Raw genomic sequence first — 288,358 nt, 5'->3', positions numbered from 1 at the left:
TGCCGGATGAAGAGATGGTTGTGATCCCCCTGTAGTGGCTGTTTGTAAACATCGAAAATTTCTGAACCTAGATGAAGACTCATACTTCCATCAGACCAGCGAACCAACCGAGCATTCGTTTCTCGAAGGGCAGTTCCATCGTCGTCAATATTGTTCCGCCAACGAATTGTATTACCCACCTTTAACTTCAGACGCTGACGACCTTCCTCATCAAGAGTTTCTTCCTCATCGATTTCGTCTTCATATGTTTCCGCATCGAATGGACGCGTTTCAACCGAAAGGAAATTAGGAAGCTTCACAAAATGCAAATCTCGTCCAACATCTGTGACTATCCGAGGGATTTCAACATCGATTCTAGTTTCTGGAATTGGTTCCGGTTCCGGTTCTGGTTCCTTAGGTTCTTCGAAACGAGCGAGTCCTTCGCCTCGCTCCCCATCCGAGGATCGTCGATCGCTTTCACGGCTTCTTGATCGCGATCTAGATCTAGATCGGGATCTACTTCTGCTACGAGATCGTCCTCGGTCACTTGCTTTTGCCTGTTCCTCTTCCAAGTCATCCAAACCATCGCGTTCTCGTTCCGAAGCCTCGTCGGAACTTATGTCGCTAGCGTCACCGAACAGAGCATCTGCAGTTACGCCGTCTTTCGTCTTTTCTTGTCCACCCTTATCGGAGGCCTCGTCCGAATCAGAATCTATAAGTTTGTTCTTCTTTTTTGAACGAACCTTTTCATTATCCGAACCTGAGTCGCTGGAAACAATGGTTCGTTTTCGTTTTTCGACAGCCTCAGATCCGGTGGAACCGGATCGACTGCGTCCGCCCGACGCTTGGGAAGCTACACTTCTTGACCGAGATCTTGAGCCAGATTTAGAACGATGGGACTTAGCATGTGAAGGTGAACGGGAACCAGACCTACGTGACCGAGAGCGAGATTTGCGACTCGATTGTGATTTGGCCTAGACAATATATTGATATCATTATTTTTTTCGTTTCTTTGCACTTGAAATACTCACCGGTGATGGTGACCGGGAATGTGAACCGGTTTTAGATCTGACAGGACTGCCACTTTGCGAACGGTTTACTGGGGTGCCACTGCGTGACCGCGACTTAGCACTTCCATCGGAAACGCGCGATTGTGAACGTGATCTTGCTGACCTTTGAGATCCTGCGGGGCTGCCGGATCGCCTAGATGCGTTTGAGCCAGATCGCGATCGCTGTGAGCCAGCGCCAGATTTTGGTGTACCTGAGCGGGATCGTTGTGAACCAGCTGGGCTGTGTGAACGAGATTTTCCTGAACGGGAACCACTGCGAGAACGCTGGCCTGAACCAGATCTGGCTGATTGCGGTGTTCTTGAGCGGGAACCGGCGGAATTTGAACGGCTTCTGTTTTGCGAGCGATTTGATGGCGAGTTGGAACGAGAATCATGATGCTCGAGTGAATGTCCTGGTGTAGGGGCTACCTGTGGAGTGCCGCTGCGACTGCGGCTACCGCTTGAACCCGATTCCGAACCTACGGCACGGAAGGTGATTAACATAAAAATGATGCATGGTAAACATTGTGTAGATCAATTCTTACCGGAATCCTCACTATTTTTACGACGACCCATGTTATCCGATATTATTATTGGAAGAAAGCTTGTATATCGTATCTTGTAACAACAAAATTATCGCACCAAACTCAACTCTCGAAGACGTTTGATTGGTTTGATCACTGTCAAATTCACAGCGTTACTGCGTTAGCACAATTTATACAGTCGAATTTAAATTTGTACAAAATCCACGAATATATTAACAATTAATTTTTACTTTTTAAAAACTAAGAAGTCGGGATAAAAATGTCGCGTTATGCGAAAAATTGGCAGTTTATTTTGAAGATGTGAGTTTTTATAAAGTAGTTGCACTAGAGGATAATCTTTTTTCAACAGTGAAGTATCTGATTCGCTCGACAAAGATCGAGTTTACTGATTCATTCGCTGAATGACGACTCGTTTCCTTTTCGTTCACGTGAAAAAGCGATATCGAGAGCATTGAATCAGGGGATAGTAACTTCAAGAAAAAAATGGGGACCGATTCGAGATTGCTTTTATGTAAACAGTGAACTTTTTTTACACTCTAAAAATTGCACCGACTTGCACTGACAGCTGAATGATATTGTCAATTTGTGCGAGATACTTCAAAATAGCTGGGAATAAATATTGTTTATATATACAGTAAGTTACATTTAATGCAACATTTAGATAATTGGACAGACCTGTAATCAAGTATGGAAAAGTTCATTCGCTCATTTCTCCACACCTGATTATAAATCAGTCTTGTATCTGCTTGGAATAATCATGGCGAAAAGAATGCAGCAAACAATCGTGAGATTGCACGATGAATCATCAAACATCAAACAACATTCAATGAATGAATATTCCTTTGGAAGGATCGCACGAAACAAAATAACAAGTGAGTCAAAATAGATTGAATCTGCGTGTATGTATGATTTTATTTTCCTTTGTATTCTTTTCCTTGTCAGCATTCAAGTGCACTTGAAATCCACCTTCCCGCTCATCAATAACTTGCGTTAATATGATCTTTTGCGTTGGCTTAGATCGTTTCATACTAGAAACAAAAAAATGTCATTGCAATAGTGCACAGGAAAAAAATGTCATTGCAATAGTGCACAAGGAAACAGAAAACAGGATTTCAACTATCTACCTATATTTTACTGCAGCGATCGAGGCTCAATGATTGCTATTTGAGTGAAAATCGAATGATTTTACAGAGACACTCGCTTCATTAAATCGTATTAAATCGCATTAAATCGCAAACATTAAATCGTATAACCATATACATGCAAAAGTAGAGGTGATATACATATCTGATACTTGCTTGCGCATTGGTTTGTCAAGGTTTTATAAAAGGTTAACCAATAACAGTTGTACCTGCTTCTTCATGTCCCGTATTATATTCTGGACAACTATTTCATCGATGATTTTGTATGAATCCTCCGAATTGTCCCTATATAAGACTCATTGAAAAATTTCGGCCTTTGAGTAAGGGAGCCTTATTTGCGGATAATTCGGAGGATTTTTCTTTCGCATAAAATCAATATTATTCTCGCGATACCACCAGTCCAAGTTCAGGAGAGTCCATCGCCTTGTCGAAGTCCCCTGTGAGTCTCAAACGATTCCAACAGCTCACCTGAGATCCGCACACCGTTCATCGTTGCCTGAATCAATTTGTCTGTGGGGGAAAGCCGTGTTCGTCCATGATTCTCCATAGCTGTCATTGGTCGATTGTATCATATGCGGCCTTGAAATCAACGAAGATGTGGTGCGTAGGGACCTGATATTTTGGAGGATTTGCCGCAGTGTAAAATTCTGGTCCATCGTCACCCCACCGGACATGAATTCGGCCTTATAACTTCCCACAAATCTACTCACTATCGGCTATAGACGGCGAAAGCGAATCCGAGACAGAATTTTGAAGACACCATTTAGGACTGTGATGGCACGATAGTTCCCAAAATCCAGCTTGTCATATTTTTTATAAATGAGGCAGATTACCCCGTTCTTCCACTCGTCCGGTAGTCGTTCTGTGTCCCAAATCCTGACTATCAACCGGTGTATACACTCTACAAGTTTCCCGGACCTCCCGGTGGTGGTGTGTCGTCGTTGTTTACTGAACCGGTGTAGTCCTCATCAACGCCGTTTTGGTCTCCTGTCCGCAGGCTGTTTAGGTGTTCATCGTGATGCTACCTTCACCTTTTGATCACCTCGCGTTCGATCGTCAAGATGCCTCCATCCTTTTTCATGCACATTTCGGCCTTAGTGCGAGGCGTTTAGTTTCCTAAAGAATTTCTGCGATTCTCGAGAACGATAAAGCAGATCGATCTCCTCATACTTTTTCTCCATCAGGTTGCGCTTTTTCCCAAACGAGATGTGTTTGCTGCCTTCACTTTAGTCTGTATCGTTCCACGTACCATCGAACCTTTCCAGCACACCTCCTGCAGCACTACGGTGTTGAAATTACGAGCTCTCAATATATCCGAAAGAATTCGGAACAAGAAAATTGAGAAACTTACAGTTCTATGTTTCGAGTTTCCAATCTCTAGTCCGTTCTTTGCGTTGGTTTAGTCCGATTGTCCAATCTTGAATTTCTTTGTGAATTTTCGTGTGCGTTCCATTTTTCCGAATTGCTTGCAGGGCCTGCACCAACCCCCTGTCTTCGCAGAAGGACCGACATGAATAGCTCTTTCTAGAGTTCCCGCTGGCACGAAGAAAGTGATCAGCCACCCGGGGAACAAACGTTGTTTTGAGCCGCACCTCCATGGTTAACAGAAGCTCGAACAGTATGAAGTAGAGGCAATTCAAAATATAATGATGTCAATGTCAACAACAAACCACGCTCAGGACAGTCGGAAAGCATGTGAAGACCACACATGACTAGCCCTATATCATGACTGTTAGGTCGAGCGTTAGAATAGCTTGGAAACTTTAGAAGTCTCCATAGCAGTTGTTTTCAATAATTTACATATTATGGGAAAGATCTAAAATAAGAAAAGATTCAGTGACACATTGTGACTGGCGATGAACGATAATTCTAAACGCAAGATCGAATTTTGCACAACTGGCGATCTCTAGTTTCTTGATAACAAAACATGTGCCATTCATACTTCCTTTCTTTTTGTATTTGAGAGCCTTTAAACTTTGCAGTTCATTCGTCTCTGTGCCATTCGTGATGACGGCGGAATGGTGTCGACATCTGGATACGACATTAGTTTGTATGAGGCAAACTATTCTCTATCAGATTAGTCGGCCGAAGGCAGTTTTAAATTGCTAAAATTTGTATGAAAAATTTTTCTTTCCGTTAATTAATTACTTGTAGTACGTTTTTCTGGCCCTAATTCAAACTATTTTGTATAAATTTTCAGATAATCTCACCAAAACTTACTTATTGGGGGATAAAATTATCTTAAGATTCAATTTTTGTATGGCTTTTTTTCATCCTTTACACGTAAAAGTGCTTAGCGTGCTCCCGTGGCAGAGTGGTTAGTGTCACAACTAACATGCCGGGTGTTCGGGTTCGATTCCCGTTCTGGTCGGGGGAATTTTTCGTCAAAGAAATTGCCTCCGTCTTGTACTGTGGTCACGCGTATTCTAGAGCTTGCCACTCAGAATGCATTCAAGGCGTGTTATTTGGCATAGAAATCTCAACTAAGTACTAATAAAAATGACGCAAGTAATACTACGTTGAGACGGCGAAGTTCCTCTAGGAACGTTAGTGCCATTGAAGAAGAAGAAGACGTAAAAGTGCTCCCGTGGCCGAGTGGTTAACGTCCCACATTATCATGCCGGGGGTTCGGGTTCGATTCCCGTTCTGGCCGGGAGATTTTTCATCAAAAAAATTTCTTTCGACTTGCATCACGCGTATTCTAGAACTTGCCACTTCAGAATATATTCTAGGCGAGTTATTCTGCATAAAAATCTCAACTAAGCAGTACTAATGAAAATGACGCAAGTAATACTTATGTTGAGAAGGCAAAAGTTCCACTGGGAACGTTAATGCCATCCAAGAAGAAGAAGAACGTAAAAGTTATTTTCATTTACTATTTTTAGTTCTAATTTAATTTGAGAAAAGTAATTTCCATTCATAATTTTTATTTTAAAAGTGTGTCATTTCTTCTGCAAACCTCGGCCCTAGGGCATCCTATACTAATACACTGCATTTCACAGCTTCAAACCAGGGGTTAGACATGAATTGAATATAGGCTACCCAAAATCAAAATCAATATAGCGTCATTTGTTTACCAACATACCATTGGCGAGGATTGAAATCATTGAAATCACGGAGATAGTATGCTTTATTTCTAACTGCATGAGTGATTTTCATATTTCGGTTCCACATGGAGGTGTTTACATTTAACATGGAGTTTAAAGCTAGCCACTATTCGATTATATAACCGGACCGAATTGTAAACAACAGTGATTGACAGAACCAAAATGTCAGTGAACCGCAGCAATATTAGTACACTGGCAATATGAGGAATTTGACGTTTTAGTCATACCCCTGCTTCAAACATGTCCGGGTCGCAAATGCAATTTGCGACCACTGTTACTTGCGAGAGCTGCCAAACTCTCAAGCTGGTGTAAATCAGGCGCCAGGTGAAAACCGCTCTGTAGAGCGGTCATGGCTGTAGCCATGTATTTACACGATGACATTAACATACTTCTAAAATAAAAAATAATGAATGAACATTTATTTTGAATATGTATTCTATTCAATACAGTATTACGTAATATTGAACTGGAATATTGTCTGATGATGATTTTATATTATAATGGCGAGTTCTTGTAAACGTTGTGTGTTGTGAAATATATAGCCAAATGGTTAAGAGAGCGTCGTGTTTTAAGTAATCGATTAACTTAAGAATCTCAATTCAAATTTTAAGATTGCAAAACTGCCTTCTTTAAATTCTCCCGAATTTGACGATTGTTTCGAGTTAAATATGATTAGCGAATGGGCGCACCTTGTTACGTAGATCTGCCTTGAGCTCATCGAGAAAATAGATAGTTTGGAAATGACAGCTAAATTTGCGACACATCTTGACTCGCGGTAAATACATATATTTGGTAGAGATACTTGAAAATATCGTTTGGCATCCGTGGACAGGATGTGTGTTGTGAACTTGCGTAACGCCGCACTGTCAAGCGGCATTCTCCAGCAACAACAAAAAATATCCGAAGAACGCAAATGGTCGCAACACAGGTTCGCCACTGTTTTGCTCGGTACTAAAATTTTATTCGAAAGTTATCGGTGAAACAGCGAGTAAATGTGGAAATATGTTTCCCGTCGTATCCGAGATGTATGCGACAGAACTTATAACGTACTAGACACTCGCCGGCCGTGGCAGTGCGGCGGTGAGCGTTTCTGCGCGGATAGCAACCCTTCAGAGGATCATCAGACGCAGAAAAAGCGGGAGAGAAATTTTTGCCAGAGAGATGGAAGTGTCCCGGGCGCCACTTTCTGCCTGCTGAATGTGGTCAAGAAAAATAGAAGCATTGGCGGAGCGAAGCCGTGGAATGATAATACCGGGTCTAACAATTCCGAGCATGAAGGTTTTCGTCGGAAGGAATTTTGCCCATTTCAGCATAGCTGGGTTGGAGCAATTACTTGGGTGAGTCGTCATTTTTCTGATCAACTGGATGCTGGGAGTAGGGCACCGGAATGTGGTGTAGCCTTGGAGAAGTGAGGGAAAGGTGACGATTTGTTTTTTTCTGTGCTGGCGATTGTTTTGACTGTTGTTTATCACTTGAAAGCCAGATTAAAAAAAATCGAAGGATGGTATTCAATATGGCTACAGGCATTTTACAAACAATTTTTTAAATTCATTCCTAAACCGTAACTTGAAAACGCAAGAAAAATTATGAATTTACAATACGTTCAAAGCTACCCCTGTATACAATATCACACTTAATTCCAATGGAATGAATCATTAGATGTGTACAAACAAATCGTCACCACTGTTATCTATGATTTTTATCTGCTCGAACTGAATGAATTAAATGAATCTCAATTATAATTACAGACTAGTGCCATCATTTGCGGTTGGTATACAAGTCAACTGATATGTCTGTATCGCCGTAATTGCAAATGGGAGGGGCCCAAGTGTCTCCCATATTTGATTTCATCTGTCCACAAAATACCTTACGACTTGCAAAATTCGGACTTTTTTAAATGCCCTTTTCCGGAGTCACCTGTCCCTCCAGTGGCTGAAGAAAACCCACGGAAGAAGGCCACATTCTTCGGAATAGCTGTACCATATGCAAATGTGAACAAGCTTTCTGAATTGGATTTCAATGAATTTTCTGTGGTGCATACGAACTTCTTGATACAAGTTAATAACGAAGGACACCAGGGGAACAAAGAGTCGGGCGATAGATTGTCACGGGTTTCCGAGAAACATCCAAACAATGAGCCAAAATTACAGCCACCTACTATTGAGTCCGCCATGGAGAATCTGGTCTCCGTTATCGGCGAGATCGAGTACCAGCTTGGATTGCAGAATCTGGAAACGGGCGATTATCCCACAGCAGTTTCCCACCTAAAAATGGGAACCAGCCATCATCACGCGGGAGCAGCATTCAACCTTGGAATATGCTACGAGCAAGGTTTTGGGGTGAAGAAAAACCCTCGAATGGTAAGTTAAGATATTACATTTTACGTTCCCATTCTAATATCTACCGTTTAATGTAGGCAATAGAGTGCTATCATATGGCATCTACTCTCGGTCACGCTCAAGCCATGTATAATCTTGGTGTGTATTATGCAAGGGGCCTTGGCGGTCTTCGTCGCAGTCGGACGATTGCGAAGAAATATTTTATGGCAGCCGCTGATTTGGGTCTGGAGGAAGCCGTCGCCGCCCTCGGACCGAAGTACAGAGCCAGACGAGAGTCTGAGTCAACTAGTTCATCTGCAAGCTCATCTCCCAGTGCTGATAAGTTTGGGTATGGTTATGGATATGATAATCATGATCAGTATGGATTTGATGGATACAAATCGTCCGATCAATTTGAGCAGATAAAAATTCGAATGGTTTCAGCGATCGGTTGATCAATGACATTTTCATATCCACAACATTTTTTTTTCTGCAGATGACAAGTTTTGTTTGTTTGAAGATATACTATGAATATTTACTTACATGTATTATTTTTCCTATATGGGGTTTGGATAATGCCACTAGGGCGAAAAACTACATTAAACATAACCATCATCTATTGTTTGAAATTATTATTTATTCTTTATTTTTGAGACTTTCAGCCTCCTGGGCTGGTTCGTCTCAGCTATTGTTTGAAAACGAAAAGCCGTGTGGTGGACTTCGTATTGAGATGCAAAATAAATACCCATGCTGTAGGAACCGAACCGTGCGCAAGGCTACATATTCCGTGTAATCATTCTGTGACCTGTTTGAGGAATCCAAATCGAGAAACCTAATCCTACGTTCATAGCTTCGTTTCCTTATTCTGCACTACCCAAATCCCACCGGTTAATTCGAACATCTTTGACGGAATTATTCTCCTCGGGAAAATCTCCAATACTACACAGTGTTTCTAATTTTGGCAAGGCGATGAATGACTATTTGACATTCTGTAAAATATATAGTACGGCTCAACTTGGATGTTTTATAATGTCATCTCCTTTTATTGTTGAACCATATATACCTAACTTAAAAAAACTTTAGTAAAATTCGACAGGTGGAAGGAACCGATAGCATGAACACAGCAAGTATTTTGATTGTCAAAAAATGTAAGTTTCCCGATCGTGGTTTTAAGATTTTTCCCGCTGATTAACACTTTGACGGCGATGGTGTTTTGGCCAAAACGTTCGTAAAAATCTGAAGGATCCAATGGTTGATTCTTATACTAGATGGTGCCAGGAATCCAGCTAGCATAAAATTTCATTCCCATCTGCCACATAAGGGTAAAAACTACCTGTGTGTAGTACTGCACACGCGGCCCCAACTCAAGGTAAACGAGTAAAATATCGATAAAAATCATTATAAAACAATTTATTTTTGCGAAATTACATTTTTTGTAACATCATTTCAAACTCGTAAATTGTCTTCCATTAAAACAATCCAGGCATAAAGAATTTTCGGAGCATTTCGGGCAGTGATAAGTCCATGTTCTCATTACAGCGGAGCGTGTTCACTTCTCGCAACGACATTTTAATTCCCTCATATTGCACCGTGCCAGCGGCGTGTCTTCGGCGTGTTTTATACAAATTGTCAATTTGTGTTTTTGAATGAAAGAATAAAAATTGGTTTATTTTTCTATATTCCAACGTCGTTTGACGTATCCGGCTAAAACTCGGAGGGTGAAAAACGTAAAAAAAACAAAAAAAATAAATTATGTCACTACCAAGACGGGTCTATGGTACTAGGTGAGGCCGTTTCGTCACTAAGTTGGTTAGGGGAGCGGTATATGAAAACTGTACGGAAGAAAGCAGAAGGGGGATTATTTGCCTGTAGCGTGAAAGAGACAGACTGATCACAAGTGACCTTCAGCACTAGCGTATTGTGTTTTGTTTACAAACAAAACACAGTAGACTTCCAAGATGGCTGAAGAGTAGTTTTAGTAAGTTGGCCCACCTTAGGATAAACTTCTAGGCGCCTTGGTCACTACTACAAACAAACATATGCTAGAGAGAAGCGGAGAAGTACAAATATCGCCGGCGTGAAGTGTTTTCGCACGCAAGCCACACGTCGAATCCACGCTTACGACACGTTAGCCTGGTGTGAACACATCGGTAAGAACACACATGATTAATCGCAACGTCACACGCCCCGCCCAAGCCACGCTGTCGCCCCGCTGCAGTGAGAACAAGGCCTAAATTTTAATTGGTAGAATCAAGGCGCCTAGAAGTATATCCCAAGGTGGGCCAACTTGCTAAAACCACTCTTCAGCCATCTTGGTAGTCTACTGTGTGTTGTTTGTAAACAAAACACAATACGCTTGTGTCCAAACTAGAGATGGGCGAAACAGTTCACTTTGATGAACGGTTCAGTCACTAACCGTTCATCTAAATGAATCAGTTTTTTCCGTTCTTTCGCTCTTTCGTTCAGCGGTATTAAGAACATATATTGTTAGCTGATACAGCTAATCATTGGTGGTGGCGATCTGGCGTAGTGGTAACATCCATACCTCTCACGCAGAGATCACGAGTTCAATTCTCACTCCCGACATTCTTCCAAAAATGGAAGTAAAAGTGACGAACCAGCCGAAATGTGTTGAAATTCACTATAAAAGAGAGAAAAAAACTAATCATTGATATCGTTGGATTGGATAGTGTACGTATGAGATTTATATTTTTGAAATTTATTGGGGAAAGATAAGATTATTCTTCTTTAAAAGTCGCAAACTGTATGTGAAAATATGATGTGCACAAAATATGTGCAATTTTTCATATTTTGTGTTTAGACAATACACAGGTTCCATGTAAGATCATATTTCATATTTCAGCAGCGATTTTCACTAACAACCAATCATACAAACAATCACGATAACACATACACGCAATAAGCCAAACAATGGATTGAAAGCAAGAAAAAACATTTTCTCCACTTGCCCTCACTTTAAGATTTTATGTTTACCTAATCCATGAATCGTCCCAGCTTTCCCCAGATTTTTTTTTCTGATAATCAGAAAGTATATGAATATTACGCGAAATGGAAGAATACATGAAATTGCAAATATATAGCTTTGCCTGCAAAACTACGAAAATCTAATTTAATTTTCAACCCAAAATCTTTATACATAAAAGAGAGTTTTTCTCCCGTACGTACGGGAGAACGTAGAACGGGAGAACGGCTGATCAGATCTACGTCGTCCATATGTTTTGTGAGTTTGTCTTTATCCAAATTAGAATGATAGAGTACTTTTGAGATGATTCGAAAAATTCGAAAAAATTGACTATGCATATCTTTATATATAAGGATATTTGAAATAAAAAGGGAAAATTCGAAAATAAGAGGTACGCATATGTATGTTTCTCTGTGAAAATCATCAATTAGATCAATTTTACAGATCTGAACGATAACATACAAACTCTCTTGAAGTATATTCGTTACTTTTTACTAACCAAAATATTCTCTAGAAATACATTATATGGCAGAACAACGTTTGCCGGGTCAGCTAGTTGAGTATACATTAACAAAATAAACCCTGCGTTACATGCATTTTGCTCATAAACGACATAATCGTTTTATTTCGTTTTAGTTCGTTCACAAACAGTTTACTCTCAATCAGTTCTTTCTCAAACAGATTTTTCCCATACAGTTCACTCGCAAACATTTCGTTCACAAACAGTTCACTCGCAAACCGTTCTTTCGGAATCAGTTCGTGGGGAGAACTACCGTTCATTGAAAAAGAACGACCGTTCGTTCACTCTTTTCGCCGAACTATTCTTTCGTACCGTTCGTGAACGGTTTGCCCATCTCTAGTCCAAACTCGCTCGTGATCAGTCTGTCTCTTTCACGCTTCCAGCAAATAATTCCCCTTCTGCTTTCTTCCGTACTGTTTTCATATACCGCTCCCCTAACCAACTTAGTGACGAAACGGCCTCACGTTAGGCGCCTTGGGTAGAATAATACAAGCAGTGAGGCCAAACAATGATATCGAAGTGTTCTACTATGTACAGTAAACATTCGCTCACTGGGCGAAAAGGGAAGACCAGTTATCGACATTCGCGTTTCAACTGGTCCGGCATGTAAAACGTCGAATAAAATGAATTGTTTGATTCGCGTTGATCATGAAATTGGATAAACAAAAGGTTTTTAATGGAAGTTTCGCAATGAGTGCGACAACAGGTATGAAATATAAATTGAGGAATTTTTTTTCTGTAATTTAATCAATGTTTTTGTTATGCGAAAGTAATGTCAATTTTCATAACATTGCAATTTACATTCGAATGGCCCTCATAGCAAATCTTCCATTTGAATATGTCGTCGATTGTTTACGAAATTCTGCTTTTTAACTGGTCCAAGGACTAAGGACTGTGTCCAAGGACCAATTAACGTTCACCCAAATAATAACTGGAACAATTGTTCACAAATATTTGTGGATACAAACAAAGAAATTTCGGAAATCGCGCTTCTGGATCAAATCTGGAGTAGAAATCCAAGACATCGTGATTTTCAAATTTGTGCGTTTCATCAAATGAGTTGAGTTGTTTTCAGCGGCATGTACATCATCGAAACTGAATGAGGTAGAGAAAATTGGTGAATTCTTTCATGTGCTTTGAAGTACCAAAATCTGCGAGAAAAATCAACATTAATCGACTGGAGAGCATCAACATTTTTCCTAGTTGTCGACACTTGAAAAATTCTTAATGTCAGAAAATGGGTAAAATGAAAATTTCCCATTTGTTGTTTGAAATTGAGTTTATTTTAGAGTGAAAAAAAAGAAAAAAAAAGAAGAAAAGAAGCTTGGAACTCACGATGATCCAAGGCGTGCGAGTTGATTGATGATCTTGACGATGTTCTTCAAGACATCCTCGAATCCCACATTCACAGGAAAAAGGCAAGCTAATTCCACGGTAACTTCGAAATCCTTCTCTCATCTATCACCACTGAATAAAATATATAGTCGACAGCGCGTTATCTCAAACTTTCCAACAAACAATTTTTGCTCCTAACGCAGCTAATTTTCCAGCACAGGATGTGGCAACAAACGTGTCAGCAGCAGCAGCTTCATTACAAATCAAATAAACCATTTTCTGATTTATGCACCTATAAAAGTATATTTCAGACCATTTTCCCTGGAATACACCTCCTTCGTCAGCCAATTTTCTTTTTTTACTAGTGCAGGCTTCGATTTTGCTTCAATTAACGCAACACACGCCACAACGATAGAAAAGCGATTGCCAATAGACACTAAATGGTGAGTGAACTCGACTGACCTCTAATAGCGAGAGCACAGCAAACTCGAATGAATTTTCTCCCAAATTTTCTCTATCTCTTCTGTACTCACGTGTACATACATCCCGATCGGCTTGAATACACAAGATTAACAAGAATTATTCATAAAGTTATTTTTATTCAATTTTATGGAAGAATTTTGAACAACATTCTTGATTTCGCAATTTAAAATCAGGCTGCGGGCCGCTTAACAACATTCGAGGGCCGCATGTTGGCCACCACTGAGTTAAGCGGAAGGCATTATTTACGCTCGGTTTATTTACATCTAGGGATCTCAATGGAGTTGAGCACTCGATCCTTGCACTTAGGCTTCGTGCACAAATCACGTAACGATAAAAAATTGAATTTTGAATTCCGTGTTCCCCTTACGTAACACCATTCATATCTCTAACACACAGTAAGTAACGCAAGCTTGACCACCTCTTCCTTACTCCAGAGGACACTCCGTGGCCAAAGATGATTGGCCACGAATGGATGGTCTCGAGTTGCACATATCCAAAGTTTAACAACCGACAATCAACGATTGAATTTCATTTTTATATGATTGATTTTCCGACTCCTTCTTCAAGCTGATTGGTTTACAGTTTCAATATAGGGCCCTATTCCAGAAAAAAGCAGACGAGCGCTCGTCTCGTTTGTTTTCATATTCCAGAAGCCGAGCTCGACTAAAAACAGACGAGTAGCTCGTCTTGTTCGACGACCGTTTGGCCGCACTCGTCGATGAATCAGTCGAATCGTCTAGTTTGTTTGATGTGTTTGTTCACCTTGTTGATTGAAAGCATCGGTATTCTTCTGCTCCGCCTTTATCTTCAAAAATTGTTTCACGGCTAAACTAGTATTGCATAAGCAATGTATGTCTTCAACTGCAACCATCAAATTCAATTCAGTAATTGCAAGATTTTACAAATTTTCAAACAACACAACCAAATGTAAACATTGAACTCATATCCAGGGATGCTAGATGACTGTTTTGAATACATTAACACGGCACTAAAAGGGTCTTCACATATTGAACGAAAATGAGTAATTCAAAACAACTACTTTATTGGAAATACATGTATATAGAGATTAAACTTTTCTTGATAAATCGTTGATTAGGTGAACAAATATTGCCCTCAAAAAATCCATAATAACAAAACGTCTGAGTGATGAAACCATATCGAGGAGGGGTGGAGGCGATCTGGCGTAGTGGTAACATCCATGCCTCTCACGCTGAAGGTCACGAGTTCAATTCTCACTCCCGACATTCTTCCAAAAATGGAAGTAAAAGTGACGAACCAACCAAATGAGTTGAAAATCACTATAATACAGATAAAAAAAAAAAAAAACCATATCGAGGATCGGCTCGAGGAAAAATATCAATGAAACCAAAATATATATGAAACTTATTCCTTTTTGTTATGTTTTTTTTTAATATTTTGGCACTGAGAAAAGAGTATCGATTGATCAATTTTAAAACTGTTTGATGCTTTTCTCAAAACAAAAACATGTCTTCTCATCTGACATCACTGATCATACCGAGAAAAACTGTGACTGAAGTCTCTCCAGTCTACCAAATAAAACATTTCAATGAAACTTGTGTACTGGAATGGGATATTTTGCTCGACAGTGACTGAAGCCAAGACGAGACGAGACGAATTGCTCGTCTCGTTTTCTGGATTAGGGCCCATAGTTTCTTGTTGTTGCAAAAATGCGATCGGAATGTACAATGAAAAATGATTTCAAATACAGGGATCGTATCAGTTAAGTATTTAATTTTTTTTTCTATTTGATTCGATGATTCATAACCAGGTATACGCGAAACATCGTATACATGAGTTTCTGTTATGTTATTCAAGATACATTTTTTTTTCTCGCGAGTACTGAAAAATTATTTTAGATTTTTGGTGTCAATCTCAGTGAATTCCATTTTGTTCTCACAAACTCCTAATGTATCCCAATTGGAAGACTATACGGTACTCGCTTCGCCATTCCATAGTAACACATTATGTTCTCAAAAACAGTTTCCCTAGGAACCTATAATGAATATATTCTGGTTTGTTATTGCGCGCATTTGTTGCGAAATCATTCTAGAAAAGATAGTCGGTATGCACTGACGCAAGTTGTAAAATTCTCCTTGTAATTTAATTACAGTATTTACAGTTTCTAAAAATGTGTTCAAGTTTGTGTCTTAAGAATAGTTAACTCGTTATATATAAACAATGTTCCTATCGTCGATACCTTCACTGCCATCTATACTCAACTCTCTGTCCAATGATTCCGTCATCATCAGAAGGACTCGCTTGTAAGTACATCAACCTACGGTGGTAACCTTTCGCATGTATCAATTTAATGGCAGTTGATGAGTAGTCATATGTGTTGTATATCATTGACAGCAGGTGAAGGTCGTACAATTGTCCAGACGATAAATTACTGGCATTCATCCTTCGTGCCCATGTGTGCGGATAATTATTTGATTCGTCAAATCAGAAGTAATTTTCTGGCAGACAGATATAGGTCGAGGTCTAGATATTTATGTGTCAAGGCCGCTTCGGAAGTTCAAAACTGTGAGGGAGACGGAAACCCCAACGAGTGGAGTGGAGTACATCGTCACTCCACTCCACTCGTTGGGGTTTCGTCCGTTTAATTCAAATTGGTGTTAAAGCATTAAAAACATTTTTCTGTTGTTTTGACTTCTCACCAACACCAATTTGCTGTCAACGTGTTTCGAGAATGTAATGAGGAGCCAAACAATAGTTGAGACCAGTTGTGTATTCTCGTCAAGTACGGAATGTAGAGTTTCAATACAAAATCAGTTTAAAACATTAAACTTTTTTTTTCAAAATTCATCGGGCAGAGCCCGTTAAACACATGTTAAACATTCTTTGAACCATCGTTGCAATACCTCTCCCCCTCTCTACGTAACGCAATTTCCTATCTCTAATACACAGTAAGTAACGCAACCTCGACGTAGTTGCGTTCAATATTATAAGTTTCCCCAGGTTTATGTAGTTCACAAAGATTACACCCTTTTGATCCCACTAACCACATCTCTTGTCCTCAGTTGATAGCGATTGGACCGTATATTCGATGTTGATGGTTCGCCTGGACTTACTTATAATCTCTGTTTATTAGGTGAAATCACCTACAACTGTACAACGTGAAGTTGTCCAATGCGTGCCATTTTTTTGACGTAGGATTACGTCTTTCGGGAACATATTGGGGTACAAATTGAAAATCGAAAATCGAGCACATCGTGAAAATTGTCCAATTTCAAACGCTTGTTGCTCAGTCATTTCATGATGGATCGATGAAATTTTTGCGTCAATCGATTTCGACACTCCATAACAATTTTTTGTATTTAAGAAAATAATATATATCATGAAACTAACTATCGAACAATTGAAAAATCTCAACCCCTATCCTAACGGAAATACTCACTTCTGATTGGTCGAAATTTACGACATATGCGGCGGGTCCCTAACAGAGACATCAAAACCAAGCAGCCTGGGGGATAGAGATGGGCAAAACAGTTCACTTTGATAAACGGTTCACTCATTAACCGTTCATTTAAGCGAATCAGTTCTTTTGAACCGTTCTTTCGCTCTTTCGTTCAGCGGTATTAAGAACAACATAGAATGTTAACTGGAACCCTACATCAATACACAGCTATCAATTGATATCATTGGATTGGATAGTGTACGCATGGGATTTATATTTTTGAAATTTAGTGGGGAAAGATAAGCTGCTTCTTCTTTAAAAGTCGCAAACTGTATGTGAAAATATGTTTATCGGTCAATATAAGTTTATGTAATAATGTGATGCGAGCAAAATATGTGCAGTTTTTCATATTCTCTTTTTGGACAATACACAGGTTCCATGTAAGATCATATTTCATAATGTTCATTAAGGGGAAAAAACAGCAGCGATTTTCACTAACAATCAATCATACAAACAATCACGATAACACGTACACGCAATATGCCAAACAATGAATTGAAAACAACAAAAAAAACTTTGCCCTCACTATAAGATTTTATGTTCACCTAATCCATGAATCGCCCCAGATTCCCTCAGATTTTTTTCTGATGATCAGGAAATATATGAAGGTTACGCGGAATTGAATGAATACATGAAATTGAAAATATATAGTTTTGCATTTAAAATTGAGTATACATTAACAAAATAAACCCTGCGTTAGATGCATTTTGCTCATAAATGATAATATCGTTTTATTTTCCTTACAAGCGTTCTCGTTATATTTATCCATTCCGTCCAGCGCAAATCAGTTCAGCTGCACTAGTTCGCTCCCAAACAGTTCACTCTCAATCAGTTCTTTCCCGTACAGTTCACTCGCAAACAGTTCGTTCACAAACAGTTCACTCTCCATCAATTCACTCGCAAAGTGTTTTTTCGGAATCAGTTCGTTCACAAACCGTTCGCTCGGAATCAGTTCGTAGGGAGAAATACCGTTCTTTGAAAAAGAACGACGGTTCGTTCACTCTTTTCGGCGAACTAGTTTTTTCGTACCGTTCGTGAACGGTTTGCCCATCTCTACTGGGGGAAATCGGCATTGCAAATACATAAAAGAAGGGGAAGCTTTCGCTCCCACCGTAATGTGTTCCCTAACAGAGACATCAAAACCAAGCTGCCTGGGGGAAATCGACATTAGAAATACATGAAAGTAGGGGAAGCATTTGTTCCCACCGAAAAGTGTTCAAACCATCAAAACTAAAGTGCCCGGGTGAACTCGGCATTGCATGCAAGTCCGGGGGTATTTTTATATTGCAAGTAAGGTGAGTGAAGCGATTAATTCTAGCATATAAAATTTAAATTTGGAACTTTAATGTTGGTTGCTTCGTGAAATTTTATATCAATGACCAATCGTGTATTGTGAAAAATTTAGCACAAGTGTAAGTGTAAAATTGTATATGGTAGCAGTTGTGTTAAAAATGACTTGAAATATGAAACGATTTATTTAAATTTTCATAAATAAAAAGCAAGGTGTGTTCCCGCTCAAGAACGGGTCGTTCGGTTTAAGCTGTCTGTTTTGTTGTGTTCATTTTCACCAAACAAAAGTTTCTACAGCGAGAAAAATTGGAAAAGTGAAGAAATATGAGAAAAAGTGATTTCCCATATGCTCTACATATCGTATTAGGTGTTGTTAGTCCAATTAAAATTCGCATTGGGTTGAATAAACACTCAGAAAGTAAAATTTATAAAAGAAAATTACCTTTTCCATTTTAAATATGTTTTCTCTATATTAAAGTAACATGTTTGTACTGATGAGAAAAAATGATAATTGTGTTTGGTATTGGTAATTATCTTATATAACATTGGTGAGTTTTTTTTTAGTTCATCCATACATAACACAGGAAGCATCTCGTCTAGGACCACAAAGGCGGTTTTCATCATATCTCGTTCCACTTCGGCATCTTTTATCTGATACGCACCATCCAACGACTGTTTACCACCCTTCTATCATCATCACTCGATAAACACTGGTGGAGTGAAAAACAATACGGCCCTTTACAGGGCCACCAAATCAAAGAGTTTACCGATGTATTTTTTCCAAAATATCCAAAATCAACAGATAGCCTAATGGAATCCTACGTCAACTATGCGGTCGTGTCACGGACACAACCCTCCTGTGACTTTGTTTGCAGCATATATTGTATAACGAAAAGTCTGGAAATTTTTGTATTTCAAACTAAACGGAACCATACAAATGCATGAAATTTAAACTTGTTTGACACGTTAAGGCCCGAATTGTTCTTGCTACGCTTTCCATCTAGCCCGCATCAAAAGCATTTGCACAATATCAGTCCCAGACACATTTATTGTATAAAAAGAAAATGGTCAGAAAGTAGTCACATATCGTGAAACATTCGGAAACAAACAATTTTTTCTATATATACTTATTTTGTAACTGTCAGTCCTAGTGAACTGAGTATTTTCAACGAAAAATTCAACGTCAATTTCTAGGGACCGACACGGGGCTCAACGTGTTAAGATAAATGACTGAATGAATAAAATAGATGGAAAATAACCTTTCTACGTTTGTCGGTCTTGCTATATCAAGCTTTATCATTATTTGCGCTTTTCATACTAAGATAAAATAATGAAAAGCCTACAATGTTACTAGAATAAATATTGATTTGTGAGGGTCCAACCAATTTTCTGCATTTTCCCCAGATCGATAATTCAATCACGCCTACAGCTGTTGCACAATTCCCTGCCTTTCTATTTTCCGTAATTTCATACAGAATGCCGATAATTTCACCTTGTGCCGGCAGCAAGGAGTCACTAGACGTCGAAAAACATCATGCATGCGGTATGCTAGGTACATATGGACAGCAGCATGGGGATGGCGAAATTACCAACAGTCAGTACTGTGCTCCAGACGAAAACGGATCCTTTGCGCATGTCCTCCATCCGATATTATTGGTCTGTCTATCATCGATGTGATGAGATGAGATTTCGGTCCCAGACTCCGGATTCAGTATCATTTATACTATCTTCGTCGCGGATGGGCACTTCGTTTTGGCCAATTCCGCCACAAAACAATCCCAACCCCATGATAAACTTTAGCTGTTTGTACTCGCGTTATTCAAAATTTTGCGGAATGTGCTATTTGTGGCGGCAAAGTGTATTGGTGAAGATTAAAAAATGTAAGGTGTTTGGATTCTAAAGGTTGAAAGTGGGGGTTTTTCCAATTTTAAACTTGTAACAAATGTTTTCTGGACATTTCCGGTCTAGTGGATGACATTGTCAGGTGCCGTAGTATATTCGAATAGGTAAAACAGTGACACTTTGGTCTAACGCAGTAGATCAAAAGAAGACTGACCAGAGAGCACACCAGTATTAATAATACGCAAGTTTCGTCTCAGTTTATAGTATTCTGTGATAGATATTCTTACATACTATATACATATGTTATCAATCTGACGTCGTTTACATAAAAATTTCATTCAGCTACATTCATAGCTACATTCAATTGAATTAGAGAAAACAAAACACGGCGCGCACATAATTGAATATGCGAAGGGACGAAACATATAGGCGAATCACTCGCGAAAAAGTGGTGGTACGGGGAAACACCACTATTCGGACGCTGGACTCTACCATCTCCTTCCTGCCGTTATTGGATACGTAAGTAATCAAATATTTATTTGAATCGCGAGAGATAACATATAATGCGGTTATTCCAGTGAACGTGTTATTCGTTTAGAATTCAACATTTTTACATGCGGCTTCGATCCTAATTTATACAGATGGTGCAATTTATTAATTCAATTATTAGCTAGATGAACGAAATGTATCGGAATATTATTCACATCTTTACTTATATATCATTAAATAAAGATGATCAGTTGGATTCCCCGCTTAACATTATCTTGACAATGTATTTTCCCAGCATTTATGAATTATAACATCGACGCCAGAAAGACGATCTATAGTACAAGAAATTTTTTGGCAAAAATATATACTTATTTCATGAACGTTTTGTTTGATACAAAATTCTTAACATACTAAGTGATCAGCTGTTGCTATGCATTTTAAATCCAAATTGGAATTGCATTCAAATGCTCGTTTCATATGGTTAAAATATTTTTAATGATATTTTGAATGAAGAACACATTCTTTTTAGTTTAATTTTTCTTGAAATATACCACCTACTTGAACTTAAACCCATGACATTATTGTACAACATAAAGATTCTGGACAATTTCATGTACGAAATACGAGCACCCCTCTCCAAATTTCAGGATGTAGTTCCCAAAGCTAGTACATACAGGTAGGCTCTTTCGTGGATCTCTAGACCGTGGATCAGAGCGGCAGATTTAGAAAAGTCTTAAAGAACTCTTTCTGAACGCGTTGGGGTTACAGCATGTAAGTCCGGTCAAAACCCTTGCAGGCAGTAAAAGCATACTCAATTGCAGAGTAAATGATCTATCTATAGACAGCCATCTGATTCTTCAGGCAAAGCTTAGAATTTCTGCCAGCAACGAGTACAAAGTCTTTCATTTGGAGCAAGTCTAATACACTGCGTTTCATAACTATAGAACCAATTTTTTGAGTTTACAGAGATATGTAAGAAGTCGGTTGGATTGAAGTATATAGCGTAGAATATAATAACTATCCTCATGTATGGCCACCTGAACTGTATTGTTGTGTTCAGGCGCGAAAAATTCAAAAACTAAAATTCCAGTGTTTCATAACTATAGAACCAGATGGAAAAACTCTCACTTCTTTAAAAAATTAACGTCAATTTTTTGTAATTAATAGGGTGAATTACAGTAAGTTTCTAATTCGTCGGTCATCTTTAGTTCTCAATCAGTTCAAATAACTAAATCGGGGTGGTTTTGATCAAGCTGTGCCATGTTGTAATGTGCATCTCGTTCTACGCAGAGAATACTGCTCGTTTGACCCTTATCAAATCACTCATACTTCTGGATTCATAGCCTCTTTTGGTCTTCCACAGCGAGGTGCATCTGCGGTGCTTGTACGACCTATTTTAAATTTCCTAAACCACCGATAAACTGCTGTTCTCGGAGGAGTAGGAGTGGAATAACATTTCGTCAACCACTGCATTAATTGTTCCGGAGTTTTTCCCATCAAAAAACAATGTTTTATCAAAATACGATATTCTTCTTTTTCCATTTTCTATACGAATGCTCAGGTAGTGACACTTAACAACTGTAGTTTGTGAACAAATAATTGAAATGTCATGAAATTTCTTCACACATAAACTAGTGACAGATCAACCTCTCCAAATGAATCCTGTTTATTTTTAGTGGCGGCATCTGTTGAAAAATCCAGGGACTTTTCAGCCCATGTAGTACTCATTAAAAAAAAGCAAGAATTCGGATTCGGACACATAACTCGAACGACTTAGGGGCTGTCCACATACCACGTGGACATAAAAAGCATGATTTCGGACATCCCCCTCCCCCTCCGTGGACAAACATTCCTCATACCCCTCCCCCTGTTGTCTACGTGAACATTCCTACAGTTTAAGGAAAAAAACAAGAAAATTCTATTTTTTCACTTAAATTTAATATTGAGTTTGTTTCTATTTCCTATTTCTTGTTTTTACTGATAAATATGATAGCGTTATTAATAGAAAGAAGAAAAAAAAGTTTGAAATTCTTCGATTTTTTTTTCAACATGAGTAGAATGAGCCTCCCGGAGCCTTTCTTCCAAATTCCATTTACGTTATCTCCATATCAAAATATAATTTGTAGATTTATTCTCGAATATTGTTATTCAAGCTGGTAGGCTGTTTGTGTTTCCGAAAAATCAGACAATGAAATCATGTACTTTGTTTGGAAACAGTTATTGGCATTTATCGAAGAAAAGCGGATCTCCAAACAATACAGTAGTGGTATAAATAAAAAAAACCGTGTTTATATCATTGCGCTTTTCAAATTGTAAAAATATTGTAATGTATTGCTGGTTCTGGATCGTTCAATACACCCTTTGTGCTCCGTTTTTGGGAATGGGTAACGTATTCTATGTAATTGAGAATTATATGAATTTTCGATAGTAATTGTGGATTCGTTATTGCAGAAATTCAAGCACGATGAAAGTGTGTCATATGATAATAAAAGTTGATGCTCTGGGCCTAGCGGCACGGACGGGATTTCGACATAGGACTGCGATTGTGTGTCGTAATTGCATTTGAATTGAGTTTTTCCATTGTTCAAAATCTGTATTTTTTTCTCTTTTGAAAGATCAAATGAAAACTCTGAAAATTATAATCATAATTTGATATGCGTGAGTATAACAGTTCAGCTGAAAGTTGATAAGGTTGACGTCTAGATGGCGCCTCTTGCAAAAATCTACTTGACTATCACTAAGAAACATCTTTCAATGGATACGTGACAAAATTTGGCAGTAATCGGTCGATTGGTTCATAAGTTACAGCATTGAGAGTGAAGCAACTTTTGTTATTGTGAAAAAATGGAAAAACCACAAATCAATGAAAACGATTGCAAAATTGCATGAATTGAGCTTCGAATTGCTTCCGCATTTTTATTTAACCATTCAATCATTCTTATTAATATCTGCGAGAAATCTTACGTTGTCTCAATGTCCAATGCTATTAAATTTGAAAATAATTTGAAAAGCGGTTAATTTCTAAGTTGGAATCGCAGCAGATTTGTCACAGTTTTTTGCTTGGAGCTGCTCAAGCAAATTGGAAAAAGATGTGAATTTGATGATCCGATGCTCAAGGCTGCGGCAATCTTAAATCCCAGAAATTTTAATATACAAGATCTGGAGAATTAATTCCATATCCTAAAGATAAAACTACTCCGTAAGGAAATCACAGTTTCAGAAAACGAACATGTGCAGAATTGGCTAACGAAAATTTTATGTCTAAAATTAATTAACGGTTCGCTCGCATTTTCGGCGCCTAGATGCTTTGCTTTTGATGATATCACCATGCCTAACTCCTCGGCAAATGTCGAGCATTTTTTTCAATATAATCAGAACAAAAATAAGTTTCGAAATCGACTCAACAACGATACGATGAACGCTATTTTAGATCAAAATATTTGATTAAACATCGTAGCGACAGCTCGAGAATTTTAATAAATGATAGCATGCAATCTAGATTCAGAAAAACTATGTATGAGCATCATCAAACACATGAATGACTTGTAAATTTAAATGTAAATGAATGAATATTTTTTCATGCTAATAAAATATATTTTTCTCTATAATGAATATTTTCGATGGTACAGATTTTTGGAAAAAAAAGTACAGATGAGAAAGAATTTTATCTCCTCTGGTGCAGATAAAAATGTGGCATCACTGTTCCGAACATCTAAATCAGCAGCCAGTTGAATTCATTAATTGCATTTTTTACATAACCAATCAACATGCTCGATATTTTGACATCCTGGACCACAATTACATAAATTGTTAGTAGCAAGATCTACACGATAAAGACGTGAATTGAGCCCGAATTGATTAAACTTTGGGGATAATAGAGTAAAACCATCTTCCAAGATCATCCCTCCATTGATTCTGACAACTTATAAAGGCCTATTTGTTCGAAAAAAGGAGAATAAATTGTGATACGTATCGACTTGGGAACTTTAATGTGAGGAACAAGAAACGTGGAAAACCACGGAAGCGCCGAAAACCGTTGAAACTGTTAAATGATACGTTACCGTAGAAAAATATTGAACTAAACCGTGCTCTGCTCCAAATTTCGCCGGCCTATTTCCGTTCCTACCTATCAGACTCAACAACTCATGAGCCGGGACACCAGCTTTACTTCCCTTCCGAAAGGAGATGTAACCAGAGATTTTTCGCCTCAGAAAACCCCAACGACGTCAGTTGGGAACCCAGGCCGGTCGTGTTAAGAGGCTGTTACGCTAACCATACAACCATGTGCGCCAAAAACTATCAGAATAACTAAAAGATAAAACACGATGATTTTTTTTGATGACAATGCCCAGTCACATCGAGCCAAACCAGCCAGGGAAACGATGCTACCCAGTAGCTATTCTATTGGGACCAACTGTGGTATGCGGCTTATTCGCCACTCCGCGGCTTGGTTTATTTCGATTACCATTTGTTTTCAGCGATGGGTCACGTAATCGCTGAGCTGCACTTCAATTCATACGGAAATGCTGCTGGTTTGGCTCCAAAAACTCAAAAAAAAAAAAAATTGGATGAAGGATGAAAAAAATTGCAGCTTCTGATGGCCATTGCTTTGAATTAAATATCTAGAACCAAACAATGAACGTGACGAAAAAATTATTAAAATAAAAAAAATAAAAATAAAAATATTTCGATCGAATCGATCGAAATAGACGATTTAAAAAAAATAAACATACACTAAATTCTTTACGAGACTGATACGTGCGCGCAAAAAATAATCGCGTAAAAAATCGCATAATTTCGAGCAAATCGCGTTATTTATAGAGAACCGCGTAAAATAAAATTACGAAAAAAATCGCGTAAAAAGAATCCAGTGTATTTTGAAAAAAATCACACAAAATCTATATCTCTATCTCCCCCAGGGAAGGCCTCCCGGGTCATTGGAAGCTTAGGGTCTGATCTCCATGTTAGGGGCGGCGCCCCGAAAAGGTTCCTCTGGCGAAGTGGGAGTCTAATATACCTTGCCAACCCGCTGTCTCTCGGGTGTCTCCAATAAAATGGAGACACGATCACGAAGAGTAATAAGAATGCGATCACCCGAGGAGCCTCCCCGAACTGGAGCTGGTCCAGGAACGGGCGTAAGAGCGAGCGGCCAGCGGCTGGAGGGCGAGTTGCAAAAGCGGGCCACCAGCCGGGTTCAACCCGGAGAGCTACCGCCACACGGAAATAGCCGCCATCGACATCACCCACGAAACGCTGCGCCTACGAGGTGTGTTGCGACTGCCAGACGACAGATCATGTGGACACACTGTAACCAAACGTTGTGTTACAATATGGAATTTGGTGGAAAGGCCAACCGTTTGTTTGGACCTTACCGATATTGTCAACAAAAAAAAAGTTAAATATTAGTCTATCTTGTCATTTGAGCAATCCACAGTCCATGTCCACAATTCGTGTTTGACTCAATGTAATTTGTCAAGTGACTAAAAAGGAAAAAATGTAGTATTGGGAGTCTGTGATTAACTGTCGTAGAAAAGATGACGTATGAGTCCAATTTTTATAATAAACCAAATAAACAGTTGATCGCAGACCCCCAGGTTGGTGTTTCACAAAGGATTATTTTGACGTAGGATTACGTCTTTCGGGAACATATTGGGGTACAAATTGAAAATCGAAAATCGAGCACATCGTGAAAATTGTCCAATTTCAAACGCTTGTTGCTCAGTCATTTCATGATGGATCGATGAAATTTTTGCGTCAATCGATTTCGACACTCCATAACAATTTTTTGTATTTAAGAAAATAATATATATCATGAAACTAACTATCGAACAATTGAAAAATCTCAACCCCTATCCTAACGGAAATACTCACTTCTGATTGGTCGAAATTTACGACATATGCGGCGGGTCCCTAACAGAGACATCAAAACCAAGCAGCCTGGGGGATAGAGATGGGCAAAACAGTTCACTTTGATAAACGGTTCACTCATTAACCGTTCATTTAAGCGAATCAGTTCTTTTGAACCGTTCTTTCGCTCTTTCGTTCAGCGGTATTAAGAACAACATAGAATGTTAACTGGAACCCTACATCAATACACAGCTATCAATTGATATCGTTGGATTGGATAGTGTACGCATGGGATTTATATTTTTGAAATTTAGTGGGGAAAGATAAGCTGCTTCTTCTTTAAAAGTCGCAAACTGTATGTGAAAATATGTTTATCGGTCAATATAAGTTTATGTAATAATGTGATGCGAGCAAAATATGTGCAGTTTTTCATATTCTTTTTTTGGACAATACACAGGTTCCATGTAAGATCATATTTCATAATGTTCATTAAGGGGAAAAAACAGCAGCGATTTTCACTAACAATCAATCATACAAACAATCACGATAACACGTACACGCAATAGGCCAAACAATGAATTGAAAACAACAAAAAAAACTTTGCCCTCACTATAAGATTTTATGTTCACCTAATCCATGAATCGCCCCAGATTCCCCCAGATTTTTTTCTGATGATCAGGAAATATATGAAGGTTACGCGGAATTGAATGAATACATGAAATTGAAAATATATAGTTTTGCATTTAAAATTGAGTATACATTAACAAAATAAACCCTGCGTTAGATGCATTTTGCTCATAAATGATAATATAGTTTTATTTTCCTTACAAGCGTTCTCGTTATATTTATCCATTCCGTCCAGCGCAAATCAGTTCAGCTGCACTAGTTCGCTCCCAAACAGTTCGTTCACAAACAGTTCACTCTCCATCAGTTCACTCGCAAAGTGTTCTTTCGGAATCAGTTCGTTCACAAACCGTTCGCTCGGAATCAGTTCGTAGGGAGAAATACCGTTCTTTGAAAAAGAACGACGGTTCGTTCACTCTTTTCGGCGAACTAGTTTTTTCGTACCGTTCGTGAACGGTTTGCCCATCTCTACTGGGGGAAATCGGCATTGCAAATACATAAAAGAAGGGGAAGCTTTCGCTCCCACCGTAATGTGTTCCCTAACAGAGACATCAAAACCAAGCTGCCTGGGGGAAATCGACATTAGAAATACATGAAAGTAGGGGAAGCATTTGTTCCCACCGAAAAGTGTTCAAACCATCAAAACTAAAGTGCCCGGGTGAACTCGGCATTGCATGCAAGTCCGGGGGTATTTTTATATTGCAAGTAAGGTGAGTGAAACGATTAATTCTAGCATATAAAATTTAAATTTGGAACTTTAATGTTGGTTGCTTCGTGAAATTTTATATCAATGACCAATCGTGTATTGTGAAAAATTTAGCACAAGTGTAAGTGTAAAATTGTATATGGTAGCAGTTGTGTTAAAAATGACTTGAAATATGAAACGATTTATTTCAATTTTCATAAATAAAAAGCAAGGTGTGTTCCCGCTCAAGAACGGGTCGTTCGGTTTAAGCTGTCTGTTTTGTTGTGTTCATTTTCACCAAACAAAAGTTTCTACAGTGAGAAAAATTGGAAAAGTGAAGAAATATGAGAAAAAGTGATTTCCCATATGCTCTACATATCGTATTAGGTGTTGTTAGTCCAATTAAAATTCGCATTGGGTTGAATAAACACTCAGAAAGTAAAATTTATAAAAGAAAATTACCTTTTCCATTTTAAATATGTTTTCTCTATATTAAAGTAACATGTTTGTACTGATGAGAAAAAATGATAATTGTGTTTGGTATTGGTAATTATCTTATATAACATTGGTGAGTTTTTTTTAGTTCATCCATACATAACACAGGAAGCATCTCGTCTAGGACCACAAAGGCGGTTTTCATCATATCTCGTTCCACTTCGGCATCTTTTATCTGATACGCACCATCCAACGACTGTTTACCATCCTTCTATCATCATCACTCGATAAACACTGGTGGAGTGAAAAACAATACGGCCCTTTACAGGGCCACCAAATCAAAGAGTTTACCGATGTATTTTTTCCAAAATATCCAAAATCAACAGATAGCCTAATGGAATCCTACGTCAACTATGCGGTCGTGTCACGGACACAACCCTCCTGTGACTTTTTTTGCAGCATATTTTTTTTGTTAGTTAGTTTTTTTGTATTTATTTATTTAGTAGTAGGAAAGAAAGATATTTATTAATTTATTAATTTATTTATTTATTTATTAAAATATTTATTTATTTATACATTCAAAGTTTATTTACAATTGCTTGTTTTTCAGTTTATTCAGATCATCGTTTATTTGTTTATTTATTTATTTATTTGTGCGGAAACAAGTGTTAGGTTTAATGTCAAGGTAAAGCATGCTACCTTGAATGTTTAGTTATTAGTAGTGACACCAACCAAAACAACTAGATTGAGGTGTGTTTGTTTGTCGGAGTAATAATCGTGTGTCTCGTCGTCGCAGCGAAAGAGGGATAGGGCGTCGGCATTGGAAACAGGCCTTAATGGAAAAGTACCAGGGAACCTGAATAAGGTCAAAAGCTTGAATAGTTTGAAAGAATTGAAAAAGACGAGCAAAGAATTTGAAAAGAAAAAAAAAGCGTTGAGAGGAGAAAATGAGACAAAATCGAGGAGTCTCCGCGAAGATTTGGAACAGCATGGACGCAGTTGTTATCGCTGCTGAAAAAATTAAAAGAATCCCGCCTCCTAAAAGGGATCCAGTTATCCGTGCTCGTGAGCTAGCATAGCAGTTTTGCTAGGCTCTTAAAAAGTGGTTCCGGAACCGTGTGTGAAGAAATTACAAGCCGTCTCAACTCTCTGACCGACTAGTGTCGCCGGCCATCGTCACATCCGGCCGTGCGACGTCTGAAATAAGTTTGATCCCCCATCGTCGTGTAACCGTCCCTGAGTCCTGCCGAAGCCGTCCCGTTCCCGCCATCGCCTGTTCCAGCCCTCGAAGAAGAACCGGAAGTCGACCAACGCAGCGAACGGCCGCAACGAAACCGGTGAGCTCGAGCCATAAAAAAAACCCAAAATTTGTAATATAACAAAAATTACATGTATAAAAATCAATTTATTTCACAAGCGTGAATTGTGTGGCCATCCAAACCGCGGTGTTCTTTATTTGTTAGGTTTTGAGTAGTAAGTATTGTTTTCCGCCTTTTATCGTCGGGTTTTATCGTGTTGTAATTGTGATTTTCCACCATTGTATCCACCATTTTGTTCCGTGTTCCGCATCGCGAGTTATTGTTTGAAGATTTCCCCGAGATCCCTCAGCAAACGACCCAAGCTGCGTCGAAAGAACCAGCTTAAACAAAAGTATACACTATCAACACGAAATGAATAAATTCGTGATCCGCGCCTATTACATCTGCACTGCTTTGGAGACGAACATGACCGGTCGCCTCGAATATTAACAATGTTCGAGGAAGCGTATCCGGAGTTCGTCGGGCGGCTTGACCAAAACGCGATGAACGCGAGGCGTAGAGCGATTGTACGCAACAATATGCTCTCCCAAATGCAAATCTATGAGATCAAGCAGCAGGTGCAGAGAGAACAAAGCTCCAGAACAAACAGAGCAAGCGATGTGTAAAAACGAAGTTTTTTTTTCTTTTTTTTTTACCCTCCACTGACTTCCACACCAATAGGCTCATAGGGAGCCCACTGGTAGTGGACACTTACTAACAGCTAAAGAAAAAAAAACAAGAAAAATTTAGGAAAACATGGAGAGTAAACTATTAACTAATAAACTAAACTTAGTGAAATCCCAGTGGAACTTAGTTCCTTTGAAGGAATTCACTTAAGATAGGAAACAAAAAAAATTAAAAATAAAATAAAAACAAAACGGCGATAACATTAATGACTTTGGAGACTATTTTGAATTAATTTAAAACTTGATAACAATAAAAAAAATAAAAAAATTATAAAAAATCAGAATGGTAAAGTCTAAATTCAAAATTGGTTGGCACATTTAAAGAATGTATTCATTTACGTTTCTGATTATATGATGTTTCAGCTTACTTTTGAAAATATTGTTATTGGTTATTGATTTCAAATCATTGGGAAGTAAATTGAATTTTAATGGACCGTAGCTCATAATGCGCGTGAAACCCAAGTTTGTGTATGCTCTACTTCTTGATAACTCATTTGCATTTCTCGTATTCGGAAGGTTCACTCGAGTTGAAAAATTTATGTTATGATGGAAATTACGATTATGCAATGTATTATGTACAAACATAATAGTTTGAGTATCACACAATCCTAAAATAGGAATAATTCTGTGGTTTAAACTAGTGTAGATCGAAATTGTCGGATATCGGAACGGTAGATTAAAGATTACTTTCACACATCTTTTCTGAAGTGTTTGGATTTTTTTTAGTTTTGATTTGGCAGCATGATATAGTGTATTGAAAATATCTTCGCTATAAAAATGTAACGCACAGACATAACTTATCAGTTAATTCTAATTTTAAACAAATTTTTGGTCATTCCAAAGTCAAAAAAATCTGAAACTTCGTTGAAGCGATTGCAGCAGACGTCCAGAGGATTATTCATCCCATATAAGGTGCGATGGTTTGAACGACGGAAAAAATCCACTTGACGCGTCACTCGAAGAGGAATGTTGAAGCGTAATTTCCCAAGTAAGTCAACACAATCGACGTGGTTTGTCAGAACATCAAATATGAGCATACGTTGAAGGAGTATTCGTCTGCTTGATAGTGTCGGTAGGTCGATCAACATGCATCGGCTTTCATAAGATGGCAGGATCGTCCTATCCCTCCAGTTTAGGCGCCTTAGAGCATATCGAACAAAATGCTTTTGAATCCGTTCGATCCGGTTGATGTGAACAGCGTGATACGGAGCCCAAACCTGCACTCCATATTCTAATACACTGCGCACAAGTGAGCAGTACAACGTTTTCAAACTATACACGTCCTTTAAGTGATTTGTGGTGCGCTTCAGGAATCCAAGTATAGAATACGCTTTGGCCGCTACTGCGGCGATGTGTTCAGTGAATCTCAATTTGCTGTCGACAAGTATTCCAAGGTCCTTTACTGTGCTGGTACGTTTCAAAATTGTGTTTCCCATTTTGTAGTCGATAAAAAGCGGAATACGAGAACGGCTGAAAGAAATCACATAGCATTTGTTGGCATTGACTTCCATTCCATTTAATCGGCACCATTCCAATAGCGACTCGATGTCCATTTGAAGTGCGTAGCAATCCAGAGTCGATGTAACTACTCGGTAGAACTTTAAATCGTCAGCGTACAACAGCTTCTTAGATTTTAGCTTCGTGCAGAGGTCGTTAATGAAGAGAACAAACAGCAAGGGTCCGAGTATGCTGCCTTGAGGAACTCCGGACCGTATATGAACAGGATCAGAGCAGGAATCGCCTATCTTAACGAAGGAGATGCGGCCCGTGAGGTATGAACAGATCCATTGTGTAAGCCACTCTGGAAGTCCCATACGTCCGAGCTTCTCAACTACCAAAATGTGCGGTACCTTGTCGAAAGCTTTGGCAAAGTCCACATAGACAGCGTCAACTTGCTGTCGCTTCTCCATTTTGTCTAGAAGAGTCGATACGTAGCTTAGCAAGTTGGTAGTGGTTGAACGTTTCTTCATGAAACCATGCTGGTCATTGGAAATGATGCATTTGGTAGACTGATAAAGTACATCATGCACCATGGATTCGAAGACCTTAGGCAGACAGTTGAGAATGGAGATCCCTCGATAATTTTCGACATCATGTAGGGAGCCAGATTTATGAATTGGTTTGATTGAGGCGCACTTCCAGAGCGTAGGAAAGCTCTTCTCATTGAATGAACGGTTGAATAAAATACTTATGGGTAGGGCTAGGGAATTTGCGCAATTTTTAACGAAGAACGGAGGCAGTTGATCAGGACCAGGGCCTTTTGATCCATCGATGGATTGTAGTTTTAGCAACACCTCATGGGGCGAGAAACTCATCCGGGGTACGTTGACATTATATTGCGGAATAGTGTTCAGGTAGGTTTCAGACAAAGGTGGTGAGTTGTTACTTGACACACTTTGAAAGAAAGACGAGAACATATCTGCAGATTCTTTTGACGTACTGGCGGTCATTCCTCGGTATCGTACGTTTTGTGGTATTCCTTTTATCATTTTCCGGTCGTTTATAAATTTCCAAAAATATTTCGGGTTTTCTTTCACACTATCTTCGACGCGATGAATATAGTCACGAAAACATTGTGCATTCAAAGAGTTGTATTGCGCCTCTATTTCATGCATTTCTGTTTTTCGTAACTCGTTCCTACATTTGAAAAATCGTTTCCTAGACTTGCGAAGACGATTTCGGAGATTTCGAAGGTCCGCATTCCACCACGGATGGTTCTTGTCAAATTTTCTTTTCCTTCTTCTCATTGGTACGCTGGTTCTTATAATCCGAAAAAGCTCGTCATAAAAACGGGCAGTCGCCTCGTCAACCGATTCTTCTTCCAGTATTTGATTCCAGTCAACTTGTCGAAATTCCTCATCCAAGGCAGTAAGATCACACCTACTGAAATCATAGCAGTCAATCTCCTCGTCGAGTATATGCTGCTCAACTTCCAGCTTTACGACGAACGGTTTATGATGCCTGTCCATCTTCATTAACGGGTTTGGCGGTTCGAAAACATCTGCACAAGCGAAGTTATTTATGAAAACCAAGTCGAGCAATTTTCCGTTGTCATTTATAAAATGATTTTGCTGCTGTAATCCGCTCGCTAGCATATATTCAGTCAAAGCTAGTTCGGGTTCGGTAGACGCATTAATCGGTAGAAAGCAATACATATCGTCGTCGTACCGCCAGCATAAATTTGGCAAGTTGTAGTCTCCAAAAACAATTATTTTGTCATGGTCTTTAGCTGACGAAGTCAGTTGCTGAATGCTAGTTGAATGCATCTCGTAAAGCGAAGGGTCAGTATTAGGAGGTAAGTACACGGCACACACAAAGATATTTCCATCCTTCATTTCAATACAGACAGCGGTTTGTTCCACCGCATCGCCTTCCACGACTGTAGAAGCGCTCTTTAGCTCGGTTTTGACGCCTATCAGCACTCCACCACCTCTGCTATATTGGCTGGTAGCAGAACTACGATCACGGCGATAGAGAGTGTAACGAGTAGTTAGTTCCGAGTCAAGTATATCATCTTTCAGCCAGGTCTCAGTAAAAACAACGACGTCGTAGTCACAGGCAGAGAGAGTAATGAAAAGATCGTTTGTTTTGGTCCGTAGCCCTCTAACGTTTTGGTAATAAATCGTTAGTGGTCGAGGGGCTCGGATGTCGGATGTGTGATTGTTTGTTATGATCGGTTCGAAATTTCGGATCTGCTCAGATTCACGTCCTAATGAAATCATTTCAGCACTATGAATCTTTGGTCGAGACGGATCGTGCACGAAAAGTATTCCTTGCTGGTTGGTCATAGTCGAATTCTCGGAAAATTATTCCTTTCTGCCACGAAGAACTTTGGAGGGCCAGATCCTTGAGAGACAAACTAATACCGACTTTGAACGAAACAAAGGTGAGTTCACAAAGATTTCTACCTTTTGGAACCAGCTTCGCTACGTCCACAGTCTCATCAGTGTTCAAATTCTTTTTCACGAGTTGTGAAATTTCATCCACTGTTGCTTGAGGAGAAAAACCAGACAGATATAAATGGAATTTTTGCTCTCGTTGCGAGATAGCTATCGGCACAACAACGTCAGCATCTATTTCTTTCGTTCCTTCCGCATATTTCACGACATTGGTTTCATTGTTAGCGCTGGTATCTTCCCCTTCTTGCAAACGACGACGCTTACGTGAAACCTGTCCTGCAGGCTGAATGTCGACGCTTGGTGCTGGTATAGTGAACTCTGGGTTATTTTTTAATATTGCATTTATTTTTGCTGAGTTCAGCTCAATTTCTTTCCGAAGTTCATGTAACACTTTGTTATGCTCCTCATTAACAAGTTGCATTACTGTGTTGGTGGAGGATATAGTTTGCCGAAAATTAGCAATCGACATCATTTTAGTGCACCCTTTGCACATCCAGAACAGCTGAGAGGAACTATTAATGATGTCACGAGTAGCAGAGGTCTGATTAACGCACTTTAAGTGGAACGCAGATTTACAGAAACCATTGCACACAATTGCGTCGACATCCTGCAGTTCACTGGCACACGAGAAACAGATGTTGATTATCTCCATTGTCTCGATTTGGTCAACTTAGATCCAACACAAAATCACAGAATTAGATGCCAAATCGGAGCTCGGATGATGATACTCGATAGTATTCCAGTGCAGTGGTTGACGATGCGTGCGACGAGGTTGTATGATTACGTTAAAACAGCGTTGAACATAAAAAAAAAAACACGAATTAGTACGGAACAAAATAACAGAACGATCGATTTGTTTACCTTTTCAGATAATATAACTGATCCCACACAACGATTAAATATTGGAGTATGGAATGAATACATGCGAAATAAAAACGCAGCAGCGCTTTTTTAGGCACAAAACAACGTACTCTTTTCATGAGACCACATAGAGTTGAAACTTTTCTCGATACATGATTTATATGAGTGTCCCATGATAGACAAGAATCTAAGTGTAGCCCTAAATATTTCAAAGATGTGACCTTCTCAATTGACATGTTCCTGACAGACGGATCGAGATGTTGACAGATTTTTTTGCGTGGCGAATGAAAAACCATATATTTTGTTTTAGTAAGGTTTAGTGTGAGATGATTACCACTAAAATATTCCATGAGAGCCGTTAGATCTGATTCCATATCAGCTACAATGGATTCAACATTAGGACGAGGGTAAAATAAAGCTGAATCATCTGCAAAAAGTCTCGGTATACCATGTAGTTTAAAATTTCCTAAATCATTGATGAACATCAAAAAGAGTGAAGGACCTATGTTACTTCCTTGAGGAACTCCCATGCCAATTGGGCATAAGTCACTGCGAACACCATTAAACATAACGAATTGTTTTCGATCAGATAGGTAGCTTTTCATCAAATCGTTAGCAACTCCTTTTATACCATATCTTTCAAGTTTTTAAAGCAAAATTTCATGATCTAAAGTGTCAAAAGCTTTTTTAAGATCGATAAATAAGCCACCTACGATCTTTTCTTGATCAATTTCACAGATCAGTTCATCAACGAGCTCGATAATAGCGGTCATTGTTACACAGCCTTCTCGAAAACCATATTGATATTCGTACATAGCATTGTTTATACGCAAAAAGCTTACAAGCCGTGAAGTTAACAGCTTTTCCAAAATTTTATTGAGAACAGGTAATGTTGAAATCGGTCGATAATTCGAAGGTTCGCAGGAGTCGCCGGATTTAAACACTGGTGTAACTTTGGCGATTTTCAAAGCATTTGGATACATTCCAGTTACGATTATTTTATTAAAAAATTTTGAAATAATCTCAGAAAACTGATCTGTGTTTGCTTTTATCAGTTTAGCTGGAAAATTATCATAGCCTTTGCTTTTCTTAACGTTGAGCTGACTTATTAGAATGCTGACTTCGTTCACGCTAGCGGGACTCAAAAAAATAGAGCTGCTTATACATTTTAAAGGTTTGAGATAGTCAAAATTATTTATTGGTAATTTACTGGCCAATTTATTGCCAATACTGGAAAAATAGCAATTAAGTACTTCAGTAACCTCTTTATCAGAAACTATGGTTCTCCCATCAACTTTTAATTTGATTTGTTCTCTAGGTTTAACGCGACCAAAAATTTCGTTCAGTTTTTTCCATACATTGGAATGACTTGAGCCATCAAGTATATTTACATAATATTCTTTTTTACATCGTGTCTTTAGAATTTTAACTTTTTTGGATACGTGAACAAGCATATCCCTAGCGCGTGCATTGTTGGGACTGATTTTCACTTTTTCTAGATACTTGTTTTTTATTTGTATTAACTTCCAACAGTTTTTGTACATTCAGCCAACAAGTTATTATATGTAGTTAAAAGAGTGTCTAGAGTAGCATCAATATCATCAGTAACTTTAAAGTCATTCAAAAAAATTGTGAACTGATTCTCAAGTTTGGCATGATCAACAATGTCCATTTTTAACACTTGTTGACTTTTTGCATTATTCAAAGGAATAGATGAAATAATGGGAAGGTGGTCACTAAGATCGTTGATAGTATGATTTTGTAGGTTGACAGCAAGATTGATCGGACATATAGAATGATCTAAAGTATTATTACTTGCTGGACGAGTTGGGTGCGTATTTGCACATACATAACCATAAGATTCTAATAAATTTGTGTACTTTATTACTACGTTATTGTTCTTTAGATTTATTGGAACATTACAATCACCAACATTGAGTGATGGTTTCGATTGTGTAGCAGTTGATAACCAACCTTCTAAAATATTGTGATACACATTATAATCCAACGAAGGCGGACGATAAACACCAATAACTTTGTACACGTGGCCATTGCATTTCAGTTCTAAATGGATGAAGTGCAGACCATTCACAGTTTGGCTATCTAACCATTTGTTTTCTAATGAATTTTTTACGAAAATTGCTAAACCTCCAGAAGAACCATCGCGACACGAGAAAAATGCGCGATAGCCTGGAATCTTATAGATTTGACTATTTTCTTCTTTCATCCAAGTCTCGCCAATAACAATGACATCAATAATGCTTTTACACTCATTAACAAAGTAAATAATTTCATCAAATTTGACAAAGTCATTCATTCCTCTCACATTCCACTGAACAACATTCAATGTTTTTTTACTAGTCATATCACATGTTTTATTATAATCATGTAAATTGTCATAATATGTATTCGAAATCATTATTAGTATAAAATCCCATAAATAGCCCGAAAATAATTCATATTAATGTGCACTTTTCTTCCGTTTTGGCGAAGGAGAGTGACCGGGAACCAATTCTGACTCAGGTACGTTAGGAGCCCTCCAGAATTGGCTCATGACACGACTGAGATCTTCTCTATTTTTTATCAATTCAGGCTTACTATTGTCATCTTTCGCCAAAATGACACCACCCCTACCCGCCCAAACGTATTTTAGGTTCAAAAGATCTTGGGATTCTCTAAGATCGTTGAGCAATTCCAGGGATAATGGAGTTAACTCATCACGCAAGGTTACGTTTATTGCTCTCTCGTTAACAATGTAGTTTGAGTCGATCACGGTTGACAACAGTCTTTTCTTGTTCAGTACCAGCTCTTTTGATTCTCTGTCATGACAAATAATTCTTATAGGAATCAAAGCATTGCTAGGTTTATTATTGACAAACATTCGCTCAGTAGAAGTCACAAGTTCAGAAGAGTTCAATCCCAAGCATGTAAAAACTTTTCCAACAATCTGAGACACATTTTCGTTTGGAGCTGTAGGGATACCCCAAACTACAATGTTGTTACCCACTGCAGCTTTATCAGACTTGTCAACATTAGCTTCTAACTTATAAATCATCTCCTGTTGCTGATTTTGAGATTCTTTCAAATATTCTACCTCTTTTTTCAACCTTGCATTTTCAAGTTTAAGATCTTTAAAATCTGTGACAATTTCATCAAACTTAGCGGATAAGAATTCCTGTGACTTTTCGATTGTAGTTGTAATCTGTTTCACTTCAATTGATATCGATTGCATTTCCTTAGCGACGGAGGCTGAAATAGTTGCTTTCATCTCAGCAGCGAGAGAAGACATCATGGATCTATGATTATCTTGCATGGAAACAATTCGCTGGTATATGGCAGAGCAATCAGGTGTGCAAAAGTAATCCTGTTCCTTCATACAACGTATTGCATTTCCCACAATATTCTTACATCTGAAGTGATCAGTTGAGAAGCAATACATGCACGTTAGAAGTTAGGAGCTATCGGTCTCTTTTTTTTACAAACTGTACAGATAAATTCATTATCTTTTTCCATTACAAGTGGTTCTTGAAAGTAAGCTGAAACGCGAATTTGAAGCGAGATTGTAACAGGAAAGTAAACAAACAGTCAAGTGATGAGCAACACACTAGCACTAACACAAATCTGAACAAGCCATAATATGCCTTATGATTAAGTTATGCTAATAGCGATGCGGTACTAGAATAGCTACAGATGAGTTTAATTACTACTCCTTCGCGACGTCGATTTGGATTTGTTCATGCGACTGCTTGTGACACTGCTAATGAAATCAAGAACCCACGGCTACTCTATAAACCGAACGTTTCAGTTTGTTTTCCAGCCTATCAGACCAAATCACTCAACCACAACAAAAGTGATCTGCTCGTCAAGCAGTATAAAGTATCACAGATGCACTCCTGTCGCAGGAGTGAACCATAAAGCGCCCCGGACAAATTTTCTCCGATCGCTTAACGTTTGTCAAGTATCCGTTTTTAGCGGTCTTGGATAGCACGAAGCTATCGAAGAAAATGCGGTAACATAAAATGTATCTATAGGCGTACTCACAATCGTCATCTACTGGTTCATTATAATTTCACCTAGCGAATTCATCCGTTTCATACAGTGCCTACAACACACTAGCAACTACAAAAAAAAACACAACGAGCACAAAGGGAGCCAAATAATAGTGCACAAATGGATGTATGATTGCACTAGATAGGTATAATTTATTTTCTATTTTATGTACACATATTCTATCAATCTGCAATCGCCACAAACACTCTTAGCACAAGAAACGATGTTTTTTTTTTTTTTTTCCAAAATATATATTTTTATAAAGGCTCATATGGCGTTAGCCTCACGGGGCCGGGAGTTCAATACAATTTTTCTTATTATCTATGTTAGTAATATGTAACCGATTACTCGCGGTTGGCTCGAGGTTAGTATTACAAGTGTTTTCGTAATTGGGATGTTGCTGTCTCCAATGCTCTGTACGTGTGCCCGACACGGGATTCTTCCTATTGGGATGCAGCTGACCATTAATCAGCAACGCCCCCCTAGTATGTACTCCATATCTAGCGTGGTGCGTCTTCTCGACTCGAGGAATCCAGGATAGAATGGTCACTAGCCGGCGCAAACATCAGCTCGTGTAGAGTTGTCATGAACGGTACAACCTTTGGTTCTTGTTGAATGATAAGTGGACTGCACAACCTTTGGCCCGTGTATCTGTAAAGAGTGTGTGTATGTATTGCCGCAACTAAGTAAAAGTTTATAGATCGGATAGGATGGATATGAAACAGGGACACAACGAAGGAAACATCATTAAACGTTGACATTGGCGTTTCTGAGGAACAGGTATAGATGAAGCAGAAGATCAAGATCGCGGCTACCTAAGATATCCCGGACGGGGATATCCGATTGTCTGCCTTGTGCTCTCAGTGCTCTGGAGAGCTGAGAGCGAGCAGCATGGAATCGGATACACGACCAGACAACATGCTCGATGTCGTGATAGCCATCGCCACAATCACAAAGATTGTTTGCTGCGAGCCCAATGCGATAGAGATGCGCGTTTAGGTTGTAGTGATTGGACATAAGCCGAGATATCACGCGAATGAAATCACGACCTATATTCAATCCCTTGAACCATGCCCTCGTCGAGACCTTAGGGATAATCGTGTGTAACCAACGACCGAACTCATCTTCACTCCACATGCGCTGCCAACTTACGAGCATATACTGACGAGGAATGTAGAAAAATTCATTATAAGCAATTTGCCTTTCAAAAAGAGTGCCTTCTAAAGCGCCCACCTTAGCTAGCGAGTCCGCTTTCTCATTCCCCGGAATCGAGCAATGAGAGGGAACCCATGCTAAGGTAATCTTGAATAATTTTTCGACCAAAACACTCAATAGTTGTCTTATTCTTGTTAGGAAATAAGATGAGCGTTTATCAACCTTCATTGAGCGGATTGCCTCTAATGAGCTGAGACTGTCTGAAAAAATAAAATAGTGGTCGATGGGCAATGTTTCAATGATCCCCAGTGCGTAGTATATCGCACCCAGTTCAGCAACATACACGGAACAAGGATCTTTGAGTTTGAAAGAGGCACTGGAATTTTCATTGAAGATGCCACAGCCAGTGGACCCGTTTATGAATGAACCGTCAGTAAAGAACATTTTATCAGATCTAACTATGCCCCCATATTCTGCCGAAAATATCGGCGGAATAGAATCTGAGCGTAGATGATCTGGGATTCCATGGATTTTTTGTCGCATGGACAGATCAAAAATGACAGAGGAATTGCAAAAGTATGGGAAGCAAACTTGGTTGGAGATGCCTGGTGAAGGGTGCACGTCGTGGGTAAGGTACTCATGGTATAAAGACATAAAACTTGACTGAGGAGTCAGTTGGAGTAGATTTTCGAAGTTATCAATCACCAATGGATTCATGATCTTGCAACGGATGAGAAATCTGTAGGATAATTCTGTGAACCGAAGAGTAAGCGGGGGTACTCCTGCCAAAACTTCGAGACTCATCGTATGTGTCGAATGCAAACACCCCATGGCTATACGCAAGCAACGATATTGTATTCTCTCCAGCTTGAGAATATGAATCCTGGCAGCTGATCGGAAGCAAAAACTGCCATATTCTAACACTGATAATATCGTTGTTTTGTATAACTGAATGAGGTCTCCTGGATGGGCACCCCACCATGTTCCGGTTATTGTTTGGAGAAAATTGATTCTTTGCTGGCATTTCTGTTTCAAATACGCAATGTGTATTCCCCAGGTACATTTAGAGTCAAAATATACTCCAAGGTATTTGAAAAACATCGAGTGCTTGATCGTTTTGCCGGATAGGTGAAGCTGGAATTGGGCGGGTTCGTGCTTCCTAGAAAAAACGACCATTTCGGTTTTCTCCGTAGAGAATTCGATACCCAGCTTGAGAGCCCACGTGAACAGATTGTTCAGGGTATCTTGCAAGGATTTTTGCAGAACGGCGGGATTAGTACCCGTGATGGAAATAACTCCATCGTCTGCAAGTTGTCTCAGCGTGCAGTCTCTAGTTAGACAATCATCTATATCATTGACGTAAAAACTGTACAAGAGGGGGCTTATGCAGGAGCCTTGTGGTAGGCCCATAAAACTGTATCGAGAAGATTTCAAGCTGCCATGATTGAAAAACATGTGCTTTTCTGACAGTAAATTGTACAGGAAATTATTCAGAATTGGTGAAAGTCCACGATTATGAAGTTTATCTGAGAGAATTTCCATGGAAACTGAATCAAATGCCCCTTTGATATCGAGAAAAACGGAAGCCATTTGTTCTTTGCGAGCAAATGCGATTTGGATTTCAGAAGATAGCAGCGCGAGACAATCATTTGTCCCTCTACCTCGGCGGAAGCCAAACTGCGTTTTTGACAGCAAATTGTTCGTTTCGACCCACTTGTCCAAACGAAGTAGAATCATTTTCTCTAACAATTTACGAATACAGGATAACATTGCAATCGGCCTATACGAGTTGTGATCGCTAGCCGGCTTGTTGGGTTTCCGTATGGCTATCACTCTCACTTGTCTCCAGTCATGCGGGACAATATTCAGCTCCAGAAACTTGTTGAACAAGTTCAGCAAACGCTGTTTTGCCAAGTCGGGAAGATTCTTCAACAAGTTGAATTTAATCTTGTCCGACCCCGGAGCTGAATTGTTACATGAGAGGAGGGCAATTGAGAATTCCACCATCGAAAAATTCTCATAGTCGCATTGGAGTGGAATGTCGCGTACGACGCTTTGTGCAGGAACGGAATCGGGACAAACCTTTCTTGCAAATTTGAAAATCCAACGGTCAGAGTATTCCTCACTTTCATTTGTATGGTTCCAGCCACGCATTCTCCTAGCCGTATTCCAAAGAGTGCTCATAGCGGTCTCCCTTGACAAACCATTGACGAACTTTCGCCAATATCCACGCTTTTTTGCTTTAATCAGACCTTTTAGTTTGGCTTCTAGAGCTTGGTGCTTTCGAAACCATTCCACTAGTCCAGTTTTCCGGAATTTTTTGAAAGCGGATGATTTTTCAAGGTAGACCTTTGAACACTCCTTGTCCCACCAAAGTGATGGAGGACGACGTCGTAAAGTGGTAGCAGGAACACGTTTCTTTTGAGCTTGAAGTGCGCTTTCGTAAATCAAACTCGATATAAAATTATACTCTTCGAGTGGAGGAAGTTCATGCATTGAAACAGGTGCTTCAGATATTATTTCTGCAAATTTTCTCCAGTCAATATTTTTCGTGAGGTCATACGCAATATCGACTGACTCACGAGAACCTGATTTATTGGCGATCGATAAAATTATTGGCAGGTGGTCACTACCGTGGGGATCTTGGATTACCTTCCACGTGCAATCCAGGGATAACGAAGAAGAGCAAAGTGATATGTCTAGCATGCTTGCCCGTGCAGGAGGGTTGGCTATTCTAGTTGCTTCCCCAGTATTCAAAACTGTCAATTTGAAGTTGTCACACAGATCATAAATCAAAGTGGCACGGTTGTCATCGTAGAGTGAACCCCATGCTGTTCCATGGGAGTTGAGGTCACCTAAGATTAGCCGCGGCTCCGGCAGTGCCTCGATGATATCAAAAAACTGATGGCGGCCAACCATAGTTCTTGGAGGAATATATATCGAGGCAATGCAGAGGTCTTTGCCATTGATTTGTGTCTAGCAAGCGACAACTTCAATGCCTGTCATCGATGGGAGAGTGACTCTATAGAAGGAGTGGCATTTTTTGATCCCCAATAGTACGCCACCAAACGAGTCATTTCGATCGAGGCGAATAATGTTGAAATCGTGGAAATTCAGTTCGTCGGCTGAAGAAAGTCATGTTTCACAGAGGGAAAACACATCACAGTTAGAACTATGAATTAAAAATTTAAATTGATCTAGTTTAGGGATGATGCTTCTGCAATTCCACTGTATTACAGTGGTCAAATCCTTGACCTCTTGCACTGAATCAGGCATCGAGGGAAATGAACGCTGCTAAAAAACCACATTTTTCTTTCAAAAATGTTCTCACAATCGGAAGCAAACATAATACTATGCTTTTAAGAGGGTCATTTATATTTAAAGCATTTAAAATATTGTCCACCAGGTCAGAAAGCGCAAGCAAGCCAGATTGTGGCTGTTGCCTCGACCGCGAAAAAGGAACAGACGTGTTGGGCTCTGCTCCGGGAAGTGCTGAGGACCCCTGGTGCGTAGAAGAACTGCTTAAACCAGGAGGTACTTGCTTCGGTCTATTTTCAGCACGTTCGATACGAGGTTTCATTCCAACTTGGGAAGTTTCGGTCTTCTTTCTGGGGAGTGATGGAAAAGAAGTAATTTTTCTTTTCCTAATGGCACCCTGCGATGTACCGGAACTTACTGCATTGGGAGCGTCTGCAACAGGCTCGTCGTTCTGCAGAATGGAGTAGGGATTGTCCTGAGTCGTTGGGGCGGAACTCTTAAGCATTTCTGCATAAGTCCGCTTGGAACGTTCCTTTAAGGAACGCTTGAGTTTTTCCCCTCGTTGTATGTACACCGGGCATTGAGAAAGATCATGGGGGGCCCCGTCGCAATGAAGACACTTGCGCTCTTTTGCGCAAGAAGTCCCATCATGACTCTCTCCACAATCTGCGCAACGTTGTTTATTGCAACAATAGGCGGCCGTGTGACCGAGTTGCATACATTTGTTGCATTTCATTACCCGGGGTACAAACAACCGAACAGGTAAACGAAGAGCACCTATTGCAACGTAGTTTGGAAGAGCGGAACCCTCAAATGTCACTCGAAAAGAGTTTGTCCGATTGAGAACTCGTTTGTCATTTTTAAGTGACACAGACTTCAGTCGATCGCATTCAAGAATCTTCACACTTTTAAGTGAGGAATTCTTGAAGCGACCGACACCATCGAGTATCTCTTTTCGAGTCAAACCCTTTTCGTTTATTACACCGTCTATTTCAACGTTGCAACAGGGTACGTATACGCGATACTCAATCGCAAAGAGATCACAGCGCGTTATTGCATTCGCTTGGGTCCTGCTAGAGACGACAACTCGTAATTTGTCTGGCCCCATCCGAGTAATTTCAGTAACTTTGGAAAATTTCTGCGTTAGTTCTTTTGAGATGCGAATGACATTAAGAGGTTTTGATTTTCGTCTAAAGTATACAATGAATGGACCTTTGAATCCCTCCGGGTATTCCTTTAGACGAAAATCATGTTTTTCATCAATTTCCTCATCTTCAGAACTTTCTACTTCATACACAGAATTTTCCTCCTCAACGTCTGCTTCATCCTCCTGCTCTTCAGGAGGTGGGTCAGCATCAGAAACATTCAATGACGTGGATGGGGGATCCTCCCCACCCTCAGCCATAATAATGAATTAGTCACCTGTTCGATGTGAACAGTGTAGAATAATAATAAAAAATGGAAAAAAATAAATGAGTAAATAAATTATATTTGTATTCAAGGTATATATAAATTATATTTATTTCAATTTTTTATTGTATAAAATTCAAAAATGAAAAAAAGTTTCAACAAAAGTTCAACAGTAATGCAAGAAAGATGTACACCCCTAATGCCAACGCTTGCCGATTTGGTAAATACAATGTTGGACAATGGTGTAAATCGTACACAGGAGGTTGAAGGAATGATATATGGAACAATAGAAAAATAAACTTCTACTTGCCGCTGCTGTGTAGCGTGTGATGAATGTGTGTTGATCTGAACTGGATCCTCAGCGTCTCGATCGTGCACCACTTTTAATTGAGCTCGCTTCACTCGCAAGCACTGATGAAAAAAAGCACAATATAGATCTGCGTGAAAAAAAACACCGTTATCGGATCGATTCTCAAACTTGTCCGATCAGCTCGCGAGTTCTCGAACGAATCAAACATGAGATTCGTTTGTTATCACGATGTTATCACATAGAATTTTTACACTTATTAGAATTTAAACAGAGATAAACACGATTAATTATTAATTACTACGCGGACGGTAAACAATTATGTGCCAACCAAGAAAACGACAGTGTTGTCAAAAAAAGCAAGTTCAGTACGGCTGAGCAATTCATTTGCGAATGGGGCACCGGAATCAGCACCAGTGGAGGCCACAGTACAACAACCCCTTGAGTCAGAAGATCCACAGCCAGATCAACAGCTACTACGTGATCTGGTCTTCCATTACGACGAGGCGATCTCACAGTTTCGCGACACAATCCCATTGTCGCGCCCCAGGATCCCGAAGTTGCAGCATTCTCGCAGGCTGACAAGTACAGTAAAGCTCATGAACGAGCACGTTCTTCCGCTGCACTTGGTTGATGCTGAGAACATGGAGAAGCTGCAACTGAAAGTTTATTGTGCTGCTGTGGCGACCGCTAAATGTTTAGGATACCGTATAAGGCCAAGAGGCGAAATGCTCCAACAACTCCGTGAAAGCGAGCTCACCAGCTGACGGAAAAACTCGACACACTAGTACAGCAATTGAGCGTCCTTACAAAACGGCTGAAACGATATTCTGACTCTGCAAAGCGCCAGGAACAAAATCGGACTTTCAGGAATAACGAGAAAGCGTTCTACGACCACATTAGCGACGAGAAGCCCGACTACCGCAAAGGTTTGCCAGATATTAGCGATGTGACGAACTTTTGAGCTGGTATTTGGGAGACCCCAGCACAACATCGCGAAGGGCAAATGTGGTTAAGACGGGAGGAGGAGAGTTGTGGTGAAATTGGAGAGATGCCAGCTATCATCATCGGAGAAAACGATGCTCAAAACTTCTGGCACAAGAAGCTAACCGTCGCACATCCAAAGATAGCTGAATGCTTCAACAAGGTACTACGTGACCCACACAACCTCCCGGAATTCGCCACCCGTGGCGTCACCTTCCTTCTCCCAAAAGACAGCAACACATTCAACCCATCAAAGTACAGACCGATAACGTGCCTATTGAGTCTGTACAAAATACTGAGCAGCATCATAACCGCCAAAGTTTCTGTCCACTGTGAACAACATCACATCATCGCAGAAGATCAGAAAGGATGTAAGATAAATACGCAAGGCTGCAAAGACCAGGCCATCATCGACGCAGCCATAGTCGGCCAGGCGGTCTATAGCCAGCGGAACTTAAGTATGGTCTATATAGACTATAGGAACGCTTATGACTCCATACCTCACTCGTTTCTCGTCCGGGTATTGGAGCTCTACAAAATTGATCCCGCTGTCGTTAGATTCCTGCAGCATGCGATGAGGCAGTCGAGTACGTCTCTGCGCCTCAGTGATGGGGAAAATGTGTTGCAGTCATGAACGCTGCAGATAAAGAGAGGGATATTCCAAGGCGACTCTTTTAGCCCGCTTTGGTTTTGTCTGGCACGCTCAATAGTAACGGTCATGGCTATAAAAAAAGGTATGGCGACGGCGTCCACGAAGAAGTTACCCATACCTTTTACATGGACGATCTCAAGGTCTACGCTGATTTACGTCAGCGTCTAGGTGTAGCTATCCGGGTTGTCGAAGATATAAGCAGGTACATCTACATGGAGTTCGGCCTCGACAAGTGCCGCTGTGTTGTAGCAACCCTAGTCAGTGAGCGATATCGATACTGACTAGCGGTCAATAGGTAGTGGAATAGGCGCACCAACACAAATACGCAAGATGTCAACAACTCTCATGCTATAACCGCACTTGGCCCAACTGTCGTGTGAAGAGCGAAAGAGCAGAAGGCGGGAGAAAGCTTTGAGGTGGGAGTTAGATGGCGTCGAGTAAGAGTACGAGAGATCACGGTACGAGAGCTTTCATTCGGATCGGCCGGGATGAGTCGAAAAGATATGAGGAGGACAGTCGAAAAAAAACTTGCGTAACGGAAGGATATTGTCGTTTGGACGAGTGGATTAGTTTTGTTGTGGATTTGGCGATCAAACCAATCGCGGGAAAGTAGATATTTTGGAGCTTGTTAGCGGATGTTCACGAATTGATTTGGATGTGACATCTCGTATGTGCGTGTGAAAGCAGAGTGCGAGTTTCTGCAAGTTGTTGCGCACCGTTCATCGGGCGCTAAGCTTATTCGCGTTCGTGTGAATGTTAGGGATTTCGTGAAGCCACCCTATGTGCGAGTGAGATTGCCCAAAGGGGCGGTAAGTTAAAAGAAGTATATCCGTGGAATGTGAAGTAAAAGAGTTGTATAGAGAAAGACGAGCAAAAAGAAGAGATACAGTGAAGTGGAACGAGACAATTAAGATACCCACCAGTGGCGGATAAGTGTCGCGACGTCGGCGATTTCAAAGTTCGTGCAACACCGACGGCAGTGACAATCCAGGTGAGTGCGATAGCTTGAGTGAGAGTGAGTGTTTGCGAGCCGTGTGTTGGTGCGCGAGCTTTCGGTTGTTGCTATTTTACTCCGAAAGCTCAAGCCTGATAAATTCGTTGCATGCACATGATCTGCAGTGTTGGCAGTTGCGTTGAATCATTTTCCCTCTTAAGTGGGGAAGTAGGAAAAGATAGAACAGTGTCCATCTGCTGAAAGGGCAGCTTACCGAATACGAGGTCTATGACGGAGAGTTGATAAGAGACATGGTTCGTGGCGAATCCTATAAATATCTTGGATTCCGACAGCTCACCGGAATTCGCCACTCCGACATCAAGATGGAGCTGCGAGACAAGCTCTTGAGTCGAGTAATGTGTCCTGTGGACTTTGCTCAACGCGGAGAACAAGGTACGCGCGATTAACACATTCGCGGTTCCCCTGCTGACCTTCAGTTTTGGTGTAATCAAGTGGAGCAAAACTGACCTAGAATACCTTGAGAGGAGGATGAAGAAAGTATTGAAAGAGGCTGGAATGCACCATCCTCAATCGGCACTGGAGAGAGTATCACTACCACGCAAAGGAGGGGGACTTGGAATAGTCGACATATCTGCACTGTGTGTTGCCCAGGTACAACTGCGCGAGTGCTTCACAGAACGCGCCAACCAAAACGCGCTAAACCGAGCTGTCTGCGTCGCTGAAAAAGGATACAGCGCTCTGCACTTGGCGCAAGCGGAGTACCAACTCAACTGCAATCTGCAGACAGTGGAGGAGAAGATTGCAGCTTGGAAGCAGAAGGCAGTGCATGGTGCCCACCCCCATCAACTGGACTGGCCACACGTCGACAAGGTCGCATCTAATCTGTGTTTAACGCGTGGTGAACTCTCTTCAGTAGTAGAAACCGACATGATAGCCATCCATGACAGGATAATGCCGACGAGAAACTGCAGGCGGTACGTCTGGCATCAAGACGTTGATGATATTTGCCGAATTTGCAATCAACCAGGTGAAAACATGGAAAAACATTATGGGAGCCTGTCCCGTTTTGGCCAACGCAGCCTACACCGAGCGCCACAACAACGTGGCCCGTATTGTTAAACGAGAACTGGCGCTGCAATGTGCTCTACTGGAAGACAACGTACCAAACTACCGGTTCCTGCCTGCACATGTCCTGGAAAATGACCGTTTCAAGCTGTACTGGGATCGCACTTTTCTGGCCGACCTCTCGATCCATCACAACCGCCCAGATATAATGGTTTACGACAAGAGTGACCGCAAAGTCACCATCATCGGTGTCGCTATTCCACTGAACCAAAATCTGGAGGAGACCCACGGATGCAAAATTTATAAGTACCGCCCATTGACCTTGGAACTCAAAGAATTGTGGGGGCTAAGGGAGGTCCCAAGAATTGTTTCAGTCGTTCTCTCTGGAACTGGAACTATCCAGAAGACACTTCTGGCAGCGCTGAAGGTGTTGAACATCGGAACATCCAAAAGTCGGTCATCCTTAGCACCTGTGCGATTGTCCGGCAATTCCTAGGTCAGGACTGAAACAGCACGAGCAGCACAGCAGATACGTACATTCCGCATAGCCTAGTCCCCCTTTGGCATTCAGAAGCCCTGGAGTAGGTATTCTGGCTAGGTTCGACTAGAAGTGATATAAGTCTGCCAAAAAAAAGGTGTGGTTGTGTAGTTAGCTAGCGTAACAGCCTCACAATCCGATCGGCCTGGGTTCAATCCCAGCTGGCGTCGTTGGGATTTTCTGAGGCGAACAATCTCTGGTTACGTCTTCCTTCGGAAAGGAAGTAAAATAAGTTGGCCCGGCTCATGAGTTGTGGAGTCAGATAAATAGGAACAGGTGAAGTAGCCTCCCTGATGTCGGTGATTGGCACTGAAGTGGCGGAAATAGGCCGACAAAAAATTAGCGAAAATAAAAAACGTAAAAACTACATCCAAACACAGAATCACTTATGATTTTAAAGCTTTTGTTTACTTTTTCCACATTTGACAGGCACTTGGGACCGGGGACCGAACCTCTTGTTTCGTTCGCGCCGGTTCCTACGGATCAACAGTGGACTTTTCGTTAGGGGTACCACCACTACGGACTCCATAACAAAGAAAATGATTATTGATGAAGTTTACTGTAGGTCGCTTGGACCGGCGCAAACCTGACGGAAAGTACAGGGCACAAGGTTTACTTTTCCTTATCACTAAACACGGTTCATCAGCGTTTTTCCGTTTTTTAGCTGGAAAATTAAGGAGAAGATATTCGATGAATCAAGGATGTTGTCTGGAATATCATGTTTGAAATTATGTGAAAAATGTAATGTAAATTATTCATATTGAAGAATTATCATTTTTCGCGGAATAAAACAAACACCTTGAGGTTGACCCACAAATCTCAATAATTATCAATTAAATGCAAAGGCCAAAAATGTAACTGTAACCATCGCGAGAGATTGTAGAAGCAGACTATGTTGGTTCTATTTTTCAAATTTTAATAAGGTTAGTCGGTGCCATGTGCTTTCCCTCTTGCCACGATCTGATTATTCTTATATACTTATGCTTACTGCTCGTATGTAAATCTCTTTGAATCACACCTCTCACGTCAGTGTTGTGAGACTAGCGGCTTACTTTCATTCTTTTCTAAACCTTTACTTGCAGTCGTGAAATAATTACCACTCCACGTCCCATTTCAATCTGGTTTGGTTTCATTAGTTTCAACTAAAAACCACACAGAGAATCTCCTCGATAGCTCTTCTGAGTGTGTGTTCGTGTGTGTTGTAGGTGTAGTACACGAGGTCATACGTCTGCTTTACTTTGTAACTTTTTTGGTGGAGGTATCAATGATGAATGCTACCTTTTATTCGTGGTATTTTCGAAAGGACAAATATTTCTATGTTTGAGTGTTGCTGCCTCACTACACTGGGACCAAACAATCAAGAGAGCTATTGACCAGTGGTTGATTCCTTACAACGAAATGTATGCCGAAGGGGGTGGGAGGTTGTTCTGCGCTAGGCTTTTTTTTGACCACGGTGTCGTAGGCGAACGTCCGCCGGTCAGTTTTAGTTAGCCCGCGGTCGTTGAATGTTGTGCCTTCGTAAGGCTACCAATCCGCTCGTAGTTTATTGCTGTTGGAGTATTTCCCCAATAGATTGTGTTAATCTTCTAACAGTGAAAATAACATTGATGAGTTAAGCGTATTGTTTGGGAAGGATAGCTATAATCAATGCTCCAATACGCATCGCGCAATAGTGAGATGAACAGTTACGGCTGCTATAATCAGCAGTTCGAGAGTAACGGAGGAATCACCGGCAGCAATCTGATTGGGAATTATAACAACAGTTCGAACGGGTCGTACAAAATGTCTCGAAATGTATCGAACTCACATCCTGCCTTGGAACGATCGGATGTTCACGTGGAATATGAGATGGCTGTCCCGATTCACAGCATCGAATCCATACGGCATACGCCATACCACTCGCTCTGGAATTTACACGAATGGTAAGGAAAAAGTTGGAAATTTCCCACAACATAATCATACATTTGTATCCTCGAAGGGATAGAAGCTACTTTATATTCAAATCGATATCAACTCAGGCGGTGCTCACTTTTCTGAAGTGCCTAGAAGAGGTGAAATGAACTTTTTCCGTGGATAATCCACCTAAAAGTAAACTCTCATTCTGAGCGGGTCAATTATGGAGGCGAACGGTTAACGTTTTTAATACTTGAGGAGACGATTGGTGTTGATTGTAATATTCTCGTTGAACACACGTTCTGGAGTTTTTATTCGGATGATTTGCACCAGATAATCGTACTGGATTAAAGAGTTAGGAAGGAAAAGGAAAAGGAGGAAAGTTTAACGATGAGAAATAATGGAGAAGTTCACCAACACACACACATCCGGTTGGGGCTAGCGCAATGTAATGACCGAAGGCACGCTAGAATGTTTTCAACTCGAAACGGTGCGGCAGAGCAGTGTATTCGTCAACGATTTTCCCTTTCTTCTAAGCGTGGCCGAGAAGTTTGATGACCCCTGAGTGTTAGTGGACGACTGAATATCGTGGAGGATATTTATGATATGGTGCTGCATGTGTGCTTTGTGAAACCCCCAAATTGGTTCCTTTTGTTTCAATTTTCTTACCCCCATGAAGAGCCCGCGGGGAATGAGTTATGCTTCACGTTAAACTGATTGAAGTGCTGTGATGTTGGAACACTTAAATCAGAGAAGCGGATAATGTGGGGATAATGGTAGAAGATTCATAACATCACATATAATAATCTGTGCGTGCTTCATTTTTCACCGCTAACAGATTACATTTCGAGAAAGTGAGCGCAGACAATATTTCATTTTACTAGTACTAGAAAAAAGGTCACTAACGGTCGAATCCAACGATACAATCGTATACAATTTGTGACTTGATGAATTTCCTTATCCCTAGTTTTTTTGCTACTGAAGAAAACAAAAAGAAATGAAAAAGCTGCTGGAAGATCTTAAAATTCATCTCAAGTAGGAAGCAGAATTCTGAGTTTAAAAATTGTATCCACTTTTCGGGACTGGATCACTAGCTCAAGAATATTAAAACGAATCTTTCTTTTGTATTTCTAAATACATTCTTGTTAAGGGCTTTTATCTCTATACATTTCATGCAGTGATTTTCAATATTTTTATACCTTTCTTGTACATTGCTGTGACTGTGTGTGTATGTGATTACACATACCCTTATTTGATCCCTTATAAGCGTGGATCCAATCTTGTTTAAATTTGTTTAAATTTTGTTAAAAAATATTAAACTTGCAACAAAAATGGAATAGATCTTGTCTAGTCGCATAGGAATATCGAACGAAGACTAAAAACATGTGTACTTTAAAAATCATAACTCAAAAACGAAAAAGAAAACATCTTTGATTTTGGATAATGTTATGTAAAAAAATCTCAGCTTTCAGCTTATAGCGCCCTTGGTTCAGAACCCAGGTAAACTATGAAAAACAGATACCATCAATAATCACGATAACGAAATCGATTTTTTTCGCAAGTGTAATATTTTTCTAAAGCTCATCGGTTTCAATTTGATATATGGATCATCTGAATCGATTCAGCAGTTCAAAAGTTATGAATTTTTGAGAATAGGAAAATAGGGGAAAAATGACATTCCGAACCATCGATCAACTTTGAAAAATTATAACTTAAAAAAGAAAAAGAACACATATCTGATTTTGAGTTTTTTTTGTTAAAAAATCCTCGGCTTTAAAGTGAAAATAAAGAAAGATGGCGCCCTTGGTCCCGAAACCATGTGAACTATAAAAAAAAAACAGATACAATCAATAATTAATAAAAAATGATACATAGTTTATTCCCAGGCATTAATATTACAGTTTTTCAAAAATCCCTGCAATTCGTTGTTGCACCTCACTCCTCAAATTCTTTTTATCGAAAGTAGGATAAACTACCAAATAAATTCTATTTAAAAAAATAACATACAAATCTTGTTGGGGTTTCATAATGCGCTTTATTTTTCATAGTTCAATGTAACAGATATACGTTAGCAGGTATAATTGTAAGACCATTGTTTCACTCTTCCTTACTACCAAAGGGCTCGAACTTTTATTCGTACACGTCCAACATCTTTTGTACGTCCCTTGTTGTTTGGTGACCAAATTCCATTCCCGCTTAAAATCCTCCAGTTCAATTGTAGTTCCACCCCTATTCTGCATGTGCTTCACAATTGACCAGTATTGTATCTGTTTGGGAACCACTGCAAAGTCATTTTCACAGTTTCACAGTTTGAGTAGTGGCAGCCTGTACCTTGGAACTTCTCCATCGAGCCCCGTTCTTCGCTTTTTTGGACGTAGAATTGCAAAACATTAGCCTTTTTCGCAACTTCCCAGGGTGACAGCTCCAGTTCCGCATAAAAATACCCACTACTTTCACATGTGTTTTGGGATCCGCTGGTTTTGCCAGTCTGTCACGTCCAGATTTCCGGGCGATGGCCAGGCTTTTAGGGAACGTCACACACCGTAGATTTAGGAATTTTCAAAAGTTTCGAGCGGGCAGCCAGGCATTGTCGTTTCGTGTGTGCAGGAGCGAATTACGACACGCATGCAGCTCCGGTGAAGCCTCGATTTAAACAAATAAAAATATTCTGTAAATAGTGAAATTTAGAAACAAATTTATAGAGGTTTGTGTTTAAGACGCGCTCGAAATGTTGACGTAGGACTAGTAAAATTGTTTCAGTCAATTCGCTTGATGGAACTTCGGATACCATTTCAGAAAGAAATATATATAAAGAAAATATTCTACACAAGTAACTAGGTATTCTTCAGTTTTCTTACATTGATATGAAAAATGTATATACAAAGGACCCAGAAAAGCTTCCCTACAGAAATAACCACAGGATACGAAGCGGTATAAATATAAATAAAATTGAAAGTTTAATGTTGCTTGTATTATACAACAAGGAGAATTACAATGAAGTTGGGGGATTTTTTAACCATTGTTTGAATATTGAGTCAATACTGGAAAACACGCAGCACACTACATGTTTCTAGAGTTGCCTCGGTTGCCAATTTTCGCACAACGTAAACCAACCAGAACCAACAGGTGCCCAACATAGCAAAATGTAACATCACAAGAATGTCCTTTATGAGAAAACTTTCCTCGTTTCTCGATCAAAACCATTAAAGTTGAGAGATTATTGCATCGCAACGGGATCGATCTATATGTATGCAGATAGAAATGACGATTTATCGTAGCCTTCGGGGTATGAATAAAGAGTGACACACGACATAATCAACGTAAAGCCAACGTAAACAAACGTAACATAAAATATTCTCACATAGAAATCGTATGGTCGAGTGGATGATGTCCACAGTTCGAAGGGACACGAAGCGCTTATGGTGACACGACACAAGTAGAACAAGCGATGTTCGCTGCTTTGATAGTTGAACGGAACTAAAAATCTGCGGTAGCCAACTGCAGTATTTATATATTTTTGTTGTTTATACTTTCATCGCTAAGTTCTTCTCTTCTTCTTCTTCTTCTTCTTATTCTTCTAAAATGGAACTTGCGTTCCTAGAGGAACTTCGTCGTCTCAACGTGGTATTACTTGCGTCATTTTGACGTAGGACTACGTCTAACCGGAAGATATAGGGGGTGAAATGGAAATCTAGGTACTGAACAAGTAGGAAAAAATGCAAGATTTGGAACGCTTATAACTCGAGCATTTCTCAATAGATCGCAAAAGTTTTTGCTTCAATTGATAGGAAATATATCTACGCATCTATCATAACGAATAACATTTCATTTTTCCTGAGATAAATAATTGAATAATTGTGAAATATCAAGCATTGTCCAAATGCACTATGTGCCAATTTTTGATTGGTCCATTTTGTGCTCCTCAAATCGTACCGACCAAAACGGGCAACCAGAGCAGCAGCGAAATAGAATGAAGCACGATTGGAAAGGAAAAAGAAAAAAAATGAACGAAACATTGGTCGCAGTCTCACACATGCGTAATTCTCGAACCAGCCAGTCAGCTTAAAAATCCCCGCTCCTCTGCCGTAACGATCATTCTCATTCAAACCGTACACCACATCAGTTCGCATCACAACACATCAACAAACCAACCCAAGCAGCCATGTCTGGAAATGGCAAAGGAGGAAAAGTGAAGGGAAAGGCAAAATCCCGCTCGAACCGTGTTGGTGTGGAGTTCCCTGCAAGGGTAGCTAGGCCGAGCGCGTTAGTACCAGTGCATCAGTCCACCTAGCCGGCGTTATATAGTTTCGGCCGCCGAAGTGATCGAGTTAGCTGGCAAAGCTGCTCGCGACGATGAGAAAACCTGCATTCGGAACAGAACACCTTCGGTTCGGTGGACATCAAGACAACAGGCAGTTGCAGCGAGTGGTGAGTGGCAAACGCTATCGCAATACGGCAGCTGGTAGCAGAAGAAAAAAGTTTGTTCGTTATACAATCTGCTCTGGTGGCAAATCCAGAACAAGGCGGCATCGAGGGTGTTCGGAATGGTTTTTTTTTCAAAACCACGAGTACTAAATTTTCTAAATTGGAACCATTCCATTAAACACGGCGCTTATCAGGGCCATTAAACCATTCAAAAAAGAGTTTATGAAATACAGTTCATTGCTTTCTAAAATAATATCCAAAATAATAATAAAACACAAATTGATTTTTGCATAATTTGTTTGCCAGGATATGATGAGTATGTGAATTTGGCAGTTGTTCTGAGCTTATTGATGGTTGGGAACTTTCCCGATTATTCAATTTTAACCAATTCTTAAATTGTTTCCAGATTGAAAGTACAGTAATTTATATTTAGCTCGACATTTAGCTAACTGGACGGACCAGTAATGCGACATATTTAGTTGTACATTTTTGTAAACATAGAGTTCGGGGTCCAAATTATGACCCCACATTGAAAGTCGACACTGTACCACTGTCATCGGAAATGTTCAATTACAGGTTAAAATCGCCTCAAATGCGACACTGAGCGGTGCTTCGGCACGTCGCGTTAAATGTAATTTACTGTACAATATGTCACAAGCTGGATGGGAAGAAATTTTCCAACTGTGAAAGCTGTGGCGAGTGGCAAAGGCAATAGCTAAACAGGAAGGTTTAACCGAACAAGATGGGGATATCGAGTGATAACAAAAACACAACACCAAAGGTTCTTTTCAGAACCACCAACATGTTCATAAAGAGCAAACAGTAAACTAATCCATTTTTCAGGTGGATAAGTAGGTATTCACGTAGGAGAAGAAAATAAAACAATATATTTAAAATATATATTAAACAAAAGCTGTCCCCTTTGTATAGTCCTACGTCACTCCGGTTATGTCCCCGACATTACCCACCCGTCTTTTTTATTAGTACTTAGTTGAGATTTCTATGCCAAATAACACGCCTTGAATGCATTCTGAGTGGCAAGCTCTAGAATACGCGTGATCACAGTGCAAGTCGGAGGAAATTTCTTTGACGAAAAATTCCCCCGACCAGAACGGGAATCGAACCCGAACACCCGGCATGTTAGTTATGACGCTAACCACTCGGCCAAGGGAGCACATATCGATAAGTTACTTGCTCGTTATTGACTGCATGGATAGGCAGATCGTGATGCACAAAAAAAACTATAAAAAATAATGTGAATACTATATTTTTTTAAATTAATATATATTACGGATGGTTTTTACTACTGTTTCTTATCAAACTCATATTATATGATATTGGCATGCATTATTGTTGTCAGTTCGTCTTTAAATTTAAAAAAAATGCATAAAAATAAAAATAAAAATGAAGTTGTAACCATAGTTTGACCTTCCCTTAATAATTTATTCGTAAGTTGGGCCCCGCAAAAAAAGAACCATATCGCGCTGGACAACGAACGTGTAAAACTGCTTTCCGCTTCCAACATTATTTGTACACTATTTACATATTGCTCCATACCACTCTATGACCAGTTCCAATGAAAATGTCGCTTTTCGAATCAAAGATACAGCTAGCCTGCCAAACCCGATATATCATGACGAACTTAAACAGTTTCATGTGCTTAAAAATTCTGTCACCTCCCCTATTCCGGTCGCCGCATGAAACTCCTGCAACATATTTGACGCATTGCTCCTCTTTTTTGGATGCAATTTTAGTAACGCGTGTCAAATGTAAAAAAAAGTTACATACTTGACATGAACTCATTGTAACCTTTGCTTGTGCGAAAACATTGATTGATTTCGGCACTTTTAACGATTTCACTAACTCGAAGAATGATTTTTTAAATGTATGGTTGAAAGCAATGTCTCAAGTTTAAGCTGACCAAATTTCGATACAACACCCATTAGGAGAAAAAGCACAATCTTTTGTATCGGACTAATATGGCACGAAAAATTGCGCATAGACAGTGAAATTGAGAAGTTGGATTGATTTGTGCACCCTCAGCCTATAATCATATAGAGTAGTGCGGGACAAAATTGGTCTTTTGTAGCAAACGAACATAAAAAATCGACAACAGTGCATTCGTTTGATACATTATTACACATGCTGCTCACACATATAAACATGATACATTTCATGAAAGTGTCAAAAAGTTATGAGGTAAAAGAGTTTTGCGATGTTTTGATCCTTTTTTTTCTCAATTTTGGGGATGAGGATTTACTTACCTAAAATAACTGGAAAGTTCGAAACTACACCGTCAAGGAAACCTTCATTCTATAGTAGATGATAGTGCGTATTCGTTTTTGTGAAGATGTTCAAGAGATTTAAAAAAAAAATCGATTAGTTCAGAAAATGCTTGTGGGGCAAAGTACGCACCAGCATTTTTCTCTAAAAAAATAAAATGTTTTTAACCAAATTTTTTAACGGGATCCACAAGAAGAAAACTGATTTGAAGAAATGCACTCCAGAAATTCTGTCGGGCCGATAGAGGCTTCGGGAGGGAGTCTAGAAGCGTCGAATTGCGGCAGACCTCGGTATTTCTGAATCGGCTCTGAGAAAGAGGCTCATATCAGTATGTGATTTATAATTTGAATCTTCTTTGATTGACATTTCTACTTTAGCTGGGATGTGCCAGCAAGCACCTGAGGGGGCACCAGTGAGCAGTCTGAGGATCTAGCAAACCATTGTAGAGCACTGGACAAAGCTTTCCATGGTATGACTCTCAAAGATTTGAGGCACCTGTCGCTTGATTTTGCGGAAGCCACAACCTCCAGCACGAATTCAACCAAGTTGCAAAACTGGCAGGAAAGGATTGGGCTTCTAGCTTCATGAGGAACCGTCGTCTGTCTCTTCGAACCCCAAAACAGCACAACTAAGCAACAGCGCTCCAAGGCAAAGCGCCGGAATCCTCAAAACCTAAATCCAAGATGAGGAAGAAAAATAAACAATTGCTTCAAAATAATTCAAAATGAATTTCAAATGAAAATTGTTTTTATTTTCATCATGCATTCAATTCAATAACGGTTAAGTTTCGTTTATGTTTATGTTTATGTTTTCACATTGAAATCCAAATAAATGTTGTATTTTTTTTCACCAATGAGTTTCAAATAAATCAAGTGAAGGTAACTATGAATTTATAAACTTGATCTATGAGAATAAAAATGATTTGGTGTCTGTTCCTCGCGATTTAACTCAAGAACGGAGCAACGGATTCAAAAAAGTCAGTATCAGGATTGATGCGTCTCATTCTATATCAGGTTTATATGTCAAAAAAGTAATTATACACCGTGAGTATAGATACGTAAAGAAAAATAATTCCTGTGGGCACTTGAGTGTTCGAAATGATTTATATCAATATATCAATTGTGGGTGGGACGAAGTTCGCCGGGTCAGCTAGTTTGTTAATGAATAGAATTCTGTTTCAAATATTGGACATTTTTAGGTATCTTATATTGTTCGTCTCCAACCTCCCAAAAATTTCCACGAGGTACACCCAAAGTTAATTTTTAGCACATGTTCTGGCATCCCGATTTATTACATTAAATGAGATGAAAGATAACATGAAATGTTCTACTCCCCAATCCATGTATATCATTTGTATAATATATATGCTAGAGTAAACATGAGCGAGCGAATCAGGAGACACATTTAAATGAAAGCATATGAAAGCTTGTCGTATAGTTTGCCAAATACACGGCCCAGACAGAGAAAGATATATTCTCGTTCATGTTCTTCTTTATCGTCTTAGAAAACACCATCCAACTTCATTTTATGATGAGGTGTAATATTATCACGCTCCTTCATAATAGCGTTGGCAGCTGTATGGATAGCGTGGGCATTCCAGCCGGTCTTGGTTCGATCCCCATTGACGTCGTATGGACTTTTTTTTTTGCACAATCCAAAATGAAAAGAGAAAAGAAAACAGAAAAAGATGTCTGCTCGCATACATACAAACCATTTTTAAGTTTTCAAAATAGCTCATTATTTGCGCATTTGACTCTCATGCACAGAAAATGGCATCTGTTCTGCCAAAGATGAATTTTTTTCTGCCAACGCTAGTTTGGGTGTATGTTCGACCATAACACCCACTCATCTCCACCCATACAACACCACATCATACAACACCCCCCTCCTCCCCACTGGATGGTGCCTACACACTCTAGTAATGATGCTTCCCCCGCTGGTAATGATAAAGCATTTATTTTTGTTACAAGTTACCTCAGAAGTACAATTCAATAAGTGCGCTCTTTTACTCCGTACGGTGCGCACTTGTCATTTTTTATTAAAATAGGTTTTTGTCCAACTACAAACAAAACTCGAGAAATCATTGTACTACGTTTCGATGGTAATATATATAGTAACAATTTGGTCAGCAAACTGAATTTTATTTGCCTTTATTTCAATAGTTATTGGACGACGACAATTAGGTGCGCACCTTTGCCCCGCACTACTCTTCCTCTCTATTTCATTCCAATGTAACTCTTCTCTTATAAATGATTTCCACGGTTTCTTTTTATACTCGTGTGATTTTTTATTAAAACTGAAAACAATGGTACGTCCATCTCATTTCCATCGACGGCCATCGAGAAATGTGTCCCTCCGCATTGCCGTATTGATTGATATTCAACGTATTTCAATCAGGTCTACAACTCTTAATTTGTGTTGTACTCACAATCAATGCATTATCCTTCTTTTTTATGTACTGGCTATCAATCAATGTAACTCATTTATATCACCCTAAAAAATGCTGTCCTTTGACTGACTAACTTTGACTGACTGGTTCTGGTATGTGCTTGTATTACGTGCCACGGGAATTTGTTTGATAACGTCCCACAACACGCCAAATGATCAGTTTGATGTTTGCCTGATTTCAACACCCACACAAACGCTAGACAGCGGTCCTGCACAGGACATTGACTCGTCAAGATAATGCGGGAAGCCTTTCACTGCAGTTCATTCCACCGCTCAATTATTTAGTGTGGAAGAAAATACTTTTGCGATTGGGGTAAGTAGTGGAGGAAATAATAAATAAGTAATACTGAAATATAGGCCACAACCTGTTCAGGTTGCATTTCCACCAAGGCTTCGACCGAGTGCAGCAGATTTGAGCTACGACAAATTTCTGTCGCGTTTCCGACTCGTAGTCGCCCTCTCTCTCCTCCTAGGAGTTTTTAGACCAAGGAGTTTCGCGTGCATGGTTTTTGCCAATTGAGGGTGAGGGTTCGACGGTCAAAGAGGTGGCGTCACCAGCAGTTAGAAAATTACGGGGTTCTATTTATAAATGGAATGTTACCAGGCCTGTTCAGACGATACTAATGAACGCCGAAGGTATTGTCACGCGTAGGGCAAACAAAATAAAATATCGATTACCGTCCATGATTTTCCTAGGTGGAAGTAAGGGTGTATTTACACCTACTCAATTGGCCAATGAATCATGGAATAAATCTCTAAATTACAAACGTTTGATTCTTAGCTATTGAGTAAAATATACCTGATCTTATATTGACAATAACCTTCATATAAATTGATTGTTTTACTTTTTTTGCGGCATATTGACGTTCGATCTCCGACTTAGTTTCTAATACTTTGGTACTGCTGGCTTGAATCTATCTTTTGATAATAATTTTTTCGACTAAAATTTTCTTCCATTCCTAATTGAGTTCACATTATGATATAATATTACGTTCCGAGTGTTTAACCTAAGGTTCTACATTTGTTATGATTGTTCATCCACAGCTGATGTGGAGAGCCTTTTATTATGTTTTTTAAGCGAATCTAATCTTACGACTCACTGGGATGTGTAATTGACATGTTTTGTAGAGAATATACTGAAGAAATTCAGCGAGTTGCATGCCATATAAAAATTGATATAAAAATATAAAAATCGATTTTTTCCCTTTCATCGATTCTTAATGCACTCGACAAATAATATAGGAACAAAGTACGACATCAACATTTAATTTATTTTGAAAACACTGTAACTTCGTAGAAAAATAAACGTTTTTTCTAACTAATATTAATTTTATTTAATTATTCGTATCAGAGATTACAATTACAGCCCTAATCATGCCTCATTACTGAACTAAACAAAACTATCCTTGAATACAGAAAAATGGAGGGTTGAGCCTAAGACATAACCGCATAGTTGATGTTCGATTAAGTTACGATATTTGTAGCATATTGATTTTGAATGCTCTCCTACTATCACTTTCTCTATTTGATTACCGCTTATAGATGCGAGGCATTCCTTAGGGTACTCATACAGTGATTGACCGAAGCCAAATCTATGATATTTTTTGACAGATAAAATTTGATAAGCGTATGCTAATCAAATATATTTGAAACAAACATGACATGCAGATATTCAGTTATTGAATGTCTAATTTTTTCCGATCGTCAAACTTGTTATTATATGGTTACGTTACGATAAATATTTCAGTCAATTTTTCCGTATGTTCGATGTTTGACATTGTTTGCTACTGGTGATAATTGAAGAGTGCCAATCAAAATAGTGTTTGCACAAAATTTAAACCAATATTTGTCCTCCGGACAAACGGTTTACGGGAACCTTTAGAAATAGAATAATCAAACTATTCAAATTTGAAAAACAAAAAAAAGTAGAGGATTGTGTCCAGGACACGAGCATATACTAGGACTTATTCGATACGCTTGTTTATCACTTCGAAACACTTTAGTAGAAAGATTTAGTGGAACTAAAAAGTTATAGTTATAAAAAGTGTAGAATTAACTGAGGACGGTTTATTCATGATTCATTCATTCCTCCGCGAGAATTATACACAAGCTGGCAACGCAACGAACATGTATCACATGCTTTGTTCTTTTTCTCGGTGTTATAGCTATAACATGCCCACGGCCACAGGCGATTATAAGGTTGTTCCGTCACCACTACTATGCCACAGTTTATTATTATTATAATCATTTATTGGAAGGGAATGCTCACAAAGTGGGCGCAAAACCTCATCTTCCAGGTATCAACAGACTACATAAAATCCTACATTTACTTAAGGGGGTGATACTCTACGAAAAAAAAGAAAAAAAAGACTGGTCTAAAATATTCTCAGGGATGTATAAATTTAATCTTTAATCTTATCCTCAACTAAACGCGAAAACCATTAAAAAAGAATACAAAAACAATCAAGTAAATAAAAGAATACCGTAAAACAAATTCTTGAGGCTAACACGGGACACATTGAAATCGAAACAACTATAACACTTGTTGAACGCCTTGCACATGCCGGTTATCGGCTCATTTGCACCGTAGTTCGTACGAAAGACTGGGACGTTTGAAAAATGATAAGAACGTATATTCACGCGTCTGATGTTGATGTTTAACTGTTGCAACAGTGCACCACAATCAATATCAGACCGCAACAGATCAACAATAAATACTGATTTTGAAACGTCACGGCGAACGCTTAGTAACTGTAGGTCCATTATGATGTATCAGCATTTATAATCTGAAAGAATGAGCCGATCCCTCCAAAGTAACCAACGAAGAGCAAATCGTACGAATTTCCGTTGGATGGATTCGATGCGATTCACACCGTTACTGTAGAAAGGAGTCCATACTACAGTCAACCCTCCTATAACGCGGTGAGTGCGTACCGCGTTATATGGAAGCCGCGCTATAAGAAACTCGGATTTTATATACAAACCAGGCTAATTCGTAGCGCGTTGTATGGAAACCATCTACCGTGTTGTATGGTATCCGCGCTATAAGAAACTCAGAATGAGTACAAATCACATCATTCATACCGCGTAGTATGGAGACCAATGAGAGATCATAAAGCGAGTAAAATTCGATAAGTGTATTGATTCTTCGGCCCAATAAACGAACTTTTTTATTTGTTAAATTGTACACTTATGTTATTATTTCCACTGTAGATGTCCCAGGCGAAAAAATTGCTGGATAAATTTGCTGTCTAATGGTATATATTATAACAGATATCGTAAGAACGATTTAGCGTAATATGCATTTGAAAACTCTTAGACAAACATTACATTTTTCGTTGAGTGACCCAAATCAAAGACGTGGTCCTACGTCAAAACTAAACTAAAAATTTTCATTTAAATGTTAAAATTTCAAAACTGCATTCGGGTGTTCTTCTCTGATAAAAGTGGATCCCTACCTAGATGGGGACTACGGACGTTGATGATGCTGAAGTTAAAGAAGTGGCTTCGCATACTCAATCTGCATATTATTCCTGTAACCATTTTAAAGTATACTGATTTTTTGAAAACAAAACACAATACGCTTGTGCACATTTGTGAACTCTACAACAGTTCATATTGCAAACGTTTATCTTCGAATAAAGTACTAGTAGCAGCTGAATACTACTTAAATAATGAGAGAGTGCAGAATTCATTCAAACTCTTGTGATCATCCTTTCTCTTTAACATTTCAGATAAACCCCCTTCCGCTTTCTGCCGTACTGTTTCCTACCGCTCCTCTAACCCTGCTCAATAACCAAACGGGCGCACATTTTTCCATAGATCTGCCTTAAGCTCATCAAGTAGTTTGATAGGTTTGGTAATGACAGCTAATTTTGATTATCTTAAATGTATATATAAACATATCCAGTTAAAATCATGCATTGGTTGCACGAAAAGAACTGATGGGACGTTGTTGAACTGAAACCGCGCTATAAGAGTACCGCGTTATAGGAGGGCTGTCGCAATTTCATCGATGCCTAATATGGAAACCGCGTTCTGAGAGTACCGCGTTATAGGAGGGTTGACTGTACCGAGCAGTATTCCAGTGTTGAGCGAACCAAAGATGAGCAGAGAGCTTTCAGACAAAAAACATACATTCCTGAATTCTTTGGCGAACCGAAATATGAAACCGAGTTGACTTGACGTAATCAACCTGATCCATAATGGTTAGTTACGAATCAAGTACGACGCCCAAGTCTTTGATGTTTGACTCGTGATTGAGATTATGATCCGTCAGGCAATATGCGAAACAGATTGGTGATTTTTTCCTGCAAAACGTGACAACTGCACATTTTGAGGCGTTTAGCACCATTCTGTTCTTGTGACACCAATCAGCGAAAACGGTCAACTGATGCTGCAGAAATGAAGCGTCACTTCGGTCCTTTATAACAGAATACAGTTTGTAATCCCGGCTTCATGCAACAAATAGAAAAATGAACTGCCATACTTCGACTGGTAAGTTTGAGCGAACCCAATTAAGCACAGAACCGTGGAAGCAAGTAACTCTAATTTGGCAATCGCAATATAATGATTAATTTTATCAAACGCAATCGACAGGTCGGTGTAAATAGCGTCGACTTGATGTCCCTTTACCATCTCGCGTATGATTGTAGAGGTGTATTGTACGAGATTTGTAGCAGTAGATCTCTTCGGCATAAACCTACTCAGATGCAATGTACACCCAAACTAGCGTTGTCAGAAAGAAAAATTTCATTTTCGACAGAAAACATGTCGTTTCATGCCTTGAAGCGTCAAATAGGCAAATAACGTAATATGTCCCCCAACGCTTTAAAATGTTTGTATGTATGGAAGCAGACATCTCTTTCTTTCTTCTTTTTTCATCTTTTTTGGGATTGCACCCAAAAAAAAGTCCAAACGACGACAACGGGAATCGAACCAGGGGCGGCTGGATTGCAAGACTATTTTACACGATCACGCTATGCACATAGCTAATGATGCTGTTGGGGAGGAGCGTGATAATATAACTTCTCATTACAAATTGAAGTTGGAAAGTGTTTTCTAATTTTACTCCTAGCAAACACTTTCCAGCATAAAGGAGATCTATGTCCATCTCGGTCTGGGTCGTGTCCAAGTAATGCGTGCTTATTTGAAACGTGTCTCTTGTTTCGCTCGCTCGTATTAATCTTTTATTGCCGTACCACATTTATATATATAAAAATGCATTTCTGTCTGTCTGTCTGTCTATCTGTCTGTCTGTCTGTGTGATTCTTATGGACTCGGAAACTACTGAACCGATCAACATGAAAATTGGTATGTAGGGGTATGTAGGGGTATACAAATTAAACACAAATTTCTACATTACTCGGGAATTAATCAAGCAAATGAAACCAAATTAGGCATATTGAGGTTTTAGGATGCAATAAATTTTTCTATGATGTTTAGACTATCCACCCCCCTCTCTAAGGGGAGGCTGCCATACAAATGGAACACAAATTTCTGCATTACTCGAGAATTAATCAAGCAAATGAAACCAAATTGGGCATATTGATGTTTTAGGGTGCAATGGTGGTTAGACTCTCCACTCCCCTCTCTAAGGGGGGGGGCTGCCATACAAATAAAACACAAATTTCTGCATAACTCGAGAACTAATCAAGCACAATTTGGGATGTGAGGGTTTTTGGGTATGAGAAATGTTTCTATAATGGTATGACCCCTCACTCCTCTGGAATGGAGAGGGGGTCCCATAAAAATATCACACATATTGCAACAAAAAAATATTCCAACCAAACATGACAATTGAAAGTTTTCGGAAAACTCTGAAGGGAAGGAAGGGAAAATTTGGAAAATTAAATTCCCATATGTTCTACAATTACATAGTGACAAGTGCTGTTAGTCCATTTGATGTTTGCGCTAGCGAAATTGATCTTTGTTCGAAACTGGAAATGGATTTTAATGTGATGAAACGCACTCCTATATCTTCTTCTATCTATACCAAAAAAAGGATCGCCGGATGTGTTGATAAGAGCAGAACTCGAGGAAGGAATTGTCCACTTTAGGGCTGTCTTTATTCTATCATATTTTATGTATAAAACATTTATTCCGTGTAACGGAGAAACATGTTATTTGCAAGTGGTTGAAAAATCTTGAACTAGAATTGTGTCTGAAAATAATCTGATATTATAATGATGAGTTTTGTTAGAAATACTAGGAATTTAAAAAGGTAAATTCAACGGGGTCGAATAGAAGATCAATCAATGAACAGTTCTGCGATTGGACCCATGAACTTGCTCATAGTAAGAAAACGTGAGTGTTTGAAGGTATTGATAACAAAAAATAAATTTTAGGCGGGACGAAGTTTGCCGGGTCAGCTTGTATATTATACAATAGCTTACCAGTATTTGTGAGTCATGGCATTTTCTGTCATTTTTACGCTCATTTAATGTAATAAATCGGGATGACAAAACATGAGCTAAAAATCAATTTTGGGTGTAGCTGGAACAATTGTACTTCAAATATTCCAGTACCTACAGTTCAAATAGTTTAGACGAGAACTTCCAGAACCTGGGGAAATTCCAGAATTCAACGAGAGGTTGAAGATGGATGCTAATGGTGCGAACAAACTTCAATGCAGTTCTCAATAACGAGCGAAGGTATTCCGTCTGGACCAACGGAGACAGAATTCTTGAGACGGAGGCTAGCTTTCCGTACGGCGTCCCCAGAAATTGACGGATGCAACCTAATGGCACGATGTATAGGAACTTTGTTAGCGACAGCTGAAATATGGTCTCTAGACAAATGTTCGTTGACGAAAACACTGCTGAACTACGACCGGAACAGACCGTATCCGTTGCCTCTTGATCAGCATTGAACATAGAAGAAGGTAACCCTGACTCTTTCCGTTTATCATTCACGTATCTTCAAATTCTTTTCGAATTCACTTTGAGCTTGTTTTGTAGTTCACGCTGATGGGCTTGGCAAACCCGTTTGTTAAGTCGCTTATACTGTTTGTTGGCGTTGTTATAATTTAGTTTGGATACGACCGTACGCTGTTTGCAAAATTTCTTAGAAGCAGCACGTTTATATGACTGTAGTCGCATAAGTAGATAATTGGACTAAGTTTGGTTAGTAGCTGGGCACGAAATGTTCTTTGGTACGCACTGATCGATCGCATTTACAACAATATTTGAAAAAAAAGGATGATTTTCTAATAAACAAAGCATTAAAACCACTTAATGATAAACATTTCAGTTTACATTCGAAAATGCATAAAACAACGAAAATGTATGCGTGTGATGTAGAAATACATAAGTGTTCTTCACCAGACTGCATGAGAACCGACGTTCTGCATCATTTCATCGTGTTTCACCTTGGATTTGAAGAAGTGACCAAATCGTGCCACGATTTCATTCACAACACGACGCACTAGCGAGCCTGTGTAAGTTGCCATCGGGTGGAGCTTAAATTAAAATATTTGCTCTCTCCACAGTGTATGTTCTCTGTTGCAGTGTTCGTTCTCTGCAGTTGTATTTCAAGCGACCGATTTACGTGCGACTTACGTGTCCATTTAACCAAAAAATGAGCTGACAAAATTGTCGTATAAAGTTCGGAATCAACAGCATCGTTGTTTTGAAACAGTGGTCATGCGGCCTCAATTCTTCCACAAGTTTAATTTTGTTAGCCCACAAAACAAGATCTTTCAGCAAAATCTTACTTTAAGCGGATCGACACAGATTCAATTGTCTAATGGACTCAGCAATCATTTGTTATCTTTTGCCAAAATTGACAATATCACAAACGAGTTGATGTGTTGTATTATCTGTGTGGCGAGTATATTTTCCATAGTGTGGGTCGTGTACCGGTAAAGTGGTAATAGTGTACTGGGACACTTACAAATGAGAACAGCACAAGATGTTCCAATGAAAATTAATACAATTTTACGTGTCCCCAGATTTGATACATGGTAAGCGTTAACGTGACTCTGGTGCTCTATTGTTGCTGTGCTGGTGAAGTTGAATTCCCAATGCTCTGTCCCTCACGAGTCATTAATTGTCGGCTCGTAAATGCTTTCCTGCTCAGAAGGATGGTAGCGAACCATACCGAAGGAACGATGGCGATATTTGACAGCTTACATCGCTGTTGGCACACAGGTGAAATTACCTGAATGGCACCTTGCTATTGGTGTCAAGGTTGCCACCAGGGAGGCTTTCAGGTATAGATGCGAATTTATTGTGGCGTTTAATGTGGGTCGACCCATAATTAACACGCACCAACATTTAAAAGTTGGTTATTTTATTTCTGGATCTAGAACTATTTTGGAGAGTGAACGATGAAATTCAGGTAGATTTTTTTTTACAGATTAGGGAATGCACAAATGAAATATAATTTGTTATTCACATTCATGTCTTATTTTCAAACAATACTAATGTAATTTTTTTCTAATTTGATCTCCCTCCAGCTCTCAACCCTCCACGTCCAGCTTTCAGCACATGGCCAGGATGATGGACACGTTGATATTGGACAACCTGGCACCGTTTGCATTCACCAAAATTACCACCACCCATCGGCCCTCAAGGATAACTGCAACGAACCTCGGTCCAGCGGGCGTTCCGGCAAGTTCTGGTGGCGGCAATGGAGGCACTATGGTCACTGGTGGAGGAGGTATGGGTGGAGGGGTGAAGAAAGCTACCAGCACATCGAATGTGACCGCCAGCTGTGGAGTCGCTGGCGGAGGTGTCAGCAGTTCGACGATTCGTGTCAACTTGCAGAAGAACAAAATTCCGACGCAAGGTCAGCATAATCATTATGCTACTTTTTCCTCAAATTTGGGTTGGTTTGGTTTTCATGTTGTTCGTTACAACGCACAGTTGTTTCACACAGCGTCTCTCTATCTAGATTACCCGAACATAGTGTTGACCTGGATACGTAAATTAACAGAAAACGATACAGTTAGTTCTTGGTGGTTGCTTGGACGAACTTTACACCTTTTTCGGCGTCGATAAGATTAACCTCTATTTTCGTTTGCTTTTCCACAACTCAAGCTTATGAATAGAAAATTTTGGTTCATTAAAGCTAGCCCTTGTAACACATAGATTGAGAACGGCAATATAATGTTGATCCGCATCCAGTGACCAGCAAGGATTCGTGTAAAATTAATGTGTTAGTTCGTGTTTCCAACAAGAGCCGAATATTTAAATACATCAGTGTGGTTTTACACGGTTCGCACGGCTGCAACAAATTCAACTAATCCCAAATTTTTAAACTTGAAGTGAAAAAAAATGTTCGCCAAATACTTTGGGTACTCATGATTTTATCTTAGTGAATAAATATAAATTGAAATCTGGTGCGCCCATGCCTAGGGGTAAATTTGTGGCGTGAGATTTTCCAGTCGTATTGGCGCAGCAAATTATTCACAAAACTGCAAATATTTCTGACCATCTTTCGCAGTAGTTGAATCCTGAATGAACAATAGACACGTTGTTGCAGTACCTAATATACAAAAAAATGATGGAGCCTGATGCTGATTGTTGACTCACTTCCGCATTCAATTGTATATTGCATAACTTCATTTTATCCCATCTGTTGATTTATTTAGGCTCATTAGCATATTAGCTATTTGTCACAGCTGGGGGACGATGGAAGGGTTGGAGCTCAACGGTACAATCTTGCGCTGAACCTTCTGCGTTCCTTGATATTTTCTTCAAATTTTCAACAATTAAAGCAACCTAGGGATTTTCGCATTGAGACATTGCAAAAAAAAAAACAATTCCAATATACACTCTGTCCAACTTCTATAAGACTAACCTGATTCTATTTCGTTGCAACACAAACAGAAATTCAACAAGATACATTCATACATTGTTGAATGCATTTTGTTCAAAAGAGTTGTTTGTTTATTTATTGTGCTTAAATATGATAATTTCAGCTGTCCAGTTTCTATAAGACCATTTCAAAATCCATAAGTATTATCAATGAAAAATTCAAAACGATCGGCGGATTTACATGCCAATAATTGGAAAACTTGGAAATTTCAAATTTCGGGCGATAACCTGGAAAATTCGTGTTAGAATACTATTTACCAAATTCTGCTGAACGGATTTCTGAATATTTTTCCATGTTTCCGAAATGGCGACCTTGAGCTATTCAATCGTGTTGTTCCGTTTTCCCTCAGTGTAGATTCTGCGTACAAGGATCTCCCTAAGATTTTCAACAGGATTCAAGTCTGGAGAGCAAACCAGTCTAAAAAATTATGTGTTTTGTCCTTATTCCATTGCTTAGTTTACTTGGATAGTAGCATTGTTTTGCTGGAAGTGAATTTTTTGTGACGATATCCACGCAAAAACGGTAGGAGAGAGGATTGCAAAACATGTATGTAATCCTTGAATGATGTGGAAGCTATCTTGAGCTTTCCGGTTGGACAGAATCCCGTCCAAACCATGCACGAGCCTCCACCAAAATTCCTGGTTGAAAAATACTGTTCCTTCTTTCGTAAACCACGCTATCACCCGTTAAAATCATCAGCACCATCCAAATTGAACTTTTTTCGTCAGTGAAGATAACCTATACATTGAATAATTTTTCGTTATGGTATATAGCAAAATGTATTCTTTTGGAAACATTGTTCGTCATCACATACCATCTCCCACTGTCGGTTTATGTGAGCTTTGGCAAAACTCAGACGTCTTCCGATGTGAGATAGTGTATGATTATGAGCTTTACCTTTTAAGCCCTCTTTATATAAGGATTTTTCACCAAAACTTGACGAATTGTCATCCGAGTAACATTTAAATTGGAATATTGCTTTATTTGCATAAGCAATTTTGAGGTATTCGAAGCTGTTCTAGCTATCTCCCGCTTATCCCGGTCTGAGAGGTTCGATTTTCGTGAAGCTCTCTCCTTTTGACCGTATCCTTGAGGATCCACCAAATAATTGAGAACTACTTGATGGTATCGTCTAATCCGACGAGCAATTTCTCTGATACCAATATTTTCTTGGTGAAATACATCGATTTGTGTTTCTTCTCTCTCCGTGAATAATTTTAACTTCGGCGTTTTCCAGATTTATTGATCAAAACAACATAAACAACGGAAAATGTAACTGGTCTTATAGAATCTTGACACTTGAAAAATACAAAAACATTCGTTTACGCTTAGCGCTTACACACACATAGATAAAAATCATGCAATAGGGCGCTTGCAGCCTGCATATGTATTAGTAATCTGTTGGGCAGGCAAAAGTGATCGCTGCATATGATTTATATAGATAAGATTGAGGTTCGTTTAAATAATTATTTTAGCGAAATAGTTACAATAATTACTTGCTACTCTAAATTAATAACATGCGAACATATGTTTCTTTAGATAAAAATATTTACTTTTAGCGTCAAAGCTATATACGTGGAGAAAAATAGAAATTTCTGTATCAAGAAACTTCCCTATCAATGGAAGCAAATTGATTATTCAAAAAGGTTCACAGAAACAGTGAAAACTGCACATTGCGATTGTATAGCCGGATTAGATGAAGTGTGTTCCCTTTTAGGCTTTGTGCTTTTTGCCCTTGAATGCTGGTCTCGTGAAGAAGTAAACTATAATGAACATTCGTTTGCAGATATCCTTAATCGGTTATTAATTCCGCCAAAAAAGCAGTTAATTATGTTGAATTAAGGAACATATTCAGCCAGAAAGATCAACCAACTCTCAGATGTGATTTCCGAGTATCTGAATGCTCTGCGGAGAAGTTAAATATGTTTATAAGAAAATTGATCGGAAACGAAGAAAATCCATCAACTGGGAACGACAGCTACAAAATTGGAAAATGTGTTTTATAAAAGTGTCCTATTGATCCGCAGGGACTGGCATGAGTCAGACGAAAAATTCATTCTCGGTCCTAAAGCTCCGTCGGGGCTCAACGTGTTAGATAATCCGGAGGAACTAGTGGATGCTGGACAGGCAGAGGCCGAGATGTTTGATAAAGTATCGCAAGTGAAGTGCCAGGCGGACTTACGGCCGGAACCTCAACCGATGAAAAGATGGATGTCGACATGTTTTTTAACCTTTACGTGGCTTTAGCGGTCAGCTGTTTCTCCGTTTTATCCACGAAGTTACTGAAAGAAATCTTCCGTTTGAAGTTCGGCCAAATTTTTTCTATCCTTCGCAGCTGGGGGATGTTGGTACGATGTTTATCTTCAGCCGATTCATCTCCTCCAATGATCTTGTTGTAAATACCAAATCGGTTATATCCAGCGAAGTGTCTCAGGATGTCCATCTTCTTCGCTCCGGGTGGAGCTGGTAGTGTGAAAAAATCACTCAAAAAAAAGGATTTTATTCAACGCCACTATTTCTCAAATTGCACTACCCACGAAAAATACTTTTTGAATGGAAATTAACGTACGAGACAAATATCCTTATATAACACTAATCACAAATAAAAATACAGATACTTCCTAATAATAATTTTTTTTCTTATTATTCGAATATATCCTTGTTTCGGGTAAGTTTTACATTCGGGTAATTTTGTTTCATTCGGATGAGTGAAATTCGGGTGAATGTTTTTCGGGTGATTGAATGAAACAATTTCCGAATTCAATAGCGAACAAATCCTAATTTAGGTCAATTCATGCATTGTAATAGATTACGTTCTTTGTTGTAAGTCTGATGTACGACATGATGCCTTGTTAATTTCATTCGTCTATCTTGAATTTCCGAAATATGTAAACGTAATTGCAAAACGATCAATTATTTCACAATTCCTTCTGAAGTTATTGCATCTCCAAAGTGTACGTACTTCACGAACTGCTTGATTTGTTGAACTTCAGGCACTCAGTTTTGATTTTGACATTTAAGTTGAACGCATATTGTTCAATCGACGTTATCGCAGCAAATTGTTATCAACATTTTAACAAACGGAACGGTAGAACGGTAGAAGTTTAGTGAGCTGAAGACATGTACGGATATCTTCCAATGCAGTTTTGAATAGCCGAGCCAAAGCGTTGTGTCCTGTAGTGCAAAAATACTAAATGTACAGAAGTGCCCCCAGCTTGCAGGCTCATTTATTTTGAAATCTGTGTTGGGGAAATTCATTCCGGCCTGCAGAAATGCATGCGAGTAGAAAAGTACCCGCATCCATTTTGCAATGCCGATTTCCTCAGGCTTATTGTTTTTGAAGTGTTAAGTCTTTGGCTGTTGTTCTGTGTTGGGAGAATACACAGATTCTAGCGATCGTACATCAACCGCAATCATAACGAAGTGGATTTCCGCTTATATACAAATTCGTGTGCTTTCAATCGCCTGTTTTGAAAGCAATCTTAAAGCTATTGAAACAATATTTTGGTTCAACAAGTAACAAGCATACAACGCGTAGACATTTTACCTTTCGAATAATGTGTTTATCATACCATTTCGTTTTCGGAACTTTGAACTTACACCCCAGTATACAAATGAAAGACGTACGTCAAAAAACTACGTAAGATGAGCTACGGACGATGGCGAAGATGCAAATAATCTGAAACGAAGTGTTAACTGAAAATAAGTCCTGCTCAAAACTTCAGATAAAGTTTCCAATGGGAATGATTCATGTGCATTGTCACTTTGTGCATTGCTAAATGGTTGATACAATATATAACAAGTTTTAGAAAATATAATCATAATAAACTCAGCTCACATAATCAATGGACTGTTGCCCCCGGGCGGGTTGAACAACATGTCTCACTCTGTATTCCGTAAAGTTACCCCCAATATTGAAACATTATGTTTGCAATGGTTCAATTGATAGAGTATGTTTATTGTGATCAAACGATTCGGGTGCAATGAGATTGGTAGTATGGATATTTCTGAGGAACAACATGTTGCTCGATCAAAGGATGTGTTTTCTTCGGAGATGTCTTCAAAACTATGCCTCAATTTATCTATAATTGATTAAGATTTTTCATCTAACGAAATGTGGATTGAATGTCTATCAAGCATCAATTTAACAATAAGTTCAACAATCAACAATTATGCGAATTGCAAATTCTGCGTCAGTTTTGTTGTTCAGCTGGAAATTTCTGATGAACTTTTCAATGAGTGAAATAGAAATAATTCAGCTGCATTACTACTTTGTACATTGGATGAAGTTCATGACATTGATATACACCAAATTTTTGAAATAAATTTATTATATTTTTTCCCATTCTTTACACAAGAGCCTTTCAGCTCCCTGAGCTGGTACGCCTAAAATTGAGTTAATATAGACTCACTTTATGAATTAAATTTTTTTTCTGACTTTAAACACATTTCGGCTGGTTTGTCACTTTTACTTCCATTTTTGGAAGAATTTCGAGAGTGAGAATTAAACTTGTGATCTCTGCGTGAGAGGTATGGAGGTTACCACTACGCCCGATCGCCTCCACAACATGAATTAAATGTTTATTATCAACTCCTTTGATCAACAGATTATGCAATATTCCATTCTTGCTTAAAACTGCTTAAAACTTTGCAGCTCATTCGTCTCTAGATGCGATATTGATGAGCTCACAGAAACCGAAAGTTAAGAAATGTATTGCAATCATATTTAAATTATATGATTTTAACACCATTAACACAATTTTTTTGTTTCAACCCGATTCCACAGATCGCATTCATCGAACGTTACTAAATAAATCTTTACCACTTTCAGAAGTCCATCCAAATCCGAGACATGCAAATATGGCTTCCAACGCGTCATCTCCCCCGACGGCAACGGATTCACGCTGGATTTCGTCGCTCCGCCGGCGGGACCCTGAGTTGCAACCAACGCTGCCTTCAATCAATCACTCCAATCACCAAAGTACCTCGTCACTTACGCACCAGCACAGCGTCGGATATACCAGCTCAACAAACACTCCAAGTGATCGTCGCAGCAGTCGCAACAGCGGACAGAAGTCATCACTCAGAAAAAGCCGGTCGGTGGAACGGATCAGAGCGAGAAAGATGGCTACTTCTAAGATAAAGGAACGACCGAAAAAGTCCTCTTCGGAAGAGGGCGGTGGGTCCGACGATCAAGAAGCGACTTCGGTGGAGGAAAATTCTCCGCAGCCGCAAAATTCTCCGGTGAAACGAATTGACAAATCGAAACTGTTTAACCCGATTGGGTACGAACCGCACTTGGTGGATACATTGGAGAAAGATATGTTGCAGAAGAATCCTAACGTTCAGTGGAACGATGTGGCCGGATTGAACGAAGCGAAAGCAATCCTTCAAGAAGCGGTAGTACTGCCAGTGATTTTGCCCGACTTCTTTCGGGGTATCCGGAGACCGTGGAAGGGAGTACTGATGGTGGGTCCACCGGGTACTGGTAAAACCATGCTAGCCAAGGCGGTTGCTACGGAATGTGGCACTACGTTCTTCAACGTGTCGTCGAGCACGTTGACTTCCAAATACCGGGGCGAAAGCGAAAAATTGGTTAGATTACTGTTCGAAATGGCTCGCTTCTATGCTCCTAGTACAATTTTTATCGACGAAATTGATTCGTTGTGTGCCTGTAGAGGAAGTGATTCGGAGCACGAAGCCAGTCGACGTTTCAAAGCCGAGTTGCTCATTCAGATGGATGGTTTGAATGCATCGAAGTAAGTGATTGAAAATTTATTATGTTGTGTAGCTCAAATCTGATCACATGTTTATTTATAGTGATGAAAAAATAATAATGGTACTGGCGGCGACCAATCATCCATGGGATATCGACGAAGCATTCAGAAGAAGATTCGAGAAACGGGTTTACATAGGTCTTCCGAATGATAACACTAGGAAAGCCTTGTTGGAGCTTTGTCTCAAGGGTGTGAATGTTTCATCGGATCTGGACACCGAGGTGATAGCGGACCAGTTGAGAGGTTACACTGGGTCAGACATCGCTAATGTTTGTCGGTAAGTTTGGAGCTTTGTGTTTCTGATTTCAAGCGGCTAACACGAATAAAAACGACTTACAGCGATGCCGCTATGATGGCCTTGAGACGACACCTCAGTGGTTTAAGCCCTTCGGAAATTAAAATGATCAGACGGGAGGAGGTAGATCTCCCGGTTACGGTACAGGACTTCCAGGATGCGATGATAAAGACACGAAAATCGGTTTCGGCAAATGATGTTGCTCGATACGAAACGTGGATGGATGAGTACGGATCGTGCTAGTGCTACATTTAAGAGCTCAATGGGAATCACCTTCATACGGAATTAATCACAAGCAGTATATACATTATGTCATTGCTCCTTTTCTATACTCTTATTAAACACTGAACGAACTCTCAGGTGGTGGTATTGAATCCTTGGCGCTGTTGTGTTCATTTGTAAAATCCTGATACAATTGTTTAGCTCAAATGTTATGATGTTCAAGCTTATTGTACTTTCCACGCCATATTGGAATATAAGCATTTTTTATATTATCATTGAAAGTAAATGCATCTTTTGAGTTTACTCGTGTTTTAGGACCAAGCAACTGTAACATTAAAAATTGAAAATTTTATATGTTATAGATAAATAAACCGCTGAGAATCACTAGCTTTGTGTTGTTTTTTTTTCTATTGAATAGTTCTTCGGTTCTTGTTTTTAAAGGGACTTTAACCCAAAGGCCATTCGTCCCTGAAGTCTGTTGAATAGTGTTAAATTAAGCCGATATATTTTCTCAATACTACACAAGTTACGGTCCACCCGGCCTTCCACAAAATAGGTTATCATATCCATATTTGGGGATTGCGCACAAAAATCGACGACTTCTTCGTTGCTGTCGCGGAATGTAATATGATTCCGCGACAGCAACGAAGAAGTCGTCGTTTTCATGGAGACCTGGCTAGACGACCGTATTTTCTCCCCACAACTGTTTGAAAAAACACGTTCACCGTTCACCGTAACGATCGTAGTCCACGCAACAACTCCAAATAGCGCGGCGGTGGTGTTTTGATAGCTTTCGCATCCAGGTCAGATAGTTTTATTGGTCCCATTCCAATGTGTGGCACTTTCAAAAGGGTTTGGGTCCAAATCCGGATGGAAGGTTTGGTCGTCAGTATCGGCGTAATCTTTTTACCACCCGATAAGAGACAACTGTGTCGAGAAGCATATTGATTCCACTGGAGCCATAATTTCTCAGCTTGAAACACAACACGATGCATTCGCGTTCGGCGACTACAATCAGTCTGGTTTAGTGTGGAACATCCCGTCGAAAGCTCCACCTTCCAATGAATTCTTACGATCACGTCTTTCGGTTCCTTCCTCGGCTTAACACAGATCAATCCAGTACTGAACAGGGATGGCTGCTTGCTCGATCTAGTGCTAGCAAATGATGCTGCATTATCAAGGTGCTCGATTGCCGAGGCCGCTGATCCAGTTATCCCGCTCGACACCGATCATTCAACACTAGAGGTTGACGTCAATCTACCGTCGCCAATTGAATTTGAAGTTGAACCTGATCTGAGTTGCCGCGACTTCCAGAATTTCGAAACATTTTTGAAGACCATCGATGATATGGATGCCATTGGTAGGTTTAAGGATATCATTACTCGTATCATCGCTGATTACGTACCATCACGGAGGGCTGCACAGAAACCAGTCTGGGGCAATAGACGGTTGGGAGAACTCAGAAGGATTGGAGGAGAGGATTGAGATCCTCTGCTCTCTGGCGTTTCTGCAAGTTTCGCTGTCCATGCTGAAAAAATGTGCTTCAAGCTTTGCGTACCTTTATTCTCATTGTTCATCAACGGAGTGTCCTCACTACTTCCACCTGGATATCACTTATTCCAAGCGGAGGACGTGAACATCTATATGGCATTCAGGAACGCTCTTGATTGCCTTAGGCTTCAGATTATAGTCGACTGTTTTGAAGCATGATGCTCAAGAAAAACAGGAAGTGGGTTATATCTATGGTATAACCGCAAGGGTGACGTAGGACTATCGTTGATTTAGAGATTATTTGTATGAAGTTGAATCTGAATTCATTCTGAAGGAATGAATATTTGGAGAACTTCGAAAACGAGAGCGTTACGTTGGAGGCACAAGGTTTTATGCATCCAATATTGGATACGGAAATATCCTACTGATGGGGAAGAATAATCTTCAGAAGCTATCCTGTTGATTGCGATTGATTGAAAAACCACAAAACCAAATGTATTTGGTCACAGTGTTACATGGATAGAAAACATTCAATTAAACTCTTTCACATGAATATATTTAGAAAATTACCAGAGGAACTGGCAGATTATTTTCAGTAACGATTAGTTATTTCCACATTTTCCTCGATACTGGAAGCCCGCCAGTGGTTAATGCCAACTCGATAACCACCTGTTAATAGCACTTGATTGAAACATATTTGGTCACAGTGTTACATGGATAGAAAACATTCAATTAAACTCTTTCACATGAATATATTTTGAAAATTCCCAGAGGAACTGGCAGATTATTTTCAGTAACGATTAGTTATTTCCACATTTTCCTCGATACTGGAAGCCCACCAGTGGTTAATACCAACTCGATAACCACCTGTTAATAGCACTTGATTGAAACATATTTGGTCACAGTGTTACATGGATAGAAAACATTCAATTAAACTCTTTCACATGAATATATTTTGAAAATTCCCAAAGGAACTGGCAGATTATTTTCCAGCAATGATTAGATCTTTCCGGAACTTTCTCGATGCTGAATGGCATCCTAACGGAAAGAGTTCTGCGCGTGTATGTGTCGATCCTTCGCCGTCCACCTCCTCCAGCACGTTAGGCAACGATGTTGTCTTGTCCATGTCCTCACGAAAAATGAATGTGTCTCACCACCAGAATATCGCTTAAGTATGCTTTTTGTGTGTGATTGAATCGAGAGAAGGTGTGGTTTACAATGGCAATTTGGAAGGCAAACTAGAGGGGAATGAACTCTCTGATCTCGGAACTTTCGGCGACTGAGCAATAATCGATTGCGAGCGCATACAATATTGGATACGGAAATATCCTACTGATGGGGAAGAATAATCTTCTGAAGCTATCCTGTTAATTGCGATTGATTGAAAAACCACAAAACCAAATGTATTTGGTCACAGTGTTACATGGATAGAAAACATTCAATTAAACTCTTTCACATGAATATATTTTGAAAATTGCCAAAGGAACTGGCAGATTATTTTCAGTAACGATTAGATATTTCCACATTTTCCTCGATACTGGAAGCCCACCAGTGGTTAATGCCAACTCGATAACCACCTGTTAATAGCACTTGATTGAAACATATTTGGTCACAGTGTTACATGGATAGAAAACATTCAATTAAACTCTTTCACATGAATATATTTTGAAAATTCCTAGAGGAACTGGCAGATTATTTTCAGTAACGATTAGTTATTTCCACATTTTCCTCGATACTGGAAGCCCACCAGTGGTTAATGCCAACTCGATAACCACCTGTTAATAGCACTTAATTGAAACATATTTGGTCACAGTGTTACATGGATAGAAAACATTCAATTAAACTCTTTCACATGAATATATTTTGAAAATTCCCAAAGGAACTGGCAGATTATTTTCCAGCAATGATTAGATCTTTCCGGAACTTTCTCGATGCTGAATGGCATCCTAACGGAAAGAGTTCTGCGCGTGTATGTGTCGATCCTTCGCCGTCCACCTCCTCCAGCACGTTAGGCAACGATGTTGTCTTGTCCATGTCCTCACGAAAAATGAATGTGTCTCACCACCAGAATATCGCTTAAGTATGCTTTTTGTGTGTGATTGAATCGAGAGAAGGTGTGGTTTACAATGGCAATTTGGAAGGCAAACTAGAGGGGAATGAACTCTCTGATCTCGGAACTTTCGGCGACTGAGCAATAATCGATTGCGAGCGCATACAATATTGGATACGGAAATATCCTACTGATGGGGAAGAATAATCTTCTGAAGCTATCCTGTTAATTGCGATTGATTGAAAAACCACAAAACCAAATGTATTTGGTCACAGTGTTACATGGATAGAAAACATTCAATTAAACTCTTTCACATGAATATATTTTGAAAATTGCCAAAGGAACTGGCAGATTATTTTCAGTAACGATTAGATATTTCCACATTTTCCTCGATACTGGAAGCCCACCAGTGGTTAATGCCAACTCGATAACCACCTGTTAATAGCACTTGATTGAAACATATTTGGTCACAGTGTTACATGGATAGAAAACATTCAATTAAACTCTTTCACATGAATATATTTTGAAAATTCCTAGAGGAACTGGCAGATTATTTTCAGTAACGATTAGTTATTTCCACATTTTCCTCGATACTGGAAGCCCACCAGTGGTTAATGCCAACTCGATAACCACCTGTTAATAGCACTTAATTGAACCATATTTGGTCACAGTGTTACATGGATAGAAAACATTCAATTAAACTCTTTCACATGAATATATTTTGAAAATTCCCAGAGGAACTGGCAGATTATTTTCAGTAACGATTAGATATTTCCACATTTTCCTCGATACTGGAAGCCCACCAGTGGTTAATGCCAACTCGATAACCACCTGTTAATAGCCGCGCGTGTATGTGTGTGTAGCGATGTCTTCCCAGGGAACCGTTTGTGGCATCACTCTCCTCCTGATAGATTCCCTTCTGGCCTAGGGTGCACAAACAGGCTCTTGGTGACACCGTTCATCCGCGCTTTCATGATAAATAAAGAGCTTCACCGCAACAGCAACAACATGCTCCAATCGCTGTTCAATTAGAACTGAGTGGATTTCCGAGCGCCGCTCGCTTATATACCGATTGCTGATTTCAATAGCCTGTTTTGAAAGCAATTTTAAGACTATTGAAACAAGTTTTTGGATCAAAAAGTAACAAGTATATAACGCGTAGACATTTTATCTTTCGAATGAAGTGTTTATCATACCATTTCGTTCAGTTGTTTAGGAGTTATTAACGCTCAAAATCTCGGTCTCCGGCGTAACGCTTTCGTTTTCGAAACTTTGATTTTACACCCCGGTATAGAAATGAAAGACGTAGTCCTACGTCAAAATGATGTCGCTCAGCATCTCGAAATACAGTACTATTTCGTTCCATCGGAAGTTTCTAGGATTGAGTTTATTCAGCGGAAATTCGTACTACATGCTCTCCAGAACCTTCCGTGGCGGGATACACTAAATTTTCCACCATGCGAGGCGCGTTGTCACCTTTTGGAACTGGAGACGCTGAAGAAAAGGCGGCTATGTTTGTCAAAATATTTGTGACCGGAGGAATCGAACCCGCTCTGGGAGTTCGAAACAGTCGTTTTTTTTTTGCATTTTTGGGAAGCTTATGCCCTCAGAAATATTGGCCTAAACGATTTTTATGAGCTTCTAAACAGCGATTTCTCATGAAAAATAACTCATTTTTGGCCGGCCTTTAAATTACACAATTCAACAGAGAGTATATACATCCGTTTTAAAATTATTATTTCACAATATACTACATAACATTACAGCATTACTTATATTAAAACATTCAACATTGATTACATTGAAACTCAATCGACCGACAATTATTCGACGCGTATACACTACATATTAAAAACTATCCTTTAGTGGTCAATTCCCGACTGCGATCGCTCCGCCGAAGTACAATTTCACAGCGCACTGATGTTACTGTTGATGTTCCTCCCATGTGCGATGTTTTGCTCTCCGTATAATCTTCGGGTGTGGTGAATTCATATTTGTTGTTCGCTCTACTCCGATGTTGTTTTCGTCTCCCTTCCTCACACGGTTGGATTATTTCTGTTGTTTCTGTTTGCTACGTTTTGTTTGCATGTTTTGTCTGTCGGGTTTTGGTTGTCTGTTATTTGCTGGTCGTTCACACCAGACAACACAGCTGATTTGTCCAGGGTGATATGCACCGGGGTGTAATGATAGTCGCAAACACAGCATCTACGCATCCGGCTGTGAACAGCGTTATAATCATATTGCGAGACTGATCTTATTTCCTTTTTAGATCGTTCCACCCTTTAATCAATCTGCATGATATTGGGGGGGCTGCTCAATGTGCCGCCATTATGCCAGGAATTGGCTGTAACTCACGCCGTTACGCATACCTCAACACCACAACACGAACATGTACTCCCTCTCTCTCTCATGCACACACATTAACCTTATTTCCGATGCGGGCAGCTCTCCCGTTGCTTGTCGCGGCCTCTCTCGGAGCGTGCGCGTCCCGCTCTTCCGTTGACCGCCTCCTTCTGGCGCGCTCGATCTTCGATATGCTGCTTTTTCTCACAGCCGCTTTTCTCCTCTACTTCTTATTCCTTTCGACCGGAAACGACCACCACGTGTGCCGCTTCTTATGGCGCTTAGCGAAATCTAGCACTGTTTGTCAAAATTTTCCTTTTCCTTTTTTTTGAATCGGCAAAACCTGCCCACTAAATCAGGCCACAACTAATACGCGTCACGACACTGGTTTCCACGGAATTCTCTTCGCGGTAAACCCTTCAAATTCATGGACTGACTTTCTCCTGCACTTTTGCAAACTCACTCCTTTTTGGCGTCACCCTCACGTTTTTTAACTTTAATCTTCTTCACAAGAACGGCCTTCCTTCGGTCATGTGACACCGGTAATTCCTCATGAAAAGGAAGTCACACCTCACTGCACCACCGAAACCAGCACTACGATCGCGGCGTTCACCACCATAAATCGCCTCACTTCCAAGAAAAACTCCGTCAACCGCGGCAATCTTGCCGACAAGCAAAACCGCAATTCCCCAAAATCAGCAAGGATTGCATTCCAGTCGAATTTCCACCATCAGCTGTAATCCGCAGAATGACATAACTTTGCAGCAACATCAGCAGCAACCACAGTATTTAATCCTCGATCCTTCTGCTACCACGATTGCCACAAAAAAAAACTTATTCTTCCACTCGGATCGAACTTTTACCAGAACTTTTACCAACAGCCTCCAATGGTTTTTTCTTAAGCCAGCTCCCGTGACCTTTTTTTCCACCATTGCCGACAATCGTTCAGCTAGAAGTCGTGTGTCTATCTCCTACTCGCTAGCTTGTTGCTCGCTCTCTCTACTGTTGGTGTATTGGTGATGCTCCTCCATCACCACTGATTCACTCTTGTGTAGTGATGATGTTGCGTGACGGTATGTTTCGATACACATGAGGTGTTGCATGAGAGCTTGTGTTGTGTTGGATGTGGTGTGTTGAGATTTGTCATCGTGCAGCATCAATATGATTGACAAATGTGATTACTAATGTAACACAACTCCACCATGAGAGCAGAGTTTTTTGTGAGACGTTGCAAAATGTCTCACAAAAAACTCTCAACTTATGTTTTCTGTGAGCTTGAGTAATATGTGCAGATGCGGGTGTTGTGAAGTCGAGCTTCACTTTTTGTCTTGGTGGGTAGGTAAATTTGATATTGTTGTTGCTCACCGCACTTTGACGAATATTTGAATGACCGTTTGGTATTTTGTGAGCGCTCGACTCTTGGTTGGCAGGTCTTTGCCTGTCGACATAGCTTTATACTTTAATCCGATTTAATATCTTTGGCATGGTATTGCCCTCTCTTCCCCGACAACACGTCCTCCAACATGTACAAGTTTGCTCCCAGAATTTCTCTGATGATCGCCGGAACGAATTTCGGGTTTAATTTCTGATTTATTTTATCTATCCTCAATGACAGACTAAAATTTCGCCGCCACACTAAATCTCCTACGTTGAACGACACGACTCTCGTACGCAGATTGTAGCGCTGCCTGGTTTTCTCATGGTTGTTTTTTATTCTTTGTGTAATGAAATTTTGTATACGTTTGATCGAGGAGAGACGAACGTCTTGCGCCAGCTTCGGGTCGTCATGTGTGTTCAGCTCCTGCTGCGCATAAAGATCTGTATGCAGAATCAGAGGTCTCCCGAAATTGGCGACGTGCGGACTCACCCCCGTGACGTCATGCTTGGCACTATTTATTGCTGCCGTAATGGCTGAAAGATTCTCATCCCAGGCCTGGTGATCTTCGTCTAGCAAGGCTCTAATGCTTGTTATTAAAACACGGTTTACTCTCTCTGCGTTGTTAACCATAGGGCAGTAAAATGCCGTCTTCATGTGTGATATCTTATGTTCAGCCAAAAAAGCTTTGAAAGCTGCTGAAACAAATTGCTTCCCGTTGTCTGATAATATGATGCGTGGTCGTGAGAATTTTAGGAACACTTGTTGCTCCAGAAAGTCGATCATCCTTAGAGTGTCCGCCGTGCGCATTGGTTGGACTATTATATATTTTGTTATCCAGTCCACTATTACTAACATAACGGTGTTTCCTCGCCGCGAACGTGTGAATGGACCAACGAAATCAATGCTTATCAATTCCCATGGAAGGCGGGCAGGTTTCGCTGCTCCCATATTAGGCATCATACAGCTGTTTGGCGCTTTGGAGGCTTTACATATGGTACAGTTTCTTACATAACGTGATACATCCTCCCTTATTTTGGGCCAGTAAAAGTGTGTTTGAAGCTTTTGAAAGGTTTTATGAAATCCCAAATGTGCTGCTGAAGCTTTATCGTGGAATTCCTGGATGATTTTGGCTCGTTCCGTTTCTGGGACTACTTTTTTCCATGTGTGCGTACGCGAACCTAGCTCGTCTCTACACAAGCAATTTTTATATAATTCATCATTCACAATTCTGAAATCGGGGAAATCACTCTGATTTTTTCTAACACGGTCTGATAATCTTTGGTACTATGTGTCCGCAGTCGTGTTTGTGGTGAATACGGACGCCGCTGCTATTCTGGAAAGTGCGTCAGGTACAACGTTTATCGATCCTTTTCTGTACTTGATGTCGAAATCGAATGCGTTGAGTCTTAACAGCCACCGACTCATGAAGGCAGTGGGATTTTTCATCGATTTGAGGTAGCTAAGCGCTGCGTGATCACAATAAACGGTGAAACGTACCCCTTCTACATAACCTCTGAATTGTTCAATTGCTCGTATTACTGCCAGACACTCTTTTTCAGTTACGGAGTATTTACGTTCTGATGATTTAAGTTTCTGCGAAAAATAGCAAATTGGGTGCTCTTCATTGTTAAGGTCTTGGGTGAGGACGGCTCCTATAGCAGTGTCACTCGCATCGCAAGCTATGGAAAATGGCTTCGTGTAATCGGGCATCGATAGGACTGGTGCGGCGACTAGGGCAGATTTTAGTTTTAGAAAAGCGTCTTCGGCTTCAGAAGACCATTTGAATTTTAGCTTGGTCTTTGTTAGCTCCGTGAGGGGCACAACGATCCTTGAAAAGTTTGCGATGAACCGGCGATACCAGTTGCAGATGCCTAAAAACCGCTGTACCTCTTTTCTTGTTGTTGGTGTTGGGAATTGGACAATACACGCTATTTTCTCATCGTCAACATTCCAACCCTTTTCATCTAAAATGTATCCCAAATATTTTAGTTCGCTGCGACAGAAATGAGACTTTTCAGTAGAGATGGTTAGGTTCGCTCCTCTCAAGCGCCGTGCCACTTCTTCCAGCAGTTCAATGTGTTCATCAAAGCTATTTGCGCAAATTATGATGTCATCTAGGTAATGGAACACTTTGGGCTCCATGTCCGCGAAAATGTGAGTCATTAATCGAGCTAATGCTTGACTGGCTGTGCACAAACCGAAAGGAACTACTTTAAATTGGAAGTGTCCGCGTTGAGGTATTGTGAAAGCTGTTAAGGGGCGTGATGTTTCTTCCAGGGGCATTTGCCAAAACGCATCCTTTAAATCGATCGATGATATGTATGAACAGCTGCTCAAATTGTTCATGATTGACGATATTTGTGGTATCGGATAGCCCTCGTTTACCATAATGGAATTCAAGTGACGCGCGTCCAAGCATACACGGTATTTACCTGTTTTCTTTTTAACTGCGACCAGCGGGTTGTTCCAGGGTGAAAAAATTGCTTCCTCTATTACATCCAGCTCTAGCATGCGGTCCACCTCTTTGTTAACTTCATCCAGGACGTATTTTGACATTGGATAATAACGTTGCTTTCTCGGTTTTGCATCACCAACGTCAATTCTGTGGATATACTTCATGGTTCTTCCCAATTTTCCCTCCACGGCACCTGGAAATTTTCTTACAGTATCCTCTAGAAGCTGTGTTTGTTCATACGACAGAGTTCTTGAAACTTTCGTTTGCTGTTCCGTGTCTTCATCATCATCCTTCGTTTCCAATGAGCAGCACACGGGTTTTACTCCAAAAGTATTCCAAAAATTCATACCGAAAATTATACAATCCGGTAGTGTTGGTAATAGCAATGCTGTTATTGTTTCATTTTTACCGTTGTATACCACGGGAAGTCTGACATATGATTGAATCTTGTGTTCTGTACCATCCGCGGTTTTAATCGCGCCTTCGAATGCAGTTTTTCGAAGTTTTAGGTCATTAATCGCGTGCAGCAGAGATCCACCTAGTATAGAGCAGTTTGCGCCGCTGTCTAATAGACCGGTGAATCGTTTGCCCATTATCTGTACAGTTGCGTGTGGACGATTATCATTTTCAGGGTGTATGATTAAGGAACTAATGTTATGAAAATCTTTCATGATTGAGGGATCATAGAAATGCGAGGATACAGGCCCCTCTATTGTTGGTTCCCCGCTTGTACGTTTCCCGGACGCTGGCGGCAAGTCGTGCAACTACGAAGCGAGAACCCCTTTTGTCCACATCGGTAACAAAATAATACCGCCTGTGGCTTCGTACAATCCATGAAGCGATGGCCGGTTTCATCGCAATTCCAGCACATCACGTTTGCTTGCCGTAAACCACTTATTTCTGGCGTTTGTTCTGTTCGCTGATTCTCATAACGATTTTCCTGTGGTCGATTATCTTGCTGACTCTGCCTAATCTCTCTTCTCTCGAAATTTATCTTCAATGCATTAACTTGTTGTTTGAGCATTTCGATGTTTTTATGCATGTCTTCCGCTTCCTGCTGCTCTTGCTCGGTCTTCGTACACTCTGCATCCGGCGTGGAGCTCTCTGTTTCTACTACGTGTAGCCTCCAATATCGTGGAACCAGCTGTTGCGTTTTGACGTGGGACTACGTCTAACCGGAATATATGGAGGGTAAAATGAAAACCTAAACACAGAACATGCAGGAAAAAATGAAAGATTTCGAATGCTTATAGCTCGAACATTTCGTACTGGATAGGAGAGATGTTTGCATCACTTGATAGGGAATATTTCTACGCATCTATCGCAACTAACAAAATGTTGTTTTTCATTAGATAAACAATTGAATAACTGTAAAATATTAGGCGTTATCTAAACACCCTAACTGCATCGTTTTGATTGGCCCGATTTATGATTTCCCTAACACAGCCATCAAAACCAAGCAGCCTTGGGGAAATCGGCATTGCAAATACTTGAAAGTAGGGGGACTTTTGTTCTCATCGAAAAACGTTCCCTAACACAGACTTTAAAACCAAGCAGTGAAATCGGCATTGCAAACACACGAAAGAGCCTAGAGGCGAGTGAACTGAAAAGTTTAAACCCTCTTGAAGTCAAAAAGAAGAAAAAGAACACACGAAAGTAGGGCGAGCTTTTGTTCCTACCGAAATGTGTTCCCTAATAGAGATTTCTAAACCAAGGTGCCTGGAGAAATCGGTATTTCAAATTCATGCAAGTCGGGGGTATTTTTGTTCCGACTGGAATGTGTTTCCCTAACACAGACTTCAAATCCATGAAGCGTGGGGAAATCGGCATTGCGAATTCATACAAATCGGGGGTATTTTTGTTCCGATTGAAATGTGTTTCCCTAACACAGACTTCAAAACCGAGGTTTCTGGGGAAATCGGCTCTGCAAATAAATGCAAACTGCGAGTACTTTTGTCCTCGCTTGCCTTTGTGCAGAGTGGAATATGTCTGTCCTAACATGATCTTCTAAACTTAGGAACCTGGGAAAATCGTGCAGCCACTAGAAGCGAATGAACTTCCCAGTTTCAAGCAAATTCGAGATTCGAGAAGTATGTACACTTTTGGGATGTAAACTTCAGAGGGAAATGTAAAATAAAATAATCGTTTGATAATTTTTTTTGTCTTTATTGACAAAAAACTTAGGCTGAAAAATAGGCTGGTTCATCAAACGTTTGATAATTCTTCCGTACATATATTTTGTTCTAGTCATCATACCATAAAAGGTCCGTCATTAAATTTACTTGTAACGAAGAACAATCAATCACAATAAATGAATTGACTTTACACGGCATTTGTTCATTTTTTTCACTCACAGAGCAAATATTTTTTTTTTTTTTTTTATATCTGTATTATAGTGATTTTCAACTCATTTGGCTGGTTCGTCACTTTTACTTCCATTTTTGGAAGAATGTCGGGAGTGAGAATTGAACTCGTGACCTTCAGCGTGAGAGGCATGGATGTTACCACTACGCCAGATCGCCTCCACAGAGCAAATATATTGAACTCAATTGAATTTGGAAACTGTTTCATTCAATCAAGAATTTAATCAATACAAACGAATGATTGCTAAGCTAAGGTAGTTCCACGTGAACCTTGCGGTTATATCATAGATATAACCCACTCATTTTTTGTTTTCATTACAGGAGTAGCCAATGTTGGTTCTAAAAGAACGTCATGTGGTAGCGGTATGCGTCGTTGTACGTCTTGTAGTTTCCTTAACTCATCGAATTCTTTGCAAGCTCGAACCAGCTGGCTCATTGTTGTTGAGTGCTGGGCGGCTGCTATTGGAGCGTATGTGGAATTCATGTTCTTTTTAATGATGAAAATTTTCTCCTGCTCGCTCATCGGTGGGTCCACATAGTGGAATAATGTCGAGATGTCCTGATAGAATTTATGGAACGATTCATTCTCTCCTTGCAAACGGTGATATGCTTCCACTCGTAGAATGAACTCGTAGCTGCTTGGAAGAAATTCACATCTTATTCTCTTCTTGAACGCTTCCCACGAATCAAGCTGGCCGCTGAGGTATGCATTCCCATACCACGTGAGTGCATCATCCAACAGTAAATGTTTTATGTTTTTCAATAACACTTGTTCTGGCACCGCTTCCGACAATGCAAAAATCTCTACTCTTTGGAGAAAAGTGTTCAACGACGTCCCATCTTTTTCCCCTTTGTAACGAAATGGCCAGTTGTGAATGGCTTTGCACGTTCTTCTTTCATCTAACTGCATCCGCCATGCTGCATTCTCTTCCGGCCGCAGGTAACTTGTCACCCAATCATTCCGCATACGATTTTCATAGAAGTGCTCTCTCATCGGTTCTCTGTCAGTCGGAGCCGCATATGGTGGAGGTGGATATTCCTCATTCAGCCTCCCCCTCGAGGTTGTATAGTTTGCCGAGTTATTCACACCCCGTAGTGCTGCAGCGTTCACCCGATCTTCTAATGATCTCCATCCCCGGCGTTTGGCCCCATCGAGCGGACTGGTTGATTCGTGCCTGGTGATTGCTCTTCCTGTTGAGGTATAGTCAATGGTGATCCCTGTTGTGATTGGATCCCTGTTGTCGTTGCTGCTTGATCAACCTCCGTTTGCGCAATTGAGCGCGTCGTCTTCGGTATTGCCCCGGTTGTGCCTGGATTGTCCCTCTTGCTACTAGTATTCAAATTTTTGTGACCTTTCCCCAAAGCATCGTCTATGTCTTCCAACGCAAATTGCACCAGTAAGCACAGCGACGTGTGTGTGTCTAGAAGGTTGACTGTTGGCTCAATAATGGCCAGACGGTCACGATAGTGGAAGAAACGAGAGCGAGCTTGACGAATGAACGTCAAATCGCTCTTTTGGAAAGCGCTATCTAATATCAACAGCAATTCGTTGATATTAAGCTGACATGAATTTATGTTTGTTTCTACATCCATTACGTAGGAAGAGTTATCATAAAAAATATGCTTTATTGCGTCTTCTTCTATTAATGCTCGTAAGCGAACCGCTCTGGCTCTTCGTGGGAGCGAGCTTAAACTTGAAACGTGACGCAGTGCCAATTCATAATTGATCTCCTCTTCAGTGAGGCACGCAGGATCCATATTCGCTTTATTTATGTTTCAATTCACTGATAATACACATCAATAATCATCAATTCCTCTATATTCCTAGCTAGATAATTCAATTCAATAGAGCCTTCTGGCTTCAAACATGCACCATGTACGATATTCCAAATTCAAAACATGCACCTTGTGCGAATATTAATTCAAAACCTAAACTGAGAGCTATGCAATATTACAACAAGTGCGAAGTTTATGGGAACTTCTAAACCTTCGCACCGTTGGTACTTAATCTTAATTTAACTCATCCACACCATCACGAACAGCATAATTGGGGTTCGAGTTTAGTTGGGCGCCATTATTGCGAGACTGATCTTATTTCCTTTTTAGATCGTTCCACCCTTTAATCAATCTGCATGATATTGGGGGGGCTGCTCAATGTGCCGCCATTATGCCAGGAATTGGCTGTAACTCACGCCGTTACGCATACCTCAACACCACAACACGAACATGTACTCCCTCTATCTCTCATGCACACACACTCACCTTATTTCCGATGCGGGCAGCTCTCCCGTTGCTTGTCGCGGCCTCTCTCGGAGCGTGCGCGTCCCGCTCTTCCGTTGGCCGCCTCCTTCTGGCGCGCTCTATCTTCGATATGCTGCTTTTTCTCACAGCCGCTTTTCTCCTCTACTTCTTATTCCTTTCGACCGGAAACGACCACCACGTGTGCCGCTTCTTATGGCGCTTAGCGAAATCTAGCACTGTTTCTCAAAATTTTCCTTTTCCTTTTTTTTTTTTTTTGAATCGGCAAAACCTGCCCACTAAATCAGGCCACAACTAATACGCGTCACGACACTGGTTTCCACGGAATTCTCTTCGCGGTAAACCCTTCAAATTCATGGACTGACTTTCTCCTGCACTTTTGCAAACTCACTCCTTTTTGGCGTCACCCTCACGTTTTTTACTTTAATCTTCTTCACAAGAATGGCCTTCCTTCGGTCATGTGACACCGGTAATTCCTCATGAAAAGTCACACCTCACTGCACCACCGAAACCAGCACTACGATCGCGGCGTTCACCACCATAAATCGCCTCACTTCCAATAAAATCTCCGTCAACCGCGGCAATCTTGCCGACAAGCAAAACCGCAATTCCCCAAAATCAGCAAGGATTGCATTCCAGTCGAATTTCCACCATCAGCCGTAATCCGCAGATTGACATACCTTTGCAGCAACATCAGCAGCAACCACAGTATTTAATCCTCGATCCTTCTGCTACCACGATTGCCACCAAAAAAAAACTTATTCTTCCACTCGGATCGAACTTTTACCAGAACTTTTACCAACAGCCTCCAATGGTTTTGACGTAGGACTACGTCTTTCATTTCTATACTGGTGTGTAAGTTCAAAGTTTCGAAAACGAAAGCGTTACGCCCGAGAACGAGATTTTGAGCGTTAATAGCTCCTAAACAACTGAACGAAATGGTATGATAAACACTTCATTCGAAAGATCAAATGTCTACGCATTATGTGCTTGTTACTTTTTGATCCAAAAACTTGTTTCAATAGCCCTAAAATTGCTTTCAAACAGGCTATTGAAATCATACCATTCGGTATATAAGCGAGTGCCGCTTGGAAATCCACTCAGTTACGATTGCGCAAAGATTGAGGTACGATCGCTGGAATGAATGGATGTTTCCCTAACACAGACTTCAAAACCATGAAGCCTGGGGAAAGATGCAAACTACGAGTACTTTTGTACTCGCTTGCATTTTTGCAAACCTGAATGTGTTTTCCCAATACAGATTCCGAAACCAAGAAGTTGGTAGAATCGGCATTGCAGATACATTCAAGTCGGCAATACTTTTATACCCCCAAATATTCTTACACTCCAGAATTCGTTTTGCTATCACGGTCTACAAAATCGGGTACAAATGCAACGCTTTGGCTTGATTATTCAAGACTGCATTGGAAGATATCCCTTCATGTCGCCAGCTCACTGAACTTCTACGCATACCGTTTGATGATTAGGCAAAATTTTGATGACTATTTGCTGTGATAACTACAACCATAATGCATGAATTGACTTAAATTGAGATTTGTTTGCAATTGAATTCAAAAATAGTTTCATTCATTCACTATTTTAATAACTAATTTAATCAATACACAAAAGATAGCACTGCGCAGCGGCGATATCGTACTCAATGAGGATCATCCGAGGTGGGATTATTGCTAATTGAAGAAATACAATTGATTACTAAGCCAACGGCAGTCCTACGTCAACCTTGCGGTTCTATCATATACCTATGATCCTATCCAGAGTTTTTTCTTAAGCCAGCTCCCGTGACCTTTTTTTTCCACCATTGCCGACAATCGTTCAGCTAGAAGTCGTGTGTCTATCTGCTACTCGCTAGCTTGTTGCTCGTTCTCTCTACTGTTGGTGTATTAGTGATGCTCCTCCATCACCACTGATTCACTCTTGTGTAGTGATGATGTTGCGTGACGGTATGTTTCGATACACATGAGGTGTTGCATGAGAGCTTGTGTTGTGTTGGATGTGGTGTGTTGAGATTTGTCATCGTGCAGCATCAATATGATTGACAAATGTGATTACTAATGTAACAATCATTATTCATGCACTCGAAAAATGGAAAATACATCTTCAACAGTGCTTTCACCATTCATTCAAATTTGAATGCACGAACCGTAAAACAGTTCAGTTGCTTTAAAGCTCTCACACTAACGTACCAAGCAACTGCTGTTCGCGCTGAAGATACCACACGAGAAATAAAAGTGAGAACGATTGTGTCCATCCATATGTGCTGAAGAATTTGTACTCATAACGCTAAAAAGTCGTGAGACTATTTGGAAGAGAGTCTAGCAATTCTTTTTTATCCCCTGAACGTAGGCTGTAAGCAGTATATTTGGTTCAGTAGCATATGAGATTCACGTGCCAGTTTGCAGTTGAATAATTCAAATTCAGTGTGTGCTACTGAATTTGAATGCAAATAATTCCTCAAGCGTATTTCATTTGAGCCAGCTAGAATCTATATTTTAGAAATGCGCGCGATCCGTGTGTCGCACTTTTTGTATTAATATCGTCGACATTATTTTGAAGCAGATTCATAAGGTACTCCTTCATATGTTTTGAGTTTAAGTTTATATGAATATAATGTGATGATTGGGTGAGCGATGCAATGTTCGATAAATTATAAGATATTTTCATTCTCACTTGAATTACTGTATAATTATCTTTAATGATATTTCATAACTTAACGTTCATACGTTATATACTGGATTGATATGTAATATTACTCCTTCCACCAAGAAATTTACGGTAGACAACACTGTACATATTTGCTGTATTTCGCTGTACGAGGAATGTATTCACGTGAATAAAGCAAGCAGTAAACTTACCTCAAAACTTTGAATTCATTGCAATATCGTGTAATAGGAACGATATAATGTATTTTCTAACAAACTTGTCTATGTCTTTCTGTAACTTCGATTATGTTTTTAATAAAAACGCGCATCGATAATGACAAGTTTTATTAACAAATCGTTTAAAATTAAATGTTTAGATTTATACTCTTGGAATTATTGCTTGAAATAACAATCAATTGTTTTGAAACTACTATGCGAAGCAGTATGTCGTTGTTGTTCTGGACATCGCGTATAGCAGTTTCTCTATAGTTTTCAACAGCGTTTCATACTTTCTTACAGTTTCGAAATTTGCTAATATACATACCGAACTTTTTACGAACTTTGAACTGTATATAATCGAATTCTGTATTTTATCGAGTCAAACACATTGTTCTATTCGTTTTTTATGCATATATTTTCGTTTTTTTTTAATATAAAAGTAGAATTCATTTTTTTTATTCATTTCTTAAAGTCACACCTTTCTCATACGAAAAAAATAAATTTATTCAGAATCTCTCAGGAGATGATAGACGATCATATTTGATGAGAAAAATTCTTCTACGCATATGTTTGAATTTCAACAATGACAGAGTTATAGAACTTTTTGTTGTTTCAGACTCTGTTGCCTCTAACTGGATCTACATTAAAAATTACGCTAAAGAATAAAGTACTGGAACATCTAAATTAGTGTATTTAAATAACATTTTGGAAGTGAAAAACTTAAAAGTTGGTAATTTTCAATATGTTATTATTAGTTTTATCCCAGAAATTAATATAAACATTATTGTTTCTATCGATTGGATTAAAGTTCTCTAGTTCTCTACAATTTGTTCTTCGACACCCAACTTCTGTCTTTCTTAATTTTGCTGCAATATCGATATAAAAAATTCCTGGTAAAAATTCAACTAAATCTTCAAAAGTCACGATTTTCACCCCACTGTACTTATAATAGGCACTTATATTTCACCTTAACGTTAAAAGGTAACTTTTTTTTCGAAATAAGTCATATTCGAAACATTAAAAAAATATTTCTCTTTCAAACTGTATACAGTTTCGAGTCCAAAATTGTATATCGAATAACTTTTTTGGGTCAGGTTTGTCAAGTTGTGTCTTTCATCAAACTCTACCATGCCTAATAGAAGTATAAGGAATGGCTTTGTTCTGATACTGTATATAAGTTTATGTCAATACATGCAACACCAAAGCGCTTATCTTCGCGTACTAAAGTTTTTTACTTTATAAAAAGCGCACTAACGCACCAGTTTCCGGTTTGCAGTTGGAAAGGAAAATGTAATCCGTGTTACATTCCTAAATGAAACAACATAGCCCAACTATTGAAGTTCAAAAATTATGATGATTTTCTGAAAAACCTATTTTGGTGGAGATAATTCTAGCCAAAAACCATTGTTAGGTAGATTAACTTGTTATAAATAGAATATTTGAACTAACATTAATAGTTCAAGTTTCATATTATTACCTGAAAGATACGTAACGTTCAAATAAAACGTTATGACATTAAAAGTTTAATAAACTTCACGTTTAAGCCTAGTAGTTTGCTGTGAATAAAATAAATGCGAAACTAGAAAAATGCTTCAATTCAATTCTCCTCCCGTGCACCATATGTGCAGCCAAGGCTCGGCCACAGCCCGCTAAGAGAGCACAAGCGCCTGTATTTAGTTTACAGCTGTGAGTGGATGACGTCCACAAGTATGTATCATAGCGAATAGAAGAAAGAATGAGCTTAGAATGCTCGAGCTCCTCTTTTAAAATTCAAGCTTCGAATGTTGATGGTTCACCGATGTCGATGGCAGTGAATCAAGGCAATCGCCTGGCACCGTAGTGTTGAATGGTTCAAAGGGAGCAACGTACATGAATGAGAAAACAAATGAAGGGCATATGCTCATATTCAGTTCATTCAAAATCCAAGCACTGATCTTCAAATATACCTTAACAATAGCCAAATGTTAAGGTATTTTTCACTTTCACTTTATTCCTAACATCCGAAAAAAATTACGAAAATTCATTGTTTTTCTACCTTCCAGACAGGGATCCCCCCTTAACGCACTCTTGTAACTTAAACCTAATAAATCATTGACCAAATTTTTTTTGACGTAGGACTGCATCTTTCAGTAGTGGTGCCAAAAAACAGGGCATATTTTTGCAGCGTTCATTCTACTGCCAATGCGGAAAGAAATAAGTAAAAAAAGACTACAATTTAAGCTACGCTCGTTTTAATTTATTGAATACAAACAAGCTATTCGTTATTTCACAGAATTCACGATTTTTCAGTCATCCAGTTTTCCAAATTGGTATTTTTAAGGCTAAAGACGAATGAACTGAGAAATTTCAAAGTCTCTATAATTCAAACCTTGATCATCATTATTCAAGTTACATTCTGGCTGCAGTCAACAGATAGCAGTCTTTCTCAATGCTAATGCCAGACAAAGCTGTGTTGCTCAATACAAAGAAAGAATAGACGACAGATATCGCACACAGTGGTATAATTCCTTTCAATAGACGCGTCGCACAGTGGTCCCTGAAAAAATTTTGGCGGCCAAAACCCAAAAAATGAAGTTACATAAAAACAAAAAAAATCCTACAGTCCCTTATTCTAGTATGTTCAAGGCATCTAGGATCATGTGTTTCACCCCATTCCACGCGCGCATCATTGCCCCGACAACGCGATAAGATTCGCATGCTCGCCTGTGAAGTTTTTGAACGATTTTTTTGGCTCATTATGGGCCCTATTCCAGAAGACGAGACGAGCAGACGAGCGCGTCTAGTTTGTTTTCATATTCCAGAAGCCGAGCTCGACTAAAAACAGACGAGTAACTCGTCTGACTCGACGACCGTTTGGCCGCGCTCGCCGATGAATCAGTCGAATCGTCTAGTTAGTTTGATGTGTTTGTTCACCTTGTTGATTTAAAGCATCAGTATTCTTCTGTTCTGCCTTTATCTTCAAAAATTGTTTCACCACTTAACTAGTATTGCATAAGCAATGTATGTTTTAAATTGCACTCGTCAAAATCAATTCAGTAATTGCAAGATTATACAGATTTTCAAATGGGCCTTATCCAAACAACACAACCAAATGTAAACATTGAACTCATATCCAGGGATGCCAGATGACTGTTTTGATATATTAACATGGTACGAAAAGTGTCTTTACATCATATTGAACGAGAATGAGTAATTCAAAACAACTACTTTATTGGAAATGCATGCATATAGATTTGAAACTTTTTTTGATAAATCGTTGATTAGGTGAATAAACATTGCCCCCAATGAATCCTTAATAATAAAACGTCTGAGTGATGAAACCATATCCTCGAGAAAAAAAAACAAAGAAACCAAAAGATATATAAATCTTATTCCTTTTTGTTATGTTTTTAATATTGTTCGTGTAAATCAATGGAAACACACGGTTCTTCAGATAGCGATGATTATATTTCAATCAGCTTCAAGCTATAAATATTTCTAATTAATTTTACACAATATGTTTGGCGATGATACCTACATTACAGTGTGCCTGTATGATTTACGCAATGGACACCGACAGCAATATCCCTAGACGTAGCGCTGGTTCGCTGGGTAGTTATAGGAATATAATTTACTTCAAGCACAAATTCATACGTTATAAATTCAATTCCTAACCTGTATTGTCAATCACTTCTATTCACGTAGAATATAATGTATGTTTTGACCTTTCAAATGTAGAATGCTGGAATTTTAATATTCACTCAGTTATTCTAATATATCTAATTTGTAGCATTATTTTTACCAGTGAATTTTATATATAGTAGAAAGATCAAAAGGTAGTTCCACGAGTTTTTATAAAGCACGCTCTTTAATCCTATGAATTGGCAGAATGCCTTCTATTGTTCATATGCTTTGACGTTGTCTGTCAAGGAATGTCGTTGGATCTCCATAGAGGGATTAGATGATGTGCGTTTGGTTGCAGATAGAGTCGCCAGCGATTGTGCCTCTGCAGCAACAAATATTTTGGCACTGAGAAAAGAGTATCGATTGATCAATTTTAAGTTATTTTTTTGTTTTTCTCATCTGACATCACTGATCATACCGAGAAAAAGTGACTGAAGTCCAGTCTACCAAATAAAACATTTCAATGAAACTCGTGTACTGGAATAGGATATTTTGCTCGTCTCGACAGTGACTGAAGCCTAGACGAGACGAGACGAATTGCTCGTCTCGTTTTCTGGAATAGGGCCCTATGTTTCTAAAAGCATTTTTAACGGAGAATTTGCATTTGTTGACAGTCTCAAAATTTGGTTGATTTTAGTATGTGTTAATTCCACACAAAGTTAGTACTATTTTAAGTTTAATTTAGTTTCGGATGGACTTATAAAACTTGCCCCGCAAAACTTTTTTAATGAAAGTGTTCCTCAAAGTGTCTTTTATCACTCAGCACTTGAGTTTTTCACCCGAAATCTACCGTTTTAGATTTTTTCTCAATATTAACCCGAAATCAGCCGATATAGCGGTTCTCAGATTTTTGTGAAAAGTCGCAAAACATTAGACCCGTAATTTTTAATTTTTTCAGTAGGGTGACCATTTCCATTCTAGGGTTGTCCGAAAAATCAAAAAATTGAAAAAAGGAATATTTTTCCAAAAATGACTTTTTTCAAAAATTCATAACTTTAGAACTACTAAACCGATTCAGATGATCAACACATCAATAAAGCCAATCATGATATTTTTTGAAAAAATACTACACCTGCAGAAAATTCGAAATCTGTTCTCGTTATTATTGATTATATTCTTTTTTTATTGTTTTCATTGTCTCGGGACCAAGGGAGCTATATTTTTTCATATTTCTTCTGGAAAGCTGAGGATTTTTCACATAACATATGTCGGAACTAGAGAGGGGTTTTTCATTTTTAAGTTATAGTTTTTCCAAGTTAACCGATGGTCCAAAAAAAATTTTTTCACTTTCTTTCCAAGAATGACTTTTTTCAAAAATTTATTACTTTTCAACTACTGGATCGATTCATTCAGATGATCGATATATCAAATTAAAGCCCATTAGCTAGCCTTTTGTCGTGATACGATCTACTTTGTGCGCATTTCGCGCTTATGACATGCATGCAAAAATACACAGAAAAGGGGTCACCCCGCACTCACCAATAGTTTCCTTTCATGGTTGTCATCCCTTGACCAATGCCGGATGAGTCAGCGGAACCTCTGCAGTGTTGTCCGGATGCCACTCCTACCAGCAGCAAAATGTGGGGTGTTGCCGCTCTCTTCCTTCTCGTGGCGGCCGCAAACGCCTACGTCCGCGCTACTAATCCCGTCGGTCTTGCACGACCAACGGCAGATAAGTACACTACCAAAAAACAAAACGGACACTCGGCGCATCAGCGCCCAAAGAAAGAAGCACGTCCGACTCAGACGATGTGTGGTCCCGAAGAGACAAAATTTCTGCCGGTTTCTTTTTACCTCTGTGACAGTTCGATTTCTGTCGCCGTGACAGTTGTGGTGGGTGCGATAGTGCAGGGGTGTACTGCATGCATGCATGAACTGAATGTCTGATTCGAACGCCCAAAACGTTACACTTTTTTGAAAAATAGACACATTTGCCAACTAATTAAATTGATAATGTACTAGGGCAACTATCCGAGGAAGCAACCGAAGCTTCAAATAAATTTTACAGAAGGTATCGGGAAAGCTTTACGCGAGCGGACGGATTTCATTCACTGCGCTTTGAATATCGAACCGAGAACGTCGTACATTAGCGCATCGAAAGCGTTTATAGTATTCTTCTGCGGACACAAACCTGCTGTAACTTTTTTAAAAATGAAATTCTCTTCAATTACACACCTACCGATAGATTTAGTCCACTTGCAAAGGAGCAATTCCAAATGAAATCGTCCTAAAAAAGCAGATTTAAAAAACATGTATTTTTGATTCGAATAAAAGTTTGTATTCCGGTTAGGTTGGAGGAAATATGAGTTTTCACAGCTATTAGGATTGTTTTGACTTTGCAACTTTTGAAAAGGGCGTATCGATTTTAGAAAGAGAAATCTTTGATAATTTATATCTGAAAAACTATGAGTCGTACTGAAATAGTCTCTTAGAAAGAGCTGTGGAGTATTGATGTGAAAATGTGAAAAAATATACACTGAGAAATAAAAATAAGTACTCTTTTTTTATTTATAAAAAAAAATTATTTGCAATATCTAAAATATGTATTTTTAAGAAAATTTCATATAAAATAGAAGTCATGTAGAAAATTCAAAAAGTTTTTTTTAATATCTTGAGAATGGCTGCATTTAGAAGAAGATTGATAATGAGCTTTTTTGTTTTAAATCACATCATTTGTGGCTAAAAATGATTGTTAACATGCAACATTTCGAAGTTTCAAAAATTCATAAAAGTTCGGTGTTCCACAAAGTTCGTCAAAAATAGTTTTACCATCTTGAACTCATTTTTAAAATTTTTTACATGACTTCTATTTTATATGAAAAAATAAAAAAATAAAAATACATATGCAAATGGAAAAAAATAAAATTAAAAGAGACAATAAATTAGAAATATTTTTTTCAAATATCCCGAGGATGGCTGCATTTAGAATGGACTTTTTAAAGAACTGTTTTATTCTAAATCACATCAGGATTCATAATTTGTGGCTAAAAATGATTGTTAGCATACAAAAATTCATAAAAAATCGATATTCGACAAAGTTCGTCAAAAATAGTTTTACTATCTTGGACTCATTTTTTAAATTTTCTACACGACTCACACTTGAGTCAAAAAAATCTCAATTGCTGTGGAAAACTCATATTTCCTCCAACCCAAACGGAATACAAAACTTTCATTCGAATCAAAAATACTCATGTTTTGTCATTTGTCGATTTCATTTGGAATTGCTCAAAGGCAGCGAAGTTTCTGTTGAGTTTTTTGGATTAGATCTCATGCATTGTAAATTTAATAAAAAAGCACCCAGTTTCACATTCACAACAACTTTATTTGTCCTCCCCTTTAAAGTCTCCATCCTTCCAGCAATTACATAAAAACTGTTTTAACAATGGTGTTCACAATAAATATCGGTTTGTCTCTTCTCCTTGTCTCGATTCACGATCGCTTCTGCTCTTTTTTCTCTCCCCAAAATATTGGTTATTCACAGGTGCAGTTCTGTCTCTTTTACTAACAATAATTTCACTTCAAAATGTAGCTCCGTAGTTTATAATAGGCTCGCGTTTTCTACTAGCAGTTCCGTTCTGTTGCTTTTTTTTTGTTTCAAAATATTTGTAACGATTTTCCTGTAATTCTTCTTAGCTTATTTTGTAAACATCAAATAAATTGAGCTCTTTGTTATGTTATATTCTCGCTTATCAGTTTACTAACAACGATCTGGTTTACTGTGTACTTAACAATCCTCAGGTTCTATGTTGTCTTTAGTTGTGAAAGTCTCAGTTCATGTGTGTTGATCAACTATCAACGAATAAATCCGACTACAAAAAAATGATAAAAAGTATATTATACTTAAGGTCTGCGGCAGCCTTTCTTTCGTTCGTTTTAAAAGTAAGTTATTTATCGTATGGTGGTGTGGCGCGGATTGTATCCATGGTGTTTAAAGGTCTGGGGCGTTTCTCCCTTTGCTTTCTCCTAAAGTTTTGAAGTGATAGATGAAATAGGATACTGAATAGAGCTTGATGAGCTGGCAGAATTGACTGTGGAACTAATGATGAAAATACGTTTTTTTAATTATAGAACTGGATTGTAAGTTTCATTTCATTATTTCTACAACACCAATAAGTAGTACTGCTTACCGCTAAGCGACACTTGAAATGTTTGTACCTCTCCTGAATCGAACCTAACACTATGGTGGTGGGATTGCGAGAAGGTTACAATGTAGAGAAAAAGCACGAATTATTTGATCGAGAGTCGAAATACATTGCACTAGTCAAAAAATATTGTCTATCCATGTTTAGATACCGTTTGCAGCTGTTGCTCAAATCCTCCTAATGTTAGCGATGTTAGCGTTTAGGTCTCCTTTTTGAGCGTTCCACGGGCTCTCCAGGCTTTGACGAGATTCCAAGCGAAGTATAGTGAGAAGAAGTGAACCTGGAGTGCCAGCAGAACGAATCCGTACCACAGCAAGCCATATGGATAACCCTAGATGTGCAAAAAAGCAAGAGAAAAGAAAAAACGGAACCGAAGCAACGGTGCAAGGATTGTAGAAGCGAAGTCGGAAAATTTCGACACCGATTAATAGGGTCTTATTCATTTGATTTGTTTTGAAAATTGGTACTAACAATTACCTGCCAGACGAAGATGTCTGTCTGATCCAAATCAATTCCTTCCTCCAGGCTGAGATACTCGAGCACGTCGTTCAGATAGTAGATGATACAGTACAGCAGCGGTGCGAAAGCGATCGTACTGATACCGACCATGTACTTTTTCATATCGTTTATCCGGTTGCGTCGCGCCGCAGAGAGACCAACAAAGGAGAGAAACACTGACAAACACCAGAAGTACTCCCACCAGAGGGGCTGCGGAATCTGTAGCTCTTCAATTTCCAAAATGAAAATGTCCAAACGGTCCAGAACGTCGGCGGACAGTTTCACTAGCATCACGAAAAAAAGCAGGTAGTGAAAGAAAATGCAATATTTTAATCGGGCCTTGTTGAGTGCGCTGGAATTGAGAGTAGAAGCGAGTATTAGCGAAGAGATGAATATTTGCTGCTAGCTGGATGTGAGCTGTTCTACAAAATAGCTATAGCAGACGCGGAACTGATGTAGTGATTGAACAGATTAACTGTTTGGCTAACTATATTTATTAAATGGTGAGTCCAGATAATCCTCCCTTCCAGAGAAGGGAGCATGTCAAACCATCATAGAAACATTTTTTTGTACTCTAAAATCCTCACAATTCTCGAGTTATACAGAAATTTGTGTTTTGTTAGTATGGAAGCCCCGATTAGTGAACAGCTTGATGATGAGCTTCAACCACTGGGATCAACGGAAAACGGCATCATGGAAGTCCGCTCAACCCAGTCAAGCCCTGTAGCCAGTGTCGGGATAGGCGCCCCGGTCCACTGTTCTTCGAATGCTTTTTCTCATGGGCTCGATTTTCAAAGTGAGTGCGAGCTGCCTGAATTCGAGATTATTCGGTACCAAAGAATAATCAAGTCAGTAACCATAATTAATGTAGATGGAGGACCAAACAAGAACCCTTGGTTTAAAAAGGTCATAAATATTTTCGATCTATCATTTTAACCAATTGAATCTTGATGCAATACTAGTTGCTACAAATTCTCCAGCACGCAGCGCATTCAACTGAGTTGGAATGTTCCTCTTTGCCGGCACGTTAAATACTTAAATACTCGTGATCAAGAGGGATCTCACTTGGATGAAAAATTCGAAACAAGGGACCCGGAATTGGAAACAAAACATTTTTAGCATGCAAAAAAAAAGGCAAGATAAAATCACCGAAAGGGCTTGCAGTATTTTATTTTCATCAATAATTCTGGAGTAAAAATGATAAAACTTCACCGCTGCTTCGATAAACTGGAAGAGAAGTGATGTTAAAACACTCATGTAGCGAAAACTACCCCAAAAAATTACTCGATAATAATGAGAACCTTATTTTCTGCAGACGAAAATTTACATCGGGCTTTCACGCAGAGATCACGAGTTCAATTCTCACTCCCGACATTCTTCCAAAAATGGAAGTAAAAGTGACGAACCAGCCGAAATGTGTTGAAAGTCACTATAATAGAGAAAAAGACTTTACATCGGGCTGCTCTCTGTAGATATTTTATTTTGTTTTTATTAATAAATTTAACAGGAAGCCAGCTAAGTGTACACAGTAAGTCGAGTGGTTTGCTCGTCACCTAAAGACATCCCAAGACCCTTTGCAAGTAGTGGAAAGTAACGACGGAAACTGCTGCATTGAACGAAGGAGCAGTTATTTTTGTGTAAATCAACAACAATTTATACCAGTCGATGTACTTCTCAGCTAAACGCCAAATGGTTTGAAAGCACCAATCTCAACAGACGTGAGCATTGATTTTCCGTCTCGGTTTATTCAAAATTCCATGAACTTGTCGGAAGTTCTTCCAAAGCATACGGCTTTTACCATAAAAATTCAAAATAGTACATTTTTAATCATTTCATCATATTTTTCCAGGGTCAAAGCCACAAAAGGAACCTCTTCAAGAGCAGAATGTGTAGAGGTATATTAGCTTTAGTAAACAGAACATTGTAAGTCGTTATGCACATATGACCACTTTGCCCCCAAACATCAAAGTAATTTCTATGCTTATTAATCGCTAAGTTCGAACAAAATATATGTTCATCTTTCCTAGAATATGTGAACAGTCGTCCAAACTGATGATTTGTCCAACATATCAGATTGAATAAACTAAATTTCACGAGAAATTCCTCAAGGTGGCCGTACACTGTTTGCCCGGAGTTCAAATATTTGATATTTTTTGACAGATAAGGTTTGATTTGATATTTGTACAAACACTATTTTGTTTGCCACTCTTCAATTTTCAACAGTGGTAAACAATTTCAAACACCGAACATGGAAAAAATCCGCTGAAATATTTAAGGTAACCTAACCATGTACCGACAGGTTCGAAGAACAAACTGAAAAAATATTTTAGACATCCAATAATTGAATATTTGCTTGTCGTGTTTTGTGTAGAATATATTTGATCAGTACACGTTGACCAAATTTTATCTGTCAAAAAGAGTCAAATATTTGGCTTCGGACAAACAGTGTATGCGCACCCTTAGATACCATGCGCACAGAACTACGGCCGAATGGCTATCGAGAGAGCAATTTCTGTTTTTATTTATATTTCGACATGCGACAGCTCTACTAATGTACAGTGACTCAAAATTCATTGAATTCTTCAAACAGAAGGTGCCTATCAATACGGTGTCAATAGTCAATAGTAATACTACCAAACAAATAGGTGACCACTTTGCCCCCCATGACCAATTTGCCCCTATTACCCCTATCTGATTTTTACGTTGATATTCTCATTACTTGAAAAAAGCTAAAAAAAAATTCAAACGACTTTGACTTTGTGTACAGATTAGTGTTACGTAACATGAAGAGGAGGGGTGTTCGTCTTGCGTTACTTTTTGTTACTTGAGGGGGGGGAGGCGGAGAAGGGGTCCAAAAACCTCATTTTAATTGTTCCGTAATTTGTGCACGACGCCTTACTGTTCAGGCAGCGCATGCAAGCCAAAACCAATTTGACCGCATCAGAAAAATGATAAAAAGTAATTGCTAGCGATGAATAATACTTTCAGTAACATATCAATACAATTTTTTTTTGGAAAACGTTTTTCACAAAAAAGCGAGTATTTTCGAGTATTGACGATTTTAAATAAACTACATTCGAGAAATTAATGCATATTAGAATTGGGACACCTGAACCCTGAACTATGATCCGACTGAGCATAGAGCGTTTGTTTGTTTGATCATTTGTTTGTTTACATCTTCAAACTATGAATAACAACAGCATGTAACCGAATTCTAACCGCTACCGTTCATCTAAACATAGACGTGAAAAGAAAAACAGATCCCCCATACTTTCAAACATAACACCCATTCCACACACGTGGAAAACTTATGTAGCTGTATTGTGCATGAGCGAAAAAGTATAGCAAACATTGGGCACGACAGCATGACAGTTCGGCGTCTCGGTGACGTGCTATAAATCTACATACTTATACAGGACGCATCGAGCGTATCATAAGTTTTTATGAATATAACAAATTACTGCCACTCTCAAAATCCTGTGCAGCAAATATCTGCTCTTCATAGAATTCCTCTTGTCTATTTTTATGCGAGCAGCTTTGGTAAATTTGAGACACTATTCGATAATCAATACCAGGCTGTTATGAGTTAAAATACATAACTCAGGCGACGATAGGCGCACCGTCAGACATATCGTTTCCCATAGTGAAGACGATCTTCGGGCAACGCTCAGAGAAGCAGCAATACGAAAAAATATATTTAACCTGATTTGGTAATGTGCGGCCACACGCTGCCTGTGCTCGAAATCAGCTCCGTCCGTGCCGATAACCATTGGACCACCACGGGATGCCATCGTGTCGTTGATCGTTTAAGCTCGTATCGGCGTTAGTTTTTGTTGTTCTGCCGAGTGGTTGATAAAGTTGAAGTTGGAAATCTAGGCGGGATTCTGTTCTGGGAAAATTCTTTCACCACTTTCACTACTGCTCGTTCGCTCACAACATCACATCCACTGGCCACCCCACACTAGTACACGTATCCGAGACTTTGACAAATCACCTGCCGGGGGCTATTTGTGAGATGTCGCTTCGGCCGTGTTGCCATGATGGATTTGGTTAGAAACGAGCGATTTTTTTTTATAGCGGTTTGGTTTGAGGATTTGGAAAACAGTAGAGGCCGTATGTTGTTCCAACTTATGTTGTTGAATTCGGAAAATTTTATTGTATACTGCCTGGTCCTATTTCTAGCAATATTAGGGACTGTCCACATACAATGTGGACACGATTTAAAATTCCCCCTCACCCTTCGTGAACAAGCGTGAATATTGGCTATACTTTTCCCCCTGTTATCTACCTAGCACTTCTTTTTTTTAATGACAGAAACAATTGAATAGTTCCTATACTCAATGTTTGATATAATAAATATACAGTCAATCTCAAAATTAAGTATACACCTCGTTCTAGTTTGTTATTTTTGAGTTTTTCGGGGTTAAAAAGTAAATAACTAAATGCGACTTATATTCATCGTAAAATCGATCCATTTTACTCTCATGTAGTGATAAGAAAAAAAAACGTTCACATTTCTCCTTCATATTTGAAATAAAAACAAAAGATCTTCAATTAAGACGTGGCAAAATTGAGTGTATAATTCAAGTTTTGACGTAGGATTACGTCTTTCGGGAACATATTGGGGTACAAATTGAAAATCGAAAATCGAGCGCACCGTGAAAATTGTCCAATTTCAAATGCTTATTGCTCATTAATTTCATGATGGATTGATGAGATTTTTGTGTCAATCAATTTCGGCACTCCATAACAATTTTTTACATTGAATGAAATAATATATGTCATGAAACTAACTATCGAACAATTGAAAAATCTCAACCCCTATCCTAACAGAAATACCCACTTCTGATAGGTCGAAATTGACGACATATGCGGCGGGTCCCAAACAGACACATCAAAACCAAGCTGCCTAGGGAAAATTGGCATTGCAGATACATGAAAGTAGGGGGAGATTTTTTTCCCACCGACATGTATTCCCTAACAGAGATTTCAAATCCATGGTGTCTGGGAGAAATCAGTATGCAAATACCCTCGATAGTTCAACTAACGACGCGCACAAATGGATAGTGCTCATTGTAACTAGCGTGGGCATTGCTGATTGCATACGTGCCGGCGAATAAGTTGGGTGCGATGAACAAGTGTTTTTTCGTTCCAATAAGAATCTTTAGATTGAGGAATGATGTTTCAATGAACTGAATAGAACTTATGCTTGATAGAATATAAATGAAATTTAAATTTGGAACTTTTATGTTGGTTGCTTCGTAAAACTTTTAGCACAACTGTAAGTGTAAAATTGTGTATGGTAGCTATTGTGTTAAAATGACTTGAAATATGAAACGATTTTTTTTCTCCCAAGGAAAGTTCATGCGACGAGGAAAATTGGAAAAATGAAGGAATATTCGAAATGTGATTTCACATATGCTCTACATACGTATTGGGTGCTGTTAGCCCAATTGAAATTCGCATTGAGGCATGTAGCATCGTGTTCCGTTGGGTTTAAAGTGAAAAGGAAATGGGTTGAATACTCTGAAAATAAAAAAGTTACGAATAAAATTACTTTTCCATTTCAAATATATTTTCTCTATACTAAAGTAACACTTTTTTCTGGTGAGAAAAATTGGGTTCGATAATGAAAATTATCTTATATTGCTTTGATGAGCTTTTTTTCTTTATTTCATCCATACATAACACAGGCGCCATCTCGTCCAGGACCACAGAGGGCGGCTTTGGTACGTGATACGCACCATCTAATGACTAATCACCATCCTTCTATCATTATCACTCGGTTATGGACACTGGTGGAGTGAACAAACAATACCTAACAACCAAAACGGAGCCAAATCATTATCGAAGAGTTTAACAATGTAATTCTTCAAACATATCCAAAATCAGCGTGCAGCAGATAGCCTAACGGAATCCTACGTCACCTATGCAGTCGTGTCTTGGACACAACCCTCCTGTGACTTTTTCTTAAAGGGAAAATTGAAATCAGTTCAGAAATGTTAACAGATAACAAAAATCAATTCCCCTAGTATTTGGTATGGCTCCCTGTTGGCGTCCAGCACTTCCTGCAAGCGCCGAGGGGAGATTTCTGGTCAATGTAGACGGCAGTGCCTCCCAGATCTCCGTAATCGTCGTTATGAGTTCCGCTTCGTTCCCTGGATTTTTATTCCTCAGATGCTTCTTGATTTCCCACTATAGATACTCAATAATGTTCAAGTCCGGTGATTGCGGAGGTATTTTGAGTTGATTGGGACATTACAGAGCAGGCATATTCTCACCATGAAGTCAGTTTGCTTCGGGTCATTATTCTGTTGAAAGTAATTATCACGATGGAGACCCAATTTCTGAACGGGAGACTGCAGGTTACGTTTCAGGAAGATCAATTAAGCCTGTAGTTCACCGCCGAATTGATAAACTCCATAGTTCCAGTACCAGAAGCCATACATCAACTGATTACCGCCGCCGTGTTCTACTGTAGTAACCAAATGCTGAATCGGAAGCACCGATCCTGGTTTCCTCCACGTCATCTGTCTTCCATCCGATTCAAAGAAATTGGTTTTCGGTTCATCCGTATAAAAGACCCGGTTCCAGAACTCCTCAGGTCTGTTTTATTAGATTTATTGAGAGGTTTTTCGGGAGCTGTCAGTAATGCGGTCTTGTTGATGGTTGAAATAGAACTGACTTTATTGTCAAATGTCACTGACATCCCTCATTCCGTTTTGCCTGCCAAGATCGGGTCGATGAAATGTCAACAATCGACCTCAAATGCTGCCACCTTGCAATCGAGTTATCGACCTTTCATATGCATTCATCGAACAACTTGACGCCACTTTTTCGCCAACATGTGCAAGGCGTCGACCTGCTTGCAGCGCTGCTTCCAGCACTGCTTGCCGCTTGTTTGGATTGGTTTGTTATTGAAAATGAAAAGGAAATACATTGATCGTTTTTAATCATTTTATTGAAGAAAAATAATAAAAAACCATGTATAATAAAAATAAGGTATATAATGGAATCGGTGCATCCGGGTTGTCTGGATTGACGATTCAAATCCGACTGAGTACATTGATGAATACCTCCTTGCCCTTGATGACACAGATATGTGGCTGAGGAGGATTCTTCAATGTGCGTGAAGCACGGGATCTCCGATGTGGAAAATTGCTCGAAATACTATCGATGGCCAGGTCCTGCTGCTGTTGCTGTTGATGCTGTTCCCCGGAATAACACCCTGGACTTAAAGGATACTGCTGCGGGAAAGCTGATGCTGTTGGCTGGTGTGACAGAAGAGGAAATAAGCAATGTGGTGATGAGGGAAATCATCTTTCTCACTCGCCGATTGATTGAGTCGGATGTATTCATAGCTGAAACAAAATAAAATGATTAGTAAGTGAAAAGCAGAAATGAATTCCCTACTCACCAGTTGTATGATCCGGATAAAAATGCGAAAATTAAAATTTCATGCGATTACGTTCGCTTACCTCGCCTATTTTCATTCTACTATACTACGGAATCAGTGCAATCGGGTTCCTCCGGGGTGGTAATTCAGCTGAGCAAGTTGATAAATACCTCCTTGTCGTTGAGTTTTCGTATCTGAAGAGGATTTTTGAATGTGCGCGAAGCACGGAACCTCTAATGGGGAAAGTTCTTCGCAATACCATACCATGGTCAAATTCTGCTGCTGCTGCTGTTGATGCTGTCCCCCGAGTTGCCAACAGGGGTGGGAGGTTACTGCTGCAGGAAAATGGATGTTGTTGGCTGCTGTGATAGAAGTGGAAATCCGCACTGTGGTGATGGGAGAAATCATCTTTCTCACTTACCGATTGATGGAAGCAAACGAGTCGAATGTATTCATAGCTGATAAGACAAGATAAAATAATTAATAATTAAAAAGCCGAAATATATTTAATACTCACCAGTTGTATGATCCATTTGTTTTTGTTTGAGATGACAGTTCAGCGGAGTGGAAAAAAGAACCACCAGTGATGCCATTTGGTTTGTTTAATTATTCAGTATTTTCGACTAACGAACTACGATATTGGGGAATAGGCATGACAGTATGGATTTGCAGAAGGAATGAATACACTTTTAAAATGAAAATTATGAATCTAATCGTCGTCATCGTGAATAAGTAACAGCGCTACGGTCGTTGTTAGGTCGATGTTTTTTTCGTCGATTGGATTGTGGGTTGGATTGTGGGCAGTCGGCGCAGGCGTTACCTGCGTTACGAACGGAGTCCAGCTCACTGTAACAATGTTTTATATTGAAGATAGACATAACAGTCGTCCCCTTTATTTTTTTTTTAAATCAACCTATTCTAACAATTCAGTATAATTCATATGAACTGTTATATTTTAATTTTACAATTCGAAATGTCAGCCATTTTGATCACTACTAAAGGATTTCCGACAATTTCTTTTAGTATAATAATAATAATTCTGTTCTTCGAATGGGCGCTTTGTCCGCTTTGAGCGCCGTAAACTTCCCGGCAATTCCGCCGTAGAAGCATTTCTCTTTCTCGAGTCTCTAACCTTTGCCAGATTATCCCGTGAGATTTCCCCCTTGATGTCCTCTGAGCCGCTTCCAGCTACACGTTCTTCAACGTTCATGTCCAAAACATCGGCATTCTTGTACTGTGCACCCAGCTGCATTACGATGTTTGGTCTAGTCTCCGGGTATTTGCTGTGGTACATTCTAAGTTGACTTCGGTGGGCCATTACCTCCACGTTTCCAAGAAGTACCTGGAATGTATTTTTAGAGAATTGTTTTTTTAAAACAAACTTTTAACCATCTGTTTGGTAAATTATTATGGTAATTTTTGTACCACAATGTATCACCTTCCATCAGATTATCTAAATTGTCATTTGACATCTCTTTCTTTGGTTTTGGATTATCCATACCGTCATCCTCTGAGGTTTGTGGTAATGACAACTTATGTTTGTAATTATTTCTAGTATTTACTAGATCAAGAATCGTTTTTGGTTTAAAATTAAATATATTCTCCGAGGGAAATTGTCCACTATTCGTCACAATATTATTTCTATAATTCATTAAAAATAAATTAATCTGGTCTTCCAAATCCAAATCTATCACATCCGGTTCCAATAAGAACTTTTTTAATACCTCTTTCACCGTCCTTACCAGCCTTTCAGCTTGCCCATTGCTTGATGGGTTGTAAGGAGGACTTTTGAACACTTTTATTCCCTTCCTTTCGAGGAATGAAGAGAAGGTGAAAGAATTGAATGGAGGACCCCCGTCTGATACCAGAACATCCGGTAAGCCAAATCTTGCAAAATAACCAACCAATTTCTTCAATACCTTTGCACAATCCGTGCCTTTTTTCATCCAATCAATCTCCAGCCACTTGGAGTATGAATCCACTATTAATAGAAAAGTTTGATGGGAAAAGTGAAAGAAATCTATGTGAATTCGGCTAAAAGGCTTTGTTGTAGGTGTCCATTGAGACAACAATTTTGTTTTCGGTACTACTGCCATACTACTGCACACTTCGCACCCCGTAACGTAACTTTCAATATCCTTGTTAATCCCAAACCAATATATTTGTCTTCTTGCCAATTGCTTCATTTTAACTATTCCTGCATGATTGGCGTGCAAAAGCTTTAGAATTCCGCTTTGCATTCTTTGTGGAATAACCACCCTGTCTTGATACAATATGCATCCATCAATTATCTCCAAATCATTTTGATTGGCAAAAACGTCCATGAAGCGTTTGTCTAACTTTTTCGGCCATCCAACATGCAAAAATGTCATAATTTGTTGTAAATTTTCATTATTATTCGTCTCTTTGGCAATCGTTACAAAATCTATTGGGAAATCTTTACTGAAATTGATACTCTTTATAAACTCTTGGTCAATTTCATTGGGAACCGACTGCTCCAATGGGAATCTCGAACAAAAATCCGCATTGCCCATTTTAGCAGAAGGTCTATATTGAATTTCAAATTCATAAATAGCAAGTTCAAGCACATATCTTTTGAGTCTTGTCACGCATATTGAATTCTTGCCTTCTTTCCCAAAAATTCCTATTAACGGTTTGTGATCAGTATAAACAATAAACCTTTGTCCATACAAATATTTATGAAATTTCTTTATCGTGCAAACTAAAGCTAAAGCTTCTAAATGAAGAATTGGATACCTTTTCTGCGCGCCATTTAACGCAAAAGAAGTAAAACTGATAGGTTTTTCTATACCATCAACTATATGCGCAATTACGCCACCAAGACCATAGCCCGAAGCATCTGACACAACAACAATGTCCTTCCTAGGATCGTAAAATTCTAAAATGTTGGCTGAAATCAATGATTGCTTGCTATCTTGAAAAGCTTTTTCGCGATTATTGTCCCAAACAAATTTAACATTCTTCTTCAACAAGTTATACAAATAATACAACTTGGAAGACATATTAGCCACAAATCTATTGTAATAGTTGATTAGGCCTAAATAGGATTTCAACTCATTTATATTTTTAGGTACTTTTGCTTCTTGTATAGTTAAAATTTGATCTGGACTAGGTAATAAACCTTTTTCACCAATAACGTGTCCCAAATATTTCAATTCCGAAACAAATAAATTGCATTTCTCAAAATTTACTTTAATATTTGCCTTTGCAAGCCTTTCTAAAACGATTATCAGCTTATTACGACAATCATTCAGGTCTTTACCTGCAATTAAAACATCATCGAGATAGCAATAAACATTGACAATTCCATCCAACCCCTGGTCCATAACATGTTGGAAAATTGATGCACTAGAAGAAACACCCTGTGGTAAACGATTATATGTAAATAAGCCTTTAATAGTATTGATAACCATAAATTTTCTTGACCGTTCATTTAAAGCAAGCTGTGTGTACGCTCCTTCAAGGTCCAACGAACAAAATACCTTACAATTTGCTAACTTAGCAAATAAATCGCTAGCCAATGGTAAAGGATATGTGTTCGGTATTAAAACTTTATTAATCGACACTTTGCAATCAATAACGAGTCTAATCTGTCCATTTTTTCATTACTGCAATCACAGGCGATGCCCACTCGCTGGTTTCTACCGGAGTTATCACATTCTCTTTTTCCAATTTATTTAAGTAAGCTAGAACTTTATCCCTTAACCTATAAGGTACTTCATAGGCCTTTTTGAAAATTGGAATTTCGCTTTTCACCACCAAGTCCGCTTTAAAGCCATTGATCGGTGTTGAAAAATCTTTAATGAACACTTCTGCGAAAACATTTTTGATTTGTTTAACCTCATTATTCAAATTCAGCGTATTCAAGTTGTTCACTTGTTCGTGTAAGAAAATTTCATTAGAAAAAAATTGCCTCCATTGAGGAAAGAAAACATCGAGCTAATTTCTGCCAAATAAAGGTATAAAACTGTAATTACAGTCTAAAACAATAATTATCATGCTATCCTCAATACCATTCAGTTTAACTAACACCTTTGTTTCACCTTCCACCTCTAGTTTATAGCCGTTCACCACCTGAAGTTGTTTGTTGGATTTATTTAAAGGTTTTCTGAATATATTGTAATATTGATTTTTACCCATTACTGTTACCGTTGACTCAGAGTCAACTTCCATTTTAATTATTGTATTATCAATAGAGACATTAATCAAACAAGGTTCACTAATTTTATTCACTGACTCAATATACATGCATTCCAATTCACCTGGATTCCACTCCTCGAAGTCGTCATCACTATCCGTTGTCGTCATTTTTCCCAACAAGGATGTCAGCTGTTGTTCTTCACTAGTTCCTGGTTTAGTTGTATCCACAAACTTCACCGCATCTCTCTTCGTATTTTTCAAGGCGAAACACTTCCTTTTTATGTGTCCCTTAACCCCACAGTGATCACATATCATGTCAGCATAATTATGCTTAAATCTGTAGAAATTATTCCGTCCATTCCCATTGTTGTAATTGTTTCCATTGTTGTATCCATTCATTCTCCGTGAATTGTTGTGTTGAAAATTATTCACATCATTCATACAATTGTTCCTTTGAGCAAAAGAATTTCTATTCAAATTATTGTTTTTGTGAAAACCCAACCTTTGTTGTATCGGACGTCTGATTTGATTCACTCTTTGTTCATAAGGATAATTCCGCTGTACAAAATGGTTCGAATTATTATTGAGCGTATGCGCATTATTTCTTGCTATATTCCATGTTGTAATAAGTTTATCCATTTTTTCTATTGTCAAACATTCTTCTTTCAATAATGATTGCTTTAAGTCCTCATCCCGGAGTCCTGTTAGCACTCTATCTTGAATTGCAATATTTTTAAATTCACCGAAACCGCAAAATTCCGCCTGAAGCTTTACTGCTTGTACGAAATCTTCAGCCGTTTCATCGGGTTGCTGAACCCTGTGACTAAAGCGAAAACGCTGAACCAAATCCGGTTCTGTTTTATCTAGCTTTTGCTTCAATTTTACGATTATTTCATCGTAGCTAGCTGAGTCTAAAACGTCCTTTTTATAAAATAACTTCAATTGTGAATACACAAATGGACCGCAAAGGTTCATAAAATGGGACTTCCGTTTAGAGGCTGACACGTCATTAGCGTCGAACGTGTACGCCAAACGATCCGCCCAGTCCCCGAACGACGTACCTTTACGATACGGTTCGATTGAAGATGCCATACCTTGGCTCATTTTATAGAAAATTTGAAAAAAAAATCTTCGGAATATTCGAAGAATTCGTTTATTTGGAAAACACGAGGCAAACAAAATTAAATATAAAAAAACTAATTAGCCTCTCACATTAAAAAAAAATAATAAGATCAAAATGACTCACCGATACAGCCGTAGGACCCTTGCCGACGAAATTGTTTTGATTTACCGTCGAAATAACTCTCCGAAGGCAGCTAATTGTCCGGATTAATGTTCCGAATCTTGGTCCAACACTTTTAACAGGAACAACAGTTTCCTGATCCAGAATAGGAGACAAAAGAATCCCCAAGATGGCGGATGGCGTTGTCCAAGCTGTGAAAAAAAGATATAAAACAGGAAGTGGGTTATATCTATGGTATAACCGCAAGGGTGACGTAGGGCTATCGTTGATTTAGAGATCATTTGTTTGAAGTTGAATCTAAATCCATTCTGAATGAATGAATAAATGAATATTTGGGAGACTTCGAAAACGAGAGCGTTACGTTGGAGGCACAAGGTTTTATGCATCCAATGTAGGATACGAAAAACCTTGTTCTGAAGAATAATCTTCAGAAGCAAACCTGCTAACTGTACTTGATTGACAAATCACAAACGCAAATGTATTATATGGATATTTTATGGATAGAAAACATTAAAATAAACTCTTTCACATGAATGTAATTTTAAATTCCCAGAGGAACTGGCAGATTATTTTCAGTAACGATTAGATATTTCCACATTTTCCTCGATACTGGAAGCCCACTAGTGGTTAATACTAACTCGATAACCACCTGTTAATAGTACTTGATTGAAAAATATTTGGTCACAGTGTTACATGGATAGAAAACATTAAAATAAACTCTTTCACATGAATGTAATTTTGAATTCCCAGAAGAACTGGCTGATTATTTCCCAGCAATGATTAGATCCTTCCGGAACTTTCTCGATGCTGAATGGCATCCAAACGGAAAGAATTCTGCGCGTGTATGTGTCGATCCTTCGCCGTCCACCTCCTCCAGCACGTTAGGCAACGATGTTGTCTTGTCGATGTCCTCACGAAAAATGAATGTGTCTCACCACCAGAATATCGCTTAAGTATGCTTTTTGTGTGTGATTGAATCGAGAGAAGGTGTGGTTTACGATGGCAATTTGGAAGGCAAACTAAAGGGGAATGAACTCTCTGAGCTCGGAACTTTCGGCGACTGAGCAATAATCGATTGCGGGTGCATACAATATTGGATACGGAAATATCCTACTGATGGGGAAAAATAATCTTCAGAAGCTATCCTGTTAATTGCGATTGATTGAAAAATCACAAAACCAAATGTATTTGGTCACAGTGTTACATGGATAGAAAACATTAAAATAAACTCTTTCACATGAATGTAATTTTAAATTCCCAGAGGAACTGGCAGATTATTTTCAGTAACGATTAGATATTTCCACATTTTCCTCGATACTGGAAGCCCACCAGTGGTTAATACTAACTCGATAACCACCTGTTAATAGTACTTGATTGGAAAATATTTGGTCACAGTGTTACATGAATAGAAAACATTAAAATAAATTCTTTCACATGAATGTAATTTCAAATTCCCAGAGGAACTGGCAGATTATTTTCAGTAACGATTAGATATTTCCACATTTTCCTCGATACTGGAAGCCCACCAGTGGTTTATGCTAACTCGATAACCATCTGTTAATAGTACTTGATTGAAACATATTTGATCACAGTGTTACATGGATAGAAAACATTCAAATAAACTCTTTCACATGAATGTATTTTTAAATTCCCAGAGGAACTGGCAGATTATTTTCCGGATCTTTCTCGATGCTGAATGGCATCCAAACGGAAAGAATTCCGCGCGTGTATGTGTGTGTGTGTTTGTGTAGCGGCTGCTTCGAGATCTTCCCGGGGAACCGTTTGTGGCATCACTCTCCTCCTGATGGATTCATGTCTAGCCTAAGGTGCACAAACAGGCTCTTGGTGACACCGTTCATCAGCGTTTTCATGATAAACGAAGAGCTTCACCACAACAGCGACAACATGCTCCAATCGCTGTTCAATTAGAACTGAGTAGATTTCCGAGCGGCGCTCGCTTATATACCGATTGGTGATTTCAATGGCCTGTTTTGAAAGCAATTTTAAGACTATTGAAACAAGTTTTTGGATCAAAAAGTAACAAGTATAGAACGCGTAGACATTTTATCTTTCGAATGAAGTGTTTATCATACCATTTCGTTCAGTTGTTAAGGAGCTATTAACGCTCAAAATCTCGGTCTCCGGCGTAACGCTTTCGTTTTCGAAACTTTGATTTTACACCCCGGTATAGAAATGAAAGACGTAGTCCTACGTCAAAAATGGTATTAGTTTCTATGCATAAAATCGCACAAAAAACACTATCAATTTGAAAAAAAAACTGTTCTTTTATTGTCCATTTGAATTATATTGTTTCACTTTTGTTTGCACTGATTTTTAAACCTTTTTCCTCGTCGCCACTATTAGATTTATTGAGAGGTTTTTCGGGAGCTGTCAGTAATACACGTGCGGTCTTGTTGATGGTTGAAATAGAACTGACTTTATTGTCAAATGTCACTGACATTTAGGCAAGGCGCAAATTGAGAAGCGTATAGCGCTGGTAAACGAACACGAGACTAGCAACATGACTCACAAACGTAGCGTGGTGGAGCGCATATTCAGTCGCAGTTTGGTGTAAATAACGTGCCACTCGCATACAACGTCTGATTCACACAGATTTGCGTGATATATTTATTTACTAACACAATCACCCGACCGGTACGACCAGCACGAGAAACTGTGGTTCAGCCACAGCGTCACGCGAGTCGTGTCTTACGAGCGCTCCACACTCTCGCGTCATCTGGCCAATTTGCGCCGTTCTATCTGTTTTCATTAGTCACAAAAACAGGCGCTATATCGCGCCAAGTTACTCGCGCTATATGCGTCTCAATTTGCGCCTTGCCTTATCAGTCGGCGCAGGCGTTACCTGCGTTACGAACGGAGTCCAGCTCACTGTAACAATGTTTTATATTGAAGGTAGACATAACATGTTTACATATGCCTTAGCAAACTGTAGTCGTTTTTTCATATTCACCTTTGAGATGAAATATTTTTCACGGCCAACACGACCTCTCAGATTGCTCTCCGGACAGTGTCTGCGCAGACAGGTCTCCCAATGATGCCGGCTACTTCGGTAGTCAATTTAGAAATGTTTGGTTTAGGGGTTCATTCGCAATGTTCGAACAATTACCCGTTCATCATCAGAAGATTTACAACAGATGGCGTAACTTGATTATTATTCCATCAAATCTCCAGACATTCGTTAGAAAGCTACTGTCATTGCGCGTATTTTTCAGAATATTTCAAAAAGTTGAAGCGTAAACAACATAGTTTTTTGCCACTTCGAATATGTCGAATTTCGGACCAACGAGAGTGTTTTTGCGGGCAGTGTTACTTCATTACTTCAATACGAAGAAAAAAGCTGCGGAAAGTCATCGCATTTTGGTGGAAGTTTATGGTGACCATGCTCCAACTAAGCGAACGTGTCAGACGTGGTTTGCACGGTTTGGAAGTGGTTTTGACTTGGAAGACGAAGAACGTTCTGGAACGCAAAAAAAAATTGAAGATGAAGAATTGGAGTCTTTACTCGATCAAAATCCATCACAAACGCAACAAAAACTAGCAGATACACTTGGAGTAGTTCAGCAAAATATATCTGATCTTTTAAAAGCAGTGGGAATGATCCGTGAGACGTCGAACGCCGTTTTTTCAAGCACGAACAATTGCTCCACCGGCATAAAAGAAAGGGTTTTTTTTTGCATCGAATCGTTATTGGTGATGAAAAGTGGGCCATTACGATAATCCTGAACGTTGGGCAACTTTTGGATACCCCGGCCATGCATCAACATCGACGGCCGCGCGGAATATTCACGACCAGAAGGATATGCTGTCTGTTTGGTGGGAACAACTGGGTGTGGTGTACTATGAGCTGCTAAAACCGAATGAAACCATTACGGGGGACCTCTACCAACGACAATTGATGCGTTTGAGCCGTGCACTGAAGGAAAAACGGCCACAATGCGATCAAAGACACGATAAAGTTATTTTGCAGCACGACAATGCTAGGCCGCATATTGCGTAACCGGTCAAAACATACTAGGAAACGCTGAAATGGGAGGTCCTATTCAACCCGCCGTATTCTCCAGACATTGCTCCGTCCGATTACTACCTTTTTCGATCGATGCAACATGGCCTGGTTGACCAGCACTTTTGATGAAGTCAAAAATTGGATCGATTCGGGATTAGCCGACAAACCGGTCGATTATTTCCGCAAAGGGATCCGTGAATTGCCAGTAAGGCGGGGAAAAATTGTGACTAGCGATGGGAAATACTTTTAATATTAAATTTGTAACCATTTTAACAGAATAAAGCATTAATTTTTGAAAAAAAAAAGAAGAAACTAACCAGTACTCCTATTATTATTTCCCAATTCTAATCCTGAATTCTGTGAGACAGAATAACTGGCCATTTCTTGATTCAGTGGGGCCATTGTTGAGACACCACAATATTGCTTTTTTACGTAGTTCAGTACTGTTCATAATCTTAAATCTAATCATGTCCTTTGTGCAAAATTGAAGCAAATTAGTTCATTGGTAGTCACGATTTTTTCTATTCTTCCATTTCTAATCTAGTTTTTTTTTTACTTACATTACCCGAAATGTTTTTCTGTGAATTTCTATGAAATATGACCGCCTTGAAGTTTCTTTCAAATTCAATTTATGCTGTCTTGATTTCTCACCAAAATCCATATGGCTTTTTTATAAAGCAATTCCACGCCAAATTAACTGGTCGGTCGTTTTGTATCAGGCTGTACCAACAACCATTGACTTTCTTTGAAAAAAAGAATCCCTGTGCGAAAGCCAGTTTTGTGACTGAAATACGATGTTTGACAGAGTTTATCAAAAATCAATGAACTCAATGAAATCAATGAAAAATGCAATGAAAAATATTTACATTATTAAGTAAACTTTTGCAAGAAAATTGATACAAAAACTGATTTTACACGCAAATCGCTATTTCGTTCTCAAAATATAACTTATTCTATATCATCAAAATCATGTTTTCAAAATGTTTGCACAATTTCGGAAACTTTGTCATAATTTTGAAAAAAAACACAAGTCATCCCTGGACACCGTTTTTTTGTGTATTTGGGTATGTCGACATTCGAAAATATTAACATTTTACAAAATAATAGATTTTTCTCGTGTCAGCGCTTCTGGATGGTAGGTAACTGATCGAGAATCTTTAAGGACGTGACAAAAGATTACACTCGATGAAAAAATTCTACCATACACATGATTCAATCTCAGTCTTTGTAGATCCATCGAACTTTCATAGTTTAATGAATTATCCTCTACTACCAATGGAAATAGCTTGATTGCTCACAGTTCATGTGAGTCACTTTCAGGATACATATTTCGGTGAAGGAGTTTTTTGATATGAGAACATATATGGAGGTTCAATCGGGCAACACTTCCAGGCAACTCAATCCTTTTCAAAAGTAATAAATAAATAATTTTATCAAATAAATAAAAACAGAGTGCTCAGGATGGGCGAAAATAAAAACAAAAATCTTGACAACACCGGACAGATTTAATCTATTTTCCTATATTCGAAAATAGAATATAGATGAATATAAACTATAGATGCCAATGAATGTATGGGAAAAAAATCGACCCTAAAATTTCAAAAAGTTTCTCTATACAAAATGTTCATCACCTCCAAAAAACACCCTATGCCAAATAAAGGGTCCCATTCACACAGTTCAGCTTGAAGCGATCGGACGCTTTGTGCTATTGTGCTCGCGTTTCGGTAACAGCTATTGTTATTGGCTGGTGTTTTTTCCTCAACCAAGTGTGCTTCTTCCATCGCGTGTTAATTGTGGGAACAGTAAAGTGCGCTCAACAATTCCCACCAGCTGGAGTGAATAGCCTCTCACAGCAGATACTGGTGAAGGTCTATAGAGAGACACTTTCGATCGCCGAATCATCGCCATTTCCACCGCCGACGTAGGTGCGCTCGCTCACCAATACACCTACAGCAGTGTAACAATAGACGCCAACACGTGATCAACTGGACGGTGCAGAACGAGTCGAATATTATCTGCGCGGGGTGCGCATTTAGGTGAATACGCATAAAAATACATTTAGAGAAAATATATATAAATATTATATTTTTTTTATTTTTTTCTTGAAATAGTATGATTTTTTATTTTATTATTGTGAAATATTTAAAAAAAATAGAATTTAAGTGCCATTTATAATGGCAGAAGGTGGGGGGTCTCCGAATATGGAGATCTCAGACAATGAAACCAATGAATCCCCCCCATCAGGTAAAAAAGGGAAAACACTTAAACGTGTTCCTAAATCGCAAGATGTTTCTTCTGGGGACGAATCAGCTCATGCTAATAAGCCCCCTCATAAAAAAATCGCAAATCTCTCCTCTCCACCTCTTGACGCTCCCACCCTACCTTCGACTTCGGGTTCCCTTTCTGTTATCCCCGCTACCACTCAATCCTTACCTTCGCCTACTCCCCATGTTGTCTCCCTTCCCACTCAATCCTTGTCCTCGTCTTCCCCCTCTGTTACCTCGTCTTCCCCCTCTGTTACGTCCTCTCCCCGTGTCAAGGTTTATCCAGAAGATGCATCTGGAACTGGCCCATGGGTTGTTTTCTTTCGGCCCAAACCAAATGGAAAAGCTTTGAAAGTCATGCAGATCGCGAAAGATCTGGCAAGGTATACCTCCGTGTCGGAAATTTCGAAGGTTAGACCAAAGAAATTGCGAGTTTTCGTGACTGATCGAAAGGACGCAAACAAGATTGTTGTCGACCAGCATTTTACAATTGAGTATCGGGTTTACATTCCCTCTCACGTAGTTGAAATTGAGGGTGTGATAACCGAAACGGGTCTGACGTGCGAATACATTACGAGTGAAGGTACTGGCCGTTTTAAGAAACTGCCCTCGATTACTGTTAAGATCTTGGGTTGCCGCCAGCTCGGAACAGTCTCCCATGAAGGGGGTGAAACTAAATTTACGCCGTCCGACTCGTTTCGAGTCACCTTCGCTGGTTCAGCTCTCCCGGACTACGTGATGGTAGAGAAATTGAGGTTAGCCGTGCGACTTTTTATTCCGAAGCCAATGATTTGTCAAAAGTGCAAGTCAGTTGGTCATACGGCTGCTTATTGTGCCAATAAAGAACGCTGTGCCACTTGCGGAGAGCAACATGTGGGCGAAGCCTGCAGTGCGACGGTAAAAAAGTGTCCATATTGCGGGGGAACCCCACACGTGCTCTCAGCTTGTGAAGCATACAAGAGTCGCTGGGAGAAACAGAAGCGCTCTTTGAGGGAACGCTCTAAACGCACTTTCGCGGAAATTTTGAAGGGCGCTTCTCCACTGGCTCAACAGCAACAACCAATCAACACACATAATGTTTACGCCACGTTGCCAGTTGATGAAATGGAAGCGGATACAGCTAACGGGGGCACGCCGCCTATTTCTCAAGGGAATCCCCGGCGCAAAAATGTGACCACTCCCAACGTTCAAGGACAAGTCCCTCCGGTGATACCCCCAGTTAGTTTGCTTAAAAAAACGAGTGCAGCGGACAAGCAAAATCAGGTTCCTCCTGGCTTCCGTGGGAATGGTTCACCTTCGAACGACCCAGCATTCGAGGGAACATCAAAAACCCCAAATGTCCCTGTTTTTCCGTCAAGTTCAACTTCCCAATCGGGAATCATAAAGTTGTTCGACCTTGTGGATCAAATTTTCACGTGTTTTAATGTTTCCGACTCCATCAGAACCATTGTCACCGCAATGCTTCCAGTATTAAAAACAATTTTGCAGCAATTGATGCAAACATGGCCCCTCCTTGCAATGATTATCTCTCTTGATGTCTAATATAAATAGAGAGGTCGGAGATATCACTGTTTTACAGTGGAATTGTCGTAGTCTTATCCCTAAATTGGATACATTCAAATTTTTAATTCATTAGTTCAATTGTGATGTTTTTGCTCTGTCCGAAACATGGCTTTCTTCGCAAGATGATCTCTCTTTCCACGATTTTAATATTATACGCTTGGACCGATATGACAGATACGGAGGGGTGATATTGAGGATCAATAAGTGCCACTCATTTTTCCGAATTGATCTTCCACCTATTGGTGGGATCGAAGCTGTTGCTTGTCATGCAAACATCAGAGGCAAAGACCTCTGTATTGTCAGCTTGTATTGGCCTCCGAGAGCTGCGGTTAGCCGCAAGCAACTTGCTGACACGTGCTCACTCCTTCCTGAGCCACGGTTGATCTTGGGAGACTTCAATTCTCACGGAACCGCCTGGGGGGAACAGTACGATGACAACCGTTCATCGTTGATATATGACCTTTGTAACAGCTTCAATATGACCATTTTGAATACTGGGGAAACAACACATGTACCTAAACCACCTGCTAAGCCAAGTGCTCTTGACCTCTCGCTTTGCTCGAACTCACTCTCGTTAGATTGCAAGTGGAATGTAATACAGGATCCCAACGGTAGTGATCACTTGCCAATCAAAATTTCCATCACCACTGGGTCTATAAATTTGGCATATGACCTCACAAGACACATTGACTGGAAAAAATATGCGGACGCGATTGCTCTAGCCATCAATTCCAGAGATGGTTTACCTCCATTGGAGGAGTATAACTTCCTTTCTCGTTTGATCTATGACAGCGCAGTTCGCGCTCAAACGAAACCCATCCCAGGTTCCACCATTTGCCGAAGGCCTCCCAATCTATGGTGGGATAGCCAATGTTCCATGCTTTATATAGAAAAATCGAATGCATTTAAAGCTTTTCGGAAACGTGGAACTCCTGAAAATTTTCAAACGTATTTAGCCCTTGAGAATCAGTTCAAAAATTTGATCAAAGGGAAAAAACGTGCTTATTGGCGAAATTTCGTGGGAGGTTTGTCACAAGAAACGTCAATGAAAAAATTATGGAAAGTGGCTCGAAACATGAGAAATCGCTCTTCAACGAATGAAAGCGAAGAATATTCACATCGATGGATTTTTAATTTTGCACGGAAGGTTTGTCCCGATTCCGCTCCCGTGTAGAAAATTGTTCGTGATATACAAGATAGGTGTGATCTTGATTCCGAGTTTTTGATGGTAGAATTCTCTCTTGCTCTCCTTTCATGTAACAATTCTGCTCCGGGATCGGATAGAATTGAGTTCAACTTGCTGAAAAACCTCCCTGATGTGGCGAAACATCGCTTGTTGAATTTATTCAATCGGTTTTTGGAGCATAATATTGTTCCAGATGATTGGAGACAAGTACGAGTTATAGCTATTAAAAAACCCGGAAAACCCGCATCCGACTTCAATTCGTACCGCCCAATAGCAATGCTGTCTTGTATACGGAAATTGTTGGAGAAAATGATCTTGTTTCGCCTTGATCGATGGGTTGAAACGAATGGCCTACTCTCAGATACACAATATGGGTTCCGCAGGGGCAAGGGGACGAATGATTGTCTTGCGTTGCTTTCTTCAGAAATTCAAATGGCTTACGCCGAAAAAAAACAAATGGCTTCAGTATTCTTGGACATAAAGGGGGCCTTTGATTCTGTTTCAATAGAGGTTTTGTCAGACAAATTACACTCTCGGGGACTGCCGCCTCTATTGAATAATATGTTATATAACTTGCTTTGTGAGAAACATTTGAACTTTTCTCATGGAGATTCGACAGTAAGCCGGGTCTCCTACAAGGGACTCCCCCAGGGCTCATGTTTAAGCCCCCTTTTGTACAACTTCTATGTAAGCGACATTGTCAATTGTCTTACACAAAATTGCAGCCTAAGACAACTTGCAGATGATGGAGTGGTGTCTGTCGTAGGATCAAACGAATCCGACCTGCAACCACTGTTCGTTAGACGCGCTACTCTTTCGTATTAATCTTGCCGACAGCAATCTTTGTGTTTTTGGCCACGGTTACCACGACATCGAGCACGTTGTTTTGTCGTGCGAGTTGTATCTTATCGCCAGATCGAATTTAGAAAACTCCCTCAGGGCTAGAGGAAGACAGCCCAATGTGCCGGTGAGAGATGTGTTGGCTCGGTTAGACCTTGATTACATGTTACATTACCCTTACAAGATACTTTGAACAATTTTTCAACCTGGGCCATTGGGCTAGGGATCGAATTCTCCACGGAGAAAACAGAGATGGTGGTATTTTCTAGGAAGCATAGACCAGCAAAACCAAAGCTTCAACTTTTGGGTAAACCGATCACTCATACTATGTCATTCAAGTATCTTGGGGTCTTTTTCGACTCCAAATGTACTTGGGGGGCCCATATTAAGTATCTGAGTAAAAAATACCAACAAAAAATAAACTTTCTCCGTACAATTACCGGCACATGGTGGGGAGCCCACCCCGAAGATCTTATAATGTTGTATCGAACAACTATTCTCTCAGTGATGGAGTATGGCAGTTTCTGTTTTCAATCAGCTGCCAAAACACACCTCATTAAACTCGAGCGAATTCAGTATCTTTGTCTCCGTATTGCGTTGGGATGTATGCCCTCAACGCATACCATGAGTCTCGAGGTTTTGGCAGGCGTACTCCCACTAAAAGATCGCTTCAATTTATTATCTCTTCGGTTCCTCATCCGGTGTAAGGTTATAAACCCATTGGTGATCGGAAATTTTGAGCAACTGATCGAGCTAAATTTTCACTCTGGAATCATGAGTTCATATCATGAATTCATCTCCATGCAGGTTGTTCCTTCTTCGTATATTCCCAACCGTGTTTTTTTTTCTGACTACATCAATTCCTCTGTACATTTTGATCTGTTCATGAAGGAGAAAATCCATGGAATTCCAGATTATCTTCTATCGGGGATCGTTCCTACGATCTTTAATGCAAAGTATGGGCGTATCAATTGCAATAATATGTACTTTACTGATGGGTCCTCTATGAATGAGTCCACAGGATTTGGAGTGTTCAACGTATTTTTTAGCACCTCACACAGTCTTCAGTATCCTTGCTCAGTGTATATTGCTGAATTGGCAGCAATACACTGGGCGCTGGACACCGTCGCCTCACGACCTGTTGAACACTATTACATTGTAACGGATAGTCTTAGCTCTGTCGAAGCTATCCGTTCAGTGAGGCCGGAAAAGCACTCGCCGTATTTCCTTGGGAGAATACGAGAAGTTTTGAGTGCTTTAACCAGACGCTGTTATGTCATTACATTTATCTGGGTCCCTTCTCATTGCTCAATTCCGGGTAATGAGAGGGCTGACTCATTAGCAAAGGTAGGTGCGATTGAAGGCGATATTTATCAGCGTCAAATCGCCTTCAATCGGGGGTCTTCGTAGCCACTTGGTTACGCGTTCGCTTACTAAGCGATCGGTCGTGAGTTCAAACTCAGGACCCTCAATTGACCATCTTTGTGTTGTTATAGAATAACTACGTTCACGCAAACATCATCAGCGATGGAGATCGATCCACGGTCGAAATTAGATCGATTCATCCATACAACTGCTCTGCTCTGCAAGAAACATCGGGCTGCTGTTCTATAAATAACTCAACAATGATCAATATCAACTGTCTCCGCTGTCCGGTCTGCTGAACAATGGAAGAACAGAAAAGAATACCCTTACGCCGAAATAGCTACTACTGTGTAATTCACCATAATGAAATGGAACAGAAAACTCAACGCCTAAATGGCTACAACTAACTACTGTGTAATTTACAGTTTATAGAAAACTTAAAAAAAAACATATGTACATGTACACGATTAAAACCCGGCTCTGTTACAGCTAAAATGCTAATGAGCCTAATAAATAAAAAAAATAAATAAATAAATGGGATAAAAAAAAATCGCCTTCAATGAATTTTATTCTTTAGTCCGTAAAATTACCATCGCTAATTGGCAACGCAAATGGAACGAAGATGAATTGGGCCGGTGGCTCCACTCAATTATCCCTAAGGTTAGCTTCAAACCATGGTTCAAAAGTCTGGACTTGAGTCGAGACTTTATTCGCACCTTCTCCCGACTCATGTCCAACCACTGTTCGTTAGACGCGCTACTCTTTCGTATTAATCTTGCCGACAGCAATCTTTGTGTTTGTGGCCACGGTTACCACGACATCGAGCACGTTGTTTTGTCGTGCGAGTTGTATCTTATCGCCAGATCGAATTTAGAAAACTCCCTCAGGGCTAGAGGAAGACAGCCCAATGTGCCGGTGAGAGATGTGTTGGCTCGGTTAGACCTTGATTACATGTCCCAAATCTATATTTTCCTTAAAGCTATCGATGTTCGTGTGTGATTTTCCTTATATCCTTATATCCTTTGCGTGCAATTGGTCCCCTTGCTACAAACAGTAGAATAAGTTGAAATGTAAATACACAATAGATATACAAATAGATTTAAGAATTGAGTGTGTGAGATTATCATTATTGTAACAATTTCCTTATATCCCATCCTTTTCCTGAACAAATATGTCACCCTACTAAACTCGAGTAGACCGCGAGTAATCGGTTTTCTACCTTACTTACCTTAGATTTAGAAAATGTTTATGTATAGTAATAAAAATATAATTAAGAATTCGGTTCCTTTAAACTTATGTAACTGAGCCTGTAAAAATAAACGAATTTAATAAAAAATAAATAAAAATAAAGGGTGTGTCACATCAAATTGCATCACGGAAAAAACGCTGTAGGAATTTAATTTATAGGAATTATATCTTCAGCTTTCGCTTATAATCAGATAAGAGTGTATAGATCACGTTGGCCATGCTTCACTGTCAATTTTTCGTAAATTTGGAAAAATGTCGTCGAACGAAAAAGAGCGTCGTGAATTAATCCTGCGCACTCATTTCGAGAATCCGGTGTTGTCACATCGGGACATCGGTAAGATGCTGGGAATCGTCGAATCCACGGTCAGCAGAGTACTAAAACGATACTTCGAGAACCTAACCATCGACCGGAAGGTGAAGAACGGCAAAAATGGATGCTCCGTCAGTGAAAAAGATCACAAGCGCGTAGTTAAGCAGTTTAGACGTGATCCGAGAAGTTCGGTCCGGGATGTCGCCAATAAGCTGAGTTTGTCAAGTTCATTCGTCCAGCGGACCAAGCAGCGGAAGGGCCTGCGTACATACAAGGTTCAGAAGGCTCTTAACCGCGACGGAAGGCAAAACATGGTGGGGAAGACGCGAGCCCGGAAGCTGTACACCGAAATGCTGACGAAGCCGCATTGCCTGGACGACGAAACCTACGTCAAAGCGGACTTTCGTCAGCTGCCGGGCCTGTTGTTCTTCTCCGCAGAGAACAAATTCAGCGTTCCGGAGGAGATTCGCAAGCAGAAACTATCCAAGTTTGCCAAAAAGTACATGGTGTGGCAAGCGATCTGCTCTTGCGGAAAGCGGAGCGCCCCCTTCGTGATGACCGGCACGGTAAACGGGCAGGTTTACCTTAAGGAGTGCCTACAGAAGCGCTTACTACCACTATTGAAGCAGCACGAGGGCCCGACCATCTTCTGGATCTCGATTCGTGCCACTATTCAAAGGACGTGTTGGAGTGGTACGAAGCCAACGGGGTCACCTTCGTGCCAAAGGAAATGAACCCGCCCAACGCGCCGGAGCTTCGCCCAATAGAGAAATATTGGCGATTATGAAGCAGGCCCTCCGGAAGAACCCAAAAGTTGTCAAATCGGAGGCGGACTTCAAGAGAAAATGGATTTCTGTTAGAAAAAAACTACAACCTGACGTTGTACAGAACCTTATGGACGGGGTAAAGAGGAAGGTGCGAGCATACGGGCTTGGGCTCGAAGTATGAATAAAAAGAAAATGCCAAAAGTTGTTTAATAGTTTTTATTTTACTGTCTAAAATTTTCAAAAGGATCGGTCTACTGAGCGAATTTCTACAGCGTTTTTTCCGTGATGCAATTTGATGTGACACACCCTTTATCAGTTCAATCGGACTTAAGGGAGAGTGGCGCAAAGCGGTCAAAGTTTGAGTTTTTTGAAAATTGAAAAATACCTCAAGGGGGAGTAAAGGAAATCGGGGTTTTCGAAAAAAATAATTTGATGCCAAATGTTTTAAAGTAGCATGAAACGTCGAGATCTAGTGTCATCTCGAAAAATTTTTTTTGTCAAAAATCGACTCTGGATTTTTTTTCGGAATACGAGACGAAACGTATGGTTTCAAGTGCCAATAAAAATAGTTATATCGATTTTCCATCCGGAACATGTTGCGAAATGTTGATTTGGACGAGAATATACCCTATGCAAAATATTAGCTCATTCGAACTTCATTTATTAGTGTTGCAGACGTGAAAATTTGTTTTTTTGAAAACCGGAAAAACCACCGGATATCGGGGTTTTCGAAAAAAAAATTTGATGCCAAATGTTTTAGAGTTGCATGAAACGTCGAGATTTACAGTTATCTAAAAAAAATTTTATTGTCAAAAATCGACTTCAGACAAAAAAACAACCGAAAGCCAAAAAAAAAATTTTTTTTCACAAAATTTTTTTTTCGACTTAACAGTAAATCTCGACGAGTTATGCAATTTTAAGACATTTGGCATCAACCATTTTTTTTCAAAACCCCGATTTTCGGAGATCTTCCTTTTAAAAAAAAAAATGGTGAACATTTTTTATGAGGTACCTTTTTGCAATTAGAGGTGACCATTTTCATTGGCACCCTACTATAGATATATAAGAATATAAATATAGAATGTACTTCTTCAAATATTTATTTAACGTGTCTACGTGGACATGATCCAAAAGTGTAACGCGCGATAGGGCATGTGGTACTGTTTTGTTGAAACCACTTGTCTTCCTCATTATGGGAACTCATTTGTGGAATAAAATAGTCGGCCACCGATCCATAAAGCGTACCAATAGAGTAGAGCAAAAGGGATGTGTAAACGTTTAATTATTGTTTCAATCAATTGTTCTTTTCTATTGATATTCAACCGTAAAAAGGATGAAGAGCGCGATGAATTTCTAAAATTGAATCATGGTTTTCGTGAAAAATCTGCACAATTTGCAGTTGGTGTTTAGGTGTTAGTTTGTTCATTATGAAACCCAAATAAAACCACAAAACAAGTGAAAACACCCATTGCTAGGTTGGGGAAAAACTACTATTTTTCCGGTAGATGGCTGTATTAATCGCTATCTCGTAAAATAACGATAAAAAAATTGATTTATGCTCGTTGGAAAGTTGACATTTTGCACATTATCCTTTTTTTCATCGCTCCTCTGAGCATGCTCCTTTCGCTTCACATTCTCTCATTTTGTAGAGAATAAGTTGAATTGACTTATATGAATAGACTAAAATGAATGAATAAAAAATTAGTGGGTTATATCTATGATATAACCGCAAGGTTCACGTGGAACTACCTTAGCTTAGCAATCATTCGTTTGTATTGATTAAATTCTTGATTGAATGAAACAGTTTCCAAATTCAATTGAGTTCAATATATTTGCTCTGTGAGTGAAAAAAATGAACAAATGCCGTGTAAAGTCAATTCATTTATTGTGATTGATTGTTCTTCGTTACAAGTAAATTTAATGACGGACCTTTTACGTTTGGTATGATGACTAGAACAAAATATATGTACGGAAGAATTATCAAACGTTTGATGAACCAGCCTAAGGCTGAAAATCTTTCCAATAAAGACAAAAAAAAAATTATCAAACGATTATTTTATTTTACATTTCCCTCTGAAGTTTACATCCCAAAAGTGTACATACTTCTCGAATCTCGAATTTGCTTGAAACTGGGAAGTTCATTCGCTTCTAGTGGCTGCACGATTTTCCCAGGTTCCTAAGTTTAGAAGATCATGTTAGGACAGACATATTCCACTGTGACAAGTCACTTGTTGGGTCTTGCTGTCTGTTGAAGTTTATCCCGCCCATGGTGTTTATTAAGAACAAAAAAAGGAGAAAACACACATCTATAGAAAAAAATTGCTAAATAGGGTCCTTCGCATAAAATTAAAAAACATATACTTATTTCCTAAACTATATTTCGATAAATAAAACCTAAAATAAAATTGAAATAACAGAATAAAAACTATTCAAAAGCCTCACACACTGACCTGCTGTTTCTGAAATTGAGTTTTTATCAGGCTCTTCTGTAGCATGAACTTTTGCTCTCAGCATACGAAAGAGTAAATGAAGTAAACGAGACTTGAACTTTTGATCAGGAGCTTTTTTATACCGCCTACTTTCTAGAGCATTTCTAATCTCTTGCACTTTCCCTACACACGTTTCGAGTTCATCAATCAATGATTCCCATGCTTTATCATAATCGATTTCTAACTTATTTTCTTCTTTTTCTCGTTTCAGCTCAGCTCTACACTTTCGTTCCAGCGATGCTCTTGAACCTGAGCTGGCATCAATGCGACGGATAATCAACTCGTGATATAATTCGTCGTCCAACAAATGCGCGACATTCAACCCAAAGTATTGTGTGATGAAATGTTCCATGGCGAAATGATAATGGCGGAAATTGAATACAAAAGAAATTCTTTTTCACTAAATATTCGAACTGATTTTTTTTTTAATAAATTAAGTTTATTCTCTTGTCTTTTTATTCGCGAAAGAAACTAACAAAAAACCGCTCTACGATTGAAGATTAGCACTGTTGAAATACGTTCATCAAAGATCATGCAGTCTCTATATAGAGTTTTGCCAGCTTTTCGCACGCAATTTACGCAATTCGTATCGAAGTGTTTTTTCTTTTTTTTTTTTGCTTAGCAAAGGTGAACTTGGGCTCAATCACCAGAATCACCGACAAAAGCAATAATTTTTTATTGGTTTTCCCTCCCTGGCGACCAACGAAAAAATTTCCACATTTTTTCTAGGTTAGCTCGGGGAGGGAAAACCAATAAAAAATTATTGCTTTTGTCGGTGATTCTGGTGATTGAGCCCAAGTTCACCTTTGCTAAGCAAAAAAAAAAAAAGAAAAAACACTTCGATACGAATTGCGTAAATTGCGTGCGAAAAGCTGGCAAAACTCTATATAGAGACTGCATGATCTTTGATGAACGTATTTCAACAGTGCTAATCTTCAATCGTAGAGCGGTTTTTTGTTAGTTTCTTTCGCGAATAAAAAGACAAGAGAATAAACTTAATTTATTAAAAAAAAAATCAGTTCGAATATTTAGTGAAAAAGAATTTCTTTTGTATTCAATTTCCGCCATTATCATTTCGCCATGGAACATTTCATCACACAATACTTTGGGTTGAATGTCGCGCATTTGTTGGACGACGAATTATATCACGAGTTGATTATCCGTCGCATTGATGCCAGCTCAGGTTCAAGAGCATCGCTGGAACGAAAGTGTAGAGCTGAGCTGAAACGAGAAAAAGAAGAAAATAAGTTAGAAATCGATTATGATAAAGCATGGGAATCATTGATTGATGAACTCGAAACGTGTGTAGGGAAAGTGCAAGAGATTAGAAATGCTCTAGAAAGTAGGCGGTATAAAAAAGCTCCTGATCAAAAGTTCAAGTCTCGTTTACTTCATTTACTCTTTCGTATGCTGAGAGCAAAAGTTCATGCTACAGAAGAGCCTGATAAAAACTCAATTTCAGAAACAGCAGGTCAGTGTGTGAGGCTTTTGAATAGTTTTTATTCTGTTGCATCACCGTATCCAGAAGTACGGAGAGCAGAGATCGATATCGTAAATCATAGCTTACTTAGAATGCGCTATGCATTACCTGATGAACAAAATGCAATCGTGATAGAAAATCCAGTTTTTCCAAATGAACAACCTAATTTCCAGAGCGAAACTGAGCGTATAGGCGAAGAGAATACTTCGAGAGAAAGCAGGGTAAATGAGTTAGCACCTCTTGAAGAAGAGGATGAACATGAATTATTTGAGGAAGCGGTAGGAGGTGAAAGAAATTTAGAAGTGAGTGAAGTGAGTGCGCTTCGAGAAGAGAACAAGCAATTAAAACAAATTCTGGAACAGTTGTTAACGCGCATGGAGAAATTAGAACCCACAATCAACAATAAAAAAGTGAAATCACAAAAGAAATCCGAACAGTTGAAAAATAGTACACCATTTGATAGAACGACCGAATCGATTCAATCGAAAGAGTCACATTATTCCGAGAATTCCAAACCAAAGTTTGCGTATAGACAATTCTTGGATTGGTTGATAAAAGACAAAAAATTAGTAGAAGCAAAATTAAATGACATTGTAGAAAGATGTGATCCTGTGCAATCCGAAAAGGTGTCACCACAACCACGAAACCAAGATAATTTAAATGCTAATAAACGATTTCCAATTCACAAATGGAAAATTCGATACGATGGTGCGGATAACGGCCGTCGATTGAATGATTTTCTTCGTGAAGTCGCATTTAATGCTAGATCAGAAGGTTACACAGATGATGAATTATATAATTCAGCATATCACTTATTTTTGGGAAGAGCAAGATCGTGGTACATGGAGGTGAATGCTCAAAATGAATTGAGAACGTGGGATAATCTAGTAACAGAGTTGAAGAGAGAATTCTTACCACCGGATCTAGATTATTTTTATGAACGCCAAGCGCATCTTAGAAAACAAGGAGCGAAAGAGCGATTTCAGGATTACTATTCAGATATGACACGTGTTTTCCGAAGTATGACTACCCAATTGGAGGAGAATAAACGATTCCAGATTCTTTTTCGTAACCTCCGTTCCGAGTATAAAAATGCAATGCTTGCAGCTAACATTACAACGATCGCTAAAATGCGAGAGTTTGGGAAAAACTTTGATTCCATCAACTGGCAGTGTTATACACGTATTGAGAAAGAAAACTCGAGAGGGTTTAAGCGTAATGAAAATCAAGTTAATGAGATAGCAACGGATAAGAGAGACAACAATTTCCGACAGTGGAATAAGAGAGAGAACGCTCAGAGAGATCCCAAAGCTTTGAGCAAATTTTCTGAGTACAAGAAAATTCTCCCCGCTCAACAACAAAGGTCATATCGAAACACACAATCACAGTCGGTGAACCAAGCACAAACACGTCATTTTCAAGAACCCCAACCTGGTCCGAGTAGAAATCTGAACACAATCGAGAAAATTTTGAAATCATATGTACCAATTAAAAAGGGAACCTGTTTTAACTGTCATGAATATGGACACAATTTTCACCAATGTTCGAAAGAGAAAAAAATATTTTGCGAAACTTGTGGTTTCCCAGGTTTCATAGAAAAGGACTGTCCTTATTGTCCACCAAAAAACTTCGAGAAGACTGCTCTATGAGGCAGAGGAGTCAAACATCATTTCCCGAAAGGCCTCATTCTGATAGAAGTGACATAAGTAATATCCTTGGACAACGCGGTTACTATCCTGTACAGTCTGTTCCACAGTGTGACAAGGAGGTCAACACAATTTTTCTCCACCCACACGGTGATAACAGACCGTTTGTTAGAATCGATTTGCTAGGGATGAAACTTTTAGCTCTTCTAGACAGTGGTACAAATAGAAACATTTTGGGAAGAGGTTCCGAAAGAATAATTGCAAACTTGATTCTTTCATACATACCATCAAATTTAACCTTAGTTACAGCTGAAGGACATCCAGTAGAAGTGTTAGGAGAAATTGATATTCCAGTTTCATTTAATGGAATAACGAAATTTGTATCGTTTGTTGTCGCTCCCTCATTAAAGCGACCATGCTATCTAGGCATGTCGTTTTGGGACGAATTCGGAATTTACCCATCACTCCGAGATTCATTCATTGAAGTGATAGATGAAATCGAAGATCACGGAGAAGATGAATTATCACTCAGAGAGCAAGAAGAACTGAACGAAGTCAAAAAGTTATTTTTAGTACCCACTCCTGGAGATATAGGTTGTACTAAATTACTCGCACACTCTATTGAAATCAAAGATGAGTTTCGAAACCAACCTCCAATACGGAAAAACCCATACCCATGGAGCCCTGAAACACAACGTAAAATCCATCGAGCATTAGATAACATGATCAGAGACGATATTGTTGAATCATCACGATCAGAATGGGCACAACCTGTGGTCCCAGTTGCGAAGCGAGGTAGCGAAGATGTGAGGCTATGTCTCGATGCGAGGAAATTAAACGAGCGTACGAAACGTGATGCTTATCCACTTCCTCATCAAAATCGCATTTTAAGTCGATTGGGATCATTCAAGTATTTAACAACCATTGACCTTAGTCAAGCATTTCTTCAAATTCCCCTTAGCGTAGAATCTCGTCCATATACAGCCTTTTCGATCCCTGGACGAGGACTTTTCCAGTTCAAAAGATTGCCATTCGGACTAATGAATAGTCCTGCGACATTGAGCAAATTAATGGACAGAGTATTGGGATTTGGAGAACTCGAACCTAATATTTTTGTATATTTGGACGACATTGTTGTCGCTAGTAGAACCTTCCAAGAACACATCAAAAATTTAAAAGAGCTAGCTAAACGTTTGCGAATTGCAGACTTACGAATAAATTTAGAGAAGTCCAAATTTTGTTTGCCGGAATTGCCTTATTTGGGATACATCCTATCCAAAGACGGTATAAGACCCAATCCCGATCGCGTACATGCGATTGTTGCGTATGAGGTGCCCAAATCCGTTCGTGCACTACGCAGATTCCTCGGTATGGTCAATTATTACCGACGGTTCATTGACCAATTTAGTGCACTTACCGTCCCGCTCACTGATTTGCTCAAAAACCGACCAAAGACAGTGACGTGGACGAATGAAGCCGATAAGTCATTCCGAGCCATTAAAGGAAAATTGATTAGCGCCCCAGTGATGGCGAACCCCGATTTTGGACTACAGTTCACTGTGCAAACAGACGCTAGCGATCATGCCATAGCGGGTGTTTTGACACAGGTACAGAATGGTGATGAGAAGGTGATTGCATACCACTCTGAAAAATTGAAAGGAGCTGAGCTCAATTACCATGCCGCAGAAAAGGAAGGGTTGGCAGCTCTCAGATGTATAGATAAATTTCGGTGTTACATCGAGGGTACTCAATTCACTCTGGTGACTGACTCGTCAGCCTTGACTTTCATAATGCGTTCGAAGTGGAGGACGTCCTCTAGATTGTCGCGGTGGAGCATCGAACTTCAGCAGTACGATATGGTGCTCAAACATCGTAAAGGGAAAGAGAACGTTGTACCAGACGCATTGTCAAGGTCACTGGAGATCTCAGAGATAGAAACCAGAGATAATTGGTACTCTCGACTGTTCATTTCAATTCAGCGTGAACCCGAGAAGTACATGGACTTTAAACTTGAAAAGGGAAAGCTTTATAAGCTTGTTTCCTCGCAATCTGATGTTTTAGATTACACCTTTGATTGGAAATTGTGTGTTCCAGAATCGTCGCGCAAGGACATTCTGATGAAAGAACATGATAATTCATTCCATATTGGATATGAAAAAACGGTTGAGAAAATCAAAAAGCGTTATTATTGGCCACGTATGGCCGCGGACATAAAGAAATATGTACTCAATTGCGATATTTGCAAACGGATCAAGCATTCGACAACGTCTGTTGTTCCCGAAATGGGCAACCAGCGTGTTACGACCAGACCTTTTCAGATCCTAACAATGGATTACATCCAATCTCTCCCGAGAAGTGCTCGAGGCAATACCCATTTGCTTGTTCTCATGGACGTATTTTCAAAATACTGTCTGTTGATTCCCGTTCGGAAAATTTCTTCAAGCAGCGTTTGTGAAAACGTTGAACAGTTGTGGTTCAGACGGTTGTCTGTTCCCCAATTTATAATAACCGACAACGCAACAACATTTCTATCCAAAGAATTTCAAGAAATGCTCAATAAATATGAAATCCAACATTGGGCCAGTGCGAGGCATCATAGCCAAGCAAACCCCACAGAACGACTAAACCGCACGATCAATGCGATGATTAGGAGCTACGTACGGGAAAATCAAAGAGTATGGGATACGAAAATATCTGAAGTGGAATTTGTGTTGAATAACACAATCCACTCTACTACAAAATATACACCTTATCGAGTGATCTTCGGACACGAAATCGTGACGAAAGGAACCGAACATCTACTACAAGATGAAGATGATTGCTCTCCAGAGGAGAGATTAAAGCGATTGAAAACAATCAGTAAAACTGTTTACGAAAATGTGACTATTCATTTAAAGCGAGCTCACGAGACTACTAGAAAGAAATATGATTTAAGACATAAACGCTACTCACCGATTTTCGATATAGGTCAACGTGTCTATAAAAGGACTTTCCGTCAATCCTCAGCTAGGGATAATTTCAACGCCAAATTAGGGGAAGTGTATGAACCCTGCGTTATTCTTTCTCGAAAAGGATCCAGTTCCTATGAAGTTGCAGATCTTAAAGGGAGAAACCTCGGTGTTTTCTCAGCAAGTGATTTAAAAGCCTGAAAATGAAATGAATAATTTATTTTTCCGCCATGTAGCGTGTGTAAAATTGTGAGCCGAATTTAAAACTTATACCCATGGTAATTTATCTCTCGTGGATATTTGCTGATTCGACTCAGTTAAACAAATATTGTCCAGTAAACTTATTATTTTCCAGGAAATAATGGAAATAAGAAAAATATGGAACATTTCCATAGCCATATTGGTGTCCTCCATTCAAGCGTAAGGTGCGCATAAATCCGGAATCTGAAAAATTAAGAAAATATTAAAACTATTATATAATTAATTTCAATAGAATAATTTTACTGTGCCAAATAATGCATACTTACCATCCATATATGATTATCAAAAAAAATCTAATCGTTGTGGTACCAATAGTAGAGCAGTAATGCTAGGAATGAACGCGTACCAGCCAGAGTTAATTAGACGACGCGATAGACAAATCTTCGATAGCACTGCCTCAATACAATAGAACTAACGCCATCACACACACTTTTACAATATCCAAGGACGTAGCCTTCAAGGTCGTCTGGGATGTGGGTGATTTAAAATGAAGTGAAGTATTGTGATCAACTTACGATCAGCACACTAACCTGATAAATTTCCAACAACCCATAAATACAGAAGTTGATTTGCTTCTGTTTACGAATTACTCGAATAAAATTGTGAGATGAACCATTACGAAATGATCTTTGGCCAATAATTTAATTAATCTGGATAGCATACGTTCTCACAGACGCGCGTATAATTGATTTGTAAACCGAACCGAATCGCATGAATCCATAGCTAACCGTATTCGTATTGCTCTAGTACGTCGCGGTTGTGTAATAGATTGTCTATTGCTCTCCAGTAATTAAACTCTGAGAACGGACTCCGCGTGTGATAATAAACTATATTGCACCGATTAAAAGTTCATGACTTACATGACTTAATGATTATCATATTTTGTACCGGTACAATGAAAGACAATTTAATATTAAATACTTGTTATATTTTTTTGTTATTTATCAACTTAATATTTATAAAATATTGTTCTGCATTTAATTTATTTGTTATTCTCATGTCTCTTTGTTAAGTTAAAAGGAGTTTGCTACTATTGTTATACTTGTCTTTAATTATGCGGTTCATTTGTCCGCTGATTGTTCGTTTTTTTGTTTGCTATTAGTATTGAAGATTGTTTTACTTGTTTAGTAATTGATGATTACTGGTACAGGTGCGGCACTGTAATGATTATTAGAGGTTTTCCTTAAAAAAAAAATATTAATTTCATTAATATTTTTTTTTTACTCGAGCGGTGCGGTAGTGTGACAAGTCACTTGTTGGGTCTTGCTGTCTGTTGAAGTTTATCCCGCCCATGGTGTTTATTAAGAACAAAAAAAGGAGAAAACACACATCTATAGAAAAAAATTGCTAAATAGGGTCCTTCGCATAAAATTAAAAAACATATACTTATTTCCTAAACTATATTTCGATAAATAAAACCTAAAATAAAATTGAAATAACAGATTAAAAAATAGCTATTTAAGGGTTAAAAGAAAGACGGCACATAGTCATACACAACACGAATTAAGGATTATATACAGCACAAACAACATTACACGACACATTAAAACATCGCTGCGGTTGGTAGTGCTGAAGGCGATGAAAACCAACCCGGATTTGGCGGGTCGTAGAGGTTCCGGTTGGAGCGAGTCGGGACTTGTCTGAACCACGCGATAGAGACTAGACGTGTCCTCAACTACCAACGAAAAGTAAATCCGCGACGATTCAGTGGAATTGTAGTTTCTACGAAGTCCTTTCACAAAAAAGGAAGTATCATTCCGCACAAACCTAAACCGAACTAGCGGTTTGTGGCGGTCGCGTACAGTGGCGCACCGTCGTGTCGAAGAGGTTGAGTCGTGAGGGTTGGCATTATCGTCAAAACCCCAGAGCGCGGTGTGGCGTGGCCGAGGATCCGTACCGGCACCCTGAACGACGAACGAGAGGACAAGGCGGCGACGATCCGAATCTCCGCCAAACAGGAGAACCAACGCAGGACCGAGGGAGTATCAGCGGCGGTCAGAACCTACGCCGAAAGCCGAGGCAACGCAGGAGCGCGGCAGAACCAGCGGCGGGCCCTGACACGACACAATACACACATGTGAGTATTTGTAAATCTGAGTAGGAGTTAGGGAATTAGGGCAGACAATAAATAGAATAAAGACCGTCTCTTTAGGAATCTATAACGTGTTGTTTTCCCTTTTCTGAGAAACCTAATTTGGCTGGAATTGAGCCGACCCTGGGAGGGAAAAGAAGGAGTACATGCGGGCAGCTGGGCGTAGCAAGCCTTTGTTACACCACTCTGCACAAAGGCAAGCGAGGACAAAAGTACTCGCAGTTTGCATTTATTTGCAGAGCCGATTTCCCCAGAAACCTCGGTTTTGAAGTCTGTGTTAGGGAAACACATTTCAATCGGAACAAAAATACTCCCGATTTGTATGAATTCGCAATGCCGATTTCCCCACGCTTCATGGATTTGAAGTCTATGTTAGGGAAACACATTCCAGTCGGAACAAAAATACCCCCGACTTGCATAAATTTGAAATACCGATTTCTCCAGGCACCTTGGTTTAGAAATCTCTATTAGGGAACACATTTCTGTGGGAACAAAAGCTCCCCCTACTTTCGTGTGTTCTTTTTCTTCTTTTTGGCTTTAAGAGGGTTTAAACTTTTCAGTTCACTCGCCTCTAGGCTCTTTCGTGTGCTTGCAATGCCGATTTCGTTGCTTGGTTTTAAAGTCTGTGTTAGGGAACATTTTTCGATGAGAACAAAAGTCCCCCTACTTTCATGTATTTGCAATGCCGATTTCCCCAAGGCTGCTTGGTTTTGATGGCTGTGTTAGGGAAACCGTAAATCGGGCCAATCAAAACGATGCAGTTAGGGCGTTTAGATAACGCCTAATATTTTACAGTTATTCAATTGTTTATCTAATGAAAAACAACATTTTGTTAGTTGCGATAGATGCGTAGAAATATTCCCTATCAAGTGATGCAAACATCTCTCCTATCCAGTACGAAATGTTCGAGCTATAAGCATTCGAAATCTTTCATTTTTTCCTGCATGTTCTGTGTTTAGGTTTTCATTTTACCCTCCATATATTCCGGTTAGACGTAGTCCCACGTCAAAAAATTATTCTATCTAAAGTAAAACGAATAAGTCAAAAGATGTTTTTTTATTAGATTCGAAAATGATTAAGGCTATATTTTTAAGTAGTTGTATTTTTTTATATTGACGAAGAGTGTATCTAGCGGAGTTTTGTACAAACAAACTTTCAAATATCTGTATTATAGTGACTTTCAACTCATTTGGCTGGTTCGTCACTTCTACTTCCATTTTTGGAAGAATGTCGGGAGTGAGAATTGAACTCGTGACCTTTAGCGTGAGAGGCATGGATGTTACCACTACGCCAGATCGCCTCCACAAAATAAAATAAGTAACATTTCAAATCACCCAACCTGTACAGTACGAGTTAGTTCTCCTCACGAAAATATTATTGCCTTGCCAATTTTGTTTTTATGAGAATCTAGTTAACTTCTATGTTAACCATTTTCATTGAGCTCGATATATCTCAACTTTCAAAGGAAAACATTTATCTTCCGGTACCTCTTGGCCAACGACAATGGAAACGTCACCTGCAAAAATTCGAAAATACGTTATTTCTATTGTTATACGTATCGACTCTTTAATACCTTGGGGGCAAGTGCTAAGTGCCACTAACAAATCCATATCAGCAATAAATTCAATGAAGTCTCCTTCTCGAGCAGGACTTGGCTTACAAAAATATTGCAAAGTATCCTGGAATACAGTGACTCAAACCCGTAATCGTACTCCACCATGCAGATCTCTTTTCCCTTCTTTTGAAAATCGAAAACAAGCTTTCGGAACATTCTATTTAGATAAAATCATAGTATCATATGAGAGTTAAAAGGTTTGCTATCTGTTTTCAGAATAATGGTTTTTATTTCTTCAAAAATGGCGAATGTATGTACTAATGTATAAAAATTGACTCAAACTCATAATCGTACGCTGGTTGAAATCTCAACTCGATTTCGAAGGCTTTGGCCAATTTCCGAATTACATCATTAGTATGGTAACCCCTTTTCATTGCAATTATCTTTAGCTGTCTACGAGTTTTTTTGGAGTATTCGGAAGGAATATTCATCAATTTTTTCATCAAGTAGTTTTTAAAATCGTTATTTTTAGAAATTAAAAGGTTTCTAAATTTCCTACACAGATAGCTTCCTCAGTTTTTTACTGGGATTGATGTCGGAAGATTGTGGAAGAATATCAATAACTTTTGAGCAATTGTAATGTAACCATGTACGAACTTTATATGTCTTGAGCTCTGGGTCATTGTCTTGGCATAACCTGAATCCAGAACTCCTTCACATTTTGTTGACACTTTGCTTCATATTTACCTTCAGGTTGTTCAAGTAAACTTTCTGATCCATTACACCATCGATAAAATCCAAATTGAGCATACAAAAAGTTTGTAATGTGCCTAGGAAGTGCAGCTTGAATGCCCGAGCACAGAGGGACAAACCGTTTCCCAGCAAAAAAATAACCAGTAACTCTAATATGATTATTCAAAACAGCATGAAACACATCAATGTCTAACTGGTACGATGTTATTTCCATAGATGGGTCCTAATTTGATATTTTTGGCTCCGATGGTTATCGTTTCGTATGGAGGAAGCCAACGATGAATTGAAAGTGAAAAAATCTGAAAGCAACGTTTAAACACGGTGGTGGTGTAGGCAAGGCATGAGGGCGCACGTATGGGCAATTTGGTTTTCATCGATGGTGTGTTGAGTTAGAATGTTTACTTGAACATCCTGAAGGAAAATATGAAGCAAAGTGTCAACAAAATGGGATGGGATCGAGGATTCAAGTTTTGTCAAGACAATGACCCAGAGCTCAAGACATATGAAGTTCGCACATGGTTACATTACAATTACTCAAAAGTTTTTTATATTCTTCCATAATCTTCCGACATAAATTCCAGTAAAAAACTGAGGAAGTTATGTGTGTAGGAAATTTAGAAACCATTAAATTTCTAAAAATAACGATTTTAAAAACCACTTAATGAAAAAATTGATAAATATACCTTCCGAATACACCAAAAAACTCGTAGATAAGGCTGAAGACAGCTAAAGATAATTTCAATGAACAAGGGATACCATACTAATGATGTTATTCGGAAATATACCAACGCCTTCGAAATCAAGTTGAGATTTCAACCTGCGTACGATTATGAGTTTGAGTCAATTTTCATACATTAGTACATACATTCGCCATTTTTAGAGAATTAAAAACCATTATTCTGAAAACAGATTGCAAACCTTTTAACTCTCATATGACACTATGATTCTATCTAAATAGAATGTTCCGAAAGCTTCTTTTCGACTTTCGAAAGAAGGGAAAAGAGACCATCATGGTACGATTACGGATTTGAGTCACTGTATATACTCGTAATTGAGTGACGTTTTCATGACAATTATACACGTTGAAATACCTTTGTAAATCCTGTACACATAAATATATTCCATACATCGTGCACGTATGACTCATCTAATCCGTGTTCCTTGATGGCTTCTCGTAAATAGCTGTGACAACTTCCAAATCGTTCCATCCCCGTGATCAGTTTATACGTATAATCGTCGCATCTGGTGCCAATAACGTCATGCAAAGCACCACCGTCCCGATCGACACCATAATCAGCCAACGAATCCGTAACGAATGTTGCCATCGGCCGCAGATACGGTAAACAGCTCCACAAGCGATCACAAGGCTTTAGATGAGATGCATGCAACTGGCGTGTTTTCCCAGAGTAGAAATGCTCCTTAGGATTGTGCAGGTTCCAGAGATTCACATCGCCCACCTGTGAGCCTTCGATAAGTGAAATTCGACAGAGATCGCCTTCCCGCAGTTTCCATGTTCGGGCAGATCGCTTCGGAACAATTAGTTCTTGGACAAGGCGATCCGAGATGGCAGCATGCTTTCTAGCTTGACACCATTCCACCGGAACGACGGCTGCTGCTGGTTTGTTGTAGCAGATCGTTGGTGAATACAGCTCAAATGTTCGTTTCATTCTGTGTTTTGCTAGGGCCGACTTACATAGCTCGACTGATAAGAGTGACTGAAAACTGTCCATTCATTGGGCAAATATATAAGCACAGTTCGAACATAATTTTATAATTAGGTGAGAGAGTTGTTTCAATGTGATTGTGTTAGGTTTAAATTATCAAACGATTTCAGTTTATTACTCCTCTTACTCTGCAATTTCAACTGAAAAAAAAATATTTTCTGGAATAAACTTAACGTTAACAACAATTCCAGAAATTACGTTAACGTAATTGATAATTCCATTTTATATACTCCTTTTTATTTTACTTTGTTAGTTTCAAAGCTTTCACATTCAGTTGTTAGTGTAATAGTGGCTTGTTCAAACAGATACAACTAGTTCGGAAAACAAATTTCCACCCGATTGGGAAGCGGTTGCACAATAACATCAGGGAAAATGATAAACTTCCGGGACACTTGACGGATGGTATACTTTCTAGGCCAGGCTTCGTGGAATTTTTGTTCTCACAACAAGTAGATGGAACTCTTCTAGAGTTAAATGTAGGAAATACGCTAAATAAATTCTACGTTTATTAAGCTTCTGTCGTGCTCCTGTGGCTGAGTACTTAGCATCACACATTATCATGTTGAGGGTTCCCGTTTCGACCGAGAGACTTTTCGTCGATGAGATTTCTTCTGACATGTACTATGATCACGTGTGTTCTCTACAGTTTGCCAATCAGAATACATTCAAGGCGTATTATTTGGCATAAGAACTCTCAACTTAATTTCAGATAAAAAGAACGCAAGCTAATAACTTCTTTGCGACTTCCAAAGTTCCTCTGGGAATTTTGGTGTCATCCAAAAAATCTATAAACATGCGTTGACGATCTGCGGGGCAGCCTTGTGGCAATTAGCCATGGCCGATGAAAAGGATGGATGTCGGCATTTACAGTACAGTTTCGCCAATAATTTTCTTCAAATCTTTCGGTACCTTGGCGATCAACTCTTCGCCGTTTCGGTAAAAAATTATTGGAGTAGTTCCTCTTCGGTACAACGTTTATCTTCAGCCGGTCCATCTCATCTTGGTGGCATAATGGATCGACGCCAGGTCCGTCCGAGAGACCACATCCTTCGCGTGATGCTTATTTGTAAAGGCGACACCTTTGTCGAATGGTAAACTATATTGCACGAAGGCGTTGACCAATCTCAAAAACAACTCGCTGAACAATGAAATATTGACCAATCAACTACCTTCTTACGTTTAAAAGGCATGAGAAGCATACTATTCAGTATGCTTGGAGATTGGATTCCACAAGATTTAACCAACAGACAACAAGCCGGAAAGGCGTTTGCGAAATTTTGCTTTTGCTTGGTACAGAAGAAAGCCATTTCGTGAGCGGAGATGAAACGTGGATATACTTCAAGATTCGCAAGTGGAAAAGATTATATGATGACCCCGGCCAACCGACCACGAAGTCAAAACGCTTCGGGATAAATACATTGTTATGTGTTTTCTGGGATTAGGTGTATTCTGGCACGACTTATCGAAAACCGGTGAAACTGTTAAAAGTGAACGTTACTGAAAACCGATTACTCGCGGTCGACTCGAGTTTAGAACCGCGTTTTTTGTCTCGTTTCAAATTTCCCGAGTGAATAATGTATTCGGCTTAGAGATGATAATTATATTGATCTAACTTTTCAAATACTGTGTTCATTCCGTGACTTCAAAAGATTCCGAATCATAAGTTCATAAGAGTATAATTCATTATTGTCGTATAATATTGGACATGTAAACTGTACTGTAGAAACTGTATTTATTCAGCTGCACTAGAATCACATTGTTAGAACAGCTTAAAATTTAGCAAACCTAATTGACTAACTAAGTCTGTTCGTCATCCTAGAATGAGTCACGACTGTTCGACAAAATGGACAACAGAACAACATTCTATAGAAAAAAAAACAATTACCGAACAGTAAATATATCGAGAACATTGAACCAGAACTTCTCTGTAGATGCGTTACCATCTCATACCACACGTGAGGGTCTCGTAAGGTTATGTGTTTAGAAAAGAGCGAGTTAGAGAGTTAGGACTTTTTCAAGGTCTCGGTGCAATGCTGAAATATTTATTTGCTGAATATATTCTCAATCATGGTACCGTAAGCCCCCTGGGCACGATTTTCAGAAAAATGTAAAAATTTCCAAAATGTTTTGTTTAATCTATACACAATTATTTTTAAAACTTGTACTGGTATCAAGGTCACGTTATGAAATATTTTGTTATAAAATTTCCTTTCACGTTAGTTTGAAAAAAAAATTAAGCGGGAAATTTCAAACATATTTTTGGGGTGAAGTTGATCAATCTATTTTTTTTTCATTATTTTGTAGTGTAATATGCACGAAAATGTATAGAAATCCACTGATTTCTTTTCAAGGGTTTAAGGATACCAATTCTGATGTAATCCTCCTAAAGGTATAGTCGTGTACTTCTCATATCTTTATCTATAGTTTGAGCTGCAAATCATCCAGAGACTTTCCGGATTATACCAATGTGGCCATAAACCCTTGAAATGGTTACCAATCAGCTAGCATTGAAAAATAATGGAATGTGATATATCGCATGATGAGATTTGGTTGTAGTTTATCACCAAACCACAAGCTAGCTATTTATCCAGCAATTTTTTGCTTGAAACACGAACAGAAAATATAGTTCAACAATTTGAAATGAGTATACTTTTTTGATTGCACCAACCACTCGCAATCTTTTTGCCTGCAATTCGACGTTAGCTCACAATGTGAGTCGATACGTATCACGAGTTATTCTCCATTTTCCGGACAAACTGGCATTTCTAAGTTGGCAGAATCAATGAAGGGATGATCTTGAAAGATGGTTTCTCTCTTTTACTCCAAAGTTCAATCAATTCGAGCTCAATTCACGTGTTTATTGTGACAAGTCACTTGCTGGCTCTTGCTGTTTGCTGAAGCTTGCCTCCGTCCACGGTATTTATTAATATTAAACACATTTATAGAAAAAATAGCTAAATAGGGTCCGTCGCATAAAATTAAAAACATATACGTATTTTCTAAACTATATTTCAAGAAATAAAACCTAATAATAATAAAATGACAGATTAAAAAAAATAGCTATCTAAGGATTAAAAAAAGACGGCACATAGTCATACACAACACGAGTTAAGGTTTATATTGGGTTGGGGAAAAAGAAATGTCGTATATTGTCAATATATGGCAACACTTAAACATATCTTGTGTTGTACTTATCGCATCGGGTCATACTATACGGCTATTTAAAGACGACAATCTGTGCTACAAGTGTTGTGATTGTTCTTTTCAGTCTCAAGTTATAGCGCGTCAAAGATGGAATCCACCAAGCAAGAAATTTGCCATTATTTTAAGTATGTTAAATAAAGCGTCAAATTTCGATCAGACATTTCTTTTTCCCCAACCCTATATACAGCACGAACAACATTACACGACACATTAAAAACATCGCAGTGGTTGGCAGTACTGAAGGCGATGAAAATAATCCCGGATTTGGCGGGTCGTAAAAGTTCCGGTGGGATGGAGTCGGGACTTGTCTGAGCCACGCAAGAGAGATTAGACGTGTCCTCAACTACCAACGAGAAGTAAATCCGCGACGATTCTGTGGAATTGTAGTTTCTACGAAGTCCTTTCACAAAGAAGGAAGTATTATATCATTCCGCACAAACCAAAACCAAACTAGTGGTGTCGAAAAAGTTTAGTCATGATTAGTTTGCATTATCGTCAAAAACCCAGAGCGCGGTGTGGCGTGTGGCGTGACCGAGGATTAGTACCGGCATTCTGAACGACGAACGAGAGGACAAGGCGGCGACGATCCGAATCTCCGCCAAACGGGAGAACGCCGGAACGAGAGACGATCAGCGGCGGTCAGAATCTACGCCGAAAGCCGAGGCAACGCAGGAGCGCGGAAGAACCAGCGGCGGGCCCTGACACGACACACTACAGCAGTGAGTACCTGTAACAGTATTCGGAGCTAGGGAATTAGGGCAGCAATAAACCGAATAAAAAGCCATCTTGTTAGGAATCTATAACATGCAGATAAGCAGAACATAGCATTCAATGAGATCAGTTCACTATAGCAGCTACACGAAATTCCCAAGAGAGTACTTATGGGCATAGGTCGCTCAATACACATCACCTGACTATAAAGTTATTACAACTCCCTACAAACAATGTTCAGGGCAACGTGGCAACGAAGGAGAAAATGCTATTTTATATTTATAATATATTTCTGTTGTGATAGATTTATTTGACTTAGGTTTATATCTATGTAGTTCTTAACTATTTAGAATTGTGTTTAAAAATGATAAATAATGACTTCTTGGCTTCTTCTGCACCATTGAATGAACAGAAGAAAAGGGTAGTAATGGCTTTGATGGTATTTTTGTGCACATTTTTGAACAGAATCTGGTTCCGGATTCTACCACGTTATCTCATCTAACCCGTTTAATGGATACAAGTTCATACAGGAAACGGGTTTTTTTCAGGGCTTCCATTTGATGTATCGAAAGAGAAAAAATTACAGATTTTGAACAATAAAAAAACTCAATTCAAATGAAGTTACTACACACAATCACAGTCCTATGCCAAGATCCCGTCCCTAGGCCCAGACCCATCAACTTTTTGTATATGATTTTGAAATCTTAACGCAAGCCTAAAACTTCCAATCAAAGTTAGTCATTGGAGTTAATTTTCAAAAACAATGGTTTTAGGCATATTACAGTTGTTTATCTGACTACAGAACGTGAATGATTGTTCTTATGTTTGTAAAGTTTTTAATAAATCAACGTAAATTGGCGTGATTACGCCACAAACGATTTTATATACCCTACTGTAAAATGAACCAGTGTTTAAAGCTACAATTCACCAGGCGATAACAAGCGATAATCGCAATGCTAATAAGAACTAGATTATGACGATAAGAGGTGCGATTGATCTAATTAGAACCAATCTGGTTGGACGATGCTGTATCAGATGGCAAACTCTCGCGAAATGTTCCGGTAAGTGCTACTTTATTAGTGCCTCATTTCAATTTCAATGCGACTACATGATGACATGATAGAGATGAATGAAGGTTGCTGCTATCTCTTGAATTGCATCATGTTTACTCATAGTTTCCGAGGCCGATGTAGATCGGTGGAAACGGTGACTGGGAGTAAATCAATTAAATCACTTAGCGTAACTGCAGTACGTAGTTGAATGGTTGCCTCGGAAAACAATCATAGATTATAATAGCCATATAGAGATCATAAACACGCTAAAATGATGCTGGCAAATGTCGCGGCGATGCCAGAGAAGACTAAACTACGCATCACGGAACGTGCTTCCGTGCGGGTATCCAAAGACTGAATGCTTTTTTTATAAAGATGATACGTGACAAATAGTGGTCACATGGCGTAACTCCAATATGAATGTCGGAAAAATAATAATAGTTTTGGGCTTGGTGTTACATAATATCGTAGCTCGTTTTAAAATCCAGGTCATTTTTTTTCATGTGGTCTTTTTTGATGAAAAGTAATTCAATCTGGATCGTATTGTTTCATACGAGAAGAAAGTACGGGACGAGCTACGTGATTTTTCAACTCGTGGGGATTCTATCAGAAATAGAAATTTTTACCGTTATTTTCAACAAGCTCATTGTGTTCCAGTTATGTAAGTTATTTACTCCATATTACATTAATTCAAATTCGACGGATTGCATAGATAAATGTCATGTCATATATTAACATTCATGAAGTTTATAATTTATTCTATATATTTAACAACCAAAATAAACAGTATTGGCCCAAGGTGCGAACCTTGTGTAACACCAGATGTCACCTTCTCCGATGCAGTAGAGGAACATCAACTCTGTCAAATGCTTTACAAATCAGTATATAACAGGTGTGCAAGTTGAAATTATCCGGTTTTTCAATGAAGGAAACAAATAAGGTGGACCTTCTGGAGAACCTCAACATATTTTTATTCGAAGTTATCATCGTTGGATTCTAGACATTTCGCCCTTCTCTCAGGTAAATTGTGGATTACTTTCCAATGATTTTGGTTTGTGTCGGCGAAAATCGACCAATTTTTCGACATTTTAATACTCGGCAATGTTCTGCTCTGCAAATGCGTGTTCCATTGAAACATAAAGGTGATAATTTTGCGGGCCCAGCTCTGGAGAACACGGCGGCTAAGACAACGTTTCCCAGTTGAGAGTTTCTATTACGTCCTTCAGGGTTTTAGCAGTGTGCGCCCGAGCGTTGTCATACTGTAATATCGCTTTACCGTGACTTCAGGTTTCTTCCGGTATTTTTCCATCAATGCATAGTTTAATTTTATCAATTGTTGTCGGCAGCGTTCTGTATTCACCGTTTCACCCGGTTTAAGTACATCACGGTACACCATACACTCCTAGTGCCACCACACACAGAGCATCGTCTTTTAGTCGAATCGATTTGGCGATTTGGAAACCGAATCCTCGACATGATAATGTGTGACGCTCGGCCACGAGCGCATTTAAACTCGCACACCTGGTATAGTGCTTCGAGATAATTTATTTGATCCACTGCGTTTCCATAGTTCTAATAATATAACGATTTTAAAAAGCCTATTCGGAAGACTTTTCAGTTAGTTTTTCTTATCACTAACGCCAAAAATTGTACGGGATAGCTGACGTTATTTTGACGTTATTTTTTTATGATTTGATCAAAATATCCTTTAAAAGACTGTGGCGACTTTTTTGGCTCTAATTTTCTAAGGTTCGACGTACTATTTTCTGATATCTGTTTAAACTCAAGCTTGTGTGCGCAACGTGATCACCATTCATATCGGCAAATCATTTTACTGAAGATTTGCGAAAAAAATTCAAAAAAAAAAATTTATTTTTTTTGCAGTAAAGGTTTTAAAACAAGTGAAAATTTTAACGAATAAAGTAGGCATGTTTTTAGATTTTACTCTTTGCTTGCCTTCCCTACAGCGCAGCAAACAACATATTTGCACTGAATTCGGGTGTTCGCTTAAGCTGGTTTACTTATTCATTATTAGAGTAAGTGGGGGCAATTTTGACCCCCTGCACTTGTTTTCTCTCAATCAATTATATCATATCAAGGTTCAAATTACCAAATATATAATAAAATAAAAGAGATGATTTTTGAACGTTAAAACTGATTTGGTCCAGTGTGTGTTTCATCGAAAAAAACATAATTATGTTTATGTAAAATAATTCAGGATAATATTACAATCAGTAACAGTGTTCTCGAATCGATACCAAGTGTCTTGATCAGAAGCCAGACCAGAAAAATTGCATTGAGACCATTTCGAATTCTGCATGAATTTTTTCAGTGTTCCTCGAGCACTTTCAAACACTTTCGATGCTTTGCACAAAGGAAATCCTTCCTTGATGGTCTGCGTTGCTCTTTCAAGCTCTTCCTTCTCTGTCAATCCATTTTTAGGAAGGTCTCAAACATGTATGACCAATTCACCACCCCACAGAAACCATAACCAAATCATGACCGTATCACTCCACACAGCATGCAAAAATAAAAATGCAATTTATTTTATTCATTGTTATCAAATTTACAGTTTCGCTGCATCAAATGGTTCCTCTTCTGAAGGCGAACAGAACTCAACTGCACAATACACGAAAAGTTTGTTTAATCAACGGAATAAACCTTAAAACCACGATCGACTTTCATTTTTTACAATCAAAGTGCTTTCTTTGTTCATGCTAGAGATGTGCCATCCGCTCATGAGCTGTTCCGAAGAATCGACTCTTTGAAGTGAGTTGACGCGGAACAGCTCGCAAAAAAAATCAAACAGCTCTTCAGCTCACTTTGATGATGATGAAGGAGAGAAAAGAGCTGTAGAATTGAAGAGAGTGTGTGAGCTGTAAGATTCAAATGAACTGACCGTCTCTCGCTCTTCGTGTTAAGACATCAGTTTAGTTTCATTTGTCCCTCGTCTTTTCAACTGTTATATTCGCGTTGACGGCATTGAGCTTTGTTTACCAGTTTAGGGGGCGCCAAAAATAATAATTGGCTCTCAGGCAGAATGAACACGTTTTTAAAATTCAAATTATTAATGAAAATTAACTTCTGTGTATCAAATGAGTATTCTATTTCAATGAAAAACACTTTGTTTGCAGGCGGTGCAAAAATCTCATAAGATTTTTTTTTTTTGAAGAAAACTTTCTATTGTAATGTAAAGCCTCAGTAAAAATGTCGGAAATGTTGTACTCGCCGAGTCTGTTGTAAATAATAGTCTGGAATACGTGTTTCAAGTAATTAATAATATGGTGTGAAAAATTTCATTTGAATTTTAACATTTTCAAACTGGCTTCGTGGCTATCGAGTTTGGGACCCAAATTGAAAGTCGGCACTGACAACTGAGCTGAAGAGCTGTTCATAAAGAACAGCTCATTTAGATGAGCTGATATGATCAGAGCTGTTCATCATGATGCGCTGATTTGTACACCTCTAGTTCATGCTACCGCTTCCCTGCACCTGTCGAATTTTACCAATGTTTTTTACGTTAGGTACACTGAGAGAAATAATTAGTAAATATAACGAATTTTTTGGTAAATACTACCAATCTATAGTCATTTTCGACCGTACTAATAAACACATATGTCAAGCAGAACCATGATTCGGAAGCCCAATATCGGCTACATTTTCTCGCCGAAAATGCACGTATCAGAATTATATCCTTATTATACCTCCGTATTGCCTTATGGGAACAATGAAAATGGTTAATACGCGCTTTTCTCACCAGTTTTCAGATATGACAATATCCAAGCTTACTAATGTTATCGAGTAAAATATACTAATCTCTGGTAGGGATGCGGGTTTGTTGACAATATGTACAAAAAATTTGTACATTCTACTAATTTTGCATTACCAAATGTATTTGGTAGTTTTCGACCGAGGATTTTTCTAAGTGTATATACGGTTCAACAATAAAAGGAGATGACATTATAAAAAATCTATGTTGAGCCGTACGTTTTTAGATAAAGGGGTGGTCCAAATCACCCCGTATGTTCACCCCGACTTACCCTACATGTTCAACAGCACATGATTCACTTAAAGTGAAGTCTATACGAGGCCGATGCTCAACCAGTTACCAAAAAAACTATAAGGCTTAAGCCTAAAAAAAACTTTGCGATATACTGAGGCTCACACTTTGTGACGTGGGACTACGGCTTTCAGGAAGGGAGCCAAATCAAATCATTTGTCCTGTCGATCTGTGTGCTTACCTACCCGTGCCATCAATAACGAGCAAGTAATACATTCGATTTTACCCGTTTCCAACTTATTTGGTATAAATATGCCATCCGCGATTTGAATTCACAGTCACCGAACATCATTCCATTCTTCGTTTGGTGCTTGTAAAATGAACACCGTTTACTGACGGGTCTCGGACGAGAATGAAGTGTCTTTTTCAAGAAATGAGGAAAGGAGTTTCGTTTATACTGTCACTTAGGACCTTTCTCAAGGCTAGAGCCGAATGAACTGAGAAAGTATAAAGTCTCTATAATTCAACACTCATTGAAATCAGTCTTGGGCGAGAGCGCGAGCACAACACAACGAACAGAAAACATTTATTCCTAGTGCTGATATTGTATACATTCTGTCCAACTTCTATAAGACCAGGTGATGATCTTGCTGCTTTGTGCCATTACAAATGAACAATGCTTCAACTTATATACCAGTGTGTAGGTATTGGTGACTACCATACATTGCACGACTTTCATATGTGTGTGTACAAGCGCTGAGCGTAAACGAATGTTTTTGTGTTTTTCAAGTGTCAAGTTTCTATAAGACCAGTTTCTGTTGTTTTAGTTGTTTTGATCAATAGGTCTGAAAAAGGGAAAAGTGCTCACGGAGAGAAAAGAAAGACAAATCGATGCATTCCAGCAAGAAAATTTTAGTATCAGAGAATTTTCTCGTCGGATTGGACGATCCCATCAAGTAGTGCTCAATTATTTCCTCAAGGATACGGTAATGAGGAGAGAGCTCCGCGTAAAACGAAGCTCTCTGACCGGGACAAGCTTAAGCTTATCGCTTATGCAAATAAAACAATATTTTAATTTAAATGTTACTCGGGTGACAATTCGTCAAGTTTTGGTAAAAAAATCCTCACATAAAGAGGGTTTAAAAGGTTCAAGCTCCTCATCTTATACCATCTCACATCGAAAGGCGTTTGAGTTTTGCCAAAGCTCACATGAACCGACAGTGGGACATGGTATGTTGTGACAAAGAATGTTTCCAAAAGAACACTTTTTGCTATAAACCATAACGAAAAGTTTCTCAATGTATAGGTTATCTTCACTGACGAAAAAAAGTTCGATTTGGATGGTCCTGATGGTTTCAATGGGCACTGGCGTGATTTACGGAAGAAGGAACAGTATTTTTCAACAGGGAATTTTGGTCGAGGCTCGTGCATGGTTTGGGCGGGATTCTGTGTAACCGGAAACCTCAAAACAGCTTTCATATCATTCATATACATACATGTTTTGGAATCCTCTCTCCTACCGGTTCTTGCGTGGATATCGTCGCAAAAAATCACATTCCAGCAAAACAATGCTACTATTCATACCAGCAAGGAAACTAAGCAATGGCTTAAAGACCAAAAATTTAATGTTTTGGATTGGTCGGCTCACTCTTCAGATTTGAATCCTGTTGAAAATCGTACAGGGATCGTTGTACGCAGAATCTACACTGAGGGAAAACGGTACACCGCGATTGGAGAGCTCAATTTCGGAAACATGGAAAAATATCGAGAAATTCGTTCAGCAGCATTTGGTAAATAGTATTCCAACACGAATTTCACAGGCTATTAGATGAAATGGCAAAGTTGCCAATTATTGACATGTAAATCAGCCAATCGGTTTGAATTTTTCATTGATAATATATGAATTTGAATTTTGGAATGGTCTTATACACTAGATAGCTGAAATAAATAATAAATAAACAAACAACTCTTTTGAACGAAATTGACGTTAAGTATACTTTTTTTTAGCATTCAACAATGTATGAATGTATCTTGTTGAAATTCTAACTGTTTGTGTTGCAACGAAATAGAATCAGGGTGGTCTTATAGAAGTTGGACAGAGTGTATGTGTACACATAGCTCAACACAATAATGGAAAAAAATGGAGGATATTGATGAACAGCAATGAAATTTCGAAATTCAAATCCCAGTAGGAAAACCTTACTGTGGCATGTGCTGAGGTTCGTTTCCACCTGAAGCGGAGTGTATGAGCAAAAGTGTTTATAGTTTGTGGTCGATATCTGTGCGGGGAGGAATAAGTCGGATGCGAGTTGGCCGCGCAGTTCAACCGCAAAGTGAGGACGGAACCAAATAAACGAATAGCGCTGACAGCTTTTGACAACTCTCTCTATTAGTAAATAGTTGTAGAAGATCCGAAAGACGCTGACATACACGTGATACACAAATCAAATGTATCGTTCATTTTTCATATAATATTCTTTCACAATTTGCGATATAGAAAATATAATTTTCATTCATAATTTTTATTTTAAAAGTGAGTCCATTCCACATGAGAATCCATTATTGTCTTTGCGCTTCTCAAACTCGGAAAACTTTTTTCAAACCACTAAAACAGTTATTTAAAAAAGTGATAAACAAGCGGATTAAATAATATAATTTTGTAGTCCTATGTCGAAAATGCAGTCGTGCCCTGTACACAATCCCTTACTTTTGTTTGTTTTCGTTAGGTTTCCGTTTGAAACAAACCCGTGCAGGAGTAGAAGAATTGGAGGAAAAGGGCGGAGGAGGGGCGCTTCACAATTCAGTAGCAATCGATCCCAATAATCAAAGTCCTACGTCAAGCTTCCGTCCATGCATCTAGGCACGGACCCTTCTGTATTTTTTAATATTTTCTTTTTTCCATTCCACGATAACGACAACTATACATTCTTCACCTTTTTTGAAAAAAATTCTCCCCGATACGAAACCATTAGTTTCTGTGAGTAATGATTTATGACCGTCGAAGAAATTGAATCGATCTATAATTCAAGAAAAATTAGTTGAAATTACTTGGGAATCGAGAGTGGAAGTCACAAGAGTAACGCTAATTTCGTGTTTTGACATAGCTGTTTTGCCAGAAATGCGTCTCATCCCAAGATTCGATTGAAATCGGGATTCGGCTCCATCCTTCCCAAAGCATAGCCTGTGAACTCACAAACCAATCACTGAATTTTAATGTCTGGTTCACATAGAAGCCAGAAGCTTAATTTATTTCATTTGCTGAATGTTGTCTCCCGAAAAGTAGTTGAACTTGAAAATATGTGTTGGCTACAAGATGAACGGAAGCAATTGAACTTGCGAGGTGGACAAGATTCGCTATAAAAATTACAAAAATGTCAAAATTTTACGGGATTGTATTTCAAAAACGCGCCATGTGGCTGCCGAACCACGTGGTGCCTACAGTAGACACGACTTCCATTGGCAATGTGTCTTACAATTTCACGGTTGTTGTTGTTGTCGGCTATTATCAACGACTCTTGGTAAACAAATGTCGGATTTTGTTTACTATTTGGTAGATGCGGCTTCGAATTCGATGAAGATGTGGTGCGTAGGAATTTGATACTCGCGACACTTTTTGGGAATCTATCCCAGGATAAAAATATGGACTGTCATCGAACATATGGGCATGAATCCGATGGTAACTTCCCAGAAATCTGACTACTATTGGTGATAAACGACGAAGGAGGTTTTCTAGCGAATAAATCTTGCTTAAGTATAACGCCAGTAATACTACTTTGAGACGACAAGGTTTGTCTAGAAACGCTAGAGTCATCTAAGATGAAAAAAAAGGGAATAGAGAATTTAATCTCGTCTCATCGGATGGGATTTGATGCTCCATCTGAAATATGACTGTTACATGAGGAACGATAATATAAATCACCACTGAAAACCTTATTTTTTCCAATCATTTTATACAGCTCTTTTTGTTGTTGTTAATTACTCGTAAAGTTTTTCGCAAGTAATTATAAAGAACGTTCGCATGTAATTTTTTAAAGAACGTCAACGTCTAAGCTAATTAATCAAACCGTATATGATCGATTTCTACATTCTTAACAAAAAGAGGAGACAACGCGATATGAGACAAACGAGGCATCTTTTCTTAGTAAACAGACCCATTTATGCACTCACTTGTGTATACAGAGCCGGCTAAAAGCCGAAAATCGTGGGAGTAAATGAGACGGTGTGCATCACTGGCAGACAGAGACCGAACGAAAACAACAACAGGCGGGTGAGGTTCGGAGCAATTTTCAACGCCTTAGCAAAGTCAGTTTGATTTGTGTAATCTCACCGAAAGATTCTCTACTCGAAGTTCCTATTCTCGGCTTGATCGCGCGGACTTTATTCGGTTTTTCTCAATCCGCTGTTACTTCGCTTTCGTGGAACGTTGCTTTGTTTCGATGCAAATTTTCTAGACGTGACTTCGAAAGTTTTTTCAGTGAGTATTTGTGTCCTAGGAGGATCGTGACATTGAACTTCGTTATTAGCGTTGAGCGATAAGGTGCATCTAATGAACAGATGAGCGAGTGATTATTGTTGTGTGTGGAATGGTTGCAGTTAGTTAAAATTAGCGGATCGTCAACCCAATTGATCGCTCTAGACTTGGCCTGCGATACGACCTAGTGCTTGCAGTTATTTCTAGAGATCGATCAATGAAGCTTAATCGCCCTTCTCGCAGTACAGATACCGTCTCCCGCCGACATTCGGATCAATTATCGAAACAGAGAATGGGAACATTCTATCGGACCAATTTGGCGACGAATGAAATCGTCATCTGCCCAAAAAGAGTACACAATGTGTACACAAATCGGCTTTCGTTATGGATGACTACAATTTGGAGACGATTGAGGAGGTAACATTTGGTGTATGATTGGAACAACGGGAAGATTCTACAGTGGTTTATTTTTAAAGCTACATTTCGAGTGCATTTCGCCGCGGTTGGCGAGAGCATCTCATACTGTGAACATAGCTAACTTTTTCTCAGTGGGATGATATTAGCGGGAATTTGCTGTGTGTGTATCCCAGGGAGCTCGATTCTGATGATCTTTGGTCTTTTGTTACATTTACGACGTAAGTGTATACATTTTATACTTTTGCATACGTTATCCACGTAATTCGCTTCTAATGTATTGATTTTGGGTGTTTTTTTTCAAATTAATTGATCGGTTGTTTTCGTTGCGATTAGAAACCGCTTAGAATTGAGTAAACTTACAATCAAGCATTTCTGAGTTGGTTCTACTTTCTAGCAATCACCAATTATAATTGCATTTGGTTATTTCTAATGAATGAAATTATATTGTTTTTTTTTGTTTTGATTATTCTTATCTTCTGAAGATTAAAGTTAGTCAAAGATTTCGCTCAAACTCAATTACATTTGGCGGAAGTATTGAATGTGTTTCGAAGTACATCAAGATCTAATCTCTTATCTCTTCAACTCCTATATTCGCGCGACAAATCGTAACTCGTGTATTTAGAGACTGCGCGCGTTTCTGTAATATTGCTGTTGTGTATTTTTAGGCGTTCTTGGTATTTATTCAAAGAAAAAGATATAATTGAATGAAAAAACTCCAGAAAATATGTTTTTCTTTGTCTTCATTCAGTTTTAATAGCCATTTCATTCAGCCACCTCGTTCATCCTCGGTCTGTCAGACCGTATGCGCGAGTATAGGAGGGTTAATCGAAACGGAGTGATAGGAGAAAAAAGTGAGCCTAAACCCATGTTTTTCATGTTTTGCACTGCTACATTTTTCTTTATTGAAAATCTATTTTGGTCAAGGGCATTGATGTGCATTGATGTCTGTAATCTTTCGTCATTCTCGGATTGTTTTATAATTTTATCCGTGTAAAATCCGTGTCTATGGGCGAAAAACCATTTGAAGTGATTTTTGACAGCTCTTATGTCGGTCTATGTTTTTTCATCAAGACAGTGTTGTAGAGAAGGCAACTAACGGTAGTCATACGGTGTAAGGTCCTATATGGTATATGGTCTATATGGTAGACACAGCAAAACTTCCAACTCAAGCTACGTCAATGTTTGGCGCATTATCAAATATGTGTGTCGTCTAATGTTGTCACGATGGAAGATAGGACCTTCTCTATTGATCAATTCCGGTCGTTTTCTCATGATAGTTTCGTATAAAATATCCTGTTGTGAATAGCAGAGTTCTGAATCAATCGTAAGGCCATGTGGTGATACCTCATATTGGGAAAATACCTTACAATCACATCATATACTTATCTTTACCTTATTTGGCGTCAATCCAGACTATTAGGTTGTTTGTCGTGATCTTATACGAACGATATTCCTCGTTTTCAAATCAATATATTCTTTGACACAAAGTTGGTTCACAAAGAATGTATCCTGAAATGTCATCTTTGTGGCGCACATTCGTTTTAAATAACTGTATTAGTGTTGCCCGACAAATCACCGTCAACACCATTCAGTGACGAAAAAAGTGGATATTTTTCTGATGACCCAATATAAAGGTTGAACACGTAAAAATCCGAACACGAAAATCTTGTTGAAGTTTTAAGCGTTTTATTTTCAATGTAAAAGGTATGCATCAGTAGGCATCATGATTATTGTAAGACCATTATTTCAGTCTTCTTTCTTGCCATAGGCCATTTGCTCGAATTTTTCTTCCTACATGGTTCATTATCTTTCGCACGAGCCCTGTTCTCATTTATTTGGCTGTCTAATTCCATTTTCGTTCACACCTGCAGTTTGCTTGTTCTGGGACACTTCCGGAACTTTTTGAGGAATTTCGACTTCTGCTTGACTTTACATTCTTCTGGGGCTCTTCCGGTTAACCGAGATATATTATTCCTGCAAATTCTGATGAATTTTTCACGGACAGGTATAATATGGGCCTTAACCCTTTCATTACAGCAGTGTGCTCCGCCGAAGTGCTACCCCTGTACGGAGCACTGCGCCGAAAAGTATGCACATCGCGCTGGTGTGATCGAAGAGCAGTATGAATTGCATGTCGTCTAAAGACGACGCTCGTACACACAGCTCGTCACGCGGATGTCGTCTATAGACGACACTCGTACACACAGGACGTCGCACGGATGTCGTCTATAGACGACGCTCGTAACGAAAGGGTTAAAGCTTCTTGATCTAGCTCTCTTCTTCGTTTTTTGGGCATGGGATTGCGGAACTTTTGCCTTTTTCACCGCTTTCCTTGATGGCAGCTTCTGTTTTCGCTCAGAAAGACCCACCATTTCCGTATTCGTTTTAGAATTTGGTGGCTTTATCGGTCTGCCACTTACGGGCTTACGAGCGATGGCCAGTCTTTCTCCGAACCGTGGATTTTCGAAATCACAAAAGTTTTGGTAACTTTCGCGCGGATAGACCTGACAATGAACGCATATTATGATGATATAACTGTTAGCATGATTGAATCAAATTTCGACAAAAAATATTTAAAAAATGCCCAAACGGAGGCGTTTTCGATGTGTCTGGATTTTCTCGTGTTCAATCTTCATAATGAAGGGTAATTTAGTTTTTCATTCCACAAATTTTCTATGAAATTTTTATTTGACAAAATAAAACGGCCACCTCAATCATTTTTTTAAATTCTTTTTTGGTTCAAATTCAAGTTAACACACTGTAACATTCAAGATATAGATAGGATATTAAACATTTATTATAATCTTTTATAGTTTCACTTATGAAATACTGAACAAAGAGTTTTAATTAAGTCAACAAAATATTCTAAAAGTGTTGAAAAAAAGCGACAAGCTCACTTCTAAAATCGATATGTTTTCGATAAGTTCCATCGGAAGACACCTCGATTGCTTATGTTTTGTCATTTTGGATGTTTTAAAACAGCGGCTCGACCTGGTGCATTGGTACACGTGATCGCGTTTGCTTCAGATGAAAAAAAAATTTAAGATTCTCTGGTGTATTCGGAAACTTCGAGAGATTTTTTAGTTCGAGAGGTGTAAAATGGTGAATAACACCGGTCTGTCGCTAGAAAATATAGTATCAGAAGGCAGCGGTTGGGAAAATTCTCTCGAATTTTAAGACGATCGGATCGGTGGTGAATAAGCCTGGCAGAGGCAGGAAGCGGTTACGAGAACGGACACCAAGATCATGCGCGAAATCGAGAAACACCCCAAGGAAAGTGTCCGCGAGATCTAACAAACCCTTCAGCTATCAGTTTCCGGTCCAACAGTTCATCGCCGTCACGTAGCACAGGGATTGAAAAGCGAAGTTGTTCGGAAACGTCCATTTATCAGCAAGGCAAACATGCCATCGGCTTAAAGTTGCTGAGGAGCATGAGGAGTTGGCTGAGATTATCTAGGTGGATGAATCAAAATTCCAGCTGTTCAACCGGAAGGGTGTAATTCGTGGGATGGAGTGGGAAGCTTCATGAAAATCGACGGGGTAACGACGCCAGAGTCCTATATCAACATCCTGCGGAAAATCTGGAGGTTTCGCCGATCCATACGGGTAATGAAGAGAAGTTCGTATTCCAGCAGGAAAATTACCCAAAGCATACTGCCAAGAAGATCAGGGCTTTTTCCAGGTCTTGTCGGATCAAATGGAATGGAATGGCCACACAAAGCCCGGACCGCAACCCCCATCAAGAATTTAAGGGCGATTCATGATGCCAGGGTTGATAAAAAAAAGTGTTGCCAATAAAAAAAATACTATTTTGAAGCCTTCGATCGCGCCGGAGAGGAGCTGGACCCACAGCACCTAAAAATCTGGTAGAGAGCACGCCGGAGCGCCTGCATCAGGTCCTGAAGGCTAAAGGAGGATCTATTAATTATTAGAATACTTTTCTTAACTTGATTTCATCTTCTCTGGAACCAAAATGAAGTGGGCTCTTTTTTGTCACTGTATTTATCGATATAAATTGATTTTTTTAAAAGTATAACTTAAGTGAAATTTAAAGAAAAAAATATGAAAAAGACTACAGTGTGTTCACTCTAATTTGAACTAAATATGTATAAGAGAAATTTGATGAGGTGTGATGATTATTTTGTCTATCAGTGTAAACCATGCAAATGCTAGCCGCGACTACACTTAAAATACTCCATGCGAAAGAGGTCCAATTCGACACAACTTTTTCGACCACTCTTGACCCGTATTATTCGCCCTTAGGGTCATAATCAACGGTGTAGCGTGACCGGGGGACACCCGGGGCGGTTGTCTTGAGTGTCACCTCTCCAATCAAATTTTGTTATAAAGTCTATGTATTCGTTCTAAGATGAAAAATCAAGTAGACCAATCCAAGAAACCTAAATGAAAGGATTTAATAATAAAGAGTGATTTTTGAGGCGTTTGGATTTTAATGCACAGAAAAGCATAGGAAATTTTGTAAATTAAGCTACTCCCATAAAAACGTTCCAACGACATCAAACCTCACGGATTAGGCGGCCAATTCACTGCTCCAAAACAAGAGGTGAATTTTTTTTTTTTTTTTTATAAATTCGTTTATTTTTACAGGCTCGCAAGAGGTGAATTGCTCACTAAATTTATTGCGCACTAATTTCAAAGTTTCGTGTATTGAGTGGCATCATCTTTTTGGAACTACAGAATAACCTCGATTATCCGCGAAAGCGGGTTTTCTAGTAATTCTGTAGACCTTCCGAAATTTTTAAATGGGTGCCAGGGTCTAGCTGATAATCGGGGTTCTACTGTGTTTAGAGCAATGAAAAGTCGGATATCACTGCACGATAGGGATCACCATTGATAGTAACGTTGTTCTCATCTTCATCTTCAAAAAAGTACGGGGCAATGACAGTAGACATGTTTGTAACCCGATTATGAAGGACCTGACGTGTTGCTAGAATTAGGGTTGGGTTTGCTCAGCTGTCTGGATTCAAGAACGATCGCACCAATAGACCGTTATCGTGATTCTAGTAAAGCGGGAAGACTCTTGTGAATTCACGGCTGATGCCGACATAGGTATTGGATTCAATTTCCGATCGGTCAAGCATTTTTGGGAGCTCCAGTGTCAACACTCCGTTATACATCCCGTAGTGCGTAATGGACGGAGCCTTGCGCGATGCCTCCTGTAATTTTGCCCGCCATCTATCCAATTGCTATATCGTACAACCGTATTCTATTCTGAAAACAACTATCCAGGGTTTTACACAGATGGACGGGGTGTCAATTCAGTTTTCCAAGTGTGTTCAGCAGACATATTGGCCTAAACGACGAAGATTCTCCTGGCGACTAACATGGTTTCGGGAGTAGTATCATTTTTTGTCTCATCCATTGGTCTGGGAAGTGCCCTTCACTCAGGTATTTTTGCAATGTCATTCTAAATATGTGTGGGCACAACTGCATTGCCGCTTTCGGGACCATGTTGGGGATTCCATCTGGTCCCGGTACATTATTTCTCTTCAGCTCCTTTGCTTCCGTCATTGGTTCCTCAGTGGACACCCGTAATACATCGTTTTAATCTACCTGATCAACCTGATGTAGTTGTCAACGCTTTTCTGTTTCTCTGGACACCTGGACACCTTCATGTGGGGTCGTGAGACCTCTGATTTCCGCCATCGTCGCGTTCCTTTCGACGTTGGTTAGTTGTTAGTTCATCATCATTCAAGCTGGTGAAATTGGTTTCTTCCCCGAATTCTTAAAAAAATTGTATCGAGATTCGCCGTTTTCCACTTACGTTCACCACCTGTGTTTCTTCTTTTTACGACTGATGGATACTCACTAATACTGATTCAAATAGCCTGATGGTCACTATATGTATTTTTCTCACATACTCTCCAATTTATGTCAGCGGTCAGTAAAAAACTACAGGAAAAGTCGTCGATTATGGATTCACGACCATCTCTACGGAACACTACAATGGAACAAACTGATGGTGGCAGTGGTACAATGCTCCTACAGAAGAAGATCTCTACGAAACGTGCTAGTTACTCCTATAGTGGACAGATTCATGTTAATCTTGGCGAAGGATCAAGCAGGCTTAAGTCTCTTGAGTCCCCCCCCCCTGGATCGCGAATGTCAATTTTGCATACTCAATCCCATTTCCATAGATATGGAAGGTTACATTTAATAACAATACAAAAAGAGCTCACAACAAAAATAGAAAATAGCAACAGAGGAACTGACGACAAGGAGATGTTGATAGTTATTACTGCACAACATTTGCGTAATCGACACGGAAATTACGTGTGAAAACCTCATCTGTTTATACAGTCGACACACATTGGCTACAAATAGCTCCGGTCAAGAGGCCAAAGCCTCAATTATACAAAGTAGCAGAGAACCATAAATTGTGAGCTCTTTTCAATGGCGTTCATCTACGCACCTACAGTTACCAGTTGAGCGCCAACCGACTAACACACACATCTCGGGTTCTCTGCCGGAATGAATCCACATGGACAGTGTTGGCGTGCATTCATTATGAAAAATTACCTCAAATCCTCAAGAATCTCCCTGTTCGCCTCATTCTTGAACCGATTTGAGATGAATTGCGCGGGATTCTAAAAATAGCACTCCCCTCGAGAACAACGTAATCGTTGCATTATAATGTGATATACGTAATAAAAGAAATACCTTCGTCCGAATAGTGCGGTCATCGCTGCCTTATTGGTGCCTGTTGTTTTGGTTTTCGAGCTTGATTGTCATTTCGGACGATGGGAAACAAACAAAAATGATAAACACCATGGTTATGCATCTCATGTCTATGGTCTATCTGCATTGGGAGTCAAATAATAATAAACTTGATAGGAATATAAATATTTGAAGATCTGTACAATAGTATTGTTTTCGTTAGGATTTCGCTCATGTCCGCTTATCTGAGCTGGAATTGGTGTATGCTGTGTTCGTAAAAAATGCTTATCTAAAAACGGTACCACACCCCCTTTCCGTTGTGAGTGCATCGAAAACACCCATACCCTTAAACTCATCATTCGTCAGTGCTGAATTTATTTTTGGATATTATGTCCAAGAAGTAAACGTGTTGATGGTTGAAGTCGAGCCAAGCGTAGAACGCACAACGTGTGTGAGCTGAAAACAACTAAATTAGTTTTAATTGCCGGTTATTACTTCGGGTGGTCAATGTAAGTGTAAACTGGCAGCGACAAACAGTGTGTTCGTCGTTATTAGGAATGTGCTTGGGGACACATTGGAAGCAAAAAGTAACTCAACCAACAGCATCTTGGCATAATGTTCGGGGTGTAGTCCCCCGTATTGTGGCAATTAAAACGTTCGTGGCTGATAATAGGTGACTACCGGCGATTGCACTGCAAACGATAAATATTTTACTGTCTGCCGCAAAAAGTAAGCGACTGTTGGGATAACTTTGCGTTTTTTCTCCGCCGGGAGAAAATTATCCATTGTGTTTACGTTGAGCAAATACAGCAAATGAAACGCACATATTTTGAACAGTGGGAAAGGAACGATAGTGCATTTGGTCATGGTAACTTCATGTTCAACTGCGAAATTGATTCGTTATATGGGGCCACTAGATTTTTTTTAAGTATTTTACTCGCAAAAAATTGGATTTAGTTTTCGTAATTACTGATTGTGTGCGTTTCCATAACATATCCAAGAATCAGAAATGTGTTTTTTTATCGTTTCGGGTTATTATTTTTCAAAGTAAACATGATTTAGTCTTCGTTGGATATTTCTATGCGACTAGACGAGATCTATGTGAGTAGGATTCCAGTTTTTGCAAATTCAATATTTTTTCAAAGAAAACTAGCTTATTGACTTCAATTTAATATGTCGATCATCCAAGATCTGTTATAAATTTTTGAAAAATCATTTTTGGAAAAAAAAAGGAAAAAGTTATATTTTAGACCATCGATTAACTTTGATTAGTTATATTTCAAAAACGAAAAAGAACACATCTCTTTTTTTTGGATATGTTATGAAAAAACTATCAAGAAAAAATATAATAAAATATAGCGCCCTTAGTCTTGAGACCATGAAAACTATAAAAGTAAACAAATACGTATTATGAAAATAAAATTAATTTTTTTTGCAGTTGTGGCATTTTTTCAAATAAGACCAGCTAATTGGCATTAATTTGATATGTCGATCATTTTTGGAAAAAATGAGAAAAAAATTAATTTTTGGACCACCTAAAATGGAAATCGTCATCATAACAAAAAAAATATAATAAAAGCGGGTCTAATATTTTGCGATAAAGAACAAAACTGTCACTGTGCACGGAAATCGGAGAACTATTATATCGGGTTGGCATGGAATGGCTGTATAATCAAATCAGTATATAATCGAGTCCGACCTGTTACTTCAGGACCCCAGTTTTGTAATTGTAACTTTAGTTGAAAACCTTACTGAGAAAATTAATTTTACTCTCGTTGGTTTGCGTCTGCGACCTGCGTTTTGCAAGGAAAGCGTTTATTTGTTAACAAATGGTCTTTTTATATTGTTGCTCCAGAGTTGGATTGTCCTTGTTCCCCAGTTTGTGAACTATCTCTGTATTTGCCTGAATATAGTGTGTTCAAACATTTTCTGTTCGGAATTTCATCCATGCGTCGAAATTCTTTGGGTTATAGGATTCATTTTAACATCATTTACAGCTATCAATACATCCTATAATTCATAATATTAAGCATTTGTAAAAAAGTGACTTTCAAAAACAATAATAAAATTTTTGCGTTAGCAAATACCGTAAAAGACAAGCATCGTTAATTTTTCAGTTTTTGTAGTTTTCTCAACTATTTTGTTTGTTGTTTTTATATTAAGTGCTAGAAAAGGTAAGAGAAATAAATGGATAAAAACAAAATGATATTTTGTGCAGAAATATTCATTAAAATTAGTATTGAAGTAGTGTTCGGAATTTGAATCGAGTTTCGACGTATTATTGCGGCAAAATTTGTGCTTGTGTGACTTCCAATCCTGAGTATGCCATACGATGTATCTGTTCAAAGATTCCCAGTAATAGCGAAAAATGCATAGACGAATCTCGGAGGTCCAAAACTTAGTCGAGAGATTTTTCTGACATCCGGGTTGTTTCTCTGCCAGTTCTGCAGTTGTTTCTTGGTTCCTCGTAAAATCATCGTCTGTAAACGGTAGACAAACTTCTTCTACTCTCGAGAGGATGTCTGCAGGTACATTTTCAACACCGACGACATGTATGAATGTCGTAGGATATTCACTTATGGAATTCTGTGTTAACAATCCTGTCGAAGGTTTTTTTTGCATCTGTATTAAATGCGACCTAACGTTCGCATTAAGAACTTTAAGAACTTTAAAAATGAGCTTGCCGCGGCCTTCAATTACTTGTTTCTGGTGTTTAACGGCATGTGTTAGTAACCAAATGTAATAGACTTGACTAGGAAAAGAATTAATGTATCCGAGTTTTAGGAATAACTTCAACTCTCTGCGGAACGCTTTATGTTTATGTGGTGAAGTCTTCGGAATTTGGAGTGACATGGAGAGACTGTGACTGATTTGGGAGTCGTTGTCAGGAACCTTGGAGTATTTGCTTAGTAGACCACCATAGTTGTTAGTACCGGAAAAGATTTTAGGCAGGATAGCCCTGTTTCGATGGAAATTATATGACCGCCTGTTTTTATATTTGTCTTTTTAACAACGCAAATCCGCTATTAGGCTGCAGTATTTTAAATAATCCGGACCTAGTATTGGAGGCGTTCATCAGTTAGTACGAACTGCCATGGAAAAGTTGGCTTTCAAACTTCCATGTCGTAAGTCGCGATGCGACTACATTCAAACTTAATCCTGGAGATGATTTTAGTTTTTTCTATGGTAGTTCTCGGTAGATTTTTATTTTTGCTCCGAACTTTCTGCGGCAGTAACATTATGAATGGTATTGTATTGCTTCGAGAGATTTGTGTCCGTTGAAACTCCTGTTACGAGATCTGTTTCGTTTTTGACCTATTTCTTTAGTACAGTTCGATGAAAATGCTACGGACGACGCAGCGCGGTTTCTGATAATGTCTTTAATAAGAACAGCTTATTTAGGAAACTCATGCCCTTGGGTACGGAAGTAACCCCGTTGGCTTTGTAACATGCAATAAGCAATATTATCGCCAATGGGGTTTTCCATTAAATTTTTGTTGATCTCGCGCACCGACGCAATACGATATCGCTATTGTTGAGCAACATATATCAAGACGTGTTGGTTGCAAAGCAACTTATCGTTCATAATTTGTCAAGTTTCGTTCATATTGTTTGTCAGGCGTTTTTATTGCTTTGGTATGTGAAGTACAACAAAATATGTTGCCTGTTGCATATTTCGTATTGTTGCTTGCTAGTTGCTTATTGCTCCGGTGTGCGAGCCGTTTAGCAGTCATTCCATGCCAAACCGATCTATATATTCTCAGAATTTCGTGAAAAGTGGTAGTGTTCCTTATCGCAAAGTATTGGACCCGTATTTTTTAATTTTTCAATTAGGGTACCCATTTTCCGTTTTCCCATTATTTTCTGAATTTTTCCCATTTTTTCTATAAATTCATAACATTTGAAAATACATTTTTCCCGTTTCACCCAAAAATGGCTTTTTTTAAAAAATAACTTTTGAACTACCGATCCAGATGATCGACATATCAAATTGAAACAAATTAGCTAGTCTTGAACAATTGAGGAAAAATTGGATTCTAGACGCATAGATCTAGTCTAGTCGTATAGAAATTTCGAACGAAGATTGAAGACATGTTAAGTTTGAAAAATCATAACTTCAAAACGAAAAAAACACCTCTCTGATTGATGTATTATGTAAAGAAAACCTCAACTTTCAAGGAAAAATATAAAAAATACAGCGCCCTCTAGTCCATAGCCATGTAAACAATGAAAAACAAATACAATCAATAATTACGAAAACGAAATTCAATTTATTTGCAAGTTTAATATATATTCAAAGAAGATGAGCTCATACAAAGTTTCAAAAAAAAATCGCAGAGGGCCGAGGCAGCGGTCGGTTGATTAAGATTATCTTTTGTGGATCAATTTGATGAACAACGAAACAGCGCAATGTAAAATGACCAGCTTTTTTCATTTGATGTCACAAAAGAATCATTGCGTATCTGGATTCTATCTTGGCAATAGATTCGAAGGTGGGAAGATCGCCCTATTTCTATTTGTTCTCATCTATTGGTGCAACGTTGCCTAGCGAAATTTTCACTTGCCTATCGATCATAAGCTCTATAACCGATTCCTGACAGATGACAGGTGAATCTGTGCGAGCATTTTCGTGGGGTGACTGGCTCGATAGCTTCAATTTCAATGATACAGAAAATGAATGGGGTATTGATAACGATTTATCGATAATTTTGATTCCATTGACACACGTTGTGTGTTAGCTGGACTCGATGCACCGAAGGCAGCTACCAATCGACGTTGGTCTTGTGGCGTGTCGGTAGGAACGGTATCGAACGGATGGCGAGAGTGATAAGATCGGGAAAACTAAAATAAAAGAATTACTAAAAGTTCTGTTGACTTCTCCTTTACAGGAAGATCCTACATCGTTTAAAAATGATTGAACAGAAAAAGTAAACACGTGAAGTGAAATGCTAGTGGTCTGATTGATTCGAAAGCAGAAAAGTGTTGAAGTGAATGCGTTGGCCGTGTGTGTGTTTTTTTTTGTAACTTCTTCGATAGATACGACATCAAGGCATAGTTGCGGAAAAAGACGTGATTGACCTGTCAAGTGTTTGCCCTGAAGATTCAGGCCGAATCTCGCAAGTATCGTATCGGACAGTGAACGAGTGTCTATACCAAGTGGATAGTGATAAGCCAAGATACACGGAACTGGAAAGTTGTAGCAATGAATGCGCAGGAAAGGCGAGCATCTTTCGCAAGGAGAGCGGAAAGCTTGATTGAGCGGGTGAGGATAATGAAAACTATTTATGAGGTATCAAGTGACCAACGGTGAGATTCTACGGTTGTGAGAGTGCTTTCCCACACCCACACCTAGTTGGAAAACCTTAATATCTATAACTTCTAATTTCTATTCTTCCCCTTTTCGACTAGAATAACATTCTAGATGTTCTTTATCATTGGAAGTAGAAACTTTGTTGTTGAACAGGGTTTGCAATGTTTATTTCCTCTCTTAGTACTTTCCCCTCGAGTTTGATCGTTTGTACAAAAGTTAGCAGTACATATAACTACAAATAAGCAATGATTCAACATAATATTCAGATATTGTTCACAAGCACGACAATTTCCGTTTCTAGCTATTTCAATTCTGTGGTTGCCGCAGTTGTGTGTGGTAGATTTCATAGACGCTAACCGATTGATTCCCAGTACCATTTGAATAATGTTTGCACATTATTGAAAATCTATATTAATGAAATGAACTATTGCAATTATTGATATGTAAAATATATTATGTATATGAAGAGTTGGACACACTTTGTCATCTGTATGTATTATTCATTTCATTTCTCAAATATCCGTAAGAAAAATTAACACATTTCATTACATCGAATCAACTGTTGTGTTCACTTTGATGGTACTTTGAATGGCAATTGAAACTGCTACATTAACTGAGCATCATTACTAAATGGCAATATGTTATTGAAATTAAAATTAAAATTATGGTTCTCATACGTAAACAACAATTTGATTTGATTCGCACTCATTCAACGCCATATCCTAATCTAACTTTATTTTCACAGTTGATAGTAAATTCTGAACTCGAAATATAAATGATGCGCGTTGAGTAATAGGAGCAAGGATAGCACATAAACATTTTCTCACGAGTTTGGAAAATGTTTATTTATTCGAAAAGTAGACGAACGTTTGTTTGTTTGTCGTTTCACCATTTTCATCCGATGATTCCAAATCGTACAATATTATCATTTGCAGTGATTACATTTTCTCACCTCTTGTTCCAGGAGTCGGTGGATGTGTGTGGATTTAGTGTCAATAAAATCAATACACCTGATAAACAAGTTTATTCTGGATTTGAGTTTACCATTTTATTTAACTGTTTATCGATCCAGTTTGCTGCTCCGGAGGCGCTTGTTATTTTTTTTGAATCAATATCATTTATTAATTTTATAATATATAAATTACACCCAGCTATTTTTCTGGAATTCGTCGTTTGTAAACACTTAGAATTTTCAACTAAACTGAAACGATTTGATCAGATACTGTGAAACTCACATACTTCGCTTCTGGGTTGCAATCAACGTTCTTCTGCATCGCTTATCCCGAACATCATAATTACTCAATAAACATTCATTCCACTCATGTCAACAGATTGTGGCGTGTCGAGATTCTCACATTTTGCCGTCACCGAGCCAACATACAATTCGAACAATAAATATCTAATCTTACGTGTACTGTGAAGTGACAGAGCAACTGATAATGGCCACAAAAAAATCCACTCCTATTTGAAATCAAAGTGTTCCAATATTAAATTTTTTTTTCAAAGTTTTAGGTATTCCAGTGAATACTACGTAAAAATAGGTATTTATTAGACCATTTTGTCATTTCAATATCGTTGATTTTTTCGAAAAACAAAAAATTACTTTTGTTCCTAAATGGGTACTTTAAGGGTATGGCATAAAAAAATCCACTTGCGTAAATTTGTTTTACCGTGTATCCCTCGATTTTGACAGCTTTGAAGACATTTGACTTACTGTGAAGACATTTGATTTTTCGAAAATATTTTGAAGACTTTATGAAATATGAGAAAAAATTTCAGTATGTTAGCGTAGGTGGGGTTTTGAAAGATATTATTTCCATGAAATTCTAACTATTGACCCAAAATATCGTCAAAAGAAGTAGAGCTTCTGTCTCGGGGTTTTATTCACTTGCTTTTTTCGAACTTTTACAAGACGAAAATCCACAAGCATATAGAATGAATTCAACCAAAAAGCGACTTTTACTTAATATTCCGGAGAACTTCAAGCGCTTTTCATATATATTGCTTCTAGAAGATATTATTTCATTTACGCTCGAGAATCCGAATGATTGTGTCATTGTATATTTATTATACAATAGACTAACCTAGATATTTCAAATAACTACTTCGCAAATCGAGGTTTTTCGGGTTACATACCGTGTCACGCTTTCAGTGTTGATTCTCGCTTTCAAATATATTTATTATATACAAAAATAGTTCGGCTAGGAACCAGTCACATATGGTAGAACGTAAGAAAACATCCTATGTTTGTTTTTATTTCCGTATTCAGTGACTGTCAGTCCCAGTGATTAACGTTTTTGTAACGAAAAGCTCAATATCGATCCCTAGGGACCGACACGGGACTCAATGTGTTCATAAAATGCGTTGTATAACAATCAAAATTAGAATAAATATTGAATAAACTAGCAAACTTTGTTCAAAAGTAAGTTATGAATTTTAGTTTCCTCCGAAATCATTGTGAAGACATTTGAAGACATTTTTTCGTACCATGTGAAGACATTTAAACAATCACCTGACGTCCCTGTTTACATCTGACACAAACATAATTTTCGTAACTGTTTAGTCTGTTTAGACTTTTTGTACGTAGTGAAGTGTATTTGACGCTGAGAATCCTTCGGAAAAAGAGTGAAAATCAAATCTGAATACAGGTCCGAGAATCGATTGTGCGTGACTTCCAGCGTAAGGAGTCTCAACGAAAGATTGCTGGGAAGTATGGGGTAAGCCGGGGTGCGGTTCAGCTGGTCATTCAGAATGATCAGATGCTCGGCAGCGTGCCGATCGACCTAGAATCATTATTTGGTTGGACGAGTCCAAGTTCGAGCTGTTTAACAAGAAAAGGTGACTCCGAGTGTGGCGGAAGAGCGAATTAAAATTGAAAATTATTATTAGAATTTCAACAACTGATATTCATCCCGAATTACGCTGACAGTAATCCCATAAAATCCAACCGTATCATACGTCTGGTATTTAGTCGAAACCTTGGTAGTAGTCCCAGTTCTAGGAAAAAAAAACGCTTCAGCTAGAGCTGATGTCACCATTCATAAAGGGTGTGTCACATCAAATTGCATCACGGAAAAAACGCTGTAGAAATTCGCCCAGTAGACCGATCCTTTTGAAAATTTTAGACAGTAAAATAAAAACTATTAAACAACTTTTGGCATTTTCTTTTTATTCATACTTCGAGCCCAAGCCCGTATGCTCGCACCTTCCTCTTTACCCCGTCCATAAGGTTCTGTACAACGTCAGGTTGTAGTTTTTTTTTAACAGAAATCCATTTTCTCTTGAAGTCCACCTCCGATTTGACAACTTTTGGGTTCTTCCGGAGGGCCTGCTTCATAATCGCCCAATATTTCTCTATTGGGCGAAGCTCCGGCGCGTTGGGCGGGTTCATTTCCTTTGGCACGGAGGTGACCCCGTTGGCTTCGTACCACTCCAACACGTCCTTTGAATAGTGGCACGAAGCGAGATCCGGCCAGAAGATGGTCGGGCCCTCGTGCTGCTTCAATAGTGGTAGTAAGCGCTTCTGTAGGCACTCCTTAAGGTAAACCTGCCCGTTTACCGTGCCGGTCATCACGAAGGGGGCGCTCCGCTTTCCGCAAGAGCAGATCGCTTGCCACACCATGTACTTTTTGGCAAACTTGGATAGTTTCTGCTTGCGAATCTCCTCCGGAACGCTGAATTTGTCCTCTGCGGAGAAGAAGAACAACAGGCCCGGCAGCTAACGAAAGTCCGCTTTGACGTAGGTTTCGTCGTCCATTACCAGGCAATGCGGCTTCGTCAGCATTTCGGTGTACAGCTTCCGGGCTCGCGTCTTCCCCACCATGTTTTGCCTTTCGTCGCGGTTAGGAGCCTTCTGAACCTTGTATGTACGCAGGCCCTCCCGCTGCTTGGTCCGCTGGACGAATGAACTTGACAAATTCAGCTTATTGGCGACATCCCGGACCGAACTTCTCGGATCACGTCTAAACTGCTTAACTACGCGCTTGTGATCTTTTTCATTGACGGAGCATCCATTTTTGCCGTTCTTCACCTTCCAGTCGATGGTTAGGTTCTCGAAGTATCGTTTTAGTACTCTGCTGACCGTGGATTGGACGATTCCCAGCATCTTACCGATGTCCCGATGTGACAACTCCGGATTTTCGAAATGAGTGCACAGGATTAATTCACGACGCTCTTTTTCGTTCGACGACATTTTTCCAAATTTACGAAAAATTGACAGTGAAGCATGGCCAACGTGATCTATACACTCTTATCTGATTATAAGCGAAAGCTGAAGATATAATTCCTAAAAATTAAATTTCTACAGCGTTTCTTCCGTGATGCAATTTGATGTGACACACCCTTTATTCCTCATAATTTTCACTTCACTTGTTTTGTAATGACCAAACTGCTGCTCCTAAACCACTAATTTGGCACTTCAATATTTATGAAATTTGTCAGGTGGTTTTTGGTGAAATTAAAATCAACTGAAAAACAAAATTCAAAAAAATTCTAATAACAAGAATATCGGAAAGATCGATCTTCGTGATTTTCTGGAAAATCGGAAACCGGAAAGGAAAGGATCGATCATCTAAAAATCGATCCAAGATCGTCCAATCCTAGTGTGGTCAAAGCCCCAAAGACAAAACTGACGATACGAGCAAAACTATTTTGCTGCGTTGAAGAAGGCTTGGGACGAACTGATTCTCCAATACCTCCAGAAGCTTGTGGAGAGTATGCTGAAGCGTTGTCAGTGGGTTATCGAAACCAAAGGGGGTTATATTTGTGTGTCTTTGAGCGTCCGCAGGATAATCGGAGACCGCTCGAAGCCGAACGGTGACTGCCTGCTGATAAGATGGTGGAATATGTGCCGAGTGCCCAGCTTGATCACTAAACTAACCATGCCCGTGTTGTCGAAACTGACAAGCAACACATCTTCACTCTTCTAAAAAAAAATAATTGAAAGAAGACCAGAAGAACAAATGCATGTGGATTTGTTTCAGTGTATTTTCTTTCACAGAAAACATTTGAACCGACTTTGATATGTATCAGCTAATTGAAAACGTTTAGCTAATAAAATATCGAGTCAAGTTCTGTTCTCCATACGGTCGTTCCGAGCTCATGCTCTAATCATTATCATTTTTTCCATACGGTCGTCGCGATCTGCAAATGTTTTTCTTCCTTTTTAACATAGTACGGTCATCCCGATCCGTACTCTTATCATTATAATTTTTTTGTACGGTCGTCCAGAGCCGTACTTGTTCTGCGCGGTCATCCCGATCCGTACTCTTATCATTATCATTTTTACACCACGTGGTCATCCCGATCCGCATTTCTTTCCATTTTCTTTTGTATCCACACGATCGTCCCGAGTCGTACCCGTTTGTGCGGGGCCGTCTCGATCAGCGCTTATCCACTACAGTTTCATCGTACGGTCGTCCCGATCCGTACTTATTTTAAACGATTCATCTATTTTTACCTTGCTATATTCAAAAAAAGTGGTACATATCGGTTTTAGTAATTTGTTCATTTTCCTTGTGCATCTTCAGATTAACGCTCGATTAACATAATTTTTTTTTTATTTTTTTTTTATCTTCGCTTATTTTTCGTCGGCCTATTTCCGCCACTTTAGTGCCAATCACCGACATCAGGGAGGCGACTCCACCTGTTCCTACCTATCAGACTCAACAACTCATGAGCCGGGCCAACTTCTTTTACTTCCGCTCCGAAGGAAGACGTAACCAGAGATTTTTCGCCTCAGAAAATCCCAACGACGCCAGCTGGGATTGAACCCAGGCCGATCGGATTGTGAGGCTGTTACGCTAACCATACAACCACTGGCGCCGTCGTTTAACATAATTTTAAAAAAGGCCATTTTGTTTTGTTACCCTATAGCAATCCTATAGCAAGTATTGAGCTGCATTAGTTGATAGCAGCCAAAGTATTGAGCTGTATTAGTTGAAAAATGAATCCATGTTAATGACAACAAGTTTCAATTTTGGTATCATTCAAGACAACCAGCAGTTTAACATGGAGCATTAAAATTTCTACCAACCATGCTGTTTAATTTATACTTCTCCAAACGTATCATAAAATCTTCATGACACCCATGGTGGGATAGTTTTGCTACTTGTAGGCTTCCGCCAACGGGTAGACTCGGGCTGACCATTCATCTCTTCATGTAATTTCGAGTTTTCCCCCCAAAAGGATCTACTGCCCTTTTGTACACATACAAACTTTAATGGAAAAAAACAAACAGATTTTTCCAATCTCGCTTGGAATATCTTACACACGGTGGGAATCACACCAAATGCACATCGGAAACGTGCAACTTTAGTGCCACTTAATTCCCATGCAGAACCCCTGAAAATATTTCCATTGAAGTCTGTTTCCGATTATCCCGTTTAATTCTCGCTCGTGGCAGGATCGCCAAAATGTGTGTCCCTGAGCGTCCGCGGGATATTCGGAGACCGCCCGAAGCCGAACGGTGACTGCCTGCTGATAAGATGGTGGAAAATGTGCCGAGTGCTCAGCCCACTTGATCGCTAAAATAACGATGCCCGTGTTGCCAGAACTGGGCATGCCACGCAATATTGACCATTGATTATTTGTTTTTATTAGTTTTTTAAAAGAAACTTTGAAGTGGATTTTTTTATGTCTAAACCTAAAAGTGCCCAATTGAAGTAATTTTTTGTTTTTTCAAAAAAATTAAATTAACGATACTGAAATGGCAAAATGGTCTACTAATTACCTACTATTAAGTATTGACTGGAATACCGAAAAGTTTGCTTTTCGCACTGTACCTAATATTATTTCTCTATTAACTAACAAACCGAAATATAACCATCGATGTATTGAATTCTGGAAATAAATCACTCCATATGCTTTATATCTAAGCCGCAAAAATTACATACACACGCGGAATCATGTATGATTTACGCGTGACCGGAGTAAATCGCAGCAGTAAACAACTGAAACAGAAACAACCACTTAGAGAATGTGTGGTAGGCTAGAAATATTGTCGCGCGGGAAAAACATCGTTATGTATAAATGCCTCACATTTCTATTAGAAATTCATTCTCTCGTTTTCATTTTTCGAAATTTATACTGAGGTCAATGAGGTCAATTTAGCGAAAATAAGGAATCGAGGCGGCCCAAGCCGCCAAGATGATGCGATCCGAGTATACCGCCGACCCGCCGTCGGAAGCGGCGGTGTCTCGCACGCAAACCTGGGATCCACTGATTGCTTGAAACATAGGATACGATCCTTTCGCAATGTCCGACCGAGCTTTAGCGAGCGTCGGACGGCATTCGTCTGCCCGGGCATTAGGTTTGCTCGGTTGATTTGCGCCACAATATTTCTAGCCTACTACACTTTTTCTAGGTGGTAGTTTCAATTGCAGTCGTTTTCTGTAGCGTTTTATTCCGGGAACCGGTTTACGGTTTTATATTTTCCACCTTTGGTCAGTATTCATTGCCATGGGTTGGTTTAAATATTTTAGAATAACATGTAGAAGTGTTTCTCATTAATAGAAATTTGAAATTCAAAATGTATCTAAACAAATAGAATGGGGTCCATATTACCCCCACTGTCCTTTTTATCCGCACCTACCCTATATTTTTCCCGAAAAATTTTTTTTAAGCATTCGAAAATATTTTGAAGGACACATGTCAGATTCGTTTCTCCGGAATTTATTTGACAGCGCTTATTGCGATACATCAGAATTGACTGTTTTTCTAGCGAGTTTAAATTGAACTCTATTTTGTATTTGATGCATCGCTATTACCACAAGCGACCGTGCCATTTCACCATTCGTAATTAACACATTTTTGCATCACTCTGTCCACAACGGGTACTACATTTCACCCCTATCGAGAACGAGCAAACGCGCAGTTATCGTAAATATAGAGGTTTCTAATTAGTACAAGTATGCGTCGTCCTCCAGTTTAGAAAAAAATAAAATCAAGAACGCCATCGAAGAGTCATCAATTTCAATTATTATCGTTTGTTTGCTGGACTTCTCAGTACTTCTATTGGTTTTATTCATTGCTTCAGCAGCAGCGTTGGACTTGAACGACCGGGGCGTATCTATTTATTGTACAGTTTACCCGCTCGGTTCACACCGATGCATTAATTACTTCGAATTTATCTACCCATAGAGAGATCATTGGAAGCGATAATTGTAATATATTTGGTACGATTGCATCGTTGGAACTGGCCGTTGGAAGGTTTATTTAGATGATAACTTGATGGTGATCAAAGTAAATCCACCAGACTATTTATTTTGCTTGGGTTTGAAAAACTTGAAGTATCATTATCAGATTTCATACGTTTGAAGAAAATTACATTTTTGAGTGAAGATACAGCAGAATCCCGATTATCCGCGAGCGGATGATTCACGGTGCGGATTATTCGCGACAGCGAGTTCTATAGTAAATATTAGGCTGTCAAAAAAGTCCTGCGGTATTTTTTTTGAATTTTCATTTGTTCATAAAATTAGTTACAATCATCTGTTTTAAGTCAAATATGCGCCGTTTTGTTCGATGACTTGTTCCCAACGAGATGCCAACTTCATAATACCCCTGTTATAGAAGCTCGCTTCCTTATTGGCAAAAAACTCGGATAGTCAATTTTCACAGGCCTCTTTTGTGGCTAACTTCTGACTACCTAGCTCGTTCGCCATGGACAAAAACAGGTGGTAGTCACTTGGTGCAAGGTCCGGACTATACAGCGGATGCGGTTCTTTTCCCATCCGAGCTCCCGGAGCTTCTGGCGCGTCACCAAAGAAGTGTGTGGCCTGGCGTTGTCCTGATGGAAGACAATGCGGCCTCTGTTTATCAAAGATGGCCTCTTCTTCATGAGTGCTACCTTCAAGCGGTCCAGTTGTTGGCAGTACAGGTCCGAATTGAGCGTTTGGCCATAGGGAAGCAGCTCATAATAGATTATTCCTTGACAATCCCACCAAACACACAGCAGAACCTTCCTGGCCGTTAATGAGGGCTTGGCCACCGTCTGAGCCGCTTCAGCGGGCTTCGACCACGACCGTTTGCGCTTCATGTTGTCGTAAGTGACCCACTTTTCATCGCCAGTCACCATCCGCTTCAGAAACGGGTCGATTTTGTTGCGATTCAGCAGCGATTCACATGCGTCGATACGGTCAACGATGTTTTTTTGCGTCAACGTGTGTGGAACCCATACATCGAGCTTCTTTGTGAATCCAAGCTTCTTCAAATGGTTAATAACGGTTTGATGACTTATCCCCAGCTCTTGCCCGATGCTACGGCTGCTACTATGCCGGTCTTTCTCGGCTAATTCAGCGATTTTGTCGCTGAATTTTCGACGACAGGCCTTCCGGAGCGTGGCGCATCTTCGACGACCTCTACACCAGAACGAAAACGTTGAAACCATCGTTGTGCGGTGGAAATGGAAACTGTATCGGGTCCATAAACTGCACAAATTTTATTGGCAGCTTGAGATGTATTTTTGCCTTTGTCGTAGTAGTACTGTAAAATATGTCGGATTTTCTCTTTATTTTGCTCCATATTTGCGACACTATAACTCACGAACGACTTAACCAAACAGAACACTGTCGAGGACTATACTGTAGCGCGCAAAAATACCTTTCCAACAAGCTATAGTATGACTCGATACAATGAATACAACTAGAACTACGCGCTTACAACGACACCTCGCGGAAATACCGCAGGCCTTTTTTGACAGCCTAATATATAGGCCTTCTCGGAATTTATCAGCGAATAGTGGGCTCATGTTTTTTTTGTCATGGCTTTCACATTATTTGGCCACTGGTGTACACGACCTTATAGATGGATAGTTTAATGATTTCTGTATTGATAAAACATAGTTTCCACGCTGAAGCATATTTTTTGTGTTTATATCTCATTTTAGTCATTTATTGCGTATCCGTGATTTTCGTTATTCGCGGTGGTCTTGCCCGACTATTTCGCGGGTAATCAGATTTATACTATATTTCAGCATGAAAACTATGTTTTATCAATATAGATATGTATTATATGATAGAGCGCTTATTTTTATGTTATGTTTATATTATTTTATGGTGACCAAAATTGTCCATGAAATAAAAAATCTAACTTTCTTATCTTTATAGATAGAGGTAAACATAGCTCGACAATTGTAGTCCCAGTTATTTGAAACATTTTTATAGAACAATTTTTTTTTCTATCTCTTGAAATAACTGATATAGCGTCATTTTTCCATATTGCGTTAAGGTCACCATGAAAAAACTGTTTTTTTGCTCTAACTTTTATATTTCAAATTCTACATACAAACTGTCTTTGAAAGAATTTTAGAGCATACTAATACAAACATTTTGCGACACAGAACTTGTCAATATCTCAACTTCACTCACTTTCTTCCCAAAAAATACACTCTCTTCAATTGTTTGTCACTCTCTCCGAGGCAAACACAAACAAAGTTTATAGGCTTCATTTGAAAGTGCATAGTTCAATCTACATGATGTGTGATTTTCAAAACTATGTTATTTTTTCGCGTTTGAGTAAATTAAAATTCAAATCATGAATTTTTGGATAAAAAACCATCAATAAGTTTTAGTAGGATTGAGATATTGACAAGTTCTGCATCGCAAAATGTTGGCCTTGATAAGCTCTCAAAGTCGTACGAAGGCAGTTTTGATGTAGAATCTGAAATATAAAAGTTAGAGTAAAAAAACCCACTTTTTCATGGTCACCCTAATGCAACCTAGGAAAGAAGCGCTAAATCGATTATATTAAAAGATAGAAAAAAAAACTTTGTTCTTCAAAGTTGTTTAAAATAATTGGGCTATAACATTGTGGAGCTATGTTTATCGCTATCGTATCGTTTATCGTATTTTTTGGGAAGAAATATCAATAACTTAGAGTGAAGTTGAGATATTGACAAGTTCTCCACCGGAAAATGTTTGTATCGGTAAGTTCTAAAAGTCTTTCGAAAACAGTTCGTATGTAGAATTTGAGATATAAAAGTTAGAGCAAGAAAAACAGTTTTTTTTCATGGTGACCCTAACGCAACTTATAAAAAAGACGCTATATCGGTTATTTCAAAAGATAGAAAAAAAACTTTGTTCTACAAAGATGTCTCAAATAACTGTGACTACAATATTGTCGAACTATGTTTACCTCTATCTATAAAGATAAGAAAGTTATATTTTTTATTTCATCGACAATTTTGGTCACCCTATTTTTGATAACATGAAAATGAGCGCTCTATCATATGTAACAACTTTGTCGAAGACAGTTTTTGTCTAGAGAATAACTGTCGAGCTCTAAATGCTAATTTCCACTTAAATGCATCTCCTGGACCATTGTGCAGTGGTCAGATAATGTGAAAGCCATAACCATATAGGTCTCACACTGATAAATTCCGGAAAGCGCTTCATCTGGTCACGGATAATCGGGGTTCTACTGTATTGAATGAAATGAATGAACAAACGATATATACAGGTCATTACTTATAGATAAATAATAGTTATATGAACGAATGAATAAAGACGGACATCGATGCAGACAACTATCAGGAGATTATGATACATGCGCTGCTACTATGCAACAGGCAACTTTCAAAATGTTGATTGACACAGACTAAGCGAAGACATGGAACCCATTTTTGGAGTGAGAGAAGAAGTTCTCGCTGACTGAAAATAAACTGGATAGTGGGGATTGAGTTTTATCCCAAATCCTCTTTCACCATCTACCTCCACCAGTACGCAAATTTATAGGTATTTATCGGATTGGATTCATGAACGAACGAGGTTTCCTTGAATGTCTTACTAGACTTATTGAGACAACGCTGATCGGTGTGCGGATCGAATCATTTGAAACTTGCAGGGGAATTCGACAACACGTCCGCTGGCTCATCTTAAAAATGTCGTTGGTTGGTATACTTCCCCTTAGTAGCGTTTGATATGTGCAACTGCGCAACTACACAACTACGAAGTATATTCTTACGGTCTACAGTCATGCGGTTTTAAAATGAGATACATAAAAAAGCTACGAATATTTAAGCATGGACAAAATTTTACCTGACCCTACAAACGATCCCGGATGAAGCGCTCAAATACGCATAGGATGTGGCTTATTCAATCGAAGTCATGTTTGTTTTTTCTATTTTTATAAATTTAAGGGGCGTCTTCGTTCGTTATCTTCCCAGATGATGGACTTATCTAGCAAGAGCCACCTGAGGAAATTCCAATCGACTTCATTCACATCGCGTTTCCGAAACGTTTAATCCATGACACGCGATGTTTGTAAAAAATAGCAGCAGGTTCGAGAACAGGAAACCATCAGCGCTTCCGTGTTACCTGTAGTGTTCTTTTGAGGCAATTTAAATAAACTTGTCACGCGAATATAGTTCTGTATGCGTAGAGAGAGATGATCTGAGAACTAACTCAACAAGCATTATTCCTTATCAAATCAGCCGATGTAATATAACGAAATTACGCGCGAGCAATGGTTTACGCCACGCTGGGTTTATTTTTAGCATGTTCATTATGCGTTTGGTTGCAGCGCTCTCAAAGTGGCCTCATTTATAGTCGCGTGGGCTTCAATAAGGCGAAATCTCGCTCGGTATCGCTGCACCGTTGGTATCCGCGACAGTGTTGGTAATATTCTGTCAATCTTCATTAAATTGGCGCGCTCTTCTAGAAACTTTGAATGTGGCACCGGCAACATTACGTCGGATTACAGAAATTGTGCTGAATGTTTAGACACAGAGATGTCGACTTACGTAGAAAATAACATCACGCTTCAATACACTTCTATGGTACTTTTTCAATGAACAGATTTTCTGACAGCCTGTTGTTTTTGTTGATAAGAGAACATTCATTATTATATTTTGAAAATTTTCGGGTGGTTATCGGCCGAACAAAATCCAAACATCCATTATCAGCAAATGATTGTATAGTCGTTGAAAGGATTAAGGTGTAAAGGGTGTGTCACATCAAATTGCATCACGGAAAAAACGCTGTAGAAATTTAATTTTTAGGAATTATATCTTCAGCTTTCGATTATAATCAGATAAGAGTGTATAGATCACGTTGGCCATGCTTCACTGTCAATTTTTTCGTAAATTTGGAAAAATGTCGTCGAACGAAAAAGAGCGTCGTGAATTAATCCTGTGCACTCATTTCGAGAATCCGGAGTTGTCACATCGGGACATCGGTAAGATGCTGGGAATCGTCCAATCCACGGTCAGCAGAGTACTAAAACGATACTTCGAGAACCTAACCATCGACCGGAAGGTGAAGAACGGCAAAAATGGATGCTCCGTCAGTGAAAAAGATCACAAGTGCGTAGTTAAGCAGTTTAGACGTGATCCGAGAAGTTCGGTCCGGGATGTCGCCAATAAGCTGAATTTGTCAAGTTCATTCGTCCGGCGGACCAAGCAGCGGGAGGGCCTGCGTACATTCTTCTTCTTCTTCAATGGCACTAACGTTCCTAGAGGAACTTCGCCGTCTCAACGTAGTATTACTTGCGTCATTTTTATTAGTACTTAGTTGAGATTTCTATGCCAAATAACACGCCTTGAATGCATTCTGAGTGGCAAGCTCTAGAATACGCGTGATCACAGTGCCTGCGTACATACAAGGTTCAGAACTTCACCCTTGGACAACTGACAACTTCCAGAAATAGTTATATGGGTCTACCCCAAGGCTCATGTCTGAGCCCCCTTCTTTATAATTTTTATGTGAAAGATTTTTTTTTTTTTTCCAATTCGTTTATTTGTAAGGCTCAATCGCATAAGCTTTGCGGAGCCGCTAACTCAAGTTTTGTTTATACAAAAATTTCATCTTAAATCTATGTTTAGTAGGTTTCGACCGATTACTCGCGGTTTACTCGAGGTTAGAGGGGCAACAATTTTTGTGGGACGGGTCAGGTTAGGGATATGGATATGAGGTATCATTGTCTCAACCGAGGGTTGCCGCACGCACTGTAGCATTGTGCATAATGACCAGGGATAGCATCTGGTGTTCGACTAGCTGTCGAGGGTGGGCGACGGTGAGATGAGGGGACAATACAAACAAACTAATAACGAAAAAGAAAAAAAACACAAAAGCATTAAATTCTTATACTAGACCGTTTCACAAACATATAGATCAACTGCATATAGCAGATGTCGCGAGTTCCCAACACGTCTCTAACAGGAACATAGGGTTGTCTTCCTTGGACCTCAAGGGCATTCAAAAGGTACTCTCTGGCTGCGTAATTATCCGTACATTGCCAAACTGCGTGATCGATGTCATCGTAACCGTTTCCACACCGACAGACATTGTTTTGAACAAGATTTATTCTGTGGAGGTGCACATCTAGCGAGTAGTGGTTGGACATAAGTCTACTCATTACACGAATGAAGTCACGACTTACGTCCAAACCTTTGAACCACGCTCTCGAAGAAACCTTTGGAATAATTGAATATAACCACCGCCCAAGACTTCCAGTGTCCCAATCGGTTTGCCAACTCAAGAGGGAACTCTGACGCAGTAATTGGAAAAATTCATCGTATGAAATCTGTCTATCAAACAATTCGCCTTCCTGGGCACCCACCTTTGCTAGAGTGTCCGCCTTCTCATTGCCAGGAATTGAGCAATGAGAGGGGACCCATACAAAGGTTATCTTATAAGATCTTTCGATCAGTGCACTCATCTGCAGCCTCACTTTTGTGAGGAAATAAGATGGGTGCCTACTAGTTCTCATCGACTGGAGAGCCTCAAGCGAACTGAGACTATCCGAGAAAATGAAGTAATGGTCTGCAGGCTTGTTGGAGATCATCCCCAATGCGAAGTCGATTGCTGCCAGCTCAGCAACATAAACGGAACAAGGTTCCTGCAGTTTACGGAAGGCGCTCGAATTTTCATTGAAAACACCGAAGCCAGTGGATCCATTGAGGCGAGACCCATCAGTGAAGTATCTTTTCATGCAATTGACTTTTGAGTACTTTCGGTTAAAAATACGGGGAATGTAAGTTGATCGAAGCTGATCTGAGATTCCAAGTATTGCTTGTTTCATCGACAGATCGTATTCAATTGAGGAACTGCTGATGGTGAAGTGAGCACGGTCTGGAGTAAACGATGGAAGACAAATATCTGACGAAATATAGTGGTGGTAAATTCTCATAAACCGAGATTGTATATTTAGATGAAGAATTTTTTCAAAGTTTTCAATCAAAAGTGTGTTCGTGACTCCGCATTTCACCAGTATTCTGAGAGAAAGTTCCCAGAATCGGTTCTGTAGAGGAGTTACTCCTGCCAGAACCTCGAGACTCATGTTATGCGTTGAGTGCATACAGCCAAGAGCTATACGCAGACAATGATATTGAATTCGTTCCAGTTTTAGAAGGTGACTTTTAGCTGCTGAGAGAAAGCAAAAAGAGCCATACTCCAGAATGGATAGAATAGTTGTTTTATAAAGTGTTATGAGATCTCCCGGATTAGCTCCCCACCACGTGCCGCAAATCGAGCGGAGGAAGTTGACCCTCTTTTGACATTTTTGCTTCAAATACGTAATGTGGGTATTCCAAGTGCATTTTGAATCAAACCAGACACCAAGGTACTTGAAAGTCAATGATTGGGTAATGCTTCTGCCCAAAAGCTTAAGTTGCAATTGGGCTGGGAACCGCTTTCGAGTAAACACTACCAGTTCGGTTTTCTGCGGCGAGAATTCGATCCCTAAGTTCCTTGCCCAAGAAGACAAGTTATCTAAGGAATTTTGCAATGGTCTTTGCAAATTTTCGGCATGGAGACCTCTGACGGAAACCACACCATCATCTGCAAGCTGTCTAAGCGTGCATTGTTCTGCCAAACAACTGTCAATATCTTTCACATAAAAATTATAAAGAAGGGGGCTCAGACATGAGCCTTGGGGTAGACCCATATAACTATTTCTGGAAGTTGTCAGTTGTCCAAGGGTGAAGTTCATTCGCTTTTCTGACAACAAATTGTACAAAAAGTTATTCAAAATTCCAGGAAGTCCACATCTGTCCAGATTGTCTGACAGAATTTCTATGGTAACCGAATCAAAAGCTCCCTTAATATCCAAGAATACTGAAGCCAATTGCTCCTTGTGCGCAAAGGCCAGTTGAATATCTGTAGAAAGCAACGCTAGACAATCGTTTGTTCCTTTGCTCTTGCGAAACCCAAATTGTGTTCTTGATAGCAAATTATTTGTCTCGATCCATTGATCGAGTCTTCGAAGGATCATTTTCTCCAACAATTTTCTAATGCACGAGAGCATAGCAATCGGACGGTATGAGTTATGGTCAGACGCTGGTTTGCCAGGCTTTTGAATTGCTATTACTTTTACCTGTCTCCATTCGGGTGGCACAATATTGTTTTCTAGTAGGGTATTGAATAAGTCTAGCAAGCGTCTTTTCGCGATATCGGGAAGATTTTTTAGAAGAACGAATTTAATCATATCGCTTCCGGGTGAAGAGTTGTTCGATGAAAGAAGAGCCATAGAAAATTCCAGCATTGAGAATGGTCCGTCCAGAGGTCCACTGCTCGGAGACGTTTCTCGAAGAGTATGTTGGGCTGGAACTGAGTCTGGACAGACCTTTTTCGCGAAATCGAATATCCATCGGTTGGAGTATTCTTCACTCTCGTTGGTAGATGAGCGGTTACGCATGTTGCGAGCTACCCTCCACAAGGTACGTATTGAGGTTTCACGAGAAAGACCTTCAATGAAATTGCGCCAGTAACCGCGTTTTTTTGCTTTAATTAATTGTTTCAGCTGTATTTCAAGCTTTGAATATTCCTCGAAGTGTGTGGATGTTCCATGTCTACGAAAAGCTTTGAAAGCATCAGATTTTTTCAAATACAGTTTTGTGCATTCATCGTCCCAGCCAGGAGTGGCTGGTTTTCTTTTAAACGGAGCACTTGGAACTTTTCTTTTTTGTGCTTCCAGTGAGCTTTTATACATCAAATCGACAAAGAATCGATATTCTTCCAATGGTGGAAGTATATCTATTGATTCGACACCGATTGTTACCGCCGTTGCAAATTTTTGCCAGTCGATTTTCCTTGTTAGATCAAATGGAACTCGAGATGATTCAGTGGATTGCGGGCTACACTTGATTGATATACTGATTGGCAAGTGATCGCTACCATGGGGATCATTGATGACCTTCCACTGGCAATCCAATGATAACGAGCTTGAGCAAAAAGAAAGGTCGAGACGACTTTCTCGAGCCGGAGGTTTTGGAATTCGTGTCGCTTCACCAGTGTTCAAGATAGTCAAGTTGAAATCGTCACATAAATCGTAAAAAATAGCCGCTCTGGCGTCATCATAAGGATCACCCCACCCAGTACCATGAGAGTTCATATCACCCATAATTAGAACTGGGGATGAGAGAATCGAGACTAGATTCCAAAGATGACTACGGCTAATGTTAGTATTTGGAGGAACGTATACTGAAGCTATGCAAAGTTCTTTACTCTTTGCAGTTATTTGACACGCGACAATTTCGACGTCTGATAGAGCTGGGAGAGGAATTTTATAGAAAGAGTAGCACTTTTTGATCCCCAAAAGTACTCCTCCATAAGAATCATTTCTATCCAGGCGAATAATGTTAAAATCGTGGAAGTTGAGTTCAGTGTCAGAAGAAAGCCATGTTTCAGAGAGGGCAAATATATCACAATCATAATTTTGAAGTAAAAATTTGAACGAATCTAGTTTTGGCACTAGACTACGGCAGTTCCATTGTAGCACATTGATCATATCTTCTACTACGCTAGGGGGATTATCCATCGAATGATATGATTGATGCAAGGAGGGGCCATGAAGCAGTCAATTGCTTAAGATAAGACTTTAAAGATGGAAGCAAGGCAGAAATAAAGCTTCTGAGGGGGTCTTGAATTTTTAACGTGTTTAGTATGAAGTCCACAATGTCCGAAAAACCTATCAATCCTCGATTAGACGCGAATTTTCTACGAGAAGTTCGAGGAGCAGCGTTTTTATTTCTCTCTTCTCTGGGTAATGACGTAAAATCCTTGCTGCAACCAGGAACTGGCTGAGAAGGAGCCTTCGGATTCGTTTTTTTATTACTATTACCCTTGGAATTAGACAATCTTCCGAGGGTCACTTTAGGTTTCTTACGGTGCACCGTTGGTGAAGAGAGCTTTCTTTTTGATGATTCATCCTTTATTGAAGATTCTGGTGCAGCCGTAATATGACCCTCATCAGAATCAGAGTCCGATTCTTGAGATGACAAAACCGAAAATTGGTTTTCATCTTGAGCGGCTGATGCGGTCTTTAGCATTTCAGCATAAGTCCGCTTGGAGCGTCCAGCGATAGAACGCTTCACTTTATCGGAGTGCTGTTTGTACCTCGGGCACTCCTGTAGAGGGTGAGGATTCTCGCCACAGTGGATACATTTTTCCACTGTTTGTGTGCAAGAATCCTCACTATGTTTCTCGCCACATTTACCGCAACGAAATTTGTTGCCGCAGTGGCTAAACGAGTGTCCCAACTTTTTACAGTTGGTACAATTATAAACCCGTGGTACAAACAGGCGCACTGGGAAAAAAATATTTTCTACTTTCACATAGTTTGGGAGAACAGAACCTGCGAAAGTAATCCGAAAAGAGTGCGAGGGCTTATAAACTTTTTTGTTTTCTTCCAAAGATGCTGAATGCAGGTTTCTAACATCCAGGATCTTTACAAGATCACCTATCATCGAGTTTTTGAAAGAACCCGTAGCTTTTTTCAATTCATCGACACTCAGACTCGCGTCGGTTACTACGCCTTCTATCTCCACCTCTCGAGAAGGGATGTAGATGTGATATTCCCTGTTAAAAGCTTCGTGGTCAACAATCTTGTTGGCCACATCAAAAGTCAGTGCTTCTACACGCAGTTTATCCGGTCTCTCTTTATGTATCGAGACGCCCGAAAATTGACGCAGCAAATCTCTTGAAATATCAAGAGTTCTCAACGATTTTCCCTTGGGCCGAAAGAAAACAACCCATGGTCCCTTTGAGGTCGATTGATAATAGCGCGTCCGCGCAACAATGGCATCGGTAGATGTCATAACGGTTGCGCAAACGGTGCGCAACCGTCTATGAAAAAAAAAACACACACACACACACACGCACGCGCGCTCAAAAACTCAACTTAAAACTAACTTAGACTAATAATTAACTTAAATTTAAGAAAAATATATAAATATATATATATCTCAAAAAAAAAAAAATTCTTCCAAAAAAAAAACAAAATACTAATTTGCGGTGTCCGAACAACCTTGAACACCCCTATTCGAAGCTATACAACACCGCACGCTACGAGGTAAACACAATAGCGTGACGACAAAAGTTGTTGTTGATTATACTTCTCTATGATGAAATCGATGCCGCTGGAACCAATTCACAGATCGCCGGTCCGGCGTTGCCGGAGAGGTGCTGCTTCCTCGCTGTTCCGGGTATTAACGGCACTTATCTTGCCACGAACGGTCAAAGAAAAAAAAAACCAAAGGCACTTTGGCGGAGGGAAAAAAAACTTCACCAGCTTCGATTTGTAGCAGAGACGCGAACAATAAGCGTCCGGCTCTTTCAACTATCGATTGAGGAATCTGTATGTGAAAGATATTGACAGTTGTTTGGCAGAACAATGCACGCTTAGACAGCTTGCAGATGATGGTGTGGTTTCCGTCAGAGGTCTCCATGCCGAAAATTTGCAAAGACCATTGCAAAATTCCTTAGATAACTTGTCTTCTTGGGCAAGGAACTTAGGGATCGAATTCTCGCCGCAGAAAACCGAACTGGTAGTGTTTACTCGAAAGCGGTTCCCAGCCCAATTGCAACTTAAGCTTTTGGGCAGAAGCATTACCCAATCATTGACTTTCAAGTACCTTGGTGTCTGGTTTGATTCAAAATGCACTTGGAATACCCACATTACGTATTTGAAGCAAAAATGTCAAAAGAGGGTCAACTTCCTCCGCTCGATTTGCGGCACGTGGTGGGGAGCTAATCCGGGAGATCTCATAACACTTTATAAAACAACTATTCTATCCATTCTGGAGTATGGCTCTTTTTGCTTTCTCTCAGCAGCTAAAAGTCACCTTCTAAAACTGGAACGAATTCAATATCATTGTCTGCGTATAGCTCTTGGCTGTATGCACTCAACGCATAACATGAGTCTCGAGGTTCTGGCAGGAGTAACTCCTCTACAGAACCGATTCTGGGAACATTCTCTCAGAATACTGGTGAAATGCGGAGTCACGAACACACTTTTGATTGAAAACTTTGAAAAAATTCTTCATCTAAATATACAATCTCGGTTTATGAGAATTTACCACCACTATATTTCGTCAGATATTTGTCTTCCATCGTTTACTCCAGACCGTGCTCACTTCACCATCAGCAGTTCCTCAATTGAATACGATCTGTCGATGAAACAAGCAATACTTGGAATCTCAGATCAGCTTCGATCAACTTACATTCCCCGTATTTTTAACCGAAAGTACTCAAAAGTCAATTGCATGAAAAGATACTTCACTGATGGGTCTCGCCTCAATGGATCCACTGGCTTCGGTGTTTTCAATGAAAATTCGAGCGCCTTCCGTAAACTGCAGGAACCTTGTTCCGTTTATGTTGCTGAGCTGGCAGCAATCGACTTCGCATTGGGGATGATCTCCAACAAGCCTGCAGACCATTACTTCATTTTCTCGGATAGTCTCAGTTCGCTTGAGGCTCTCCAGTCGATGAGAACTAGTAGGCACCCATCTTATTTCCTCACAAAAGTGAGGCTGCAGATGAGTGCACTGATCGAAAGATCTTATAAGATAACCTTTGTATGGGTCCCCTCTCATTGCTCAATTCCTGGCAATGAGAAGGCGGACACTCTAGCAAAGGTGGGTGCCCAGGAAGGCGAATTGTTTGATAGACAGATTTCATACGATGAATTTTTCCAATTACTACGTCAGAGTTCCCTCTTGAGTTGGCAAACCGATTGGGACACTGGAAGTCTTGGGCGGTGGTTATATTCAATTATTCCAAAGGTTTCTTCGAGAGCGTGGTTCAAAGGTTTGGACGTAAGTCGTGACTTCATTCGTGTAATGAGTAGACTTATGTCCAACCACTACTCGCTAGATGTGCACCTCCACAGAATAAATCTTGTTCAAAACAATGTCTGTCGGTGTGGAAACGGTTACGATGACATCGATCACGCAGTTTGGCAATGTACGGATAATTACGCAGCCAGAGAGTACCTTTTGAATGCCCTTGAGGTCCAAGGAAGACAACCTTATGTTCCTGTTAGAAACGTGTTGGGAACTCGCGACATCTGCTATATGCAGTTAATCTATATGTTTGTGAAACGGTCTAGTATAAGAATTTAATGCTTTTGTGTTTTTTTTCTTTTTCGTTATTAGTTTGTTTGTATTGTCCCCTCATCTCACCGTCGCCCACCCTCGACAGCTAGTCGAACACCAGATGCTATCCCTGGTCATTATGCACAATGCTACAGTGCGTGCGGCAACCCTCGGTTGAGACAATGATACCTCATATCCATATCCCTAACCTGACCCGTCCCACAAAAATTGTTGCCCCTCTAACCTCGAGTAAACCGCGAGTAATCGGTCGAAACCTACTAAACATAGATTTAAGATGAAATTTTTGTATAAACAAAACTTGAGTTAGCGGCTCCGCAAAGCTTATGCGATTGAGCCTTACAAATAAACGAATTGGAAAAAAAAAGGTTCAGAAGGCTCCTAACCGCGACGAAAGGCAAAACATGGTGGGGAAGACGCGAGCCCGGAAGCTGTACACCGAAATGCTGACGAAGCCGCATTGCCTGGTAATGGAAGACGAAAACTACGTCAAAGCGGACTTTCGTCAGCTGCCTGGCCTGTTGTTCTTCTCCGCAGAGGACAAATTCAGCGTTCCGGAGGAGATTCGCAAGCAGAAACTATCCATGTTTGCCAAAAAGTACATGGTTTGGCAAGCGATCTGCTCTTGCGGAAAGCGGAGCGCCCCCTTCGTGATGACCGGCACGGTAAACGGGCAGGTTTACCTTAAGGAGTGCCTACAGAAGCGCTTACTACCACTATTGAAGCGGCACGAGGGCCCGACCATCTTCTGGCCGGATCTCGCTTCGTGCCACTATTCAAAGGACGTGTTGGAGTGGTACGAAGCCAACGGGGTCACCTTCGTGCCAAAGGAAATGAACCCGCCCAACGCGCCGGAGCTTCGCCCAATAGAGAAATATTGGGCGATTATGAAGCAGGCCCTCCGGAAGAACCCAAAAGTTGTCAAATCGGAGGCGGACTTCAAGAGAAAAAGGAATTCTGTTCAAAAAAAAACTACAACCTGACGTTGTGCAGAACCTTATGGACGGGGTAAAGAGGAAGGTGCGAGCATACGGGCTTGGGCTCGAAGTATGAATAAAAAGAAAATGCCAAAAGTTGTTTAATAGTTTTTATTTTACTGTCTAAAATTTTCAAAAGGATCGGTCTACTGGGCGAATTTCTACAGCGTTTTTTCCGTGATGCAATTTGATGTGACACACCCTTTAGATTGCATTGCTCCACATATAAACAAAAACGATTTGCTTCTTTTATCTCTGTGTGTCATTGTAAGTATGAATACGCAAACTCTGAATATAGTCATTTATTGTCATGCATTGAGAGTATATTCATAGGTATCCATAATACATGATGGATCATAATAAAGTACTTTGAAAAAACAATCAAACCAACCCTTGATACGGCATTCCACTAATCTGAACATAATGTTCTGGAATACGCTCTAAAATATTTGTCATGAGATCGATCTCATTCCCTTCACTCATTCACAACCATCAACAACAGCATTTAAAACGATTTTCTCAAATAGTTTTCACTATATAGGTATATTTTGTTAAGTTTGGTTCCCAATATTTTCTAGTAATTTGCTGATGTATTGGTCTTCCCATTCCTTTAGCTCACTTTTCAACACACAGTCAGTAATTCCACAGAATGGTTCTGGACCAGTGAGCTTGAGCCGTTCATGGCAAGTTCATCTGCTCGCTCGTTGCCCTCTATACCGCAATGCACAATGGTTCAGGAGATGCATTTAAGTGGAAATCAAAATTGTCGATGAAATAAAAAATATAACTTTCTTATCTTTATAGATAGAGGTAAACATAGATCGACAATGTTGTAGTCCCAGTTACTTGAGACATCTTTGTAGAACAAAGTTTTTTTCTATCTCTTGAAATAACCGATATAGCGCCTTTTTTCTAAGTTGCGTTAGGGTCACCATGAAAAAAAAACTGTTTTTTCTGCTCTAACTTTTATATCTCGAATTGTACATACAAACTGTCTTCGAAAGACTTTTAGAACTTACCAAAACAAACACTTTTCGACATTTTTCGAACTTGTCAATATCTCAACTTTACTCAAAGTTATTGATATTTCTTCCCAAAAAATACGCTCTCTTCATTTGTTTGTCATTCTTTCTGGGGCAAACATAAAAAAATGTTTGTTGACGTAATTTGGAAGAACAAATTTCACTCTATATAATATGTGATTTTCAAAGCTATGTTATTTTTGTGTTTGAGTAAATTAAAATTGAAATCATGAGCTTTTGGGTGAAAGCCCATCAATAACTTTGAGTAGGATTAAGATATTGACAAATTATGCGTCGCAAAATGTTGGTGTTGATAAGTTCTAAAAGTCGTATGAAGACAATTTTGATGTAGAATTTTGAATATAAAAGTAAAAAAAACTCGTTTTTTTATGGTTTCCCTGCCAATGCCGCCAAATTTTGTTTGTGTTTGCCCCAGAAAGAATGAAAAACAATTGAAGAGAGCGTATTTTTTTGGGAAGAAATATCAATGACTTTGAGTGAAGTTGGGATATTGACAATTTTTGAGGAGCATTTGAAGGCGTTTAGACCTTAAAGTGCCGCTTGACTGTTCGAGAATATGCAGATGTTACCCTGTCTATATTTTTTTTTGAGGCAGACATTTAAACATTCTATTTTTGCAGCTATTTCTGTCTGAAAAACTGTTGGCCAGTTTCCCATAGCCACAGAGATTTCCCAGAGATCCCATACTTAACGAGAATATTTGATCACTTTGTATGGAATGTCATAATTAGTCCTAGGTTCCATCCATGCACTGTTCATCTCTGAGGCTGGTCCAGAGGGTAACAGATTCAAGATGCTCAGGTGACCCGTCTAGTATTTTTCCATCTTTTAAGGTTTAGAGCGCTTTTCCTCTTACTCGAACGGCACGGCCTAGCCTGTTCGCACATAAGTACCTCTTATACGAGAGTTACGGGTTATGCTTGATGACACGTCTACAGGAATTGGTACAAGCAACGTGACCTCGTGTTCTCGATTCCAACTCAACCCTTAATAGTGTAAAACATGGCACGGCAACATTTAAAAGTTATATTATATCCCACTATGGTCATCCCTGAGTGGACATTTGCCATTACGTACATCCACTTAGGCTGGCCTTGAGCCGGTCTATACCCCTAGCAAAGAATTAGTCTGATAACCTGCTGAAATACTTCGCAAGGAAGTCGAGTGAATACGGAGGATGTGGAGGCGATCTGGTGTAGTGGTAGCATCCATACCTCTCACGCAGAGATCACGAGTTCAATTCTCACTCCCGACATTCTTACAAAAATGGAAGTAAAAGTGACGAACCAGCCGAAATGTGTTGAAAGTCACTATAATAGAGAAATAAAATTATAGGAGGTTGTGTCCAAGATACGACCGCATTGTTGACGTAGAACTACGCTGTTATTTTATATAAGTCGCTTGTTTATACCTTCTGATGTTATTGTATAATGCTGTGAAATTTTAGAAACAACTGCTTAGTAGAATAATCTCTGAAATGATTTTTTCTTTGTAGAATCAGTTGACGATAATTGATTGATGATTCGTTCTTGCCCTCGCAAAACAATCGTATGTCGCAATTTATTTCATGTCAATGCATTGAAAATTTACCTCGAAGGCTATTCCGGTGGCCTTTTTCGAAATTGACATAGACTCGGCTACAGTCGATTATATACATGTTGCACCAGCACCATTATTCCATATCTCATAACTACATCAATATATCTTTGGCACCGCATGTAAACAACAACAATGACAACACTTGCAAGTATCAAATATCATGCTATATGTTATTTAGTATTGCCTCAAAGGAATCGCACCTCTAGATATCGTTCGTACAAACTAAGCGTAAACCAAGCGCCAAACAAGCGTTCACCATAGCGTGCATACAGAGCCATACATTGGTGGCTTGAAACTACTAGCAATATAAACATTTCTCATCATTTTGCGCTATTCTCAGTAGAAACGCTTCTGTTAATATTACTGGCCTCGAAAAGAGTTGCATTACTTTCTCATGCTCGAGAGAAGCGCAGCTGTAACCCTTAGTGGAGGAAGTTTTGCTACTGGCAAGCAAAACCTAATCACATACAAAATTCCAGAACATTTACTTTCTTGATGACTAAACAAGAGAAATAAACTCTTTTTGTTAATAACAACCTCGAAAACAGTAGCAATGCTTCATGATGATCAATATTAGCGCAAATGCAATCCTAGTTGAAGGCAGTTTTGCGACTGGCACGCGAACCCAAATAACTTATAACATTCCAGTAAGACATTCAAGATGCTTGGTATTCCCAAATATTTTTTTGGTGCACAACCTTAACGTCTACTTCGTCATAACGTCAGTTTAATGCATTGATGCATTCTCAAAGGCACAAACGAAGCCCTTATGAAGACGGAAAATAAACAATGTTAACTGCTTGGAAAAAGACTGAATTATGCCACACAGCTTGTACTCTGCTGTAACACCCATCGATGCGAATTCGCTGATGAGTTTGTCAAGAGCGACCGCCTTCACCACCAGCGGGGGGAGCTTGATTTTGGTTGCTGCCTGGGCGTTTACATTTTCGACCGACACGCCGAAATCGCCTACTTCGCTGTTGTTCGGTGCGGTGTCACATTCGCGAAGGCTCGGGTCAGTGCGAGCGCTTTTCACTGCACCAACACCGCGTGCATCATTAGATGACGCTTACCTCGAAATTTTATTGCCCCTGGCAATGCGTTCGTTTTAAGTGCGTTTCACATACAACATGTATGTTGTATGTGAAACGCACTTAACGTCCCGTCACGTTACGATACGTCAATGATTCTACCATGCAATTCTAATGAAAACATTCACATACACCAGCAACGTAACGACCCGTCAGCATACGTTCAACGAAAACGACCGGCAGGGTTTGTAGAAAAGAATAATTGACGGAGACGGACGGCTCGTTTGGTTTTTGTCTGGGCTTTGTGTCTCGGCTTTTGTTTTGATTTGGTTATACAGTAATTTACATCTACATCGACATTAAGCTAATTGAACAGATCTGTGATGCAACACGTTTAATTAGACATTTTGACGTAGGACTACGTCTTTAATTTCTATACCGGGGTGTAAAATCAAAGTTTCGAAAACGAAAGCGTTACGCCGGAGACCGAGATTTTGAGCGTTAATAGCTCCTAAACAACTGAACGAAATGGTATGATAAACACTTCATTCGAAAGATAAAATGTCTACGCATTATATACTTGTTACTTTTTTATCCAAAAACTTGTTTCAATAGTCTTAAAATTGCTTTCAAAACAGGCTATTGAAATCACCAATCGGTATATAAGCGAGCGGCGCTCGGAAATCCACTCAGTTCTAATTGAACGATTGGAGCATGTTGTCGCTGTTGTGGTGAAGCTCTTTATTTATCATGAAAGCGCGGATGAACGGTGTCACCAAGAGCCTGTTTGTGCACCTTAGGCCAGAAGGGAATCCATCAGGAGGAGAATGATGTCACAAACGGTTCCCTGGGAAGACATCGCTACACACACATACACGCGCGGCTATATACAGGTGGTTATCGAGTTGGCATTAACCACTGGTGGGCTTCCAGTATCGAGGAAAATGTGGAAATATCTAATCGTTACTGAAAATAATCTGCCAGTTCCTCTGGGAATTTTCAAAATATATTCATGTGAAAGAGTTTAATTGAATGTTTTCTATCCATGTAACACTGTGACCAAATATGTTTCAATCAAGTGCTATTAACAGGTGGTTATCGAGTTGGCATTAACCACTGGTGGGCTTTCAGTATCGAGGAAAATGTGGAAATATCTAATAGTTACTGAAAATAATCTGCCAGTTCCTTTGGGAATTTTCAAAATATATTCATGTTAAAGATTTTATTTGAATGTTTTCTTTCCATGTAACACTGTGATCAAATACATTTGGTTTTGTGGTTTTTCAATCAATCGCAATTAACAGGATAGCTTCAGAAGATTATTCTTCCCCATCAGTAGGATATTTCAGTATCCAATATTGTATGCGCCCGCAATCGATTATTGCTCAGTCGCCGAAAGTTCCGAGCTCAGAGAGTTCATTCCCCTCTAGTTTGCCTTCCAAATTGCCATCGTAAACCACACCTTCTCTCGATTCAATCACACACAAAAAGCATACTTAAGCGATATTCTGGTGGTGAGACACATTCATTTTTCGTGAGGACATCGACAAGACAACATCGTTGCCTAACGTGCTGGAGGAGGTGGACGGCGAAGGATCGACACATACACGCGCAGAACTCTTTCCGTTAGGATGCCATTCAGCATCGAGAAAGTTCCGGAAAGATCTAATCATTGCTGGAAAATAATATGCCAGTTCCTTTGGGAATTTTCAAAATATATTCATGTGAAAGAGTTTAATTGAATGTTTTCTATCCATGTAACACTGTGACCAAATATGTTTCAATCAAGTGCTGTTAACAGGTGGTTATCGAGTTGGTATTAACCACTGGTGGGCTTCCAGTATCGAGGAAAATGTGGAAATAACTAATCGTTACTGAAAATAATCTGCCAGTTCCTCTGGGAATTTTCAAAATATATTCATGTGAAAGAATTTAATTGAATGTTTTCTATCCATGTAACACTGTGACCAAATATGTTTCAATCAAGTGCTATTAACAGGTGGTTATCGAGTTGGCATTAACCACTGGTGGGCTTCCAGTATCGAGGAAAATGTGGAAATATCTAATCGTTACTGAAAATAATCTGCCAGTTCCTCTGGGAATTTTCAAAATATATTCATGTGAAAGAGTTTAATTGAATGTTTTCTATCCATGTAACACTGTGACCAAATATGTTTCAATCAAGTGCTATTAACAGGTGGTTATCGAGTTGGCATTAACCACTGGTGGGCTTCCAGTATCGAGGAAAATGTGGAAATATCTAATCGTTACTGAAAATAATCTGCCAGTTCCTCTGGGAATTTTCAAAATATATTCATGTGAAAGAGTTTAATTGAATGTTTTCTATCCATGTAACACTGTGACCAAATATGTTTCAATCAAGTGCTATTAACAGGTGGTTATCGAGTTGGTATTAACCACTGGTGGGCTTCCAGTATCGAGGAAAATGTGGAAATAACTAATCGTTACTGAAAATAATCTGCCAGTTCCTCTGGGAATTTTCAAAATATATTCATGTGAAAGAGTTTAATTGAATGTTTTCTATCCATGTAACACTGTGACCAAATATGTTTCAATCAAGTGCTATTAACAGGTGGTTATCGAGTTGGCATTAACCACTGGTGGGCTTTCAGTATCGAGGAAAATGTGGAAATATCTAATAGTTACTGAAAATAATCTGCCAGTTCCTTTGGGAATTTTCAAAATATATTCATGTTAAAGATTTTATTAGAATGTTTTCTTTCCATGTAACACTGTGATCAAATACATTTGGTTTTGTGGTTTTTCAATCAATCGCAATTAACAGGATAACTTCAGAAGATTATTCTTCCCCATCAGTAGGATATTTCCATATCCAATATTGTATGCGCCCGCAATCGATTATTGCTCAGTCGCCGAAAGTTCCGAGCTCAGAGAGTTCATTCCCCTCTAGTTTGCCTTCCAAATTGCCATCGTAAACCACACCTTCTCTCGATTCAATCACACACAAAAAGCATACTTAAGCGATATTCTGGTGGTGAGACACATTCATTTTTCGTGAGGACATCGACAAGACAACATCGTTGCCTAACGTGCTGGAGGAGGTGGACGGCGAAGGATCGACACATACACGCGCAGAACTCTTTCCGTTAGGATGCCATTCAGCATCGAGAAAGTTCCGGAAAGATCTAATCATTGCTGGAAAATAATCTGCCAGTTCCTTTGGGAATTTTCAAAATATATTCATGTGAAAGAGTTTAATTGAATGTTTTCTATCCATGTAACACTGTGACCAAATATGTTTCAATCAAGTGCTGTTAACAGGTGGTTATCGAGTTGGTATTAACCACTGGTGGGCTTCCAGTATCGAGGAAAATGTGGAAATAACTAATCGTTACTGAAAATAATCTGCCAGTTCCTTTGGGAATTTTCAAAATATATTCATGTGAAAGAGTTTAATTGAATGTTTTCTATCCATGTAACACTGTGACCAAATATGTTTCAATCAAGTGCTATTAACAGGTGGTTATCGAGTTGGTATTAACCACTGGTGGGCTTCCAGTATCGAGGAAAATGTGGAAATAACTAATCGATACTGAAAATAATCTGCCAGTTCCTCTGGGAATTTTCAAAATATATTCATGTGAAAGAGTTTAATTGAATGTTTTCTATCCATGTAACACTGTGACCAAATATGTTTCAATCAAGTGCTATTAACAGGTGGTTATCGAGTTGGTATTAACCACTGGTGGGCTTCCAGTATCGAGGAAAATGTGGAAATAACTAATCGTTACTGAAAATAATCTGCCAGTTCCTCTGGGAATTTTCAAAATATATTCATGTGAAAGAGTTTAATTGAATGTTTTCTATCCATGTAACACTGTGATCAAATACATTTGGTTTTGTGGTTTTTCAATCAAACGCAATTAACAGGATAGCTTCAGAAGATTATTCTTCCCCATCAGTAGGATATTTCCATATCCAATATTGTATGCGCCCGCAATCGATTATTGCTCAGTCGCCGAAAGTTTCGAGCTCAGAGAGTTCATTCCCCTCTAGTTTGCCTTCCAAATTGCCATCGTAAACCACACCTTCTCTCGATTCAATCACACACAAAAAGCATACTTAAGCGATATTCTAGTGGTGAGACACATTCATTTTTCGTGAGGACATCGACAAGACAACATCGTTGCCTAACGTGCTGGAGGAGGTGGACGGCGAAGGATCGACACATACACGCGCAGAACTCTTTCCGTTAGGATGCCATTCAGCATCGAGAAAGTTCCGGAAAGATCTAATCATTGCTGGAAAATAATCTGCCAGTTCCTTTGGGAATTTTCAAAATATATTCATGTGAAAGAGTTTAATTGAATGTTTTCTATCCATGTAACACTGTGACCAAATATGTTTCAATCAAGTGCTGTTAACAGGTGGTTATCGAGTTGGCATTACCCACTGGTGGGCTTCCAGTATCGAGGAAAATGTGGAAATAACTAATCGTTACTGAAAATAATCTGCCAGTTCCTCTGGGAATTTTCAAAATATATTCATGTGAAAGAGTTTAATTGAATGTTTTCTATCCATGTAACACTGTGATCAAATACATTTGGTTTTGTGGTTTTTCAATCAAACGCAATTAACAGGATAGCTTCAGAAGATTATTCTTCCCCATCAGTAGGATATTTCCATATCCAATATTGTATGCGCCCGCAATCGATTATTGCTCAGTCGCCGAAAGTTTCGAGCTCAGAGAGTTCATTCCCCTCTAGTTTGCCTTCCAAATTGCCATCGTAAACCACACCTTCTCTCGATTCAATCACACACAAAAAGCATACTTAAGCGATATTCTAGTGGTGAGACACATTCATTTTTCGTGAGGACATCGACAAGACAACATCGTTGCCTAACGTGCTGGAGGAGGTGGACGGCGAAGGATCGACACATACACGCGCAGAACTCTTTCCGTTAGGATGCCATTCAGCATCGAGAAAGTTCCGGAAAGATCTAATCATTGCTGGAAAATAATCTGCCGGTTCCTTTGTGAATTTTCAAAATATATTCATGTGAAAGAGTTTAATTGAATGTTTTCTATCCATGTAACACTGTGACCAAATATTTTTCAATCAAGTGCTATTAACAGGTGGTTATCGAGTTAGTATTAACCACTGGTGGGCTTCCAGTATCGAGGAATATGTGGAAATATCTAATCGTTGCTGGAAAATAATCTGCCAGTTCCCCTTGGAATTGAAAATTATATTCAAGCGAATGAGTTTATTTTAATGTTTTCTATCCATAAAATATCCATATAATACATTTGGTTTTGTGATTTGTCAATCAAGTGCAGTTAGCAGAAAAGCTTCTGGAGATTATTCTTCAGAACAAGGTTTTTCGTATCCTATATTGGATGCATAAAACCTTGTGCCTCCAACGTAACGCTCTCGTTTTCGAAGTCTCCCAAATATTCATTTATTCATTCATTCAGAATGGATTTAGATTCAACTTCAAACAAATGATCTCTAAATCAACGATAGTCCTACGTCATCTTTGCGGTTATACCATAGATATAACCAACTTCCTGTTTTTACCTCTAGTTGGACATTTTTGTAAACATTGAGTTCGGGGCCCATATTATGGCCCCACATTGAAAGTCGCCACCAGTCGCAAATGTCCAATTACTGGTCAAAACCAACTCCAATGCGACACTGAGTGGTGCCCCAGCATATCGATTTATAAGTAACTTACTGTACTTTTTATGCCAACATATCTCTTAGATCCAAATTTCGGAGTGAAAATTATTCGCGACTAGTCGAAAGAATTATTCTATTTATAATTATTATTGCATAAGGGTCGGACTACGGGGTTTAAGCATTTAAATAATTGAATTCAATGAATCCAATCTTAGTTCGAAGCGCAGCGAAAGCAAAGTGAACTGGATTACTCAACAGTTCGATGCCGAATGAAAGTTTGCCTCAACGAGATCCACTGTTTATACTCTAGGCAAGTATTCCCCTTCATTCTTCTTCTTTTCCTTTGTTCACGGAGACTTTAAATCCTACGATTTTCCCTTCGTTGCTCGTTATTGACAGCTCTGTTCGGGAAAGCACACAAATGGACAGAACAAATGTATGGCTTATAGTTTTCACGAATTTTAACCATTTATACACCATGGGATTGTAATGTATAGCATATCAAACAAATCTTAGGGAATTTCCGATTCATTTGGTATGTAAATCACCAAAATCCATTCGCGGCTAACATAGTTATTAACGTTAACTTTATTTCATAAAAACGTGACCTGTTTTCTGATTTGACACCCTTAATGAAAGACGTAGTTCTACGTCAAAAAAATGTTTCATGTTTCCAATCGTCAATAGAGGCTCTCTACAGACCTTAAGGCAACAATCGTCAGTTATGGAGATCCAACATTCCATTCCATCGATATACGACACGCTAAGTGCATCAAGAAATATAGGACTATTTGAGCTTGAGCTTGAGCTTGGGTAGACTGTACAATTCGTAGTTGCTCTCCGTGATTGACCTGAACCAACCAAATTGCACAAAGAACACCCAGAATGACGCTTGAGACTAGCAAATCATTCTCGTTGTGTAACTTTCGGTGATTCGATCTTTAAATGGTCAATAACGACGCCGGCCACGTCCTTACAGTCACCAGGGGAAGGGAAGGAATGTCAGTATGATATTCGCCGCCCGAAGGCCAGAGGGTCGCCTCTATAGCGTGGTCCCCTAGCGTTTATTATGGGAGGGATAATTGTTAGTGGGAGAGGTAAGAATCAGGTTTCACAGGATTCACTAAAATCCTATAATCTCGTGTTACGTCACTCGACAGGAACAATCTTTAGGAATCCTGAGAAGGAAAACCTGTAAAATTAATTGGATCGAATATTTATCTAATGTACTTTTTATCGAAGTCCAATCGCGACTGCGGAAAGTTATCTTTGGGGAACCTAAGAAGATAACCGAGAGGAATCTACATATTCAATTATTTATCGCATGTACTTTGTATCTAAATCCAATCGCGATAGCGGAGAGTTATATTTGGGAAACCTAAGAAGGTAGCCGAGATAAATCTGTATATTATATTTTTTATCACACGTACCTTTCATCGAAATAATTCTCCGCGTTATCTTTTGGAAACCTGAGAAGATATCCGAGAAAAATATATATATTCAACGGAAGGTATCCATGGGTCACCCCAAAGCCCACCTGTAAGCTGTTAGCAACTCAGTGCGAGTAAAACGGACCCCGAAACGAAGAATGACGATCGCACCCACGCCGCGGTGTTTGACATCTGAATGCACATCTCGCCAGTTTAAAAAACAAAAAAATTGAAATAACTCGGTAGCGAGTAGTAAAAAACCCGCGGTATGGGTACGCTCGCCACTCCTCGGCTCGTTTGACTTCTAACTCGCACCGAGCAACAACGCACAAACGAATCTTTAGAAAATAACTGAGAATTTGATATTTTTATTATATTTATATTTTGGCTGAAATATCCGATTTAACAGATGGCAAATTTGTATCAATCATCCATACAATGATTGATCAAGGCACCCACAACAAACATAAGAATGACGTAATATGAATGCAACAATATCGGTCACGCTGTCACACAAATTCTATGACTGGATGTACATATGGGACTACTCGCCAGAGACTGAAAACCACATCTGCACTCGTTTCCTTCTTTCACAAGACTCTGTTTTATAAACTTCCTTAAATGTTCTCTAAAACTAAAACTTAAATGTTCTCTAATGACTGTAACCTACCATTGCTATTGACCACAATTTCTGTTCAAAGGATCTTAAAACCACCCACCCCCAATAAAGTTTCACGCTATAACACATCCACATCTGACACGGGAATGAAAGTCGTCAGCTACATTCTAACGGGACACGAAGCGCATTGCCGATGCATATGTGAATTATGAAAAATTGCTACACACACAAGCAATCATCGAAATACGGAGAGGCACATTAACTTCACGCACATATTACTTCACTATACACTCGCAGATATCATAAAAGATTTCTCGCGTAATTTTTGAAAAGGTCCTATGTAACATTCACATCAACTCGAGAAAAACGAAGTTGAAGATCGGAACATTGTTCCGCGAATTGTTTCAAAAGGAATCGATCTTTATCACTACTTTTACCACTAGCAGTCAATAATAACTCCGCGAAACCAATCGTATCTGTTGTTATGTGATTTTAGTTTGATATTGAAACCTCCGAGCGAAAAATGTTACATTGGACGTTTTGACTGACCGCTTCGTACATTGGACAAATTACGTTGTACGATGACAATTTGCAAATAACTACTGAACAACGCTTCAAATACTTGCTTTTCGTGCTAAAAGCAGATCATTATTGTTATAACTCGTTGAATTGCACTAAAAACGATATCAACACCCGAAAATAACAAAAACTCAAAATGTCCGAAGTGCGACTTCGCGTTGTTTTGATTGCTTTGTTACTTCGGACGTATCGAGCGTCAGAGGAAAGAGGCGTCCGAAATAATAGTCGAGTGCTTAAAATTCGAATCTGTACATTGGACATTTTTTGTATCGGTAATAAAAAAGTGAAAAGGATAGATACTTGAACGGTTGTTTTCGCATTGCATTCAATGATTGAGCACTAATAGTATGCATCCATTAACTCGATTTGTTTACATTTGTTACTTAGGACCTTTTCAAAAGTTACGCGAGATTTCTTTTCTTCAAATTAATCGTTTTTGAATACTGCTAGCACTGCACCACTGTATTAATGCGTTTCTCCCGCTGTGCCTTTCCAACCAACATATACGCAGGAATTCCGCGAGAGAGGGAGACTATATACAATAATTGAAAAAACACACGAACACATGAAAACCGGGCGGATAATGCAAAATGACGCTTTCTCCACTCGTTCAAAACAACTCGTAAATCTGATGTTTTGACACTATAGTTCACGTATATCTCAAACGGGATGATTGAGTTTCATCAGACAGTAAGATTAGTAAATATTCTAATCCAAGTTCAAAGGCTCAAAATTCACTTTAATCACCGCAACCCTCAACAACGAGACGAGCGTTAAAGCACACGTCTATCGCGAACCGATGCACAATCCGAACTCTACAAGAAATATAGGACTATTTGTGCTATTAACTTATTGATGACTGTTCGAAAAATCGAACAGCAACTTCGATAATTTTTCATGTCTTTGAAAAGCAAGCATACTGAAATGTTTTTGCACCAAATGATATCTTAATTTATTAGCTACCACATTACTTATTTCATTTATTTTGTACGACTTCATTGGGCAATAAATACGGTTTGAAGCAACTATGTGTGGAACCTAACGTAACCTAACAATAAACAGTACCTAATGAAATACAAAAATATGTTAAATTTTCTACAGTATTACCTTGATAAAAGAACACACATTGTGATGTAGGGAAAAATCTATTGGATTGAACCTCCAACAGGAACAAAAATGCAGGTTTTGCGAGCTGCCAGAATTCGTGTTTATTCAGTATCAAGGAGTAATCAAGCCAGTAATCATAAATAATGTGGATGGAGGACCAGACGAGGACCCTCGTATTTTAAATGATCATGGATATTTTCTTTCATTTTTTTTTCTTTTATCTTTCATTTTTATCAATTGAATCATGATGCACTAATCGTTGCTACAAATGCTCCACGGCGCAGTGCATTCAACAAAGTTGAACGTCGAATGTTTCCTCTTTTCCGGGAGCCTGTTATCAATACTTCCTCATGATCATGAGGGAGCTCACTTGGATGAAAAACTCAAAACAAGGAACCCGGAACTGGAAACGAAACATTTGGACTATAGGAAATCGTGAGCTGATGTGCAGAGTAATAAAGCGATCGATGAATATCCCGCCAAAGCAGAATAGATTGAACAAACTCCCAAATCAATGAAGCGGTCTTAGTTTGAAATTCGATAACCGCATTTTTAGCGCTACGTAATTTGTGCACTACGCCTAATGGTTTTCACGAAAATAACAGTTTGGTCGTTAATGGGTTAATAACAAAACTATGGAAGCCTTGTATCAATTGTTCCGCCGTACGGTCCAATAGTGGAACAAGAGGATATTATACTTACACTGAAAAGGTGCAACTTATAAATTTGTAAATTTGTAAATTTGTGAAATTGTAAAGTTGTAAATTTGTAAATTTGTAAATTTGTAAATTTGTAAATTTGTAAATTTGTAAATTTGTAAATTTGTAAATTTGTAAATTTGTAAATTTGTAAATTTGTAAATTTGTAAATTTGTAAATTTGTAAATTTGTAAATTTGTAAATTTGTAAATTTGTAAATTTGTAAATTTGTAAATTTGTAAATTTGTAAATTTGTAAATTTGTAAATTTGTAAATTTGTAAATTTGTAAATTTGTAAATTTGTAAATTTGAGAATTCGTAATCGTAAAATGGAGGTAATTTGAAATGCTCGCTCAGAGAAAAGCGAGTCCGCACAGTTGACGTTGTGCACCGAAATATGTCGATACGGTAGAAAGGATTTTTCAGCTATTCTGTGAGGAGAAAATGTTTACTCGAGATTTAGAATTGTTTATACTTTCGTGTTTCAAACTCGATTTATTAGTTGTGATGCAACAACACTTGATTAGGTTTGATTGCAGTTCCCTGATGATCAGCGGTGATATTACACTTTTTTGTCACAAAACAAACTTGATATTGCCTATGAGTTTGAAAATCTTAAGGGATATGTTATTTCTCGGTTCTATTTCGTGTGTTGGCACTATCGGATTTCTTCACCTGTTCTATTCTGATTCGAAACCAATATCACATTTCACTAAATCCTGCTACATTCTTGCCATTCTTATGCAATCAGTGGTTACTGCCCACTTCCACAAAACGCCATATATAATACAAGTAATGTTGGTAACCAGTCCCTACTTTCATATCGTTTACATGCTCAGCCGAAGTCTGATCCGTTTAATCTTTCTTCATGCACCATTCTCAGCTACAACACAACAAAATGCACCAACGCATTAATAAGTTCAACCGTACTTGGCTATGGCAAGGACGAAAGTAACAATTGACGTCTCACCCTGTTTGTAACTTTGGAATTCTTCGCCCATTAACTATTAATACTCAACAGAGCTATACGAAAGACAAGAGCGGCCGAATAACCCGGGGATATGATATTGCATTGTAGGGAAGACTGAGGATAACGTCATCAATTCACAATCATCAATTTATTTCAACTATTCGTAATATGAATGGAAAAGTTGGAAAAAACAGCGTTATGAATGGTGTGCAACAGACAGCATTGCTATATTTACGCACGGATAGAATTATGTACAACTGTACAATGAGAAACGAGAATATTCCTGAAACCTCCATCATCAACAGTTCGCTGTTCACATTCACTATTAAAATAGCAATTTTCAACTCCACACTTGAACAAAGATTCGACCGACAAGAATGTTCAATATCTACCAGCGTTGCTCGTCATTTAACCATGCAAAAGTGCCACCGTCAATCGCAAGCGTGGGTGGCACATAATGACACAAACGTGCCACCCGAAAATGCGTATCCGAGTTGGAAAAGTCGAACCGATTGTGGTAGAGTGAAACTTTGCCTCGAAACGAGAGTGGAATATAAAATAAGCTTCCCTTTCTGAAACACAAAACGTGCTCTCGATGGGCGGGAAGACGTCATTCAATGGGTGAGGGAGGGAGATGGTATGCTGTAGTTGTTCCACTATTTCTTAGACCTTCCTTCTCATTCTCTCTATCTCACTTTTTCCCTAACCATATATCTAGGCGAAACCATCGACGAAAAATCCTTTTTACAAGTTATATTATTGCGGATCTTTCTATCTGTGTCTTTTCCTAGTTCAGTCGATGTTAGCATTGCGTTAGTACATGTAGTGATAACGAGATGCAACACTCCACGAGTTGAAAACCACTTAGGCGAGGTGATTTCTAAACATTAGGTTGGGATACGAAAGTGGAAACATATGCTGAGATTGGGCTGGGATGAGAACTGTCAATGATTGGAGAAGAAAAGTGTTCTCTAAATAAAACAAACATTGTACTAGTTTATATTATAAACACTGACCGTTGGAAACACAGACATTCTACAAAATATGGTATGCTCCTGATGACCGATGAGAATAAACACACGAGGTTATATTCTTCTCGTATATAAGGGTGGGTTTAGACTAGTGATATATTCATATGAAGAAATATGATGAGATTTATAGAAATCGCATCAACCGTTTACACTAGTGTGAACTTCTATAATGAATATATTCATATCTTCGGTGAATTTATTCACCTGGAGTAGAACTGCATCCAACTTTAGTGATTTCTCACCAGTGAGAAATTCACAAGCGTTTACATATGCTGAATTTATTCAAGTTATATATACCTCGAATAAGTGTATCATATTTATTCTCACCCGTTTACACCTATTTCACGTGAATAAATCCATCTATAGCTATAGATCTCCCTAATGTAAACCCGCCATAAGTCACACCGGGTTTATTATTATTTTTGATGTCGTATACAAATAATATTCAAAATAAACAGAACATCGTTCTGGTGGCGACAGGCATTGATACACGTGATTCTAAAATTTTAGATACAATTAAGAAGGCTTATTTGGTATCGTAATTATAATCAACAGCTAAAAAACTTCACGTAAGTTATAAAATGAAGTACTTCTGGTAGCATCTAGCAACTAGATGAGCACCGTGCGTTTTGAATATATACGGAGAGCAATATTTTTCTGGTACGCGTTATGTCGATCCAAAATTCTTCCATAGACATTCTCAAAGACATATCTACAGACAACCTATATTTACTACACTTCTTCGACTTTCATCTTTAGTATTCAAATCGCGGTGTAGTAGAAAACCGAGAATATTGCCTCCAATTTTCGAAGAAATATTACACTCGCGAAAAAATACGATTTTGTTTTCGTAATTATTGATTATATTTGTTTTTTTACAGTTTACATGGTCTCGGAACTAAGAGGTGTTTCTTTCGTTTTCAAGTTTCATATTTTAAGCTTTTTTTCTCCTAAAATGACTGTTTTTAAAAAATGTACAACTTTTGAACTACTGGATCGATTCAGATCGACATATAGATTGAAGCCAAGACTAGCTCATTGACTTCAATTTGATATGTCGATTATCTGATTCGGTCCAGCAGTTCAATTTTTATGACTTTCTGAAAAACACATCTATGATTTTAGGCTGTTATCTGCAAAAACCTCAGCTTTCAAGAAAGAATATAAAAATATATAGCATGGTCCCGAGACCATGTAAACTATAAAAATAAAACAAATGCAATCAACAATTACGAGAACCAAATCGAATTTTTTTACAAGTGCAATATTTTTTCAAAGAAGACTAGCTAATTGGCTTCAATTTGATATGGAGCAATTCCACCCCAAATCATCCGGTCGCTGACCCGAACCTCTCCGATTTGTTTAAACCTTGTACATATGCTAAATGTTACCTTAAATCACAATTTTCATTATCACATGACCATTTTTAATTACGACTGATTTTTTAGAGCGTTTACAGAAATATTGATTTTTTTTTCAAAATATCGAAACTCGAAACAAAGATGTCTGATTAAAATATTATGTACAACAAAGTGTTTGAGAAATTAATGAAATTTCTAGGGAAAAATATCATTTTGAATACATCGTTAAAAAAACTTACTCAAAAATTGCATTTAATGTTAAAAACTTTTATATCTCAAAACAGCCGTCCTTCGATAATTTTTGAATACATTTTTATAAGAAAATCCTAATTTAACAAATTTTGACATAAAGTGGTGCGGTGTTGGACTCTTCAAAAAGGAGATATGATTTTTTTTTGTAAATATGAATTTTCTATTCTTTGTGCAATCGTAACAATTTCAGATAAGTAATATGAAAACTGCAATCCACAAGCGATTCGACATGAAAAACTATATATATCGTTTTATCCTAGGACTAACCGTTTTCGGGATATATCCAATTTCCAATTTGTTTGCGACTTTTTATGCAGTGCCTTAGACATTAGTTTTATCATCATTTCACGGACATGATCTTCATTATATAAAATTGATCATATCCCGAGAACGATTTTCATGTGAAATCGCATATATATTCCAGTGTTTATGTTATTTCAACTAAATAGATATGGTTTCGAAAAGTATTGAAATTTCATAAATTTAAAAAAAAATTAACTACAATTTGAAGAGTCCGACACCGCACCACTATATGTTAAGATTTGTTGAATTTAAAGGGTTTTCCAAATAAAAATATATTTAAAAACATCGATGGGTAGGTCTTATGAGATATAAATGTTTTTAACATTCAATTGAATTTTTGAGTAAGATTTTTTAACGGTGTATTTCAAACATTATTTTTCCTAAATAGTTCAATAATTCTCCAACAACTTTGCTGTAAATTATATTTTAATCGGACGTCTGGATTTCAAGTTAGGATTTCTAATAAAAAGAAACATCATTCTGCAAACGACCTTCTAAAAATCAGTCGTAATTGAAATTGGTCATATGATCAAGAAAAATGTGATTTTGGATAGGTTCTACCATATGTAGAAGGTTTAAAAAAATCGGAGAGGGTCGTGCCGGAATCATCCGTTTTTAGGGTGATTTAGAGTGGAATTGCTCTATTCCGATCATCTGAATCGATCCAGTAGTTCGAAAGTTATGAATTTAAAAAAAATCATTTTTGGGAAAAAAGAGGAAAAAGCGAAAAGCGGTACGCAGTACGACAAGCGGCTTGAGGCGGTAAGAATCTCTTAAAAATCGGCATACATTTTGTGACGTGACAACGCACTCTCTACGAAAAACCAATCTCCACATAACGTTGCCACGTCACAAAATGAATCAAGTGTATCAAATATAAATTTCACCGTATTACTATTTTTTATGTTAGTGATTATCCTAAATACTTCTAACTTTCCTATAGGGGAAGGTGGTACTACCCCTCTTTGTATCTCAGGAACGATGCTTACTACCGAATTTTCAGTAGTATAAAATGAAAGGTGTCACAACGCTGACAATTGGATTATATAGTGACTTTTTAATTGCTCTTTAATTGCTCATAATATGTTCATCAAAATGAGCTGTATAAACTGAATCTACCTGTTACCTGCAGTACAGGATAAAGGTGGTCCTAAACCGACCCTTAGTTTTTGCATCGTAATTACTTAACACGTTCACTCAGGCGTTTTCCATCAATGCCATTAATCACAAGCGTGGCTCATCAGGCGGCGCTCACTACCGGGGGAACTCATTTGATTTTGCTATCAGAAACCTTTGATTAATTCTATGTACGCATCTGCGTGTGAATAAGCGCGTACCTGTGCAAGGGTGTCCATGGTTGTTTGTTGACGGTGACGTTGACGTTGACTTTGACCGTTGGCCGTTGTGTGTGTGCATATTTGTATGCACTTTCTTTGTCCAACTCTACACGCATCGCTCTAAGAGTCCCCGCACACTGCAGACTTTTTTTCGGCAGATAGTTTGGTCGGGTTGGGTTGTTAGTACGCACACCGAGCCAACCGGGTTGATAAAGAGTGCACACACTAGCCAACTGTCGACCAAATATTCTCGAAAAACTGTTTTTAATTTGTGTTTGACAACGGAGAAGAGAACGGTGAAGGAAAATCAAAAAGAGATTCAAAGAGCATTGGGTGCATCTCATTCTCAGTGATTCGCATGACACGTATGTCGGATGCTAAAATTGAGAGTGAATTGAGAGCGATTTGAACTATCAGCCGATAGATAATCGTCGTGTGTGCGTAGATCGATGGTAGCCAGTATTGATTAAACGGACGGCCGACAGTTGACCAATCGAATAGTTTGAATGGAATCGGGAAGCCTATCAAACTTTTTTTATCTGAATCGGTGTAGTGTACGCATATGCATATCGCTCCATATTGATTAAGTCGTCCGAACAATCTATCGGCCGACAAAAGTCTGCAGTCTGCGGGGGCTCTAAGGCTATGTTCTTTCCACTCTCATATTATTTCCCTCTCGCTCAAATCCTATTTGCCTATTTGCTCACTATAAAACTTTATTTTCCTTTTTTCATTCTTCTTCATGCTCCCATGGATATATGCTAGCATTATCATTCTTAATCGTATTGTATGATTTCAAGCCATTTATAGCCGTTTTTAACGAACCAGAAGTCAGCATCCTCGATTCCAAAATGACAACGGAATACGATATTTGATTTCCGCTGGTAAAACCCTTTCACCCATAACTTTTTCATTTTATACTATTATCAGCAAACCGGAAATCGAAACAAGACTATTTTATATTTTAGAATCTATGTTCATTTATTGTTGACAAATCATAGAGCAAAGTTCATTTGTATGTTTCGAAATGAAACTGAAAATACAACATTAATGTCCAATAGTCCGAAATAGCAAGAAGTCAGGAGTTGCCACGTCACAAAAATATTGATTGAGTAAGGACAGAGGTATCTCAAGAAACATAAAAATAGTGGAAACATAAAATATTATTTCGACACTTTACTTTCATAAACACATCCTTCTCAAAGGTTGGTGCATAAAAAATAAAATTTAATCATATAATTCATATAATAAGTAGTGTTTACTCAGATAACGTCAGAAGTTTTCTCCTGAAACTTGATCTAAAATTTGTTTTTTGGTGCATAACCTCATGGAATAGGTCTTAAAGGTTGTACCGTTTAAAATCCACACACACTCAAATAACTTTTGATCTGTTGGGTAAAATAATTTTGCGTAGACACAATTTGATGTGTATTGTTTTCACTCTGTGAGTTGATCTTATCAGATGCTTACAAAATTTCAAAATGGCGATGAAGGCACAGCGCGTGCGCGAAAATGTTTTGCACGAGTACTTCGAGAATAAGAATCTGTCGTATCGTACCATCGGGAAAAAGTTAGGAATCGCGAATTTCACAGTGTCTGGTATTATAAAACGGTTCGAAGAACATCTGACTGTTGATCGGAAGCGAAGATCCGGAAAAAAAATTACATGTGAGCAAGAATTTCGTGCAGATTACCAAAACTCGAGATGGACTACTTCAACCAGATTCCAGGAAACTTGTATGTGACTGCCAATGATAAGAGAATCTCCGGACACAGAAGATGTCGAGATTCGCCAAGAAGTTTTTAATTTGGCAAGCGATTTGTACTTGCGGAAAGCACCTTCCGTTACTGCAAGCACCCTGAATGGACAGGTGTATTTAGAAGAGTGTCTCCATGAGCGGCTTTTCCCTCTCCTGAGGGCTCATAATGGTCCGACGATCTTTTGGAAGGATTTTGCATCATGCCACTACACGAAGGACGTGTTGGAGTGGTATGAGGCGAATGATGTCGATTTCGTGCCGAATGATCTGAGCCTCCCAAACACTCCGGAACTGCGCCCAATAGAAACATACTGGGCCATTATGGAAGGACACCTTTTAAAACGAAAGGTGAAACGCACTGTGAAGAAAGCATGGGTTAATATGCCAAAAAATTTCGATTCTGAGGTCATATAGAACCTTGAACCTTATGGCTGAGGTTAAGTCCAAGGTTTGTTTTCGGATATAAATAATGCCAAAACTAACTTTGATTCTTTTTATTCCCTGAACATTAGGTGATAATCAGATAGAATCTTTGAGAATGAATTTTGTGTGTGCGGATTTAAACGTTACACCCTGTATATTGTTTTTATAACGCAACGATCGAGATATTCTATTGGTTACCTCGAGAGGAAGCGAAAGAATTTTTCAATATTTCGAATCGACGTTCGACCCAAAAACTTTTAGTGCCTGATGCTTAATCCTTCCGCTACGAGCATCGTCTATAGACAACATTGGGGTGATACTGCACATCGATCACACCAGCGCGATGTGCATACTTTAAGGCGTAGTGCTCCGTGCAGCGGTAGCACTCCGACGGAGCACACTGCCGTAGTGAAAGGATTAATACGAGGGTCGTTCATAAAATAAGTTTCAGTGCCTCAGAAATCGCGGAAAAATAAAGTTAGGACAAAAGATAAGGTGATTTTCGTAATCTACGTTTTATTTTCTATTTTTCTACAGAATCGCCGTTACGTTCGAAGCATTTTTTATAGCGTGGCACGAGTTTTTTTTATTCCGAGCGCGAAGCGTAGCGTCCAACTTTTTGAAGTACGATGTAACTGCGTCACGAATCTCTTCAGTGTTATCGATATCGTTTCATCACCGGGAATAAATGAGAGTCGCTAGGGGCGAGGTCTGTGGAGTAAGGAGGATGCTCGAACACAGGATCAAGAACAAGAACTGTCTGTTTTCCGATGCAATCCGGTATTCTTGATTTTGAGCTTGAGCTTGCGTAGGCACCTCGTAGTCACTTTCTGTGATTGACCTGAACACTGAATTTTCAGTTGAATGGTTCTAAAAGACCTCAGAAACTATTCGACAAATCACTTTAAAGATGATCAAAAATCAGTCTATCCTAGCCTACCCTAGTTTTTTTTAAATACCCACTGAAGGGTGCAGCTCCATTGAGGAAAATATGGTTATTATGGGCGCATAATTTTATATGACATGTCTTCAATGAAACCAGTTAAAGAATTCTTCAGTTCCTTTCTCAAATTGGTTCATATGAGTTTACGTCCAGGTTCCCTTGTCGAGCAAGAGAATTGAATGGATTCGATTTATTGTATGCAGGTGTTTTTTTAAAACTGAACATTTTTTCCTACTGGTTCATTGCGATAAGTCTCATCAATCACAGCGTAGCACATAATCCAACCACTTTCAATCACATGAAGCCCACATTATATCATTTCGCAGAGCAAAACAAAACAACGGTTTGACTTCATACACATCCGTGCTTCCTCACCTGTATCACGTTTCATTCCATTGAGTGCATTTTTTTTGTTTATCCAAAAGCTCTGTTTATTGGCAAACTAGTTCCAAGTGAGAGAAAGTGAGCGCGCTTGCTTGTATGTGGGATTGAGAGTGAGAGAGAGACCTTAGAAGGGCAACCAAGAGCGCGGGAAAATTCTTTGCAAAAATAAATGAGAGAATTTGCACCAACGGCGGGTGGAAAAGCATGTAAACATTGGTACACAGGAACGGAAAAATCTGGAGATCATTTCTCTTCCTTGGAGAGCAGGGACGAATGAATTGATAGGGGCATAGTTTCATCAGGCTTTGGTGTTATCTACGGCTCAGTACGGCGTAATCACTCAAAGTCGTTGGATCGTTTCGCACTGATAACGGTTCAAAAAGGAAAAAAAGCTTCAAATATTATTATTTACCAGAAATTGCTAGGTGTTCTAGAGATTTTATAGACAAGCGCGCCAACACGCCCTTTCAGATGGAGAGTAGTGCATGAAGGAAGAAAGTGTGTGTTATCGAAACAAGCAGTGTAATTTGATTTCTGGTTATGAATTTCCTTTTTGCGCGCTAATTTACGAAGCCGGAAAACACCCTCTCTGCTGCGTTGTTGTGATGATGATGATTATGGTGTGAGGAAAATAGTGCGTTGGGGATTAGTTGGTTTCCTGTATGTGCTTGTTTCGATTTTTGCGGTACACTATTGCGTATAGTTGAAACCCAAACAAAGCAGTGAAAAGTGAGAAGAAATCAGTTTTTACTGGTGTTACTGTATTCTATCGCCGAAAATAGAGGCGCGCACATTCCCGTTGCCACGAAGACGAAATTACCTGACCTCAAAAGTGCTATCAACTTGAACCATGGATAAATCCAAAATGAACGATACAGCTCATCAGAAAAACGATGTACATGTATGTATTCCCCACCATCTGAAAATACACGAAATGAGGATAAAAAAGGCACATTGCTAATTACTGCTGGAAGGATCTTTTCAGTTTTTTTACGCTTCATATTATATTTATTGCACCCATCTTTTGTCACACGTGACGAATTGAGGTAAAAAAAACCCATGCGAATCTTTACGTTGGATCTAAACGTCTATACGTGTATACTGTGCAGACCCCTCTTCTTAAATTTACTCTTTGTCTACGGCATGTTTATGTGCATCCCATGATTACAGAAATGCAGTGTTGCGAAATTAACTATATTTTGAATGATCACAATGAATAGCAACAATGTCGTATTATCCGCAATTATGCTCTGGAACTTATTGAGCCCAATTGTTGAGTAACATAACCAGTGGCGTAGTGTGACCGGGTGACATCCAGGGCGAGTGTCTTGGATGTCACCCGTCCAGTGAACGTCTTTGTTATCTTTGTTTTCGTTATGATATTATGATATCATGATATCGAATAAAAATAACAAGAAATCAACAAAAGTCTCAAGCCGCTCGACTCAGCATCAGCAAATTATCTGATCACATTGTCGAAGTTGATAGAGTTAGCACATTCACTTTCAATTGATAGCAAAGCTAATCCATTTAAGTGCGTTGAAAGCATTGTTTAATCAATTTAAATTTCGAGGTTCTTATGATTTCACAGAACACAAACGGTTAGTAACAGTTTCAAACTCACTTCAAGATTTTGAGCGTTTCTTGGAAATCCTGCTTCACGATTAACTATAATACATCCAAGGCAATCCAATGATTGGTATCGTCCAGGCTAATTTCAGCAGGCATCAAATTTCTATGGAATCTTGGTATCGCTGTCTCGCTTTCCAAAACTTCGTCGTAGAAAATTACTAGTTTCGAAATGTAATAGAAGATTAAGTGCGATGTATTACGTAAAGAAGTCCGACATTTCTGAAGCAATTCAATTAAACTTAACGAAAAACAATAGGTAAACCGATAAATCTCATGTGAAATGTTGCTCGCCAAGTACATAAAAAAAACATTCCTCCATCGCATGGTAGCTGGCTATGGAAAGTGGATATGTTTCGAGAATCCTAAGAGTCAAAGAGTTTGGGTGTGTCCAGAGGAACCATCAACATCGGTTGCAAAGCCAAGTCCCTATGGACGGAAGGCAATACTATGTATTTGGTGGGAACGAATAGGGTTGATCTTATTTGAGTTACTCTAACCTGATGAAACCGTTAATACTATAATTATCATCGACAACAAATCATCAATTTGAATCGAATTTTGGGAGAATAACGACCAGAGCACCAAAAAAGGTAACACAATGTGATTTTATTGCATTATAACACTCTAACGTTCTATCGATTGAGTCATTTGGTTTGGGAACTTCTTTCAAATGTGACTCACTCACCAGACTCGGCTGAGCAGCGCTTTAATACTTACAAGAGATTGGGAAAACGGCTTGATAAATGAATGAAAAGGAGCAGCTATTTTCACGTGGTATCCACAAACTGCCAGAGATCGATGAAAAATACTTTGTACCGTTCTGAATCATATTTCGGACGCTTAGGGCATATGATGCAGAAAACAGATCTCAACTTTATGCACGGGTATTATTTGGTTGAAATTTTTAATAAATTAGTTCAATATGCTTTTAAGCTTTCTTCTTTGGTATCTATTTGATTTAAAACATAAAACAATCATCGAATGAAGTGTTTTTCGAATCAAGCGAATAACAATCGAACTTCGGACACTTTTTATAATAAAATCAAATTTCGGACAGATTGAATTCCAATTTCGGACACTTTCTATTGTAATTTTTTGAACGAAAATTACATTACACTCGATTATATTTTATCGTAAACTGCGGAACACTTACCAAGAAATCATAGTAACCAGATAACGATGATGAGAACTGATGAAACACGAGAGAAATTTAAATATTGATGAAGGGGTAAATTACATGTGCTCACGCTAAGCAAACGTCAAACACTAACGATAATGAGTAGTGTTGTTGGATTTTTTCCTACTATGTAATAATTTATATGTAATTCTCAAATGAAGTGATAGTGAAACCAAGGGATTACTCTAAAGAAGGAATTGTGATATTAATTGTAGGGTTATTTCATCAGTGCATTAAGCATTTCAAGATATTAGAACAAAGTGTCCGAAATATGATTCAGAACGGTATAAGGTAGAGTTTTTCGAATAATGAAATACACTAATCATGGTTTATTCCCAGTGCGGACCGACCCCCTCGCCCCCCGCACACTACACCGCTGAATATAACACACAAGTATGTAGATGTATTCTTTTACACAATACTTCAGGAGCTTTCTTGCATTGTTCGTTTGGTATTTTATATCAGATTTGAGACTCATTGAAATTTTGACGTAACTAGTATTACGTATTTCGAAATATAGATACATTTTTAATAGTTAATATGTTAAAAAATGTCCCGGTGAGAGATGTTTTGGCTCGGTTAGAACTTGATTACAGATCCCAATTATATGTTTTCCTTGAAACTATCGATCTTTGTGTGTGATTGTCCTTATATACTTAAACCCTCCTTTTATTCCTTCGCGAGCAATTGGTTTTCTTCTTTTGTAACAATGGGATAAGTTTATATGTAAATACATAATAGATATAAAATAGGTTTAAGAATTGTAAAATTCTTTGTGAGTATGATCATCAACATTATTACAATATCCTTATATCCCATTCTTTTCCCGAAGAAAATATGTTACCCTTCTAAACTCGAGTCGACCGTGAGTAATCGGTTTTTTCCTTATTAATCATAGAATTGAGGAAAATCTAAATAAATAAAACTATAGTTAGGAGTTTGGCTCCTTCAAACCTATGTAACTGAGCCTTTAAAAATAAACAGATTTGAAAAAAAAGGAAAAAATGTGTTGAAATAAGAGTATCTAATTTCCTTTTGTTTTGGGTAGAACGCAAGACGCTTCCCTAACATGTGGTCTACTGCGACTGCGACGTACCTTATTCAAGAATATTCTAAATCTACATGCAACAGAAATCGTTAGAAATCGTAAATCCTACGTCAGATAAGTGGTCATGTCATATCGTAAAAATACGACGATAATTTTAAATTGCCATAATTCAGTCTCTTTTCGCAAACGCTTCATTGATAATATTCTTTTTATAATACTCGTGTCCAATGAAAGCCATGGACGCAAGGTTGAATGGCCGTTCTTATATGATGATGAAAATTTCTGTAAATTTAGTTTGCGACTAGAAAATATGTCCCATGTTCCCATGCCCATGGTATGTGAAAATTTCAGGATATACATTTAATAATACTTTTTAGTGTATTGAGTGCAAATTGTTGTTATGTACTAATGATTATAACGAGCTTATGTTCAAAGCTCGCCAATCTTTCATTTGCTGTTTTTAAATTTCGACTGAACTGTAGGTGAAAATTATAATCCAACACCATTTTTATCAGAAATCTTTTTCTCTGTGATGATATGTACCTCAAATTTCAGCAATTCAGCGGATATTCATTCGATTAGCTCTACGAAATTAACCATGGAATGATCCAATAAATCTTTCTAGCTGCGAGGATCGATACACACTAAAAGGACTGGACTCATTCATTTCACGAAGAAACGTTGCCAAGCCTCTACTTACTTCCGATTTATTTTTTTGAACATCGATTATCCTGAGCTCCTCCAATTTATCAATTTCAATGTTAATCGTCGTAATTTACGTTCTCAACATTTTCTGTACCTCTCCCGAACACGAACAAATTACGGATACCACGAACCTCTTGCTACACCCATACTAGGAACGTTGGCAGAATACGTTGGCCCATACGTTGGCAGAAAAAATGCTTTTTCTTGTGTTGAAGAGTCAAATGCACAAATAAAAGTGTCTTTTTCAAGAGTGTTAAGGTGAAGGTGGAAGCTAGCCACAAATGGCTGCCACAATGGCGCTCATTTCTTTCATCTCCCTCCCTCACCTCTCGCCCGAAAATCAATAATTTTGCGAAACAGTGTGAAGAAAATGATCGTTTTCGCACACTTCCCATCAAGTAATATCAACTAAACTCTAATCGATTACTCACAAGATATTAAATTTTCATCTGCTTTCGCACCGTATAGTGAAGAACGTCGGAAAGCTCGAGCAAGTGCTCTGAAAGTTAAATTTTCGTTTTTCAATCTTCTGCAATGGTTTTGTTTGTATTGGTGGAAGCATCGTTATTTTTTCGACACTGATGCCAAACAACATCATCGAAACAGCTATAAAAACCACTCAATAAAATGTTATTCCGGAGTTATAGCGTCCCATGTCATGAAAATCAATAGAATAAAATTGTGTTGATATCAATACAATTATTATTTTTACGTTTAATGGGTCTATAATGTAAGTTTTAGCAACTTTAACATTGGGTAAGAAAATTGTATTGCAGAGCTCGGAACACTGCCACGGCTGCCTATGCTTTCAAAAACAGTAAACGGAAATGTATTAAATTCAATCTAAATGCCTCGGCCAACGAAGAGAAGGGTTAAGGCTTTCCAACGTGAACATGTGAAAACAATACGATCAACGAAGGAAAATATTAAGGAATTATCAACATCGAGTTACTATGCGGAAGAACTTGTTAATACCAAAAGAGCCCCAATTCGCATGTGTTATAAATTTGCTCATGTTACGCTCGCGTATAATCAGAATCATATGCAAATGCACCTTCTATATATATATTTATATTTGCAATTGTTCATCGGAACATATCGTTCATACATTTTACTTTAGTATTGAATTGTTATTTGTTTTTTTTTTTCAAATGTATTCAAAGACTCGTGTCAATGAAGCGCCACACAGTCTGATAAGTGAATTGATCTATTTACGTGTGCTTTGCTCTTCTCTCACAAACACTATTACCCCATTTTTACAGGAGGGTTTACCTATACTACTACAATGGCTAGCTTCAACCTTCACCTTAAAATGTTTGAATATATGGAGTCGACCTCTCATTCTCTCAGACTGAATGTCAGCTTGGAATTGTACAAAAAAATCACAGGAAAAATCACAGAAGTCCGAGATACGACCGCATAGATGACGTAGGATTCTGTTAGGCTATCTGCTGAGTGCTGATGTTGGATACGTTTGAAGAATTACATCGTTAAAATCTTTAATAACGATTTGGTGGTCCTGGAAAGGGTCGTTTTGTTTTGTTGTTGGGTATTGCTTTTTCACTCCACCAGTGTTTACAACCGAGTGATGATGACAGAAGGATGGTGATTATTCGTTAGATGGTGCGTGTCACGATAGAAAATACCGGAGCGAAATGAGATATGATGAAATACGCCCTCTTTGGCCCTGGACGAGATGACTCCTTTGTTATGTATTGGTCAAATAAAAAAAACTCACCAATTTGTATTACATTACCAATACCAATTTGTATTGTTATCATTATCGAATACAATTATTTATTTTCCTCACCAGAAAAAAAACATGTTACTTTATTATAGAGAAAACATATTTGAAATGAAAAAGGTAATTTTCTTTGATTATTTTTGCTTTTTGAGTGTTTATTCAATTCCATTTTCGATTCAAAACCAACGGAATATAAAGCTATATGCCTCAATGAGAATTTCGATTGGACTAACAGCACCTAGTTTGATATGTAGAGCATAAATCACTTTTTCGAATATTCCTTCACTTTTCAATTTTTTTTCTCGCCGCATGAACTTTCCTTGGGTGAAGATGGATGAACACAACAAAACAGAGAGCTTAAACCGGATGATCCGTTCTCGATCTGGAACACACATTGATTTTTATTTATGAAAATTGAAATAAACAGTTTCATATTTCAAGTCATTTTAACACAACCGCTACCATATGCAATTTTACACTTACACTAGTGCTAAATGTTTCACAAACGCATGATCGGTCATTGATATGAAATTTCACGAATAGTCAACATTAAAGTTCCAAATTAAAATGTTTTGCTAGAATTAATCGTATCACTCACCTTGCTTGAATATGAAAATGCCCCCGACTGACATATATTTGCTATTCCGATTTCTCCAGGCTCCTTGGTTTTGAAATCTGTGTTAGAGAACACATTTCGGTGGGAACAAATGCTCCCCCTACTTTCATGTATTTGCAATACCGATTTTTCCAGGCAATATATAATTTTTTATTTTCACCATAATGAATAGTTATGGAGTGCCCTAAATGGTTGATGTAAATCTCTCATAAATCTATCAAAAATGACTGAGCAATAATTGTGAGTACAAGAGGAAGCTTGTATCTTCAATTTTGGATAACGGTTGAGATTCTTCAATTGTTCGTTATTTAGTTTCATGACATATATTATTTTATGCAATTAAAATATTGTTATGAAATGCCGAAATCTCATGAATCGATCATGAAATGACTTAACAATAAGCGTTTGAAATTAGACATTTTTCACGATGCGATCGATTTTAATTTTTCAGTTTGTACACCCAACATGTTCCCGAAAGACGTAATCCTACGTCAAAAAAAAAATCCCCAACGATACCAAGCAGGGATCGAGGCCGGCTGAATTGTAAGGCTGTTTCACGCAACCACTAGTTTCAGTAGTAGTAGTCTATTAGTAATAATTGTGCTCATGTAGCCTAGTGGTTAACGTCACACATTATCATGCCGGGGGCTCGGATTCGTAATAATTTGAAATAATAGTACCTCAATTTTTTGTCGAACATTTTTTTTATCAAACATTATCCGCTCAAGGACCGTATATGCAACAGCAAGATAGTTATTTGTTCATAGACAACCTTCTGATTCTTGCAAGATACAAGGACCGGATCTGGATGTTATGTTTGCTGATGGTTTCATCGCATAGTCGCATATGTCCTGCTATGATCTCACCTGTTTCTTCTCGAGGCCGGCTTCCGAACTCGGGAGGACTCACAGATAGAGCACGTAACCAAAAGAGGCAATGAAACGCCACTCAAGTAAAAGCGGCGGGTTTATTCTAAATTTACATTAGACTGAACGTGATGAACAGTGTTGTAAACGGTCGACATTTTTGGTGACCGTCACATACTGTCCTTGCGTGAAAGTTCCGGCTCAATATGCACTGTGAACATGACCAAGAATGCATTGCTCAGCTCCAACAGCTATATCAGAAATAAATGCACAGCCACGAACACGACCATCAATTGAACGTTTAAATGCTCTCTTTTTCTGTCGAACGTATACAGAAAAGCGGTAAAATATGTTATTTCCATTCTACCATTCATGGTCATAACCATAATTTAATTCCGACTAATTTGATTGTAGTTTTAATATCATTTGTCTCTTTATTCTGCTTTAAAGTGTAGCTGCAAACATACATTCACCTAATCTAATCTAATAATGGTACTTACACAGATTGCTCAAATCAAAGCAACCGTCATACTTGTGAGGTGCGTAGAAGAGAGATTAAATGCACAATGCTCTACCCCTCGCAGCTGACAGTAGAACAGTGATGTTGGTGTTATATCATAGCAGCAGTAGTAGCACACATGTCACATCATTTTCTCCTTCAGTAGACAACGGTCGAATAGGTAAGCCACACTTAATATTTCCTCTCTGTATCGGGTGATTTCACTGTAGGCTTATACTACCGGCATTGAGGAACCCTTGCAGTGAATATCGGAAGCTCCACTCTCCCCTATCAATTCCGAATGTGTTGAATGAACGTTTTAGGCGATAAGCGTTCCCCGTGAACTCTGTTGTTTTATTACAGAACGATGAACATCAAATGAATAAAACCAGAGAATGTAGAGATGTCACATGTCTTTTTTTTCGACGGACGTTTGAAGGTTCATTTTATGATATTTATTCATGACACAGCACATACGTTTCCACAAAAAGTCATACGATGGTGACAATTCGATGATATTCGGTAACAGAGCTGGATTTGAACGTGTACGCAGTCTATCGCAAAATTGAGTGTACGAATGCTACTTGACGATACATTCCATTTATTTGGTATGAAATATTTTGAATACATTGATTCTTTTGATGCATATTTATTACTCACACATTTGACTAGCTGTACGTGCAATAAAATTCCGAGAAAAGTTTTCTGCTGATTGTTGATTCCTAAAAATTGAAAACAATCTCTATTCTAGGCACCGCAAAATTGAGTGTACACCTTAAATTTCTCCGAACATATTAGTCTTGTAAGTATGTTTCTTCGCGAATTAGCGTACTTTTATTTATCAGTAATTGGTGTCAACACTTAACCATTGCTTGGGTAGTGTTAGTTTTTGTTTTTTACTGATGTTTGATTTTTTATCAAATGGCAAGTTAGAGGAAATAAATAGATTTACACATACAATGATAATAAGTATGAATTGTCGTGGAAAGACATTGCAGGAAATAGCACCTGCTGTCAGAAAAACCCACTCTGCAGTGAAGAAAATCATAAACAAGTGGAAATACGAAGGAACCATGGTAAATCTCCCGGTAGAGAACGCAAACGGATCCTATATTCTGATGATGGACGGGTAATTATTCGAACATTGTGAAAGAACCCTAAAACAAACATTCCTAAATTGACTACCGCAGTGGCCGGCATCATTGGGAGCAGTGCTGAAAATATTCACGTTCACGATATTCAAATTCGGCGAATTTCTGCCTTCCTTGTATTGATAATCTACTGCTCAAGCGAGAGTCGATAAATATGAAACAACACTATCAATTAACCCCAGTGGAATGAACATCAACATCAGCTTGCCATGAAGTTCATTTTTCATTTGCATCTTCCTTTTCGTCATGGTATTCGTAAGGTCGAAAATGTAGATCATTGCGTGTTAGTGAAAATCAGAGCATTTACGTCACCAATTGAGAGTGCAATCGATTAATGGTAAAGGATGGCAATTCATCACACAAAATTCTTGTTTATGACGACTTCGGCAATGGAATGTATAGAATAACTCTTGCAACGTTTTCTAAATCTACTTACGATTGCTCGGAAATGGCATACACCACCATTTATATGTGCAATGGGTGACACGTTTTCAATAAAAATTTACTGCAAGCGATGAAGATCAACTTAACGTACGTGATAATCACCTGAAAATATTGACAGTAATGAAAGTGCCCGAATGTAGGCATTTCGAAATTCGTTCATGCTGTTTTCGATCAATATACCAGACAAAGTTCACGCGTCTCGACTCTTGTGTTATACTCATTATGGCAGATATGGTGTTGAGTTTCAATAGAAGAGAATTCATCCGATACTGGGAAAAATCTGATTCCTTCATTCGTGAATAAATTTTAATAATCTGTGGCACTGATTGGGAGACCTGTCTGTTCAGACACTATCCGGAGATCAGCATACAGGAACAACCAGAGACGTCGTGTTGGCCGTGAAAATTAGTTCAACTCAAACGTGAATATGAAAAAACCACCACAGTTTGCTAAGGCATATGTAAACATACCTAAGGAGCCTAACCAGCACGAGTTGTATACTCAATTTTGCGACAGACTGTATTTACGTGTTACGTGTCCAAAGTAATCTACACACTATCGCCTTTTCAACGTGAGAGTATTCCTTCGGTTACACCGTTCAGTAGGATCGAACTGCAGAACGGTTGATATGTTGTATTATTAGTAGCACAAATAGTCCGTTATTTCTTGTTGCAGGCAGCAGAGCGTGCGTGGATGTAGATTGATTGATTGATTTTTTTCTATTATAGAGGCTTGAAATCGAAAAGTTCATTTGGCTCTAGCATTGAAAAAAAAGCCATTCGATCAATGAAAGATCCTGGAATTCACTTGGTCAGCAGACACATAGCCATTTTGGCTACGAATTTTTGGATTGTTGTTGCGTGTTGAACTCACAATCATTCGCTAGTGAGTGGACACCCAACCAATTTACCAAGATCCCCTGAGCCACTCTAATGTCCTTCTCGAATGTTGAATGAACGCCGAATCAGTTGAAATAAATAATCCTGTGTTCTCAGAAATTATCGTTGCTGGAACTCTCGAATGTATTGTACGAACCCGATCTCAATGGTTCCGTTATTACTTATAGTATCTAACGCGTGGGACTAGATTGATCATAAAACTCAAATAGAACCTATAATCATAAAATTTCAATTTAAGTTTGAATGTTCTATGAGAAACCTAGTTTCTACGAGTTTTGGAACAATTCACTATGATGTTTTCATCCTCACCAGCTGGCAACAATTCTGAATGCAGGATGCAAGCGAGGTAAACCGATACTTACTAAGCATTACGTAAGTGCTCTCCTGTATCTCCACAGTGGATGGCAGAATACGTCTCCGGGAAGCTGTGACGTAAATGTGTTTCTCCAATCATCGCTCAACCCTTTTTTCTGCTTCGGACAGAACACAGAAACAGAGAAAGAGAGTGAGGGTGGAGTTGCAATCTGTCACAAAGTTTACAAGCTTCTGTGGAGCACCGAAAGCGGAAACACACACCCACAGCCACATGTACCCCGGAAAGGGGTTTGCTCCGCTTGCATTGTGATGGGTTTCAAATTAGGCAGCAACTGACCCTCGGGGAATAATGACGGTAGGCTATTTTCCGTTACGGAAAATGAAAACACCGTGTGCTGAAAAATGAGTCAATCAGTTTCCGGCCAACCCTTGGAATTGGTTAAATCATGGTGAAATAATTGGCAATTTGGTGGACAATGGCGGAAATTTAGACATAACGTTGTTATCCCTCCAACAGCTGATGGAAATTCGTGACCATGAGCTGCCGTGAACCACAACGCTACGTTCGTATCACACAGATCATCATTTTCAAACCGCGTTGCTTACACTAATCGATTGACAAACTTGAGGGACATGATTAATGAAGAATGCAATACAATTGAAAGTTACAAAAAAAAACAATGTTTTGGTAATAAATCTTCGTTTTGTCAATATTCATTCTTCCAGCAATCCGACGAGTTTAGCATCATACTCTGCATGTGTAGTTGTACGATTCATTTGCTCTTGTTTTAGGTGATGAATGATATTCTTTTCCGCTGCAGCAACAAGCTTTCTCACTGTCTCTGCTCTCTTATTGCTGCAGGAGTGCTAGGATGGGACGGGATGGGGTGTGTGGGTGGTAAAGATGTCAATAACCGGTGAAGAAAAAAGGGGTTGCATTCCATGAACAGAATCAGGTAGCCGAGTTATGTTTTTGTATATGGAACAGAACAGAAAACTAAAGAAGTGTGTATATTGTTAAAATGGATCGAATCAGTTGATAAGAGATCAACTGCGCATTATCTTATGTATGCAAACACCCTCGTATTTAGGAACTTGAAGATTGTAATATTACAATAGCAACTTTTCAAAGTGACTGATGCATTTTCGCTCTTTCGCAAGACAAACTATCACGTTGCATGGATTAATTATGTAAAATACTAAGAAATTAACTCCCAATCCTCGGAAATAATACAAGACGGGGAACAACTATCCCTTCCTTTCAGAGAGAATGCTTGTATATTTCTTTGTTTCTGCAACTTCGGTATGTTGACAGCATTTGAGCATTATTTTGACTGTATTAGTATGGAATTTCTCGATAATCCAATCATTATCCTACTATAACCATTTTACATCTCTGGTGGTACAATACACGTCCAAATGATGTTTACATGAACCCAAATAGTGGTGTATATGACGGCAATGGGTTATGCGGTGATACACTCACCTCAATTAACTAAGTAGGGTGAACATTATGGGTTAATGGAATAATTTATCAGTTCATTTAGTATTGATAATGCTATTATCACGTCGTAACTAGATTGAGTTACAATCATACCGCATCGATTCCCGCACGTTTTTTAGAAGAAATCTCATGCAGAAGATAATAATAATAATAATCACTACCGCTTTATTTCCCTTCCGCCTTGGTTTTTTTTTCTGTATTATAGTGACTTTCAACGCTTCTGGCTGGTTCGTCACTTTTACCTTCTATTTTGGAAGAATGTCGGGAGTGAGAATTGAACTCGTGATCTTGAGCGTGAGAAGTATGGATGTTACCTCCACGCCAGATCGGCTCCTTCCGCCTTGGTAATTTATGTATTAACACAGGATTCAGAATATTTGTATGATATTATTTGATTTTCATATAGAAGAATTGGTGACCAAAACACGACCGAAAACACTACGAAATGATTGCCGGGGAGAATAAACACTAAAAAACTGAACTATTTGAATGACCCTTTGAGTACAAATATTTGATAGCACTGACAAAGGTAAGAATGCTTGCCCGTAGGGGCGTGAATGATTCGGAAAGCAATAAAAGTCTTATGAGGTAATTGTCAAATTAATTCTCAGCCACCCCATTAACGTGTACTTTTGATTGTTTGCTGTCACACTGGAACTGAGGTAATTATATAGTTTTTTTTTAGTATCTTTAACAGCGTTACTGCCGTTCTACGCATAGTTTTCCCATGTTACTTTTCGACAATTTTCATTTTTCTTCATAAAATGATGTTTTTATCCATCATCCTCTGGAAAAACACATGAAAAATATTGTTCCAAGTGTTGAAAATTTCTGGTTTGGACGAAAAAACTAATTCGCTTAGCAAGCGATCGATCGTAAGTTCAAAACTCAGGACCCATCTTTGTGTTATTACAGAATAACTACGTCCATGCAGCAATCATCATCGATGGATCGAAATATGAGCGATTCATCCATACAATTCCTATGCTCTGCAACAAACATCGGGTTTTTGTTCTATTAATAACATATCAATGATCATATCAACTATCTCCGGTGTCCGGTCTAACTGGACAATGGAAGAAAAGAAGGAATACTTTTACGCCTAATATGGCAACTGTGTAATGTGCTATTTATAGATACGACTGAATATGTAACATGTACACGATTAAAATCCGGCTCTGTTATAGCTAAAATGCTAATGAGTCTAAATAAATAAACAAAAGGGATAAAAAAACTAACTGATTCTCAAAAAAATAAAAAATAGTTCAACAGAAAACGTGTACACCTTGTTAGTGAATGTCTAATTACAATGAGATTTACATTCTGCAAAGGTGTTGCAGATCATTCACTGCGCTTACACGACTGTGTGATTCACAAGCGATATCACTATCATATACTACATAACGATGCTACTTGCTACGGTACCAATTGTGTTTATTTTTTATGTTATTAATATGTCGTTTTACGAATGGTTCTCACATGTGACTTTTAGAAAAATTTCTCTTTTTTTCATAAAACGATGTTTACATGCATAATATTTCGAAAAACAAAATAAAATATTGTTTGTAACCAGTATTTGGAAAAACAACATCAAATTCAATTGTTCTGTGTTGATATTCTAGGAATAACAGTCCCACCATGAGTTCGAAGCCCGTGATCAAGCTTAATTGATCTTGTCATATTTCATTAAACAATAGTTTTGTGTTTATAAAAAACCCGGTGTATTGCTAAAATGCAATGTTAAAGCTTCTGGTAGGCAAATATAAGAACATAATTTCACAAAGTAATAATCCACAAATTATGTGTGCGACCACAACAACCACTGCGAAACACATCTTCACCTTTAGTTTTTTCAGTTTTCACCGCTAGTAAATACCTTCTTCACATCCGGCTTCAAATGCGCCACATTGCGCTTCTTTCAACAGGAAGTAAAGCTTCAATTAACGAAAAAATTCAATGATTGATACGAAAAATTTATCAACGAGTCCGAACACACTTCTAAAATTACACAAGTTCTCTCCCTAAAATATAAAAATCAATTGTTTTTTTTATTATTTGAGGGGCTTAGAATGAAAGGGGTGTAAGTGATTTGATTTGAATAGAGTCGATAGTTTCCGTTGTTCTTAGAAATAACTGAAAATAGCTGATTCGTGATTCATTCTTGCTCTCGCGAGAACGATACACAAGCTGGCCATACATCGAGATTCGTAGCCTTATTGCCAAATAAAGTAGTGAACTTTCGTAAAATATTGAGATGTGTTCAGACTTCTTGTGCGCGCGCGTCTGAATTTCGAGAGACGAGTATTAATTTCTCCTCCTCATAACCCCCTTCATGTGCAAGCGATGAGACCGGGATCTAGCACACGAGCCTGGATTCGGCTCCTTCTCTTTCGTAAAATATTGAGATGCGCCCAAGAATATTTTGTAGCACATCAAAAAGAGCGATGTACATATGTTGGAGCTTGCGAGACTTTCTCGTGTACCTGCCTTAAAGTGACATTTGGTGCTGTCAGGGTTGTGCTTCTGGTGTTAAAATTTTAATCTTCGTAAAATGGCACGCAGAAAAATTAGTGCTGAAGAACTGTTTCACATAGCTATGGCTGCTAAAATCATCCAATCAATTCATTCATTTGTTGCACACAGCTCGCAATGATTGTGTGAAATATGAGGCTGGATAGGGCAAAGCACATGGTCTCTTCTACGTGCTGTGCGAGATCTGAGAAGGCCTGACCAAATGTCACTTTGAGGCAGTTACACGAGAAAGTCTCGCGAGCACTAACGCACGAGCATCTCTTCGTGTACACAACACAGTGCATCGTTCGCATCGAAACGCGACGAGACCTTCCTGAACACATCACAAAATTTTACGTAAGAGAAGAGAAAGAGTCAACCCCAAGCTCGCGTGCTAAAGCCCGGTATCATCGCTTGCACATGGAAGGGTTGTGAGGAAGAGAAAATCGATATTCGTTTCTCGAAATTTAAGCGCACACAGGAGATCTGCTCGCTCGGCTGCCTTCTGCCTCGCTCATTTGTTGCAGACAGCTCCCAATGACTTTGTGAGATGCGAGACTGGATAACGCAAAGCACACTGTCTCTTTTGCGTGCTGTGCGAGATCTCGGAAAGTCTACGTAGAACGATCGCTGCATTTGGATTTCGAGCGAGTGATTTACGCTCGTCTGATTTGCAGTGATATATATTATATATTGGGCCTCGTCGATGTATTAGTTGTTTGTTGTTGATGGTACAAATAGCTGAGCACACAAATGGGCAGAAAAAATTTATGGGAAAATGGGAATGTTTCCAGTTTTCGTTAATTTAACCGTTTACGGATTAGAGAACCATAATGTATCAAATCATTAACCATAATGTAATCAAACAAATATTGGAAAATTTCCTATTCGATTTTTATACAAATCATCAAAATTCGTTCGTAACAAAAATAGTTCTTACCACGTTGAGTTCCGTGTCGATCCCTAGGGACTGACATTGTACTTTTCGTTAGAAAAACGCTTATCACTGGGACTGCCAGTTACAAAATAAGGAAACAAAAAATAATATGGTTTGTTTTAGAATATTTTACGATGTGTGACTACTTTCTCTTGGAATTTCTAACTATTTTATTTTCATAAAGTAAATGTTTTTAGGAGCGGGGACCGACACTGATATTGTGCAAATACTCTTGATGCGGACTGAATGGAATGCGCTGCAAGAATAGTCCGGGGCCCAATGTGTTAACCTTAACATTATTTAATTATTTAAAGCAAGGCTCCTGCCTAAGCCCCCTCTTGTACAGTTTTTACGTCAATGATATGGATGATTGTCTAACTAGAGACTGCACGCTGAGACAACTTGCAGACGATGGAGTTATTTCCATCACGGATACTAATCCCGTCGCTCTGCAAAAGTCGTTGCAAGATACCATGAACAATCTGTTCACGTGGGCCCTCAAGCTGGGTATCGAATTCTCTACGGAGAAAACTGAAATGGTCGTTTTTTCTAGGAAGCACGAACCCGCCCAATTCCAGCTTTACCTATCCGGCAAAACGATCCAACACTCTATGTTTTTCAAATACCTGGGTGTATATTTTGATTCTAAATGTACCTGGGGGAGACACATTGCGTATTTGAAACAGAAATGCCAGCAAAGAATCAATTTTCTCCAAACAATAACCGGAACATGGTGGGGTGCCCATCCAGGAGACCTCATTCAGTTGTACAAAACAACGATATTGTCAGTGTTAGAATATGGCAGTTTTTGCTTCCGATCAGCTGCCAGGATTCATATTCTCAAGCTGGAGAGGATACAATATCGTTGCTTGCGTATAGCCATGGGGTGTTTGCATTCGACTCATACGATGAGTCTCGAAGTTTTGGCAGGAGTACCCCCGCTTACTCTTCGGTTCACAGAATTATCCTACAGATTTCTCATCCGTTGCAAGATCATGAATTGATAACTTCGAAAATCTACTACAACTGACTCCTCAGTCAAGTTTTATGTCTTTATACCATGAGTACCTTACCCACGACGTGCACCCTTCACCAGGCATCTCCAACCAAGTTTGCTTCCCATACTTTTGCAATTCCTCTGTCATTTTTTATCTGTCCATGCGACAAAAAATCCATGGAATCCAATGTTATTCCGTCGATATTTTCGGAAAAATATGGGAAAGTTGGATCTGATAAAATGTTCCTTACTGACGGTTCATACATAAACGGGTCCACTGGCTTCGGCATCTTCAATGGAAATTCCAGTGCCTCTTTCAAACTCAAAGATCCTTGTTCCGTGTATGTCGCAGAAATGGGTGCGATATACTATGCTCTAGGGATCATTGAAACACTGCCCATCGACCATTATTTTATTTTTTCAGACAGTCTCAGCTCAATAGAGGCAATCCACTCAATGAAAGTTGATAAACGCTCATCTTATTTCCTAACAAGAATAAGACATCTATTGAGTGTTTTGGTCGAAAAATTATTCAAGATTACCTTAGCATGGGTTCCCTCTCATTGCTCGATTCCGGGGAATGAGAAAGCGGACTCGCTAGCTAAGGTGGGCGCTTTAGAAGGCACACTTTTTGAAAGGCAAATTGCTTATAATGAATTTTTCCACATTCCTCGTCAGTATACGCTCGTAAGTTGGCAGCGCATGTGGAGTGGTGATGAGTTCGGTCGTTGGTTACACACGATTATCCCTAAGGTCTCGACGAGTGCATGGTTCAAGGGATTGAATGTAGGTCGTGATTTCATTCGCGTGATATCTCGGCTTATGTCCAATCACTACAACCTAAACGCGCATCTCTATCGCATTGGGCTCGCAGCAAACAATCTTTGTGATTGTGGCGATGGCTACCACGACATCGAGCATGTTGTCTGGTCATGTATCCGGTTCCATGCTGCTCGCTCTCAGCTCTCTAGAGCACTGAGAGTAAAAGGCAGACAATCGGATATCCCCGTCCTGGATATCTTAGGTAGCCGGGATCCTGATCATCTGCTTCATCTATACCGGTTCCTCAGAAACGCCGATGTCAACGTTTAATGATGTTTCCTTCGTAGTGTCCCCGTTTCATATCCCTCCTATCCAAACGATAAACTTTTACTTAGTCGAGGCAATACATACACACACTCTTTACAGATACACGGGCCAAAGGTTGTGCAGTCCACTGATCATTCAACAAGAGCCAAAGGTTGTACAGCTCATGACAACTCTACACGAGCTGATGATTGCGCCGGCTAGTGACCATTCTATCCTGGATTCCTCGAGTCGAGAAGACGCACCACGCTAGATATGGGGTACAGACTAGGGGGGCGTTGCTGATTAATGGTCAGCTGCATCCCAATAGGAAGTATCCCGTGTCGGGCACACGTACAGAGCATCGAAGACTGCAACATACCAATTATGAGAACACTTGTAATACTAACCTCGAGCCAACCGCGAGTAATCGGTTACATATTACTAACATAGTTGTAAGACAAAAATTGTCAAAATATTGGACTCCCGGCCCCGTCAGGCTAACGCCACATGTGCCTTAATAAAAAATATATTTTGGGAAAAAAAAAATTATTTAATGAAATCGTGTTCTTTACATAATGTTTTGGAAATTTCAAGAGAATTGAAAAGGAAACGAAATGTAAAATTGTATATAAATGTATCCTTCTTTAAACATGAGTTCTGTTTCGTTTAGTATATTTAGCCGGGAATATGATACATATCTAAATTCAATAATTTCAGGGAATTATTCTCTCTTTTACAAATGAGTTTCTCATTCATGCTGTATTGAACTGATTTTATTTAGCATCAGGAGATTATGCAAAAAAATATTATCTATTTTGGTGAATCTTCCATAACATAAAGGGCTTACATTACAAGGGGTTACAAAAGGGTTCATTTGGGTGAATGGTGTTCAGTTCCTTTCAACGTTTCATCATATTGCAAAAATATATTGTTTGTTTATTTCTAAAATATTAATTATCGGATATTGAGAACTAAATGTGTTTCAGTTATTATAATATCAAGTTGAAAATTGGCACCAAGATTATGCTAAAAAATGGTATCGACAGTAACACAAAATGTTGCAACTTTGTTGAAATTTTTCTCGATCTTTTTTATCGATCAATAATTGATACCGCACCGTTCGATTGCATAACTGTTCATATCTGTTATCGTTTCCGAAAAAAAACTGTTTTTTTCATACATGTTTTATTATGATAGAAATCTTCATATTCTTTTATCCTCGCCATTTGGATAACTTAGAAACTTCTGAACGACGTACATTAGGGTGCCAAATGTATGGGAAAAAATAGACCCTAAAATTTCAAAAAATTACCCTACACAAAATGTTTACCACCTCGAAAAAACATTCTATGCCAAATATCGGCTCAATCGGACTTAAGGGAGAGTGGCGCAAAGCGGTCAAAGTTTGAGTTCGAAAATCGAAAAATCACCCAAGGGGGGAGGAAAGGAAATCGGGGTTTTCGAATAAAATTGTTCCCCCTCCCCTCCCCCCTCAGAGAGATGGGAGGAGTGTCTATTCACCATAGAAACGTTTTGTGTCCCCTGAAATCTTCTCATGCCAAATTCGGCTTCATTACCTTGATTTGTTTCCGAGTTATGCAGAAATTTGTCTTTCATTTGTATGGCAGCTCCCCTTTAGAGAGGGGGAAGGAGTATCTCACCGCCGTGAAAATATTTATTGTACCCTTAAGCCTCCATATACCTAATTTGGTTTCGTTCGCTTGATCAATTCTCGTAATGCAGAGATTTGTGTTTCATTTGTATGGCAGCCCCCCTAAGAGAGGGGGGAGGAGTATCTAGCCACCATAGAATCATTTATTGCAACCCTAAAACCTTCACATGCCAAATTTCGTTTCATTTACTCGATTAGTTCTCGAGTAATCCAAAAATTTGTGTCCTATTTGCATGGCAGGGGGAGCTCTTAGAGAGGGAGGTGGAGTGTCTAACCACCATAGAAACATTTATTACACCCTAAAACTGAACATGCCAAATTTGGTTTCGTTTGCTTGATTAATTCTCGAGTAATGCAGAAATTTGTGTTTCAGGGGGGAGAAGTCTCAAACTATCATGAAAACTTTCCCCGGCCCCAAAACCCCTACATACCAATTTTCATGTCGATCGATTCAGTAGTTTCCGAATCCATAAGAATGAGACAGACACATAGAAATCCATTTATATATATATATATATATATATATATATATATATATATATATACATATATATATATATATATATATATACATATACACATATATATATATATATATATATATATATATATATATATATATATATATATATATATATATATATATATATATATATATATATATATATATATATATATATATATATATATACATATATAGGCAGGTTATTATTTCACGAACAGTAAGGCAACCAGGTCTTTCAATTTCACGTCAGCACCTCATATGGAAGCGCAGAGGTGCAGAGAATCATTTCAGTGATTACAGATCATCCATATAATCCGATCGACCAATTGAGGAGGCGGTAAATCTAGAGGCTGAGACTATCGTCAACTCCAGGCTACATTTCGATTCGTCTAGTTCAGCGGTACTCAACCTTTTTTTCATAGGGGCCACAAACACGTATTATTATTGTCTCGTGGACCGCAAATAAATAAATAAAGAAGAATGATCTCCACGACCACGAGCCACGACCGCATTTTTAACTTAGAACTACAAAATCATTGCCGGAGAGTTGAAACATCAAAGTAATTTATTAATAAAAAAAAATTGATATATACAATATTTGATAGCAATGACAAGGGCCGATAAATAAATGCTTTCACTGAGTGAAGAGCGCGAACTTTTCGCGAAGCAATTTGAGAAGATTGTCAAATTGATTCCAAGCATTGAAATGTACTGTTGATTGCTCGCTGTCTGGAGAACTGAAACTGAAATACTGATCTTCTTGAATTTCCAGGTAGTTTTTCAGTATCTCTTAGCAAAATTACATCTTTAACGCAGAATTAAGCATCTCAGAAGACGTAGAACGGCAACAGGAAATTGGAATTTCTTTTCTGCTTTAATTTTGCTCTACACTATGATTGTTTCTTGCATATTCTGAAGATGCATTCTGCAGTTAAAAGATTTTTCAACACAGTATCAAAATTGAAAGATTGGTCAGATCGAGCACAATATATAGAGAACATTCACTGATAGTCAACGACATGCATCAACAAATCTCGACTACGAAGGACTCATATTTATGGATTTTGGTGATTTAAATAGTTCTATTGTAACAAACTTTTGGGTCATTAAGTAACCAGCATACACGAGGGCGACTACGAAGGACTCATATTTATGGATTTTGGTGATTTAAATAGTTCTATTGTAACAAACTTTTGGGTCATTAAGCAACCAGCATACACGAGTCCGATAAGTACTTAGCTCTTCACCCGATGGTGTCAGTATCGCAAGAGAGATTACTTATCGTGTAGTACATTCTCGTAAACGGCTACTGTCCAAATTTCAGCCGAATCGGACTCGTAGTTTTGTTTCGACCGTGGAAATTTCGCCGTCGCCACGGCCAAATTGGTCGAATTGCACTACGAACTGCTGCCCGTATTCTCCGTATTCTCCAGATTTGGCCCCGTGTAACTTTTTTCAAGTGTATCGAGCTAAAAGGAGACTATGTTGAGAAATAAACCGTCACTTTTCCAAAATTTTTGTTTTTTTTTTGTAGTACTTTGGACTGCCCTCGTAACTCGTAGACATTCGATTCTTCGAATGAAGTGGTTATCAGGCGAATCCGTTCAACCGACAAAAAAGTATTAACGGTTTTGTGCGTTGCTCCCTAAATGTAACGTTCTGGTTTTAGAAATTTTAAACCTACACCCCAGTACAGATTCAAATGTTCAAATGGGATTCGAAAAAAACAGAGGCACTTCTCACCAGACGGCGTACAAATCGACGTTGTGTCCCCCCCGAACAAAACGGCATCATACTGAGCGATATCTATCTTTCATTCTTCCTTCAATCGAGCAAAACCGCTGTGTGACATCAGCATTGAGAAAGACTGCTGTTTGATAGTTGGAGCGAGATGACTTTGATGATGTCGTTGTTTCAAATTATAGAGGCTTTAAAATTCATCAGTTCATTCGCCTCTAGCTTGAAAAAATTCAACTTGAAAAAGTAAACTTAACACTCGGCCTTAAGAAAAATCATTTCGAAAGCCTCCCTGCTGTCTGGTCGCTAGTAAGATGGCTGATAATTTGTGAATACTGTAATTTGAATTCGCGAATGGCTTGTTCACTCAATTAACAGAATACGGTGGAGCTTAGATTGCAATGTTTTGTCTATCCACATTGTCCTTAGAACGAATACTGCATTTGCATTTCGAATGACAGATTTATGCTCATCCGATTTGCAGTGATATTTAAATGCTGCACCACGACCACTGGAACATGATAGGAAAAAGTGTATTGTGTACAATTTTCGTTAAACTTTAAACGTATATGGGTTAGGTGACCGTAATGTATTACGTTCCGGAAAAAATAGAGAATTTCCGATTCGATAGGAATGCAAATCATCAAAATCCGTTCAGAGCTAAAATAATTATTAACGTTAAAACTATTTCATAAAAATGTGACGTGCTTTCTGATTTGATAGCAATGATAAACATAGTTGTATGTCAAATAATCTATATAAATAAAAATGATTTGGTGTCCGTTCCTCGCGATTTAACTCAAGAACGGAGCAACGGATTTGAACAGTCAGTATCAGGATTGAAGTGTCTCAGTCTGCATCAAATGTATATGTCAAAAAAGAAGTTATATGCTGCGAATATAGATCGAGCACAGAGAAATAATTTTCGGGGAACGTGAGTGTTCGAAATTATATAAATCAGAAAATCAATTGTGGGCGCGACGAAGGTTGCCGGGTCAGCTAGTAGGTAATAATTTCATATTCATTCACTAACGTCAACAAGATTAGCCCGGATCAAATATATTAAATAAATATTTGATCTACTAATATTACTTAATGGTAACGGATCAGATGGGCCAACCAAAAGAGCCCGGTGGGCCGCATGCGGCCCGCGGGCCACAGGTTGAGTATAGCTGGTCTAGTTGAATTAAGTGTTTTTTGCTGGCTTTTCGTTCCTTAAAAAATTGTTTAAGGGCTACCTACGAATACATCGTTTCGAGTAACGTACTCAAAAGCTGCAGCTCGAATCGAATTATTCTCGATGCTTTCAATTTCGGAGCCGTAATTCTCTTTTTTATTTACTGAATAATAAACTCTATGACGAATATGCGTGTCAACTTATATTGAATCGACTAACTTTATATTATTGTCCTAATGTCATATACTAGAAGTTATTCAACTATAAATGAAATGATGATCAGCGCATGTAATATTACTCAAATCCATATTGGCTGTCGAGGCCAGCTTCATTTCCCCATCGTGTGTGACATTGCGAAAATAATGGACGACTATTGGGGCGATGGAAATCCAGAAATCCAATTTATTATCCATCGCATCGGTCGCTCATTTCCCCCTGGTCCTGCCAGCGCAGTACGCAAGCATCTTCTGAAGTGGGAACCAAATCGGACAGCAGTGACAGATGCCGCCTAGAGATGAATATAAAAATTTATTCCATCATGATTGCGAATTGCGTCGAAGATGTAAAATGAAGTGGCAGTTATGGTTGGTCGAATTCCGAGTCGCACATCGAATGACTATGATGGATAGTAATGAGGTGGTAAGCGAGGACATGTGGCTGTGGTTATCGATATTTGTGGGGTAAAACTTGAGTGTTGGGTGGCTCCACACTTAAACCGCATTGTTCGTCAACAAATAAAAACTCAGAGAAAACAGTTCTTGTTCCAGACAAGGATAATACCGTCGAGGCAACGAAGGAATAAATTATATATTTTTAATATTGTTCTGTAGTTTTAGTTAATTAGACTTAAGATAATGATCATGTAGTTATAATATATTCAAATAGTTTAAAAATGTACTGCTTGATGATGGCTCTTTATCTACTTGAGCCTAATTAAATAAATAAAGGAAAAAAAAAAGAAAAACAGGCCCGCTCCACAAACAACATCAACAAACATCAATAAAGATTTCCACTGGACCCACTGGATAGCATCGGACCGGGCCAATCATCCGATCACTCAGGTCCTATTTCTTTTCTCTTTCCCAGGCAAGAAGATTATATGATTCTCATTGCCTTTCGGACAGTGGCAGCGGCTCGTAAGAAGAGACGAGCATTTATCTAGTCAAACCATTAGTGAAGATTGTGGCTCATTTTCCCAGCGGGTATGGTCATTAACTCACCTTGTCGCAAGGCAAAACCTAACAGGGGTGGAGATATTCGTTTTTCCGTGCCATCACCTGTTTTTGTTTTACGCTTCATCTTTTAAGGTAATTATAAGGAAAAATTGAGGGCTTTTATTGGGCGTAATGATAACGGTTCGACCGTAATGGATTACTTTCGCAAACACTACATGGTTGGGTCTCGACAGAAAGAGATTTTCAATGCAAGTGAAGTTTGCAGAAGAAGATGTTTTCATTCAATGTTTTAGGTTGGAATAGAAAGTAGAATGCGAATATACCACGATCAAAGTTATGTCATTGGTGCGGGAAAAAAAATAAAACACACGAGGAGACTGTTTAGGGAAGAGAAAACATATAGGTATTTTGCCATCTTGTGAAGAAAACTATCTGAGATGAATTTTTATATCAATAATAATCGGTACAACCCGTATATATCATCTGTCTTTAAAAAAAAGTGACAACAAAATTGATAAACAAAGGTAAATCGTATTGGTTAGGCTACCAAAAAAGCACTGATTTTATTCAAACCTCGTATACTTATTAATTTCTTTTAGAAAAAAAATCACACGTATTGTTTTACTTTGCCCTTAGTGTGCAAATAAAGGGTTTTTCAATAAGAGCGCTACAAAAGTACAAAAATGGTTTTGGATATCAATGAAATTCTTTATTCATGTGAAAATGCATTTGATGCCATTATGTATGGAACTCGATTTCTTTTGCATGGCCACCACGAACTTGCTTGCAGAAGTCCAGACGCTGAATCCAATTTTCGAGGGTTTTCAAGCATAAATCGGCCGATACTGCTGCAATTTCACGTTCGATATTCGTACGAAGTTCAGCGATCGTCGCTGACTTATTGGCATAGACTATAGACTTGACGTAGCCCCACAGGAAATAGTCTAACGGCGTCAAACCGCATGACCGAGGCGGCCAATTGACTGGGCCATTTCGTGAGATAACACGCACACCAAACTTGGTTTTCAATAAATCGTTTATTAAACTCGCTGTGTGGCTTGTGGCGCCGTCCTGCTGAAACCACATATTGTCCAAGTCCATATCATCCAATTCGGGCCGAAAATATTCGGTTATCACAATAACGTGCCGGTCTTGACCATCACGGAAGAAGTACGGCCCAATGACGCCGCCGGACCATAAACCGCACCAAACCGTGATTTTTTCGGGATGCAATGGTGACTCATGGAGTACGTGTGGATTGCTGCTTGACCAATAACGCTTATTTTGCTTATTGACGAAGCCATTCAGCCAGAAATGAGCTTCATCGCTGAAGATGATTTTTCGATGAAAATCCGGATCATTTTCAAGTTGTTGTTCAACCCAATTCATGAACATACGACGCTTATGGTGGTCAAGCGGCTTCAGTTCTTGCGTCAATTTGATCTTGTAAGGATGTAGGCGAAAATCTTTTCGCAAAATTCGCCACAACGACATCACAGAGATGAGCGTGGGAGACTGATTTGGGTCTTTCTCAATTAATGAACTAGCGGCAGCAACATTCTCGACTGTACTGTGCCTGTGGATTCAATTTTTTCCACTTTTACACATTGTTGATCTGGCAGGACGATTGTGACGACCATGAATTGGACTTAGCGCTCTTAAAGTTGTGGCTATTGACTCTGAATTTCCGTAGTAAATTTTAATAATCTCAACTCGTTGTTGGATCCTATATCTTTCCATTATGAAATGGCAAACCTTACTGAAGAGAAATGTCAAAAGAGCGGGGAAAAAATATGGCGTCGTTTGCTGTCCCTATCGGTCTACTTTTGTAGCGGGTATTGAAATACCCTATACGTTCATTTTTGAAAACTTGTAACTTTTGAACTACTAACTGATTAACGATTTTTCAAGTGCCTCAATACCTTCAAACCTAGTTCCTGATCGTATGTTCCATTACGACGCATATTTTGATTTATTTTGAAGTGTGAGATTTATTTTGATGAGAATTTCAACAATTTAACGTTTCAAATTGTTTGTCGAAGACGAAGGCGACTATTGGTTCAGTGACTAGAGCTTTGATAAAAAAAAACAATTTAGCAACGGAACTCAGACTATCTTAAGTCAATGCATTTTATACAGATTTCATTGGCAACCTCCATTAAAGGGCGAACCAATTTCATCGACATTTCATTCCATTTCATCGAAACAAGTGCTCCTCTCTCATTCCATGTTCCTTTCACCATTTGAATAGGATCAATCTTTACTAATTGATTCGTTAGAGAATTGTTTCTGCCTGGCTGCGCACATAACGCTGCAATCTTTACCCCGATAGGAGGATGCTCTCGGATGCTGATTTTCGCTTCAGTTCGTGTTCGACTGTGGTTCCGGAATCTCGCTGGCGCGCGCTTTTCTCGTTTGTCGGGCTGTGAAATTTCGGGAAATTGGTGTAATTCTAAATCAGGGTGCAAACAAAAAAAAACACCCCCCCCCCCCCGGAAGTCGCACTTGGGCCGGCGGATATTGTCGGAAGTAATACGACTAGGCTAATATTAGTTCAAGCGTATTCTTATCGGTGGATTCGGCGGAAATTATTTTCACCTAAACTGAATTCGCGGCTAATAGGAGCCCCGCGGCGAACACCACCTTCCACACAAGAGACAGCTCTCGTAGCAACCGAAATTGTTGGGGGATTAGGTGGATTTGGGATGCTTGGTGAAGCTTTGATTGGTAGGATCGGTGTAATAGGCGCTGTCAATTGGATTTGGATTTGTTTCGATTTTGCTTCAGTGGTCTGGAAAAATGAATATGAATAGACTAATATACGATTGAGACGCTGTAATAATGCTATCAGTAATCTTGCTCCAAAAATAGTTTAAACATGTTTTTCTTCGCGCGTCAAGTGCTTCCAGGAAGTCCTTCAACAAACAGTAACCGTTAAGTGATGAAAATGTTGATGTTTCTCTCCTCGAATATCATGACTACTGTTTTGTTTTCTCACGGGAATTTTCAGCAAAGTGAATGTGCATAAGTGAAATCATGATTATTTTCGATATTGCTAAATACATTCGCTGCATTGAATTGTCCAACTTAGATTAGGCTTATAAGAAAGAAGTTCTATTTGAAGAAACATATTCGAAAAAGTGTTATTCTCAGAAACATATATGTTTGAAACTGCAATAAGAATGTGATCAAACCATACTCAACCACCTGATAATCCACTTTTTTTATATTAATCTTGAACAATTATCTCTAGTCTAGTATATGGTTTTCCGACGAACTGAATACATGAATTGAGAAGCTACACTTTCATTTTTGTGGATTTATTACACTACATATGTTCGAATCAACGAAATATGTCATTGGTATGTTACAAAAATCTACGGCAGATACAACTAGTACCAACTGATATCTGTACTGCTATCAATATAAATGCAATTCAACTTCTGTAGCATGCCATTCAATTGACTCTCAGCGCTGGCGATGGACGTTGTTTTGTAATAACGCTTCTGGTTCAGTTATGGCAAGTTCAATGCGCCAGGGCTACGGAAATTGGTTAAATGAAAAAGCAATTGAAATTAATTGGAAACTACAGTAAAATTGAAGATGCTCTGTGATGACAGGGCATATAGATTAAGACAACGGTTGATTGTTGCCTGTGGAATGATTACTCTAGCTAAGTCTCATAGTTTCTCAATTTTAGTCAACGTTAAGATTAACGTGTTTAGTCAACTTTATTCAACCTGTTTTGTGGAATGATATGAAAGTATTAATATGAAAGGGACTGCTGAAAAAGCCGAAAAGAGGGTCTCATGTAAACAAGCAAAAGAAATGTCTAGAGTTCAATATAGCTAGCAACAGATAGAGAAACATTTCGTCAAACGTTTCATAAGAATAATAATATTAAAATATTTCTGCCCGGTCTCTAACAACTATGAATTCTAGTGGAAACGTATGATAGACTACTCGAACCAACGTTTCTCTCCGTTTACTCTACTTTAATCCTTGGAAGATCGTCAACCATTTTTTGTTTTGTTATTTGTTACGTTTCTGAGGACTGCGATGAAAATAAATTTCTCAATTTTCAAGCTCATTGGATCTCGCGGCCGAGTGATTAGCGCCACACATATCCAAATGTAGCTTCCGAACGGCAAATTTCCGACAAAAAAAACATCTTCCGACTTGCACTGATACACGCGTATTCTCAAACACAGAAAACCATACCAACTACTCAGACTACAGACAAGGCATATTATTTGGCATAGAAATCTCAACTAAGCACTCATGATTGTGATAAAATATTTTTTTTGTAAAATTCGATGCTTTTTGTGATACCTAATTCATCATAGATAATTCTTTGACAGGAAAAATGCGTCCTTATTTTTTGTAGATGCCTCGTATTTATGTTATGACAAAACGACAGAGCCGGACTGATATTCAGATTAAAATAGCCAAAGCCAACGTTGAGTATGTCAACAAAAAAGGTTGCCAGGATTCATGGTATCCCTCGATCAAGCTCATTGGTCACATCTTTACTGGATGTAATGGATGGATTCAAGCTGGGATCAAACTTCCCGTCTTTACTCCGGACCAGGAGCAGGAATTTCCTTTTCCTTCTTTTGCCTTATTTTACGCGAACATCAAACCAACCGAAATTAACGTCATTGGAGCGAAGAAACGAACCACGACACGACGTAGAGCAGCATCACCGTGAACATTTTGAACATCCCGACGCGCTTCAGCCGTCGTTTTATTTGAATCAATAGGGTATTCTAATGTAGAGGCACGAACGACGTTGGACGTATTTTCGTGCTCCGAAAAATAAAACGAAGGATATTTTTATTATCTATTGCATTATTTAATACTATTATTAGTTTGTCTATCTATTAACAATAAAACAAACGTTGAACGAAAAAACATATTCTTAATTAGAATAGTTACAAGGTGATGACGTGAGAGGGTTCACAAAAAAGTTATGTCATAGCGTATAAATACCAGCCCTTATCTGAAACAAAAAATTCGAACATATTCTGAATAAGAAAAGATGCTATTATCGCATGAACCTCGGACAAGTTAAAAACAAGTTTTTTGACAAGATTTTTCACGTTTCCGCGTTTTTACGTTGCGATTTTTTAAAAATAGTTAACTTAAAAAATGTGATTTTTTATTATTTCATGCGATAGAGAGATGTATACAGGTTGTATTCATATAAAATCGACATAAATAGATTTAGTAGAACCTGAGCTATCGTGTGCGCCAGTTGAAAAAAACTAGTTGCAAGAAAAACGCGTTTGAAGTTAATTTTTTTGGCCATACTAGATGAGATACGCCGTCATTAAAATGGGTATAACTCGATAAATAATGGGATTTTCGAAAAGTCCTTCCTAGGGTAACTTCTTGAATGCCTGAACTTCAGGAATATGAAGACTTTTTTTATTTTTTCAAATTTCTTTAGACAACCTTAAAGAAGAAAACTAAAACTTTTCGCATTGTTGACGACTATTTGGCACGAAATCAGCTACTTTTTCACACAATCAAAGACTTATAACGCCAAAACAAAATCCATAATTTATTAATAATTTGTTTACCAGATGTCTCAGCTTGGTTCATGGCATTTCGGATACAACGAAATCATCTAGCTCTGACTGCTGGAGCGATATATTGACAAACAGCGGTAACATAGTTGTGCACTTAATAAAATTTCAATATTAAACATCATTGATATCTCACTATAAGAAAAATAACATCTCAAACCGATGTGTATGTAAGAACATATGTCAGTTTTTGCCATTTTATCAGTATTTTGAATAGTATAAAGTTGTGACAAATTGAGACGGAGAAGTAAGCATACCAATTTATCTCTAAAATGAGTGAAAATTTCGGCATCTAGTGACGAAACGCTACGTGAAGTGTAAAATATTAATATTAATATTAATATTAATATTAATTTATATTAATATTAATATTAATATTAATATTAATATTAATATTAATTAATATATATTAATATAATTATATATATATTAATATAATATTAATATTAATATTAATATTAATATTAATATTAATATTAATATTAATATGTGAAATCCGACAAAAATATGTAAACAACACGAAATTTGATTGATCTGAGCGTATAAAATTCCATACGATGGGATGGCACGATATTTTTTGTCGATACGCAATACTCACTCCATGATAATTCTGAGAAGCTGTACCATTTTTTGGGAGACGATTTTTTGAGGATATTATTTTATCGAACCTGTCGAGCTGTCTCACGTGGAGGCACATGTAGCAGAAAAAAGAGAGATGTAATAGCTCAACCCCATTTTTGCAAAATGTAGAACTATGGCATGAGTGGAGTTGATCATTTCGATGCTCAACGAGAATTATACCGACCTACCATACTTAAAAAATAGTATTTGTATCATATCCGGTACATGCTTAATGACGGGATCGTTAATCTATGGAAGATCTACAGAAAATGTCATAGAAACGAACCATTGCTTAATTTTGATATAGCCAACTGCGTAGGGCTCCCTTACTGATGCCGGAGAAATCAAACTTCAGGAAGGCGTCTGCCGTGTGATGGCTGATGCTGAGATCATACAGTGTATCTACAGAGTGGTTTAGAACGAACTCCCCGATTTCGAACGGGCGTGGTGAGCTGGAGAGGGGATAAATGGGCCGGTACCCGAAAAATAATACACATATTTCAACCAAACATATTCCAACCAAACATGACAATCGAAAAATTTCGGAAAACTCTGAAGGAAAATGGGAAAATTCGGAAAATTCAATTCGCATATGTTCTACAATTACATAGTGACTAGCGTTGTTAGTCAATTTGATGTTTGCGCTAGCAAAATTGATCTTTGTTCGAAAGTGGAAATGGATTTTAATGTAATAAAACGCACTTGTATATCTTCTTTAATCTATATAAATAAAAATTGATCGCCGAATATGTTGATAAGAGCAAAACTCGAGAAAGGAATTGTCCGATTTAGGGCTGTTTTTATTCTATCATATTTTCTGTATCAAACATTTATTCCATGTAACGGAGAAACATGTTATTTGCAAGTGGTTGAAAAATCTTAAACGAGAATTGTGTCTAAAAATAATCTGATATTATAATGGTATAAGTACTAGGAACTTTCTAGTAAAAGGTAATTTTAAAGGTAGATTAGAAGATCAATGAATGAAAGTTCTGCGATTGGACCCATGAACGTGCGCTTAGTAAGAAAACGTGAATGTGATAACGAAAAATAAATTTTGGGCGGATCGAAATTTGCCGGGTCAGCTAGAACTATCTAAAAAGGCTAGCGTCATGCCAGAAAAGTCTGTTCGTGATGCCTAAAAAAGGGCCTGGAGATCAATTCTTCTGCACCACATAAAACGAAGCTTTCCAGAAATGTTGATGTTATTCGATGACGGTATGCTTCATTATACATTGTAGAGCATGCCAGAAAATCACAAAATTGTCGAACCTGCATCAAACTCGTTATCATAACATAACAGGAAATATTTTTCCGTAAAGATTTGATAAGTTGAAAACTTGAACCATTATTTAGCCATGCAGTTATGAGTAAAACCAGTCTCAGAGTCCGTTACTGGGTTCCTGCAATGAGTTCTTATAGCCAGGGATTACATACTGGGAGAAATAATGTGTCGCCATTATTAAACTGGTTGTTATCCTACATGGTAATAATTTATAGTTTATTTTCAGTTTTTACGTGGTTACCATTCTTTCGATGTTATAACACACCATTAGATACAAGGGATACACAGAAAGAATCAGCCTAACAATATTTCATCAATGTTTAAGTAGTCAAAACTCTTTGAAATATATATTCATCTGGATGAAACTGAACGATTTTTCTATGCTGATCAATCCTAATGCTGACGAGCAAAAATTGCTAGCGACTGTTAGATATATGTACAATGGTGCAATCATTATACCACATATGTTACATTCGTTTCATAATTTCTTGAGCTTTTCCCTAAGTTTTACGATTTTATTAAGGGGGGACCCCGGTCTGGAAAATCGAAAAAAAAAATTTTAGTTTTTTGCATTTTTGGGAAGCTAATGCCCTCAGAAATGTTGTCCTAAAAAGATTTTTCGATAGTTAATTTCGTTGGAAAGTTACAGCCAAAAGTATGAAGTCACCTTGAGGTGGTATATAGTATTGCTGTACGAATTTTAAAACGCGTTTTCCTCCAAATCATGTTTATTCAGCTGGTGGTATCGATATCTCAGGATCTACTCGACCGATTTGGCTGAAATTTTTCAACAACATGTAAAAATGAATTATCTATTATCTTATCTATGGCTAAGTAAGCCATTTTTTGATATCTAATTTTTTTTTAAATCGCTATTTAGAGATTTTTCACCAAAAATATCTAATTTTTAACAAAAATGGCCGCCGTTTTGACAATTTTTCGATTTCTCAAAAACCGCTATGTCACGCTTTAGGTATTATCCTAAAGTTTCAAAATATTAATTGGAAATTGTTCTACGACATCCCGCTGCTTCAGAACCGATATCGACAGCAAGGTACCGATTTTCAGACAGCTTCTACGCATCCAGCCGTCAACAGCGTCATAATCATTATTCGTTCACTCAAAAAATGGAAAATACATCTTCAAATATACTATAAATAATAACCAAAATACACGAACACTTAATTCGTAACATCCAAAAAAAAAAAAATCCACGAAAATTCAATATTTCCCGACCTCCCAGACAGGGGTCCCCCCTTAACACATTGCGGACCGCTCACGAGATTTCTCGTGTTTCGCGTTCCGTCTATTACGGATGGATCACGAAATAACCAGTGTTTTCTACACTTGAAGGTTAAATCCTTGGTTTTCCAAGAATCTAACAAGGCCCACCGATGGACTCACGTTGGTTTCCAGCATATTGTTCCTTGGAGTCGAAGCACGTACTCACGTAAACATAAATCACGCTCCACCGGGTTCCGAATCACAATAAAATATTTTCTAGAGATCCACGCCAGTATTGTGTGTTACGAACGTTTCGAACTTTCTGGGGTTCTATCCCCGCCCAATTACAACTGACCCATTCTCGTTTTTGCCCTATTTCGTCCAAAAAGCGATGACCGCATTTAGGTTGCACTTAGTGACGCGTTGCTACGAGAGATTGCCTCAAAAGCATCGGGCTATATGGTGTATTTATAATAGCTCCCGAGATCACATCAAACCAAAATCTTTTTGTTTTTCGTGCTCGAAATTAAGTAGCCAGCCAGGACGTGAAATCGACAGAAATCCGATATCGCAAACGGTCGGAAGTGAAGTGGAGGTGGCCAAAGGAAGTGAACAAACAACCAACGGAGGAAACGTTCGCAAATGTAGGCGAACATGGGACGCAGGGTAAACACCATTTCGGCGTACCGAAATAATTCCGCTCTGAACGGTTCGGTTATATTCCGGAGCAAAAACAATTGGAAACAATATTTTCATGAATTAAAACGCATGCTTGTGTTTGTTTTATTATAAAACTCTACATCCGTACTTTCTGTTTCTTTTCTTTTTCAGAGATATGCTGTTAACACAGAAAAAAGTGGAGAGATTATTGTCACAGTTCAGGTGAGTTATATTCATATTACATTTATTAACAAGTATATTTGATTATTCATTTTTGGCGATATACTTGAAAGCGGTACTTGATTATTACTGTCTAATTGCCCATCCGATGTCAAATGTCCGATATCCGAGCAATGTTTGTAACTTTTCTAATACAACACAAACAAAATCGGGTGGAAAGAAATTTCATCCTATGGACCTATGGACACTAGCATACTATAGTTTGAATAACTGTGACACAGAATTTTATACGCATAAATCCAAAATAATAAGTGACCATTTACAGCGAAAAAGATGAGCATTAAAATTGTTGGTTTAAGCAACTGGCTGACTGGTTTTTCCCTCAACCCACCCATTGGATTTTTAGAGCCCCCTTCATGTTTATACTGCGCAATTCCAAATGAAATCGACCAATGACAAAACATGAGTATTTTTGATTCGAATGAAAGCTTGTACTCCGTTTGGGTTGGAAGGAATTCGAGTTTTCCACAGCGTTTGGGAATTTTTTGACTCAAGCGTAACTTTTGAAAAAGGGTGCGTCAATTTGGTAAGAGAAATCTTTGATCATTTATATTTCAAAAACTATGAGTCGTACCGAAATAGTGTCTTAGAAAGGGAATAATATAAGGGTTATATATTGATGTTAAAATGTGAAAAAAATATTCACTGAGAAAAAACAACTAGTACTCGTTTTTTTTTATTCACAAAAAAAAACCTTAGTTTGCAATATCTACAATATGTATTTTTTATTTTTTTTCATATGAAAAAGAAGTCATGGAGAAAATGGCAAGATGGTAAAACTATTTTGGACAAACTTTGCGAAACTTTTCCAAATACATCATTATGGTAAAAATATATGTTTAGGAGTTCCGTTGAAAAACATTTGAAGACATGTGGGTTAAAACTCCTGAACATATATTTTTAGCATAATGATGTACAGATCGGACTCGATTATATGTGATTCGATTATATACAATTTTGGACGCGATTATATACAGTTTGGAAAAAAATATTTTTTTTTTCAAATAGGGCTTATTTCAAAAAGAAATGTAACTTTTCAGCGTTAAGGTGAAGTTTAAGTGTCCATTACATGTACAGTAGAGTAAAAATCGTGATTTTTGGAGATTTTGCATTGAATTTTTACTAGGAATTGTTTATATCGATATTGCAGCCAAATTAAGAAAGATAGAAGTTGGGCGTCAAAGAACAAATTGTAGAGCTAATTTAATTGATAGAAACAATCTAGTTTAATATAAATTTTAGGATAAAATTAATAATAACACATTAAAAATTATTAACTTTTAAGTTTTTCAATTCCAAAATGTTATTAAAATCCACTAATTTAGTTGTTCCAGTTGTTCTTACAAATGAAAGCATCAGAATTGTCTTCCGTAGCGTACTTTTTAATGTATAGCCAGATTGAGGCAACAGAGTCCGAAACAAAAGAAAAGTTCTATAACTCTGTCATTGTTCAAATTCAAACATATGCGTAGGAGTATTTTTTCCATCAAATATAATCATCTATCACCTCTTGAGATAATCTGGATAAATAGATTTTTTTCATGTGAGAAAGGTGTTTTCTAACATTAAGGAGATGAATCAAAAATCAAATTCTTCTTTTATTTTCAAAAATCGAAAAATACATGTAAAAAACAAATAAAAATTTTTTTTTGACTCGATTATACACAGGATTCGATTATATGCACCCAGGCTTTTTTTTTACGCGGGGGATACGTATCTCGTAAAAAAAGCCGCGTAAAAAACGCGTTAATTGGAAAATCCGCGTAAAAAAACCGTGTTAATTCGAAAATCCGCATAAAAAACCGCGTTATTTCGAAAATCCGCGTAAAAAAAACCACGTTAATTGGAAAATCCTCGTAAAAAAACCATGTCACCTAATGATAGATATCAAATGGGACTATCCTTACGTAGAACGGAAGTAAAAAGTTGATTGTTACTCGTTTCCCGTTGTTTTTTCCTGCAATTTCGTTGGTTACTGGTAGCTATAGTTCGGTTTTCCTCACGAATGAGGACATCTGCGGTTGCTAGAAGATTCCCTTGTGATTTGTACACTCTACTGCCGATGCACGTGCAGTACCACTGTTGGACCGTCCAGAGCTAAGTAGATAGGGAAATCCATTCACGAATCGCTGCCCGTAAAAACCCCGCCCGTTGTACAGTCCGCTGAACTACCCGTTACCTAACACCTAAAATCCACGTAAGAATCGTGATAAGGTGTGGCACTAATTTCCCTCATAAGCGCTAAACTCCGTTACAAGCACTAATTTCCGTAATATGCTCTGAGGGAACATAAGAGAAAAATATGAGCTGAGGGAGAGATGTGATATTACACTGGTCTTTTTTTACGCGATACCGCGTAAAAAAAACCGCGCTGACTGGAAAATCCGCGTAAAAAAACCGCGTTAATTGGAAAATCCACGTAAAAAAACCTCGTAAAAAAACCGCGCAAAAAAATCGCGTAAAAAACCTGGGTGTACAGTAAAAAGAAATCAAAAACTGTATATAATGGAGTCCGCGCTGTTTTTGGAAAAGTTCTTGAAAATTATAAGCAAATTCATAAAATTTCACGAATATGACGGTATTACACGACAAACATATAAAAAGAGCCTATTTACTACAAAAAAAAGACAATCAATTAGAACTATTTTTTAAATATCCCGAGAATGGCTGCATTTAGAAGGAGATTGATGAAGAGCTTTTTGACGTAGGACTACGTCTAACCGGAAGATATAGGGGGTGAAATGGAAATCTAGGCACTGAACAAGTAGGAAAAAATGCAAGATTTGGAACGCTTATAACTCGAGCATTTCTCAATAGATCGGAAAGGTTTTTGCATCAATTGATAGGAAATATATCTACGCATCTATCATAACGAATAACATTTCATTTTTCTTGAGATAAATAATTGAATAATTGTGAAATATCAAGCATTGTCAAAATGCACTATGTGCCCATTTTTGATTGGTCCATTTTGTGCTCCTCAAATCGTACCGACCAAAACGGGCAACCAGAGCAGCAGCCAAATAGAATGAAGCACGATTGGAAAGGAAAAAGAAAAAAATGAACGAAACGTTGGTCGCAGTCTCATACATGCGTAATTCTCGATCCAGCCAGTCAGTTTAAAAACCCCGCTCCGCTGCCGTAACGATCATTCTCATTCAAACCGTACACCACATCGTTTCGCATCACATCACATCAATAAACCAACACAAGCAGCCATGTCTGGACATGGTAAAGGAGGAAAAGTGAAGGGAAAGCGTGTTGATCTGGAGTTCCCCGCAAGGGTAGCTAGGCCGAGCGCGTTAGTACCAGTGCACCAGTCCACCTAGCCGGCGTTATATAGTTTCGGCCGCCGAAGTTATCGAGTTAGCTGGCAAAGCTGCTCGCGACGATAAGAAACCCCGCATTCGGAACAGAACACATTCGGTTCAGTGGACATCAAGACAACAGGCAGTTGCAGCGAGTGGCGAGTGGCAAACGCAATCGCAAAACGACATCAGGTAGCAGAAGAAAAAAGTTTGTTCTTCATACAAACTGCTTTGGTGGCAAATCCAGAACAAGGCGGCATCGAGGGCGTTCGAAATGGTTTTTTTCAAAACCACGAGTACTAAGTTTTCTAAATTGGAACCATTCTATAAAACAAGGCGCCTTCCAAAAAAGAGTTTAGGAAATACAGTTCAATGCTTTCTAAAACATTATCCAAAATAATAATAAAACACAAATTGATTTTTTATAATTTTTTTGCCAGGATCTGATGAGTATGAGAATTTGGCAGTTGTTCTGAGCTTATTGATAGTTGGGGACTTTCCTGATTATTCAATTTTCACCAATTCTTAAATTGTTTCCAGATTGAAAGTACAGTAATTTACAATTAGTTCGACATTTAGCTAATTGGACGGACATGTAATGCGACTTATTTAGTTGGACATTTTTGTAAATATAGAGATCAAAATTATGACCCCACATTGAAAGTCGACACTGAACCACTGTCATCGCAAATGTTCAATTACAGGTTAAAATCGCCTCCAATGCGACACTGAGTGGCGCTTCGGCACGTCGCATTGAATGTAATTTACTGTACAACATGTCACAAAACTGGATGGGAAGAAATTTTCCAACTGTGAAACCTGTGGCGAGTGGCAAACGCAATCGCTAAACAGAAAGGTTTAGCCGAACAAGATGGGGATATCGAGAGATAACAAAACAATAAACTCTTTAGATTGAAGATAATTTTGTGATCGTGAAAAGGACCCTTTTTAGCCTGCATGTGAATCCAACGAGCGAACAAATCGTAATGAATGTATTTTTTTTGCCATCGCTGCCTTTTAACGCTCATTCGTTCGTCTCGTTGGACTCGCCCCTCTGGCTGAGTCTGCCGATTTGTCTCTATCCTGTGAGTGTGTACCGCTAGAGTATAAGACACGCGGACCCCAAAAAAATATCTTATTTTCTTTCAAACCGTAAACCCGTGTGGTTGTACGGCATCGGCATCGTGGACGTAACAAAGGAGGATAAGTTAAGGGAAAAGCAAAGTCTCACTCGAACCGTGCAGGTCTCCAGTTCCCTGTTGGTCGCATTCACTGATTGCTCCGCAAGGGTAACTAGGCCGACTATACCTAACAGTATACCTAACAGCGATTATAGAGTTTCGGCCGTCGGAGTGCTCGAGTTGGCTTGCAAAGCTGCTCGCGACAATCAGAAAACCCGCATCAAGAACAGAGCAGCTTCGGTTCGGCGCTCATCAAGGCAACAATTAGTTTCAGTGAGTGGCAAAGTGTTTCTCCGGCACGTCGCATTAAGTGTAATTTACTGATCAATATGTCACAAGCTGGATGGGAAGAAATTTTCCAACTGTGAAAGCTATGGCGAGTGGCAAGCGCAATAGCTAAACAGGAAGGTTTAACCGAACAAGATGGGAATATCGAGTGATAACAAAAACACAACACCAAAGGTTCTTTTCAGAACCATCAACATATTCATAAAGAGTACAGTAAACTAATCCATTTTTCAGGTAGATAGGTAGGTATTCACGTAGGAGAAGAAAATAAAACAATATATTTAAAATATATATTTAAACAAAAGCTGTCTTCTTTGTATAGTCCTACGTCACTCCGGTTATGTCCCTGACATTACCCACCCGTCTTTTTGTTTTAAATCACATCAGAATTCATAATTTTGCGGCTGAAAATGATTGTTAACATACAAAAATTCGAAATTTCGAAAATTCATGAAATTTTGGTGTTCCACAAAGTTGGTCAAAAATGGTTTTACCATCTTGGACTAATTTTTTAAATTTTCTACGTAACTTCTATTTTATATGAAAAATTAAAATACATATATAAGTTTAAAAAAAAATCAATTGAAAAAGACAATAAATTAGAAATAAATTAGAAATGGGAGAATGGCTGCATTTAGAAGAAGATTGATAAAAAGCTTTTTTATTTTAAATCACATCAGGATTTATAATTTGTAGCTAAAAAGGACATTAACATACAAAAATTCGAAGTTTAAAAAATTTATGAAAATTCGATGTTCCACAAAGTTCGTCTAAAATCATCTTGGACTGATTTTTTAAATTTTCTACATGACTTCTATTTTATATGAAAAAAATAATAAAAAAAACACATATTTTAGATATTGCAAATTAAAGTTTCTTTTTGTAAATAAAAAAAGGTACTAATTTTTTTTCACAGTGTATATTTTTTCACGTTAAAACATTAATACTTTTTAAGTCACTATTTCGCTACGATTCATAGTGTTTGAGATATAAAAAAAAGATTTCTTTTACCAAAATCGATACGCTCTTTTCAAAAGTTACGCTTGAGTAAAAAAAAATCCCAATTGCTATGGAAAACTCATATTTGCTCCAACCCAAACGGAATACAAACTTTAATTCGAATAAAAAATACATGTTTTTAAAATCTGCATTTTTAGGACGATGTCTATCTTTAAGAGTTCATTAATAGTTTAACCAATGATACCTTTTTTGCGAACGAATTTCAATGATTTGCATTTCAGTCGAGTTCTCCCAAGATTCACCTTTCTATGTTATACGTTACGGATTCCTTCCTAGTCCGCATTTTTTTACCGTTTACCGTAATACCGTTGCGATGCCAACTGTAGAAAAGAATCGAGCATCATCGTATACACCAAAGAAAAGGAGGAGCGCGCACACTGAACAGTGGTATTTCTGCTGCGTGGGTTGTTGCTCTGCTGCCACGAGGATCTGTGAAATGCGTACGGAAAGTACGCCTAAAAAGATGAAGACATGAACGGTAGAAGGTACATTTATGCATTGTTCAACATTCCTCTTCAAGGCCGAGCAGAACTCTTGGTGTTCCAACGAACCTACGGACTTGGTCAGGATGTCGACGGTCATGTGTTCTGCATGTTGGATGGTATCGCTAGGTTCTGCAAACGTCGCCCACGAGTTTGGATCAGTTTTCGATAAAGTATGTCAGGAGTATGTGTCTTTAATAGATTCCACAAGACGACGCCTAAAAATTTTGTAGAGGACACCCAATGAGGTTCTGTTGCAGATGACTCACGTGATCAAAGTGGTTCAGTCAAGATATGTATCTCACACAGCAACACGTAGCCGGTCGAAAGAGGTTGCGCTGGGACGGACATTAAGGAAATCGCCAAACAAAAAATGTGGTAGGATCAGAGAATTCTTCCTTCTACTCTTCCAGAAACGAAGCACGCGCTTCGCTGTTCTGTACTGAACCTTCTTTCCAAAATGGCGGCGGAAGTAACAATGCCTAGGCTTGATAGAAAAAGTCTCCAACAAAACTGCAATAGTTCGTCAGAACGTCAATTCGGCGAAATGACTTCCAAAGCTGGTCAACCTGAAGTGTCCATTTGCACTTTAGCAGCTTCAGTTCTTCCATTCAATACTCCTTCAAAAATTTGTCAATGTAATTTTGCAAACCGATCCTGAACACATCGCCCCTTGGACGCACTTAAGGGGGTATTCTAGTGTAGAGACACGAATTTCGGACGTTTTTTCGAACTCCGTAAAAATAAAACAAAGAATATTTTTACTATCCATTATATCATTATTCGTTTATCTATCTTTCAACAATAAAACAAAAATAGGACGGAAAAAAAATATTCATAATTAGAATAGTTACATGCTGGTGAAGTGAGGGTGTTCAAAAAAAAATTGTGCCATGGCGTACACGATTCCAGTCCTTCTGGTTATCTGAAACAAAAAAATCGAACAGATTCTGAATCAGTAAAGATGTCGCTATGGCATGAACCTCGGACAAGTCAAAAACATGTGTTTTAACAAAATGGCGGCCGTTTGAAAACAAAAATGCTGTTTAAAACGTTTTTTTTGCGTTTACCGATTTTTTAAAAATAGTAAAATTAAAAAGTTATAATTTTTTATTGGTTCATGCGATAGAGAGATGTATGCAGATTATTTTCATATAAATTTGACATAAATCGGTTCAGTAGAACTTGAGATATCGTGTACGCCAGTTAGAAAAAAACTAGTTCCGAGAGAAACGCGTTTGAAGTTCATTGTGATGGCCGTAACAGGTTAGATACCACATCACTAAGATGGCTCTAACTAGGTAAATAATAGGATTTTCGATAAGTCCTTTCTAGAGTATATTCTTGAATGCCTAAACTACAGAAATATGGTAAAAAAAAATTTCGATTTTTTCAGATTTCTAGACTAGAATACCCCCTTAATATGGTTTCGATTACAACCAATAGATCGTACACGTATACTAATAGCAGCAGTTCAGTTTTTTTATCCTCTCAAATGCAGCGGAATGGTTCAAGAGCCTCGAAACGTTCTTCAACAAATCTTCATGTAACTTATTGTTCCAGCAGCGACTCGTATATGCTGCGGTGGAACTAGCACACTAGCCAGTGTTGTAGTATACGGAGAGCAAGGGGGGCGGTCCGCTCCGGGTGCTGCCTCAGAGGGGTGACAACAGGGCTCTGCTACAGCCTATCACTTCCCATGTGCTCGGATGATGCCAAAATCAACGTTATCAGTGGGGTTCAAGAACCATGAAATAGCCTACACCTCAGCTGACGCAGTAGGGTTTAAAAGCATTGCAATCGCCTACATCGTAGCTGTTTTGTTTCATAGGGTTTGTAGACCACTCTTCTAATTTATGAGAACAGGCTTTTTTTGCTTGAAAATCCACAGTGTGGGAAATTTGCTGAATCTACCTGACAGCCTATGGAGTTTTTTGCGATCCTGACGAGAACCTGAATAGTAGATCAAGTTTGCGATCCCTTCTACCACCATTTTGTGATTTCAGAACTCTGTGTCATCTGTACTTCTGGTATGATGTACTACGTGGAGAATACTAGGGTGGGAATGTTGGAGTTGATCGTTTCCATCGGGAATTACAAAGGCGGTCAAAATAAAATTTCTACGACGAAGCTTTAGAAACAGAGCTTTCGCTAAAAATACCAAGATTCCGTGGGCATTATGTAGGTCGCTGAAATTAACCCCGACGATTTCACGCCAAAAAACTGTTCCTCGTTATAAGAAAACCATTCATCAAGTCTTGTTCCCACATTTTCGTAGAATTTGAAGCATTACTCAGCAAGTGCGTGTCCTATCAGTGCGAATAGGTGGTAGTGAAAAAGGGTGAAGTCTGGTGATGGAACTTTATTATCATGCAACTTTGTGTTGCATATTTTGGTACTCTAGTCGTTTCTCACCCAAATCTCGATTTAAATAATTCTTTTCGTTGGCAGTAGTATTAACAGTTTCGTGAGTAGCTCATAGTTGATCAAACCATTCTGATCCCATCAAACACATAGCATTGTATTCCGCCCGTTGTATTCGCATTAGGTAATAAAGTACACATCTCTACTGGTTGGTGGTAATATAAGAACTGAATTTATTACTAACCTATACATAGTGTAATCCACAGTCGAGGCTCTATAATATTCAATATTCTATTTATAATATTCTATGAGTTAATTCTTCTTCCTAATAAACATAGAATTTCTCCCCAAATCAGCCAATCTCAATCTCAATGTCATCACAACATACGATCGAGTTCATTCAACTTTCTGAGTATTTCTTCTCAAAATCGCTTTTTAGTGTTTCATCTTGCACTAGAACTTGTTCTCCTTCAGTAAAATAATTTCTCTGTCGTACACTTTTGTAATAATCCTGTAATGTTTTGCTGAGTCTTCTCCAGATGCACGCTCAGCTCACCATTCTTTTCACCTTCGAGTTGTTGGTTCCGAACTAGTAGCTTAGATTGTAGATTTTTTCCCATCAAAATTTCTGCTGGTGATGATGTTAATGAAGCAGTAGCCAATTATTTGAGAACTGCGCCATTGCACATCGTGAAAAACGGTGTTGTGACTTCAGACAACCATGAAAAAAGGAAAAAGCTGTTGATCGAAGTGTTGATCGAAGGGTAAATGTCGGATGTTTCGGTCAACAGTGGCATGTTGTAGAAAATATTTGGAAACAGATTCTACCATACTTTGATGGATGAACGCCAATCGGTTGTGGAAACAGCGATTAAAATTCACTGTTTCCACAACAAACTGGCGTTGGTAACATAGTCTCAATAAAACTGGATTTTCTCAAAAATCAAGCCGATGGCCATAATTTTCCATCAAGTGTACACATTTTGAACAGATCATATTTTCGTAATGCACGCTTATGCTGATTATACATGCAATTTTACTAAAAGCCTCGTATTTAAAATTTTCCCCTCTGGCGCTTGCGTCACTTTGCGAGATTACGGAAGTTTAGTGCTATCGCTATTCATCGAGGAGGATGTTGGACGGAATTGCATTCGGTTTCACTGACAAAAGACATTGACGAGTAAATTTTCCAACTCCTTCGAATACAGTTCCATACTTCAGAACAAGATCACCAATAGTTTCACATTCGATCGTATCTTTGCTTGGTAGACATCGTTTTATCAATCCAAGTTGAACACACGCTGTGTTGGCTACCTGACCTCTCCGATAGCCGACCAACAGGTACCAACATCACAATTTCACCAAACGACCAAACGATAAACCATGCGCAAGCGTCGTCGTCGTTAAACCATGCGCCGAAATGCACCTTGATAATAATGTGAATGATACCGACGAGAACCACATCAGTGAACGTTCATTGATCAATTTCATGTTTATTTGCCACTGAAGTGCCTACAGCGCATAATTAAACTAACACATGATAACAGCAAATAGTTTATTCTTCATTTTACAGTCATTACACAATTATACATATATTTTGTTTCACAACATTACAATTACATTTACATTCTTATTGCATTTTATATCACATTCGAATACATTTCAATTTACAAAATTTATTTTACAGGTCTTCAATAACTAGGTTGTTGGTATCAATAACTAGCACAGTCTTCTCCATATAAGTTCTCCTGCGGTGGGCCAAATTGGAATGATCTGCTCCGCAGATCAGCATTTTTTCCATCCGCAGCTCTTAACCGCATTAACTTCGGCTGTGGTGAATTTCGCCCTCTGCTTTGATGTCTGTTCCGAAATCCTGCAGCGGGAGCGAGATGTCCTGTTTCACGTACAAGCCCCTTCTACACTTACTATAGTGCTTTGTTTGATGTTGCTGTCTGGTCGAATATTATTGTTGCGCACGGGTTATTGTCCGCACCAGACAGCAGCTGATTGACTCCAGGGTTGTAGTCAAGAGGGTTCATTCAAGACGCAAACATGCTGTGAAGCCCAGAATTGGCTGCTTGCATCTGTAATCCAGAATTTGTGTTTGTCCCTTATACGCAAATCTCAAATCTACTATAGCTCTAGGTTTATATAATTCAATTCCATAGGTTCGAAACGACAACAATGGTTTTGAGTTTACATTTACATTATTTTTTGGAAAATATCACTAGGAAGGTGGTAATTCTTTAACCACCAAACTGATAATGCTTCATCCGCTTCTCTGGTTTCGTCAGCCCAGTCTCGCGATGTAGAACGTGATGAGGTTCCGGGATTCGACATGCATATTTCTTAGTTCTGAGAATTGATACAGGCTACAGGCTCGTTCAAAATTATGCATCCTACTGCATCTCCTACTTTGCTGGCCAAATGCGGGACACCTTCCATTGGCATGTGAAGGTACACATGCATAAGCCTCCTTCCGATTCGTGTCCCTCCAGATCCACGATTATACCTTAACCGTTTGAGTGCGGAGCAAATTTTGTTAGCATATGCCAAAAATGCGGATGAGTTTGGGTATATTTAAAAAAATTACTGAAGAGCTTAGATAACTGATCAGGTCACAAAAGTTGTATTAATAGGAAAAAAAACACATAAAAAGTGAGGTTTAGAAAATTTACTAACATAAACTTCCTTATCTATACATAAATATATTTTTTTAAATAATGCAAAATGATATTTAAACAATTTCATTCAAAATTAAGGTTTGCTGCACGAAGCACGCCCTCTTTAAAAAATGTCCCCGAAAGACGAAATCCTACTTTGAGAGGTGCTAAGTCAAAAATAATAACATAGAACAAGAAGAGCGCTTTCGCGCTCCCCGCATTTTTCGCATACAACAAAAGGAGCGCTATCGATATGGGTGACACTTTCCTTGTTCAAATTGAATAGGATTTTCAAATGGAATTTGATAGAATAGACGTCTTATAGGATATGTAGAAAAATAATAAAATCATAACCATGTTACTATAATGTTTATACTATACTTTTTATTAATTTACAGTACGGATGGTTTGTACTGCAGTTTCTTGTGAAAACCATATAATATGACTTTGGCATGTGTTATTGTTACCAATTCGTTTTAAAATTTGAAAAAACATTACTAGATCATGTAAAAGTTGTCTACTAACTAAGTTTGATCTTCATTTAATAATTTATTTGCAAGTTGAGCCTCGCAGAAACTCAAAAACGTAACGTTGGGCGACGAACGTGTTAAGGCAGTATTCTAGTCTAGAAATTTGGAAAAAAACAAAAAAAAATTCTTCATATTTTTGTAGTTGAACGAATATACCCTAGAAAGGACTTATTGAAAATCCTATTATTTCCCGAGTTAGAGCCATTTTAGTGATGGAGTATCTAACCTGGTACGGCCATAACAGAGAACTTCAAATTTCCTTGTTTGCGTCAGCCCTTGTCTTCGTTTCGCATTGTGGACGCGACCAAATTACTTACGCGCTGATGTCTCTGGCATTACAATCATTGCATCAAACTGACGCCATTGCATTATGGTTCTGAACTGCCAAGATCTGAGGTCACCAAGATCTCATTGTTCAGGAATTTTGTGTGTGATTTGGTTTCACATGTCAGTTGCAAAACTCTCTCCATCAAGGATGACAGCTAAGCCAATCGAGACCGGAAATATTAATAGAAAGAATTTCTGTTGAGAGGGCTCAAAGCGGATATAAGTTTGTGTGTGTGTAAATAATATCCGAAGTTATTAACAAGCGACTTGAACAAAATAACAGCGTAGTTCTACGTCAACCAAATGGTCGTGTCTTGGACATAACCTCCTATAATTTTTTGTTGTAAACGTGTAAACCATGGCACAACTTTTTTTGATCCCCCTTACTTCATCAACTCTTCACTATTCTCGTTTTGAATATTTTTTCTTCGTTCAATTTTTTTATTGTTTAGATGCACAAAAAATGATATAATGGATAGTAAAAAATTTCTTTGTTTTATGTTTAAGGAACTCTGTTTTGGTATTGCTCTGCTTACAGTTTCTACAGCACCATTATTTATCAGTCCATAGTCCATTTTCTATGTATCGGTTTTTGTATCGTACCCTATCGCCTTCATGAAAAATTTCAATTGTTGTTTAAACCTTTTCCTGTGATCAGCCACTCCAGCCATTCCCTGATAAATCCAACTTTTCTGGACCTTTGAAGCTTTCCATTCTCACCGTTTCTTTTTCAGACGGCTCTGGCAATAAATTCGTCGATCCATGCACTCCTCCGAAAAAGCTTTCCGTTGTGGTCTCCTAAGTTTCAGCGCAATTCGAAGGTCTTTTTTTCCGGTGACACAGACTTTTTCTAACCGGCTGCGGCTGCGTCATGTTGTATTCAGCTGGTTGGTGGTGCTTTAAAAACTAACTTTATTACAAATTAAATGAGACACTTATACATAGAATAATCCACAGTCGAGGCTCTATCATACACAACACCGCCCAACCACATTTGCACATGCAACCGAGCTCGATAGTTCCCCTGGCTTACACAAGATCTTTGATGCTTAGGATTCTTGAAATGCATTTTTCGTTCGGCGTTTGCTTTCGGCTAATTTTCCGATCTATTGGATCTTTTCCACGGCCTTGAAGAAGGCCTCCCTCAAGCTATGGAGATGGCCCTTGAGTCACATTCATTTGATTCGCGAGTTGTTGTTGCGTACGAGTGTCATCTATGTCCAAAAGTGCCTGCAGGTCACAGTCCTCGCACTTTTTCGAGACTTTCCACGATTCGTTCCTCACATCAAAATCATCATTATGTTTTTTTTTTTCAAAGCACTCAAAGCACTTTTCCAAAAGCATGTTCACCGCAAGCTTCTACAAGCATTCAATACGATTCCTAAAACACGTTGAGTCCCGGTTGTTCTTGCTGCGCTTTCCATTCAGTCCGTATCAAGTAACATTTGTCCAACATCAGTGTCAGTCCATGCTTCCAAAGATATTTATTGAGTGAAAAATTTGTCAGAAAGCCGACTTGAAAGTAGTCACATATCGTAAAACATCCGAAAACAGACCATGTACATCGACAGTTAAAGCTATTTGTTAGCAAATTCCAGTTTCACATTGATATAAAAATATCGGATGGTGAGTGTTTTCAGATATATTTTTTTAATGATAAATTCAGTTTTAATGCAGGGTAAATTTTATTTTTTTACCAGAATTTTTGTGCTGTGTGTGATTGTGCATATTGTCACAATTTAAAATTGCCCTATGAAAATGATAGTCTCAAATTTAGGCAGACGCCCACATGTACAATGTTAAAAAAAATACGGAGGGAATCGGGGCAGCGGCAGATAAATTTGTCATAAAACTGTTCTTTTCGGAAAGAATGGAAAGTAATTAAGAAACAGAAGTGTTTTTTCCGGAAGAAAAAAAACCAATAATAACCATTCTCTCCGTTTTGTTCGACTTTGTGACGCACAATGAAACGCGTACAATGCGTAATCTGGCTTATCAAATCAAAAGGGGCTCGTTTATGTTTTTATTGCCACAAGGGTGTTTCATCATAATCAAACTTATCAATTCGCATGTACTTGCTTACAAGCTAAGATGCGTAACAGACTCTTCAAACATAAGAAAGCCGAACATTTTCTTTTGTGTTTTTGTTAATTCATAACAGGTGGAGGGGCTGCTTGCTTCGCACAAAGTTAGACTCCCAAAGATTAGATTTTCCCGTGTTTTACTTCCTCCGCAAATGCGGGAAACTTGTCGGAGCCATGTTTATTTCTAGTCGTTTTTGATCATCTCCAGCTTCTAGAATATCTTTATTACTATCCTTCGCTGAGCTGTCTCATGAACTTTTTTTTTTCTTTCCGATATAGGGCGACCTCACGCAGCAGGAAAAACGTGCCGTATTCCTTACCGTTCACGATTTGGGATGCAATCGTAAGTTGAATTTATTATGATACCTGATACGGAGAACATATTGATTTGATTTCGCTTTGTTTTCATCCCCTCCAGATGCCTCGTTCGAGGAGTTTGTGAACAGTGCGTGTATGATCGAGATCAAAGAGCGGTCGTGTTTCATTCACATCGACGTTCCTGGACATGCTGACAATGCTCCCAATCTGCCAGAGAAGTATGTGAGACAATATCGTGGTAGAAGAAAAAGTTGCTTGGTTTCTATCATTGTGGAAAAGAAAAATGAACTGATTTACATTTCCCATCGCCAGCTTCCAGTTTCCATCGTTGCAGTTACTGGGAGAAGAATTGGTCACTGTTTTGGACTTTCTCCACGTGAAATATGTCATAGGCCTAGGCGAAGGTGCTGGCGCCAACGTCTTGGCCAGATTTGGCCTTGCTCATCCTTCCCGATGCCTCGGCCTGATTCTGATCAACGTTACTGGATCGGCGGCCTCGGTTCTGGACGCGTTCAAAACCAAGTTTATCAGCTGGAAGGGAGATGAAATCGGTCAGTCAGCCGAAGATTTTCTGCTGTATCACAAGTTTGGCTATGTAAGTATGTCACTATATATCACGATTTCACTCGCAGCATATGTGCTAATTTATATTTGGTATCTAGCTGTAAAAAAACCCCATCCCTCCGTACCAGTTGATCGGCTTTAAACGGGTAGAATATATCTGTCATTCGTTTGCCATTTCTCTTCCCTTCTCCCTCTATTGTGGTTCATTCCTGTATTTAAAATTGTTCTCTATTAAATTGGCATTTGTACCAGATTTTATTCTTTTCCATAACTTATTTATTGGTATTCTCTTTGATTTGACAGGCGGCAACAAAATCGCCCTCATTCCGAACAAAATTTCGCTTTCGAATTTTCATCGATTTTTTTCGCTACCCTCCCGATTTTCACTGACAATATTTGTATATTGAATAAACAAAATACACAAAATAAATTCAATTTCCCGTGACAGAAAGCAACTGTATGAATGACAATGAGCTGCAGTGGTGTGTGGTATTATGAGTGCCAGTGGATTCAATGATTCAGCCTCCAATTGAAGGGATGTCTTTAGGCGGACAATCATCGATCAAACCATTTCATTTTGTTCGGTTGGATATTAGAAACAATTATGCGATGCGTTCGATTAGACACATCAACATTTCCGTAGATTTTTCATTTAAAAACGAATACTTTTTATTCATAACAATGAACTAAAACGAACAACATGTCATTCTGTCGAATATACATATTAGGCTGTCAAAAAAGTCCTGCGGTATTTTTTCTGAATTTTCATTTGTTCATAAAATTAGTTACAATCATCTGTTTTAAGTCGAATATGCGCCGTTTTGTTCGATGACTTGTTCCCAACGAGATGTCAACTTCATAATACCCCTGTTATAGAAGCTCGCTTCCTTATTGGCAAAAAACTCGGATAGGCAATTTTCACAGGACTCTTTTGTGGCTAATTTCTGACTACCTAGCTCGTTCGCCATGGACAAAAACAGGTGGTAGTCACTTGGTGCAAGGTCCGGACTATACGGCGGATGCAAAAGAACCTCCCATCCGAGCTCCCGGAGCTTCTGGCGCGTCACCAAAGAAGTGTGTGGCCTGGCGTTGTCCTGATGGAAGACAATGCGGCCTCTGTTTATCAAAGATGGCCTCTTCTTCATGAGTGCTACCTTCAAGCGGTCCAGTTGTTGGCAGTACAGGTCCGAATTGAGCGTTTGGCCATAGGGAAGCAGCTCATAATAGATTATTCCTTGACAATCCCACCAAACACACAGCAGAACCTTCCTGGCCGTTAATGAGGGCTTGGCCACCGTCTGAGCCGCTTCAGCGGGCTTCGACCACGACCGTTTGCGCTTCACGTTGTCGTAAGTGACCCACTTTTCATCGCCAGTCACCATCCGCTTCAGAAACGGGTCGATTTTGTTGCGATTCAGCAGTGATTCACATTCGTCGATACGGTCAAAGATGTTTTTTTGCGTCAACGTGTGTGGCACCCATACATCGAGCTTCTTTGTGAATCCAAGCTTCTTCAAATGGTTAATAACGGTTTGATGACTTATCCCCAGCTCTTGGCTGATGCTATGGCTGCTACTATGCCGGTCTTTCTCGGCTAATTCAGCGATTTTGTCGCAATTTTCGACAGGAGCGTGGCGCATCTTCGACGACCAGAAACGAACCAGAACGAAAACGTTGAAACCTTCGTTGTGCGATGGAAATGGAAACTGTATCGGGTCCATATACTGCACAAATTTTATTGGCAGCTTGAGATGCATTTTTGCCTTTGTCATAGTAGTACTGAAAATATGTCGGATTTTCTCTTTATTTTGCTCCATATTTCCGACACTATAACTCACGAACGGCTTAACCAAACAAAACACTGTCAAGGATTATAGCGCGCAAAAATACCTTTCCAACAAGCTATAGTATGACTCGATACAATGAATACAACTAGAACTACGCGCTTACAACGACACCTCGCGGAAATACCGCAGGACTTTTTTGACAGCCTAATATAACATTAAACCTTCCCGCTGAACATTTTTAATTTTTTGTTTTTTTTTTAAGTTGGTCACAGGTCTTAATGTCAATTTTAAGCGCAATCTGTCATTTAGTTTGTTTACAGCGTCATTAAGAACACGTTAACTTTTTTTTGCTCGGTGCTCGGTGCTATTGCTCCACTTGCACCACTTGACAGATTGTGACGAAATTCTACCAACGTAAACATTACACTCTTAGCTAATTTCAGTAAAAATTTTATTAAATTTTACCTACACGTTAAAAATTTGGAATTTGGAGTACAGTCTGTAGTAGTCGGACCATTGATATATTTTTTGGGTCACGCGATGCCTCTTCTCACAAATATCTCACATTTTTAAGAATATTCCAAATACGCTCGCCAACGTGTTCGGACCGATTTTTTTGCCGAGCAATCTGATGATTGGAACAGCTCAAATCTTTAATTACTCGGGATTTGACCCTGTTTTATTAGGTAAATTCTGTAAACAAATATCATCAATAATAAACCGTAAGTCCGTCTCCCAATAGCGAATAGAAGCGCTGAGAGTGCAGATTTTGGAAGGACTGTATATGAAACTTACTAGCCTCACAATATCCATAGTCTCTGTAGCATTTGGAAAAATCGAAAAATAAAATCAACTTACTTAAAACGAGCCTTTTCATCAACGCTTCGTTCTCTCTTTATATCTTTTTTCCATGCCGGTCTCCGTTCCCATCATCGCCACCGTAATAAAATTATTGCTCGCCGAAACAACCAAACCAAAACAAACAAAACCACCGGCACGCTAATTTTCATACATCACAACTGTACGAAATGTTGCTAAAAATAATATCGCCATTCCATAAATATTATACAACAAACTCTTGGACACTTTGTCGCCGCATCCAAAACAAACTGAATCTTGACATTGAGAATACGACTTGAACAACACAAAACATTCACATGAAAAAAAAATTTCTACGTGGTGTTCTACATAAATCTAACGAATCCGACTGTTCGCTCACTCTCGGAGGACAGATCTTCTCCGAGGTATATCAGTACAACATTTTCTTTGTATCTTTATTTTCAAATGAAAGTGTTTTCTTTTGCTCTGTTTGTGTTTCCACGAGTGTAAATCTAATCACAATCGATATTTTTCACTTCTGTTGATCTTCCACAGCTATTATATGTTCGCTTCTCAATAATGCTTTTGGCACGTACGTTCATGCATGGTTTAATGTTGTGCATATACAAATCTATCCATCACCTACTGGAATATTGTCCACCAACTGGAATATTCTGTCATCTCCTCGTTTCCGAAATAATCCCTAACTTATGAAGTTATTCTATGGTTAATAAATCTAGTCGAATTAAATTACAAAATTACAAAATAAAGTGTCCGAAATTTGAATTCAATCTGTCCGAAATTTGATTCTTATTCGCTTCATTTGAAAAGCATTTTATTCGATGATTTTTTTTTATGTTTTCAATCAAATAGGTACCAAAGTAAGAAGCTTAAAAGCATATTGAACTAATTTATCGAAAATATCAACCAAATAATACCTGTGCATAAAACTTAGATCTGTTTTCTGCATCATATGCCTTAAGCGTCCGAAATATGATTCAGAACGGTATATACGAGGGTCGTTCAAAAAGTCCGTGGAAAGTCAGAGAGATGACACTACTGGCGCGTATCGAAGTTATGTTTAGTTAGAAGAATCCATTGGAAGAACATATACCAAGTTTTAACTAGATTGGTATGTTTGCTTGTGCTTGTCATTCGTTTGAATAGAGAAAGTCGAGTGATTTTTTGGTTCATCATGTCAACCCAAGAGCTCACGCCTCAACAGTTATTGCCGCAATATTAATGGAAATAGGGTTCCAGCTCGTTTCATACCGCCCTATTCTGCACACTTTGTCCCCTCAGATAACTATTTTTTTCCCAATTTGAGGAAATGGCTGGCGGGAAAAAGATTTTACTCTAACGAGAAGGTGAAGGAGTCTTTTTAGCCTGATTGGTTGCGTGTCCGCTACTAAGCGAACGATCATGAGCTCATAACTCAGGATCCTGAATTGAGTATATTTGTGTGTTATTCTAGCTACTACATCCAAGCAATAATCATCATGTGATGGTGATCCCAGCCTCTCACTTCTCATATGGTCTGCTGCATCGATAATTGGTGCTATTGATAACAGAACAATGAAAGTCTCATATCAATAGTCCCGCTAGGTATGGTCCAACTGTGAGCATTCGAGCAATAGGAATATTGTTACGCCGAAAACAGGCGACATTGTGTAATTTACAACATTTGTATCGACAAGATAGGAATACTCTTACGCCTATATGGTTACTATGTAATGTACAACAAAATTATCGTAAGATAAAAATATACACGAGTAAATTCGTCTCTGTTACAGCTTCATTGCTAAATGAGCCTAATAAAATCAGTGTGAGAAAAGAAAGATCGATCCAAGGTAAATACGCTTTGAATCGATCGAACGACAAATGTCAAAAAACAAAATTGATGAAAGGTTAAGAAGGGTGAGGGAGGGCTGATATTTCTACATGGTCAATTTATTTTACATAAAATGGGTAAAACTGAACTGGATGAAACTGGGTAAAATTTAAAAAAAACAATTAAGATATGAAGATTAAATTGTATGACGGATCGAGGAAAAAAAACACTGGAAGAATCCAATTTTAACTGGAACATTGGCAACTCTGATCTAACTGTCTGACGCAGGACGGCACTCCCGTATTGGCGATCTAACGCAAATCGGTGAGACATCTGGATTTTGTTTTTGAACTAAGAAAATGATGCTAATGTAAAGTGACCAGATGGTCAGAGGTCTAACGCGGGACACAAAAAACAAAACGTTATCTATATACATTATGTGAACATAAATCATAGTTTAGCGAGTCTAAACTGATCAGTATTTTTTCTTTCTGAGTATCGACACTCAGTTGTGATTTTTCGGTGGTTTAGATTTTGTTTACGCCCGAAAATCACTCGCTCAATCAGAGCATTTACGCCTGGCAAGCACAATTCAAATTCTAAAATTCTCTTCAAATTACCGAATGGAATGCTCGAAAATTCCAATTCATTTTTCATCGATTTTAGTGTTAACGTAGGCATTCAAAAAATTGACTAATTTCGGATGGCGATGAAAGATAATTTATAGGAACAAAGTTTCTTCAAATCTCACGTTTATTAAGTCTACAACAAAAATGATTCGAGACGTCAGACGAGACCGGCCGTATCTGAGCAGCAGGAGGAGTAGCTTGAGGTGCCGGTGAAAAACTTCTTTCCGGCAAAGAAGTGAAAAACTTCTTTTCGTACTCATAATGAAAGACGAGACGTACTTGATGCTAGAATTCAACGAATGGCAGGTTACTGGTTACTTTACGTTCCCCAGGTAAGCGTCGGTAACGTCGAATATATCATTCACATTAAGTTCTCGAAGAAGGTCCTTCTCTGACAGGCGTGAAGGGAATGTCCAAGCCGCTCTTCTTTCGAGTCATATGGTGAACGGGGAGATATATCCAGGTAAACTTCGATATAACGTACATTTCACTTTCAAAATTGTACGTTGTATCGAATTGTACGTTATATCGAAGCATAATAAAGTACTCACAAACGTAGTCTATAATACGTTATTGTGTTGCTGTTTTAACTTAATAAGTAAACTTAATGAATAACTTCAATCAGAAGACGAAGCCAGCCTTTCTCATGATGTTTTCCTTCGTACTGTTGATTAAAGCTTGATTCATTTAGAATCCGGAATCACAAAACCAGCTGTATTTCGGGATTTATTGAAGGTACAAAACTTGTTTCAGCATCACAATACAGGTAATTCATTGTTCTATCAGAAAAAAATATTGAAAAAAATTTTCCTTTACACTTTGGAAATGTGTACGTTATATCGAGGTAAAATGTACGTTATATCGAAGTTTCCCTGTAGTACGAAGGGCTTGCCGGAGTTGGGAAGGTGATGTGGTCTTTATGCCGAACCTGGGATCAGCCCATTATGCCAAAAGATCACTGGCGGATGAATCGGCTGGAGATGAACATTATCGCGAAGACCACCAACCTTCTCAACATTCCCCAGCTGCGCCTGATAGAACACTTTTAGGCGAATGGCCAAAACAGACGACCACCAAAGCCACGAAAAGGTAAAATAACACGCCAATATACATCTTTTCATCGGCCATGGTTCAGGTTCCGGCCAACTTCCGTAAGACCGTCCAGCGCATCATTTATGATACTTCATCAAACAACTCTGCCTCTTCCTGTCGAGTATACACTAATTCTTCCGGCTAATTTAAAACGTTAAGCCCTGACCGAGCTAAGGGACCAAAAATGAACTTTTCGTCTGATTCACATTGGTTCCTGCGGATCAATAGGGGACTTTTATAAAAATCATTTTTCAATGTTGTTGCTGTCGCTTCCAGTTGACACTCTCTAAACAAAAAGCCCAATGTCGTCGCGATGAAACCAGCTCAACGTATTAATCTTTGGATGCATTAGAAGCGCTCTTGAACAGTCTGCCAAATAAAAGTTTTTTTGAGGTTCATCCATTTAAGAAAATTAACATGATCAAATTGATATATTGAAATATATTGATATCGCGGGACATTTCCGTTTCTTTTGCCAAAAGCGGGACGTTTCGCGGGACGGAATCTTACGCGGGACATTTTGTTGAAATGCGGGACTGTCCCGCGTAACGCGGGACGTCTGGTCAGTTTATGCTAATGTAACCTAAAACTCAAAAACAAATCACGTATATTTTACTTCCGGGCTTTCCAAGGTAGTTCTCACATACAGGAATCGTACATTTTTCTACTTGTGTTTGATTGTGCTCTCGAATTTCCTTCTTTAATTCAACCATTTGCAACATTTTTATAGTTTTCACTACTGAAAGAGGTAAATAAATAACATGTTATACATAAAATTGCGCAGAATTAAATTTCTTAAAAACTCATCGCAATCAAATAATCTTTTATGATTATTACACTGTAATTTATGGAAAGAACTACAAACTTTCCATAAGCTCACATGGCAAAATTTAAAACCATCATCACTTTTACCGCAGCGTCGCCTAGGTGTAGATTTGTATGTTAGATCGCCAATTGGCGATTTTTAATATACTTGTGATTTAATTTGTTGTAATTCATTCTCTTTTTTCAAACTATGTTTCCAACATATGCTTCCGATATTAGTCAATATCTTACAATAGTTTTGTGATACGTTTTTGCGTTTCTACACCTTTTCCAGTTTATACTGCTTACATAATCTAAACACAATTTTTATGCTGTTTTCGTTCCTCCTGAGTTTTTTTTTCTGCTTAATTATTCTCATTCTCTAACATTATACTTGTACTTCTTGACAGCAACTGGTTGGTGACAATCCAGATAAGGAGAAGATTGTAACAGAGTTCCAAAGCCGACTGCACAAATCGCTGAACAACAAAAATCTGAAGCAATACGTCAAAGCATTTATGAAGTAAGTTATTCTAAAACAAAAACTATTGCCACAGGTTATTGTACCTATATACTCAAAAAACAGCCGCAAAGATTTGCCTCTGAAGAACTGCAAAGTCGATTTACTGTTGATAACTGGTGTCATGAGCCCGTATGCCGGTGTAGTTGAGAAACTGTACAAGGACCTGAACAAAGAAAAGGTTACAATGCTAAAGGTTGAACGTGCCGGCGATGTTTTGGCAGATACTGTAAGATGCGATCAATCACTGACACATTCCCTCGAACTAATCCTGTACATTTATGTTGACAGCCGGCCAAAGTGGCCCAATCGATTCTGCTGTTCTGCAAGGGTCAAGGTCTGTTAACATCGGTTGCCATGCCTGGAGTGGACCGCAACAGGGCTTTCTCAACCAGTTCGGGAGGATCGGCGGACGGCACCCCCGGAGGCAGACGCTTGTCTCGCGGAATGTCGATGGAGGACTATGACAAGCCCAACATTAGACGGCTCAGTGTTACCATCAACGAACAGCTGCCACCGATCAAAAAGTAGACGACGCTGGTCAGGTTGAAGAGGACATTATTTCAAAATGTATGACTCATTACATTTTATCGAAAATAAATTCAGATGACAAAAAATGGGTCACTTGCATAAACATGTGCATGTGCCACAACACACCACAATATCAATTTTTAGATTTAACGTATTTTCTATCTAGAGCATAATAACATGTAGAGGCAGAATCCTTATAATCAAACGAAATTTCTAGTTCAAGAAGTAAATCATTATGATGAAATGATAAAGAAATACTGTTCTAAAGTAATAACACATAAGTTACGAAAAGGCAACAATTTTATAACACTAAAGCCTAAAGGAAAGCAAACATTGCATCCTCAATAAAAAAAACCTCGATATATCTGCAAAAAGCAACTAAACGTAGCCTGTAACTGATCCCACGAAACCCAGCGGTATGAAGAGAACGAAGAATTATTTGATAAGGATATTTTCAATTTCCAGAGTCTGTATACATCTTCTTATACTACACTATTGCAGAGTATAAACATATACCAACTAAAGGAGTAGAGTAATTCATAAGCTACCATATATCAGTAACGATACAACAACAAAAACTATATTATTATATCGTGGTACAACTATCTGCGATGCTAAGACGAAAACCTTATTGAACAATGAGCCAAAAATAACTTAGAGTCACCTTAGCTTAGTAGAAGATAACATTTTACGAAACTTATCCAAAAAAGAGAAGATAAGATTCATAAACCAAAAACAGTTGTACACGTAAATCCGAAAATATATTTAAACACAATTATTAGAACAATTGCGTTGTAGCGTTAGCACTTCCGTGCGCGTAGAACAAATGATTATTCGTATTATTTAATTGGTTTTACTGTCGATTACAATTTGAAGAATTAATAAAACTATTTGAATGACAAAATAATAACCATTCTTCACAGGACCGACGAAGGGTCCGGTAATAACCATTGCTGACAGGGTCTCTTCCAGATCCGGCCAGAAATTCACAACTTAACCTCTGCTATGTTGGAAAGGACTATGACTAACGTCAGCATATTTTACGTATGAATAACACCAAATGATTTATAAACTATATCTTCTGTTCTAAACGTACCCGGAAATTCTTATTTAAAATGTCGAGTTGAACGTATTTATATTTTTTTTTCTTTGACAATGCCATTTGAATCCTTTCGTTGTTTTTAGCTTTTTCTCAGTTCATTTTTCAGGTTATGATTGAAGTACATCTAAATTATATTTATAATTTATATTTACAATCATCAATCTGCAGAATTGAATCACTCAGACGAACCAAGAGATTGCGGTTTAGAGTAGGCAAGAAATGAGACAAGAAAGGCAAGAATTCGTCGATCGATCTGTTGGTGTTGTGCCAACGGAATAAATTTCGCTTTGGTAAATAGTCTCTAAAGGGATTGTGCTCATTCAGGAAATCAAACTACTAAAAAATGAGCACTACTGAGCACTTTAAGGTTTTATTCGCTTTGTAAATTTCACTTGGGATATGTATCACTCAAGGGATCTAGAAATTGAATGAAGAAAAGACGGGTGGGTAATGTCGGGGACATAACCGGAGTGACGTAGGACTATACAAAGGGGACAGCTTTTGTTAAATATATATTTTAAATATATTGTTTTATTTTCTTCACCTACGTGAATACCTACCTATCTACCTGAAAAATGGATTAGTTTACTGTTTACTCTTTATGAATATGTTGATGGTTCTGAAAAGAACCTTTGGTGTTGTGTTTTTGTTATCACTCGATATTCCCATCTTGTTCGGCTAAACCTTCCTGTTTAGCGATTTGTTGTCACTCGCCACAGTTTTCACAGTTGGAAAATTTCTTCCCATCCAGCTTGTGACATATTTTACAGTAAATTACATTCAATGGCACGTCGCATTACCACCACTCAGTGCCGGATTGGAGGTAATTTTAACCTGTAATTGAACATTTGCGATGACAGTGGTACAGTGTCGACTTTCAATGTGGGGTCATAATTTGGATCTCTATGTTTACAAAAATGTCCAACTAAATAAGTCGCATTACATGTCCGTCCAATTAGCTAAATGTCGAACTAATTGTAGATTACTGTACTTTAAATCTGGAAACAATTTAAGAATTGGTGAAAATTGAATAATCAGGAAAGTCCCCAACTATCAATAAGCTCAGAACAACTGCCAAATTCACATACTCATCAAATCCTGGCAAACAAATTATGAAAACATCAATTTGTGTTTTATTATTATTTTGGATAATGTTTTAGAAAGCATTGAACTTTATTTCCTAAACTCTTTTGTGGAAGGTTTAATGGCCCTGAAAAGCGCCTTGTTTTATGGAATGGTTCCAATTTAGAAAACTTAGTACTCGTGGTTTTGAAAAAAACCATTTCGAACGCCCTCGATGCCGCCTTGTTCTGGATTTGCCACCAAAGCAGTTTGTATAAACAAACTTTTTTCTTCTGCTACCTGATGCCGTTTTGCGATTGCGTTTGCCACTCGCCATTCGCTGCAACTGCCTGTTGTCTTGATGTCCACCGAACCGAATGTGTTATGTTCCGAATGCAGGTTTTCTTATCGTCGCGAGCAGCTTTGCCAGCTAACTCGATCACTCCGGCGGCCGAAACTATATAACGCCGGCTAGGTGGACTGGTACACAGGTACTAACGCGCTCGACCTAGCTACCTTTTCCGGTGCAATTGGCGGATACACCTACGGGAAATTGCAGACCACCACGGTTCGAGCGGGATTTTGCCTTTCCCTTCTCTTTTCCTCCTTTGTTGAGTACACGATGCCGATGCCGTACAACCACAGGGGATTACGGTTTAAAGGAAAATAAGATATTTTTTTGGGGTCCGCGTGTTTTATACTCTAGCGGTACACACTCACAGGATAGAGACAAATCGGCAGACTCAGCCAAAGGGGCGGGTCCAACGAGACGAACGAATGAGCGTTAAAAGGGAGCGATGGCAAAAAAATACATGAGAATTAGAGGCGAATGAACTGCAAAGTTTAAAGCCTCTTAAAAACAAATTTTTTTTTTTTTTTCTGTATTATAGTGACTTTCAACGCTTCTGGCTGGTTCGTCACTTTTACCTTCCATTTTGGAAGAATGTCGGGAGTGAGAATTGAACTCGTGATCTTGAGCGTGAGAAGTATGGATGTTACCTCCACGCCAGATCGGCTCCACTTAAAAACAAAGAAAGAAGAAGAAAAATACATTCATTACGATTTGTTCGCTCGTTGGATTCACATACAGGCTAAAAAAGGTCATTTTCAGGATCACAAAAAGACTAAAGAGTTTATTGTTTTGTTATCACTCGATATCCCCATCTTGTTCGGCTAAACCTTTCTGTTTAGCGATTGCATTTGCCACTCGCCACAGCTTTCACAGTTGGAAAATTTCTTCCCATCCAGCTTGTGACATATTTTACAGTAAATTACATTCAATGACACGTCGCATTACCACTACTCAGTGTCGGATTGGAGGTAATTTTAACCTGTAATTGAACATTTGCGATGACAGTGGTACAGTGTCGACTTTCAATGTGGGATCATAATTTGGATCTCTATGTTTACAAAAATGTCCAACTAAATAAGTCACATTACATGTCCGTCCAATTAGCTAAATGTCGAACTAATTGTAGATTACTGTACTTTCAATCTCGAAACAATTTAAGAATTGGTGAAAATTGAATAATCAGGAAAGTCCCCAACTATCAATAAGCTCAGAACAACTGCCAAATTCACATACTCATCAAATCCTGGCAAACAAATTATGAAAACATCAATTTGTGTTTTATTATTATTTTGGATAATGTTTTAGAAAGCATTGAACTTTATTTCCTAAACTCTTTTGTGGAAGGTTTAATGGCCCTGAAAAGCGCCTTGTTTTATGGAATGGTTCCAATTTAGAAAACTTAGTACTCGTGGTTTTGAAAAAAACCATTTCGAACGCCCTCGATGCCGCCTTGTTCTGGATTTGCCACCAAAGCAGTTTGTATAAACAAACTTTTTTCTTCTGCTACCTGATGCCGTTTTGCGATTGCGTTTGCCACTCGCCATTCGCTGCAACTGCCTGTTGTCTTGATGTCCACCGAACCGAATGTGTTATGTTCCGAATGCAGGTTTTCTTATCGTCGCGAGCAGCTTTGCCAGCTAACTCGATCACTCCGGCGGCCGAAACTATATAACGCCGGCTAGGTGGACTGGTACACAGGTACTAACGCGCTCGACCTAGCTACCTTTTCCGGTGCAATTGGCGGATACACCTACGGGAAATTGCAGACCACCACGGTTCGAGCGGGATTTTGCCTTTCCCTTCTCTTTTCCTCCTTTGTTGAGTACACGATGCCGATGCCGTACAACCACAGGGGATTACGGTTTAAAGGAAAATAAGATATTTTTTTGGGGTCCGCGTGTTTTATACTCTAGCGGTACACACTCACAGGATAGAGACAAATCGGCAGACTCAGCCAAAGGGGCGGGTCCAACGAGACGAACGAATGAGCGTTAAAAGGGAGCGATGGCAAAAAAATACATCATACTGATTTTAACCTCCGACCGAGTAGGTCACGTTTTTTTCAGCTCGGCAGTTTGGCGTTTTGGACAGCGGACTAGGACGTCTCCCCCTGGCGATTCCGAAGGAGTTAACTTTAATTATTTTTAAGTGGCAGCAGAAGGAGAAGCAGATAGCAACGGCTAGTTTCGACCGTTGGGAGCGGGCGCTTGCCGGCAAACCGGAAAAGCGCGCGCTTTTGCGGCGTCACCGACGCCACGCCCCCTTTTTCCTTTGGGCAGTGGTGCCAGTTTCTCTTCTAGTATCGTAGTGATTTTTAACATAAACAAAAAACCAAAAAGAAAACACGCATTACGGACGGTGAAGTGACTGAAGGAAAACAAATTCAAAAGTTTATTCCCCTAAATTGTTCGCGATTATTGGTGGTTTTTGTAAGAGCTCTATAAAAAAAAGTGACAGTGTTTTTCTAGATAATATCCCAAAGTGAAAAGCCCTCATAAGTGTTCTCTCCTTTAAATAATAAATCAATCTGTCGGCTATACCTAGGGGGTAGCCGACAACAGCATGGCTTCCAGTAGCTCCGGGCCTCCGGGAGGCCGGGCTACAAATTTGTACGAGGGTAAACCTACCCAACGTACTGCTCCAAGGTGGGCCGACCCACTGAACGGCAACCTTCAGATCCTGTTACTTCGTGCCACAGGAGAGAACGCGATCCCGACTAACCCGTTCGTCGTGAGTAAGACGATCGCCAACGCTGTAGGAACGAAATACTACACAGCGCGACCGCAACGGGACGACAAAAAGAGGACGCAGTATATCCTTACGGCCAAGGACGAGGATATAATCGGTAAGCTCCTTTTAATCAACAAATTGATCGATGAAACCCCTATCGAAGTAATTTACCACCCTACTCTAAATCAACGTAAATGCGTTGTTACTTGCCGTGATGTAATTGACATCAAGGAATCCGAACTGGTGACAGAGCTTTCCGATCAAGGTGTGATCGATGTCAAGCGAATCACCAGGAAGGAGAATAACATTGTTATCCCAACCGCTACTCTCATTTTGACAATTCGTGGAACTGTTGTTCCCGATTTTATTAACTTCGGATTTATTCGGGCTGGGACTAGAAATTTCTATCCCAACCCAATGCAATGTTTCAAATGCTATAAATTTGGACATACGAGCAAGCGATGCAAACGCGAGAACCCGCTTTGCCGAAATTGTGGACAGGAACATCCAGAACAAAAGGATGGAATTAAAACCTGCAATGCTTCAGCATTTTGCTTGAATTGCCAAGGGGACCATTCCTCTTCGAATAGGAAATGCCCCGTATGGCAAACTGAGAACAACATCACAAAAATAAGAATCGACTATGGTATCTCCTACAAAGAGGCGAAAGAAAGATACAACGGTCAAAATAATGGACCAACTTTTGCAAGTGTTCTGCAAGACAGACTCTCCAACTTGCAAAAGCCAACACCCAGCTGCAATTGCAAATGTAACTGCGCCTCGGCCGCTTCGGCCTCTTCTAGCCGCGAAAGCACACCCCCAATTGACACTACAATCGATACCTCAATGACAGAGTCGACAACTGATAGCTCAACAACTGAATCCGAAAACGAATCAGTCATTTCAATGGACACTTCTGATGTTCCAAACAAAAATAAAAATAAACGGAAAATGGCGAAAGGATCATCTTCTGATTCAGATCAAAAATCTGAAGATGAAATCCAAAATAACAAGGACAAGAAAAGAACAAAAAACGAACAAAGAACTACACCACCAACAAATAACAACACAACACCAACAAAAAACAACAACAACACACATCAAACAAAAAACAACAATAACAACAACAGCAACGCACACTCAACAAAAAACAACACAAACACAACAAACACTCCAAAGACTTCTACACCAAACAAAAACAACACCAATACCTCAAAGAAAGCTTCTCTTTCCAAGGGTAAAGGACCATCGAACTAATTCTCTTTGAATAGTTCAAACATACACACAATTAAGACTTAGGAATTAGAGTTAAAAACACCAACACATTCACTCCAACACAGAAATTCGGGATACAATGGAACATCAGAAGTATCCGACGAAATATTCTAGAACTGAAAATGCTTATTTCAAACTCTAATCCCACAGTCATAGCCCTTCAAGAAACTATGACTCCAAACAACTTCGATAAACACTTCATCTCAAAATATATCACATACTTCAAAGAGGGTCCCAACCCCTCAAAAAACGGAGTTGCAATCGCAATCAAAGATGGCACTCCACATGATCTTCTTCCCATTACCACTGATCTTCAGGCAGTGGTAGTGCGCATTAAACACCCCTTTCCAATCACCGTCGTTAGCATCTACATCACGAATGATTCCGATCCGAACACTCTACGCGGCCAACTGGACCATCTGTTCGCCCAACTTCCCGCCCCAATCATGCTTATGGGTGATTTCAACGCCCACTCATACGCCTGGGGAGGTGCATACCTCGATCGAAAAGGATCCATCATTGAGGATTTCATATCCGACCATTCTCTTCTCCTTCTTAACAACGGCCAACACACCAGAATCCATTATTCTGGTACTACTTCAGCCATCGATCTCACTATAGTATCAGACAAACTATCTTCAAAACTTTCTTGGAACATCCACGATGATACTTGCGGAAGCGATCATTTTCCAATCTTCACTTCCTTCGGCCAAACTTCTCCAGAGTTTTCAACAAGGCCAAGATGGAAATTTGAATACGCTGACTGGGCTGGCTATCAGTTTGACATTGAAAACCGCCTCTCCGCTAAACGAGATTGGACAGCCAAGGAATTCTCCAAAGTTGTCCTAGAAGTTGCAATGGTGCACATCCCCAGAACCAGTGGCATCCCTGGCAGGAAATGTGTCCCATGGTGGTCGCCTGAGCTGAAGGCAGCGATCAAAGGTCGACGTAAGGCCCTACGCAAATTAAGAAAGGCCCATCCGGACAGCCCACTGAGACCCACTCTGCTTGCAGAGTTCCAAAGGGCTCGCAAAGAAGCTAAGACTGCTATCAACACAGCCAAGCACAACAGTTGGGTTAAATTCGTCAGCGAAATCAATCCCAACGCGTCAACAAAGGAGTTATGGAGTAAGATTGGCAGGCTTTATGGAAAGAAAAGAAGCAAAGAATATAATCTTCTAATTAACGGTCAATACACCAATGACCGGAAAATCATCGCCGAGGCGTTTGGAGATTTCTTTGCTTCCGCCTCCTCCAATCAAAACTACGACCAAACCTTTCTAACCCACAAAACGGAATGCGAAAGAATTCCCATCGATTTTCATACCGATGTGGAATTTGACTTCAACAAAAACCTCTCCCTCAAAGAGCTCGATTGGGTACTGAACAAAGTCAAACAAGGATCCACAGGACCTGATGACATCAGCTACCCTATGCTTAAGAATCTACCCCATCTCGGGAAAAAAGCACTTCTGAAGCTCCTCAACAAAGTCTGGGACAGTGGAACCCTCCCCAGTTGCTGGAAAGAGGGTTTAATGATCTGTATCCCGAAACCAGACATGAACAATCATCTTCTTGACAATTTCCGCCCCATCACTCTCCTAAGTTGTGTTGGGAAAGTCTTGGAAAAAATGGTCAATCGACGCTTAACGACTTTTCTAGAGTCAAATAAGCTGATTGATCCCAGACAATTCGCCTTCCGTGCGGGAAAAGGTACAGAAGATTGCCTTGTAGCAATCGAAAAAATCCTAGACGACGCAACTGAAAAATTACACCACATTGATATTGTTTCCCTGGATTTATCCAAGGCCTTCGATCGGGCATGGAGGTACCCAGTGCTGAAAAGCCTTTTCGACTGGGGGATTCGTGGGAGATTAGGTCTCTTCGTTAAAAGTTTTCTAGAAAACCGGTCTTTCAAAACCGTTATTAACAACCACCAATCTTCTCTAAAAATCCCAGAAAACGGCTTCCCACAAGGCTCAGCACTTTCACCAACCCTCTTCAACATTGCCATGCAATCTCTATTCAAGATTATCCCGGACCATATAAAGGTCACAGTCTATGCAGATGACATCACTCTTATCTCTACGAGCTGCTTCGGCTTAATTCAGAGAAAGAGGCTTCAAAAAACCTTAGACTCCATCCAAAACTGGGCTCTAAAAACAGGTTTTAAAATTTCCCCGGAGAAATCCAAACACATACATATCGGAAAAGCTCTCAGAAGGAGAACCTATCTTCAGCTCAACAAAATCCCGATCCCTACAATGAGGACATTGAAAATACTAGGGGTTACTTTCGACAAGAAACTCAACTTCCTATCACATTCCCAAAAGACCAAAATAGCCACCAGAAAGAAATTGAACATCATCAAGTCTATCGCAGGCAACCTAGCCTCTGGTCATAGAAAGACGTTGCTAAATGTTGTAAATGTTTGGTTGCTCCCACAAATCCTTTACGGAATAGGCACCTTCAGCCGTGGAGGGGACAGGGTGTTAAACACCATTCAACCAATTTACAATAAAGCAATTCGGCTCGCAATTGGCGCTTTTCCCACCAGTCCTACTCTTGCTGTAATGGCAGAAAGTGGGCAACTTCCCTTCACCCACCTGGTAACAAAAGCCATCACGAATAAAGCCATCCGTCACTTGTCACTCCCCGAAAGCGACCACAATGTCCCATTAATACATAGAGCTAAAACATGGTTCAAAAATCTCACGAACAAAGATCTTCCCGATATATGTGAACGTTCATCTGCGACGGGAAGAAATTGGAACGTCAAACCGCCGAACATTAACCTTGAACTTCTCAAGACAGTTCGAGCGGGAGACCCTTCTCCAAAAGTCAAAGCCTGCTTCAATAACCTCGTTGCATCCAATTTTCAAATCAACCACCAGGTATACACAGATGGTTCAGTCAGTGCCGATGGAGTTGGATGTGGAGTCTTTGAGAGTAGATACACTGGTAGCTTTTCTCTTCCACCGCAATGCTCCATCTTCAGTGCGGAAGCTTTCGCCCTTTTAATAGCTACCCAAGAATGCACCCATGAGTTTCTTCCTACCACAATATTCTCAGACTCAGCTAGCTGTCTCCACGATCTTCTGAGTGGAAACAGCAAACACCCATGGATTAAGCAAACAGAAGAGGCTGCTTCAAATAAAAACATCTCCTTCTGCTGGGTTCCTGGTCACTCAGGAATCCGTGGAAACACAGCCGCCGACATACTGGCCGGCAAGGGCAGCAAAATAGATCCCCCAGACATGCCCTGTCCTCCATCTGACATTGTCCGCTGGGTAAAACAGCAAGTCCGTGAAAGCTGGGACATAGGCTGGATAAACAGCCGTCCCACTCATCTTCATAAAATTAAAAATTCCACTCTCCCTTGGGATGACCGCCTCAATAGTAGGGAAAGGCAAGTCCTTACCCGTCTTCGAATTGGGCACACTAACTTCACCCACTCACACTTGTTCTGCAGAGCCGAAAAACCCCAATGTGCTTGCAACGAAGCTCCGGTTTCCGTTAGCCATCTTTTACTTGAATGTCAACATACCAAAGATGCTCGAGTCCGACACAACATAGGTCAGAGTCTCCGAGATATCCTCAGTAGAGACGAGACCCAAGAAACCAATTTAATTGCGTTTCTGAAAGAAACCGACTTCTTTGGTAAAATCTAAACCGAAATACTAAATACCTTGGAAAGTGCTTATTAAAGTTCGCCACTTCACAGTCATGTATGCGTGTTTATGTGTGTATACACATGTATGTACGGGTCGGAAGGAAGGTATTCATACATGTATATACACGCATTCAATAATATTAAATAACAAATAATATAATATATACTTTCATACCCACATCTATCTTCTATCCATTACATTATACTTTAATCAACTTCCTATTCCTACAGCCACACTCACCAAGGAGAATAAATTCATTAAATAAACCTCTCCATTTTTCAGCTATACTATATACCATTAAATTCAAAACCACTATATTTTATTATCTATTCAAACTGTATTTCATTTCATTTCACCCCACCCCACACCTACTCCTCCCCTCTTTCCTTCCCATACCACTCCCACCCCCTCCCAATCCACTAATCCCACCCAAATCCTTTCCACTCCTTTCCTTCCTATCCTCCTGAGAGGGGCCGTTTTGTTTTTTGGCTTTGGAACACGCCTTTCGCTAGGTCACTTGTGCTTCGTTACTGCTTTGGTCCTCGGATCAGTAAATTTTTATTTTTCTTTACAGCATATATTAAATATCTTATGAAGCATAGGATCCCTTCCTACCTTCTTCTTTAACCGAGAGTCGAGCGGACAGGTCTGATGAGTGATTTTGTTGGTTTCCCTTTCACCAGTCCCCTCTGGACTGGTTTTATTGTGGCTCTTCACTGGGCTGGAGGCGAATGAACTGCAAAGTTTAAAGCCTCTTAAAAACAAAGAAACGTGAAAAAATACATCATACTGATTTTAACCTCCGACCGAGAAGGTCGCTTTTATTTTCAGCTTAGCAGTTGGACGTTTTGGACAAGCGGACTAGGACGTCCCCCCCCGGCGTTTTCGAAAGGAGCGATTTCAACGGTTTTAGTGTGGCAGCAGAAAAAGAAGCAGGAAACAACAGTTCGTTTCGACCGTGAGGAGCGGGCGCCTACCGGTGAACCGGAAAAGCGCGCGCTTTTGCGGCGTCACTGACGCCACGCCCCCTTTTTCTTTTCTGGCAGTGTTGCCAATTTTAAAAGTAGTGCTTATTGTTTACAAAATAAAATAAAATTTAAAAAGAAGACGCACGCGTACGGACTGTGAAGTGACAAGAGGGAATAATTCCAAAAGTTTATCCGCGATATTGGTGGTTTTTCAAGTGCTCTTGTATAAAAAGTAGTATTTTCTGGGAACATATCCCCAAGTGTCAAGCCCTCACAAGAATAACTCAGTGCTTTAGTGCAAAGTGAAACCCACTTGTCGGCTATACCTAGGGTGTAGCCGACAACAAAATGGCTTCCAGTAGCTCCGGGCCTCCTCAAGGCCGGGCTACAAACCTGTACGAAGGGAAACCTACCCAACGTACCTCTCCAAAGTGGGCCGACCCACTCAACGGCAATTTGCAGATTCTGCTCCTTCGTGCAACAGGAGAGAACGTGATCCCTTCCAATCCGTTCATAGTTAGTAAAACTATCTCCAACGTTGCGGGGGATAAATTTAACAGCGCGAGACCACAACGAGACGAAAAAAAGAGGACGCAGTATATTCTTACAACCAAGGACAAGGATATTATTGGTAAGCTCCTTTCAATAACTAAATTGATAGATGAAACCCCTGTTGAAGTTATCTTTCACCCAACATTAAATCAACGCAAATGCGTTGTCACTTGCCGTGATGTCATTGACATCAAAGAATCCGTACTGGTTACTGAGCTTTCCGATCAAGGTGTGATCGATGTCAAGCGTATTACCAGGAAGGATAACAACATTGTTGTCCCAACGGCAACCTTAATTTTGACCATTCGTGGAACGGTTGTTCCCGATTTCATTTATTTCGGGTTCATTCGAGTCGGGACTAGAAACTTCTACCCTAATCCCATGCAGTGCTACAAATGCTATAAATTTGGGCATACGACCAAGCGATGCAAGCGCGAAAATCCGCTTTGCAGAAACTGCGGCCAAGAACATCCGGAACAAAAAACAGAAGCAAACATAGTTTGCAATGCTTCAGCTTTTTGTGTCAACTGCCAAGGAAACCACTCCTCTTCCAGTAGGAATTGTCCCGTATGGCAAAATGAAAATAAAATTACCAGAATCAGAATCGATAATGGAATTTCACACAAAGAGGCATAGGAACAGTTTCAACTACAAAACAATGGCTCTTCATTCGCAAGTGTTCTGCAAAACAGACTCACCAACTTGCAAAAGCCAGCACCCACATGTAACTGCAAATGTAACTGCGCCTCGGCCGCTTCGGCCACTTCTAGTCGCGAAAGCACCCCCCCAAATGACACTACATTCGATACAACCATGACAGATTCAACAACTGGTAGTTCATCAACTGAATCCGAAAGCGAATCAGTCATTTCTATGGATACGTCGAATGTTCCAAACAAAAACAAAAACAAAAGAAAAATAACTAAAGGATCATCCTCAGAGTCAGATCAAAAATCTGAAGATGAGACCCAAACAAACAAGGACAAGAAAAGAACTAAGAATGAACAAAGACAGACACCAACAACAAATAACAATACAACCCCAACAGAAAACAACAACAACAACAACAACACATATCAAACAAAAAACAACAATAACAACAACAGAAACGCACATTCAACAAAAAACAACACAAACACAACAAACACTCCAAAGACTTCTACACCAAACAAAAACAACACCAATACCTCAAAGAAAGCTTCTCTTTCCAAGGGTAAAGGACCATCGAACTAATTCTCTTTGAATAGTTCAAACATACACACAATTAAGACTTAGGAATTAGAGTTAAAAACACCAACACATTCACTCCAACACAGAAATTCGGGATACAATGGAACATCAGAAGTATCCGACGAAATATTCTAGAACTGAAAATGCTTATTTCAAACTCTAATCCCACAGTCATAGCCCTTCAAGAAACTATGACTCCAAACAACTTCGATAAACACTTCATCTCAAAATATATCACATACTTCAAAGAGGGTCCCAACCCCTCAAAAAACGGAGTTGCAATCGCAATCAAAGATGGCACTCCACATGATCTTCTTCCCATTACCACTGATCTTCAGGCAGTGGTAGTGCGCATTAAACACCTCTTTCCAATCACCGTCGTTAGCATCTACATCACTAATGATTCCGATCCGAACACTCTACGCGGCCAACTGGACCATCTGTTCACCCAACTTCCCGCCCCAATCATGCTTATGGGTGATTTCAACGCCCACTCATACGCCTGGGGAGGTGCATACCTCGATCGAAAAGGATCCATCATTGAGGATTTCATATCCGACCATTCTCTTCTCCTTCTTAACAACGGCCAACACACCAGAATCCATTATTCTGGTACTACTTCAGCCATCGATCTCACTATAGTATCAGACAAACTATCTTCAAAACTTTCTTGGAACATCCACGATGATACTTGCGGAAGCGATCATTTTCCAATCTTCACTTCCTTCGGCCAAACTTCTCCAGAGTTTTCAACAAGGCCAAGATGGAAATTTGAATACGCTGACTGGGCTGGCTATCAGTTTGACATTGAAAACCGCCTCTCCGCTGAACGAGATTGGACAGCCAAGGAATTCTCCAAAGTTGTCCTAGAAGTTGCAATGGTGCACATCCCCAGAACCAGTGGCATCCCTGGCAGGAAATGTGTCCCATGGTGGTCGCCTGAGCTGAAGGCAGCGATCAAAGGTCGACGTAAGGCCCTACGCAAATTAAGAAAGGCCCATCCGGACAGCCCACTGAGACCCACTCTGCTTGCAGAGTTCCAAAGGGCTCGCAAAGAAGCTAAGACTGCTATCAACACAGCCAAGCACAACAGTTGGGTTAAATTCGTCAGCGAAATTAATCCCAACGCGTCAACAAAGGAGTTATGGAGTAAGATTGGCAGGCTTCATGGAAAGAAAAGAAGCAAAGAATATAATCTTCTAATTAACGGTCAATACACCAATGACCGGAAAATCATCGCCGAGGCGTTTGGAGATTTCTTTGCTTCCGCCTCCTCCAATCAAAACTACGACCAAACCTTTCTAACCCACAAAACGGAATGCGAAAGAATTCCCATCGATTTTCATACCGATGTGGAATTTGACTTCAACAAAAACCTCTCCCTCAAAGAGCTCGATTGGGTACTGAACAAAGTCAAACAAGGATCCACAGGACCTGATGACATCAGCTACCCTATGCTTAAGAATCTACCCCATCTCGGGAAAAAAGCACTTCTGAAGCTCCTCAACAAAGTCTGGGACAGTGGAACCCTCCCCAGTTGCTGGAAAGAGGGTTTAATGATCTGTATCCCGAAACCAGACATGAACAATCATCTTCTTGACAATTTCCGCCCCATCACCCTCATAAGTTGTGTTGGGAAAGTCTTGGAAAAAATGATCAATCGACGCTTAACGACTTTTCTAGAGTCAAATAAGCTGATTGATCCCAGACAATTCGCATTCCGTGCGGGAAAAGGTACAGAAGATTGCCTTGTAGCAATCGAAAAAATCCTAGACGACGCAACTGAAAAATTACACCACATTGATATTGTTTCCCTGGATTTATCCAAGGCCATCGATCGGGCATGGAGGTACCCAGTGCTGAAAAGCCTTTTCGACTGGGGGATTCGTGGGAGATTAGGTCTCTTCGTTAAAAGTTTTCTAGAAAACCGGTCTTTCAAAACCGTTATTAACAACCACCAATCTTCTCTAAAAATCCCAGAAAACGGCTTCCCACAAGGCTCAGCACTTTCACCAACCCTCTTCAACATTGCCATGCAATCTCTATTCGAGATAATCCCGGACCATATAAAGGTCATAGTCTATGCAGATGACATCACTCTTATCTCTACGAGCTGCTTCGGCTTAATCCAGAGAAAGAGGCTTCAAAAAACCTTAGACTCCATCCAAAACTGGGCTCTAAAAACAGGTTTTAAAATTTCCCCGGAGAAATCCAAACACATACATATCGGAAAAGCTCTCAGAAGGAGAACCTATCTTCAGCTCAACAAAATCCCGATCCCTACAATGAGGACATTGAAAATACTAGGGGTTACTTTCGACAAGAAACTCAACTTCCTATCACATTCCCAAAAGACCAAAATAGCCACCAGAAAGAAATTGAACATCATCAAGTCTATCGCAGGCAACCTAGCCTCTGGTCATAGAAAGACGTTGCTAAATGTTGTAAATGTTTGGTTGGTCCCACAAATCCTTTACGGAATAGGCACCTTCAGCCGTGGAGGGGACAGGGTGTTAAACACCATTCAACCAATTTACAATAAAGCAATTCGGCTCGCAATTGGCGCTTTTCCCACCAGTCCTACTCTTGCTGTAATGGCAGAAAGTGGGCAACTTCCCTTCACCCACCTGGTAACAAAAGCCATCACGAATAAAGCCATCCGTCACTTGTCACTCCCCGAAAACGACCACAATGTCCCATTAATACATAGAGCTAAAACATGGTTCAAAAATCTCACGAACAAAGATCTTCCCGATATATGTGAACGTTCATCTGCGACGGGAAGAAATTGGAACGTCAAACCGCCGAACATTAACCTTGAACTTCTCAAGGCAGTTCGGGCGGGAGACCCTTCTCCAAAAGTCAAAGCCTGCTTCAATAACCTCGTTGCATCCAATTTTCAAATCAACCACCAGGTATACACAGATGGTTCAGTCAGTGCCGATGGAGTTGGATGTGGAATCTTTGAGAGTAGATACACGGGTAGCTTTTCTCTTCCACCGCAATGCTCCATCTTCAGTGCGGAAGCTTTCGCCCTTTTAATAGCTACCCAAGAATGCACCCATGAGTTTCTTCCTACCACAATATTCTCAGACTCAGCTAGCTGTCTCCACGATCTTCTGAGTGGAAACAGCAAACACCCATGGATTAAGCAAACAGAAGAGGCTGCTTCAAATAAAAACATCTCCTTCTGCTGGATTCCTGGTCACTCAGGAATCCGCGGAAACACAGCCGCCGACATACTGGCCGGCAAGGGCAGCAAAATAGATCCCCCAGACATGCCCTGTCCTCCATCTGACATTGTCCGCTGGGTAAAACAGCAAGTCCGTGAAAGCTGGGACATAGGCTGGATAAACAGCCGTCCCACTCATCTTCATAAAATTAAAAATTCCACTCTCCCTTGGGATGACCGCCTCAATAGTAGGGAAAGGCAAGTCCTTACCCGTCTTCGAATTGGGCACACTAACTTCACCCACTCACACTTGTTCTGCAGAGCCGAAAAACCCCAATGTGCTTGCAACGAAGCTCCGGTTTCCGTTAGCCATCTTTTACTTGAATGTCAACATACCAAAGATGCTCGAGTCCGACACAACATAGGTCAGAGTCTCCGAGATATCCTCAGTAGAGACGAGACCCAAGAAACCAATTTAATTGCGTTTCTGAAAGAAACCGACTTCTTTGGTAAAATCTAAACCGAAATACTAAATACCTTGGAAAGTGCTTATTAAAGTTCGCCACTTCACAGTCATGTATGCGTGTTTATGTGTGTATACACATGTATGTACGGGTCGGAAGGAAGGTATTCATACATGTATATACACGCATTCAATAATATTAAATAACAAATAATATAATATATACTTTCATACCCACATCTATCTTCTGTCCATTACATTATACTTTAATCAACTTCCTATTCCTACAGCCACACTCACCAAGGAGAATAAATTCATTAAATAAACCTCTCCATTTTTCAGCTATACTATATACCATTAAATTCAAAACCACTATATTTTATTATCTATTCAAACTGTATTTCATTTCATTTCACCCCACCCCACACCTACTCCTCCCCTCTTTCCTTCCCATACCACTCCCACCCCCTCCCAATCCACTAATCCCACCCAAATCCTTTCCACTCCTTTCCTTCCTATCCTCCTGAGAGGGGCCGTTTTGTTTTTTGGCTTTGGAACACGCCTTTCGCTAGGTCACTTGTGCTTCGTTACTGCTTTGGTCCTCGGATCAGTAAATTTTTACTTTTCTTTACAGCATATATTAAATATCTTATGAAGCATAGGATCCCTTCCTACCTTCTT

General features: G+C 39.0%; 6 protein-coding genes and 1 long non-coding RNA gene across 25 annotated transcripts in view; 4 read left to right on the top strand and 3 right to left on the bottom strand.

Moving 5' to 3' along the window:
* The window catches only part of LOC129775824 (another transcription unit protein), a 2,437-nt gene extending 707 nt beyond the window's left edge, over window positions 1-1,730 (bottom strand). Inside the window, exons 1-3 of the mRNA XM_055780959.1 lie at window positions 1,574-1,730; window positions 1,011-1,507; window positions 1-953 (exon numbers count right to left, since the gene is read on the bottom strand). The exon at window positions 1-953 is cut by the window's left edge and continues 707 nt beyond it. Coding sequence (XP_055636934.1) covers window positions 1-953; window positions 1,011-1,507; window positions 1,574-1,604 — 1,481 coding nt within the window. The 5' untranslated portion in view covers window positions 1,605-1,730. The remainder of the gene's footprint in view (window positions 954-1,010; window positions 1,508-1,573) is intronic.
* A 4,965-nt stretch (window positions 1,731-6,695) lies between these two features.
* LOC129775133 (DAP3-binding cell death enhancer 1-like) lies at window positions 6,696-8,919 on the top strand. The gene is made up of 3 exons (XM_055779446.1): window positions 6,696-7,159; window positions 7,571-8,182; window positions 8,239-8,919. Exons 1-3 carry the CDS (start codon window positions 6,815-6,817, stop codon window positions 8,593-8,595), a joined length of 1,314 nt encoding a protein of 437 aa, XP_055635421.1. The 5' UTR covers window positions 6,696-6,814; the 3' UTR covers window positions 8,596-8,919.
* Window positions 8,920-14,883: 5,964 nt separating this feature from the next.
* On the top strand, window positions 14,884-76,805 carry LOC129775132 (katanin p60 ATPase-containing subunit A-like 1). 7 transcript variants are annotated; one of them, XM_055779443.1, is made up of 6 exons: window positions 19,767-20,109; window positions 20,414-20,590; window positions 68,777-69,108; window positions 74,972-75,899; window positions 75,961-76,194; window positions 76,257-76,805. In XM_055779443.1, the coding sequence occupies exons 2-6, from the start codon at window positions 20,478-20,480 to the stop codon at window positions 76,453-76,455; spliced, it is 1,806 nt and encodes a 601-aa protein (XP_055635418.1). In that variant the 5' UTR covers window positions 19,767-20,109; window positions 20,414-20,477; the 3' UTR covers window positions 76,456-76,805. The 7 variants fall into 7 exon arrangements, with proteins under 7 accessions (XP_055635419.1, XP_055635418.1, XP_055635416.1 ...); XM_055779441.1 differs by having other exon boundaries at window positions 19,767-20,235; XM_055779442.1 differs by having other exon boundaries at window positions 19,769-20,109; window positions 20,198-20,590.
* Window positions 33,377-35,659, top strand: LOC129775134 (uncharacterized). 2 transcript variants are annotated; one of them, XR_008742861.1, is made up of 4 exons: window positions 33,377-33,811; window positions 33,863-34,021; window positions 34,709-34,805; window positions 34,904-35,659. It is a non-coding gene; the product is annotated as an uncharacterized LOC129775134 (long non-coding RNA). The 2 variants fall into 2 exon arrangements; XR_008742860.1 differs by having other exon boundaries at window positions 33,377-34,021.
* A 23,811-nt stretch (window positions 76,806-100,616) lies between the features above and the next one.
* Window positions 100,617-105,942, bottom strand: LOC129775804 (protein jagunal). Of its 2 annotated transcripts, none has more exons than XM_055780907.1 (3): window positions 105,658-105,942; window positions 101,929-102,307; window positions 100,617-101,788 (listed from the first exon to the last, which is right to left on the bottom strand). In XM_055780907.1, exons 1-3 carry the CDS (start codon window positions 105,744-105,746, stop codon window positions 101,657-101,659), a joined length of 600 nt encoding a protein of 199 aa, XP_055636882.1. In that variant the 5' UTR covers window positions 105,747-105,942; the 3' UTR covers window positions 100,617-101,656. The 2 variants fall into 2 exon arrangements, with proteins under 2 accessions (XP_055636882.1, XP_055636883.1); XM_055780908.1 differs by having other exon boundaries at window positions 101,935-102,307.
* Window positions 105,943-108,898: 2,956 nt separating this feature from the next.
* On the bottom strand, window positions 108,899-143,250 carry LOC129780132 (uncharacterized). Of its 5 annotated transcripts, none has more exons than XM_055788098.1 (9): window positions 142,638-143,250; window positions 140,812-140,917; window positions 137,159-140,754; window positions 136,890-137,082; window positions 114,759-114,946; window positions 109,869-110,693; window positions 109,773-109,809; window positions 109,373-109,713; window positions 108,899-109,316 (listed from the first exon to the last, which is right to left on the bottom strand). In XM_055788098.1, exons 1-3 carry the CDS (start codon window positions 143,211-143,213, stop codon window positions 140,672-140,674), a joined length of 765 nt encoding a protein of 254 aa, XP_055644073.1. In that variant the 5' UTR covers window positions 143,214-143,250; the 3' UTR covers window positions 108,899-109,316; window positions 109,373-109,713; window positions 109,773-109,809; window positions 109,869-110,693; window positions 114,759-114,946; window positions 136,890-137,082; window positions 137,159-140,671. The 5 variants fall into 5 exon arrangements, with proteins under 5 accessions (XP_055644073.1, XP_055644074.1, XP_055644072.1 ...); XM_055788099.1 differs by having other exon boundaries at window positions 109,373-109,686; XM_055788097.1 differs by having other exon boundaries at window positions 109,373-109,809.
* Window positions 143,251-156,548: 13,298 nt separating this feature from the next.
* On the top strand, window positions 156,549-272,219 carry LOC129780130 (uncharacterized protein ZK1073.1). Of its 7 annotated transcripts, none has more exons than XM_055788091.1 (9): window positions 156,549-156,711; window positions 168,693-169,066; window positions 247,887-247,937; window positions 262,482-262,545; window positions 262,621-262,738; window positions 262,833-263,115; window positions 270,457-270,569; window positions 270,633-270,795; window positions 270,858-272,219. In XM_055788091.1, the coding sequence occupies exons 2-9, from the start codon at window positions 169,007-169,009 to the stop codon at window positions 271,095-271,097; spliced, it is 1,092 nt and encodes a 363-aa protein (XP_055644066.1). In that variant the 5' UTR covers window positions 156,549-156,711; window positions 168,693-169,006; the 3' UTR covers window positions 271,098-272,219. The 7 variants fall into 7 exon arrangements, with proteins under 7 accessions (XP_055644066.1, XP_055644064.1, XP_055644065.1 ...); XM_055788089.1 differs by having other exon boundaries at window positions 168,693-169,093; XM_055788090.1 differs by having other exon boundaries at window positions 156,549-156,774; window positions 168,693-169,093.
* The last annotated feature ends 16,139 nt before the right edge of the window (window positions 272,220-288,358 follow it).

This window comes from Toxorhynchites rutilus, chromosome 3 (genome assembly GCF_029784135.1).
Source record: "Toxorhynchites rutilus septentrionalis strain SRP chromosome 3, ASM2978413v1, whole genome shotgun sequence".
NCBI classification, from domain to species: Eukaryota; Metazoa; Arthropoda; class Insecta; order Diptera; family Culicidae; genus Toxorhynchites; species Toxorhynchites rutilus.
This window is presented reverse-complemented; position numbering and strand designations above follow the sequence as displayed.

Bases quoted from the DNA above. Each gene is read 5' to 3' on its own strand.
- LOC129775133 (XM_055779446.1), top strand. From the start codon at position 6,815: ATGTGGAAATATGTTTCCCGTCGTATCCGAGATGTATGCGACAGAACT. The intron at 7,160-7,570 runs GTGAGTCGTCAT...TTATAATTACAG, and splicing joins GGGTTGGAGCAATTACTTGG to ACTAGTGCCATCATTTGCGG. The intron at 8,183-8,238 runs GTAAGTTAAGAT...CGTTTAATGTAG, and splicing joins TGAAGAAAAACCCTCGAATG to GCAATAGAGTGCTATCATAT.
- LOC129775804 (XM_055780907.1), bottom strand. From the start codon at position 105,746: ATGGCATCCCGTGGTGGTCCAATGGTTATCGGCACGGACGGAGCTGAT. The intron at 102,308-105,657 runs GTTAAATATATT...TCTCAATTCCAG, and splicing joins GCCGCACATTACCAAATCAG to CGCACTCAACAAGGCCCGAT. The intron at 101,789-101,928 runs GTTAGTACCAAT...TTGCACATCTAG, and splicing joins TCTTCGTCTGGCAGGTAATT to GGTTATCCATATGGCTTGCT.
- LOC129775132 (XM_055779438.1), top strand. From the start codon at position 50,917: ATGCTCCAATACGCATCGCGCAATAGTGAGATGAACAGTTACGGCTGC. The intron at 69,109-74,971 runs GTCAGCATAATC...TACCACTTTCAG, and splicing joins GAACAAAATTCCGACGCAAG to AAGTCCATCCAAATCCGAGA. The intron at 76,195-76,256 runs GTAAGTTTGGAG...AACGACTTACAG, and splicing joins GACATCGCTAATGTTTGTCG to CGATGCCGCTATGATGGCCT.
- LOC129780132 (XM_055788097.1), bottom strand. From the start codon at position 143,213: ATGAAACGAACATTTGAGCTGTATTCACCAACGATCTGCTACAACAAA. The intron at 140,918-142,637 runs GTATTTCAACGT...ACTGTATTCCAG, and splicing joins TGTGTACAGGATTTACAAAG to GATACTTTGCAATATTTTTG. The intron at 140,755-140,811 runs GTATTAAAGAGT...GAATTTTTGCAG, and splicing joins ACTTAGCACTTGCCCCCAAG to GTGACGTTTCCATTGTCGTT.
- LOC129780130 (XM_055788089.1), top strand. From the start codon at position 169,007: ATGAATGCGCAGGAAAGGCGAGCATCTTTCGCAAGGAGAGCGGAAAGC. The intron at 262,546-262,620 runs GTAAGTTGAATT...CATCCCCTCCAG, and splicing joins TCACGATTTGGGATGCAATC to ATGCCTCGTTCGAGGAGTTT. The intron at 270,570-270,632 runs GTAAGTTATTCT...CTCAAAAAACAG, and splicing joins TACGTCAAAGCATTTATGAA to CCGCAAAGATTTGCCTCTGA.